The sequence below is a fragment of the Brienomyrus brachyistius genome, chromosome 5 (assembly GCF_023856365.1).
Source record: "Brienomyrus brachyistius isolate T26 chromosome 5, BBRACH_0.4, whole genome shotgun sequence".
Lineage (NCBI taxonomy): Eukaryota > Metazoa > Chordata > Actinopteri > Osteoglossiformes > Mormyridae > Brienomyrus > Brienomyrus brachyistius.
Genome location: NC_064537.1, coordinates 39,216,982 through 39,505,339, shown reverse-complemented (window position 1 = coordinate 39,505,339; position 288,358 = coordinate 39,216,982). Strand labels below are relative to the sequence as shown.

General features: G+C 43.0%; 6 protein-coding genes and 1 long non-coding RNA gene across 26 annotated transcripts in view; 2 read left to right on the top strand and 5 right to left on the bottom strand.

Annotated features, from left to right (window-relative positions):
• Positions 1–17,873, bottom strand: part of LOC125742077 (titin-like) — a 24,343-nt gene extending 6,470 nt beyond the window's left edge. Inside the window, exons 1-2 of one of the 2 annotated variants that reach the window (XM_049013730.1) lie at positions 17,730–17,873; positions 72–119 (exon numbers count right to left, since the gene is read on the bottom strand). In XM_049013730.1, the coding sequence (XP_048869687.1) occupies positions 72–119; positions 17,730–17,754 (73 nt within the window). In that variant the 5' untranslated portion in view covers positions 17,755–17,873. The remainder of the gene's footprint in view (positions 1–71; positions 120–17,729) is intronic. The other variant, XM_049013731.1, reaches the window with a different exon arrangement.
• Positions 17,874–23,320: 5,447 nt separating this feature from the next.
• Positions 23,321–119,078, bottom strand: LOC125742071 (uncharacterized). 11 transcript variants are annotated; one of them, XM_049013713.1, is made up of 8 exons: positions 118,930–119,078; positions 101,183–101,230; positions 99,896–100,114; positions 99,250–99,534; positions 98,343–98,621; positions 25,070–25,285; positions 24,481–24,612; positions 23,321–24,280 (listed from the first exon to the last, which is right to left on the bottom strand). In XM_049013713.1, the coding sequence occupies exons 1-8, from the start codon at positions 118,952–118,954 to the stop codon at positions 23,850–23,852; spliced, it is 1,635 nt and encodes a 544-aa protein (XP_048869670.1). In that variant the 5' UTR covers positions 118,955–119,078; the 3' UTR covers positions 23,321–23,849. The 11 variants fall into 11 exon arrangements, with proteins under 11 accessions (XP_048869670.1, XP_048869669.1, XP_048869668.1 ...); XM_049013712.1 differs by lacking the exon at positions 98,343–98,621 and adding an exon at positions 27,331–27,609; XM_049013711.1 differs by lacking the exons at positions 98,343–98,621; positions 99,250–99,534 and adding exons at positions 27,331–27,609; positions 27,859–28,143.
• Positions 40,399–45,279, top strand: LOC125742081 (uncharacterized). Its single transcript, XR_007398003.1, has 3 exons — positions 40,399–41,408; positions 42,321–43,177; positions 44,390–45,279. It is a non-coding gene; the product is annotated as an uncharacterized LOC125742081 (long non-coding RNA).
• Positions 41,420–47,652, bottom strand: LOC125742079 (ubiquitin carboxyl-terminal hydrolase 37-like). 2 transcript variants are annotated; one of them, XM_049013735.1, is made up of 3 exons: positions 47,515–47,652; positions 47,151–47,290; positions 41,420–41,723 (listed from the first exon to the last, which is right to left on the bottom strand). In XM_049013735.1, the coding sequence occupies exons 1-3, from the start codon at positions 47,630–47,632 to the stop codon at positions 41,541–41,543; spliced, it is 441 nt and encodes a 146-aa protein (XP_048869692.1). In that variant the 5' UTR covers positions 47,633–47,652; the 3' UTR covers positions 41,420–41,540. The 2 variants fall into 2 exon arrangements, with proteins under 2 accessions (XP_048869692.1, XP_048869693.1); XM_049013736.1 differs by lacking the exon at positions 41,420–41,723 and adding an exon at positions 46,793–46,921.
• A 5,434-nt stretch (positions 119,079–124,512) lies between the features above and the next one.
• LOC125742073 (uncharacterized) lies at positions 124,513–227,599 on the bottom strand. Of its 5 annotated transcripts, none has more exons than XM_049013726.1 (8): positions 227,451–227,599; positions 130,911–130,958; positions 129,659–129,877; positions 129,013–129,297; positions 128,485–128,763; positions 126,260–126,475; positions 125,673–125,804; positions 124,513–125,472 (listed from the first exon to the last, which is right to left on the bottom strand). In XM_049013726.1, exons 1-8 carry the CDS (start codon positions 227,473–227,475, stop codon positions 125,042–125,044), a joined length of 1,635 nt encoding a protein of 544 aa, XP_048869683.1. In that variant the 5' UTR covers positions 227,476–227,599; the 3' UTR covers positions 124,513–125,041. The 5 variants fall into 5 exon arrangements, with proteins under 5 accessions (XP_048869683.1, XP_048869684.1, XP_048869682.1 ...); XM_049013727.1 differs by lacking the exons at positions 129,013–129,297; positions 129,659–129,877; positions 130,911–130,958 and adding exons at positions 207,452–207,736; positions 208,098–208,316; positions 209,791–209,838 and having other exon boundaries at positions 227,451–227,598; XM_049013725.1 differs by lacking the exon at positions 130,911–130,958 and adding an exon at positions 209,791–209,838 and having other exon boundaries at positions 227,451–227,596.
• A 5,426-nt stretch (positions 227,600–233,025) lies between these two features.
• Positions 233,026–254,866, bottom strand: LOC125742070 (uncharacterized). The gene is made up of 8 exons (XM_049013710.1): positions 254,727–254,866; positions 240,441–240,488; positions 238,170–238,388; positions 237,524–237,808; positions 236,996–237,274; positions 234,773–234,988; positions 234,186–234,317; positions 233,026–233,985 (listed from the first exon to the last, which is right to left on the bottom strand). Exons 1-8 carry the CDS (start codon positions 254,749–254,751, stop codon positions 233,555–233,557), a joined length of 1,635 nt encoding a protein of 544 aa, XP_048869667.1. The 5' UTR covers positions 254,752–254,866; the 3' UTR covers positions 233,026–233,554.
• A 21,356-nt stretch (positions 254,867–276,222) lies between these two features.
• LOC125742068 (glycogen [starch] synthase, muscle-like) overlaps positions 276,223–288,358 on the top strand; it is a 12,570-nt gene continuing 434 nt past the window's right edge. The window contains exons 1-16 of one of the 4 annotated variants that reach the window (XM_049013707.1): positions 276,223–276,330; positions 279,679–279,797; positions 279,905–280,086; positions 281,471–281,662; positions 281,864–282,049; positions 282,685–282,829; positions 283,749–283,866; positions 284,169–284,289; positions 284,822–284,928; positions 285,239–285,298; positions 285,590–285,782; positions 285,986–286,112; positions 286,529–286,624; positions 286,741–286,904; positions 287,020–287,100; positions 287,877–288,358. The exon at positions 287,877–288,358 is cut by the window's right edge and continues 434 nt beyond it. In XM_049013707.1, the coding sequence (XP_048869664.1) occupies positions 279,680–279,797; positions 279,905–280,086; positions 281,471–281,662; positions 281,864–282,049; positions 282,685–282,829; positions 283,749–283,866; positions 284,169–284,289; positions 284,822–284,928; positions 285,239–285,298; positions 285,590–285,782; positions 285,986–286,112; positions 286,529–286,624; positions 286,741–286,904; positions 287,020–287,100; positions 287,877–288,167 (2,181 nt within the window). In that variant the 5' untranslated portion in view covers positions 276,223–276,330; position 279,679 and the 3' untranslated portion in view covers positions 288,168–288,358. Of the gene's footprint in view, positions 276,429–279,678; positions 279,798–279,904; positions 280,087–281,470; positions 281,663–281,863; positions 282,050–282,684; positions 282,830–283,748; positions 283,867–284,168; positions 284,290–284,821; positions 284,929–285,238; positions 285,299–285,589; positions 285,783–285,985; positions 286,113–286,528; positions 286,625–286,740; positions 286,905–287,019; positions 287,101–287,876 lie in introns of all 4 variants that reach the window. The other 3 variants (XM_049013704.1, XM_049013705.1, XR_007398000.1) reach the window with 3 other exon arrangements.

Here is a 288,358-nt window from a genome sequence, read left to right as displayed (position 1 = left end):
GATGTTAAGAAAGGCTAAAGGAACACTACTTTCTGGAATGGACACAAAACAAGTGTGTGTTTTTAAATTACCTTTTGGCCTAGATTGACCCAGTGAAAATGGCAAAATGGCACCAAACACTGCAAGAAAAAAAAACATATGTACAATTATCTTCACAACTTAAATAATCTAAAATCATGAAATTCCACCGTGAAGCGAAGCTCGCCTACTTTCTAAAAATTTGCATAGAATTTCCAATGACATCACTCTGAACCAATAGAACTCAATTTTATAAAGCCCTGTTGATGTAAATAACTTCTAACGGATGTAACTCGGTCATTTTTTGTCCAATTCCAACAAACCATAAATCATTTTGAAGGTTTTAAAAACGAGAATCTAAAAATAATAATAACTCCATTTTGAAATTTTCCTCATTCCGACTCATTTTGCCAGCACTGGTCACAAATATGAAGAAAATTCATGCGACAAAGGCTTGAAACTTAAGATAATTTCACTGCATTTTAAATAATATATAATAATAACAAATTCATAATATTCATAATATTCATAATATGTCCATCCCCTGGTATGACCAGCAGGGGTCCCTGCTGGTCCTCCAGAACCCCTCTATTTTTTTCTAGCTGTGTCGTGTCCCCAACCCTAGTGTAGTAAACATCAACATTTGAATTATATCAGTCCCTCATTAGTCCTGTATATATGTGCTTCCCAGTCCTGTGTTTCTCAGTCTGGTCATTAAGGTCAGTTCTCCTGTTACCCGTGGCCTTCCCAGTCCTAGCCTTCCTATTTTGACCCCTCGCAGTCCTGTTTGTTTCCCTGCTTCTGTTTTGTTTGATAAAGCCACTTTGGCTCTCCTGAAACCTGCCCTCAAATCCTCCATTTCTCATGACATGACCATTCTTATAAGAAAGACACAAAACTGTTATCATTGTGCATTATAAAAAGCGAATCACTTATGTTTAAGATTCATACATTAACATCAAAACATACAATCGTGCATGGTGTATTTCAAGCACTTTTGAAACATGTAGCTTTATTCACTTTGTAATATTGTGCAGTCCGTAGAGCTTATTTACTAGGCATAAATGGCTTTCATGAAAAATCATGTTAGAAACCCACAAAATCTTGCAAGAAGAAGGACTTAAATTCTGTATCCAGACTGTTACCACCGTTAATTGGCACTGTATGTTGTCTTGTCTTGTTTTGTCAATTTGTACTGTTATGCTGTCCTGTCTGCACTTATGATGTCGCTCTGTCTTTGTCCTGCTCTGTGTTGCACCACGGTCCTGGAGGAACCTTATCTCATTTCTCTATATACTGTGTGTATGGCTGAAATGACAATAAAACCTACTTGACTTGACTACTTGACTTGACTTCTGTAAAGTCAAGCATCTGTGTTTATCCTGTGGTTCATAAACTAAACATTGATTTTGTATTTCGACATCAGTTTCTTTCAGATGTTATACAGTGTTTATATATCTGAGTAGCTCAGAATGTCCTGAAAACAAAAACATGCAACATGTGGCTAACTCATGTACATGCAATGTAATGAGCCTAAAATCAAGGGGATAGAAAAACATTAAAAAATAGACAGGGTTCAAAGGGTTAGCACTTGTCTAGCCTGGGTCTGTTGTCCATTTGCTTGATGTGAAATTGATGGAGCTATGTTTCTCAGTGGATTGAAAAGTTCTTATAATGCATCTATCGTTTGTTATGAGGCTGCTTGTGCAACTGGCCTTGGTGAATGATGAACTGTTTTTTCTAAGGAAGACAATCTCTTCAGACAGGAGCTAAATTTTCTGGTCCCAGATACATTGTGCAACTTTTAGCCTAAGCAGAATCTTGAAGAAACACTTAAAGCCCTGAAATGTAAAAAAAGTCCTGTTGCATAACTTGTTTCTGTTTTTAGTTAAGAACTTGGAACAATGTTTCTAAACAGTACGCTTCAGATAACAAAGAATTTGAAACAATATTTTGAAATAGAGGGGTGGCATGGTGGTGCAGTGGTTAGCACTGTTGCCTCACACCTCTGGGACCCGGGTTCCCGTCTCCGCCTGGGTTACATGTGTGCGGAGTTTGCATGTTCTCCCCATGTCATCGTGGGGTTTCCTCCGGGTACTCCGGTTTCCCCCCACAGTCCAAAAACATGCTGAGGCTAATTGGACTTGCTAAATTGCCCATAGGTGTGCATGTGTGAGTGAATGGTGTGTGAGTGTGCCCTGCGATGGGCTGGCCCCCCATCCTGGGTTTTTCCCTGCCTCGTGCCCATTGCTTCCAGGATAGGCTCCGGACCCCCCGCGACCCAGCAGGATAAGCGGCTTGGAAAATGGATGGATGGATAGATTTTGAAATAGCACTGGCAGTTGGGCGGAGACGTTTGGATTGACTAGCAAACAAATGTAGCTGATTGGGATCAAAACTGAATAAATGTGGTAATAGATCACTGTGGTTTAGCCGCAAAAGCCTGTAATGTACCCGAAACAATTAACTCATGCCTTGCAGTTATTCTCAATTGCTTAGGAGCATTTTTCCAATGACAGTTAACATTTTCAAAACAACACGTGTAATCCCTCTGCCCCGTGCCCATTGGTCCGTTCCCCTGCCCCTAGGCTCCAGACCCCCTGCGACCCAGTAGGATTAGTGGTTTGGAAAATGGATGGATGGAAGTGTAATCCCCACACCGTAATGTCACTTCTGCACAGCTGAATATAATTTGTCATTGTTTCAATGTGAATTTAGTGCTCAGCATAAATGAGTTCTGACAAATTTGTCAGAAAACCTTTAGTTACCTTTCAAAATCAAAATTGTCTATGGGATACTATACTTCAAAATACTCCCACAAATGTGGGTCATTGATTGCAAACAAGATTTGTTAATTTGCTCACACAAAAAAGGAAATGTCCTAACAAATTCATTCAAGACCATGTGCAAAAATGAGTACACCCCACTAAAGGTCTTAGGCGCAAAGCTAAATTTTAAGCTACAAAATTCTAATTAACAAGAAATCAACCACAGGGGAGTCTAATTATTCATTAAACAGGCATTTTGACCATAAAAGGGCATTAATTAACAAAGAAACCCCTTCCCATTCCATGCTGTCAGCGATGACACCACATGGAAGAGAAAAGTCACAAGACCTGAGAAAGACAATGATTTCTTTACGCAAGAAAGCTGAAGGCTATAAGAAGCTCAGCAAAGCTGGTGAAGATCCTGTAGCAAAAGTGATACAAAAATTAAAGAAAGATGGAACTGCAACCATCTCACAGAGCCGTCCAGGTCGTCCATGGAAGTTAACAACTCGACAGGAGCATCTTCTTATGAGAAGGGTTGAAGAAAATCGGCATGCAAGTTCACTGCAGTTAGCTAAAGAAGTAGAAAGTCAAACTGGGGTGATTTTTCCCATGACACAATATGGCGTAGACTGCAGTGGAATGGCATGCTTGGGTGTCCACAAAGGAACCCTCTCTTAAAGTTCATGAACAAAAAAGCCCATCTAGAATTTGCCAGGGCCCATGCTGAAAAAGATGAAGACTACTGGCACTCTATACTCTGGAGTGATGAGACCAAGATAAATGTTTTTGGAACTGATGGCTTCAAAACTGTGTGACGTTGCAAAGGTGAGGAGTTCAAATAAAAATGCATGGTGCCTACAGTGAAACATGGTGGTGGCAGTGTCCTTATGCGGGGCTGCAGGAGTGCTGCTGGTGTCAGGGAGCTGCATTTCATTGGTGGTATCGTGAATTCACAGATTGAAAGACAAGATGCTACCATCACTCCGTGCCCTTGGTCGTCGTGCACTTTTCCAACTTGACAATGATCCAAAATACACATGTAAAGTCACTGGTGCATTTCTGAAAAACTGGGTGAAAGTGATTCAATGGCCAAGTATGTCTCCTGATCTGAACCCAATTGAACATCTATGGGGAATTCTGAAGAGACAGGTTGAGTGTCACTGTCCGTCCAGCATCCAGGCTCTAAAAGAGGCCATTCTTGAAGAATGGAAAAAGATAGATGCTGCAATATGTTGCCAACTTGTTCATTCTATGTGTGGCAAGGATGTGTTGAAGAAACTATGCCCAGCACTGGAGAGTTGAGACTGAGCTTTTTACATCCTCGTGGACCATCTCCATCCTATTCATTCCCATGCCATCCTGACAGACTTGTTATGGAGCATGTCAAAGACACCAGTTTCAATATTTCAAGGCTCTGCATTACAGTACATTGAACAAGCCCTTCTCTGACCGTTTTCTAATCACCTTTGTGATTCAGCCACCCTCTTTGAGTATGGCAAAGAAGATTATTACAATCACCTAAATGATAGACTTTGCCTCCAATTTATACTGTAAATGCAACACGTAAAACTAACTTCATGTCTAGTACAGATATCAATGAAGTCACCCATGACTTCAGTACAGTGGTTAGTAAAATTTTAGACGTAACAGCATCTTTGAAAAATAAAATAGTAAAATCCACCAGACTCTCCCCATGGTTTAATGATCGCAAAGGTACCTACAAACAGGAGTGCCTCAGATTGGAGCACAAATCGAAATCCACAGTCTCAGAAGTGTTCAAGTTGACATGGTATAACAGGCTGCAACAATACAAGCAAGCCCTTTCTAGGGCACGTTCTGCCTATTATTCTAACTTTTTTGATGGCAATAGAAATAACCCTCATTACCTTTTTAAAACAACAGCTCATCTAACAAAATAGGCTGAACCTCTGCTACCACTGCTGTTCAGTAGTGAACATTTTATGAACTTCTTTAATTATATAATTACAATAGGCTTCAAACATGTTCAAATGGCTCACAATTAACTCCAAGGCAAACGGAACGTGAACACACCCTTAATGTTTTTGAATTAATTAATGAACAAGAGCTAAAAACTATTATAACTAAGATCAAACCAACAACTTGTACACTGGACCCACTAAGCTTCTTAAAGAATCCCTGGAAGTTCTGCCAAGACCTATAACGAATAATGAATTTTACCCTATTACAAAGACTTAAATTTGAGGTTGGGTTGTGTGGAACAGTCTTGAAATGGTTTAAATCATGTTTGACTAATCTTTATGAATGTGTTGAAGTGTCAAATAATTTTTTATCACTAAACGCTCAGAAAACCGAGGTTCTGTTGTTTGCTGGTTCCAGTACACGGAAAGGAATGCTTTAATCTTCGCACTCAGCTCCAAAGGGCTGAACTTTTCACTCAGCAGGGGGTTGGGGAGCTGGTTGACCTTCTCCCTACTTGGGAGTTTTCGGTTCCTATCCTCCATTGTCATCTGGCTTTCATTATTTAATTTTTTATATTTTCCCTGTTTTAGATTACTCTCTCTTGATGATGTCACAACACACCCATGTAAAGTGCCTTGGAGCAAACTGGCAGCGCATGGGGGGGGGGGGGGAGAGGACCAGAGCCTATCACGGGAACAATGGTCGCAGACAGAAACCAACCCCGGGCAGTCGCCAACACACTGCAGGGCGCACACACTCACACAACTACAGGGCCAATTTAGACTCACCAATCAACCCATGCTGTACACTTTTGGACGGTGGGAGGAAACCGGAGCCCCCGGCGAAAACAGGGAGAGTGTTCGAACTCCACACAGAAAGGACCCGAGCCAAGCCCTTCTTGCTGTGATGCAGCAGCGCTAACCATTGCGCCACCGTGTCGCCCAGCAATGCATCCTCAATTTCAAATTCGCTCGCTATCTCGCGTTTGGTCAAAATCAAAAACTGACTTACGACGTCGATGTGAATACGCAGTGACATCAAATGTAATATTACACTGGTTTTTCTGTTAAGTAAAGTACTGTGAAGTACTCCTAAAGTAGCGATTGATTTTCCACATCAGCCGGTTTAAATCATCATACATTTACATCAATTTTTAACAGATTTGAGATTCATCATTACATGCCTATTGGACACACATAACCTCAGAAATCTGTAATTAACATCTACACTGTGCTCATGGATTTTGGATGTCCTCACAATACATGAGAATATTTACAAGAAGGAGGTTCAACATCTGGTCTGGTGTTGTTCGAACAGTGACTTGGTCCTGAACACTACTAAAACAAAGGAGAACATTGTGGACTTAAGGAGAGCCAGGAAAACAACACCTCCTCCTAGATGGAAAGGGTCAACAGCATCAAATTCCTGGAAGCCCAGCCCCTCTACCCCCTCATTCAACAACATGCCATGCACACATGTAGGACCTCGGGGTGGGCGTATGCCATGTATACTACGGTGGGGTGGGCCATTTACATGGCCTTATTCACTGTGCTGCGCGGCCTTCTGCCTTGGGTGGTTGCTCGGCTGGCGGCGCTCTGGGGTCCCAGCTGACGCCGGGAGTTGCATCCATTCTTCTGCATGTTGGAGGGCAGTCCGGAGTGGATGGGCTTATGTCTTTTTGTCTCTGTGTGTGGGTGTCTGTGTATGTTGTGGGGATGTGTGTATGGTCTATGTGCTTGGCTGAGAGGTGTGTCTGCAAGGCTCTCTGACAGGGGTTGGTCGGTCCCCAGCCACATGGGGCCCTGGCCTTGGCTCGTACAGAAGCGGCCGCCCCCGCTGCCTGTTGCCTCTGGTTCTCTGGGGCTCATGCCCTTTTAGCTGCGGGGGCTGCGTGTGGGAGCTCCCTCCTCCCCGAGCTGGAGAGGGGGCGCAGCTGTCATTTGGACATGGATCCCTGGCTCATCCGTGCTCTTCGGGGGCTGCGGACATCCTGCGCCTCCCGGTCCTGTCTCTGCCGACCTCTGGCTCTTGTGGGGTGTGGTTGCAGCCTCCCTCCCTTGCTATTTAGTACGTTTCATGTTGAAAATGCACACACACAACACACACACACAACGCATGCACACAACGCACGCACACAATACACGCACACAAGCCCACATCTCGCCTACACAATTGAGCACGAATGTACATACACTTGCACGCACCCCTCCAAGCACACACTAAGATTTTATATGCTTGTATAGCTGTGTTACTTTCTTCATTCTTCATTTTTGTTTGTTCCTGAATTTATCAATTTCTGAACTTCTTTCAGATGCTGTTGATCTTTTGCCTTTTTTTCCTTCCCTCTCTTTTACAGATTCAGCAATTGCAGATTGTGTTTTCTACTCTATTCATATCAATCATGACTTGTGTTTCTCGCTTACTTTTCCCCCCTCCTAATCTGTCCCTCCTCTCCGGCGAGCTCACCCACTGCAGTATTTTACATGTGTTAAAAATGAAATAAATAAAAAAAATAAAAAAGAAATCGATCAACATGAGGGGCCCATACAGAGTTTATAGAGCCCCTCATAGTAAAGCAAACATGTATGGTACAGCAGGGCATTCAGACCATGATTCTGCTTGCTAAAGCTGCCGGACAGGACAAAAAAAAAACACACACACACACACTATACATATATACACATAGCTGTTGAAGACTGAAGAGAGCAAACCAATCAACTGTCTTTCCCATCTCCCTCCCCTCCCTCAAACTGCTGCTACTGCACCGATCACTTTATACCTAGAAATATTTACACCACGCAAATGCAATTTACATTAAACAAATGCAATTCTTATAATGTATGTGTCATGCCCGGCTCGTACGATCCTCGTGTGTGCCACGCCCCCTGATTACCCACGTGTGCTTCCCTGATTGTACCCAGTTGTCTTGTCTATTTCAGTCCCCGTCTTGCCTTAGTTCATGGTCTGTTATTGATGTTAGTCGATGTTCGTGCTTCGTCCTGTATTGAGTCCTGAGAATAAACCCCGTTTCCCCGTACCTTGCCTGCTTCCTGCCCATCTACCTGCCCGCGCGCATTACCCACGCTCACGGTATGCAATACCTGTTTACAATGAACTGTTTTTCTGTTTTACTTTACCTTGAATTATACTTGTAATTTTATTTTGTATTTTATATTCTTTATTGCTGCTGTTTTCCCTGAGAGATACCAAACAAAGTCTCGTAGTGACTGGGGGCAGCGTGTTGCTCAGTGGGCTAAGCCTTTGTCCTTGTAATCATAAGGTCACAGGTTCAAACCCAGCCTCAGCACGTCTGTGGCTTCTTAAGCAAGACCCTTAACCCCCAGCTCCCTGGCAGCCCTTCGCGGTCAACTTACTCCACAAAGAGCAAGTTGAGGGAGGCGTAAAGATAATTTCCCTACAGGGGATCAATAAAGTATAATAAATAAAAAAATAAAACTACAATGATAATGTAGTCTCATTACCATCCATCCATCTTTTGTAACCACTTGTCCTGCTCAGTGCCGCAGGGGGTCCAGAGCCTATCCCAGATTACATGCGGCATGTAAAAAAATTCATTTTGTTAGGTGCTTGACTTTCTGAATATTGCAATATTGCCTTCCGCCAGGTATAGTCGTGGGACTTAATATTGTCTCCTAGAACATGCACTGAAAAATGCAATTAGTAATTAGTTACAGGTACCAGTTACTTAATTCAGAAGTAATTCAATTACTTTACTATTTAATGCATATAAAAGTAATCAGCACATATACGTTGGTTTAAGATTGGAATGTCTTTAAATGATCAGATTCCATTTGGTCCCAGTAACAATATTTAAATTGCTGTGTTTGGTGGGATGGGACATGGAAGCAGATGTAATCAGTGAACAAAAAGGACTTTACAATTTTTCTCAGTTGCTTTGCTACATTTCTCAGAATAGAAAGGAAATTCTCATAACTACTTGCACAACCTCCACATCACTGAGTCACTTGTGCACATCATAAATGCAGTTTCATTCGTTTGGTCAAATTGAAAAATGCCTTAGCACAGTCATGCAAATTATTATGTACAATCATCTGCTGATTCCTACATTATAGATTGTCATGTTGGTCAGAATGTATTATACTAGTTTTCTGTTGAATAATCTCCCCCCTCAAAACATTAAGACATTAGTTCATTGAATAAGTCTTCACATGCAAAATGGTTGAACCAGTAATCTGTTAAGCATATTCTCTATACATCTCTATTACAGTTATTTTTTTAATATAAACATGTCCTGAATTGATTAACTTCTCTCAGTTGAATCTTGACTTTCACCAAATAGAGGGGAATGCTTAAAGTATTACAGTAGCTCGACCAATGATCACTCAATTATCTAAAATAGCTCAGAGGTACATCTCATGAACCTTCAGTTGGCAAGCATGTAGTGACTGAGCACGACATGATGTTACAATTTGGCAATGGAAGAACAACGAGGAAATGAACAGGATCACCAGCTGGTATGGAGAAGAGGAGTGAGGGAAGCAAAACAAAGGAAGAAGTAGAAGAAGCCGAGAACAGAGGCACGTTCCTGATGAAATAAGGGTCACAATAGTGGATCATGTCCTCAATCATGGCCGTACAAAGGCTGAAGCAGGTCAAATGCTGCAGCGGAATGTTGGGAGAACAACTGTGTCCTCAATCGTTGAAACATTTTATAAAGACAATGGGTATGTTGTCCATCAATGTACTGTACTGTAATACTGTATACTTACTGTATATACTATTGCAGTATTCCACTTGCATTTTATAGTTATTCAGTAAATATACTTTATACAGTTACATACTGTACATAAACTGTAGCACACACACATTTATACATATTTACAGTGTGTATTTATATACAGACTGTAAAAATGCATATAGAGTATGCGTGTGTGTTGTCTGTTACAGTACATGAATGGCATACGTAACTTTATACTGTTGAAACTGATATATGTTATACAGAAAATGTACAGCCTTGTGTATTTTCAGTCTTGTCATCGAAACCTCAGGCATAGTTTACATCAGAAAACATGACAACATGGCTAAGAATTTTGACCATCTTGTTTGTGAACAAGGACGTCTGATGTCATTGACAAGTTCATTGACATATTTACGTCAGAGGGACAAACTAAGGATTTTGCTAAAGTTACAGGCTTTTGTACGTAATCCATTATGTGTTGCTATTTGTACGAATTGTTTCAAGAAATGCACTTACTGTTTTGCAAATGTTAAGGATGATTCGAGATATGTATCAAAGCAACTGAGAAAAACTGTAAACTAAATGGGTAAAACAGCAAATTAACAGAATCATAAGGGATCCACATGAGTAGAATAGAGAGGAGCTAAGTACAGGCAACAGGGGGGTATGACATTCATGAAGGATCTAGGGAACACAGGACTGGGGAGCACCAAATACAAGTCTAACAAGGGTGCAAAAAGGAGGCAGCTGGGAGTGACTGACATGAGAGCAGGAATGAGAGGCAAGACAAATGAGCCGCAGGTGTGGCTCATTAGGGGCACGCTAAGTAGGAAACAGGTGTGGCAGATCGGCAGGGTGTGGCAATACCTGCCCTGCTAAAGTATACTCTCCGGGCATAAAGGCCAGACAGCCGGGGGGGACCAAAGGGACAACCAAAGGGGTGGCAACCAGACTGTATACTGCACTTTACAAGAGGCGACAGGACACACAGAGGACTGAACTGGACCAGACATGAGAAGACAGAATGCTTAGAGAACACCACCGGACATGAGACCTGACATAGGATGCCAGTAGGGACACTGAACAGACCTGGGCATGACTAAGGACAACACAGAGGATGAGTAACACAATATACACCAGGACAGGGTGAAAAGGTGAAGAGATAACAAGGACAGGGACAGATACATAGGAAAGAGCCACAGGGGAAACAGGCCAGTGCCAAATAATTGTGAGTCAGAGCAAATGGACAAAGACTGAGGTGTGAAGAGGGACAATGAGAGGGGGGCATGCAGGGAGCCTTCTTGATCCCATGAAACTAGGCAAAGACCGTGGGAAGCTGGGTGGTAATCTTGGGCCATACAGTAGATTCTCCTAAGTCCCTTTCCCTGGGGGGTAGAGCCCCTCTAGGTGGCAGGTCCAGTGGGTCTTGGAGGGTCAGCAGAGCTTTTGGGGCTGGAGGGTGTCAAGGGGACTGCAGGACAACGAGGGTACTACAGGACAAGAGGATGAAGAGGGCACTGCAGGGCAGGAAGCGGAGGATGATGAGGGACCTGCAAGACTGGAACAAGGAGAGGTACAGGAATAGGAGCAGGACGGTGTCACAGTTGCCGTCCACTGGACCACAACAGAGGAGATGTCTGGGTGGACATCTCTGGGCAGACTGGGGTCTGGGAAGCAAACCTGAATAGTGTGCCCCCGTATCCCCCTCCAGGTCGGTATGTGCATGGGGAAACAGTAGAGGCCCATGGAACGGGACTTAGAATGGGACCCTCTGGACCTTGCCCTGGGTCCTCTCGTTGGGCCTTGTCCAGATCCATCCATTCTGGGTAGGCGGCGACAACAAGAGGTGAGACGACAGGCCGATGTCTGGGAGTCAATGGCAGGCAACTATGTGGCTGACAGCAAGGCTGATGCCAGGAAGCCAGCAGCAGGAGACGAGGAGGCGGGTGCCATAAGACCTCAAAGGACAGTGAAGCAGGTGCCAGCTGGACACCTGCAGATGGTCAGGACGAATCTGGGACACCAGATGAGCAGAACTAAGTCGCCCACTCTGACCTGGGCACAGTGGCCTCTCCTGGTCCAGAAGTCTAAATTGCAGCAATAATATGAATGGGTCTAGGAGACACAGCCAAGGCCAAGACAGACTCTACAGTTTTGGCGGGGATCTCACTGGGGTTGGACATGGGAGCTGCGATGGCTGGCTCTCCTGGATAGGATGCTACAGGTGTGGCAGCAGAGGCAGTCAGCTGTGGGAAGCCAGTGGACAGATTGGTTTCCGCTGTGCCAGGAGCCTGGACAGAGCGGCATTTTCTGGGTCAGGAGCTGGGGCTGTAGCTGCGGTGTGGAAGGACTCGGGGTTGGACTCGGGCATGGGCTCAGTCTACTTCCTAAGTCTCCACTTCCTGCAGCAGGAGCTGGCGGAAAGCTTCAAGGAGTCTGCAGTTGCTTCTGTTGGGAGCTGCAGGTCCTAGAGAAGTGGCATGCTGTCCTACTCCTCATGACAAAGAGGCAGGCTGCCCCGTGGCAAGTAGTGTGGAGTCAGTGGGTTCATTGTCTGCAGTGGGGATCAGCATACCCACTTTGTTCTAGAGTCCACTATCAGAGTCTAGGTAGATGGTGGCTATGGGCTCCTGTAACTCCCAGAGGTGAGCTATTCTCACTGGCAGAGATGCACCCCTGCCTGTGGAAGCAGCACTAGATATCTGAAATAACATGTGGCAATCAGCAGAAAGGATTTGAGTAATCAGCAGCTTGGGGAAATCTGTCATTCTATTGTGTACGGAAGGACAAAGGACCCAGGAGCGGATAAAATCAGCAAACAAAAGGGACTTTATTTGCAATTTAATCTTTTTAGTTTAATAAACAGAATCATAAGAGATCCAAACAGGTAATCCAGAGAGGGGCTAAGCACAGACAACATGGGGGTATGACGTTAATAATCTGAGGAGTACAGGACTGGGAAGCACTTAAATGCAAGGCTAAAGATGGAGCAAACAGGAGGCATCTGGGAGTGACTGACACGAAGGCAGGAACGAGAGGTAAGACAATCAAGCCCTAAGCATGGCTCATTAGGGCCACACTAGAGAGGAAACAGGAGGGGCCGATAGGCAGGGCATGACAGTTATCACATAGGCCTACGAATGTGTGTTTCTTTGAGTGTTTTTTTCCTTAATTTTGCTTTAATAAATTCAGCACAACAGTTAAGCCTATGCTTACTGGTTCTGTCATTATTTCAAATAATATTTTTGGAAAATCTATGCAAATACATGAGATGCGCCTTAACTTTCTATAACTGGTAAGGGTGCAGTTGTGGCAGATGGTTTAAAATCCTTTATTACTTGAATAGTTTAACAACTTTAATGCCTGTGCTGTGGCCTACGAATAATTTATTTTGCAACCAAAAATTTTGTGAAAAAAATGCATTGGTTGACATAAAAAAATTAAGTCAACGAACAGATTCCTCAACCAGATTCCTTTTCTTACACTAGTGTAGTATGGGCAGGGCACATATCCCAGCATGCCCCGTGCAATTGTAAATAGAAGGACCACAACAGGCACCCAACAAGCACCGAGCCCAAATACACAGACGGGAAACACAAGATTGTCAGATGCCGAACTGCAAGATGCGCACACAGTGGGATATTTATACACACTAAATACACACGAAGATCAGACCGGGTATATACAAGACACAGGCAAACACACGTGCGACAGTAGGGAAATGTGTGACCTTGGGGTGCTACGTCACTAAGTGTAGGTAGGAGACCAGCGTACGCCACCTAAGCCCTGCCCCTTAAGTTATATGATTACTGTTACCCTCAGGATTCCCTCAGACACAGCTACGTCGCATAAACGACAGAGACTCAGTAACTGGGCAATATTTATTAACCCAAATAAAGCCTTTAAAAACAATATCAAAACATGGCTAAAACCACAGATCGTAAGCCAGGAAGGGAAAGTTCACTTACGAAGCCACAGTACTGGCAGTTCAATTCTGCAAAGTTAAGCCATTATGCAAGCCAATGAGAGTGCTTGCCTAGAAGAAGTAGGGAAAGGACGTTCACAGCAAACACACCAAGAGCTCAAGTATTAAGGAGATATCACTAACATACACAGTCACACAACAAACCACAACATAGGGCGAGTGCTTATTGACTCACACCTTAATCACTCCATGCAGTGCAGGAAAGGCCCCACCAAACACCCCCAGAACACCAGCACCACATTCACTGGCTCTATAGATGGAAAGAGAATAAAGGATAAATACGCTCAAGACTAACACACAAATTAGACCAGCCAGTACTCCAAAGCTGAACTTAGTGAAAAAAAGACATATACTCCAGCAGTAGTCATTGCCAGCCACTCACTCAAAAAAGTCACAAATATACCAACAAAAAAAAGCCACATCACCTTATCGCAAAAAAAAATAAAAATAATAATTCAATTAAAGAAATGTACAGGCAAAACCGCAATGGCAACTCCTGCAAACATATGCACACAATTCGTACCATAGCCATGCAGGATCCACAAGAATTTAAAATAATTATATGCACAATCAGGGGCGCTGCTAAGGATTTTGGGCCCCATGAAAAGAATCTTGACAGGGCCCCCAACACAGCTGAGACTTTTTTCATATTAATTTACATAAAATCATGCGCTTTTATGGTATTTTGACTATCATTCTCATATATTTAAGTCAATCAGACAATTGAACTCCATCCCATGTCCACACCCGTAATTTGTCCTCTGTAATACTGCACTACTTCAGTACTGTATAATGTATATACTGTGCATAGCTGTACATGTGTCATATAGTGTATTCACATATATTTATATTTGTATGTATGCACTGTACATATTTGTACCAGTTGCTGCTGCTGGTTCATTTGACTCTGTTTGGAACGAGGCATGATTTTCACAAAGTGCGTTTGACTGCATTGAACGTTTAACTAAAACTGTGTATTGTTATTTTTTCCAGCGTCTTCTTGATCTAACATGGGGAGAAAATTCAGTTCCCTTATCATGCACTTTTAACACTAGAACGGCCACCAGCAGTCATTTCAACCACAACATTTAAACTTAGGGTATTTATCTTTAACACTAGAACGAACAAGGTGTCATTTTGACCGTTTTAAAATTTGCATATTCAATAACTTTGTCTAAATAAATCACAAAGCCTTGCTGCTCCCTGACTTTTCCTAAAACTACATGAATTTTCATTAAAACTAGTTTAAATATTTGTGTAAATAAATATTTAAACCGTAGGCTACGATCATTGTCACACGGGCGGTCCACTAACAATTTAGTCCTACTTACAAACCCACCTTTTCTTCTGAAATATTGGGTAACATACTGTCGACCCTTTGCCTATATCACTTGTCTTATTTTTTCTCTGTCCGTTTTTGGCTTCCAGATTTTTGAGGCATTTTCACTTCTGCCGACGCTATAAGTGAAGTCAAGCTGTTGCCTGGATACAATTTGGGCGGACTGAACCATTTTATGATAATCGAGAGGGGGAGAGGGGCTCACGGACGTTTGTGTTTCTTAAACAAACACATTTTTTGACACCAGGAAACAGCAAATAGAATAATTTTAAGTTAATAATTTTTACTATCAGCACCACAATTTTATTTGGGGCTTCTCTGGGCCCCCTCTCAGTCATGGGCCCCGAGAATCGTCATCGTTTACCCCCCCCCCTTTACAGCGTCCCTGTGCACAATGTATAGAAATTAGTAATAAATGCATCCTACATGGGTTTCATTATAAACCCAGACACCTAATGTCAAAGAGTATCTAGAACAGAACGCCTATATTTTTGTTGCGTGTGTGTTGTGCATGGTGTTAATCTAGTTATCAGTTTTAAACGCTTAACTTTAGTAGAAATTGCAATAAATGCTTAACATTAATTAATTATCCATCTTCTGTAACCGCTTATCCTATTCAGGGCAACTCACAGCAGGGCACATTCACATACCGTTCACATCTACAGGCAATTTGGCAACTCCAACTCACCTTAGCACATTTTTGGACAGTGGGAGGAAACCACAGAAAATGCAAACTGTGCTAACCACTGCCTAACCATGCCGAATGCAATTAAAATCTAGTTAATATGTAAGAAAATTTATTAACCTGATAGTATTTTAAGCAGTTACTGCATGATTAATTGTTGCGAATTCCTTTTTAACAAGAAATGCATAGTCACCCGATTTAATAGTCAGTACTGTTTCAAGGTCCATCGCGGAGTACATCTCGGAATGAAACACAAGTCCGATACGTGGCGTTAACACACGTTTATTTAGCCTACGTCACACGAAGCTTACAGTATATCACTTAACTTTCGGTTTTAAAATAAGGCATTAATGAAAGTTCTCTAGTAAATACATTCAGAGGAATTCTACACAGTGTACTTATTACTGAATACTAAAACGAAATTATTTAAATAGTAAAATAAAATTATTGTACATGTTGTAAAAACGTAAAAACTATTTTAAAGTTTATTATTTACGATACATTGTCGTTCTATTCCATTGTCTGTGGTTACAGTGAACTTTCATTAATGTCTTATTTTACAACCAAACGTGATTTTATCTGAAGCAAAAGGCATGGAAAATTTAACTGGTTTTAAGAATGAGGCTCAGAACCGATGTGAAGATTTAGTTTTCACCTTGTTTTTGAGCTTTAATGTCATTATTCAGTATTCAGGCCCCTTTTTGTATTTTTTGTAAATGTAATTTTAATAAAAACGTAAATTTAAATTGTAAATGTGTTAAATATTAAAGACTTAAATCTTTCCTTTATGTAAGTATTCAGACCAGCAATTCAGTTCTATATGAAAGCTCCATTATCAGCAGTTACAGCTAAGAGTTCTTGGAAGCATATTCACTAAGCTTCTCACCCCGTTTTATATTAAAAATTATATAAATTTGCTGAATACTATTTTATCTATTTAATCTACAATGTAGTAAAGTAGCCCTGCGATGGGCTGGCCCCCCATCCTGGGTTGTTCCCTGCCTCGTGCCCATTGCTTCCGGGATAGGCTCCGGACCCCCCGCGACCCAGTAGGATAAGCGGTTTGGAAAATGAATGGATGGATGGATGTAGTAAAGTATGGAGTACTTTTTAAGGGAACTGTCTTTTATCAAATTTTATATAACAACAATCGCATGTAATTTTACATTTCTTTTCTCTGTGTTACTTATGATGTTCTGTATTATAACGATTATGATCTTGTAGATGAAACAGTGAGCAGTTTTTTAAAGGCTTTAATAATATTTAACAGTAATTAGCTGTAATTATATAGGATACGCATGTAAAATGATAGGCAGTGTTTGTTTCCCCAGGATAATGTGATTTTAAAGAAACGGTAAAGTAAATGTGGCGGCATGGTGGTGCAGTGGTTAGCACGCCTCGGGGACCCGGATTCGAGTCTGCGCCTGAGTTACAAGTGCGTTGAGTTTGCATGTTCTCCCCATGTCCTCCAGGGGTTAATTGGAGATACAAAAAAAAATGCCCATAGGTGGGCTGCCTCGTGCCCGTAGCTTACCCCCGCGACCCCGAAGGATAAACGCGTTGGAAAATGGATGGATGGTAAAGTAAATTTATATTATTTGTTTTAAGTGTGTTTTGTTTTTAATCTGTAAAAGGTTTGGCTTAAGTTTGGGTGTAAAATTACAGCACACATACGGTAAAACCCTGTAATGTTTTACAGTCATGTACTGTAAAATAAATTACGGTTAAATACCAAATGTTAACATTAACCGTTTGGCAACTTTGCTGCCAGACTTTTTTTTTATCGTTTTTTTTTTCTTTTTTACACTGTAGGCTTTTGCCCTCCGGTGTGTTCATAGTTAATAATTATCAACAATGTGTTAGACAAATACAGCTGCTGAATCGATGTTACAAGAGTGAAGCGTTTAAAATGCCAAATATAACATATAAAATATAACATATAACATGATAAAATATTCAGGCTTAAGACTATCGAACCCACGTTCAGTTTTTCTCCGATCAGAATACTGGAGCATGAGGATCAGCAAACACAATTACTACCCAACGAAAGTCCGCACCGATTGGAAGAATGGGAAAAAGTATTTATGCTGTAAACTAATACATCTTTTCACATTCAGCCTCAGTATATACATGTAGCAAACAGCAACAAATGCAATGAAAAAATGACTAAAGATGAAAAACAAACAAAACTGGATAAGCTAATTAAAGAGAGAGAGAGAGAGGATGAGGTGGAAAATTGAGGGAAAAGGGAGAGTTTGAGTTGGTCTTACCAAAAAGAACCACCACGTTTTTCATGCTCGATTTTGATTGAACGGCACTTGCTGGCAACAACTAAACGGTAACTAAGAAGAGAAAATGATTTTACAAGGGACTAATACAGAGAGCAATGAAGGAGGGAGGGGAAGTGGTATATGAGCTGGAAAGCATAGAAAGTATTTTCATATTTTCATCATTTCTTGGTGCTACTTATTACTTCCAGATGATGCGTAAATTTAAGCGTCACTGAAACGCAGGCAATGTAACATTTTATTTACTACCATTATTCACTGTAGACATCAGCTTGTTGCGGGCAGCCTCATATCCCTTCTACATTTGGATTTCATTTAATAGTCCTAAGAAATTAGGTGGGTGAACTCTTCGCTTCTTCAATCTCAAATTCTCAGGCATCATATCCTGTCCCACCACACCCATAACAAGCTCATCTATAGGCTTTTCTCTATCTGTGTAAGAAACTCAGACAACTGCTCACCGCTGTCACCGCTGTCAACAGAGTTTGAACGAGAACTAAAGTTCCTCTCCAGTAACAAATGACCCAAAAGTATTCTCCGTGGCTTCAGTATATACTCTTTGGAGGATGCGTCTGGGTGTCTAAATGCCTGGGCTACCACAGCAGCTGGACCTTTTAAACTCTCTATAATCTTCAAATCTGTTCTCTTTATCTGATCATTCAGAGTTGTCTATCATGAGATGCGCTTGCTCTATCCAGTTGTCGAGCTGTTCCTCCCCTGGTAATGTTGGGAGAACTCATCAGAAGGTTTTGTAGTCCCCTGAGCATGCTACTATCTGCAGACAACCTGCCCTGCCTCTGCCTCAAATCCCCAACAGCGTGAATGATGGCTTCCGGTGAGTATGCCAGGGGTGAACCTGCTATACTCACATCACAATCTCCCTCCCGTCTGCTGAACCAGGAGGATGTTGACTTCCTATGGCTTCAACCCACTATCAGACACTCCCAAAATTCTCCATGGCTTGTCACCTCCCTCTGGCAACACATCCAGCAGGATGACTTTGACAATTACCCTTTTACGTCATTCACAAAAAACCATCAGACATCGTGTCTGGGGGGGTCATACATCCTACCTTGCACCCTAACTCCTCCCAGGGCCTCGAAGGACTGAAAAGTCTCTTCAACGAGAGATACGTCTGCCTCTTCAGGGACATCTTTCACCAGCAAAGCATAATCAGGATTGATGCCTCCTCCCTTCACCAATGTCTGAGCTGCACCATGCTCTCAGTTGCGGTTAATCATACCTCACTGACCCTTATTTCTGATCTACCAAACAAATTAACTACTAAAATTGTCACTTACACATTTCTCACCAACCTTACAATATCAATGCTAAGAATGATACTAGGCCTTAAAAATGCCACCTTAAAATCCTAGTCATCAAGCTATCTGAAATGTATTATTATTATGTATTACTATTATCGTGTATTAATAGTAATTATTATCCCAGTGGAGCCTCAAATTTATGTAGCACCCCCTCCTGAGGCCATGTAAGCATGAGGGAGGTGTCCTGGTTTCTGTCCTACGGACTACTTTGAATTACAGTAGTCTTAGAGTCATAAAGCAAACAATAATTTCTTAATTGAAAAAGTAAGGCCCTAAAGACCTTCACCCCCATCACATATCCCTGCAGCACTGATCAGCTAAGGTGTTCTACAAAGACTGTGTAGAGTAAAGACCTTCACCTTCATCACATATCCCCACTGTAATGACCTGCTAAGGTGTTCTACAAAGACTTTATAGAATAACGACCTCCACATACACCACATATCTCCAGCTAAGGCCTTCTACAAAGGCTGTATAAAGACCTTCTACTGGTCGATCGCGATCTACTGGTCGATCACAAAGGTAGTGTGGGTAGATCTCATAGCATAAATAAATAGAGGATAGCCTGTCATCCACCGGCACTATGACATTTGTCACTTGATTGACATACAGAGCAGCCAGTCTGACATCTGATCTTTTTTTGACACATAGGTCACCACACCACGCATGCATGTTCAACCCCCCCAGCTGCTGCCAAACTCTAGCAAGCTACCGAATCGCCTAGTTAGCCTCCAGTTTACTTCTACTAAACTTAAGAAAGGGTATAAAAATTATACCCTTGGAATGGGAGGAGGAGTTTTTTCACAATATCATATTCGAAGTGCGTTTGCCTCATCTGTCAGTCTACCATTGCTATTCCATCCATCCATCCATCCATCCATTTTCCAAACCGCTTATCCTACTGGGTCGCGGGGGGGTCTGGAGCCTATCCCGGAAGCAATGGGCATGAGGCAGGGAAAAACCGAGGACAGGGGGCCAGCCCATTGCAGGGCACACTCACACATGCACTCCTACGGGCAATTTAGCAAGTCCAATTAGCATGTTTTTTGGACTGTGGAGGGAAACCGGAGTACCTGGAGGAAACCCCACGACGACATGGGGAGAACATGCAAACTCCACACAGATGTGACCCAGGCAAAGACTCGAACCCGGGTCTCAGAAGTGTGAGGTAACAGTGCTAACCACTGCACCACCATGCCGCCCCTACCATTGCTATTCCGAAGAAAGGAAATGTGGAGCAGCATTTTCAGGCTTTCAGACTCTCTCAGCGAGCTGAGAGTGAAGGAAGAATCATTTTTCTCACAGCTGACCACAAAACCGAAGGCAGCCACCAACATATATTGTAGATTGAATTCAAATTCAATTAAAAAATACTTTATTCATCCTAAAGGGAAATTAATAATAATAATAATAATAATAATAATAATAACTACTAACTGTAAGCAGTGACAATCGGGTCCAAAGCTAATAGTAGTTAAGTATTGATGGGAAATGAAGTGCAGACTGTAACTGCTGGCCAATGCATTTAAATAGTCAGAAAGTAGGAAATACTACTATGTTAGGATGAGAGCTGACATTTCGACATTGCAGTAGAAATGTTCACCAAGTTAGGATAAAGGAAAAAAGATAGATAAGAAACAGAAGGAAAATGTTTAGGAGAAATTTCACCAATGTAGATCCATCTGGTGCAGTGCCTGAGCCTGACTGAATGTATGGTTTGGGTCTGATGGTCTCAGTAGCAGGTAGAAATCAGGATGGAGATTGTTGAGTCTCGGTCTAACAGGTCAGCAGATGTAGGACAGAATGTAGATCCATCTGGTGCAGTGTCTAAGCCTGACTGAATGTATGGTTTGGGTCTGATGGCCTCAGTAGTTGGTAGAAATAGGCACCTTCCTACCTGATGTGGTAAGTTTAGATCTTACAAGTTAAAGTTTGTTTGTACTGGCTGTGTAAACATAAGCTGTGTTGCATATTCTTAACAACAGTGCTGAGTTGGGGATCTGCTGCATGTAACAGTAGTAATATCATGCTTTATCCTTTTCTAGGTTGTTCCTTTAGACACAAGAAGGCGTGAAAGTATAGAATGGCCTTTATGATTGGAGCACTGACTCCACCTGCTGGCCAATTTATTGAAACATTAAAATTGTTCTTGTCCCTACAGGCTAAAGCATCATTGAAGTTTGATCATTTTCAGTCAAATGGTAGGGAAATGACATATATCTTGATTTGGTATCACTCACAGAACTTGCAGTACAAAAGATTTTGACTAGAAATATGTCACTGTTACAGAAATGAGAAAAATGTAAGTTTCACTGGTTTTGCAGGTTTAGACACATGTTACATTATTGTAGCGCCCCCTATTGACTGATCAGTGTCAAATTTGGATGGTCCCTCTCCAGTACCGTCCTACAGGATTTAAGTTGGTGATGACTGGCTGAGGCAGGCCTGAGATACAGCTGTCTGATTGAAATGGGTGTGGCACGCGTATGGTCTGGGTGTGGCTGGTGGCCGTACCTTACAGAAAGTTTAGTATTTTTGTAAATAATTATTTATAATGACCGTCTCCTGATTTAAATGATATCTGACTTACATAGCTTGGGCGAAAACCCTAGGACGAGTTGGAAAAGTCCTGTTATCAGACCTATATAAATTATGCAAAAACACAAAGATGGAGAACCAGTTTCTACATGTTGTTTGATTTGGCATGTCATACTGAATTAGGCTGGCAATAAATGTCAGCTGTAGGCTTGATAGTTCTGGAGAAGTGGGCAGAAATGCTAAAGCTGTCGCTGTACCGCCCCCATCAGGCAGACTGGGATGGCCTTACCTGGGTGAGGTCTGGGTCTGTAGAGCAGGGGTCTCCAACTCCGGTCTTGGAGGGCTACCGTCCAGTAGGTTTTCTATCCTACCAGTCTTCTGATGAGCCACACCTGTTCTCAGGTAAATATCAGGAACAGGAGTGGCTCATCAAAAGCCAGGTAGGATAGAAAACCTACTGGACGGTAGCCCTCCAGGACTGGAGGTGGAGAACTCTGCTGTAGAGAAATGTAGCATCCAGATTTAGTGCAGATTTATGATTGCTAAGCCTGTGAAATAGATGCTGCATTTTAATTGGCTGATTATGGCCACCATTTTATGACTGCTGTAGTAAAGGTATGACCTCAGGCTTGGCCATAGTAGACATGTGCCACTTGGATTGGCCAAGTAGTTCAGGAAATATTGGAAGTAGGCATTTTGTAGCACCCCCTATTGATGAAATGTGGCCCGTCTTGTACGGTGTCCCCAGAATGGTGCAGGGAGGTAGGATTTCCAATTTGGTTAAGGGAGGCCAAGGCATGGCCAAGTTATAGCAGTCAGACTAAAATGTGCGGAATTTAGGTGGAGTTTCGGCATGGCTAGTGGCCGTACAATAAAGAAATGTCAGACTTTTTTCAATAACGTTTGATCAGCTCAGAGGATTCATTGGTTTGACACCTCATTTGTCTGATTTGGTCGGACGGGGTAGGACTTTAAGGCAGAAGTAGGATTTGCAAATTATGCAAAATAGCAAAAACTCTAAGTAGGCAGAGCTTCCTAGTCCAAATGGCAAGCTGGTAAGGTACTGTATGGCTGGCTGTATCTGCAAAAAATAATTGCACTACTGCTTTGCATTACATGCTTTGGACCCTTAATAATTTCAGAAAATGGATGGATGGATGATAGATCATTTTGACTTGGTCATTTATAAGTCGCTCGCAAGCTGAAAAAGTGTGGGACCCCTGACTTAATTAATGACAGTCTGGAGTGAAATTTCTCTGTTCCTCTCAGGGTCCATATGTACATATAACATTTTACTCCTATTAGAATGAGCACTGCTTGTGTCTGTGTCTGAAATTGTTTCGCTATAATATGGTTAATGATTTCACTGATTATTCAGATACTAAATAATTAGTATTGATTATATTATATTAATTGCTTGATGTTTTACTTCTATTCCATCTAACCTGCCAGTCCAACAACTAAGACCTGAAAATACAAATAGCAGAGTTTCTTTTCAATCACTTACACTACCTTTGCTCTTTATGCAAAATAATATAATAATATTTAAGCAGAGACGACAGAGAACAACCACGTGAAAACATTGTTGACAGCCCCACCTTGTGGTGAAGTCTAGTCAATTCAAGTCGAACTGAATCCTATTACAAAATTGAAAACCAGCTGATTTTTAAAAATACTTTAGATAATCCTGGGAAAAAAAGGTGCACCAACTGAATTTTATATATTTTTTAATAAACAATTTCATTATATCCATAAAAAACGATTTTTATATATCATATTTTAATTCACAAACATACTCAATTAGCTGCTTAATGACAGGTAACAGAAAAAACAAAGTCTTCGTAATGTCTATAAACTGGTTAAATATGGCATCTTTTAGAAAGTTTATATGGTTCTGAACTCATCAAAATGTATTGAATTCCCCATTAAAATGGAGTTATGATTAAAATGCAATATCAAAGCAGAAATACACTTCATATGATGCTTGTAATTGTATAGTTAAATGTACATGTGGAAGTTTAATGAAAAAAAGAAAGAAACATATGATCACACGATTGGCTCCTTCCTCAATAGCGACATCTTTCCTTTAACACTTACACACTGTTATTCATGTGTTTGTGTCACACACACTGGATTCACGCACCGCAGACGTGCAAATGCAACTTTCCATGTAAACCACTGGTGACAGACCACCTGTTAGACAATGATTATTTTCACTCCATTGAGCGCAGGCCCCCATTTAATTTCCTCCTGGCTGAACAGTCTGATACTCCCCTTCCTTCCTCTCTGCCTTGGACAGCTTCAGTGCCTCATATCCTGCGCCTTGTTCTCCTGCTGGGCCCAGGGTGTGGTACACTCCTGCAGCTTCCTCTGCCTTAGATGTCTTCAGGGCCTCATATCCCCCTTCTGCCCCCTTGCCTTCTTTCCCTTTAAGAGTTTCATACTCATTTTTCTTCGAATCATCTTGCGAAACCTTCAGGGCCTCATAGCGACCCTGCTCTCCAGTGTCTGAGACGTCCGCTGTTGTGACTTTGTCTGCATCTGGCCCCTTCAGTGTGTCGTACTCTCCACTCCTCTCTCCTCTTTTTCCTCCCTTGAGCTCCTCATAACCTCCTTCCCCCTTGTCGGATTTCACAGCATCTAGTGCCACTTCCTGGTACAATGCCTCGGCTAAAATTGAGAGAGAATGGCAAAAAAACTGAATCAATTATGAAAAGCACGCTAAGCAGATAAACAACTGCAGATAATTATAAAGACACACCTGCACCCTATTTAAATAAGTCAGTTGAATTTGACTGCTGTTGGATAGACAAGCATAGAAAGGTGGTGATAGACCAAAGCTGTTACAGCGAAACATAATAAAGACTTACGCTTTTGCTTGTTTCTTCTGTTCCTGCAGAAATATCCCATGATCAAGATGAGCCCCATTACAATGAAGATGAACACCAAGACCCCCACGATTACACCTGTATTGGAAGGAACTTCATTTCCTGACACTGCAACTGAGAACGAGAGGGACAATAACAGTGAAGAGATTCTTCAGCTGAACACTTTGCCTGACTAACAAGACAGATTCTTGGTCTCCTGGACCAGAACACAAGCAACTCTGAAGCAAAGAAAAAAAATCTCATTCTGAAGACTTGAAGACTCTTTGCCAATATCTGAAGAATGTAGCATGTATGGAATCTGTTTTATCTGCCAAGATTCACACATAATGCTCTAACCCAACCCGGTCCTAAAACCTAAAATCTGCCTGTTCTGTGTGGTTTAATTTCACTGAGCCTCCACTAGACACCTGCCAGCGCCTGCAGGATCTCCAGGGGGCGCCATAACTTTAATAGACAAGCTCTCCCATATAGCACCATGTGACTTGTTGGAATGGAGTCCATTGGTAGATTAACTTGGCATGGATGCAGGATGTTAGTTTTGCACATTATAAAATCACCATCCAGGACTCACCAGACAATGGCAGACTGAATGAGGAGGCTCCGGTATCCCAGCGAACTCTACAGACGTACTTCCCCTGGGGTAGGTGGTATTGGTATCCGCTGTTAACTTTTTTATAGTGACCATTTACAATCTCATAGAATTCAGACTTGCCGCCAGATCTGCATTTGCTGCAAGTGCACACAGGATTCCCTGACGTATATGACATGGCTGCCTCTAGAGTTACTTCTGGAGGACACAGGAAAAGGGAGATAATCAGAACCAATCAGAAATAAGGAAAACCAATCAGAACCAATCAGAAATAATGAGAAATCATAACCATTCACAACCAATCAGATTCCTTTTATTTACCGTGTAAAAAAACTACCAGGAGTTTTTTTGGGGGGTAGCATGAGTATACAATTTAAACATCAAGTCAAGAATACACAAAAAAATACAGCCTAAAGATAAAGAGACAGAGAGAATATGAAAATATGGTATTAATGAATAAACAAATAAACATGTAGACATATACAGTACCTGACAAACGTTTGGACACACCTTCGCGTAGAAAGGTTTACTTGTAATATTCTCTACATTTTAGAATAATTGAAAACATATAAAACTATAAATAAAACATACATGGAATTATGTACTGACCAAAAAAGTATCAAAAAAATATTATTTGGGGGGCAGCTCTGTGGGTTGGAACTCATAAGGTTGCTGGTTCAAATCCCATGGTCGGCAAACTGTTCCCGCCATTGGGCCCTTGAGCAAGGCCCTTAACCCCAATCACTCCAGGGACTGGCTGACCCTACTGACTGCTCTACATCAGTTTCATGAGGTGGCCTCCTGGGATGCTTTTCCATCTGCCCTGAAGGAGGTCCCACTCTGGACACTCCATCTGGGACCATCCATGTGCAGTTGGATTCTCAACTTCCTCACAAACAGGCCCCAGGTGGTGAGAGTTGGTAAACACACTTCCTCATCACTCATCTTAAACAAAGGAACGCAGAAGGGATGTGTGCTTAGTCCCCTACTGTATTCCCTGTTCACACACGACTGTGTCGCTAAACACAGGTCCAATATCATCATCAAGTTTGCGGATGACACGACCACCATAGGCGTCTTTACGGACAACGATGAGACGGCCTATAGAGAGGAGGTGAGGGCACTGTATAACTGGAGTTTGGATAATAACCTGTCTCTCGATGTCAGCAAAACAAGAGAAATGATAGTGGACTATCGGAAACGACCAGTCGGGGGGCACCAGCCCATCTTCATCAACGGTGTCAAGGTTGATAGGGTTAGCAACTTCAGATTCCTTGTTAACATCACCGAGGATCTCTCCTGGACCCTTCACACAGACACTGTAATCAGGAAAGCTCTCCAGCGGCTCTACTTCCTGAGGAGGCTGAGGAAGTTTGGCACGAACGCCAACATCACCTCAAATTTCTACAGGAGTGCGATCGAGAGCTTGCTGTTGTCGGCTGTATTACAGTTTGGTACGGAAGTTGCTCTGCCAGCGGCCGGAAATCACTATAGAGAGTGGTGAAGGCAGCAGTGTGCATCACAGGCATGAGTCTTTCTGCTATTCAGGACATTTATCTCCAGCGGTGCCTCCGTAAAGCACACAGCATCATCAAGGACCACAGCCATCCAGCACAACAGCTGTTCTCCTTGTTACCGTCCGGTAGAATATACAGGAGTATCTGCTGGACTACAAGACTAAAAAATAGTTTTTATCATCAAGCCATTAGACACCTCAACTACAACACTTAAACACACACACCACACTTCACTGGATGCACATAAGAACTGTCCTATACAATACAGACTCAGGTATACTTTGCACTTTATTTTCATTTTTTTTTATTATTATAAAAAAATAAAAGTAAAAAACTCTTACTCTGTGCAGTACTGCCACCTTAAATCGTTGACAATTGTACTGCTGCTCACTCTTTCATGTGCAATAATGCTGTCCCCCCCACCCACTACTTCTTTATACTATATTGCTGAGAGACTTGTTGATTCTTGTCAATTATGTTTCACTGTAACGTTGACCCTGTGCTAACTTGCATACGGTAAATAAAACTAAGCTAATCTTTTCCTTCATTCTCTGGTCAATCTCCTCCAAACAATTTCTGCTGTGATTAGGTCAGGTGGCCAGGTTACTGTATGTGATGCGACACTCTTTCACTCTCCTTTCTAGGCAGTTTGCTCAAACGTTTGACTGGTACTGTAAATAAGACAGAATTTACACACATACACACACTTTCACACTCACTGTATACCTATGCCAACGACTTCCTGAGGCACAGATTTGACAGTGAACTTGTTATTGCTGGTACTCGCTTGGAACATGTAGGTAGCTTCACATTTGTAGTTTCCTTCGTCGGTCTTTGCCATATTTTTAATTGTATATTTCACTTCACTTTGAGTCAGTATTGTATCACTGCCTTTATAAAAAGTGACACTACTTATCTTTGGTGCACCATGTGTCACACATTCCAGTTCTAAATCTTTTCTCAGTTCTGGCAGATCAGGGTGAGGTACAAGTTTTACCATTAGATCTGAAGGGGTGAGAACAGCACAGTGAGAAACAAAGAGAGAGACTGACAATTCAAATAATTATGAAGAAAACTCTTAAAATTAGCACAAAAACGCAACACCTCATATGACTGAAATAATTCCCCATGTACATGTCAACTGTAAACTATGGTTGATTTTATTGATGGAATTCAGAAAAACTGTATCGTTTGTGTAAAAATAGATTAATAGGAAAGTATAGAAAGTGGCATTTTAATAAAAGCATTTTTTACCGGTTACTGAGAGTACAACAGTGCTGCTTCTCGTGTTTGTGATCTTATTTTTACACCAATAAATATATGGTTCTGAGGTCTTCTCCACAGAGGACGTCATGAACTCCAAAGGGCCAGTTTTTGGGTAATCTTTTATCATAACACGGTAAAGGCTCTGGTTTTTATACACATAACACATCCAATTCTGCCAGTCGTTGTCCACATAAAGGGCTAGATGAACAGAGTCATCTTTATAGACCACTGAATCTCCAGACTGAATGACTAGGATCTCTGGAGGAAAGGCATCTGGGATATGAAAGAAGCAAGGAAAGGAGGAGATTAGATATTGTCAGGCTCAGACCTGCCAATCAAGGCGAATTTGCCATTCTTATTTTCTCTTTAAACCTTAAGTAATGTAAATATTAACTGGGTAATCACATCACCATTCATTACAAAGATCTAAATGGACACTTTCACAAATTGAACAAGTTCATGTATTTCTTGATACATGATTGTTGCTAAGCAAACAAATAACACTGTACTAAATTCACAGAGATATTTCTATAGCAGCATATTTGTATATATTTGCATATAAACAGCTTGTGGCACATTTTACAGGGATCTAAATGTAACAATAGGTTATTTTCAAATGCAGATATTTACTTACCTTCAACTTTGAGCTGAAATGCTTCACTCTTCATTCCATTCCTCTCACACACATATCGGCCTTGTGCACTAATAGACTTTATGATGACGATATAGTTTTGTTGCATTTGATCTGGGATTACAGTACCATCGAAATACCATTTGACGCTGCCTCCTCCTGAGCAGGTGAGTACTATGGTGTCCCCCAAATATACAGGTAAAAATTGCTTCTTTATGCTCACTGTGGGAAAGGGAAGATGAAGACCCACAAATACATACCAGCTTCTCCGTATTGGACAAACATATTTAAACAGAAGAGAACTACACTTTTACATGCAGTATTTCAATAGGAATCATGTTAAATGTTTAATAACTCTCCAATATTGCAAATTTTAACAGCATTAATGTTAATGAAGATTTTTAAAGTTATTAGTTCAGACCAAGAATTAGCTAATACCAAATATTTCCATATCAAATTCTAAAATAGAAGTAAAACTTCAACTGATATTTCATTTCACTATGTATTCTAGCTATTATTAATTAACTAAGTGCCAATCAGAAGAGAGATGTCACCCCTTCTGCTAGTAGGAACTCAAGAGATGATTACAAAGCACATGAAATAATTCCTGGAAAACAGAGTAACACTTGAAATTCTCCAGGGGCCTGTATCACAAAGCTGGATTTTTGAGCAAGAAAGATAACATGTCAGATAACACAGTACAGCCTTCATGTACAATGCTTGGTTTAGCAAAGAAAGCCAACTGGAGGGTCAGGGAAGGCGAGCTAACATTGTCCAGAAGGTCAGTGTCATATAGGAGTTCACATGGCAACTATCTAAACGATAAATCATGGCATCTTACAAATGCAACATGCATATTACAAAAAGCTACAGACTGACACCATTGTTGTATATTCATATACAGCTCTGGGAATTAAGAGAACACAGCACATTTTTTTGTTTCACTCATTTCTCAATTTATGGGTGTGCATCTATGTAAAATACACATTTTTTTTTGCAAATTCCTGTCCAACTCTTCCCTGTTTCTCATTAATGAAGGGCTTCTTCCTTGCTTGATTTTTTCCAAAGCTGTACATATTATACAATCATTTTCATTGCTGTCTGCCTTAGTATACTTTAGTTTTCTAGGAGACTCTGTACCCTTATTGAATTGCATTTACTTGGTTTTAATATTTTTCTCGGATGTTTAGGAAGATTAAGGGAAGACTGCTGTCTGTTATGGACACAGAATAAGTTTGTATTTTTTTAATTACCTGTTGGCCTAGATTGACCCAGTGAAAATGGCAAAATGGCACCAAACACTGGAAGAAAAAAACATGTGCAATTAATCTCAGTTAACTCAAATCGTGTAATTCCAAAGATAAATTCGTTGCTGGTTTAATCATTTTATACAATTAAAAGTAATTAATTAAATATAAATGGATATTGACAGTTCAGCAGAGGTGGACATTTCAGGTCCAAAAAGTAAAATTCCAAACCAGGACTTTGTTTCAACCAACCACTTTAGCATAAAGAGTCACAGTCACAGAGTAATCAGCTGGTTGGTTGAAACAAATCTTGGTTTGGGTTTTTACTTTCTGGACCTGAAATGGCCACCTCTGCAGTTCAGTTAAGCATGCAAAGTTGCAAGGGCTTCTTTAGAAAATTGGATCAAATGTGAAAAAAATCACATTACAAAGGCTTAAGCTCATTTCCTCTGTTGCATTTTTGATCATATACATTCACAACATATTCATAATATTATTATAACAACAAGACAAAGCCATTGGCATTGTACATTAACATCAAAATATAAAATGGAACATGGTGAATCTCAAGCACGTTTGTAACATATAACTTTATTCACTTTACAATATTGTGCCCCAAGAAGGCTCTGTAGAGCTTATTTACTAAAGGCATGACTGCTGCAGAGTCAGTGGTTTTCATGAATAATTATGCAAGAAACCCACGAAATCCTGCAAGGAAAAGTACAAGGAGAAGTCATACAGCGATTAATACAGAGACCTGCAAACTCAACACCTGGGATTTGCACATTAAAAACTCAGCTAACCTTCCAGACAGAGGGCACCACTTTGCAATGACCCAGGGAGGTCCAACATCACCAACCCCAATAAAGCCAAAACAACCCCATTCTTCCTTCTGACATGACCTGAGACACATCCCCCTGAAACAGAATTTGACCCCTCAAATTCTGGGGTAACCCAAATTTACAAAAAACATAATTAAGCAATGAAACAGATACATAAAATTAATCTCAATGCCATTTCTCACAGGGTTACACTTGTAATTCAAGGTCAAGATTGCGTATAATGACTTTGACAATAGGGAAGAAATGCTTCAATTTAAATATACAATTTTTTTCTATCTCTACTAAAATGCTTCACCTTTACTTAAAGGGGTTCGATTCCCCCATCAGGTTCGTAAGTCACAGATGTGCTTTAAATGTTATGCACTTTTGATTTATGCCTGTTGTCCCCTCATCAGCGAGGACACGCCCACTGTGAAAAATAAGGCATAGGTGTGCAAGAAGTCATCTATAATTAATTCATCAAGCAAGAAAAGGGTTTACACCCTTGATGATTTTGGTAATAAACAAAACGTGGAACATGGTATCATGAAACTCTGGGCACGGACCAGGGAAACAGGAGCAGGAGTCAAGGAGTCGGGTGAACGTGGGATTTAATGAAGATGACACATTCAGGAACATGAACTAACGTCACAACATTAATGACTGGACTTCGGAAACATACTCTAACGCAGACTTAAATACGCAATAGCTATTAACAAGACTATAATCAGCTGAAGACCTCAAGATTCCACACGAGGTAGCTATGCATTTCCATGTAAATAGATCTGTATCACCTATTTGGTGTCCTGCAATTTCTGTATATGTGTGTTACCATAGGAAACCATGCATCCTGGGCTGTAGGAAGTCCAAACCTGAATAAATAAATTGGCTAATAAACTTTCACATAACTAATTACTTTTAAAAAACAACAGCTTGTGACGGGGATGGTACCAATAATGTGATTGACAAGACCCACGCCCAACCCCCGGGTCCTGGACCTCACTATTTTTCAAACGTGGGGTAAGGCCCTACATGCATCATGATGTTACAGTTAGTGTCCCGTAATTTCTGTAGGCCTGTGTATTAGCATAGGAAACTGTGCATTACGATCTTAGAACTGGATAATATCTCAATACTTACAAAGACATCATTGTCAGCATAAGTTGATAAATGTAAGGATTAAGTTGCTACAGTTAAGTTATTGTCATGATCAGCGCGTCCAGCCCTCGTGTGTGCCACGCCCGTCTCGTTACCCTTGCGGGAAGTCCCAGCGTACCAACTGTCTCGCATTTATTCTGATGTCAATGTCCTGTATTTCCACGTTCAAGTCTGTTTCCCCAGGTCGGTCATTGACGTTGTCGCCTGTGTGCTCCCTTGTCTGCCTGCTTGAGATAAACTCCTTTGTTTTGGATTGCGGTTTCCCATATCCTGCTTCCCTGACCGATCGTCACAGTTATAATTAGAAATTAACAATATCACATCAATTGTCATGCACAATATAGGTTAAATCCTATAAGCAATACATTCTATTTTTTCCCATCAAACATCTATTAGTGATTTAATTCATTTAAATTATTTTTTGAAACATCAAAAAGACATACAACGTTTGTACATGTATAACTTGTTTACCTCAACGCTTTCAGGGAAAGACATTAAAACTACATAGAACCCATCTAACTATAAAGTAGCAAATGACGTCATGATTTCAAATTAACGCGCAACAGGGAGAGCATGGGGGGACTCTATGGAAAGCGGTTTGAGCATATATTCAACATCCTTGTTATCAGACCTCAGTTTTCTCCACTAGTTCAGTGTTTGTCAGCACTAGTTGGACATTTCATCACACTAGACTGCTATTTTGTTGCACTAGCTCAGTGGTTCTCTAGGTCGGTCCTCGGGACCCACTGCCTTGCTTGTTTTCCAGCTATCCCTGCCCCACACACTGTTGATTACCTGGATCAGGTGTGTTCAGTCAATCAGAAGCTGAAAGACAGCTGGGACTTATGTGTGGGGTAGGGATAGCAGGAAAACAAGCAGGGCAGTGGGGCCTGAGGACCAAGTTTGAGAACCACTGCACTAGCTGAAGAAAAACTATTGCTAGTCACTCTTTTTCAGTTAGTTAACTAGGGACCGACAATTTTCTGCACTAGTCGACTAGTGAGGCTTAAAGTGTTTACTATAGGTGAACTAGTGAAAACCAAAATGCTCTCTGGTTAACTATATTTAAAGCCCCCTTGATCTTATATGTTAACTGATGAGGCTCAAAATGTTTACTAATTGAACTAGTGAAAGCCGGAATGTTCGTTATTTAAATCAAATGCTAATGAGGAGGCAGGAAAAGTGCGTAAATTGAACCTATTGGATCTCTAGCAAGAATTACACCCAGCGAAAATTGAACCCTATAAAGCCTGAAGTTTTAATGTTAACTGCCAGCTCCTTGCTTACTGTCCATGCGAAGTAAAGCATGAAAATGCATATACTGCATGAGAGAGACTGGATTCCACGCAAGAAAGAACAACTTATGTGAGACAGGTCGAACTTTAAGAAGGGCGAACACAATAAAAATATTGCAGATGATCTGATCTGCAAACTCAGTCCAAAAATCCTGGGACTGTAAATCAAGGTCAGACCTTCTTAGGGGGTGACAGTGTAGCTCTTTGGATGCTAATTATTTTTACTCTCATTGTAGTAGGCAGAGATTTTGGGCCTCATGAAGGTATATTTCTGCTTCATCAGAAATAAAGAGAACACAAGCCTACCACATTTCTGAAGAGATTTGTCCTTTCCATAATGTATGTGTATGAGATATAAATGATGACACCAGTAGCAAGAGTAATTATTGAAATCAAGATCAAAATGATGTAATTATGAGGTTAGTAGTGATGTTTAATTTTCTGAAGTCCCATTTTCTCCACTGAAAAAGAAGGCTATATGCTCTACATGTGTGTATATCAGTCAATAAGTAATAATATTCAGGTCGTCTTCAAAGAATTTTTTTGCAAGAACAACGAAATACCAACTGCCCCAGCAAAACTCTAGTGATAATTTAGGCTACTCTGTTTCAGGAAATGGTATTGTCCACCGTGGACCATCTTTCTGAAATATTTAAGTTGCGTTCATAATTTCAAATGATGTTTTATACAGAAAAAATAATCTGATAGGTTTGACTGTGAGACTAAATACAGGAAATAACCTAGTGGACTACATGCAATTGAAGTGGCCAGGACAAAGATATTGATTGGTCAGTGTTCAAACTATGCACTGGAAACCCGTAAAGTGCCCACTCTGTATTGTGATGAGCTAAACTAAACATCCTGTCCTGCCCCAATCGTCCAGCCCTCGTGTGTCACGCCCCACCAAAAATCAATGAAAATCAGTGAAAATAGGCTTAATATCTGATGTTGTGTCCTGGTAAAAAACGCAATGCTAAGCAAAAATAGGAAAAGAAAGTAACACTGTAGAATATTATATAGCACTGTATAATACGCAGGTAGAGAGTGTGACCTCTACAGAATGCAGTTTTGTATCTGTTAATTATCTTCTGTTAGCCATTGATGTATGAATATGTATTTTGATTAGCGCAGCTTATCACTGTTTCGAAGGTCCACAATATTCCTTTCTGTGGCTAAGCATCTTGGGACCAGCTGAAACCACCAAAAACTTGTTACTTTTTATCAGTGAAACTTGGAAAGTTTTGCTTTCCTACTGCATTAATGGGGTCTTTGCCAAAACTATACAAAGAAACAATATTGCCCGGTCATGTTTACCAAGGGAATAGATAATAAAATAAATGTCAGCCTTATCACACAGGTGCGAGGAATACCTGAGCAATGGAAAGGGAGGGACAATGATAGCAAATGGTCCAAAAATGATACCTGGAAAATCCCTGTGATGAATATCCTGATAAAATAAAAGTGTATAAAAATCAGTGTAATTCGCAATGGGACACACTACTGCGCGGTGTCAAGCCTTGGTTGTAACTGTTTCTGTGCTGACAGTAGTAAACTTTGTTTTAAAATTGTAATTTGGTTTAATTTGCTATTACCATTAGCTGGCATTACTATTTCATTTTCAATAGATTCATCTGCTTTTGATTAATTTCATATGTGTTATATTTATATTTAATATTATTTACATTGCAGAATGCAAGGGGATTTTATTTGATTAAGGGTTGTTTCCTTTAAATATTTTGCATATATTTTAACTGTTTCGGACGTATATGTTATACGTCATTTCCCATATGCTGGAGAGGAATAAGTTTTGCGAGCGGCGCTGGAGTTTTAGACTGCACAAGAAATTAAGAGAACGTCCTCTCCAGCTAGGATTTTCAAACATTCCCTCTTAGCTCACAAGCAGGCAAAAGTGGTATGTTGTACTTTGAGTTTATCGTTGTATGTATGTTATTGTTAGCGAATATGTAATATTTATTTTCTTTGTATTTGTCCTGTATCTTTAGTTCTACGGTGTTTACGTCAGTGCTAAGTGTGCTGTAAATAAACATCAGTGTGCAAGACACTTGGAACTTCGCATTGTGACTAAGAGCGGCATAGTTTCAGTTTACATCGCGGAATGAAACTGAGCCTGAGACGTGGCGTTAACACGCATCCCCCTGATACACATTTACGCCCTAGGATAAAAGTGTTTCATTCTTTCAGATAAAAGCTTATATCGTTTAATTTTTAGTTTTAGAATAAGGTATTAAAAAGTTATCTAGTACGTACAATCAGAGGAATATTACGCATCGTGCTTTGTGCTAAATACTAAAACGAAATAATTTAAACAGCAAAATAATTATTGTAAATGTTGGAAAAGCTTAAAAACTATTTTAAAGCTTGTTATTTACGATACATAGTCGGCCAATTCCTTTGTCTTTGGTAACAGAGAACTTTCATTACTGCCTTATTTTAAATCAAAAGTGAAATGATATGTTTTTATCGGAAGCAAAAAACATTTTCCTCGACAAATGACGCAGTTGGATGTCTTCTAACATCTTAATATTTTCAGTGAATAATTTATTATTTTGTTTTATTATTTGAGGAGCGCTATTTCAGCAGTCAATATATGCTTTCCTTTATGTTTTTTATAGTTCATACTTATCAATAATGAGTTAGACCAATAGAACTGCTGAATCAATGTTATATCAGTGAAGAGCTTAAAAACCCAAATATAACATATAAATGCTGATAAAATATTCAGGCTTAAGACTATCGAACCCACGTACAATTTTACTCAAATCAGAACAATAGGGTACGAGGATCTGCAAAAACAATTACTACCCATTAAAAGTCCGCACAGACTGGAATAAGGGGAAAAACTATTTATGGTATAAATGAACAGATTTTTCACATTCAGCCTAATAAATCGCAGACAGGAACAAATACAATGAAACAGTGACTAAAGATGAAAAACAAACAAAACTTGATAAGCACATTACAGAGAGAGGACGAGGTGTTTAATGTTGAAAAAATGAGTTTGAGTTGGTCTTACCAAAAAGAACCATCACCTTTTTCATATTCGCTTTTGACTGAACGGCACTTGCTGGCAACAACTAAACGGGAACTGAGAAGAGTGAATGCCTTTATAAGGGACCAATACAGAAAGCAATGAAGGAGGGAGGGGAAGTGGTATACGAGCTGGAAAGCACAGAAAGTATTTTCACATTTTCATCGTTTCTTAGTATTACTTAATACACCCAGATGATACGTGATTTTAAGAGTTACTATAACGCACGTAATGCAACGTTTTGTTTACTATTCAAAACAGCAAAATTTATGGTGTATGGTCATGAATTTATTTATCCAAAGCAACAATGATATTTCTCTGCACATATGTTATAATGCATGGCAATATGGGATATTATATAACATTGTATAACACGTAACTAATGTGATCATTAGGAAAATACAAGATAATGTAACAGTGTAACCTGTAGAGAATGCATGTCGATTGCTGTTGCATGTTGCGATCATGTACAGTAGGTGTGTGTTTGCACCCTAGCTGGCTCTGGGGCTTATCATGTCCCAATTAACTCTGTAGCTAATCACAAAAATGTAACTCTGTAAGAACACTGTAAAATAAGACAAATTTTTTCAGAATTTTAAAATGTTTTATATCAGTCAATTTGACTGTAATTCACGTTTTTTTCCTGTTATGTTAAATGACAGAAAAAAAATTATTAAAATGACATTGCATAAACGTATATTTACGCACAGTTTGTAAAATAACAGAGAAATCCCTTCAGTGAAACTGGACAATTTCTTTTCTGTATGTTTACAGAAATTAGACTTATGGTTACATGCTTTATCTGTAAAATTTAAATGTTTTTACTGTACCAACGTGTGCTGTTGTTTTATTAAAGCGCAACAGCACTTTTTTTGTGCATTTTCTTTCATTAACTTTAATTTTGCATTCAATGTATATAAAATCTACATTGGTTAACCGTTCTAAAACCTGTTGCACATTTCATTCTTAAACATATATCCACCACAATTGTACTGTGTTGTTGTATATATATTAAATTGTTTGTGTAGAGTTAAGGTTACAAACATTACAAAAAATAATTAAAAATTAGATAATATGAATTTATAACTTCTACATTCACAAAAGGTCTATACTGTGATGGACCGGACGCTTCCGGTCGCAACTAGTTTCAAACTTGTGCGCATACGCAGAGGTCAGTGGAAGGCTCTATTTATCTGTTTAAAGAAATAAAAGGTTTGCAGATCAGAACTGATGGGATCATCTGAGAATTGATACAAGAAAGCGCTACGAAGTCAGAGAAGGACTAAGACACATATTAAGGTATGTATATTTAGACTTTTTAAAATATATGCTTTGTTTAACAGTGTTGCCAACGGGCGCATTTCGCGTATGCAGCGATTGCAAACAAACAGACCGTTGGAAGTCAGAAGTTTTAGATTTGAATGGATTAGATAATTCGCCAAATAAAAGCACAGCTAAACTCACAGGTCAGATAAGGACCGGGGAAAATTGGTCAGTGTAAGATATAGTTTATTCCTTAGTATTAACGGTTGGTTGCGTTGTTTTATTTTGCAGATAGATGTTATATTAAGATTATACTACGGGACCGTTGAATGCTTGAATCTGATTGGCTGACGAACGTTCTGAGGTGTGCAATTATTTTCAGATAAACGCACGGCGAACGTAGTTCCAGGTAGCTCTCTTGACCGCATTACAGTTCCATATCACTTTGCATAGTTAACTGTAATAACGGAAATTAGCATACAGTACCTATACAGCACACAGGACTAACAAAAACAACAATATGACAGACGATTTTCCGAAAGTAAATTTTAATATTAGTAGTCACAGAGGTAGCCAGCGGACGGAGATGCGGGCGGAGGCAGAGGGGCCTCGGGCAGAGCAGCGGGCGGAGGCAGAGGGGCCTCGGGCAGAGCAGCGGGTGCAGGCAGAGGGGCCTCGGGTGGAGCAGCTAGTGGAGGCAGAGGGGCCTCAGGCGGAGGCGGAATCGTAGCAGGCATTGCAGGAGGCGGGGCCATAGCAAGGACCGCGGGCGTAGCCGGGATTTCCGGCGTAGGCGGCAGCGCCTCGGGCGGAGCTGCAGGCGGAGGCGTCAGTGCCTTGGGAGGTGCAGCAGGCGGTGCGGCAGCAGAAGCAGGGAGCGGAGCCCTAGCTGGAGGCGGGGAGGTGGCAGGCGCCTCGGGCAGTGCAGGCACTGCTGACTCTGGGCCAGCAGGGGTGCCGCAGTGGCTGGAGCCTTGCTGTGCGGCACGGCAGCCGCTGGGAGAGGCAAAACAGGTGCCGGCAGGACAGGCAGATCAGACGCCGGCAGGACAGGCAGATCAGATGCTGGCAGGACAGGCAGATCATGCACGGGCTCCAGTGTGGCTGCCTCACTAGTGGGCGTTGCCCTTTTCAGAGCCCGCGGGATCTGTGGGATAGTGTCCCAAACTGCCCTGGCCCCTTTTAAAGCCAGGCATGTGCCCTGGAAGGGGGAAGCTGCCCGGGGTGGCAACTTGGAGGCAGTGGGGATGTCTGGCATAATCGGGGAGTCCTCCCGATCACCGGCAGGGAGAGAAGCGGGGAAGAGAAGCGGAACCCAGGAAGACAGCCAGCTCCTCCAATGGTCTCTCCCCTCGCTTCTCTTTCTTTCTCCGTCTTTAGCTCGTCTGCTGAGGGGAGGTTGTGACAGAATGAGCTAGCGGCTGGAGCCGCCTCTCCGTTACCCTCGCTACCAACAGCCGGAAATTATCGCGCACCTCCGCTATTAGGTGTGCGTCTTCGGGTGAAGACATCCCCTGGAGAATGGTCCCGCTCCGGCTGGCCAACTCCCGAGCTATAGGGTCCTCCTGGACCTCGGGTAGATTGAGCCAGTATATCACCTCCTATAAGAGACCGAGGCGCTGATCCTTGGTTTGTGGAGGCGCATTAGGGAGATCCGTCATTCTGTGATGATCCGTGGGTTGGACGGGCAGACAGGCAGGCAGGAAGCAGGGAAGGATGAGGCAGGCAGGCAAAATACAGAGAAAGCTGGGGATTTATCCAAGGGGAGGCGCAGGGAGATGGCAACGAACATCAATGACGGATCTAACCCAGATGGATTTAGACGTGGACTAAATACAGAAAACAAGCCGAAATAACAAGAAACAGTTGGGCACAATCAGGGAAGTACACGTGGATGGTCAGGGGCGTGGCACACACAAGGACTGGACGCACAGGTCATGACAATGTATATATATATTACACACACACACTGTGTGTTTCCCCTAGGGGCAGATGGACACCGACAGAATTCATCGTGTTCATGTGTTTTTTTTAATGAGTTCAGTCAATATAACAATTGAACTAAACATAAGAATATTCCTTTTTATGACAATTATCCACAAAGTGTGGCTTGTGTCACTGTAGTGTATCGTTCTGGGCTCCTGGAAGAACATTTCTAGAGCCTATTGATATTGGAAGTCAGAAACGTCTGCCTGATTTATTGAGATTTGCATGCAGGCTGCAAGATGGTACATTAACTGTTAGGCTTTAAAAGTGATAGCTGATAGCTATCCTGGGGACCCAGTTGGAATAGTTTTATTAATATTTTTTATTATAATTTGCTAATATAATCTATGTCTTCTTTACTACAAAAAGTCATCCCTTATGTTTAATGTAATGCATTTTTTTGACCACTGGATGTCTACACAGACCGTGGAAAGCCGTTCAGAGTCAGCGCGACACCTAGCAGCAATTAAAATATTTAGTTTTAAGCCAATATAAAAATTTTTGAGATGTCTAAAATGTAATGACTTTTTTATAAATTTGGATCTCTTTAGGGGGTGGCATGGTGGTGCAGTGGTTAGCACTGTTGCCTCACACCTCTGGGACCCGGGTTTGAGTCTCCGCCTGGGTCACATGTGTGTGGAGTTTGCATGTTCTCCCCATGTCGTTGTGGGGTTTCCTCCGGGTACTCCGGTTTCCCCCCACAGTCCAGAAACATGCTGGGGCTAATTGGAGTTACTAAATTGCCCGTAGGTGTGCATGTGAGAGTGAATGGTGTTTGAGTGTGCCCTGCAATGGGCTGGCCCCCCATCCTGGGTTGTTCCCTGCCTTGTGCCCATTGCTTCCGGGATAGGCTCCGGACCCCCCGCAACCCAGTAGGATAAGCGGGTTGGAAAATGGATGGATGGATGGGATCTCTTTAGAGCAAACGTATTCAAAGGTATGCCTTTGTAACGCTCTAACTGTGCAAGCCCCTGAATGTTCCTATGCTTCCCACCTCCCATTCATTTGAATGTGCTCTCTTGGCATTTGGGGAATTGTTTGTTCAAAATTCACGAAAACACCCTGAATTGTAATTTTTCATGCAAAATGCGTAATTTGTAAGTTGTATAAAATGTGCTGACTTCTAAAAAGCAATTTATTAAAAGAAAATAAAAAGATCATGCTATTATATCTTTGTTTGCCTTTGGCCACGATTTCTCTACTCATTCACTGTGATTGGTCCTTCCCTGTTGCGAAGCTATTTGTAGTGTCTGCTGGGATCGTATCTCTTGGCAAATGGACGAACAAAACACTATTGCCACTTAGCAGGCATCCATTCAGATCAAAGGAAATTGTTTATAAAACAATGAGTGCTTACACTGGTGCCAAACCTGACCAGAGTGGTATTACTTGCGGTTACAATATGGAAAGTTACACTGCTGAACAAGTCGCTGATCACATTGTGGGTCTGGAAAGCAGTACCTCGGAGGAGGATAGCATAGAGCTTAGTAATACGACCCATGAAGTGTCTGAAGAGGTCTGCTTCCAAGAAGAGATGTTTGTGCCCTAAAACAGCAACATAACCTAGGCAAACAGAGCACCAGATGGAGGAGGAGGCAGACTGCTAGCACAGTACATCCTTAACACATCTCCAGGACCAACACGGCTGTATGTCTCACAGGCAAGTGACATTGTCTTTTCCTTCAAGGGATTTAGGACTGCTATTACGAGTGGAAAGGATTATTGTCACCATGACAACCTGGAGGGGAGAAATCAATTCTCCAACAGCTGGGTGGAACTAACATTTCAGAATTCAATGCCTTTCTCGGTGTCTGCATTCTGGCGGGGGTTGTCAAGTCAAGAGGAGTGTCGCAAGTCTGTGGGACCCAAAGACTGGGAGACCAATATTCCCAACGACAAAGAACAGAGTGCGGTTCGGGCAGCTGACATTGGCACTCCGATTTAATGATAAAAGATCATGACGAGCGAGAAGAACAACAGACAGGCTAGCACCCATTCGAGAAGTCTGGGACATGTGGTTGTCAAACCTGCCTTTCATGTATAATCTCGGCCATATGACCATAGACGAGTGACTGGTACCATTCAGAGGTAAGTAATAATAATAATAATAATAATACATTTTATTTATAATGCCCTTTACATCCCAGGATCTCAAAGGGCTACAAGTTAATATAAAGAGAGACAAAATAAATAGTTTAAAAGTAAACAAATTTAAAACTTCTAAGTGGAGGAACCAAAGGTTTTGTTAAAAAGAAAAGTCTTTAGATGCTTTTTAAAACAGTCAGTGGGTTGTGGTGCCCTCAGGAAGTCAGGGAGGGCATTCCATAGGCTTGGAGCAGCAGCACAGAAAGCCCTATCTCCCATAGTCTTCAGATTGGTTCTTGGTTTGTGGAGGAGGTTAGCCTGCGTAGAACGGAGAGAACGTGTTGCGCGTTGTGGGTTGATAAGTTCTTTGAGGTGGGGGGGGGAGGCATGTCCATGGACGCATTGGTGTGTAAGAAGCAAAACCTTATACTCAATCCTGGCGGAGACGGGAAGCCAATGAAGTGAGTGGAGAATGGGAGTGATGTGCTCATGTTTTCGCACTCTCATCAGGATCCTTGCTGCAGAGTTTTGAATGTATTGGAGCCTCTGAAGGCTCTTGCTAGGTATCCCAAAGAGAAGTGAATTGCAGTAGTCCAGTCTAGAGGAGATAAAGGCATGGACCAGCTTTTCGGCATCAGATAGGGAGAGAATGGGGCGGAGTTTGGAAATGTTCCGGAGATGGTAGAAGGAGGTCTTACAGAGATGGTTGATATGGGATTCAAAGGTGAGTTGGGGATCCATTTTTACGCCAAGATTTGTGACTGTTGATGAGAGAGAGATATTAGAGCCAGAGAAGATGATACTGGTTATGGGTGATGATTTTATCTGGTGAGGGGTGCCGACCAGAATGGCCTCGGTTTTGGAGCTGTTGAGTTGAAGGAAATTGTGATCCATCCAAACCTTTATCTCCTCCAGACAGACGGTGAGTTGAGATGGGGATGATGGGGATGATGAGAGTGGCGTTGCAGCTGTGGCATTTACATAAAGCTGTGTATCGTCGGCGTAGCAGTGAAAGGAAAATCCATGGCGGCTGATGACCTGACCGAGCGGGGAAAGGTAAAGAATGAAGAGCATGGGGCCAAGAACTGACCCCTGGGGAACGCCACAGGAGACTGTGTGAGGTGGAGTCACCCATAGCAAGGTACTCTATCCGGTTTGCGAGGTATGATTGAATCCAGCTGAGGGCAATGTCAGTGAGAGTAATATACGTTATTGCTGCACTACAGTTGTATACATTGTTACACGTTTATAGTTCAAATATAAATCTCATGTTCATTAGCAATGAATCATAATGGATCATTTATTTCAACCAGTTACCTTGTTCATCATTTGTACCCGAGTAGTTACTAAATTACTTAGGAATTACATTGTAACTTGTTACTAATAAAATGTATAATTTGTATCCTAGCACCAATCGAGAGATATATCTATTGAAACGCAGTAAGGTAGGACAAATAGACATTTTTTGTGAGCTATTTTGTGATGTATATGTACAGCTGTCTGTAAATAAAAGTGCCCGTGTGATATTGAGGACATTTGACTCTGACTTGGAACTGCCTGTTTGTTATTACTTTATGGGAAAACAATATTGAGATATATCGTATATTGCGGTTGAGTTAAAAATACTGAGATATGATTTTTCGGTCCATATCGCCCAGCCCTACATAATACCCAGGAGAACACAGAGCAAGTCATAGTTAGTGAGGACCCCACATTAAGACGGTCCCTCAGAACCCCAAAACCCCCAAAGAAATTCCACTATCTACAATAAGGTAACCCACTTATTGTACTTAACTCCTTGTTCCAATCTCTAAATGAGGCCATTGTTAGTTCTATGACTGTACCTGAAATACCATGCAGGAATCATAAGAAACATGTCCTTGCAAGATCTAGAAGTAGTTTAAGCATGTTCATAAAGTGAAGGGACTTGCTTATCTTCACAAGGGGAGGATGTAACCCAGTTAAAAATTGCAATTAGATTGTAAATTATAAAATACAAAACCAGATATTAAAATCCATCCATTTTCCAAGCCGCTTATCCTACTGGGTCACGGGGGGTCCGGAGCCTATCCCGGAAGCAATGGGCACGAGGCAGGGAACAACCCAGGACGGGGGGCCAGCCCATCGCAGGGCACACTCACACACCATTCACTCTCACACACACACACCTACGGGCAATTTAGCAACTCCAATTAGCTTCAGCATGTTTTTGGACTATGGGGGGAAACCGGAGTACCCGGAGGAAACCCCACGACGACATGGGGAGAACATGCAAACTCCACACACATGTGACCCAGGCAGAGACTTGAACCCGGGTCCCAGAGGTGTGAGGCAACAGTGCTAACCACTGCACTACCATGCCACCCCCCAGATATTAAAATGAAATATAATAATAATATTATTATTATTATTATTATTATTAATAATAATAATAATAATAATAATAAGTATGAATATAAATAGTAAAGGCTTATGTATGTATTTACAATGTAGACTTATTTAATTTATTTAATTATTTTCCCCAATAAGAGTTAATAAATCTAAGTAGGAACCTTTTAACATTTCCCCTCGTAGCTGGTGGGAACTTGGTAAAATCATCCTGTTTTAACGGTAGATCTTTAGATGGCAGATTAGGTGGCTTGAAGAAGGCAGTGGGCGTAAAGAACCAACATTGCGTAAAGGATATATCTATATAAATATCTTTGTAAAATGCATTGTTTGGTAAGTTAATTTTTTTCTTTTAATAAAAGTCCAATAAAGAAGTAGTTAGCAGTCGAGTATAACGAGAATGTTCTGCAAGTGAGTTAGCATGCTAGCAATTCTATGTTGCTAACTTAGCATACTGCTGTGTTCATTGTATACATGTATATAATCTACTTACCTATTCAATGTCTTTATTTTTATTTTGTTTTGCTTGCAATTATTTTTTAAGTTTATTGTGTAAAATATTTCATGTTTTTATGACTGCATATTTAAATGTGCAGGTCATTTTTTCGCGCCGTTTGATTAAAAAAAAGAAAGAAAGAAGAGATGGCGAGCCACCAGGAGACCCTTGCGCGAGCAGACGTGAGGGAGAGCAAGTAGTTACGGAGATTCTAACCTGTCGCTGCCAAAATCTGGTTGGGGTGTTAGCATCGTTTGCCATTTGCTTGGACCTTGAACTTGAACAATTGAACTTGGAATTCTCTTTCTATATATATACGGACTGGGCCTAGTTGTTCGTATGGACTAAGACTGAAAACAAAATTAGTTTTGCTTGCTGCTGTTTTACTTCACGGACGGTATATTTTTTGACAAAAATGATTTATATATGAATGTATTTTCTTTTATAATTAATCTGAATTGTTACCCAGGGTGCACCCAGATTGGCAACTTTCATATTTGCTTGTGAATTATTATTTTTTAATGGTGTATATTGTATAGTGACCTGGATCAGTTTCCTTTCATTTCATATTCATTCTGCTTGTTCTTTTGACAATCCACTAAACATCTGATATAAATAATATTGCAGTACATTTTGTTCTATAAATATAACCCAAATGCGTTGATATTGATTAAGCCGTTCATACCGCCCTATTGAACCTAGGTATAACCATTAGGGTAATTTATTGACAATCGGTACAGCTGTAGAGCGTCCTGTTGGAAAAAAAAAATGACAGAGATTGTAAAGAGCAATGGACTCAGATGCCCTGCTGGTATTCTCCTACTTTATATTTTATAGGAAAAGACTCAGTGTTCTTATACTAGCAAAGGGAGTTTGTACAAAGTATTAAGAGCAGGGGTGCCAATAATCGTGGCACATGTGTTTTTGTTGAAAATAATTATTTCTTGATGAAGGATTTGTTTTTCTTTCAATAAATTTATATTAAGGCAATGTTGGATTTTTCCTAATTTTTTTCAGTGTGATGTGAATTTTTACTAACCATTTTTACAAATCTTTCAAAGGGGTGCCAATAATTGTGGAGGGCGATGTATGTAAGTAGTCTGGCTTCTATGTCCTAAATACTCCTGTACAGGGCTTGGAACAGCACATTGGTGCTGCCCTGGCGATGTCCCCAGTCAGAGAAAAAGCATCTGTCCCTCTATTACGTGGCAACTGAGAGAGTTCATCCTGCAGTTTGGTTGGCACCATTAGGCATCTGTACCCCAAGGTGCTATGCATTATTCTCTGTAGCTGGAGAGAGGGGAGGCCCGACCCACAGCTTTGTTTGCATCATTAGGTATGTCACTGGCTCCCTCACAGTGCAACCAAGAAGGTGTACCTTCAGCGTGACTGTGTGCTTAATTATTCACCTGTTGCAGCAATGGGTATGACTTAATTACGTAATTACTGGGGGTGTCCACATATGTTCTCTTTCCCCATCTGTCTTGCATCATGCAGAGTTGTCATGTATGTCATGAATGTAGAACTGCATCACACATCATTTGTGAACAAACAAAATGATTGATATTTTAATACAACAAATGCTCACAAATTTTGCATTTCTTAACCAAGTAATATACTTGCCCCAAAAAAGGTCTACATTGCCAAAAGTTAGACACCCCTCCAAATCAGGTATTTCAATCACTTCAATAGCCACAGTTGTATAAAATCAAGCACCTATGCATGCAGACTGCTTTTACAAACATTTACGAGAGAATGGGTCACTCTCAGGAGCTCAGTGAGCTCAAGCGTGGTACCGTGATAGGATGCCACGTGTTCAATAAGTCCATTCGTGAAATTTCCTCACTACAAAATATTCCATGGATAACTGTTACTGTAGTGGTATTTTAACAAAGTGGAAGCAATTGGGCACAACAGCAACATAAAATTATAGAGCAGGGACAAGACAAGCTGAGGCACACAGTGTGCAGAAATCACCAACTGTCTGCAGAGTCAGTAGCTACAGACTAGATTAGCTAATGAACAGTGTGTAGAGAACTTCATGGAATGGCTTTCCATGGCTGAGCAGCTGTATCTAAGCCTTACATCACCCAAGTGCAATGCAGTGTTGGATGCAGTGGTGTAAAGTACGCCGCCACTGGACTCTAGAGCACTGGAGACGTGTTCTGTGGAGTGACGGATAATGCTTCTCTGTCTGGCAATCCAATGGATGAGTCTGGGTTTGTCGGTTACCAGGAGAATGGTACTTGCCTGATTGCATTGTGCCAAATATAAAGATTGGTGGGGTTGTTTTTCAGGGGTTGGGCTTGGCCCCTTAGTTCCAGTGAAAGGAGCTCTTAAACGGAAACAGACCTTGTCTTGGGGAAAATGCTTACAAGAAGAATATGTTTTCCCTTGTAAACTGTGGCAAGGGAGGCCATTTTAATATGAATAGAAAACAAGCAGGGGACTAAGCTACCCCAGAGCTGTCTTTTCCATACAATTTCCACATCTACTGAAGTGTCCTGTACTTCCGTACCTGTAATCAAACACTCATTGGTACCATTTCCTTCCTCTTTTGGCTCAACAAAACCAGAAACCACAGCATTAGTCCCCAATATGAAGGCATCAGTAGTCTTCAGTGTAAGGACTCCTACAAAAGAACACATTTCTGCACATTTCATATGCATCAAGTGGTACAAGTGGCAGGCTTTCATTAGTGTAGCATAAAACATAAAAGATTCAGTTTAATATTTCTGAAAGTTTGACATATTGCAGTAAGGTATGTAACTGCGTCTTCGGTGGGCAATATGTATCCACTGAGTCTGTATTTAGCTGCTGGATGTAGCATAACAGAGTGTATTCAGTGTTTCTCTGCTTACCTGCTGGGTGTAGAACAGCATGTACGCACTGCTCTTCCTCTTTCTCAGCACCTGTTCCTCGTCTGACCTGGTCACTATGTGGTCGCTGAAAGCCAGCCAGCCCTTCTCTTCCATGGTAAAGGTGTCGCTGATGTAGTGACCTACGAGAAAGACAGGTAGGCCGTCCTCTGATTATATGGTGTAAAATATGCCTTCTAGGTCACAGGACTATTTAGTATCTTTATAAAAATCACATTTGGGCAGCTACACAAATACGAGCATTTTCACTACGTGAGAATTTTGTTACACAAATGAATATAACAGTAAACTTCTTGTGTAAGAAGGTCTTGTTAAAAAAAGTCCTTTGTGTATTTATCTATCTTACCAGAGATGGTGCTGGAGCCAAGGTGGCTGAGAATACCGACAAGCTGATAGCGGTGTCTGGGTGGCTGCCCGTCCGACCATTGTTTCCGCCTGAAGGGAAAACTCACCATGAACTTCATCTACCTCTATGGCAGCTCCACCACTCTGCGTATCTCCAGTCTCTCTTACTCTGTTCTTATTAAACTTTACTAATGTCCTAAGCTCCCTCTCTTTCCCTCTCACTCACATGTCTTCCACCAACTCTCCCTACCCTCAACAGTGCAGGTGTTTGCTGCTCTGTCTCTGGTCCAGCTGCTTAAGAGAGACCGGAACCACAGGAGAAACCAAACACAATGAGATGAGAGGTGAAATGACATTTCTACTGGAGCCACAGAGAAAACAAGTGGTCTAACCAAAATAATGGCATGGTGGGTAACTTTCTTTTGCCCAGTGACAGGGGTCTGTCCTGGAACATCCTACTACCTTGGTACCAGGTTTTATGGGGAGATGATCTACTCTTACTGGTTCCACCACTGAAATCCATTGAACTGTACAATCCCTCCATATAGTTTGCTGAATAGTACAGTATATTATGATTATGTATATTGGAAGTGCACCCCAAGGTACTTATTTACCTTCTTGGAGCAGTGCTGCCTGAGGTGTCCCTGTCAGCTGGGAGATCTCCCTGAAGTGGCGGAGCAGGGAGGTCTCCCTGCGGAGGAGAACTGGGTCCTGCACTTTGACCAGTTCAAACTGAGATGAAGTTGAATCTCTTCATGTGCAGGACCAGGATACTGCAGATGCAGAAGGAGAGTCAATGAGAAAGGGGAGAGGGACAGCACAGAACACACACACCACATGTATGAGAAAATGAACAACATACCGCTCAACACAAAAACATCCATTTGTCACACTGTGCACATTACTGAGCACCATATATGCATACAACTGTTCCTCTTATTTGTTGGGAATGTAATGAACTCACCGAGGCAGTGTAATAAATGCCCATGAAAGGACAGCATGCCCCCCCTGCAGGTGGCACACCTGAACTCCACCTCTGTATTCTGTAATTAGCACACAGAGGTACTAAGTCATTAGTGCCTTTTACCAGCACCATTACAATGCAACACTTCTGTGTCAGAACCAGATAGTCAGGCGTAGGGTGAGTATGTGTTCTGGAAAACTGCTAGTTGTGAGTGATCTTGTGTGCAGAACTACAGACACCTCGAAGTAGTTCTTCAGCAGATCTTCCACTTGCAAATTTGGGAGGACATCCAGGTAGAGAAAGTGGAAAGCGATACTAATGCTTTGTGTCTTTATGGCAGCATTACGTAAGTCATTCAGACAGCCGTGCAAAACCAATAAAACCAGCAGGGTGTACATGGTACACGTCCTCTGGCACAGCATCTCGAATGACAGGTGTCCTTCCATAGGACTGGTGTACATCACTGTTCTCTCCCAGGCCAGAATTAACTTCCCCAGCTCATTTAGCTGGGATATCAGGCAGCTGAAGAACTCATGGGTGTCCTAGATGATTGGAGATAAACAGAAAATGCTTGCAGACTGAAAATGTATATATATGAGACTGATATTGCTTAACATTTTTCAGTATAAGGTGTGTTTTCATCATTGTATATTCCTTGTATATTCCTTAGTCAATATTATGCTTATCTCAGCAAACTGCTCAGAAACCGTATGAATTAGTTTTCTCAACAAAGTCTTCTTCTGCTTTGAGCTTGAACCACGTGTTGCAGATAGAAGATCAGCGAAATATCTGCAAGTCAAGAGAGGCAGAATTGGAGTTGGTATCTCCACTTTCAAGCAGATCAATTTGTGATTAGGGCAGTAACACATGTGGACATAACAATAGAAAATTCACATGTATGTAGTTGTGTGAGAGAGCTTGTATGATGCTGATATTTGTGTTGGGTACCTGATAAGGTCAGCATAGGGGACTGACACCCACTGTTCTTCCTGCCTACTGATGTCCTTGCAGAATCAGCTGGGGGGTAAGGGAAGCTATAGGGATCTGTGGTATCCTTGGTGAACTTCTCCAGGCTGCTGGTAATACTGACCTTGCAGGTAATCTTTGCTTCAATTTGGGAGACAGGTGTCATCCCAACTGACTGGAAAATGGGACTTGTAGTCCCTATCTAGAAAGGGAAGGGTCATCGTCTGGATTGCGGTAACTATAGGGGGATAACACTGTTTCTTAATGCCAGGTAAGGTTTTGGCTAGAGTCATCCTTAACAGAATCCATGATCACTTGCTCTCCTACCAATGACTGGAGTGGTCTGGTTTTGTGCCTAAGAAGTCTACCATCCACCATATTCTGGCACTGAGAGTTCTCCTCGAGCGCAAGCGCAAACATCGGCAGAGGTTTTTTGCAGCCTTGGTCGATTTACATAAAGCGTTTGATTTAGCTGCTATGTGGGACATCCTGAGACTTTATGGGATCCCACGGAAGTTGCTGGATGTCAATTCCGGCCTGTACACTGGTACTGTGAGTGCTAGGCAGAGTGGATGGAGAACCTCTGTGTGTCCCAGTTGATTCTGGGGTTTGCCAGGGGTGTATTCTTGCTCCTACTTGTGTGGACTGGGTGTTGGGCAGGGTCGTGGGGTCCAGCAGCTGTGGGGCTTCCGTTGGTAAAGAACGAGTTACTGATCTTGACTTTACTGACGATGCTGTGATCTTAGCAGAATCAATGGCAGCTCTGATTGGGGCTCTTGAGAGACTGAGCGAGGAGTATGAGTGTCTGAGATTGTGGGTGTCCCGGATAAAAACCTAGATCCAGGTGTTTAATGACTTCTCTGTGTCTCTTTAGAGAATCCTTGGGGCCCTTCCAGTGAGGGCGACTCTCCATGGGGTCATTTAACCAATCCATGGCACCAACACATTATCAGGGGTGCCTGAACTTTTGCATAACACTGTATAGCCCTGGAAAATGACCCAACAAGGAGAAGGGGCCAGTGGATTCTGGAGTTAGACCTTTTCAACTGGGTTATTGTCCACAAGGATGGTTTCCGCCATAGAAATGCGGATGCATTATCACGCTGGCCAGCGTTGGACAGCTACATTGAGTCAAGGAACTCTTACAGCTATGTGCAGGCTGTTGGTTCTCCAGGAGGGAATGACATTTTGCCTACTAAGACAGGAGAAGGCCCAATTGATGTATTCACTTGCCTCGGACAGGTCGAAGTTAATGTCATTGCAGAGAAAGGATTTGCATCCTGAGACTTTATGGGATCCCACGGAAGTTGCTGGATGTCGAGTCCGGCCTGTTCTCCAGGGGGGAATGACATTTTGCCTCCCGATAAAACCTGGTATCAAGGTAGTGGGATGTTCCTGGACAGACCCCTGTCACTGGGCATAAGAAAGTTACCCACCACACTGTTATTTTGGTTAGACCACTTATTTTCTCTGTGGCTCCAGCTTCCCACTCTGAGTCCACCACTTCCCCAATCTGGTAGGGGCCCTTCCAGTGAGGGCGAGTCTACATGGGGTCATTTAACCATTCCATGGCACCAACACCATAGCCCCCATGGTGAGCACCTTCATCATGGTACAATGTCTGTTTCTCATGTGCCTCAGCCAGGCACATTTTGCCTACAGAGCCAGGAGAAGTTGGTACCGCTCAGAATCCCCAGTTGATGTATTCACTTGCCTCGGACAGGTCGGAGTCAATGTCATTGCAGAGAAAGGATTTGGACATTAACAAGGTGTTAGTTTGGATTGGGCAAGGTAAACAGAGACCCCCCCGGAGAGGGTTCTTCTCTCCCTCTTCGTAAGTTGTGGACAGAATTCAGCCGCTTATCGATTATAGAGGGACTTTTGTGCCAGACTTTAACATCTCCATCAAGTGAGAAGCAGGTGCAGGTGATTATTCCCCCAACCTTAGTGCCTCAGCTCCTGAATCAGTTTCATGGAGGGCCAGCTGCTGCTTGTTTTTCAACTGAACAGGTCTGGGAAAAAGTTAGGCAAACATATTATTGGCCTTTCATGTTACGGGACATATATGTTGGTGTGAAAAATGTAGGGCATGTCAGACGCAACGCTTGTCATGTATCGCTGAGGTATGGCGGTGCAGGGTAATGGAGACAGATGCAAGAGTCCGGGAATAGAGGATAAAACTCAGGATTTATTAGAGGTAAACACGATCAGGAACACAGGAAACACTAGCGACATCAAGACGTTGATGACAAGACTGAGGAAACACAAACTGGGAAGCACTTAAATAAACAGACTCAATTAGACAAGACTAGATACAGCTGGTGATCAGGAGGATTCCATATGAGGTTAATGAGGGGGTGTGGCACACAGGAGGAGTGACATGATCGGGATGTGACAGCACTCCCCAGTTCCTCAACCAAAGGCTCCTATAGGTGGGTCTCCTGCTAACTGGCCTTTGCAGAGGATTGCAGCTGACATCTTAGAGTTGCCAGTGACCACAAGAGGTAACAAGTATGTGCTGGTAGTGGAAGTCTATATTATTAAATTTGTGAACCTCTATGCCCTGCCAAATCAGATCGCTAATACAGTGGCACACTGCTTGTTTGAGGATTTTGTCCTGGTGCACGGCATCCCGGAGACATTGCATATGGACCAGGGTCGGCAGTTTGAGGCTGAGGTGACTCAGTGCCTCTGCCGATTGTTAGGGATCAAGAAAACTCACACCACGGCCTACAATCCTAAATCGGATGGTATGGTAAAACGGCACAATAGAACTTTAATTGATCGGTTAGCTAAGAAACTGCTGTCACAAGGTGGGGAATGGGATAGTTATGTGAAGCAGGTGGCTTTTGCCTATAATACTCATAGTTCATTCCAGTACAAAATTTACCCCATTATACCTCATGCATGACTGTGGGAGATGAGTCCTAGCTGATGTGCTGGTACCTTGTGGGGTGTTAGACCAAAGGAATGAGGGGAAGTCATGCAGATTTTGTGTCAGCAAACTCAAGTTGGCTTTCAGTGTGGCTTTGGTTAATCTGGCTGAGGCACATGAGAAACAGAAATTGTACCATGATGAAGGTGCTCACCATGGGGGCTATGGTTTTGGTGCCATGGAATGGTTAAATGACCCCATGGAGAGTCGCCCTCACTAGAATGGCCCCTACTAGATTGTGGAAGTGATGGACTCAGAGAGGGAAGCTGGACTAACTAATTGGATTGTCAAGCCTTTGGACAGGCTTGGAAGGGCACAGGTGGTCCATCACAATAGACTAAAACCGTACACGTTACCAGTACCCCATCTTTCAGATCCCCCTGCCCATTTGTCCGGTTTGAGTTCATCCCCTGTGGCTGATGCCCCAGCCACCCCCCATCTCCTGGGTTGGATGGGGCAGGGCCTCATTTGAATACAGGGTTGTCAGAGATACTGAGGCTGGACTCCGGTATGGCACGGTCTAAGGCCGGAAGAGTTTTGTGGCATCCTGCATATCTCTCAGATTTTGTGGTTTACTGAATGTTCTGTTTGCTGTTGTTTTGCTTGTTTTGTTCTTTGTTTCTTGTAGACATATCCCTTTTTTGATAGCGCTCTGTGCTCTGGGATTGATTTGGTCCTATAATGGACACCCAGGGTTTGTCATTTGGGTTGTTGTGGGCTGTGGATTTGTGATTGTTCTTTTCTTTTGTTGAAACAGTGATGTTTTTTTGTGGGAGGGCATATGTAAGAAATTTACCAATTTTACCAACACCACCAATTGACAGACGGTACTTAAACCTTGAACTGGTAACAGCATAGTGCAAGGTATAGTTGCTATGCACGTGTTGAGTGGTTTAACTCTGTGTTTCTTCCCCAGTTACAGTCTGTCCTTCTTGCCCTTCCTGAGCCTCCCGCACCTCCTACCTGCCCTCCTGCCCCTCCGCCCTTCACGTGAAGCCCCTCGTGTATTCCCCCGTCATCTACATCCAAGGATTGATCTACTGGCTTCTCAACCCTCCGCTTCGCCTCTCTCGACCACGGCTTTGGGTTAAGTTTTGGCTTTTGGCGATACGATCGGACGGCTATTGACAACAACTTGGACCCGGCTCACAACTACGCTTTGTTTAATCCCTAATAAACTTGGTTGCCTGGATCCACTTGTGTTCGTCCTGTTTGGCAAGACACCCTTGGTTTTTTTTTAAAAAAGAAAGGCACGGGGTATTATAAATAAAAAGATGAGAAGTGTTCAGTGACTGAGATGGAGCTTGTGTTGTTTTTTTATTATTAAGTTAGGCGAACCCGGAGGCTCGGCCTCAATAATGTAGCACCGGCAGGGCGCATGTCCCAGCATGCCCCGTGTGCAATTGTAAATAGCCCTTGTTGTGTTGTTAAGGGTTGCATTTGCTTATTGTCGCATGTGTGTTTGCCTGTGTCTTATGAGTACCCTCTTCGTTCCTCACATGTATTTAGCTTGCGTAAATCTCCCACCATGTGTGAACCTTACAGTTCGGCGCCTAACAACCTTGTGTTCCCGCTCTGTGTAATTGGTTCAGTGCTCTTTGGATACCTGTTATAGTTTTGTTATGGACTGCTTTTAAAGAGCGCATTTTCCCTGGCAAGCAAGTCTCCTTGTTTTTTTCTGCTCCCACAATGCTTCGGTCCGCCCAGCGCCACAATATTGTAGGCCAAGATATAGAAAGAACAACGAATGACGAAAACACTAGTCCGCCGATTAAAATACTGTCTTTTGTAGTAGCTCTTAATAAGACTATCGGGCACACTTAACTGGAACAAAATATACTAGTGAAACGGATGGAGGTTAGATGCTGAACTGTGGGAGATTTATGCAAAGCTAAGGACACGTGAGGATCAGACTGGGTGCACATAAGACACGGGCAAACATACATGCCACAATTGGAAAATACAACTATTAACACAACAGTACAACAAGGGGCTATTTACAATCGCCCATGGGCATACCAGCATATGCTGATCCTCACCGTGGCAACAATATATTTATCAATATGTATCAATTATTGAAACATAAGCAGCAAAACTTTTAAATGTGAGAATAAGCCCAAGACCATCAAAGGGCGTCTCAAATTTTATCACAGTGGAGTGCGAGAAGGATGACTCCAGTGCAGGCTGGGTACAAATGAAACCTATCACAGGGGTGTTGACTTAGAAAGACAGGCAGGGAAGCTCATGCGGATCAATGACTGAACAAGGATCACAGGACTGAGAGCGCCTAATATACATGATTAACAGAGGAGTAAACATGAGGCAGTTGTGGCTGGTTAATAGGAGGTTAACAGGAGGGCAGGAACAAGAGGTAAGACTACGGAACTTCAGGCACAGCTGATTAACAACCACGCCAAAGGGAAATGCTGGGAGCAGACAGGCAGCACTGCTGGACGTGACAGCATTGCTTGTGCCTGTGTCTGAAATTATTTCCCTACAATATGGTCAACAATTTCATTAATTATTCAGTTGTTAAATAATTATAATTAGTATTTATTATACTGTATTAATTGCTTAATTTTTTACTTATATTCCCCCTAACTTGCCAGTCCAAAAACGCCTGAAAATACGAATAGCAAAGTACGAATGAATATCTTTTCAATCGCTAACATTGTCTTTGATCTTTATGCAAAATGATATTGTAATGTTTTCGGGAGAGACGACACAGAACCACCCCATGAAAACATTGTTGACAGCCGGCATATGCTGATCCATGTTACAAAATCAAAACCGTTTATTCTTTGATATATTGCCATCTGAAAATGGTCAGAGGTGAGAAATCCCCCACAGGACCCCCTACTTCGGGGGCGTGGTTGACTGTGTAGATAGTTAGTGATGGGCATGAAACTTATACACAGGGGCGCTGCTAAGGATTTTGGGCCCCATGAAAAGAATCTTGACAGGGCCCCCAACACAGTTTATTGGGGGCTTCTCTGGGCCCCCTCTCAGTCATGGGCCCTGAGAATCGTCATCGTTTACCCCCCCTTTAGAGCGCCCCTGCTTATACAGTTGAAAGAAGCATATCTGAACTATAAATTCTGAAAATATAACTATCTCAACTCAACTCCTTCAAAATAAACTCCCAGGGTCAAATATGACATTTTCAAGTCTTTCCGTTCAGCTGCCAAGAGGTCAATTTTGAGAATACCCCTCTTGAAATGTGAATCTAATGAGAAGGAGCACTTTCAGACAGAGAAAATTACATCAGATCTTAAATTTGAAAAACCTACTAGTAGCATCATTGAATTAATGAGAAGCCATGTTCACAGTTCTTAGATATTCTTTGGTCAATCCATCCGGACTAACACAGTTCCTGTGACAGGTCAGTGCTTCAGGAAGTTTCCAATGGAGCAGGTATCCAGGGAGGATTCACATTTCAAGACGGTGCTGTCATACATGTAGCAAACAGACACACATAGGTATACAGTGTTTAAGCATTCAGAAAAACTGTATAACTAGTGTACAAATGGATCAATAGGAAAGTATAGAAAGTGTTACCAGTTACTGAGAGTACAACAGTGCTGCTTCTCGTGTTTGTGATCTTATTTTTACACCAATAAATATATGGTTCTGAGGTCTTCTCCACAGAGGACGTCATGAACTCCAAAGGGCCCGTTTTTGGGTAATTTTTTATTATAACACGGTAAAGGTGCTGGTTCTGCCAGTCGTTGTCCACATAAAGGGCTAGAAGAACATAGTCATATATATAGACCACTGAATCTCCAAACTTTATGTCTAGAATCTCTGGAGGAAAGGCGTCTGGGATATGAAAGAAGCAAGGAAAGGAGGAGATTAGATATCGTCAGGCTCAGACCTGCCAATCAAGGCAAATTTGCCATTCTTCTTTTCTCAAAGATCTACACAGACACTTTCACAATCTGAACAAGTTCATGTATTTCTTGATACATGATTGTTGCTAAGCAAACAAATAACACTGTACTAAATTCACAGAAATATTCCTATAGCAGCATATTTGTATATATTTGCATATAAACAGCATGTGGCACATTTTACAGGAATCTAAATGTAACAATAGGTTATTGATAATTGTGGATATTTACTTACCTTCAATTTCGAGTTGAAATGCTTCACTCTTAATTCCATTCCTCTCGCACACATATCGGCCTTGTGCACTAATAGACTTTATGATGACGATATAGTTTTGTTGCGTTTGATCTGGGATTACAGTATCATTGAAATACCATTTGACGTCGCCTCCTTCTGAGCAGGTGAGTACTATGGTGTCCCCCAAGTATACAGGTAAAAATTGCTTCTTTATGCTCACTGTCGGAAAGAGAAGATGAAGACCCACAAATACATACCAGCTTCTCCGTATTGGACAAAAAAATTTAAACAGAAGAGAACTACACTAAGAAAATGCATGTAGTATTTCTTTAGGAATTATTATAAATGCTTAAAAATTCCCCAGTATCGCATATTTTAACAGCATTAATGTCATTATTGAAGATTTTTAAAGTTATTAGTTCAGACAAAGAATTAGCTTATACCAAATATTTCCATATTAAATTCTAAAATGCAAGTAAAATTTCAAATTGTCATGACCTGCTTGTCGGCTCCTCGTGTGTGCCACGCCCCCCTGATTACCCACGTGTTCTTCCCCGATTGTATCCAGCTGTGTCTAGTTACTTTGATCAGTCCTGTGTATTTCAGTCCGTGTCTTACCTGAGTCCGTGGTCTGTCATTGATGTCAATCAGCGTCTGATGTTCACTGCACCTCGTTTTCCCCAATTAAACCCTCGTTTTGTCCCGATCCTGACTGCCTGCTTGCCTTTCTGCCCGCCTTCTCGCCCGTGTGATCACCCGCTCTCCAGCGATCGTGACACAAATAATATTTACATGTTTTCTAGCTATTAGTTAACTAATAAGTGCCAATCAGAAGGCGAGCTAACATTGTCCAGAAGGTCAGTGTCATTTAGGAGTTCACAGGGCTGTGATGCCCGCCTCGTCCGCTCTTCGTGTGTGCCACGCCCTCCTGATTACCCACGTGTGCTTCCCTGATCGTCTCCTGCTGTGTCTGATTACTTTGATTAGTCTTGTCCTGTTTTAAGTCTTGGTCCTACCTGTTGTCCTCGTCCGTCATTGATGTTAGCTGTCGTCTGATGTTTCCGGTCCTTAGTCGCCTGAATAAACCCCTAGTTTCCCCGACTTTGGACTTCCTGCCTGATCCTTGCCTGCCTGCCTGTCTGTCCGTGCGCCTTACACGCGATCAGCGATCGTGACAAGGGCAACTAGCTAAACGATAAATCATGGCATCTTACAAATGCAACATGCATCTTACAAAAAACTACAGACTGACACCATCAATGTATATTCATATACAGCTCTGGGAATTAAAAGACCACAGCACATTTTTTTGTTTCACTCATTTCTCAATTTATGGGTGGGCATCTATGTAAAATATACATGTTTTTTGCAAACTCCTGTCCAACTCTTCCCTGTTTCTCATTAATAAAGGGCTTCTTCCTTGCTTGATTTTTTCCAAAGCTGTATATATTATACAATCATTTTCATTGCCTTATGCTTTAGTAAACTTTAGTTTTCTGGGAGACTCTGTACCCTTACTGGATTGCATTTACTTGGTTTTAATATTTTTCTTGGATGTGAAGGAAGATTAAGGGAAGACTGCTTTCTGTTGACACAGAATAAGAATGTATTTTTTTAATTACCTGTTGGCCTAGATTGACCCAGTGAAAATGGCAAAATAGCACCAAACACTGTAAGAAAAAAAAACAATCTCAATTAACTAATCTAAAAACATGTAATTCCCAAGATAAATTTGTTGATCATTTAATCATTAAAGCAATTAAAAGTAATTAATTAAATATAAATGGATATTGACAGTTCAGCAGAGGTGGACATTTCAGGTCCAAAAAGTAAAAATCCAAACCAGGATTTTGTTTCAACCAACCAATTGAGCATAAAGAGTCACAGTCACAGAGTAATCAACTGGCTGGTTGAAGCAAAATCCTGGTTTTGGTTTTTACTTTCTGTACCTGAAATGTCCACCTATGCAGTTCAGTTAAGCATGCAAAGTTGCAAGGGCTTCTTTATAAAATTGGATCAAATGTGAAAAAAATCACATTACAAGGGTTTAAGCTCATTTCCTCTGTTGCATTTTTGATCATATACATTCACAACATATTCATAATATTATTATAACATAACAACAAGACAAAGCCATTGGCATTGTACATTAACATCAAAATATAAAATGGAGTATGGTGAATCTCAAGCACTTTTGTAACATATAACTTTATTCACTTTACAATATTGTGCCCCAAGAAGGCTCTGTAGAGCTTATTTACTAAAGGCATGACTGCTGCAGAGTCAGTGGCTTTCATGAATAATTATGTAAGGAGAAGTCATACAGAGATTAATACAGAGAGACCTGCAAATTTAATCATGAAATGTATTTTGCGACATCATTCACTGCTCTCAAGCAGCTTTGCAGTTAAGATCCATTCAGCCAGCACCTTAATTCAGCCTTTACTAGATTCTTCCTCAGCCGAAGCTGGCGGGATAGGGAGTACAGTTTTATTCTCAGCTTGGATGCAGATGTTCTGCAAAGTCTTAGCCAACTGTATTTCTTATTTATGCAGTGATCAGATACCTCCTGAAGATTTTGTAACTGCCCTGAGAAATTGTTCATCTGTGCTCACTGTCTCCACACTTGATGTGCTTGTGCTCAAGCAGCAAAGGGGAGATTGCATGCAGAGTTGATTTTCTGTCTGAGTAGAAATAAATTATTCTCTTCATATTTGAAAAAGTCTCTGGCTGGACATTTCTACAAGTAAAGGCACTTACAGATTTTCTCCATTGCTTTGGAGCTTTTCTCAAATGATAATTAAAAGTTTAATCCCCACACCATAATGTCCCTTTTGTTCAACTATCATCATTTGGCACAATTTTCTGTTGTCTTTGACGTGAATTACTATCAATTTGTTAATGAAAAATGATGAGTCAGTGACAATGGGAAAGTTGGAACTGACGATCATTCAGAATTTTGGAGCTTATAAACATACTTGTACTGACATTTTGAAAATATATCAAAGCATTTTCATTTCTATGGTTTAAACCAGGGGTCACCAACCTTTTTGAAACTGAGAGCTACTTCACGGGTACTGAGCCATACGAAGGGCTACCAGTTTGATACTGTTAGGTTGAAGAAACTGTTATTAATCATTTTTGTTATCATTCCTGTATGATTAGCTATGAGTGTAAATATATATATACATTATTTTGTCTTCTTCTAACCTCATACTCTAGATTATATTAATAATAGTATTTAGCTGCACGTACCTGAGTATGTGCTCAACAGCTGTACACTTAAGTAAAAAACTGTTCTTGTTCTCACATCCCTATTCTGCATGACTCTTGCACCTCCCACTGACTATAAATAAAGGAGCCAAGGGGAACCACCCTTTGTAACACATTCTGCTGTAGTTTGCATTGCAGAGAGTGTGGGTACCCTTGCAAGTAAAACTATAAAGTGTGTTGTCTCAATAAAAGGTGGAGTTGGGGTGGAAACGCCGGGCGCTTTCCCCAACATATAATTTGGTCCTTTGAGCCGGACCCGAGGATCCCTGACGACATCGCCAGCGCGCCGAGAGGAGCAACACTGAAGCCTGCCGGCAGCCACTCGGAGACGGGTGCAAGAAAGACCTGTGACGTGAATTCGTCATCAGGCCGGTGGTTAGAACTGCACTCGACGTCTGGTGATGCCTGAAGGACCTCGGTGACGGAACAGAGAGCACACTACATAGGTGAGAAACATGGCACCTAAGTGAATAGGTGGCCAAGTGAGACATACGGCACCTAAGTGAGTAGGTGGCCAAGGCATGCATATGGTTAAGCTTAGCCGAAATTAAGCGGGAGCGAAAGTAGGCGTTGTGGGAGAGAGTGTACGGCGTTCTATGTGGATGTGTCCTTACAGGTTTTAGACTAACCTACACGATCCACCCTAAAAGCAACAACATACTGGTGACTGAAGGATAAAGGACGGGTTTCATCCCTGAAAACTAACACCGCTGCTCTAATAGGGAGCAGTAGAAGGCCGTGTTAGTGTCCTCCTGAAGTCTCATGCCAGGGACTTGCTTTTAGGATTTTTTTATGTTTTGTAATGTATTCAATAAAAGGTAATAATGGGGAAGAATCAGAGTAAACAAATCGAACTAGAGAGAGATGAAAAGTTCATGGAAGGATATAAACCAGGATCAGGACAAATAAGTAATTGGAGTTGGAGGAAAAAAACATGGATTTGAAGGGAAACTCCACACTCCAGATATTCTAAAATTACAAGAAAATTTAAAACTAGAAATGTTACGAACCTCAAAGAAAGGAAAGTTGGAGTAAAGGAAGAAGGAATATAAGTATTCAGATAATTGGTTGGAACAAAGTAAATTAAGAGATATACGTAGAAAGCAGAGTATGCAGCAATTGAAACGTGCGTTTATCGCAGGCCTAAAACCTAAATTGAGAAGATATATAGATAAACATTGGGTACATCAAAACACTGGCTTGCAATAGTACACCTCCGCCTCATACGTCCGCGCAGATACCTCTATGATCCTGGAAGCACAGCGGGTCATCGCCTCATCTGATGTAAGTATCTTTCAGATAACCATTGGTGGTGATTAAGCAATCCCCTTTTAAGGATGTTATGCCATTACTTATCATCTATAACGCCATCGAACACTGATGTCTCCTCGTCGATCGCCCTGGCATTAATATGGCGGTTCCATACCACTGCAAAGCGTTAAGCGTATCCATAAGGCTTCATCGTATCAACAACTACTTACCCCTATAGAAGCGCTCGGCGGTTCCATAATGTGACACTGCCCACAAAAAGGGGAAAGGAATCCAGAAATGCATTTCACAGCGCTCTTTAATAACAGCACTGGAGAAGGGTTAGAGGGAACAGGCTGAAAGAATAGTCGAGGTCCAAAGGCATGGGTCTGAAGCCGGGGAATCCTTCCTACACGGGGGCACAGGACTGGAACACACGGGGAAACGGGAACAGGACGTGCCGGGCTCAGCAGGAGAGAAGACGGGTCAGTTTCGGGAACGGGTCTGGGAAGAGGGCGAGGACAAGGTAAGGTAAGCACACAAGGCAGACGGAATAGGTACAGGGATTCAGGAAAACGAGAGACGAGAAAACGCTTAGTAAGGCACAAAGTCATTGGCTCAATACTTCGCGGCATCCTGGGGCTTGTCTGTGTCTTTTGACTGTTCGCTAATTAGGTACGCTGCGTCGTACCTTGTGGAGTCCGCCCCTGTGGGCGTGACATTACCCCCCCCCCCCGACGGCCTCCTCCCGGAGGCCGAGGACGTTTCCGGGGTCTACCCCGCGACCGGGGCGCCGGCTTGGCAGGATTCGCGGCGTGAAACGCCTGCGGGAGAGTAGGATCCGAGACAGAGGTGGCGGGCACCCAGCTGCGTTCGTCGGGTCCACTGCCCTCCCAGTCCACCAGATATTGGAGCTGTCCCCGGCGTCGGCGGGAATCCCGGACAGCACAAATCCTGTCTGCGGGAATCTCGTCCTGTACGTCTAGTGCCGGGTCCGGAAGGGGGGCGATCGCCGGACGGAATGGACTGAGCTTCACAGGTTTAAGCAGGGACACATGAAACGTGGGACAGATGCGATACAGCTTGGGCAATTGCAGTCGGACAGCCACAGGTCCCACCTGCCAAAGGACGCGAAAGGGACCAATATACCGAGCAGTGAGCTTACGACAGCCAGGGATACGAAGATTCTTCGTGGAAAGCCAAACCATCTGTCCCGCCCTGTAGGTGGGTCCTGCTCACCGTCGTTTATTGGTCGTGGTGCGTCTTTTCTCCGCCTGGGTATGCAGGGACCGTTGGACCAGCTGCCACGTCCCACGACTCTTGTCGTACCAGTCCTCTACGCTGGGTATCATTCCCTCCGGGGAGTCCCAGGGAAAGAGGGGTGGTTGGTAGCCGAGGACGCACTGAAAAGGGGATAAGTTGGTGACAGGACTCACCCGAGCGTTTAGGGCGTATTCCGCCCATACCAGTTGGGAGGCCCAGGTAGCGGGATCGTCCCGGCACATCATTCTTAGAGCCTTTGTGACTTCCTGGTTCGTTCTCTCCGTGAGGCCATTCGTTTGGGGGTGATAGGCCGAAGAGAGACTGAGATTAACACACAGTTTCTGGCAGATCTCCCTGAACACACGGGAGCTGAATTGGGGACCCCGGTCAGACACTATGTCCTCGGGGATACCGTAGTACTGGAATAGAGTGGAAATCAGAATGTCGGCAAGGTCCCCGGCGGAGGGGAGTTTGGGTAATGCTGTCAGGCGACACATCTTGGAAAAGCGATCAACAACCGTTAAGACAATGGTTTTACCTCGTGATCTGGGCAAATCAGTAATAAAATCCATGGCGATATGAGACCAGGGTCGGGACGGAACTAGCAAGGGTTGAAGGAGACCTGCGGGTGCTTGGTGGGACGCCTTTACTTGTGCACAGTCCGGGCAGGACTCGACGTAGGCTTGAGTCTCTCGCCTCCAGCCCGGCCACCAGTACCTGCGGGAGAGGAGGTGTTGGGTGGCGCTGACCCCCGGATGTCCGCTACTCCGTTGAGCGTGGACCCACTTCAGCAGGGCACCGCGATGCCTGCGGGGAACAAAGAGAAGACTGGGGAGACACTCGGGGGGAGGACACCTCCCCTCGTTCTCTTGCCTAATGGAGTCTTCCAAGGTCCAGGAGATGACAGACACAAAACAAGTGGGGTCGAGTATGGGGTGCGTGGTGTCGGTTTGTGTAGGAGGGTCAAATTGCCGGGACAGCGCGTCCGCCTTGACATTCTTGCTTCTGGGGAGGTATTGTACCTTGAACTCGAAGCGTGAAAACCACTCGGCCCACCGAGCCTGACGAGCTGATAGACGTTTAGCAGATTGTAGGTACTCTAAGTTCCGATGGTCGGTGAGGACCAGGAAGGGATGACGAGCCCCCTCTAACCAGTGTCTCCACTCTTCAAGGGCAAGGCGGATGGCCAGCAACTCACGATCTCCCACAGAATAGTTGCTTTCTGCCGCCGAAAGTTTGCGCGAGAAGTATGCGCAGGGATGTCTTTTGCCGGTCTGAGGATTGCGTTGGATGAGTACGGCTCCAACTCCCGCTTCAGAGGCGTCGACCTCCACCTGAAATGGAAGATCCGGACAGGGGTGAGTTAACACCGGAGCGGTGCAAAAGGATCGCTTCAGAGTTGCGAAGGCAGAAGCCGCCTCGGCCGTCCAGGAGAGGCGGGTTGGCGAACCTCGGGTTAAGGAGGTGAGTGGAGCCGCCACCTGGCTAAAATTCCGAATAAATCGGCGGTAAAAATTAGCAAACCCAAGGAATCGTTGTAATTCTTTCACATTGCGGGGTTTCGGCTAATCCCGAATGGCGGCTACTTTACCCTCCTCCATGGCGACCCGTCCTTGGTGGAGTACGTACCCAAGGAACCGTATCTGGGTTTGATGAAATTCACATTTCGCTGCCTTGGCATAGAGGTGATGATCACGCAGGCGCTGGAGTACTTGTCTCACCTGTTGGACATGGGTTCGAAGGTCGGGAGAGTAGATGAGGATGTCGTCAATATAAACGATAACACACCTGTGCAGAAAGTCCTGGAACACATAATTCATAAAGGCTTGAAATATGGACGGGCTATTAGCCAACCCGTATGGCATAAGGAGATACTCATATTGTCCCCTACTGGTTACAAAGGAGGTTTTCCACTCTTCTCCCTCTTTGATTCGGATCAGGTTATACACGCTCCGGAGATCTAACTTGGTAAAGAATCTCGCTTCTCGAAGCTGCTCCAGCGAAGAAAGTATCAGCGGTAAGGGTTCTCTTCTCTTTATCGTGATAGCGTTAAGGGCGCGGTAATCAACACACGGCCGCAACCCTCTGTCCTTCTTCTTAATGAAGAAGAACCCGGCGGTGACTGGAGAGGTAGATGGTCGGATTATACCTTGTTTTAGACTTTCCTGAATGTACTCTTTGAGGGACTTCTCCTCCTGGAGCGAAACGGGGTATAACCTCCCCTTGGGGAGGTTCGCTCCTTCCAGGAGGTTGATAGCGCAGTCACAGGTCCTGTGAGGCGGAAGAGTGAAGGCGCGTTCCTGACTGAATACGTCCCGATAGTCCAGATACTCCTCCGGGATCGACTCCATGTCTTCTGGCTCCGGGCTCTCCACCCTGGAAGCTCTACATGGTAAACTCATACAGGCGGTTAAGCACTCACGTGACCACTCTAGGAGCTCTCCGGTTCTCCAGTCCAGTTTCGGGTTGTGCAGCTGCAACCATGGCAAACCCAGAATAAGGGGATCCTTAGCGTGGGTTAGGACATACAGCTCCACCTTTTCCCGGTGGAGCACCCCGACTTGAAGAGTGACTGGGCGGGTACGGAACCGGATGGTACCGTCTCTGATCCTTCCTCCGGTCACTCCCAAGACCGAAATTGGGTGCGCGAGTCAGGGGAAGCCTTAAACGCTGCGCCAGGGTCTGATCAATAAAGGATCCTGCAGCCCCACTGTCAACCAGTGCCAGAACAGACTCGCCCCTCTCCTGATTACTCAATTGTACCGGAACTACTAATTGCGGTAGGGCTGACCCAGCCCCAACCACCACACCTACCGGAAGCGTGTCCTCCTCTCGGCGTGGGCGTCGGGGACAGCTATAGCGTAGATGACCTGTCTCCCCACAGTACAAACACAGGCCTCCCTGGGTTCGTCTCCGTCGTTCAGCCTCGGTGAGGGGTGATCTTCCCAATTGCATGGGCTTCGGAACGTCAGGTGGGGGGCTTGGTCGGACACTGCGTGCCTCAGCTTGGGTACGTCGGCGTCTCCGGTCCCGGACCGTGTTGTCGAGCCGAACCGCTAGTCTGACGAATCCCTCGAAAGTGAGAGCCTCTCCGCGCGAGGCGAGCTCGTCTTGCAGCTCTTGGTTCAGTCCTCTGCGGAAGATGGTCATCAGAGCGTCGTCCGGCCACTGGAGACCGGCGGCGATGGTACGAAACTCCAGGGAGCAGTCAGCCGCCGAGCGACTCCCCTGGCGACAGTCCAGGAGTCTATCACCTGGTCTGCGTCCCACCGCCGGGTGATCAAAAACCTCGAGCAGAGCTTGGCGGAAGTCCAAGGCGGAATCGACGAGTGGACTCTGGGACGTCCAGAGTGCTGTAGCCCAGTCTCGTGCTCGGTAAGGAGGGAGAGGACGAAACGGACCTCCGCGTCCTGAGTGCGGAACATCTCCGGGTGTTCCTCTACATAGAGGCCGCATTGCATGAGGAAACCCCGACAAGCGTCGGGGTCTCCGTCATAGCGCTCTGGAAGTGCTATTGGGACGGACGTGACAGGGCGGGGAGGTGAACCAGGCAGAGGTACTTGAGCCGCTTGCGCTGCGAGGAGTTGTTCCACTGCGGTCAGGCGCGTCTCTAGTGCTGCGCTGTGCGCTGGATCCATCACGTTTAGACAAAGTATTCTGTGACACTGCCCACAAAAAGGGGAAAGGAATCCAGAAATGCGTTTCACAGCGCTCTTTAATAACGGCACTGGAGAAGGGTTAGAGGGAACAGGCTGAAAGAATAGTCGAGGTCCAAAGGCGTGGGTCTGAAGCCGGGGAATCCTTCCTTACACGGGGGCACAGGACTGGAACACACGGGGAAACGAGAACAGGACGTGCCGGGCTCAGCAGGAGAGAAGACGGGTCAGGTTCAGGAACTATTTACCCCTATAGAGACGCTTGCCGTTTCCATAACGATCCTACATTAACATGGTAGTTCCATACGGCTGGCAAAGCACTAAGCATATCCATAACGCTTCATCGCATCAACAACTACTTACCCCTATAGACGATCTTGGCATTTCCATAATGCCCTCACATTAATATGGCGGTTCCATACCGCTGGCAAAGCACTAAACGTATCCTTAACGCTTCATTGTATCAACAACTACTTACCACTATAAAAGCATTTGCCGTTTCCATAACGCCCCTGCAGTAACATAGTGGCATTTGCATTATTGGGAAGCGGGGCACACGCTGTCACGCCCACAGGGGCGGAGCCCACCAGGTGCACCACAGGGATCCTCAGCTCCGAGCAGTCAAAAGGCACAGACAAGCTAGAATACGCTGCGAAGTATTGAGCCAATGTTATTGAGCCGTACCGAGCGTTTTCTTGTCTATCGTCTCCCTGATTTCCCATACCTGTTCCGTCTGCCTTGTGTATTAACCTTGCCTTCTCCTCGTCCTCTTCCCAGACCCGTTCCCGACCCTGACCTGTCTTCCCCGCTGAGTCCAGCACCTCCTGTTCCCACTTCCCCATGTGTGTTCCAGTCCCGTGTCGTGTAGGACAGATTCCCCGGCTACTGAACCCTGCTAACGGACCACGACCACTCTCTTTGCCCACTCCCTTTAAAGCCTGCGCTTCAGTGCTGTCATGCACATGCCGGTGTGACACACGCGGCATAGCATCTCTCACGGCTCTTGCTCCTCTCCAGTCATCCAGCCCCTTGGGCTGAATTGGGTACCGCTCGAGGGGCGGTCGTAGCTCTTTTAGGACCGGCTCCAGGTCCAGGAGGACGGGTTCCTCCTCTTCGTCCTCACCAGGGAGCCAAATCCTGGCGAGCGTACAGGCTCCAATCTGGATCGGCTCCTCTGGGATCCTCCTCCTCCTTTGCTTCCTCTTCTTCCAGGGGTCGGTTATTCTGTCACGATCAGGTTTGAGCAGACAGGCGATCGTGCGTGCAGACGGGCAAGTAGCAGGCAAGACAGGCGGAGATCGGGGTAAATAGCGGGTTTAATGGTGGAAACGGGACCGGGGAACATGCAACCAATGGGACTCTAACAACAGGCAACAGGGGAAGCCACAATGACCGACCAGGAATACAGGCAAGACTCGGACTTAAATGGATGGGACTGATCAAAGTAATGGGACACAGGTGGAGACAATCCGGGAAGCACACGTGGGAATTCAGGGGGCGTGGCACACATGAGGAGCCGACGAGCAGGGCATGACACTAACATCTTAATATTTTCAGTGAATAATTTATTTTGTTTTATTATTTGAGGAGCAATATTTCAACAGTCAATACAGGCTTTACTTAATATTTTTTATAGTTTAAGTATCAATAATGATTTACACAAATACAACTGCTGAATCAATGTTAAATCAGTGAAGAGTTTAAAAGCCCAAACATGTCGTCATATAAATGCTGATAAAATATTCATGCATAAGACCCACGTCCACTTTTACTCCAATCAGAACAAAAGAGTATGAGGATCAGAAAACACAATTACTACCCATTAAAAGTCCGCACCAGAAGGGGGAAAAAACTATTTATGGTTTAACACTAGAACTGCCAAATCTACGCAAATTTGCGTAAATTCCCTGGGCCTAACACCTACTAGCATCCCTGCTGAGAGTTTCTTGGGCCATTGTCCTCCTGCTTTTGTTGTGCAAACACACCCATTACCTGTGAGGCCTGGCACATTTGCATTTTTTTACTCAGAGCAGCTAAAATCCAAGGCAGGCTAAACCTCTGTGTGTGACATGGAAACCTTCACAAAAGTCTGCCATATCTATACCAAATATCCCACATGCTGACTGACCTGCAAATATGAAAGACACACATTCACAAAATATATGGAAGCACAAGTCTGTTTTATTTATAAAAAAAATTGAGTGTTTCAAACTTTGCAGTGTTTGCAGACCCAGTGACCATCATCCCTGCATTTGGCGCAAGTGAATTTGTAACACTTTGCACTGGTAAACCTGCTGCGGTTTCTGTTGCAGTTCTCCTGTACCTGACACTGAGTTGTCCATACAAGTCCTGGCACAGCAGCAGCCTTCCTCTGTCCCCATAGCCTTTTGTGGCATAAATTGGCAATGGAGTTCCTTGGCTAGATGACTCAAAAATAATCTTCTTTTGCCTTCCCACCCTGTACATGCCTTGTACAGAACGTAGGAATTTGCCACCACCAGGTCCAGCATGTTGTAAAATACAGCTACTGGCCACCTGCATGTTGCTGCTCTTACGGAATACATGCGCGCCATTTGGTCCAACACATTTACACCACACTATAACAGCAGAGAGAGAGAGAGTCATGAGTGTATTTGCTTTTTTTCTACCTTCTTTCTATATAGGCCTGTATAGTACATATCAGAAAACATTGTAGCACTGATGTAAAATTATACACACATTCACATACCTTCATGTGGTTATAGTCTGTTATCGTGTTGGGTTTCCTCTTTCTGCCTTCACAGATCGCCACATCTTGGTCCAAGGAACTCAGAACACACACAATCTTGTTTTTTTAGGTGCATAAATTGTCAAGGAGACACTGCCACTTCTAAGCACTGACGCGGAGAATTCCTCTTGCTGTGCAGTGTCCTTTGAAATTGGAGGAAGTTCATACCAAACTTTATTCCCTGTGCTCAGTAGTGTTGTTTTGCGCTGAAGCAGTCTGTGTGACAGTGCCAGTGAGGTGAAGAAATTGTCCGTTGTGACATTTCTCCCGTCATCCAGAAATGGCTCCATCAGACTCATGACCATGTTCTCTGCCAGCCTCTCCCTTTTCTGGTGACTGGGGTCCTTTCCCAAGTTAGGGGACACATTGCAGACGTATTTGGTCTCCAAATCCGTGGCCATCCAGAACTTGATCCCAAATTTGTCCGGCTTGAATGCGATATACCAAGTGACATGGAATGGATCCACATCTACTCCACGTTGTCTTTCCACCGGTGTCCCTCAGGGCTCGGTTCTTGGCCCTCTCCTATTCTCCCTCTACACTAAATCTCTTGGCGAAGTTATATCCTCACATGGCTTCTCCTACCACTGCTATGCCGATGACACTCAACTCATCCTCTCCTTCCCTCCCTCAGACACTCATGTCTCCACTAAGATCTCTACATGCTTGGCAGACATCTCATCTTGGATGACCACTCACCAGCTAAAACTCAACACTAGTAAAACTGAGCTGCTTTACATCCCGGCTGACTCATCCCCCCTCCAGGACCTTGCGATCTCTTTCGACAACTCCCTAATCCGTCCTTCGGTTTCTGCTAGAAACCTTGGAGTTACCATAGATGATCGGTTGTCATTTTCCTCACATATCGCCAGTCTTTCTCGCTCTTGTCGGTTTCTCCTCTTTAACATCAGGAGGATACGTCCATTTCTTTCCACCCAGGCTACCCAGATACTCGTCCAGTCCCTCGTCATCTCACGCCTTGACTACTGCAACTCGCTTCTAGCGGGTTTACCACTGAGCGCCATCCGTCCCCTCCAACTGATTCAGAATGCAGCTGCTCGTCTTGTTTTCATCCTTCCCAAGTTCTCCCACACCACTCCTTTGCTGCGCTCCCTCCACTGGCTTCCTGTAGCTGCACGCATCAGATTCAAAACACTGATGCTCGCATACAAAGCCAAAAATTCTCTGGCACCATCCTACCTAAAGGACCTCATCACACCCCACTCTGCACCACGATCTCTCCGATCCTCCAGCACTGCTCGACTGGTCCCACCTCCCCTCAAGGCACAAGGAAGACACGCATCTCGGCTCTTCTCTGTCCTGGCACCTAATTGATGGAATGAACTCCCCCTAGATGTCCGAACAGCTGAATCCTTGAATGTCTTCAAGCGACGACTCAAAACTTTTCTTTTTCAGAAATACCTGACGTAGAACTTCTATATTCTTACTCGACTCTTTTTCTGGTGTGTGTTTTAAAAAAATTTAATAAAATAAAAATTCTGCACTACTCAATGGCGTTCTCAGAGATAGTATTCGTAGCTGGGGTCCTTATTGAGCTAGCATCGGAAATTCATTGCAGAGTCTCAAAGCACTTATGTAAGTCGCTCTGGCTAAGGGCGTCTGCCAAATCCTGTAAATGTAAATGTAAATATACTGCATGGACAATGAACCTTGGTCGAGAACAGCTGTACATCTATGTTCATGTGTTCTCCTGGAGTGAAACTTTCAGCACAGTTCTTGGTGAAGGCTGGCAGAGAACGTGGTCATGAGTCTGATGGAGTCATTTCTGGATGACGGGAGAAATGTCACAATGGACAATTTCTTCACCTCACTGTCACTGTCACACAGACTGCTTCACTTTACTGGGCATGGTGAATAACGTTTGCCGTGAACTTCCTCCATTGGCAAAGGACACTGCACAGGGAGAGGAATTCTCCACGTCAGTGTTTAGAATGGCGCGCATGTATTCAGTACGAGCAGCAACAAGCAAGTGGCCAGTATCTGTGTTTTACAACATGCTGGACTTGGTGGCGGTGAATGCCTACGTTCTGTACAAAGCATCTACAGGGTGGAAAGGAAAAAGAAGATTGTTTCCGATTCTTCTAGCCAAGGAACTCCATTGCCAAATACAGGGATGATGGTCACTGGGTTTTCAAACGCTGCAAACACAGACTTTGAAAGATAGACAGACTGTGTGGGACAGTAACCACTGAGACAAAAGGCAGAAAGATGACGAAGAGATGAACCTGGAACTGAGGCACGGATACATCAATTTTTACATGAACAGCCAAACATGCAAAGCTGGAGAGATCACACAAAAACAAAATTCACTTTTGGTGTTATAATTCAGTGATGGCCAATGAAAATGAAATGACATTTTATTCTGTATGTGTATGAGCATGTCAAAAACCATGGACCATGACTTCACTCAGCTTATGACATTTATATACAAACATGCATTGGAGACTGAAGTGTTAGCATGTTTTCATTTTATTCATTTCATTCTATTAGCAACTTTTCATTCTATTTTCACTCAATTTGTTTTATAAATAACACAGACTTGTGTTTCCATATATTTTGTGAATGTGCGTCTTTCATATTTGCAGGTCAGTCAGCGTGTGGGATATTTGGTATAGATATGGCAGACTTTTGTGAAGGTTTCCATGTCACACACAGAGGTTTAGCCTGCCTTGGATTTGAGCTACTCTGAGTAAAAAATGCAAATGCGCCAGGCCTCACAGGTAATGGGTGTGTTTGCACAACAAAAGCAGGAGGAGGATGGGGCTGAAGACCTGCGAAAATCACAGCAGGGGTGACAAACACCTTGGGACTCTCAGCAGAGAATAAAAACTCGGTAAATCTAGTGATAAATGAACATATTTTTGCACATTGAGCCTAGTATATTATAAACAGGAACAAATACAATGAAACAATGACTAAAGATGAAAAACAAACAAAACTGGATAAGCTAATTAAAGAGAGAGAGAGGACGAGGTAGAAAATTGAGGGAAAAGGGAGAGTTTGAGTTGGTCTTACCAAAAAGAACCACCACGTTTTTCATATTCGCTTTTGATTGAACGGCACTTGCTGGCAACAACTAAACGGTAACTGAGAAGAGTGAATGACTTTATAAGGGACTAATACAGAGAGCAATGAAGGAGGGAGGGGAAGTGGTATACGAGCTGGAAAGCATAGAAAGTATTTTCACATTCTCATTGTTTCTTAGTATTACTTAATACTTCCACACTGTAAAAAAATGTTGAGAAAACTCAAATTATCTAGGGAACATGATGCAAGAGATTTTTGAAACTGATGTGTACCGTTGTTGACTTTACAAAGGCTTTCAAATTGACATATTTGAAAGTGAAGTTCAGCCAACTTGTAGCTTTTTGTTCAGCTTATGATGATGCTCTTAACACAATAACAAAGAAATGCTTGCTTTAATCTCATGTTGCTCTATGTCACGCCCGGGCAGACCAGACCTGCCGCAGACTCCACGGTAGCCCCGCCTACATAGGTGGAGCCCGGCGGGTGTTTCCGCATGCCGCTAATGACAGAACATTCTTAAACTGGAGACTCAAGCAGCTCAGTGCGTAGCTCAGAAGTATTGAGCCATGCAAATGTGCCTTACCGAGCAATCTCTTGTCTTGCGTTTACCCCTTGCTTCCTCCCTGCTCCGTCTGCCTCGTGTACTTACCTTGCCTTGTCCTCTTCCTCTCCCCAGACCCGCTCCCGAACCTGAACAACCTTCCCTGCTGAGACCGGCTACTCTTGTCCCCTTCTCCCTTTGTCTGCGTGTCCCGTGTTTCATCGTCGGACAGATCTTTTGGTATCGGACCCCAGCTAACGCTCTACGACTATTCTCTTTGTCTCGCCCTTCTATTACCTCCATCTCCGTATTGCAAATAAACCTTCGGGTTGTTCGCATTTCTGGATCCCTGCTTCCCTTATTGACCAGGCATCACAGAATACTTCGCCGGTTCGTAATGGATCCAGCGCACAACCCCTCGGTGGAGCATCGACTCGCAGCGATTGAGCAGCTCCTCGCCAATCAAGCTGCCCAGGTTCCCCTACCTGCCTCTCCACCTCGCCCTGCTGCCTCGGCTCCTATCGCTTTGCCCGAGCGATATGATGGTAATCCCGACACCTGCCGGGGCTTCTTAATGCAGTGTGGGATTTACGTGGAGGAACATCCTGCGATGTTCCGCTCCCAAGCGGCCGAGGTACGATTCGTTATCTCTCTCCTTACCGGTCGCGCTAGAGAGTGGGCAACGGCCTTGTGGGCAAATGAGAGTCCACTCATCACCTCTGCTAGAGATTTCCATCAGGCACTACTGGAGGTGTTTGACCATCCTACCGTAGGAAGGAGACCAGGCGATCGTCTCCTGGACTGTAAACAAGGAGGTCGTTCGGCTGCTGATTACTCGCTAGAGTTTCGTACGATCGCCGCCGGACTCCAATGGCCTGATAACGCACTCATGACCATCTTCCGCCGAGGTCTGAATCAAGACCTGCAGGACGAACTCGCCTCCCGAGGAGAGGCTCTTACGTTCGAGGAGTTCGTTAGACTCGCAGTAAGGCTGGACAACACTGTCCGTGACCGCAGAAGGCGACGGGTCTTGACAGAGGTGCGACGGGCCACTCCCGGACCGTCAGCAGAGGAGCCCGAGCCCATGCAGTTGGGGCGAGCTTCCATCTCGGCAGCGGAGCGTCGGAGGAGAACCCAAGGGGGACTTTGCCTCTATTGTGGAGAGGCTGGACACATGCGGCTGTCCTGTCCCGTCTGCCCAAGCAAGGAAGAGGACACGCCACCGGTGGGTGCTCCGCTTCAGATAATTCCAACCGGTAACCAACTAACCCTTCCAGTCGTCCTAGGTTTTCAGAATAGAGCGGAGAGGACCCTCGCCCTTGTGGACAGTGGGGCAGCCGGTAACTTTATTGACTAAGCGCTGGCTCGGCGTTTGGGCCTGCCTTGTGTTAAACTCGCATGTCCCCTCACGGTGTTAGGGGTAACTGGAGCGAGAATCCGTGAAGGCACAATACGATATCGTACGCAACCATTCAGCCTGCGAGTAGGAGTTCTTCACGAGGAGCGGATTGAGGTGTATCTCCTTCCTCATTCCAAGGATCCACTAATCTTGGGTCTACCTTGGTTACAACGGCACAACCCGCAGTTCAACTGGAGAACGGGTGAGCTTACCTCTTGGTCCCCGGAATGTCTCTCCGTCTGCATGTCTCTGCCCTGTCGTGCTTCCAGCATAGAGAGCCCGGAGTCCGAGGACTTGCACCTGCTTCCCAAAGAGTACCAGGATTACCAGGATGTGTTCAGCCGATCGCGAGCCTTCACTCTTCCCCCTCATCGGGAATGCGATTGCGCGATTAACCTCCTGGACGGAGCCATCCTGCCCAAGGGGAGATTATACCCCGTGTCGGTCCAAGAGGAGAGGTCGCTCAAGGACTACATTAGTGAGGGTCTTCTGCAGGGGATAATACGGCCTTCCACGTCACCCGTGACGGCAGGTTCCTTCTTCGTAAGGAAGAAAGACGGGGGATTGCGTCCGTGTATCGATTACGGAGCTCTCAATGCCATTTCGGTGAAGAGGAGGGAACCCCTCCCTCTGATTCCCTCGGCCCTAGAACAACTCAGGGAGGCGAGGATATTCACTAAATTGGATTTGAGAAGTGCGTATAATTTGATACGTATTAAGGAGGGGGACGAGTGGAAGACCTCTTATCACCAGTAGGGGGCAATACGAGTACCTTGTGATGCCTTATGGACTGGCTAATAGTCCCTCTATTTTCCAGTCTTTTATGAACCATGTTTTTCAGGATCTCCTACACAAGTGTGTGATCGTCTATATAGATGACATCCTCATCTACTCCCCAGACAAGCAGACCCACATCCAGCACGTAAGACAAGTACTTCAACGACTGTGGGAACATCACCTCTTTGCCAAGCAGACCAAGTGTGAATTTCACCGAACTCAGGTCCGGTTTCTAGGCTACGTGCTTCAACACGGGAAGGTAATGATGGAGGAGGGGAAGGTGAGAGCCATCCTAGACTGGCCCCAACCCCGAACACTAAAAGAGCTACAGAGGTTTCTGGGGTTTGCAAACTTTTACCGCCGCTTTATACGTAATTTCAGTCAGGTGGCGGCTCCTCTCACGTCACTAACTCGGGGAGCTCAGGTTCGCCTAACCTGGACCGAGGAGGCGACCAAAGCTTTTGACAGACTAAAACGAGCATTTTGTTCTGCCCCGGTGCTGGCTCAGCCAGATCCAGAAATCCCATTCGAAGTAGAGGTCGACGCCTCTGAGGCTGGGGTGGGAGCAGTCCTGATTCAGCGTGACACACTGACTAGACATAGACATCCGTGCGCCTATTTCTCACGCAAGTTATCCCCGTCTGAACATAACTACCCAGTGGGAGAGCGTGAGCTGTTGGCTATACGTCTTGCCCTAGAGGAATGGAGACACTGGCTGGAGGGAGCCCGACATCCCTTCCTGGTTCTGACCGATCACCGGAACCTAGAGTACCTCCAGTCAGCCAAGCGGCTTTCGGCCCGCCAGGTACGTTGGGCGCAATGGTTTGCACGTTTCGATTTCACCGTACAGTACCTTCCCGGAAACAAGAATGTTAAGGCTGATGCTCTCTCCCGGCAATACGATCCACCCACCAACTCCGAGGAAGCGGCGCCTATCCTTGATCCTAAGTGTTTCGTTTCGACCGTCACCTGGACCCTGGAAGAGACCATCAGGCGGGAGAACGAGAGAAGATCTCCACCCCCGGGTTGCCCTCCCGGGGCTCAATATGTTCCCCGAAGCCATCGAGAGGCGTTGTTAAGGTGGGTACACACCCACCTCGGCAGTGGACACCCCGGGGTGAACGCAACTCAAAGGTTGGTTTCCCGGCGGTACTGGTGGCCCAGCTGGAGGAGGGACACGCAGGATTACGTAGACTCCTGTCCCGAGTGTGCTCAGGTTAAGGCCTCTCACCAGGCTCCCGCTGGGCTTCTCCAACCACTTCCAGTCCCATCTCGACCCTGGTCCCATATCGCGATGGACTTCATCACTGACCTACCCAGGTCGAGAGGTAGAACAATTGTATTAACCATCGTAGACAGATTTTCTAAGATGTGTCGACTAGTATCGCTCTCCAAGCTCCCCACGGCGAGTGACTTGGCTGACTTGCTTATCTCCACTCTGTTTCGATATTACGGCTTACCGGAGGAGATCGTTTCAGACCGGGGTCCCCAGTTTAGCTCCCGGGTTTTTAGGGCGTTGTGTTCAAAACTCCGCATTTCATTGAACTTGTCATCTGCTTATCACCCCCAATCCAACGGGCTCGCCGAGAGAACCAATCAGGAGGTAGCCAAGGCCCTACGAACGCTCTGTCACAGAGAACCCGACAGCTGGGCAGCTCATTTAGTATGGGCCAAATATGCCATAAACGCACGGGTAAATGCCACTACTAACGTTTCACCTTTCCAGTGCGTCTTGGGGTACCAACCTCCCCTCTTTCCCTGGGACTCTCCGGAGGGATCCGTACCCCAGGTGGAGGAGTGGTACCAGAGAAGTCGAGGAGTCTGGCAGAGAATACAGCAGTCCCTAAAGGGACAGGCGGGGAGACAGAAGAGGCATGCGGATCGTCGGCGCCGTGCGGGACCCACTTACCGGGCGGGACAACTGGTCTGGTTGTCAATGAAAAATTTACGCCTCCCAGGGTGTAAAAAACTAACCGCCAGATACATCGGCCCTTTTCGCGTTCTGCGCCGAGTGGGTCCGGTTGCCGTGCGTCTCCAGCTGCCGCGGATTTACCGTATATGTCCTACCTTTCACGTCTCTCTCCTCAAACCAGCCAAGCGCAGTCCCCTGAGATCGGAGTCGGTCCTGCCCTTGGAAGCCCCTGGAGCGACGCCCGACGAAGAGCCCTCCGATGTGGTCCGGACCATCCTGGACTCCCGTCGTCGTCAGGGTGGGTTGCAGTACCTGGTGGAATGGGTGGGCTGTTCTCCGGAGGAGCGAAGCTGGATCCCGGCAACCTCACCGATCGATCCCTCAGTTAGTGCCTCCTTTCATGCGCTACACCCTACGAGGCCAGCTCCCCGGCCGCGTGGCAGACCTCGCAAGCGACATCGGCCTCCAGGAGGCGGCCGTCAAGGGGGGGGTGATGTCACGCCCGGGCAGACCAGACCTGCCGCAGACTCCACGGTAGCCCCGCCTACATAGGTGGAGCCCGGCGGGTGTTTCCACATGCCGCTAATGACAGAACATTCTTAAACTGGAGACTCAAGCAGCTCAGTGCGAAGTATTGAGCCATGCAAATGTGCCTTACTTCCCTTGCTTCCTCCCTGTTCCGTCTGCCTCATGTACTTACCTTGCCTTGTCCTCTTCCTCTCCCCAGACCTGCTCCCGAACCTGAACCTGAACAACCTTCCCTGCTGAGACCGGCTACTCTTGTCCCCTTCTCCCTTTGTCTGCGTGTCCCGTGTTTCATCGTCGGACAGATCTTTTGGTATTGGACCCCAGCTAACGCTCTACGACTATTCTCTTTGTCTCGCCCTTCTATTACCTCCATCTCCGTATTGCAAATAAACCTTCGGGTTGTTCGCATTTCTGGATCCCTGCTTCCCTTATTGACCAGGCATCACACTCTACCTTCAACAAATTATTTTTTTCCAGTTACCCATCCCCTAAATTATGCAAATTGTGTTACATATACAGTAATTGCATTTAACCCTCTGGGGTCTAGGGGTAGGAAACACACTGACTGGGGCATGGTCACACATTTCATTCAATATCATAAACTTAATTTATAGCAAATAAATTATTTCTTATATAAATGTTTTGGCATTAAACTCATCTTAATCTTAGTGTACTTTGTAAATATGTCAGATTTATGTGAAGTTTGTAATTTGACATCAAAGTATAGACATTGCTAAATGAAGTTTGGAACACTTGCAGAAACATTAGAAAGTACATAGTAAGCAATGGTGGCAGTTTGTTTTGATCCCAGATATCTGACCACCAAAGTATTGGCTACCTGAGGATGACTAAATGGTGTAGTTGCAACATTCAGTTTGATACATAAATAAGAAAAACCTAACTTATGTCACTATTTCTAGCCTCCTTTCATTAAATATGTAGCAACTTTCCTGTGCATGCATGAGCCATTCACACTTGGCCACACCCCCCCCCCCCTTTTTATGGTGCTGATGGGGATGTATCTGGATCACGTTTCACCATTGCGTTGTTCATCAAATTACCATGTGAATGTGATTTGAATATGTGGTAATGCGGCTATTTAGAACGTGAATAGTGATCTTCAGGTGAGGGCAGTGCTACACACCCCCGATCAGGGACGGATTATGGGTTGTGTGGACCCCTGGGCAAAACGTTCGCGAGGGCCCCCCCCACCACCACCAGCACCACAATTCAAGGGCCCTTGGCAGCCAAACGCCCTCCCTATAGGGTCAGGGGCCCTTGTAGGCAGAGGATCAAAGAATGTAGGCCCTCTAAAATAGACAAACGAAAATACATTGTTGATAAGCGTTGCAAATTGTTTTGGGCTAGGGGCCCCATGGGCCCTTTGCACCCCAAGGGCCCCTGGGCAACGGCCCCGCTGGCCCGGTCCGTAATCTGTCCCTGCCCCCAATGCAGGTAAAACAAAGTAAGGTGACATGGTTTAACTTTTTGCCAATTTAACCAAATTTTAAACACTTTAATACTTCAAACAATTGACGTTTTGAAAAGATGACAGATTACGGATTTAGTCAGTGTTTTTTTCACAATTCTACATGAAGATTTCAGCAAGATATAAACTGAAATAGATGCGAAAAGTATGCTGCGTCGCCGACAATGCACTTGACTCGAGGGTTAAATATAAATTTACAGATATACATTTCTCCTAAAGAATGACCACACAAATCAATGTCAGCTGAAACCCTATTTATTCCTCTTACAGAAACTGGTGTTTTGAAACATTTGGCGCTGAGCAGAAAGACGCACTCAAGCTGAATCAGCAACTTGCACAAAAAACCTTGCACTTCCACAAACACACTTCCCACAAACAGCCCATTGTCCCCTTCCAACACAACAGACATTTTGCACAGTTGGTGATGTGGTCAGCTTTGTATGATTATCAATTGTCAAACTGTGAGTTAATATTTGGATTATACAGATTTTTTTCTGTTATATTTTTCCAAGCCTTAACCACTTGCACAAGGGAGGGAAGTCAAATAAAGTGCTTTGCGTGGAATCTCAATCCCAGTTGATTGATTGATTGATGAAACCCTTTATTGCTGTTGCAATATACCATGTCACTAGTCACGAGTACCAGCGAAAAAACTGGCCATCAACCCGACCATGCATATACACAAACATCACAGTAGGGGGTAGACCGGTCGGGAGACAGGGGAAGAGAGAAGAAAAGAAACAGAGTAACATGAGGAGAGAGGAGGAGAATAAAAAAACAGCCCCCAGACTGTACTCCAGTGGGGAGGACATTGTGGGAACCGAAAAAAAACACCTCAGCAACATAAGCACATGGTCACTACGCCTTACAACATAAAAATGACACGACTTGCAACGGGTGAGGGAAAAGGGGTGGTGGAGGTAGTCCAGCAGAGACAAACAGCCATCCGGTCCTGCAGCCATGGAGGCGCTGGTCAACAGACCCGCCTGTTCACGCTGGGGGTATGAAGCGGCGAAGGCGTTGGATGGGGGGGAGGGAGCGGTAAGTCCTTGGGATCGGGGGAGAGGAATGCAAGAGAGTCTCACTGCCTTGTTCTTCAGGGGGAGTTGTTAGTTCAGCAGTGGCCTTGGCCGAGGCCAGTGCTGATTGGGGGGAGCCAAAACCTAATAGAATAGGGTTGTTTGGGTTTCCGTACGAGAAGCTGTAATTTCCAGCTCCACTAATGTCCACGCTAATGTCCACGCCGGTCTCTGCCATCCAATAAGTTTTGCAAAGCTGTGAGCTTCTCCATGATGTTATCCAGTTTGCGATCCATAGTCACAGTGATGTTATCCAGTTTCCGATCAATTGTCACAGTCTGAGTGCTGACAGCTCTGCCCACTCCATCAATCATTCCGGCCAGCCTAGTGGGGCTTTGAGCGGCTGTCACCGTTTTCTTCAATCTTCGATAAACCAGGGCAATGCCTAATCCAATCAGCATAATACCTGTAATCATGGTTCCGAATAGGTAGATGTCTTCAATGTCCTCCACGGAAAGAGCTGCCAGGCACACGACCCTCCACCGCTCCCATCCGTCCATCGTGTAGCCAGCAGCATACGTTCCCGCCGGACAGTTAGGTTCCGGTATAAGACAGTAGACTAGACGAGACGAGAGGAGCGAAGCAGGGAAGATAAGGGGACGGAGAGGGAGAGAAGTGCGACCGCCTCCGCTGAGAGCCAAACGAGATGAGCCAATCGAAAAACAGAGGAAACTTAAAACCACCATGTACAAGTGTACTTCATACAAATCTAACCTTTACCTTAGCATCAATGAACATAAAACTGCTCATATATATGCACCTGTCTTGAACTGGCAACTGAAAAGGCTGAGAAATGGGGCTTCACATGAGTTGACCTTTGTCAGGGTCAGACCTTTGTGCATTTTTCACATCTGTAAAACTGGGTATTATTAAACACACTTCGGACCTCCAATCTGAAATGAAATCATCAGGAATTGCCGTTTCATAAATGGACAGAGACTCCACTAGGGCAACAAGTGAGTGTTTTTCACATATGGCTTGGATGGCTGAATGGTCCTTAACCGGATGTTTATCCGTACCTAGGTGTTTAAATGTGAACTGCTCTATTCGTTCTTACTTTTTTGTGAAACAAAATCATCTACCAGATTGCCATGAGGATTCCTTGATAACCCATCAGCATCTTTGTTTTATTTACCAGCTCTGTATTTCAGGTCAAATGAGTATGCGGCTAAAGCTGACAGCCACCGATAGCTTGTGGCATCCAGTTTTGCAGATATTAAGATATTAGTGACGGGGTCACTGTCAGTTACTACAGTGAAGCTGTTACCATATAAATAATCTGAAATCATTTCAACCACTGCCCATTTGAGGGCATGCAATTCTAGTTTATGTGCTGGGTATTTAAGCTCTGTTTGTGGATTACTTCTCTGCTAGTAAGACATGTGCCTTAGACGTATACCAGTACACTTATCTTTGAGACCTAGAATATCTCATCCAACATCCAGGTGCCGCACTCTCAGTAATCTTGTCTACCCTCCCATAACACCCCAGTGCCAGCGAAGCGTGCTGGGTGGCCTCTGGAATTGCCAGTCTGCTGTAAAGAAGGCTGATTTCATTTCCGCCCTTGCTTCACACCACTCTCTTGACTTTCTGGCTCTGACGGAGACCTGGATATCGCCTGAGAACTCGGCTACCCCGGCAGCTCTCTCCTCTGCTTATGCTTTCTCTCACTCTCCTCGCCAGACTGGCAGGGGCGGTGGCACAGGTCTATTGGTAACTCGGAACTGGTGCTACACGCCCCTCTCTCTGCCCCATCTCAACATTTCATCCTTTGAATTCCATGGAATTGCTGTTACCTCTCCACTCGATATTCGGATCATTGTTGTCTACCGCCCTCCTGGCCCCCTAGGCTGCTTTCTAGAGGAGCTTGATACTCTCCTCAGTCTCTTCCCCACTGACAGCTCCTCTCTCATTCTCCTTGGTGACTTCAACCTCCCCCATGACAAGCTCCCTTCTTCTGGTCTCCTCCCTTTTCTCGATTCCTTCTCTCTAACATCCAACAGCTCCTCTCCGACACACAAAGGAGGTAACGTCCTCGACCTGGTTTTCAGCCGCCCCTCTCCGGCTACTGACATCTCTTCTACTCCTCTACACATTTCTGATCACCACTTTGTATCCTTTACCATTGCCCTACCCGTCTTGGCCAATCCCAGTTTTCAACGTTTCCTCCCCACTCGACCAAACCTCCACTCTGTCTCCGCTTCTTCTGTTGCTTCCTGCACCCTGTCTTACCTTCCTGACCCTGACTCCTTTTCCTCCTTGGCACTGGAGTCTGCAACTGATACTCTCATCTCCTCACTTCACACATCCTTGGACAACCTCTGCCCGCTGTCTTCCAAACCAAGGAAAACTCGGCCTACTCCTTGGCTTTCAGCTGCATTACGTACTAACCGAAGAGAATTGCGGGTAGCAGAGAGGACGTGGAAGAAATCTAAGCTTGATGCAGATCTGTCTTCCTACCGTACTCTGTTATCCAAATTCTCTATGGACGTGACTGCAGCTAAAACTGCCTTTTACAAAGACAAACTTGAATTATCCTCACGAGATCCTCGCAAACTCCATAACATCTTTTCATCTCTTCTCAACCCTCCCCCTCCTCCTGCTCCTTCCTTCCTGACTGCTGAAGATTTTGCCAACTTCTTTGCCGAGAAGATTGACAGAATCTGTCAGACATTCTCTCCCTCATCCACTACACTACACACTAAGGATTTCCCTCCCCCCTCACTGGCCCAGTTTTCCGGTCTTACGGCAGATGAGATCATGAAAGTCATCTCATCTTCCAACCCTACCACCTGCCCACTTGATCCAATCCCTTCTGCATTGTTTCAGACAATCGGTCTAGACCTTCTTCCCTTCATCACGACTATCATTAATGGCTCCATAACCTCCGGTCATGTACCAACAGCATTCAAAATAGCCAGGGTCATTCCCATCCTAAAAAAACCCACTCTAAATCCCTCAGACACTTGCAGCTACCGACCAGTATCGCTTCTTTCCTTCCTTTCAAAAATCCTCGAACGTACAGTCTACAACCAGCTTTCTCTCTATCTCTCTCAGAACAACCTCCAGGATCCTAATCAGTCTGGCTTTAAAGCAGCTCACTCTACAGAGACTGCCCTCTTAGCAGTCACTGAGAAGCTACATGCTGCCAGATCGGCCAAACTGTCATCTGTCCTCATCCTTCTTGACCTATCAGCAGCATTTGACACGGTCAACCACAAAACTCTCCTATCCATCCTTAGGAGTCTTGGCATTGGTGGCCTGGCCTGGCGCTGGCTGGCTTCCTACCTAGAAGGCCGAACATACCAAGTGACATGGAATGGATCCACATCTACTCCACGTTGTCTTTCCACCGGTGTCCCTCAGGGCTCGGTTCTTGGTCCTCTCCTATTCTCCCTCTACACTAAATCTCTTGGCGAAGTTATATCCTCACATGGCTTCTCCTACCACTGCTATGCCGATGACACTCAACTCATCCTCTCCTTCCCTCCCTCAGACACTCATGTCTCCACTAAGATCTCTACATGCTTGGCAGACATCTCATCTTGGATGACCACTCACCAGCTAAAACTCAACACTAGTAAAACTGAGCTGCTTTACATCCCGGCTGACTCATCCCCCCTCCAGGACCTTGCGATCTCTTTCGACAACTCCCTAATCCGTCCTTCGGTTTCTGCTAGAAACCTTGGAGTTACCATAGATGATCGGTTGTCATTTTCCTCACATATCGCCAGTCTTTCTCGCTCTTGTCGGTTTCTCCTCTTTAACATCAGGAGGATACGTCCATTTCTTTCCACTCAGGCTACCCAGATACTCGTCCAGTCCCTCGTCATCTCACGCCTTGACTACTGTAACTCGCTTCTAGCGGGTTTACCACTGAGCGCCATCCGTCCCCTCCAACTGATTCAGAATGCAGCTGCTCGTCTTGTTTTCAACCTTCCCAAGTTCTCCCACACCACTCCTTTGCTGCGCTCCCTCCACTGGCTTCCTGTAGCTGCACGCATCAGATTCAAAACACTGATGCTCGCATACAAAGCCAAAAATTCTCTGGCACCATCCTACCTAAAGGACCTCATCACACCCCGCTCTGCACCACGATCTCTCCGATCCTCCAGCACTGCTCGACTGGTCCCTCCTCCCCTCAAGGCACAAGGAAGACACGCATCTCGGCTCTTCTCTGTCCTGGCACCTAGTTGGTGGAATGAACTCCCCCTAGATGTCCGAACAGCAGAATCCTTGACTGTCTTCAAGCGACGACTCAAAACTTTTCTTTTTCAGAAATACCTGACGTAGAACTTCTATATTCTTTCTCGACTCTTATTCTGGTGTGTGTTTAAAAAAAAAAATAAATAAATAAAAAAATCTACACTACTCAATGGAGTTCTCAGAGATAGTATTCATAGCTTGGGTCCTTATTGAGCTAGCATTGGAAATTCATTGCAGAGTCTCAAAGCACTTATGTAAGTCGCTCTGGCTAAGGGCGTCTGCCAAATCCTGTAAATGTAAAATGTAAATGTATTTAGATTCACTGTGGGAAAGTCCTCTGCTTGCAAAAGCAATAACTCTTCTCTCTCCATTTTGTCTTACTCCCTTGCGAAGAGGGGGGTATCCAGCTATAAGTTCATTAGGAGGTTTGACAATCTTTGAATAATATTTACTGAATCATTGATAATAACCTGAGAATCCAAGAAATGAACTTAACTCTTTGAGGTTCTTAGGTTTTAGTCAGGTTTCAAGGGTTCTTATTTTTTCAGGGTCAGTCTGAACTCCATTTTCTGATATGATATGCCCCAAATAGCATACTGAAGTCAGGACACTTCTCAGGCGATAACTTTAAACCATATTCCCGGAGCCTACCTAGCACTCTCATGAGATGTTCCTCATGTTCCTCAAGGGTCTGAGAGAATATGATAAGATCAACATGGAACACCAAAACTTCTCTCAGATGTAGATCTCCCATGCACTTCTCCATTAGCCTTTGAAACGTACTTGGGGCATTAGTAATTCCCTGTGGCATTAGGATGAATTCCTAAAAACCTGGGCATATGAACGCAGTTTTATGTCTGTCAGATTCCTCCATTTCTATCTGATAATATCCAGATTTCAAGTCTACTACCGAGAACCGTTTCGAACCAGTTAAGGCTGAAAAGGGCTCTTCAAGATTGGGTAAAGCATAGGAATCTTTAATGGTTTGAGCGTTTAACTTCCTGTAGTCAATACACAATCTTACATCTCTGTTGTTCTTACAGACAACAACTGGAGGTGCAAAAGGAGACTGACTCCCTGATTATTCCAGAATCTTTTAACTCCTGCAGGTGGTGACGGACAGCAGCAATGTCTTGTGGGTAAATAGGCCGTGCCCTTTGTTTAAGGGGAATTTCATCAGAAAGTTTAATTTGATGCTTTACCTTTAACGTGCATCCAAAGTCAAGGTCATCATGTGCAAACACTTCTGGCATACTGTTCAGCATCTTTGTAATCCTATATTTCCATTCTTATGATAACAGCGATTCCCCAAAATCAAAGCTGAGGCTTGGTCTCTGAACTGGATCAGGCCTGTTAGGTGAAGTTATGGAATTTGCAGCACATTAATCAGGAATGATAGCCTTAACAGGAGACATTTCGGCAATAATGGAATGAGGGTGTAAAATAACATCCTGGTCAGTCTCATTATGCCCTTGAATTGATAGCTGATAAGAGTGTACAGATGGCAAATGAACTACAGCACTGCATAAAAATACACCTCCTGGAAGAGATAACAGATGGAGGCTCATGAAGGAACATTTTTTTCTACTCCACTAACAGTTTAGCTTTGCTACAAGTACAACTGGTTCTTTTGTGCACAGCCAGGAGGTATAAAATATGCACTTAGTTTTTGTTAAAATTTATTACGTTAAAGTTAAATTGGGGAATACTTTATATTTTGAATACATTAAATACATCTTGGTATTGAATTACAACTAGCTGCACAAAATGGAGGTAGCTAGGAAGGAAATGATTAAAGTACCTAATGCCCTCTTGGTAAATGGACGTATTAGTTTGTCAGCTGATGAAGACATTTCTGATGTATTGAAACACCATGGTTCTATATCTAGAATCAACAACAACAACAAATTTATTTTTGTATAGCGCATTATCAGAACATTACATTGTCTCAAAGTGCTTTACAGCATCCCCACCCAAAGCCCCCAGTGAGTAAGCCATAGGCAACAGTGGCAAGGAAAAACTCCCAAGAAGGAAGAAACCTTGGGAGGGACCAGACTCAAAGGGGGAGCCCAACCTCCAGGGGCCGGCAGAGAGTCAAATTGGAGAGATGGCTGAGTGCTGAGTCATACTCTCCAAATCATAAAATTTGAGACACAACCGGGGAGCAGGGAGGTGATGACAAGCTGGTGCCAACACTTCCTGTCGCCAGGCAACCAGAGGTAAGGCAAGCGGGTCATACATGGAAGATGACAGATGTCTTGATAGGCTGAGGTCTCCAGGCAGCACCCCCCCCCCCCAGGAGGAGTAGGGGAAATAAAATGTGCAATTATTCAAAGTAGGGAGATTATAGGCAGTGCTAATAGTTAGGTGAGTGCAATATGAAGTGCAATGTGCAAGCTCCGGCAGATATGGCTATGGCAGCATCAGTAGGAGGGAGAGGCAAGTGGGAACGCCGGCATGGAGAGTCCCTGAAATGGCAACACTCCAATTCCACAAGGGATTGTGAAGCTAGAGTGACAGCACTGACAGTTCAGTTTATCCAAAGCCAATGGCACCGATCCCCATCCAGCTCCACACCACACACTACAGGTCTAACTGGGGGTGAGCAGTTAGCTAGAGCTAGAACTAGAGTCTCTATAAGCTAAACTAAACAAGTGCGTTTTTAGTCTAGACTTGAATATTGAGAGTGAGCCTGAAGCCCGCACATGTGGTGGAAGACCATTCCACAGCTGAGGAGCTCTATAGGAGAAAGCTCTGCAGCCTGCTGTAGCTCTTTCTACCCCAGGTACTAACAGATATCCTGTGCCTTGAGAATGAAGCAAGCGTGGAGGGTTGTATGTGGTCAGCAGATCACTAAGGTATTCTGGTGCAAGGCCATTCAGTGCTTTATAGGTTAATAGCAGTATTTTATAGTCAATCCAAGACTTAAGTAGTAGCCAATGAAGGGGGGATAAGACCGGTGTAATCCGTGAGAACTCTGGCTGCTGCATTCTGTACCAGCTGAAGTTTATGTAAGGATCCAGATGGGGAATCATTCCCATTGACGATCTTCCATCCAAATTTCATAACCACACCATTGTAGGATACCAGTATGGGTCTGCAATGGAATCAATCAGGCCCTTACTGCCTCTTAACTATTCAGTTAAAACTGACCCACACCTTACTTACCTTGTACGGGCCCTGGACACTGTTTATTCTTCTGAGGAAAGTACTGATGCCACAAGTTCCTATCTTGACACACTGAAAAACATTGCTAAACAAAGTGGTATGTCTTTCGGTGACATACTACATGAGGAACACTAATATCACATTCGTTGGATCCTGTGGATAGAAGCATTATTGGCGATGCAGACGAAGAAAGTGATTGTGAGGAGGCTAACCCAGCCAAAGAACAGTGTGCTTTGATAGGAGCCCCTGCTTGTCCCACCCCTCAAGGTTCTTTCCAGGGTATTACTGAGAAAGTTAAAGCACCAGCTTCAACCAGCCCTGTGAATATCAACCCATTTGAGGTGCAGAATGTCATTGTTGAACACATGGTAAGGAGTCATGGAGCCGTTGCTCAGTCTCCTACATCTGTCAAGTTTCTGGGAGATGTCCTTGTCTTAGCAATGAAACTGATTACGATAACAGATGCACTAGTGTTGAGCTAATCCTTGAAGACCCCTCTATATCTGATCTTCATAGGATCAGGAAGAGTCTCTTGCCTCCAGCTGCAGACGTCATTAAGCCATTAGGTTGTCATGCTTCTCCACGAGCCTACCTTGAATTACTTGATTCAGCTTTTGGTACGATTCATGATAGGGATGAGCTGTTCGCGAAATTCATGAACGTTTTTCAGAATGCTGGTGAGAAACCTTCCCACTATCTTAAAATACTGCAAACCGCACTTAATAAAGCAGTTAAGAGAGGTAAGGCGCAGGCTGCAAGAAGGACTCTCGCAGAGCAAGTGTCGTTTTGGCATCACAATGGCAGAGGTAGTACTGTACGTGTTCTGTGAATTGTGCTTGGTTTTTATGGCCAAGAACTCAGGGCTGTGTTTCGAACAGAGTCATCTGTAGTACGAGGGCCCCGCAGGCAATGGTTCTGGCGCCATTTCTCTTCACCATCTACACTGCAGACTTCTCCTACGACTCCACCAACTATTTCTTGCAAAAGTTCTCTGATGACTCTGCAAAAGTCGGCCTAATCACTGATGGGGGCGACAAGGAGTATAGAGAACTGACCCAGGGCTTTGTGAACTGGTGCCAGCAGAACTACCTCCAGATCAACACTGGAAAAACCAAGAAGCTGGTGGTAGACTTCCACAGGCACAAACATCCTCCACTGCAACCACTGAACATCCAGGGTATGGACATTGAAGCTGTGGAGAGCTACAGGTACCTTGGTGTTCACCTAAACAATAAACTGGACTGGACTCATAACACAAATGCAATCTACAAAAAGATCAGAGCAGGCTATACCTGGCTATACAGTAGCGAGGCATCACCGAAGGGCACATCCTGGAGCTGCAGACCAGTGTCAGCAAACTGCAACCCCTGAATCTCACTGTCAGCTGCCTGGTCCGCTGCCATTAGTGCATAATCCACACTGAGGTGGATAAAACCAACCACTGAACATGAAAGGCAATCAGCCACCACATTGTGTTTGGCAGAAACATGATGGATGTCTGTGGTAAATTCGGAAATGAACGCCAGATGACGCTGTGATCCACAAAAGCAGTGAATAGGTGCTCTTCTAACAGGAAAATGGCTTTTGACCAAGGAGCTCACGGTCAAAAGTGCTGTACTTGCGCCCATTCGGGTGCAACTGGCGACTAAAAAAGGCCAGCGGCTGCCATTCCCCATTAACCAGTTGCTCATGTACTGCACCCACAGCAACACTGGAAGCATCTGTAGTGATGGCAATGGGAGCAACCGGCAAAGGGTGAGCTAGCAACGTGGCATCCACCAAGGCCTGTTTAGCATTATGGAACACTGCTCTGGAGTCTACTCGACAACCACCTTTAAGTGCAGATTATAGGGGACACATAATGTGGGCGGCCCCATGGATGAAACGATGGTAGAAGTTAACCATTCCCAGAAGCTCTTGGAAGGATTTGACCGTGACTGGCCGTGGGAAATCCTGAACAGCAGCAATTTTCTCCGGGAGAGGCACCGCCCCCTCCGAGGTAATGTGGAGGCCAAGAAAATCAATAGAACAGACACCAAACTGACACTTGGTAACATTCACAATTAACCCGTGAGTACTGAGACGTGAAAACAATGCCTGAACATGAGTCAAATGCTCATCCAAGTTGGTGCTGGCAACTAAAATGTCGTTTAAATAAACAAACAGAAAAAGGCACGTCCCGCACAGCACTGTCCATCAAACGCTGGAAGGTTTGAGCTGCGCCTCCTAAGATGAGGCATCCTAAGAAACTCAATCAGACCAAAAGGTGTACCAACAGCAGTCTTATGGGTGTCCTGGGGGTGTACCGGAACCTGATGGTAGCCCCTAACCAGGTCCACCTTGGAGAAAATGAGAGTGCTTGCCAAACGGGCAGAGAAATCTTGGATGTGTGGAACAGGTCAGGGGTAGTGGCATCATTAAGGTGTCTATAGTCCCCACAAGGGCGCCAGCCACCCCCAGGCTTGGGCACCATATGGAGAGAAGAAGATCAGGGGCTGTCAGAACGCTGAACAATCCCCAAATGCTCCAACGTGGCAAACTCCTCTTTGATGACAGCCAGCTTCTCAGGGTCTAGGCATCTAGCTTTGGCATGCAATGGTGGGCCTGCTGTGGTTATGTGGTGCTCCCCATCATGTTTTACCGAGGTTGTGGAAAAGGTGGGTGTGGTGAGGGTGGGAAATTGCCAGGAGGCAACATCAGCCAAAGCAGAAACACCAGATAGGTTGGAAGGGCCAGTCCCGCTGAGTGTACATGGAAAAGGGCAAAAATTTCCACGTTTATTAGGTGCTTATTTTAACATCCACTAGCAAATTGTTGACAGACAAAAAATCAGCTCCCAACAATGGAGTGGAAACTGACGCCAACACAAAAACCCATCGGAAATGCTGTCCATGAAAACAGAGGTCTACTGGCCAAAAGTTTCAATCGAAGTGCCGTTAGGGGAAAACCACGCACTCCGGATTGCTTGTCGAGTTATGAGTCGATGAGGACGCTCACCTAAGTGCCTGTGTCACACAGAAAATTCCGCCCAGAAACGGAGTCTTTGACAAACAGCAGACTGCTTTGCCGTCCGGCGCCCAGCACAGCTACAGGGCGCCGGTCCTGACATTTCCCGGTGGCTTGAAGGAGCAGGGCGGGATGCGTTTCTTAGCGCGCACACCAAAACGGGCATGATAAAAACAATGACCGGATTTAGAGTCACGCTGAGCTGTAACAACGACACCAGGGGCAGAAAAAGTGAAATCAGCACGGCGCAGAACTGCCGACTGGCAATGTAAACTGTCTGCTTATCTCGTCAACTCGCGGAAATCTGTAAGTGGGGAGCTTGCTAGGGCTGAGCGAATGGGAGCTGGCATCTGCTACATCAATAGCTCACGAAAAATAAAACAGGATTGATGTCTGCCCAGCAAAGACAGCATGTGGTCCATAAGCTCGGACGGTTTCTGATCTCCCAAGGAGGGCACGGCGAGAAGTCCGCTTCGGCTCCAACAACTCAAAAGTCGCTAGCAGCAGCGATTTAAAAGCCTCGTACTTGCCGTCCGCCGGGGGATCTTGTAGAAAGCTCACCACCTGCAATGCTGTGGCATTGTCCAGTGCAGCAACAACATAATAATATTTTGTGTTGTCCTTTGTGATGCCCTGGATGGCGAACTGGGCTTCAGCCTGTGTGAACCACAGCGGCATTGTCATGCCATAAGTCCGGCAGCTTTAAAGTCACAGCGTTAGCTGTAATGCTGAGGGAAATCTCAAACACTTACGAGGAGATGTTGGGGTCACCAGTGTAGCGAGAGGAAAAAGACAGGAGGCATTTGCTTAAGTCCATGTAAGGGATGAAGCACTTTTTTATTAGCAACAAGAAAAAGAAGCAGAGAGAGGAAGATCCGGTTGCTGCCGAGCAAGCAGCTTGATGAGAAAGTGACAACTGTTGGTGGAATTATTTGCAAATGGAATAAAGACAGAATAACTGTCAATTACACTAGATCTCGGGCCCCAAGGAAGATTTCGTCTTGTGCGGCATCAATGATCTTAAGAACAGTGAGGGCTAACCCCAGAACTACACGGGAGAAGCTCGTTAATGATCTCAAAGCAGCAGGGACCTCGGTTGCCAAGAAAACCATTGGTAACACAGTATATTTTGAAATCCTACAGTGCTGACAAAGTACCCCTGCTCATTAGGACCCATGTTCAGACCCATCTGAAGTATTCCAGTGAACACCGAAAAAATTCTATTGAGGCTTGGAAGAATGTGATGTGGTCAGATGAGACCAAAATCGAGCTGTTTGGCATCAAATCTACTCGTTGTGTTTGGAGGGAAAAGAATGCTGACTGTAACCCTAGGAAGACCATCCCTACTGTCAAACACAGAGATGGAAGCATTATGCTTTGGGGGTACAGGACGACTGCACTGCATCGAAGGAAAGATGGATGGGGCCATGTAGCATAAAATCTTAGAAGAGAACCTCCTTCCTTCAGCCAGGGAACTGAAAATGCATTGTGGGTGGGTCTTCCAGCAAGACAACAACCCTAAGCTGCTTCAAGAAGAAGCAGATTAAGGTCATGGAGTGCTCTAGCCAGTCTCCAGACCTTAATCCCACAGAAAACCTATGGAGGGAACTCAAACTTCGTGTATCCAAGTGACAGCCTGAAAACCGGCCTGCCCCCGTTCCTGTCGCCCTAGTCCCCAAGGTGGTCCCGGAGGACTCCATCGTGGCTCCTCCCTCTTCGGAGGTGGAGGAGCTGGAATGGGACCCCTCGGGGATCACACTTGTGACGTTTTCACCCTCGCCCCGGCGAACTCGACCCCGACCTGGGGTCGTCATGTCTGTGTCCCGTAAAGGGAGGGGACACAGACGAAGGACTGGGGTCCGTCATTGATGTTAGTTGGCGTCTTCTGTTCCCTGCCCCGTTATCCGTAATAAACCCCTTGTTTGCCCTGATTACGGCTTGTCTGCCCGTTTCTGCCTGCTCGCCCGCACGATCGCCGCTCTGCCCGTGATCGAGCGTGACAGTACCCAAATGCTAAAACAATATAAAAGAAAAAAAATTGGAGAGATCCTCCTTCCTGTCCCTTCCAAGGACGGAAAAAATGGAAGTTGGCGCGGGAAGGGAGAGGCGAAATGGTGGCGTGGTTGCTTTGTCGGCGACTCGTCCTGGCAAGGGAGGCAGATTTTGATAGCAAAAAAGAAGAAGTTTAGGCGCCACTAATGTCAGCATCAACGCTCAGCTTTTCACCCAGCTCATTCACAGCAAATTGTAAAACAGTTCCACAGTCTCCGCAGAGCATAATGACACTGTCCTGTTGTGATATTACCAAAATATACCTCACTCACTTAAAACATAGAACCAGGTAAGCTAAAGAAAAAAATGATATGACTAGACAAAAGGGCAAAAAATGCTTATATGTTCAACACTGGGTTCTGGGGATTAAAATATAGAGCATTAATTTTGCCAAAATCGAGTGATTCTGTAGTATGTTAAAATGCTGGAATATAAACTAACTGCGGGGCGGCATGGTGGTGCAGTGATTAGCACTGTTGCCTCACACCTCTGGGACCCGGGTTCGAGTCTCCACCAAGGTCACATGTGTGTGGAGTTTGCATGTTCTCCCCATGTCATCGTGGAGTTTCCTCCGGGTACTCCGGTTTCCCCTCACAGTCCAAAGACATGCTGAGGCTAATTGGAGTTGCTAAATTGCCCATAGGTGTGCATGTGTGAGTGAATGGTGTGTGAGTGTGCCCTGCGATGGGCTGGCCCCCCCATCCTGGGTTGTTCCCTGCCTCGTGCCCATTGCTTCCGGGATAGGCTCCGGACCCCCCGCGACCCAGTAGGATAAGCGGTTTGGAAAATGGATGGATGGATGCTGAAGACTTCTGTGTTGTATGCTTGAAAATGGAGAAACAAGCATGATCAAAATGGTAACACAAAATATTTATTAATATACTCACTCTCAAAACATGTGACCATTTAATTTGTATGTGTTTGTTTTTTTGTAGGTGCAGTGTGATTCATGCAGAAGATGGGAACATTTTCAAATAAAATTACGTGTTGGGTGGGATGTGTATTCTGTGTTACTAATCTTTTTTGTATATACTTGAAAATCATAATTTAACAAAAAAAATTTACTAAATAATTTACTTAAAACAATTTTTGATTCTCTTTGGAAGACATTCCATCAATCTAAATGTGCAAGAGAAATATTAAATGTGCGTTTGCACATTTATCACTGTTTCACGTCATGAAAGTCGCATTTAACCCTTTTAAAACTGAGAAACTGTGACATGTAGACGATGAGCCCTGAACGAGAATGTTGGTTATTTGTCGCATCCTTAGTTTAGTAGTTTGTGAACAAGGAAGTTCTTGGCTTTAATAACCAAAGAAAATTACACAATATCATTCCTTATACATATTTAATTTTTTTTTCTCCATAATGAAGAGACTGTTCTGGTACAGTGATCTGAAATATCTAAACAAAAAAGATGTCTGTCTTTATGACAGCTTACCTGGCTGGAAATCCATTTCCATTCTCTCCTTTGATTCTACCACGAAATGCTGTTAGCAACCAACAAATTTAACGAAATGCATTTTACGGCAGCTTACTTGTTTCATATTTAAGAAACTGGCTCAGTAGCTGTTGTTGTGTACCTGTCGTAAATTGCACCCCCTTTGAATTCTGGCTCTATATGTCCTACGCAAATGAAACTTACTCAGATAGTACACTTTACTAAACATAGTGTACTGTCTAAAGCATGTTGTGATATAATGACCAGAGACAAAGATGCAGGGGGGTGCCATTCACAGCAGGGTACCTGCCGGGAACTGCACCCCTTTTGAATTTTGCTGGAAAATGGACCCAATTTTAAATGATTTAGGTTCCCCTGAATCATGGTGTTTTATGGAGTGACCTACAGTTAGACAGATACAGAGGGCAGCTTTATGTCAGGATTCATTTAAACAAATTATCAGTACAGTCATGGCCAAATATATTGGCTCCCCAACATTTATGGCACCATTTCTCCCAGAAAATCGTTGCAATTACAAATGCTTTAGTATTGTCATGTGCGTGAATGGCAACCCCCCCCCCCCCCCCCTGCATCTTTGTCTCAGGTCATGTATCATAAAATGGAGAGCACACTCTGTGTAGCAAAGTGTACTATCTGAGCAAGTTTCATTTACGTAGCACCAACAGAGCCAGAGCCAAAATCTCTCAGATGACCATGTCCATGTCATCATGTTTTTGATAATACACACAGTGGACCTACAGTTATTTGAGCAAGCTTCACATATTCAGTGCAGCTAGGTTTGAAAAGGGTGCACACCTTTTGCATAAGGAGACACCCCCCTCCACCCCTGCATGTTCCTGTCAGTTGATCTCCTAAAATGCTTGTCATAAATCTACCCAATAGACTAACCTGAATAAACAGCACGAACTTTGTTCGAAGTTTCTTAAATACGAAACAAGTAAGCTGCTGTAAAATGCATCCCCCGCCCCCCACATAATGCACATGATATGTCATTTATGAAATTCAATAATTATGAATTTCATTAAATGTGTTAGTTGACCATATTGTAGGGAAATTATTTCAGACACAGGCACAAGCAATGCTGTTACGTCCAGCCCCATCCTGCCTGTCTGCTCCCACCATTTCCCTTGGGCGTGGCTGCTAATCAGTTGTCCCTGAAGTTCCTTAGTCTTACCTGTTGCCCCTGCCCTCCTGTTAACCTCCTGCTAATCAGCCACATCAGCCTCGTGTTTACTCCTCTGTTAATCATGTATATTAGGCTTGGGCTTATTCTCAGGATTCAAGTTTTTGCTAATTATGTTTCTATAATTGAAGCATCTTGATAAATATATTGCTGTGCCGGTGAGGCTAACTAATTATTCAGTTATTAAATAATTAGTATTGATTATATTCTATTAATTGCTTAATGTTTTACTTCTATTCCACCTATCTTGCCAGTCCAAAAATGAACACCTGTAAATACGAATAGCAGAGTACGAATGAATATCGTTTCAATCTCTAACATTGCGTTTGATCTTTATGGAAAAAGATATTGTGATGTTTAGGGAGAGATGACACAGAACCACCCCGTGAAAACATTGTTGACAGCCGGCATATGCTGATCCATATTACAAAATCAAAACCAGTTTTTTTTTATCAATAATTTTTATTAGTTCAGATAAATCTGGAGAAAAAAAGTTTTCACCAAACTAGAGAATTTTATATATTGTTTAATAAGGGATGGCATTTCATTAATAAAAAAATATATTTTTACATATCATATATCATTCAATTCGCACAAACATACTCAATTAGCTGCTTAATGCTAGGTAACAAAAAATTATATTTTTTATATTTGTCTATAAACTGATTAATTATGCGGGAGTGGCATGGTGGTGCAGTGGTTCGAGTCTCCGCCTGGGTCACATGTGTGTGGAGTTTGCATGTTCTCCCCAGGTCATCATGGGGTTTCCTCCGGGTACTCTGGTTTCCCCCCACAGTCCAAAAACATGCTGAGGCTAATTGGAGTTGCGAAATTGCCCATAGGTGTGCATGTGTGAGTGAATGGTGTGTGTGTGTGTGCCCTGCAATGGACTGGCCCCCCCATCATGGGTTATTCCCTGCCTTGTGCCCATTGATTCCAGGATAGGCTCCAGACCCCCCCAACCCTGTAGGATAAGCAGTTTGTAAAATGGATGGATTGAAGAATGAAGTTTTTTTATGGTCATTCAGCATAGATAAATTTTAAAATAGAAATATGGTATGTCTGATGAAGCTGGTATATATATCTACTGTAGCTATCTATACCAAAATATGCATTTAAAGTATAAACCCAATACTGAATAATAAACTGTTAAATTCATGTTTTCAGCATATAACTGAACTGATGAATGATTAAAATGCAATATCAAAGCAGAAATGCACTTTATGTGATTCTTGTAATTGTATACTTAAATGTACATGTGGAAGTTTAATGAAATAAAGAAAGAAACGTATGATCACACGATTGGCTCCTTACTCAATAGCCACATCTTTTCTTTAACACTTACACACTGTTATTCATGTGTTTGTGTCACACACACTGGATTCACGCACCGCAGACGTGCAAATGCCACTTCCCATGTAACCCACTGATGACAGACCACCTGTAAGACAATAATCATTTTCACTCCATTGATGATGCTGATGTCCTGATTGTAATGAAGAGTGGATGGTCTACAACCTGTAATAACTGTAGCATTTAGTTACCATTTCAGTGGGTAAATAAAGTACATTTAGGGCCAAACAGCATTTTTTTGCATTATAGCATAACCATAGAGTCTCAAAAAAATAGAGCAAACAATGTAAAAACAATCGTCACCCATGTACATGTATCAGAGACATTAGCTCCATTTCTCTCGAGCTGTTCACTTCTTCTCTCCCCCCCACCCCTTTGTTTCCCTGTTAGTTTGGCATTTCCCTTCCTGCAGGCCCCCATTTAATTTCCTCCTGGCTGAACAGTCTGATACTCCCCTTACTTCCCCTCTGCTTTGGACAGCTTCAGTGCCTCACATCCTACTCCATGTTCCCCTGCTTGTGTGTGGTACACTCCTGCACCTTCCTCTGCCTTAAATGTCTTCAGGGTCTCATATCCCCCTTCTACCCCCTTGCCTCCTTCCCCCTTAAGAGAAACCTTCAGGGCCTCATAGCGACCCTGCACTCTAGTGTCTGAGACTTCCGCTGTAGTTACTCTTTCTGTGTTTGGCCCCTTCAGTGTGTCGTACTCTCCACTCCTCTCTCCTCTTTTTCCTCCCTTGAGCTCCACATAACCTCCTTCCCCCTTGTCAGATCTCACAGTGCCTGGTGCCACCTGGCACACTGCTTTGGCTAACAATAAGGGAGAATGACTTAAGCTTGAATCAATGCTGAGAAGCACACTGAGCATATAAACAAATACAGATAAGTATAAAGAAGGGTATTTAATTAAATGACTGTAAGTTGAATTTCGGTAGACAAACATGGAAAGGTGGCGACAGACCTAAGCAGTTACAACAAACCAAAATCAAGACTTACACTTTTGCTTATGTCTTCTGTTCCAGCAGAACTATCCCACGGTGAAGATGAGCCCCATTACAATCAAAATGAGCACCATGACCCCCACGATTACACCTGTATTGGAACGAGCTTCATTTCCTGACACTGCAACTGAGAATGAGAGGGACAATAATAGTGAAGAGATTCTTCAGCTGAATACTTTGTCTGACCAACAAGGCAGCTTGCAACTCTGAAGCAAAGAAAAAGAATCTCATTCTGAAGACTCTTTGTCAATATCTGAAGAATGTAGCATGTATAGAATCTGTTTTATCTGATTCACGCATAATGCTCTAATCCAACCCAGTCCTAAAAGCAAATCTGCCTGTTCTGTGTGGTTTAATTTCACTGAGCCTCCACTAGACACCTGCCAGCGCCTGCAGGATCTCCAGGGGGCGCCATAACTTTAATAGACAAGCTCTCCCATATAGCACCATGTGACTGGTTGGAATGGAGTCCATCGGTAGATTGACTTGGCATGGATGCAGGCTGTTAGTTTTGCACATTATAAAATCACCATCCAGGACTCACCAGACAATGGCAGACTGAATGAGGAGGCTCCGGTATCCCAGCGAACTCTACAGGCGTACTTCCCCTGGGATAGGGTTGTATTTTTAACTTTTTTATAGCGACCATTTTCAGTCTGGTAGAATTCAGCCTTGCCCTCAGGCTTGCATTTGCTGCAAGTGCACACAGGATTCCCTGATGTGTATGACATGGCTGCCTCTAGAGTTATTTCTGGAGGGACAGGAAAAGGGAGATAATCAGAACCAATCAGAACCAATCTGAAACAATCAGAACCAATCAGATTCCTTTTATTTACCATGTAAAAAAACTACCAGGAGTTTTTTTGGGGGGTAGCATGAGTATACAATTTAAACATCAAGTCAAGAATACACAAAAAAATACAGCCTAAAGATAAAGAGACAGAGAGAATATGAAAATATGGTATTAATGAATAAACAAATAAACATGTAGATATATACAGTACCTGACAAACGTTTGGACACACCTTCCCGTAGAAAGGTTTACTTGTAATATTCACTACATTATAGAATAATTACAAGCACACTAAACTAATTAACTTGAGCATGGCCCTTAACCCCAATCACTCCAGGGACTGGATGACCCTACTGACTGCTCTACACCAGTTCCATGAGGTGGCCTCCTGGGATGCTTTTCCATCTGCCCTGAAGGAGGTCCCACTCTGGACTCTCACTGGCCACTTTTCCTTCACTCTCTGGTCAATCTCCTCCAAACAATTTCTGCTGTGATTAGGTCAGGTGGCCAGGTTACTGTATGTGATGCGACACTCTTTCACTCTCCTTTCTAGGCAGTTTGTTCAAACGTTTGACTGGTACTGTAAATAAGACAGAACTTACACACATACACACACTTTCACACTCACTGTATACCTATGCCAACGACTTCCTGAGGCACAGATTTGACAGTGAACTCGCTTTTGCTGGTACTCGCTTGGAACGTGTAGGTAGCTTCACATTCGTAGTTTCCTTCGTCGATCTTTGTCATATTCTCAATCAGATATTTCACATTGTTTTGGGGATGCATTGCTTTACCGTCTTTATAGAAAATAACATTTTTTGTCTTTGGTGCGCCATGTGTAACACATTCCAGTTCTAAATCTTTTCTCAGTTCTGCCAGATCAGGGTGAGGCACAAGTTTTACCATTAGATCTGAAGGGGCAAGAACAGCACAATGAGAAACAGAGAGAGACTGACAATTCAAATAATTATGAAGAAAACTCTCATATAAAATTAGCACAAAAACACAACACCTCATATGACTGAAATAATTCCCCATGTACATGTCAACTGTAAACTACAGTTGATTTGATTGATGGAAAATCCCTTGTTCAGATAAAGTTGCATTAATTGTGCAATCGTCCAATTATTTCTTATTGCTTAGGCACTACCTTTGAAACTATAGGCTAAATTCTAACCAGAAACCAGAAAACCTTACACCAAACCAGCAACACATTATATATGTCTTGAAAAAGCAAAACTCTTCAAACTCTATTTTAAAATTGTGTTATCGCATCAATACGGCACACACAAACCATCATTTGAATTTACACACCAAGCACCAGCTACGCACTGGCAGTGTAAATGAAAAGCACTTGTGGCTTTAGCTTTATCCCTGTGCAGGCACAGCAGTTTGCAAAAAAGGTGCTGTCATACATGTAGCAAACACAGACACATAGGTATACAGTGTTTAAGCATTCAGAAAAACTGTATAACTAGTGTACAAATGGATCAATAGGAAAGTATAGAAAGTGTCATTTTAATAAAAGCATTTTTTTACCGGTTACTGAGAGTACAACAGTGCTGCTTCTCGTGTTTGTGATCTTATTTTTACACCAATAAATATATGGTTCTGAGGTCTTCTCCACAGAGGACGTCATGAACTCCAAAGGGCCGGTTTTTGGGTAATCTTTTATTATAACATGGTAAAGACGCTGGTGTTTATACACATAACAGGTCCAATTCTGCCAGTCGTTGTCCACATAAAGGGCTAGATGAACAGAGTCATCTTTATAGACCACTGAATCTCCAGACTGAATGACTAGGATCTCTGGAGGAAAGGCGTCTGGGATATGAAAGAAGCAAGGAAAGGAGGAGATTAGATATCGTCAGGCTCAGACCTGCCAATCAAGGCGAATTTGCCATTCTTATTTTCTCTTTAAACCTTATGTAATGTAAATATTAACTGGGTAATCACATCACCATTCATTACAAAGATCTAAATGGACACTTTCCCAAATTGAACAAGTTCATGTATTTCTTGATACATGATTGTTGCTAAGCAAACAAATAACACTGTACTAAATTCACAGAGATATTTCTATAGCAGCATATTTGTATATATTTGCATATAAACAGCATGTGGCACATTTTACAGGGATCTAAATGTAACAATAGGTTATTTTCAAATGCAGATATTTAGTTACCTTCAACTTTGAGCTGAAGTTCTTTACTCCTAATTCCATTCCTCACACACACATATTGGCCTTGTTCACTAATAGACTTTATGGTGACGATATAGTTTTGTTGCGTTTGATCTGGGATTACAGTACCATCGAAATACCATTTGACGCTGCCTCCTCCTGAGCAGGTGAGTACTATGGTGTCCCCCAAGTATACAGGTAAAAATTGCTTCTTTATGCTCACTGTCGGAAAGGGAAGATGAAGACCCACACATACATACCAGCTTCTCCGTATCGGACAAACATATTTTCACAGAAGAGAACTACACTAAGAAAATACATGCAGTATTTCTTTTGGAATTATTTGAAATATTAAAAAATTCCCCAGTATTGCATATTGTTTTGTAGATTTGGGCAGTGTGTGGCACAGCAGGTTAAGCCTCTTTGCCATTGATCAGAAGGATGCTGGTTTGTGCCAGAATTCCCACATGTCTGTGGGCACTTAAGCAAGGGCCCTTAACCGCCAGATCCATGGGTGCTATACAGGTGATAGCCCTTCACTGGGTGCTATACAGGTGACAGCCCTTCACTGGGTGCTATACAGGTGACAGCCCTTCACTGGTTGTTATACAGGTGACAGCCCTTCACTGGGTGCTATACAGGTGACAGCCCTTCACTGGGTGCTACACAGGTGACAGCCCTTCACTGGGTGCTATACAGGTGACAGCCCTTCACTGGGTGCTATACAGGTGACAGCCCTTCACTGGGTGCTACACAGGTGACAGCCCTTCACTGCCAAGCTCACTCTCACCTACATAGCTTTTGTGTGTCATGGAGAGCATGATGACGTAGGTGAAGAGGGAGTTTCCCCATGGGGATCAATAAATGTCATTGTCATAATAATTATTATTATTTTTAAAGCATTAATGTCATTAATGAGGATTTTAAAAGTTATTATTTCATACCATGAATTAGCTAATACCAAATATTTTCATATGACATTTTAAAACAGAAGTAAAATTTCAACTGATACTTCATTACACTGTATTCTAGCTATTATTGGTTAATTAAGGTCTGATCAGGGGAGAGATGTCACCCCTTCTATTAGTAGGCACTCGAGACATGATTATAGAACACACTAAAAAATGCACATTTGTTTGCCTTAGTATGCTTTGATATTCTGCTCTAAAACACTATATCCTTACTGGATTGCATTTACTTGGTTTTAATATTTTTCTTGGATGTTAAGAAAGGCTAAAGGAACACTACTTTCTGGAATGGACACAAAACAAGTGTGTGTTTTTAAATTACCTTTTGGCCTAGATTGACCCAGTGAAAATGGCAAAATGGCACCAAACACTGCAAGAAAAAAAAACATATGTACAATTATCTTCACAACTTAAATAATCTAAAATCATGAAATTCCACCGTGAAGCGAAGCTCGCCTACTTTCTAAAAATTTGCATAGAATTTCCAATGACATCACTCTGAACCAATAGAACTCAATTTTATAAAGCCCTGTTGATGTAAATAACTTCTAACGGATGTAACTCGGTCATTTTTTGTCCAATTCCAACAAACCATAAATCATTTTGAAGGTTTTAAAAACGAGAATCTAAAAATAATAATAACTCCATTTTGAAATTTTCCTCATTCCGACTCATTTTGCCAGCACTGGTCACAAATATGAAGAAAATTCATGCGACAAAGGCTTGAAACTTAAGATAATTTCACTGCATTTTAAATAATATATAATAATAACAAATTCATAATATTCATAATATTCATAATATGTCCATCCCCTGGTATGACCAGCAGGGGTCCCTGCTGGTCCTCCAGAACCCCTCTATTTTTTTCTAGTTGTGTCGTGTCCCCAACCCTAGTGTAGTAAACATCAACATTTGAATTATATCAGTCCCTCATTAGTCCTGTATATATGTGCTTCCCAGTCCTGTGTTTCTCAGTCTGGTCATTAAGGTCAGTTCTCCTGTTACCCGTGGCCTTCTCAGTCCTAGCCTTCCTATTTTGACCCCTCGCAGTCCTGTTTGTTTCCCTGCTTCTGTTTTGTTTGATAAAGCCACTTTGGCTCTCCTGAAACCTGCCCTCAAATCCTCCATTTCTCATGACATGACCATTCTTATAAGAAAGACACAAAACTGTTATCATTGTGCATTATAAAAAGCGAATCACTTATGTTTAAGATTCATACATTAACATCAAAACATACAATCGTGCATGGTGTATTTCAAGCACTTTTGAAACATGTAGCTTTATTCACTTTGTAATATTGTGCAGTCCGTAGAGCTTATTTACTAGGCATAAATGGCTTTCATGAAAAATCATGTTAGAAACCCACAAAATCTTGCAAGAAGAAGGACTTAAATTCTGTATCCAGACTGTTACCACCGTTAATTGGCACTGTATGTTTTCTTGTCTTGTTTTGTCAATTTGTACTGTTATGCTGTCCTGTCTGCACTTATGATGTCGCTCTGTCTTTGTCCTGCTCTGTGTTGCACCACGGTCCTGGAGGAACCTTATCTCATTTCTCTATATACTGTGTGTATGGCTGAAATGACAATAAAACCTACTTGACTTGACTACTTGACTTGACTTCTGTAAAGTCAAGCATCTGTGTTTATCCTGTGGTTCATAAACTAAACATTGATTTTGTATTTCGACATCAGTTTCTTTCAGATGTTATACAGTGTTTATATATCTGAGTAGCTCAGAATGTCCTGAAAACAAAAACATGCAACATGTGGCTAACTCATGTACATGCAATGTAATGAGCCTAAAATCAAGGGGATAGAAAAACATTCAAAAATAGACAGGGTTCAAAGGGTTAGCACTTGTCTAGCCTGGGTCTGTTGTCCATTTGCTTGATGTGAAATTGATGGAGCTATGTTTCTCAGTGGATTGAAAAGTTCTTATAATGCATCTATCGTTTGTTATGAGGCTGCTTGTGCAACTGGCCTTGGTGAATGATGAACTGTTTTTTCTAAGGAAGACAATCTCTTCAGACAGGAGCTAAATTTTCTGGTCCCAGATACATTGTGCAACTTTTAGCCTACGCAGAATCTTGAAGAAACACTTAAAGCCCTGAAATGTAAAAAAAGTCCTGTTGCATAACTTGTTTCTGTTTTTAGTTAAGAACTTGGAACAATGTTTCGAAACAGTACGCTTCAGATAACAAAGAATTTGAAACAATATTTTGAAATAGAGGGGTGGCATGGTGGTGCAGTGGTTAGCACTGTTGCCTCACACCTCTGGGACCCGGGTTCCCGTCTCCGCCTGGGTTACATGTGTGCGGAGTTTGCATGTTCTCCCCATGTCATCGTGGGGTTTCCTCCGGGTACTCCGGTTTCCCCCCACAGTCCAAAAACATGCTGAGGCTAATTGGACTTGCTAAATTGCCCATAGGTGTGCATGTGTGAGTGAATGGTGTGTGAGTGTGCCCTGCGATGGGCTGGCCCCCCATCCTGGGTTTTTCCCTGCCTCGTGCCCATTGCTTCCAGGATAGGCTCCGGACCCCCCGCGACCCAGCAGGATAAGCGGCTTGGAAAATGGATGGATGGATAGATTTTGAAATAGCACTGGCAGTTGGGCGGAGACGTTTGGATTGACTAGCAAACAAATGTAGCTGATTGGGATCAAAACTGAATAAATGTGGTAATAGATCACTGTGGTTTAGCCGCAAAAGCCTGTAATGTACCCGAAACAATTAACTCATGCCTTGCAGTTATTCTCAATTGCTTAGGAGCATTTTTCCAATGACAGTTAACATTTTCAAAACAACACGTGTAATCCCTCTGCCCCGTGCCCATTGGTCCGTTCCCCTGCCCCTAGGCTCCAGACCCCCTGCGACCCAGTAGGATTAGTGGTTTGGAAAATGGATGGATGGAAGTGTAATCCCCACACCGTAATGTCACTTCTGCACAGCTGAATATAATTTGTCATTGTTTCAATGTGAATTTAGTGCTCAGCATAAATGAGTTCTGACAAATTTGTCAGAAAACCTTTAGTTACCTTTCAAAATCAAAATTGTCTATGGGATACTATACTTCAAAATACTCCCACAAATGTGGGTCATTGATTGCAAACAAGATTTGTTAATTTGCTCACACAAAAAAGGAAATGTCCTAACAAATTCATTCAAGACCATGTGCAAAAATGAGTACACCCCACTAAAGGTCTTAGGCGCAAAGCTAAATTTTAAGCTACAAAATTCTAATTAACAAGAAATCAACCACAGGGGAGTCTAATTATTCATTAAACAGGCATTTTGACCATAAAAGGGCATTAATTAACAAAGAAACCCCTTCCCATTCCATGCTGTCAGCGATGACACCACATGGAAGAGAAAAGTCACAAGACCTGAGAAAGACAATGATTTCTTTACGCAAGAAAGCTGAAGGCTATAAGAAGCTCAGCAAAGCTGGTGAAGATCCTGTAGCAAAAGTGATACAAAAATTAAAGAAAGATGGAACTGCAACCATCTCACAGAGCCGTCCAGGTCGTCCATGGAAGTTAACAACTCGACAGGAGCATCTTCTTATGAGAAGGGTTGAAGAAAATCGGCATGCAAGTTCACTGCAGTTAGCTAAAGAAGTAGAAAGTCAAACTGGGGTGATTTTTCCCATGACACAATATGGCGTAGACTGCAGTGGAATGGCATGCTTGGGTGTCCACAAAGGAACCCTCTCTTAAAGTTCATGAACAAAAAAGCCCATCTAGAATTTGCCAGGGCCCATGCTGAAAAAGATGAAGACTACTGGCACTCTATACTCTGGAGTGATGAGACCAAGATAAATGTTTTTGGAACTGATGGCTTCAAAACTGTGTGACGTTGTAAAGGTGAGGAGTTCAAATAAAAATGCATGGTGCCTACAGTGAAACATGGTGGTGGCAGTGTCCTTATGCGGGGCTGCAGGAGTGCTGCTGGTGTCAGGGAGCTGCATTTCATTGGTGGTATCGTGAATTCACAGATGTACTGCTTTGTATTGAAAGACAAGATGCTACCATCACTCCGTGCCCTTGGTCGTCGTGCACTTTTCCAACTTGACAATGATCCAAAATACACATGTAAAGTCACTGGTGCATTTCTGAAAAACTGGGTGAAAGTGATTCAATGGCCAAGTATGTCTCCTGATCTGAACCCAATTGAACATCTATGGGGAATTCTGAAGAGACAGGTTGAGTGTCACTGTCCGTCCAGCATCCAGGCTCTAAAAGAGGCCATTCTTGAAGAATGGAAAAAGATAGATGCTGCAATATGTTGCTAACTTGTTCATTCTATGTGTGGCAAGGATGTGTTGAAGAAACTATGCCCAGCACTGGAGAGTTGAGACTGAGCTTTTTACATCCTCGTGGACCATCTCCATCCTATTCATTCCCATGCCATCCTGACAGACTTGTTATGGAGCATGTCAAAGACACCAGTTTCAATATTTCAAGGCTCTGCATTACAGTACATTGAACAAGCCCTTCTCTGACCGTTTTCTAATCACCTTTGTGATTCAGCCACCCTCTTTGAGTATGGCAAAGAAGATTATTACAATCACCTAAATGATAGACTTTGCCTCCAATTTATACTGTAAATGCAACACGTAAAACTAACTTCATGTCTAGTACAGATATCAATGAAGTCACCCATGACTTCAGTACAGTGGTTAGTAAAATTTTAGACGTAACAGCATCTTTGAAAAATAAAATAGTAAAATCCACCAGACTCTCCCCATGGTTTAATGATCGCAAAGGTACCTACAAACAGGAGTGCCTCAGATTGGAGCACAAATCGAAATCCACAGTCTCAGAAGTGTTCAAGTTGACATGGTATAACAGGCTGCAACAATACAAGCAAGCCCTTTCTAGGGCACGTTCTGCCTATTATTCTAACTTTTTTGATGGCAATAGAAATAACCCTCATTACCTTTTTAAAACAACAGCTCATCTAACAAAATAGGCTGAACCTCTGCTACCACTGCTGTTCAGTAGTGAACATTTTATGAACTTCTTTAATTATATAATTACAATAGGCTTCAAACATGTTCAAATGGCTCACAATTAACTCCAAGGCAAACGGAACGTGAACACACCCTTAATGTTTTTGAATTAATTAATGAACAAGAGCTAAAAACTATTATAACTAAGATCAAACCAACAACTTGTACACTGGACCCACTAAGCTTCTTAAAGAATCCCTGGAAGTTCTGCCAAGACCTATAACGAATAATGAATTTTACCCTATTACAAAGACTTAAATTTGAGGTTGGGTTGTGTGGAACAGTCTTGAAATGGTTTAAATCATGTTTGACTAATCTTTATGAATGTGTTGAAGTGTCAAATAATTTTTTATCACTAAACGCTCAGAAAACCGAGGTTCTGTTGTTTGCTGGTTCCAGTACACGGAAAGGAATGCTTTAATCTTCGCACTCAGCTCCAAAGGGCTGAACTTTTCACTCAGCAGGGGGTTGGGGAGCTGGTTGACCTTCTCCCTACTTGGGAGTTTTCGGTTCCTATCCTCCATTGTCATCTGGCTTTCATTATTTAATTTTTTATATTTTCCCTGTTTTAGATTACTCTCTCTTGATGATGTCACAACACACCCATGTAAAGTGCCTTGGAGCAAACTGGCAGCGCATGGGGGGGGGGGGGGGGGGAGAGGACCAGAGCCTATCACGGGAACAATGATCGCAGACAGAAACCAACCCCGGGCAGTCGCCAACACACTGCAGGGCGCACACACTCACACAACTACAGGGCCAATTTAGACTCACCAATCAACCCATGCTGTACACTTTTGGACGGTGGGAGGAAACCGGAGCCCCCGGCGAAAACAGGGAGAGTGTTCGAACTCCACACAGAAAGGACCCGAGCCAAGCCCTTCTTGCTGTGATACAGCAGCGCTAACCATTGCGCCACCGTGTCGCCCAGCAATGCATCCTCAATTTCAAATTCGCTCGCTATCTCGCGTTTGGTCAAAATCAAAAACTGACTTACGACGTCGATGTGAATACGCAGTGACATCAAATGTAATATTACACTGGTTTTTCTGTTAAGTAAAGTACTGTGAAGTACTCCTAAAGTAGCGATTGATTTTCCACATCAGCCGGTTTAAATCATCATACATTTACATCAATTTTTAACAGATTTGAGATTCATCATTACATGCCTATTGGACACACATAACCTCAGAAATCTGTAATTAACATCTACACTGTGCTCATGGATTTTGGATGTCCTCACAATACATGAGAATATTTACAAGAAGGAGGTTCAACATCTGGTCTGGTGTTGTTCGAACAGTGACTTGGTCCTGAACACTACTAAAACAAAGGAGAACATTGTGGACTTAAGGAGAGCCAGGAAAACAACACCTCCTCCTAGATGGAAAGGGTCAACAGCATCAAATTCCTGGAAGCCCAGCCCCTCTACCCCCTCATTCAACAACATGCCATGCACACATGTAGGACCTCGGGGTGGGCGTATGCCATGTATACTACGGTGGGGTGGGCCATTTACATGGCCTTATTCACTGTGCTGCGCGGCCTTCTGCCTTGGGTGGTTGCTCGGCTGGCGGCGCTCTGGGGTCCCAGCTGACGCCGGGAGTTGCATCCATTCTCCTGCATGTTGGAGGGCAGTCCGGAGTGGATGGGCTTATGTCTTTTTGTCTCTGTGTGTGGGTGTCTGTGTATGTTGTGGGGATGTGTGTATGGTCTATGTGCTTGGCTGAGAGGTGTGTCTGCAAGGCTCTCTGACAGGGGTTGGTCGGTCCCCAGCCACATGGGGCCCTGGCCTTGGCTCGTACAGGAGCGGCCGCCCCCGCTGCCTGTTGCCTTTGGTTCTCTGGGGCTCATGCCCTTTTAGCTGCAGGGGCTGCGTGTGGGAGCTCCCTCCTCCCCGAGCTGGAGAGGGGGCGCAGCTGTCATTGCGACATGGATCCCTGGCTCATCCGTGCTCTTCGGGGGCTGCGGACATCCTGCGCCTCCCGGTCCTGTCTCTGCCGACCTCTGGCTCTTGTGGGGTGTGGTTGCAGCCTCCCTCCCTTGCTATTTAGTACGTTTCATGTTGAAAATGCACACACACAACACACACACACAACGCATGCACACAACGCACGCACACAATACACGCACACAACACACACACACAAAACACGCACACAACACACACACACAACGCACGCACACAATACACGCACACAAGCCCACATCTCGCCTACACAATTGAGCACGAATGTACATACACTTGCACGCACCCCTCCAAGCACACACTAAGATTTTATATGCTTGTATAGCTGTGTTACTTTCTTCATTCTTCATTTTTTTTTGTTCCTGAATTTATCAATTTCTGAACTTCTTTCAGATGCTGTTGATCTTTTGCCTTTTTTTCCTTCCCTCTCTTTTACAGATTCAGCAATTGCAGATTGTGTTTTCTACTCTACTCATATCACTCATGACTTGTGTTTCTCGCTTACTTTTCCCCCCTCCTAATCTGTCCCTCCTCTCCGGCGAGCTCACCCACTGCAGTATTTTACATGTGTTAAAAATGAAATAAATAAAAAAAATAAAAAAGAAATCGATCAACATGAGGGGCCCATACAGAGTTTATAGAGCCCCTCATAGTAAAGCAAACATGTATGGTACAGCAGGGCATTCAGACCATGATTCTGCTTGCTAAAGCTGCCGGACAGGACAAAAAAAAAACACACACACACACACACACTATACATATATACACATAGCTGTTGAAGACTGAAGAGAGCAAACCAATCAACTGTCTTTCCCATCTCCCTCCCCTCCCTCAAACTGCTGCTACTGCACCGATCACTTTATACCTAGAAATATTTACACCACACAAATGCAATTTACATTAAACAAATGCAATTCTTATAATGTATGTGTCATGCCCGGCTCGTACGATCCTCGTGTGTGCCACGCCCCCTGATTACCCACGTGTGCTTCCCTGATTGTACCCAGTTGTCTTGTCTATTTCAGTCCCCGTCTTGCCTTAGTTCATGGTCTGTTATTGATGTTAGTCGATGTTCGTGCTTCGTCCTGTATTGAGTCCTGAGAATAAACCCCGTTTCCCCGTACCTTGCCTGCTTCCTGCCCATCTACCTGCCCGCGCGCATTACCCACGCTCACGGTATGCAATACCTGTTTACAATGAACTGTTTTTCTGTTTTACTTTACCTTGAATTATACTTGTAATTTTATTTTGTATTTTATATTCTTTATTGCTGCTGTTTTCCCTGAGAGATACCAAACAAAGTCTCGTAGTGACTGGGGGCAGCGTGTTGCTCAGTGGGCTAAGCCTTTGTCCTTGTAATCATAAGGTCACAGGTTCAAACCCAGCCTCAGCACGTCTGTGGCTTCTTAAGCAAGACCCTTAACCCCCAGCTCCCTGGCAGCCCTTCGCGGTCAACTTACTCCACAAAGAGCAAGTTGAGGGAGGCGTAAAGATAATTTCCCTACAGGGGATCAATAAAGTATAATAAATAAAAAAATAAAACTACAATGATAATGTAGTCTCATTACCATCCATCCATCTTTTGTAACCACTTGTCCTGCTCAGTGCCGCAGGGGGTCCAGAGCCTATCCCAGATTACATGCGGCATGTAAAAAAATTCATTTTGTTAGGTGCTTGACTTTCTGAATATTGCAATATTGCCTTCCGCCAGGTATAGTCGTGGGACTTAATATTGTCTCCTAGAACATGCACTGAAAAATGCAATTAGTAATTAGTTACAGGTACCAGTTACTTAATTCAGAAGTAATTCAATTACTTTACTATTTAATGCATATAAAAGTAATCAGCACATATACGTTGGTTTAAGATTGGAATGTCTTTAAATGATCAGATTCCATTTGGTCCCAGTAACAATATTTAAATTGCTGTGTTTGGAGGGATGGGACATGGAAGCAGATGTAATCAGTGAACAAAAAGGACTTTACAATTTTTCTCAGTTGCTTTGCTACATTTCTCAGAATAGAAAGGAAATTCTCATAACTACTTGCACAACCTCCACATCACTGAGTCACTTGTGCACATCATAAATGCAGTTTCATTTGTTTGGTCAAATTGAAAAATGCCTTAGCACAGTCATGCAAATTATTATGTACAATCATCTGCTGATTCCTACATTATAGATTGTCATGTTGGTCAGAATGTATTATACTAGTTTTCTGTTGAATAATCTCCCCCCTCAAAACATTAAGACATTAGTTCATTGAATAAGTCTTCACATGCAAAATGGTTGAACCAGTAATCTGTTAAGCATATTCTCTATACATCTCTATTACAGTTATTTTTTTAATATAAACATGTCCTGAATTGATTAACTTCTCTCAGTTGAATCTTGACTTTCACCAAATAGAGGGGAATGCTTAAAGTATTACAGTAGCTCGACCAATGATCACTCAATTATCTAAAATAGCTCAGAGGTACATCTCATGAACCTTCAGTTGGCAAGCATGTAGTGACTGAGCACGACATGATGTTACAATTTGGCAATGGAAGAACAACGAGGAAATGAACAGGATCACCAGCTGGTATGGAGAAGAGGAGTGAGGGAAGCAAAACAAAGGAAGAAGTAGAAGAAGCCGAGAACAGAGGCACGTTCCTGATGAAATAAGGGTCACAATTGTGGATCATGTCCTCAATCATGGCCGTACAAAGGCTGAAGCAGGTCAAATGCTGCAGCGGAATGTTGGGAGAACAACTGTGTCCTCAATCGTTGAAACATTTTATAAAGACAATGGGTATGTTGTCCATCAATGTACTGTACTGTAATACTGTATACTTACTGTATATACTATTGCAGTATTCCACTTGCATTTTATAGTTATTCAGTAAATATACTTTATACAGTTACATACTGTACATAAACTGTAGCACACACACATTTATACATATTTACAGTGTGTATTTATATACAGACTGTAAAAATGCATATAGAGTATGCGTGTGTGTTGTCTGTTACAGTACATGAATGGCATACGTAACTTTATACTGTTGAAACTGATATATGTTATACAGAAAATGTACAGCCTTGTGTATTTTCAGTCTTGTCATCGAAACCTCAGGCATAGTTTACATCAGAAAACATGACAACATGGCTAAGAATTTTGACCATCTTGTTTGTGAACAAGGACGTCTGATGTCATTGACAAGTTCATTGACATATTTACGTCAGAGGGACAAACTAAGGATTTTGCTAAAGTTACAGGCTTTTGTACGTAATCCATTATGTGTTGCTATTTGTACGAATTGTTTCAAGAAATGCACTTACTGTTTTGCAAATGTTAAGGATGATTCGAGATATGTATCAAAGCAACTGAGAAAAACTGTAAACTAAATGGGTAAAACAGCAAATTAACAGAATCATAAGGGATCCACATGAGTAGAATAGAGAGGAGCTAAGTACAGGCAACAGGGGGGTATGACATTCATGAAGGATCTAGGGAACACAGGACTGGGGAGCACCAAATACAAGTCTAACAAGGGTGCAAAAAGGAGGCAGCTGGGAGTGACTGACATGAGAGCAGGAATGAGAGGCAAGACAAATGAGCCGCAGGTGTGGCTCATTAGGGGCACGCTAAGTAGGAAACAGGTGTGGCAGATCGGCAGGGTGTGGCAATACCTGCCCTGCTAAAGTATACTCTCCGGGCATAAAGGCCAGACAGCCGGGGGGGACCAAAGGGACAACCAAAGGGGTGGCAACCAGACTGTATACTGCACTTTACAAGAGGCGACAGGACACACAGAGGACTGAACTGGACCAGACATGAGAAGACAGAATGCTTAGAGAACACCACCGGACATGAGACCTGACATAGGATGCCAGTAGGGACACTGAACAGACCTGGGCATGACTAAGGACAACACAGAGGATGAGTAACACAATATACACCAGGACAGGGTGAAAAGGTGAAGAGATAACAAGGACAGGGACAGATACATAGGAAAGAGCCACAGGGGAAACAGGCCAGTGCCAAATAATTGTGAGTCAGAGCAAATGGACAAAGACTGAGGTGTGAAGAGGGACAATGAGAGGGGGGCATGCAGGGAGCCTTCTTGATCCCATGAAACTAGGCAAAGACCGTGGGAAGCTGGGTGGTAATCTTGGGCCATACAGTAGATTCTCCTAAGTCCCTTTCCCTGGGGGGTAGAGCCCCTCTAGGTGGCAGGTCCAGTGGGTCTTGGAGGGTCAGCAGAGCTTTTGGGGCTGGAGGGTGTCAAGGGGACTGCAGGACAACGAGGGTACTACAGGACAAGAGGATGAAGAGGGCACTGCAGGGCAGGAAGCGGAGGATGATGAGGGACCTGCAAGACTGGAACAAGGAGAGGTACAGGAATAGGAGCAGGACGGTGTCACAGTTGCCGTCCACTGGACCACAACAGAGGAGATGTCTGGGTGGACATCTCTGGGCAGACTGGGGTCTGGGAAGCAAACCTGAATAGTGTGCCCCCGTATCCCCCTCCAGGTCGGTATGTGCATGGGGAAACAGTAGAGGCCCATGGAACGGGACTTAGAATGGGACCCTCTGGACCTTGCCCTGGGTCCTCTCGTTGGGCCTTGTCCAGATCCATCCATTCTGGGTAGGCGGCGACAACAAGAGGTGAGACGACAGGCCGATGTCTGGGAGTCAATGGCAGGCAACTATGTGGCTGACAGCAAGGCTGATGCCAGGAAGCCAGCAGCAGGAGACGAGGAGGCGGGTGCCATAAGACCTCAAAGGACAGTGAAGCAGGTGCCAGCTGGACACCTGCAGATGGTCAGGACGAATCTGGGACACCAGATGAGCAGAACTAAGTCGCCCACTCTGACCTGGGCACAGTGGCCTCTCCTGGTCCAGAAGTCTAAATTGCAGCAATAATATGAATGGGTCTAGGAGACACAGCCAAGGCCAAGACAGACTCTACAGTTTTGGCGGGGATCTCACTGGGGTTGGACATGGGAGCTGCGATGGCTGGCTCTCCTGGATAGGATGCTACAGGTGTGGCAGCAGAGGCAGTCAGCTGTGGGAAGCCAGTGGACAGATTGGTTTCCGCTGTGCCAGGAGCCTGGACAGAGCGGCATTTTCTGGGTCAGGAGCTGGGGCTGTAGCTGCGGTGTGGAAGGACTCGGGGTTGGACTCGGGCATGGGCTCAGTCTACTTCCTAAGTCTCCACTTCCTGCAGCAGGAGCTGGCGGAAAGCTTCAAGGAGTCTGCAGTTGCTTCTGTTGGGAGCTGCAGGTCCTAGAGAAGTGGCATGCTGTCCTACTCCTCATGACAAAGAGGCAGGCTGCCCCGTGGCAAGTAGTGTGGAGTCAGTGGGTTCATTGTCTGCAGTGGGGATCAGCATACCCACTTTGTTCTAGAGTCCACTATCAGAGTCCAGGTAGATGGTGGCTATGGGCTCCTGTAACTCCCAGAGGTGAGCTATTCTCACTGGCAGAGATGCACCCCTGCCTGTGGAAGCAGCACTAGATATCTGAAATAACATGTGGCAATCAGCAGAAAGGATTTGAGTAATCAGCAGCTTGGGGAAATCTGTCATTCTATTGTGTACGGAAGGACAAAGGACCCAGGAGCGGATAAAATCAGCAAACAAAAGGGACTTTATTTGCAATTTAATCTTTTTAGTTTAATAAACAGAATCATAAGAGATCCAAACAGGTAATCCAGAGAGGGGCTAAGCACAGACAACATGGGGGTATGACGTTAATAATCTGAGGAGTACAGGACTGGGAAGCACTTAAATGCAAGGCTAAAGATGGAGCAAACAGGAGGCATCTGGGAGTGACTGACACGAAGGCAGGAACGAGAGGTAAGACAATCAAGCCCTAAGCATGGCTCATTAGGGCCACACTAGAGAGGAAACAGGAGGGGCCGATAGGCAGGGCATGACAGTTATCACATAGGCCTACGAATGTGTGTTTCTTTGAGTGTTTTTTTCCTTAATTTTGCTTTAATAAATTCAGCACAACAGTTAAGCCTATGCTTACTGGTTCTGTCATTATTTCAAATAATATTTTTGGAAAATCTATGCAAATACATGAGATGCGCCTTAACTTTCTATAACTGGTAAGGGTGCAGTTGTGGCAGATGGTTTAAAATCCTTTATTACTTGAATAGTTTAACAACTTTAATGCCTGTGCTGTGGCCTACGAATAATTTATTTTGCAACCAAAAATTTTGTGAAAAAAATGCATTGGTTGACATAAAAAAATTAAGTCAACGAACAGATTCCTCAACCAGATTCCTTTTCTTACACTAGTGTAGTATGGGCAGGGCACATATCCCAGCATGCCCCGTGCAATTGTAAATAGAAGGACCACAACAGGCACCCAACAAGCACCGAGCCCAAATACACAGACGGGAAACACAAGATTGTCAGATGCCGAACTGCAAGATGCGCACACAGTGGGATATTTATACACACTAAATACACACGAAGATCAGACCGGGTATATACAAGACACAGGCAAACACACGTGCGACAGTAGGGAAATGTGTGACCTTGGGGTGCTACGTCACTAAGTGTAGGTAGGAGACCAGCGTACGCCACCTAAGCCCTGCCCCTTAAGTTATATGATTACTGTTACCCTCAGGATTCCCTCAGACACAGCTACGTCGCATAAACGACAGAGACTCAGTAACTGGGCAATATTTATTAACCCAAATAAAGCCTTTAAAAACAATATCAAAACATGGCTAAAACCACAGATCGTAAGCCAGGAAGGGAAAGTTCACTTACGAAGCCACAGTACTGGCAGTTCAATTCTGCAAAGTTAAGCCATTATGCAAGCCAATGAGAGTGCTTGCCTAGAAGAAGTAGGGAAAGGAAGTTCACAGCAAACACACCAAGAGCTCAAGTATTAAGGAGATATCACTAACATACACAGTCACACAACAAACCACAACATAGGGCGAGTGCTTATTGACTCACACCTTAATCACTCCATGCAGTGCAGGAAAGGCCCCACCAAACACCCCCAGAACACCAGCACCACATTCACTGGCTCTATAGATGGAAAGAGAATAAAGGATAAATACGCTCAAGACTAACACACAAATTAGACCAGCCAGTACTCCAAAGCTGAACTTAGTGAAAAAAAGACATATACTCCAGCAGTAGTCATTGCCAGCCACTCACTCAAAAAAGTCACAAATATACCAACAAAAAAAAGCCACATCACCTTATCGCAAAAAAAAATAAAAATAATAATTCAATTAAAGAAATGTACAGGCAAAACCGCAATGGCAACTCCTGCAAACATATGCACACAATTCGTACCATAGCCATGCAGGATCCACAAGAATTTAGAATAATTATATGCACAATCAGGGGCGCTGCTAAGGATTTTGGGCCCCATGAAAAGAATCTTGACAGGGCCCCCAACACAGCTGAGACTTTTTTCATATTAATTTACATAAAATCATGCGCTTTTATGGTATTTTGACTATCATTCTCATATATTTAAGTCAATCAGACAATTGAACTCCATCCCATGTCCACACCCGTAATTTGTCCTCTGTAATACTGCACTACTTCAGTACTGTATAATGTATATACTGTGCATAGCTGTACATGTGTCATATAGTGTATTCACATATATTTATATTTGTATGTATGCACTGTACATATTTGTACCAGTTGCTGCTGCTGGTTCATTTGACTCTGTTTGGAACGAGGCATGATTTTCACAAAGTGCGTTTGACTGCATTGAACGTTTAACTAAAACTGTGTATTGTTATTTTTTCCAGCGTCTTCTTGATCTAACATGGGGAGAAAATTCAGTTCCCTTATCATGCACTTTTAACACTAGAACGGCCACCAGCAGTCATTTTAACCACAACATTTAAACTTAGGGTATTTATCTTTAACACTAGAACGAACAAGGTGTCATTTTGACCGTTTTAAAATTTGCATATTCAATAACTTTGTCTAAATAAATCACAAAGCCTTGCTGCTCCCTGACTTTTCCTAAAACTACATGAATTTTCATTAAAACTAGTTTAAATATTTGTGTAAATAAATATTTAAACCGTAGGCTACGATCATTGTCACACGGGCGGTCCACTAACAATTTAGTCCTACTTACAAACCCACCTTTTCTTCTGAAATATTGGGTAACATACTGTCGACCCTTTGCCTATATCACTTGTCTTATTTTTTCTCTGTCCGTTTTTGGCTTCCAGATTTTTGAGGCATTTTCACTTCTGCCGACGCTATAAGTGAAGTCAAGCTGTTGCCTGGATACAATTTGGGCGGACTGAACCATTTTATGATAATCGAGAGGGGGAGAGGGGCTCACGGACGTTTGTGTTTCTTAAACAAACACATTTTTTGACACCAGGAAACAGCAAATAGAATAATTTTAAGTTAATAATTTTTACTATCAGCACCACAATTTTATTTGGGGCTTCTCTGGGCCCCCTCTCAGTCATGGGCCCCGAGAATCGTCATCGTTTACCCCCCCCCCCTTTACAGCGTCCCTGTGCACAATGTATAGAAATTAGTAATAAATGCATCCTACATGGGTTTCATTATAAACCCAGACACCTAATGTCAAAGAGTATCTAGAACAGAACGCCTATATTTTTGTTGCGTGTGTGTTGTGCATGGTGTTAATCTAGTTATCAGTTTTAAACGCTTAACTTTAGTAGAAATTGCAATAAATGCTTAACATTAATTAATTATCCATCTTCTGTAACCGCTTATCCTATTCAGGGCAACTCACAGCAGGGCACATTCACATACCGTTCACATCTACAGGCAATTTGGCAACTCCAACTCACCTTAGCACATTTTTGGACAGTGGGAGGAAACCACAGAAAATGCAAACTGTGCTAACCACTGCCTAACCATGCCGAATGCAATTAAAATCTAGTTAATATGTAAGAAAATTTATTAACCTGATAGTATTTTAAGCAGTTACTGCATGATTAATTGTTGCGAATTCCTTTTTAACAAGAAATGCATAGTCACCCGATTTAATAGTCAGTACTGTTTCAAGGTCCATCGCGGAGTACATCTCGGAATGAAACACAAGTCCGATACGTGGCGTTAACACACGTTTATTTAGCCTACGTCACACGAAGCTTACAGTATATCACTTAACTTTCGGTTTTAAAATAAGGCATTAATGAAAGTTCTCTAGTAAATACATTCAGAGGAATTCTACACAGTGTACTTATTACTGAATACTAAAACGAAATTATTTAAATAGTAAAATAAAATTATTGTACATGTTGTAAAAACGTAAAAACTATTTTAAAGTTTATTATTTACGATACATTGTCGTTCTATTCCATTGTCTGTGGTTACAGTGAACTTTCATTAATGTCTTATTTTACAACCAAACGTGATTTTATCTGAAGCAAAAGGCATGGAAAATTTAACTGGTTTTAAGAATGAGGCTCAGAACCGATGTGAAGATTTAGTTTTCACCTTGTTTTTGAGCTTTAATGTCATTATTCAGTATTCAGGCCCCTTTTTGTATTTTTTGTAAATGTAATTTTAATAAAAACGTAAATTTAAATTGTAAATGTGTTAAATATTAAAGACTTAAATCTTTCCTTTATGTAAGTATTCAGACCAGCAATTCAGTTCTATATGAAAGCTCCATTATCAGCAGTTACAGCTAAGAGTTCTTGGAAGCATATTCACTAAGCTTCTCACCCCGTTTTATATTAAAAATTATATAAATTTGCTGAATACTATTTTATCTATTTAATCTACAATGTAGTAAAGTAGCCCTGCGATGGGCTGGCCCCCCATCCTGGGTTGTTCCCTGCCTCGTGCCCATTGCTTCCGGGATAGGCTCCGGACCCCCCGCGACCCAGTAGGATAAGCGGTTTGGAAAATGAATGGATGGATGGATGTAGTAAAGTATGGAGTACTTTTTAAGGGAACTGTCTTTTATCAAATTTTATATAACAACAATCGCATGTAATTTTACATTTCTTTTCTCTGTGTTACTTATGATGTTCTGTATTATAACGATTATGATCTTGTAGATGAAACAGTGAGCAGTTTTTTTAAAGGCTTTAATAATATTTAACAGTAATTAGCTGTAATTATATAGGATACGCATGTAAAATGATAGGCAGTGTTTGTTTCCCCAGGATAATGTGATTTTAAAGAAACGGTAAAGTAAATGTGGCGGCATGGTGGTGCAGTGGTTAGCACGCCTCGGGGACCCGGATTCGAGTCTGCGCCTGAGTTACAAGTGCGTTGAGTTTGCATGTTCTCCCCATGTCCTCCAGGGGTTAATTGGAGATACAAAAAAAAATGCCCATAGGTGGGCTGCCTCGTGCCCGTAGCTTACCCCCGCGACCCCGAAGGATAAACGCGTTGGAAAATGGATGGATGGTAAAGTAAATTTATATTATTTGTTTTAAGTGTGTTTTGTTTTTAATCTGTAAAAGGTTTGGCTTAAGTTTGGGTGTAAAATTACAGCACACACACGGTAAAACCCTGTAATGTTTTACAGTCATGTACTGTAAAATAAATTACGGTTAAATACCAAATGTTAACATTAACCGTTTGACAACTTTGCTGCCAGACTTTTTTTTTATCGTTTTTTTTTTCTTTTTTACACTGTAGGCTTTTGCCCTCCGGTGTGTTCATAGTTAATAATTATCAACAATGTGTTAGACAAATACAGCTGCTGAATCGATGTTACAAGAGTGAAGCGTTTAAAATGCCAAATATAACATATAAAATATAACATATAACATGATAAAATATTCAGGCTTAAGACTATCGAACCCACGTTCAGTTTTTCTCCGATCAGAATACTGGAGCATGAGGATCAGCAAACACAATTACTACCCAACGAAAGTCCGCACCGATTGGAAGAATGGGAAAAAGTATTTATGCTGTAAACTAATACATCTTTTCACATTCAGCCTCAGTATATACATGTAGCAAACAGCAACAAATGCAATGAAAAAATGACTAAAGATGAAAAACAAACAAAACTGGATAAGCTAATTAAAGAGAGAGAGAGAGAGGATGAGGTGGAAAATTGAGGGAAAAGGGAGAGTTTGAGTTGGTCTTACCAAAAAGAACCACCACGTTTTTCATGCTCGATTTTGATTGAACGGCACTTGCTGGCAACAACTAAACGGTAACTAAGAAGAGAAAATGATTTTACAAGGGACTAATACAGAGAGCAATGAAGGAGGGAGGGGAAGTGGTATATGAGCTGGAAAGCATAGAAAGTATTTTCATATTTTCATCATTTCTTGGTGCTACTTATTACTTCCAGATGATGCGTAAATTTAAGCGTCACTGAAACGCAGGCAATGTAACATTTTATTTACTACCATTATTCACTGTAGACATCAGCTTGTTGCGGGCAGCCTCATATCCCTTCTACATTTGGATTTCATTTAATAGTCCTAAGAAATTAGGTGGGTGAACTCTTCGCTTCTTCAATCTCAAATTCTCAGGCATCATATCCTGTCCCACCACACCCATAACAAGCTCATCTATAGGCTTTTCTCTATCTGTGTAAGAAACTCAGACAACTGCTCACCGCTGTCACCGCTGTCAACAGAGTTTGAACGAGAACTAAAGTTCCTCTCCAGTAACAAATGACCCAAAAGTATTCTCCGTGGCTTCAGTATATACTCTTTGGAGGATGCGTCTGGGTGTCTAAATGCCTGGGCTACCACAGCAGCTGGACCTTTTAAACTCTCTATAATCTTCAAATCTGTTCTCTTTATCTGATCATTCAGAGTTGTCTATCATGAGATGCGCTTGCTCTATCCAGTTGTCGAGCTGTTCCTCCCCTGGTAATGTTGGGAGAACTCATCAGAAGGTTTTGTAGTCCCCTGAGCATGCTACTATCTGCAGACAACCTGCCCTGCCTCTGCCTCAAATCCCCAACAGCGTGAATGATGGCTTCCGGTGAGTATGCCAGGGGTGAACCTGCTATACTCACATCACAATCTCCCTCCCGTCTGCTGAACCAGGAGGATGTTGACTTCCTATGGCTTCAACCCACTATCAGACACTCCCAAAATTCTCCATGGCTTGTCACCTCCCTCTGGCAACACATCCAGCAGGATGACTTTGACAATTACCCTTTTACGTCATTCACAAAAAACCATCAGACATCGTGTCTGGGGGGGTCATACATCCTACCTTGCACCCTAACTCCTCCCAGGGCCTCGAAGGACTGAAAAGTCTCTTCAACGAGAGATACGTCTGCCTCTTCAGGGACATCTTTCACCAGCAAAGCATAATCAGGATTGATGCCTCCTCCCTTCACCAATGTCTGAGCTGCACCATGCTCTCAGTTGCGGTTAATCATACCTCACTGATTTATCATACCCCATTTCTGATCTACCAAACAAATTAACTACTAAAATTGTCACTTACACATTTCTCACCAACCTTACAATATCAATGCTAAGAATGATACTAGGCCTTAAAAATGCCACCTTAAAATCCTAGTCATCAAGCTATCTGAAATGTATTATTATTATGTATTACTATTATCGTGTATTAATAGTAATTATTATCCCAGTGGAGCCTCAAATTTATGTAGCACCCCCTCCTGAGGCCATGTAAGCATGAGGGAGGTGTCCTGGTTTCTGTCCTACGGACTACTTTGAATTACAGTAGTCTTAGAGTCATAAAGCAAACAATAATTTCTTAATTGAAAAAGTAAGGCCCTAAAGACCTTCACCCCCATCACATATCCCTGCAGCACTGATCAGCTAAGGTGTTCTACAAAGACTGTGTAGAGTAAAGACCTTCACCTTCATCACATATCCCCACTGTAATGACCTGCTAAGGTGTTCTACAAAGACTTTATAGAATAACGACCTCCACATACACCACATATCTCCAGCTAAGGCCTTCTACAAAGGCTGTATAAAGACCTTCTACTGGTCGATCGCGATCTACTGGTCGATCACAAAGGTAGTGTGGGTAGATCTCATAGCATAAATAAATAGAGGATAGCCTGTCATCCACCGGCACTATGACATTTGTCACTTGATTGACATACAGAGCAGCCAGTCTGACATCTGATCTTTTTTTGACACATAGGTCACCACACCACGCATGCATGTTCAACCCCCCCAGCTGCTGCCAAACTCTAGCAAGCTACCGAATCGCCTAGTTAGCCTCCAGTTTACTTCTACTAAACTTAAGAAAGGGTATAAAAATTATACCCTTGGAATGGGAGGAGGAGTTTTTTCACAATATCATATTCGAAGTGCGTTTGCCTCATCTGTCAGTCTACCATTGCTATTCCATCCATCCATCCATCCATTTTCCAAACCGCTTATCCTACTGGGTCGCGGGGGGGTCTGGAGCCTATCCCGGAAGCAATGGGCATGAGGCAGGGAAAAACCGAGGACAGGGGGCCAGCCCATTGCAGGGCACACTCACACATGCACTCCTACGGGCAATTTAGCAAGTCCAATTAGCATGTTTTTTGGACTGTGGAGGGAAACCGGAGTACCTGGAGGAAACCCCACGACGACATGGGGAGAACATGCAAACTCCACACAGATGTGACCCAGGCAAAGACTCGAACCCGGGTCTCAGAAGTGTGAGGTAACAGTGCTAACCACTGCACCACCATGCCGCCCCTACCATTGCTATTCCGAAGAAAGGAAATGTGGAGCAGCATTTTCAGGCTTTCAGACTCTCTCAGCGAGCTGAGAGTGAAGGAAGAATCATTTTTCTCACAGCTGACCACAAAACCGAAGGCAGCCACCAACATATATTGTAGATTGAATTCAAATTCAATTAAAAAATACTTTATTCATCCTAAAGGGAAATTAATAATAATAATAATAATAACTACTAACTGTAAGCAGTGACAATCGGGTCCAAAGCTAATAGTAGTTAAGTATTGATGGGAAATGAAGTGCAGACTGTAACTGCTGGCCAATGCATTTAAATAGTCAGAAAGTAGGAAATACTACTATGTTAGGATGAGAGCTGACATTTCGACATTGCAGTAGAAATGTTCACCAAGTTAGGATAAAGGAAAAAAGATAGATAAGAAACAGAAGGAAAATGTTTAGGAGAAATTTCACCAATGTAGATCCATCTGGTGCAGTGCCTGAGCCTGACTGAATGTATGGTTTGGGTCTGATGGTCTCAGTAGCAGGTAGAAATCAGGATGGAGATTGTTGAGTCTCGGTCTAACAGGTCAGCAGATGTAGGACAGAATGTAGATCCATCTGGTGCAGTGTCTAAGCCTGACTGAATGTATGGTTTGGGTCTGATGGCCTCAGTAGTTGGTAGAAATAGGCACCTTCCTACCTGATGTGGTAAGTTTAGATCTTACAAGTTAAAGTTTGTTTGTACTGGCTGTGTAAACATAAGCTGTGTTGCATATTCTTAACAACAGTGCTGAGTTGGGGATCTGCTGCATGTAACAGTAGTAATATCATGCTTTATCCTTTTCTAGGTTGTTCCTTTAGACACAAGAAGGCGTGAAAGTATAGAATGGCCTTTATGATTGGAGCACTGACTCCACCTGCTGGCCAATTTATTGAAACATTAAAATTGTTCTTGTCCCTACAGGCTAAAGCATCATTGAAGTTTGATCATTTTCAGTCAAATGGTAGGGAAATGACATATATCTTGATTTGGTATCACTCACAGAACTTGCAGTACAAAAGATTTTGACTAGAAATATGTCACTGTTACAGAAATGAGAAAAATGTAAGTTTCACTGGTTTTGCAGGTTTAGACACATGTTACATTATTGTAGCGCCCCCTATTGACTGATCAGTGTCAAATTTGGATGGTCCCTCTCCAGTACCGTCCTACAGGATTTAAGTTGGTGATGACTGGCTGAGGCAGGCCTGAGATACAGCTGTCTGATTGAAATGGGTGTGGCACGCGTATGGTCTGGGTGTGGCTGGTGGCCGTACCTTACAGAAAGTTTAGTATTTTTGTAAATAATTATTTATAATGACCGTCTCCTGATTTAAATGATATCTGACTTACATAGCTTGGGCGAAAACCCTAGGACGAGTTGGAAAAGTCCTGTTATCAGACCTATATAAATTATGCAAAAACACAAAGATGGAGAACCAGTTTCTACATGTTGTTTGATTTGGCATGTCATACTGAATTAGGCTGGCAATAAATGTCAGCTGTAGGCTTGATAGTTCTGGAGAAGTGGGCAGAAATGCTAAAGCTGTCGCTGTACCGCCCCCATCAGGCAGACTGGGATGGCCTTACCTGGGTGAGGTCTGGGTCTGTAGAGCAGGGGTCTCCAACTCCGGTCTTGGAGGGCTACCGTCCAGTAGGTTTTCTATCCTACCAGTCTTCTGATGAGCCACACCTGTTCTCAGGTAAATATCAGGAACAGGAGTGGCTCATCAAAAGCCAGGTAGGATAGAAAACCTACTGGACGGTAGCCCTCCAGGACTGGAGGTGGAGAACTCTGCTGTAGAGAAATGTAGCATCCAGATTTAGTGCAGATTTATGATTGCTAAGCCTGTGAAATAGATGCTTCATTTTAATTGGCTGATTATGGCCACCATTTTATGACTGCTGTAGTAAAGGTATGACCTCAGGCTTGGCCATAGTAGACATGTGCCACTTGGATTGGCCAAGCAGTTCAGGAAATATTGGAAGTAGGCATTTTGTAGCACCCCCTATTGATGAAATGTGGCCCGTCTTGTACGGTGTCCCCAGAATGGTGCAGGGAGGTAGGATTTCCAATTTGGTTAAGGGAGGCCAAGGCATGGCCAAGTTATAGCAGTCAGACTAAAATGTGCGGAATTTAGGTGGAGTTTCGGCATGGCTAGTGGCCGTACAATAAAGAAATGTCAGACTTTTTTCAATAACGTTTGATCAGCTCAGAGGATTCATTGGTTTGACACCTCATTTGTCTGATTTGGTCGGACGGGGTAGGACTTTAAGGCAGAAGTAGGATTTGCAAATTATGCAAAATAGCAAAAACTCTAAGTAGGCAGAGCTTCCTAGTCCAAATGGCAAGCTGGTAAGGTACTGTATGGCTGGCTGTATCTGCAAAAAATAATTGCACTACTGCTTTGCATTACATGCTTTGGACCCTTAATAATTTCAGAAAATGGATGGATGGATGATAGATCATTTTGACTTGGTCATTTATAAGTCGCTCGCAAGCTGAAAAAGTGTGGGACCCCTGACTTAATTAATGACAGTCTGGAGTGAAATTTCTCTGTTCCTCTCAGGGTCCATATGTACATATAACATTTTACTCCTATTAGAATGAGCACTGCTTGTGTCTGTGTCTGAAATTGTTTCGCTATAATATGGTTAATGATTTCACTGATTATTCAGATACTAAATAATTAGTATTGATTATATTATATTAATTGCTTGATGTTTTACTTCTATTCCATCTAACCTGCCAGTCCAACAACTAAGACCTGAAAATACAAATAGCAGAGTTTCTTTTCAATCACTTACACTACCTTTGCTCTTTATGCAAAATAATATAATAATATTTAAGCAGAGACGACAGAGAACAACCACGTGAAAACATTGTTGACAGCCCCACCTTGTGGTGAAGTCTAGTCAATTCAAGTCGAACTGAATCCTATTACAAAATTGAAAACCAGCTGATTTTTAAAAATACTTTAGATAATCCTGGGAAAAAAAGGTGCACCAACTGAATTTTATATATTTTTTAATAAACAATTTCATTATATCCATAAAAAACGATTTTTATATATCATATTTTAATTCACAAACATACTCAATTAGCTGCTTAATGACAGGTAACAGAAAAAACAAAGTCTTCGTAATGTCTATAAACTGGTTAAATATGGCATCTTTTAGAAAGTTTATATGGTTCTGAACTCATCAAAATGTATTGAATTCCCCATTAAAATGGAGTTATGATTAAAATGCAATATCAAAGCAGAAATACACTTCATATGATGCTTGTAATTGTATAGTTAAATGTACATGTGGAAGTTTAATGAAAAAAAGAAAGAAACATATGATCACACGATTGGCTCCTTCCTCAATAGCGACATCTTTCCTTTAACACTTACACACTGTTATTCATGTGTTTGTGTCACACACACTGGATTCACGCACCGCAGACGTGCAAATGCAACTTTCCATGTAAACCACTGGTGACAGACCACCTGTTAGACAATGATTATTTTCACTCCATTGAGCGCAGGCCCCCATTTAATTTCCTCCTGGCTGAACAGTCTGATACTCCCCTTCCTTCCTCTCTGCCTTGGACAGCTTCAGTGCCTCATATCCTGCGCCTTGTTCTCCTGCTGGGCCCAGGGTGTGGTACACTCCTGCAGCTTCCTCTGCCTTAGATGTCTTCAGGGCCTCATATCCCCCTTCTGCCCCCTTGCCTTCTTTCCCTTTAAGAGTTTCATACTCATTTTTCTTCGAATCATCTTGCGAAACCTTCAGGGCCTCATAGCGACCCTGCTCTCCAGTGTCTGAGACGTCCGCTGTTGTGACTTTGTCTGCATCTGGCCCCTTCAGTGTGTCGTACTCTCCACTCCTCTCTCCTCTTTTTCCTCCCTTGAGCTCCTCATAACCTCCTTCCCCCTTGTCGGATTTCACAGCATCTAGTGCCACTTCCTGGTACAATGCCTCGGCTAAAATTGAGAGAGAATGGCAAAAAAACTGAATCAATTATGAAAAGCACGCTAAGCAGATAAACAACTGCAGATAATTATAAAGACACACCTGCACCCTATTTAAATAAGTCAGTTGAATTTGACTGCTGTTGGATAGACAAGCATAGAAAGGTGGTGATAGACCAAAGCTGTTACAGTGAAACATAATAAAGACTTACGCTTTTGCTTGTTTCTTCTGTTCCTGCAGAAATATCCCATGATCAAGATGAGCCCCATTACAATGAAGATGAACACCAAGACCCCCACGATTACACCTGTATTGGAAGGAACTTCATTTCCTGACACTGCAACTGAGAACGAGAGGGACAATAACAGTGAAGAGATTCTTCAGCTGAACACTTTGCCTGACTAACAAGACAGATTCTTGGTCTCCTGGACCAGAACACAAGCAACTCTGAAGCAAAGAAAAAAAATCTCATTCTGAAGACTTGAAGACTCTTTGCCAATATCTGAAGAATGTAGCATGTATGGAATCTGTTTTATCTGCCAAGATTCACACATAATGCTCTAACCCAACCCAGTCCTAAAAGCAAATCTGCCTGTTCTGTGTGGTTTAATTTCACTGAGCCTCCACTAGACACCTGCCAGCGCCTGCAGGATCTCCAGGGGGCGCCATAACTTTAATAGACAAGCTCTCCCATATAGCACCATGTGACTTGTTGGAATGGAGTCCATTGGTAGATTAACTTGGCATGGATGCAGGATGTTAGTTTTGCACATTATAAAATCACCATCCAGGACTCACCAGACAATGGCAGACTGAATGAGGAGGCTCCGGTATCCCAGCGAACTCTACAGGCGTACTTCCCCTGGGGTAGGTGGTATTGGTATCCGCTGTTAACTTTTTTATAGTGACCATTTACAATCTCATAGAATTCAGACTTGCCGCCAGATCTGCATTTGCTGCAAGTGCACACAGGATTCCCTGACGTATATGACATGGCTGCCTCTAGAGTTACTTCTGGAGGACACAGGAAAAGGGAGATAATCAGAACCAATCAGAACCAATCTGAAACAATCAGAACCAATCAGATTCCTTTTATTTACCGTGTAAAAAAAACTACCAGGAGTTTTTTTGGGGGGTAGCATGAGTATACAATTTAAACATCAAGTCAAGAATACACAAAAAAATACAGCCTAAAGATAAAGAGACAGAGAGAATATGAAAATATGGTATTAATGAATAAACAAATAAACATGTAGACATATACAGTACCTGACAAAAGTTTGGACACACCTTCGCGTAGAAAGGTTTACTTGTAATATTCTCTACATTTTAGAATAATTGAAAACATATAAAACTATAAATAAAACATACATGGAATTATGTACTGACCAAAAAAGTATCAAAAAAATATTATTTGGGGGGCAGCTCTGTGGGTTGGAACTCATAAGGTTGCTGGTTCAAATCCCATGGTCGGCAAACTGTTCCCGCCATTGGGCCCTTGAGCAAGGCCCTTAACCCCAATCACTCCAGGGACTGGCTGACCCTACTGACTGCTCTACATCAGTTTCATGAGGTGGCCTCCTGGGATGCTTTTCCATCTGCCCTGAAGGAGGTCCCACTCTGGACACTCCATCTGGGACCATCCATGTGCAGTTGGATTCTCAACTTCCTCACAAACAGGCCCCAGGTGGTGAGAGTTGGTAAACACACTTCCTCATCACTCATCTTAAACAAAGGAACGCAGAAGGGATGTGTGCTTAGTCCCCTACTGTATTCCCTGTTCACACACGACTGTGTCGCTAAACACAGGTCCAATATCATCATCAAGTTTGCGGATGACACGACCACCATAGGCGTCTTTACGGACAACGATGAGACGGCCTATAGAGAGGAGGTGAGGGCACTGTATAACTGGAGTTTGGATAATAACCTGTCTCTCGATGTCAGCAAAACAAGAGAAATGATAGTGGACTATCGGAAACGACCAGTCGGGGGGCACCAGCCCATCTTCATCAACGGTGTCAAGGTTGATAGGGTTAGCAACTTCAGATTCCTTGTTAACATCACCGAGGATCTCTCCTGGACCCTTCACACAGACACTGTAATCAGGAAAGCTCTCCAGCGGCTCTACTTCCTGAGGAGGCTGAGGAAGTTTGGCACGAACGCCAACATCACCTCAAATTTCTACAGGAGTGCGATCGAGAGCTTGCTGTTGTCGGCTGTATTACAGTTTGGTACGGAAGTTGCTCTGCCAGCGGCCGGAAATCACTATAGAGAGTGGTGAAGGCAGCAGTGTGCATCACAGGCATGAGTCTTTCTGCTATTCAGGACATTTATCTCCAGCGGTGCCTCCGTAAAGCACACAGCATCATCAAGGACCACAGCCATCCAGCACAACAGCTGTTCTCCTTGTTACCGTCCGGTAGAATATACAGGAGTATCTGCTGGACTACAAGACTAAAAAATAGTTTTTATCATCAAGCCATTAGACACCTCAACTACAACACTTAAACACACACACCACACTTCACTGGATGCACATAAGAACTGTCCTATACAATACAGACTCAGGTATACTTTGCACTTTATTTTCATTTTTTTTTATTATTATAAAAAAATAAAAGTAAAAAACTCTTACTCTGTGCAGTACTGCCACCTTAAATCGTTGACAATTGTACTGCTGCTCACTCTTTCATGTGCAATAATGCTGTCCCCCCCACCCACTACTTCTTTATACTATATTGCTGAGAGACTTGTTGATTCTTGTCAATTATGTTTCACTGTAACGTTGACCCTGTGCTAACTTGCATACGGTAAATAAAACTAAGCTAATCTTTTCCTTCATTCTCTGGTCAATCTCCTCCAAACAATTTCTGCTGTGATTAGGTCAGGTGGCCAGGTTACTGTATGTGATGCGACACTCTTTCACTCTCCTTTCTAGGCAGTTTGCTCAAACGTTTGACTGGTACTGTAAATAAGACAGAACTTACACACATACACACACTTTCACACTCACTGTATACCTATGCCAACGACTTCCTGAGGCACAGATTTGACAGTGAACTTGTTATTGCTGGTACTCGCTTGGAACATGTAGGTAGCTTCACATTTGTAGTTTCCTTCGTCGGTCTTTGCCATATTTTTAATTGTATATTTCACTTCACTTTGAGTCAGTATTGTATCACTGCCTTTATAAAAAGTGACACTACTTATCTTTGGTGCACCATGTGTCACACATTCCAGTTCTAAATCTTTTCTCAGTTCTGGCAGATCAGGGTGAGGTACAAGTTTTACCATTAGATCTGAAGGGGTGAGAACAGCACAGTGAGAAACAAAGAGAGAGACTGACAATTCAAATAATTATGAAGAAAACTCTTAAAATTAGCACAAAAACGCAACACCTCATATGACTGAAATAATTCCCCATGTACATGTCAACTGTAAACTATGGTTGATTTTATTGATGGAATTCAGAAAAACTGTATCGTTTGTGTAAAAATAGATTAATAGGAAAGTATAGAAAGTGGCATTTTAATAAAAGCATTTTTTACCGGTTACTGAGAGTACAACAGTGCTGCTTCTCGTGTTTGTGATCTTATTTTTACACCAATAAATATATGGTTCTGAGGTCTTCTCCACAGAGGACGTCATGAACTCCAAAGGGCCAGTTTTTGGGTAATCTTTTATCATAACACGGTAAAGGCTCTGGTTTTTATACACATAACACATCCAATTCTGCCAGTCGTTGTCCACATAAAGGGCTAGATGAACAGAGTCATCTTTATAGACCACTGAATCTCCAGACTGAATGACTAGGATCTCTGGAGGAAAGGCGTCTGGGATATGAAAGAAGCAAGGAAAGGAGGAGATTAGATATCGTCAGGCTCAGACCTGCCAATCAAGGGGAATTTGCCATTCTTATTTTCTCTTTAAACCTTATGTAATGTAAATATTAACTGGGTAATCACATCACCATTCATTACAAAGATCTAAATGGACACTTTCCCAAATTGAACAAGTTCATGTATTTCTTGATACATGATTGTTGCTAAGCAAACAAATAACACTGTACTAAATTCACAGAGATATTTCTATAGCAGCATATTTGTATATATTTGCATATAAACAGCATGTGGCACATTTTACAGGGATCTAAATGTAACAATAGGTTATTTTCAAATGCAGATATTTACTTACCTTCAACTTTGAGCTGAAATGCTTCACTCTTCATTCCATTCCTCTCACACACATATCGGCCTTGTGCACTAATAGAGTTTATGATGACGATATAGTTTTGTTGCATTTGATCTGGGATTACAGTACCATCGAAATACCATTTGACGCTGCCTCCTCCTGAGCAGGTGAGTACTATGGTGTCCCCCAAATATACAGGTAAAAATTGCTTCTTTATGCTCACTGTGGGAAAGGGAAGATGAAGACCCACAAATACATACCAGCTTCTCCGTATTGGACAAACATATTTAAACAGAAGAGAACTACACTTTTACATGCAGTATTTCAATAGGAATCATGTTAAATGTTTAATAACTCTCCAATATTGCAAATTTTAACAGCATTAATGTTAATGAAGATTTTTAAAGTTATTAGTTCAGACCAAGAATTAGCTAATACCAAATATTTCCATATCAAATTCTAAAATAGAAGTAAAACTTCAACTGATATTTCATTTCACTATGTATTCTAGTTATTATTAATTAACTAAGTGCCAATCAGAAGAGAGATGTCACCCCTTCTGCTAGTAGGAACTCAAGAGATGATTACAAAGCACATGAAATAATTCCTGGAAAACAGAGTAACACTTGAAATTCTCCAGGGGCCTGTATCACAAAGCTGGATTTTTGAGCAAGAAAGATAACATGTCAGATAACACAGTACAGCCTTCATGTACAATGCTTGGTTTAGCAAAGAAAGCCAACTGGAGGGTCAGGGAAGGCGAGCTAACATTGTCCAGAAGGTCAGTGTCATATAGGAGTTCACATGGCAACTATCTAAACGATAAATCATGGCATCTTACAAATGCAACATGCATATTACAAAAAGCTACAGACTGACACCATTGTTGTATATTCATATACAGCTCTGGGAATTAAGAGAACACAGCACATTTTTTTGTTTCACTCATTTCTCAATTTATGGGTGTGCATCTATGTAAAATACAAATTTTTTTTTGCAAATTCCTGTCCAACTCTTCCCTGTTTCTCATTAATGAAGGGCTTCTTCCTTGCTTGATTTTTTCCAAAGCTGTACATATTATACAATCATTTTCTCATTGCTGTCTGCCTTAGTATACTTTAGTTTTCTGGGAGACTCTGTACCCTTATTGAATTGCATTTACTTGGTTTTAATATTTTTCTCGGATGTTTAGGAAGATTAAGGGAAGACTGCTGTCTGTTATGGACACAGAATAAGTTTGTATTTTTTTAATTACCTGTTGGCCTAGATTGACCCAGTGAAAATGGCAAAATGGCACCAAACACTGGAAGAAAAAAACATGTGCAATTAATCTCAGTTAACTCAAATCGTGTAATTCCAAAGATAAATTCGTTGCTGGTTTAATCATTTTATACAATTAAAAGTAATTAATTAAATATAAATGGATATTGACAGTTCAGCAGAGGTGGACATTTCAGGTCCAAAAAGTAAAATTCCAAACCAGGACTTTGTTTCAACCAACCACTTCAGCATAAAGAGTTACAGTCACAGAGTAATCAGCTGGTTGGTTGAAACAAATCTTGGTTTGGGTTTTTACTTTCTGGACCTGAAATGTCCACCTCTGCAGTTCAGTTAAGCATGCAAAGTTGCAAGGGCTTCTTTAGAAAATTGGATCAAATGTGAAAAAAATCACATTACAAAGGCTTAAGCTCATTTCCTCTGTTGCATTTTTGATCATATACATTCACAACATATTCATAATATTATTATAACAACAAGACAAAGCCATTGGCATTGTACATTAACATCAAAATATAAAATGGAACATGGTGAATCTCAAGCACGTTTGTAACATATAACTTTATTCACTTTACAATATTGTGCCCCAAGAAGGCTCTGTAGAGCTTATTTACTAAAGGCATGACTGCTGCAGAGTCAGTGGTTTTCATGAATAATTATGCAAGAAACCCACGAAATCCTGCAAGGAAAAGTACAAGGAGAAGTCATACAGCGATTAATACAGAGACCTGCAAACTCAACACCTGGGATTTGCACATTAAAAACTCAGCTAACCTTCCAGACAGAGGGCACCACTTTGCAATGACCCAGGGAGGTCCAACATCACCAACCCCAATAAAGCCAAAACAACCCCATTCTTCCTTCTGACATGACCTGAGACACATCCCCCTGAAACAGAATTTGACCCCTCAAATTCTGGGGTAACCCAAATTTACAAAAAACATAATTAAGCAATGAAACAGATACATAAAATTAATCTCAATGCCATTTCTCACAGGGTTACACTTGTAATTCAAGGTCAAGATTGCGTATAATGACTTTGACAATAGGGAAGAAATGCTTCAATTTAAATATACAATTTTTTTCTATCTCTACTAAAATGCTTCACCTTTACTTAAAGGGGTTCGATTCCCCCATCAGGTTCGTAAGTCACAGATGTGCTTTAAATGTTATGCACTTTTGATTTATGCCTGTTGTCCCCTCATCAGCGAGGACACGCCCACTGTGAAAAATAAGGCATAGGTGTGCAAGAAGTCATCTATAATTAATTCATCAAGCAAGAAAAGGGTTTACACCCTTGATGATTTTGGTAATAAACAAAACGTGGAACATGGTATCATGAAACTCTGGGCACGGACCAGGGAAACAGGAGCAGGAGTCAAGGAGTCGGGTGAACGTGGGATTTAATGAAGATGACACATTCAGGAACATGAACTAACGTCACAACATTAATGACTGGACTTCGGAAACATACTCTAACGCAGACTTAAATACGCAATAGCTATTAACAAGACTATAATCAGCTGAAGACCTCAAGATTCCACACGAGGTAGCTATGCATTTCCATGTAAATAGATCTGTATCACCTATTTGGTGTCCTGCAATTTCTGTATATGTGTGTTACCATAGGAAACCATGCATCCTGGGCTGTAGGAAGTCCAAACCTGAATAAATAAATTGGCTAATAAACTTTCACATAACTAATTACTTTTAAAAAACAACAGCTTGTGACGGGGATGGTACCAATAATGTGATTGACAAGACCCACGCCCAACCCCCGGGTCCTGGACCTCACTATTTTTCAAACGTGGGGTAAGGCCCTACATGCATCATGATGTTACAGTTAGTGTCCCGTAATTTCTGTAGGCCTGTGTATTAGCATAGGAAACTGTGCATTACGATCTTAGAACTGGATAATATCTCAATACTTACAAAGACATCATTGTCAGCATAAGTTGATAAATGTAAGGATTAAGTTGCTACAGTTAAGTTATTGTCATGATCAGCGCGTCCAGCCCTCGTGTGTGCCACGCCCGTCTCGTTACCCTTGCGGGAAGTCCCAGCGTACCAACTGTCTCGCATTTATTCTGATGTCAATGTCCTGTATTTCCACGTTCAAGTCTGTTTCCCCAGGTCGGTCATTGACGTTGTCGCCTGTGTGCTCCCTTGTCTGCCTGCTTGAGATAAACTCCTTTGTTTTGGATTGCGGTTTCCCATATCCTGCTTCCCTGACCGATCGTCACAGTTATAATTAGAAATTAACAATATCACATCAATTGTCATGCACAATATAGGTTAAATCCTATAAGCAATACATTCTATTTTTTCCCATCAAACATCTATTAGTGATTTAATTCATTTAAATTATTTTTTGAAACATCAAAAAGACATACAACGTTTGTACATGTATAACTTGTTTACCTCAACGCTTTCAGGGAAAGACATTAAAACTACATAGAACCCATCTAACTATAAAGTAGCAAATGACGTCATGATTTCAAATTAACGCGCAACAGGGAGAGCATGGGGGGACTCTATGGAAAGCGGTCTGAGCATATATTCAACATCCTTGTTATCAGACCTCAGTTTTCTCCACTAGTTCAGTGTTTGTCAGCACTAGTTGGACATTTCATCACACTAGACTGCTATTTTGTTGCACTAGCTCAGTGGTTCTCTAGGTCGGTCCTCGGGACCCACTGCCTTGCTTGTTTTCCAGCTATCCCTGCCCCACACACTGTTGATTACCTGGATCAGGTGTGTTCAGTCAATCAGAAGCTGAAAGACAGCTGGGACTTATGTGTGGGGTAGGGATAGCAGGAAAACAAGCAGGGCAGTGGGGCCTGAGGACCAAGTTTGAGAACCACTGCACTAGCTGAAGAAAAACTATTGCTAGTCACTCTTTTTCAGTTAGTTAACTAGGGACCGACAATTTTCTGCACTAGTCGACTAGTGAGGCTTAAAGTGTTTACTATAGGTGAACTAGTGAAAACCAAAATGCTCTCTGGTTAACTATATTTAAAGCCCCCTTGATCTTATATGTTAACTGATGAGGCTCAAAATGTTTACTAATTGAACTAGTGAAAGCCGGAATGTTCGTTATTTAAATCAAATGCTAATGAGGAGGCAGGAAAAGTGCGTAAATTGAACCTATTGGATCTCTAGCAAGAATTACACCCAGCGAAAATTGAACCCTATAAAGCCTGAAGTTTTAATGTTAACTGCCAGCTCCTTGCTTACTGTCCATGCGAAGTAAAGCATGAAAATGCATATACTGCATGAGAGAGACTGGATTCCACGCAAGAAAGAACAACTTATGTGAGACAGGTCGAACTTTAAGAAGGGCGAACACAATAAAAATATTGCAGATGATCTGATCTGCAAACTCAGTCCAAAAATCCTGGGACTGTAAATCAAGGTCAGACCTTCTTAGGGGGTGACAGTGTAGCTCTTTGGATGCTAATTATTTTTACTCTCATTGTAGTAGGCAGAGATTTTGGGCCTCATGAAGGTATATTTCTGCTTCATCAGAAATAAAGAGAACACAAGCCTACCACATTTCTGAAGAGATTTGTCCTTTCCATAATGTATGTGTATGAGATATAAATGATGACACCAGTAGCAAGAGTAATTATTGAAATCAAGATCAAAATGATGTAATTATGAGGTTAGTAGTGATGTTTAATTTTCTGAAGTCCCATTTTCTCCACTGAAAAAGAAGGCTATATGCTCTACATGTGTGTATATCAGTCAATAAGTAATAATATTCAGGTCGTCTTCAAAGAATTTTTTTGCAAGAACAACGAAATACCAACTGCCCCAGCAAAACTCTAGTGATAATTTAGGCTACTCTGTTTCAGGAAATGGTATTGTCCACCATGGACCATCTTTCTGAAATATTTAAGTTGCGTTCATAATTTCAAATGATGTTTTATACAGAAAAAATAATCTGATAGGTTTGACTGTGAGACTAAATACAGGAAATAACCTAGTGGACTACATGCAATTGAAGTGGCCAGGACAAAGATATTGATTGGTCAGTGTTCAAACTATGCACTGGAAACCCGTAAAGTGCCCACTCTGTATTGTGATGAGCTAAACTAATCATCCTGTCCTGCCCCAATCGTCCAGCCCTCGTGTGTCACGCCCCACCAAAAATCAATGAAAATCAGTGAAAATAGGCTTAATATCTGATGTTGTGTCCTAGTGAAAAACGCAATGCTAAGCAAAAATAGGAAAAGAAAGTAACACTGTAGAATATTATATAGCACTGTATAATACGCAGGTAGAGAGTGTGACCTCTACAGAATGCAGTTTTGTATCTGTTAATTATCTTCTGTTAGCCATTGATGTATGAATATGTATTTTGATTAGCGCAGCTTATCACTGTTTCGAAGGTCCACAATATTCCTTTCTGTGGCTAAGCATCTTGGGACCAGCTGAAACCACCAAAAACTTGTTACTTTTTATCAGTGAAACTTGGAAAGTTTTGCTTTCCTACTGCATTAATGGGGTCTTTGCCAAAACTATACAAAGAAACAATATTGCCCGGTCATGTTTACCAAGGGAATAGATAATAAAATAAATGTCAGCCTTATCACACAGGTGCGAGGAATACCTGAGCAATGGAAAGGGAGGGACAATGATAGCAAATGGTCCAAAAATGATACCTGGAAAATCCCTGTGATGAATATCCTGATAAAATAAAAGTGTATAAAAATCAGTGTAATTCGCAATGGGACACACTACTGCGCGGTGTCAAGCCTTGGTTGTAACTGTTTCTGTGCTGACAGTAGTAAACTTTGTTTTAAAATTGTAATTTGGTTTAATTTGCTATTACCATTAGCTGGCATTACTATTTCATTTTCAATAGATTCATCTGCTTTTGATTAATTTCATATGTGTTATATTTATATTTAATATTATTTACATTGCAGAATGCAAGGGGATTTTATTTGATTAAGGGTTGTTTCCTTTAAATATTTTGCATATATTTTAACTGTTTCGGACGTATATGTTATACGTCATTTCCCATATGCTGGAGAGGAATAAGTTTTGCGAGCGGCGCTGGAGTTTTAGACTGCACAAGAAATTAAGAGAACATCCTCTCCAGCTAGGATTTTCAAACATTCCCTCTTAGCTCACAAGCAGGCAAAAGTGGTATGTTGTACTTTGAGTTTATCGTTGTATGTATGTTATTGTTAGCGAATATGTAATATGTATTTTCTTTGTATTTGTCCTGTATCTTTAGTTCTACGGTGTTTACGTCAGTGCTAAGTGTGCTGTAAATAAACATCAGTGTGCAAGACACTTGGAACTTCGCATTGTGACTAAGAGCGGCATAGTTTCAGTTTACATCGCGGAATGAAACTGAGCCTGAGACGTGGCGTAAACACGCATCCCCCTGATACACATTTACGCCCTAGGATAAAAGTGTTTCATTCTTTCAGATAAAAGCTTATATCGTTTAATTTTTAGTTTTAGAATAAGGTATTAAAAAGTTATCTAGTACGTACAATCAGAGGAATATTACGCATCGTGCTTTGTGCTAAATACTAAAACGAAATAATTTAAACAGCAAAATAATTATTGTAAATGTTGGAAAAGCTTAAAAACTATTTTAAAGCTTGTTATTTACGATACATAGTCGGCCAATTCCTTTGTTTTTGGTAACAGAGAACTTTCATTACTGCCTTATTTTAAATCAAAAGTGAAATGATATGTTTTTATCGGAAGCAAAAAACATTTTCATCGACAAATGACGCAGTTGGATGTCTTCTAACATCTTAATATTTTCAGTGAATAATTTATTATTTTGTTTTATTATTTGAGGAGCGCTATTTCAGCAGTCAATATATGCTTTCCTTTATGTTTTTTATAGTTCATACTTATCAATAATGAGTTAGACCAATAGAACTGCTGAATCAATGTTATATCAGTGAAGAGCTTAAAAACCCAAATATAACATATAAATGCTGATAAAATATTCAGGCTTAAGACTATCGAACCCACGTACAATTTTACTCAAATCAGAACAATAGGGTATGAGGATCTGCAAAAACAATTACTACCCATTAAAAGTCCGCACAGACTGGAATAAGGGGGAAAACTATTTATGGTATAAATGAACAGATTTTTCACATTCAGCCTAATAAATCGCAGACAGGAACAAATACAATGAAACAGTGACTAAAGATGAAAAACAAACAAAACTTGATAAGCACATTACAGAGAGAGGACGAGGTGTTTAATGTTGAAAAAATGAGTTTGAGTTGGTCTTACCAAAAAGAACCACCACCTTTTTCATATTCGCTTTTGACTGAACGGCACTTGCTGGCAACAACTAAACGGGAACTGAGAAGAGTGAATGCCTTTATAAGGGACCAATACAGAAAGCAATGAAGGAGGGAGGGGAAGTGGTATACGAGCTGGAAAGCACAGAAAGTATTTTCACATTTTCATCGTTTCTTAGTATTACTTAATACACCCAGATGATACGTGATTTTAAGAGTTACTATAACGCACGTAATGCAACGTTTTGTTTACTATTCAAAACAGCAAAATTTATGGTGTATGGTCATGAATTTATTTATCCAAAGCAACAATGATATTTTCTGCACATATGTTATAATGCATGGCAATATGGGATATTATATAACATTGTATAACACGTAACTAATGTGATCATTAGGAAAATACAAGATAATGTAACAGTGTAACCTGTAGAGAATGCATGTCGATTGCTGTTGCATGTTGCGATCATGTACAGTAGGTGTGTGTTTGCACCCTAGCTGGCTCTGGGGCTTATCATGTCCCAATTAACTCTGTAGCTAATCACAAAAATGTAACTCTGTAAGAACACTGTAAAATAAGACAAATTTTTTCAGAATTTTAAACTGTTTTATATCAGTCAATTTGACTGTAATTCACGTTTTTTTCCTGTTATGTTAAATGACAGAAAAAATTTTTTAAAATGACATTGCATAAACGTATATTTACGCACAGTTTGTAAAATAACAGAGAAATCCCTTCAGTGAAACTGGACAATTTCTTTTCTGTATGTTTACAGAAATTAGACTTATGGTTACATGCTTTATCTGTAAAATTTAAATGTTTTTACTGTACCAACGTGTGCTGTTGTTTTATTAAAGCGCAACAGCACTTTTTTTGTGAATTTTCTTTCATTAACTTTAATTTTGCATTCAATGTATATAAAATCTACATTGGTTAACCGTTCTAAAACCTGTTGCACATTTCATTCTTAAACATATATCCACCACAATTGTACTGTGTTGTTGTATATATATTAAATTGTTTGTGTAGAGTTAAGGTTACAAACATTACAAAAAATAATTAAAAATTAGATAATATGAATTTATAACTTCTACATTCACAAAAGGTCTATACTGTGATGGACCGGACGCTTCCGGTCGCAACTAGTTTCAAACTTGTGCGCATACGCAGAGGTCAGTGGAAGGCTCTATTTATCTGTTTAAAGAAATAAAAGGTTTGCAGATCAGAACTGATGGGATCATCTGAGAATTGATACAAGAAAGCGCTACGAAGTCAGAGAAGGACTAAGACACATATTAAGGTATGTATATTTAGACTTTTTAAAATATATGCTTTGTTTAACAGTGTTGCCACCAGGCGCATTTCGCGTATGCAGCGATTGCAAACAAACAGACCGTTGGAAGTCAGAAGTTTTAGATTTGAATGGATTAGATAATTCGCCAAATAAAAGCACAGCTAAACTCACAGGTCAGATAAGGACCGGGGAAAATTGGTCAGTGTAAGATATAGTTTATTCCTTATTATACTACGGGACCGTTGAATGCTTGAATCTGATTGGCTGACGAACGTTCTGAGGTGTGCAATTATTTTCAGATAACCGCACGGCGAACGTAGTTCCGGGCAGCTCTCTTGACCGCATTACAGTTCCATATCACTTCGCATAGTTAACTGTAATAACGGAAATTAGCATACAGTACCTATACAGCACACAGGACTAACAATAACAACAACATGACAGACGATTTTCCGAAAGTAAATTTTAATATTTACGGTGAATATGAAACTGGGCTGCAGCAGTATTAGTTAGCCTAGTGTACCAACTTAAAGGCTACACATGACATTTCTCACTAGCGAGGTAATAACAGCGCTGCATCTTAAAGCAGACTTACAGTCTAGAGACGGTGCTTCAGAACACTGTTGAGGGACACACAGAGGTAGCCTAATTCATAAAAGCTCTCTCTCCCTGTTTCTCTTTCCCTGTGTGTCTCTCTCGCTCTCTTTCTAATAACTTCATTATTAACTGCATTAGTCTGCTATCAACGGCTCAAGCCTCCATTGCCAGCTTTAAAATGACGTTTTGGAACTAGCAAAAGTGTCGTTGGATGAGATGCGGAAGAAATAATCCTACTCACAATAGCGATTTAAGTAGAAAAACCGGACGAATCCCTTGAAATATATAATCTGATCGATGTCTTGAGGTGTGGCAACCGTAGTATAAGCGGAATAATTGACTCCGGACCGTTGAATTATTAGAAAATAATGCACACCCGAGGTGTAACGGCCACTCCGCTTCGCGTCGTGGCCGCATTACCACCTCGGGTGTGCATTATTTTCTAATAATTCAACGGCCCGTCGTCAATTATTCCTTACTTATACTACGGGACCGTTGAATGCTTGAATCTGATTGGCTGACGAACGTTCTGAGGTGTGCAATTATTTTCAGATAAACGCACGGCGAACGTAGTTCCAGGTAGCTCTCTTGACCGCATTACAGTTCCATATCACTTCGCATAGTTAACTGTAATAACGGGAATTAGCATACAGTACCTATACAGCACACAGGACTAACAAAAACAACAATATGACAGACGATTTTCCGAAAGTAAATTTTAATATTTACGGTGAATATGAAACTTTCAACAACTGGGCTGCAGCAGTATTAGTTAGCCTAGTGTACCAACTTAAAGGCTACACATGACATTTCTCACTAGCGAGGTAATAACAGCGCTGCATCTTAAAGCAGACTTACAGTTTAGAGACGGTGCTTCAGAACACTTGAGGGACACACAGGGGTAGCCTAATTCATACAAGCTCTCTCTCTCTCTCTGTCTCTCTCGCTCTCTTTCTAATAACTTCATTATTAACTGTATTAGTCTGCTATCAACGGCTCAAGCCTCCATTGCCAGCTTTAAAATGACGTTTTGGAACTAGCAAAAGAGTCGTTGGATGAGATGCGGAAGAAATAATCCTACTCACAATAGCGATTTAAGTAGAAAAACCGGACGAATCCCTTGAAATATATCATTTGATCGATGTCTTGAGGTGTGGCAACCGTAGTATAAGCGGAATAATTGACTCCGGACCGTTGAATTATTAGAAAATAATGCACACCCGAGGTGTAACGGCCCGGCTTGTCCGATCCTCGTGTGTGCCACGCCCCCCTGATTATCCACGTGTGCTTCCCTGATCTTACCCAGCTGTGTCCGATTATTTTCAACCAGTCCTGTCTATTTGAGTCCATGTCTTACCAGAGTTATTGTCATTGTCATTGATGTTTGTGAGCGTCATTACTAGTGTTCTGTCTTGCCCGTCCCGTTCCAGAATAAATCCCAGTTTTTCCCCCGATTTTGCCTGCTTCCTGCTAACTCGCCTGCACGCTCGATCGCCCGCTTTTATCGGCGATCGTGACAGGGAGTAACATAAGTTGCTCTCACAATGCGACCCCTGAACGTTGTAAATAACAAAAGTGATTGTACTTTTGTTCTGCACAAGGCTTTTGCCAGTTTATGTAAGTGTGTTTCTGTGCTTGGTGTTTTTGAGCTTGCTTATGTGAGCATTTTTATGTGAGTACTTTTTATTTAAATGTGAAAATGTGACACATTTGAAGACCGTTAATGTCAGTTTTAATGTTTTTGAAAGTTAATACACCGGACGTAACTGAATATCTGTGTGCATGTGTGAGTGACTGGTATGCGAGTGTGCCCTGTGATGGGCTGTCCCCCCATCCTGGGTTGTTCCCTGCCTCGTGCCCATTGCTTCCGGGATAGGCTCCGGACCTCCCATGACCCAGTAGGATAAGCGGTTTGGAAAATGGATGGATGGATGGACTCAGACCAGCAAACCAAGTAACTGCAGCACTGAAGTCCGCGACAACTTTGTTGGAGGCCACGGTCACCCCAATGGAGGAATCAAGTAAGTTATTGTTGTGTTTTCTTGTAATGTCACTATGATCTTTAATTATGTTTGGTGTACGTCGGATGATTTCCAAGGATCCCTCAAACAAAATGGCGTATTGTTAAATGCTCGGTTGTGTTTTGTGTGCTTGTGTGTGTAACTCAGGCTGGGCGATTTTGTGTAATGACAACTCAGCTAAATAAATTGCCATCACAATTTGATTTTGTTGATCCGGACAGTGATACATAACATGTACCTACACATGCATGTTTATGCGTAACATTTGTGATCGCTTCAGATTTTGGGTTCTGAACTAACCTTTAAGCCCAGTGTGCTTTTTGCATGCTTACAAAACCTTACAGCTATATGCACAAGGTCTTAACAGTGCATTTAAAATGAAGTCCAAAGAATGTTCTGACTCACTTAAATTCCAACATTGCCTTCTTTGTTTCCGTCAGAGTTGGACACTGACCTGGACCTATCGACTAGCAGCAGTACAGAGATGTTGCCCTGTGGTCCTGCAGTGGGTTGCACCAGCTTAGCGTAAGTTCGATCGTAAAGTCGGGTGATGGCAGGGAAGTGTTGATGCTGCTTTTGATGGCAGGACGAACAGAGGGGCAGCAGCAGGGCTTGCAGGAGATATGTCACAGGCAGAAGGGCAAGCAGGCCGGAAAGATGTCACAAGTAATGGAGACGTTGCAGGCAGAAGGATAGGCAGAATATCTTGATAATTTGGGGTCTCTGGGCAGCACACCCCAGGAAGAGAAGGGGCACTATGGGCAATGCAAACAGTTAGGTGTGTGCTATATGTAAGCTCTGGCAGATATGGCTATGGCAGCATAAGTAGGAGGGAAGGGAAAGTGGGAACGCAGGCAGGTGGAGTCCCTGAACGTCAACAATCCAGTTCCACAAGGGAGTGTGAAGTTCACCCAAAGTTCAGTTCAGTTCATCCAAAGCTAATGGCACTGATCCCCACCTAGCTCTATACCTCACACTATAGGTCTAACCAGGAATGAGCAGTTATCTGGAGCTAAAACTAGAGTCCCTATAAGCTACACTAAACAAGTGTGTTTTTCATCTGGACTTCAATATTGAGAGTGAGCCTGAATCATGCATATCCGCTGGAAGACTATTCCACAGCTGTGGAGCTCTATAATACAATGCTCTGCAACCTGCTGTAGCTCATACTACTCGAGGGTCTAATAGATATCCTGCTTCTTGAGATCAAAGCAAGCGAGGAGGATTGTAAGAGACCAGTAGATCTCTAAGGTATTCTGGTGCAAGGTCTTTCAGTGCCGTATAAGTTGATAACAGTATTTTGTAGTCACTCCGACAGTTAACTGGAAGTCAGAGGAGGGTGCACATAACAGGGCTAATAAGATCAAATTTCTTTCTTTCTTTTTTCCCATATGTGTGTGTGTGTGTCTCTCTCTACATACATATACACTCACCGGCCACTTTATTAGGTACACCTGTCCAACTGCTCGGTGACGCAAATTACTGATCAGCCAATCACATGGTGGCAAATCAATGCAGTTAGGCATGTTGACATGGTCAAGACAAATTGCTGCAGTTCAAACCGAGCTTCAGAATGGGGAAGAAAGGTGATTTAAGTGACTTAAGGATTAAGGCAGTTCTGAAGGCAAAAGGGGGTCCAACCCGGTACTAGCAAGGTGTACCTAAAAAAGTGGCCAGTGAGTGTATATGTGTGCGTGTGTGTGTGTGTGTGTGTGAATATGTTTATATATGTATGTATATACACTCACCGGCGACTTTATTAGGTATCCCTTACTAGTACCAGGTTGGACCCCCTTACTGCCTTAAACCTTCGTGGCATAGATTCAACAAGGTACTGGAAATATTCCTCAGATATATTGCTGTATATTAACATGATAGCATCACACAGTTGCTGCAGATTTGTCGACTGCACGTCCATGATGCGAATCTCCCGTTCCACCACATCCCAAAGGTGCTCTATTGGATTGAGATCTGGTGACTGTGGAGGCCATTTGAGTACAGTGAACTCATTGTCATGTTCAAGAAACCAGTTTGAGATGATTCAAGCTTTATGACATAGTGCATTATCCTGCTGGAAGTAGCCATCAGGAGATTGGTACACTGTGGTCATGAAGGGATGTACATGGTCAGCAACAATACTCAGGTAGGCTGTGGCGTTGCAGCGATGATCAATTAGTACTAAGGGGCCCAAAGTGTGCCAAGAAAATGTCCCCCACACCATTACACCACCACCACTAGCAAAAAGGCTGTGCTTCCAACGCTGGCTTATTTGTTTGGAAAGTCACTACAATAATTAATGAACATGTCAGTCACTATACAATGTTGTTGTCAGGATCCGCGGGAGGACCGGCAGGTAGGAAGTGAGGAAGGAATAGGCAGGTAGGCAGGATAGTGGGATAACGGCATTTATGCGGGGAGACAAAGGAACAGCGACGCACATTACAACAATGACCGACATCAGACAGAGCAAGACGTGGACTGATATACAAGAGTCAAGTCGAAATAACAGGGAACAGCTGGGCACAATCGGGGAAGCACACGTGGATGATGAAGGGGTGTGGCGCACACGAGGATCAGACCCCCCCAAAGGCATGCACCCTGGGCGCCAGGGGAGGCGACGGACAAGACGAGACCGGGGGCACGGGACCTGGAAGGCAAGAACAAGACCATTAACGGGGAACCGGGAACAGAATAGACAGACAAAACAAGCACAATGGCAGAAGCCAGGACAGGACCTGACACAGAACAGGGAATGCAGACAGGCAGACCAGGAATGGAGACAAAGAGGGAACAGAGAATGGAGGGACAAAAGGGCCAGGAGTGAACAGAGGCACAGAGGGACAAGGAGCAGAGACAGGAGGAACAGAGGAATAAGGAGGAAACAGAGGAGGCCAGATGAGAAAGGCCGGGGGACAAAGGGGAGCCCGAGGGAGCCACAGCAGCTGGAGGGGCCGCAGGCGACCAGGAGGCCGGAGCAGGAGGGGACCACTGAGGGGCCGAGGAGACAGGACCTTGGACGTAGCAGCAGCCGGAAGCGGGACCTCGGACGTGGGTGGAGCTGCAAGCGGTACAGCAGGAGCCTGGGGTGAAGCAGGAGGTGGCACGTCGGGCGGTGCATAGCTATACATATCCAGGCGACGGCTTTTTGTTCCGCTGATACAATCATGTTACCTTGTTAGCTTTGACATGTGGTGATATTTCAGTGACATTGTTTTAACATGCGAACCAGAAAAATATGTACATGCTTCTGGTGGATTTCAATAGTTTTGTACGTTTATTTTTTATTTATTTAAATGTTGATTAGGTTTTCTTCTAAACCGTGTATGTACTGATTGAAAAATACAGCAAGCTTTAAGACCAGCTAAAAATGTTATTGGTAGCCAGCTCCCTCCTGGCGTTGACAGCAGCTTTAAGAGCAAATATACACGAACCTGGCTAAAGTGTCTCGGGGATAGTTAGCCGCATCTTAAAAACGTAAGAGCCCCACTGTTCGCAGCGTTACATCAGCTAGCAGCTCGCGCCACACCGCACACTCCCTCGCGCTCAGTGCCATTGACGTGTCCGACATATTACCGCCTCCATTTCCCTTACTAACCAATAAGTGGTAAAGTAAGAAAATGAAACTTCGCTCACTTTTCGCTCAGAAATCTTACTGCAAAGTGGATGACGACTGGTTCTGTTGAATTAGGACTAAGTTTCATTAAGTGTGACACATGGTGCAGCTCAGTTACCGGTGTTAACATGGCATCCTCAGTAAGCATCTCAAATCAGGCACCCGGATGCTATAAGCATAAGCCTCGGGGGTCACCTTGTAGGAAAGCCAACATTTACTGAAAAGCCATCTTTATTAAAAAATAACTAAGGCTTTATTCTTTAAAGTCTTTAACGTGTTTTAATGTGACTGCTAAATGCAGTTTACTAGCTCCTACTGTTATAAATTAAATGCTATTAATTAGCTGCACTCGTAGTTACAGCTTTCTCTGGAGCTGACCCTACACTGTGTACATGCATGGGGACCATTGCTGACATAAGGATTTAATGCCTAGGTGTTGAGTCTCACGGCTAAAACCCCCAGTCCCCATGTGGCTCAGGGTTCATCAGCTGGTAAAGATCGGTAGATTCCATGAGAGGGGTACCCCTTTAAATACGCTTTATTCCCACCACCCCACAAAATTAGCTCATTTTACAAACACAACCGTGCTGCATACATATAACAAAACATATGCACAACTTTTATTTTGAATAATAAAACACCCGGTCATGGTACATTTTAAAAACTCATTTGATAAATGTACACAAGCTTGAAAAATAAAACACACGTATACATGACACATTTTAAAACACTTGTGCAACTTTGAAAATAAAAAAACTTCATGTTACATTAACAAAATCTCCTTTGATAAAAACCCTACAAACTTTTTACAACTTTGCTTTTGTAAAATAAAAGCCATGTTCATATTAGATTTCAAAACTAATTCACAAAATGAATGCATAAAACTTTGTACATTTTAAAAATACGTTTGGGCTGCAAACACTTAACAAAATGTTTTTGTAAAACACCCAAACATCTGTACATCTTACTTTGAAAAACTTTTATGTTACGTCTTAAAACAGTTGTACATCTTACTTTGAAAAACTTTCATGTCACATTTTAAAACATTTGTACATATTACTTTGAAAAACTTTCATGTTATTTCTTAAAACATTTGTGCGACTAAAAAACTATGGTCAAGTTATATTACCAAAAAAAAAAAAAAAGCTCATCTGATAAATGTATACAATTTGTGTAACATGTTTGAAAAATAAACAATGTACAACTATGTTCAAGTTAAATTAACAACAACACATTTGATAAATGCATACATTTGGTGTAACATCTGTAAAATGTTACACTACTTGATAATGGTTGTCCGTTCTTCCCCATTGCTAGCATTCCGATCTTTTGCTCACCCCAGACATGGATATTACATTATAAGTTTTTTCAACTTTCAACATCTCCTTACGCCCCCGACTCTCCTTAAACAGCATGTGCATGTGACACACAGCATTGCTCTCTCCGAGTCCTTTGCTGATTCTCCAAAGCCCGGGACCTTACCACAGTACCGCAACACCAGACACAGCGTACGCTCATGCTCCATCAGGTAACCCACCCCGCTCAGTCCCGGCGGCGCCCGGCAAAATAATAACTTATTAAAATAACACACACTCCTAAGCACTCTCCTCAATATAATTTTTAACATAATAACTTAAAAATAACACACTCATAAGCACTCTCCTCAATATAATAAATAAATAAATAAATAAATAAACAAACAATAATTTAAAATAATAATAAATAATTTATAATAAAAAAATAAATAATGTATAATAATAATAAATAATTATTAAAAATAATAATGAATAATAATTTTAAATAATTAAATAAATAAATCCAACTCCCGTGACGTCACATCGTACCACAACCAAGCCCCGCCCCCAAGTGACCCGACCTGTCAATTTGATGGAAGCGGCATTCCTTCTCTCTCTTGAATCAATTGTAAAACCGATTCTATGATTCACTTTTTTTTTCGTCTTTTTTTGCGCCTGATCATATGACTCAACGAATCATGGGATCGGATAATAAATCTGTCTCAAGGTTACATTATTTGACTGAAAAATAACCCTGGTGTTCAACAAAAATGTTCAGCTTCACTATTCACAATAAAAAAAAAACAATATAAAAAAAAACAGAAAGGGTGTCGATGCTGAATAAACACGTGTGTATATATAGCTATTATTTTCTTTACTTAAGCCAAATTCACGTGCATGAGTATCAAGGACTACATCACAGTTAATAACAACTACAATATTACCAATACAATCACACATACACATACAATGAGCATGAGTAAACTTGCATGCGTTGTTGTGTAAACGTCAAAGTAATAAATATTCTAGTTTGTTCTTTGATGAAAGAAATATTGTTTTATTATACAGAAATGCAATAATTTACTGTTGTGATAAATGATGAAGAGCTGCGTTTATTTTATTCCTTTTAACAGCGTAACTGCATTTCTGCAGTAAACGCTGCAAGGGCTCTTGGGATCGGTTCGCGAATCGTTTGTTTGAGTCACTGACCTAGTGTCCGAAAACCCGTAAGTTCGATTTTTTTGGAGTCAGCCAGTTAGAGACCTGGGGCCTCATGTATAATGACGTGCGTAGAATTCACACTAAAATATGGCATACGGACAAAACTAGGAATGTGCATGAGCAAGAAAAAAATCCAGATGCATAAATCTGTGCGTAAGCACAGATCGACGCACATTCCCGTTATAAATCCCAATGAGCGTGAAATTTTACGTACGTGAACGAGCCCACAGCCACTCCCCTGACCTGCTCATAATTATGTATATTTGCATATGTAAATCTGTATAAATACTGGTTTTGTTCTGTTTTTCTTAAACAACAATGGATCAACCACGTGGGAAAAATAAGTATTTCAGCGAGTGCGAAGTGGAGGTCATGTTAACAGAAATCCAGAAAAGAAAAGTGATATTATTTGGTGGTTTAAGTAGTGGCATCAGCACTAAAGTTGACGGAGCGGCAGAACATGGCGGAGTCAGTTAAAAGTGTTTTTATGTATTTGCATGGTGGCCGAAATGAAAAAGAAGTGGTCGGACATTAAAGTCGACGTGAAAAAACAAGTGGCCGCTCATCGTAAGAGTCTTAACAGCACAGGCGGAGGGAGTGAAATCCCCAGTCTCACACTTTGTCGGGTGAGGGGGACGCCGATGTCAGCGCGGGTGAGTTTTTCTCGTAGCATACTTGTTTGAATTACTTGCATGTTTATGAATAACAAGTAGGGCGCAGATGCGGTATTACTTTTATTTATTCCGTTTGTTTATTCTTACATACAATAGTGCAAGAGGTGTCCCCAGTGCCGAGGACGACACAGGCGGTGATGGTGCTGCTGTGCCGAGCACATCTTTGGGCGCTGGCTGCACACATTCCCGTGCCTCAGAAACCGGGGGGGCGACCATCCAGCCGTGTGCTGACGGAAGCTATGCTGCAGGCACAAAATACAATAGTGAATGCTGTAAGAGATATTGCCAATGAATTAAAACATCTAAATGATACGCTGTGTGATATTAACACATTTAAAAAATAGTTAAAAAATAAATGCGGTGTTTACCTGTTTTACATTCTTGCCATTACATTAATGAGATGCATGTTCCAATCGCACATAATTTGTACATTAATAGAGTGAAAGTGCTTTCCATTTACATAAGCAAATTCGTTCTCTGAAGGTGCCTTTATAGCAATGTGAGTGCAGTCGATGGCTCCGATTACATTGGGAAAACCGGACATCACGGCAAATTGCGCTTTAATGTTTGCCTGTTCAACCACAGTGTAATTTTATATATCTGGGTGACAAGCGGATTATGCCGTCCCATACAGCTGGCATGGCGCGACTTGGTGTTGAATAAATCGCTATGATCCCTGAATACACGCTCTCCTCCAATTCTTCCATAAGCTACGTCTTCCAACAACGCAAGAGCTGCCATGCGGTTGTAATAGTTTGGTCATTTTCTGCACTATTTTATTATTACAAACTGAATAAAAATCAGGTGCCGTACATTTGTAAACAACATACAATTAATGTCAGTGTATTGGTTAAAGTCAGCATCATGATTGTGAGTTTAAAAAGAGTAACAACAGTAGCGATGACTGGGAGCCGTCCGTTTACAAAACCGTGCAGAAACGTGCGTACGCTGTGTGTGGAGCTGCCGTGAGAATGTGCGTAGCGGTATGCCAAGTTTCGTTTTTATACATCTCGACGTGAGCGTGGAAACGGACGTACGCAACATTTTCGTGCGTATGCACCGTTTATACATGAGGCCCTAGGTACCTGGCTGTGCAGGTGTTCTCGGCACCAGACAGAAGTCTACGAACACAAAAATGATGACCATAATGATGACAAAAAAGTGACGACCATAAGAATAAACCTAAAATTGATGACAAGTGCAGACAGAATATGAAAAATAAATCCGATATCGCGGGGGATGCTTTTGGATGTTGAATAGCCAAAGATCAGTTTTAAAAACGTTTTAAAATAATTAAAAAATTTGATTCGTTCTGAGCTTATGAATCGGTTCAACCCGCTCACTTAAAAAGAACGATTCATTTGCGAATCGGCCATCACTACTCTATAACTGACATAGTTTTAATGGTGCCAGCAGTGAAACAACTCGCCAGTTTATTAGCGGAATAACTTTGTATTGTAAATGAAAACCATGCCGCAGGTCCAGTAAATAAAATATTGTAACTCTCAAGTGGTGAAGAGATCATCAAGTGGATAGTAAAGTTCAGTTATTAGCAGACTGTTTTATTGCATGATTCTTAAAAGGACAATGTTTACATGCTCCCGGGGGGATAAAGTACTTTCCCTTACAATACTGTAATAAGTGTAGCGAACTAAAACTCCTATGTCCGCTACAACTTAAACGGGTTCACTGGTAACCACTGCCACCACCTTTCTTTATAAATTATCTGGGGCGGTCCAGACACCGAAGCCAAGGGTATAAATAGAATTACTTTATTTAATGTAATAGCCGGGGATCACAATCCTTCCCAGAGGGCAACACCAGACAATAGGGGGGCAATACATCACACGTGTTGACTCCACAACATCAGATCACACCACAAAATCCATAATTATAAATACACAAATCTAGTGAGGGAAAAAGCACTGCACTCCGTATATCACCCAAATCACCCCCATCAGTCTCCTTCCCCACCCTCAACAACTGTACTACCAACCCCGGCTAAAATCGACACACAACCACACACATTCATACGAAAAGACAGAAACCTTTAAAAGGACGGTTACTTCTCAGGGGAGAGGCAACACAGCCCCCCATCCTTCCCCCGAAGAAGGAAGAGGCTCTACTCCCAAAGCGCACTTCGCTCCACGGCTCCTTATCGCCCACACATCGCTAACTTCCCTACACATTCATCCCCCCACCTCACTCTTACCTACTTATCTTCGCCCACGGCCGATCTAATATCATCGACGGTCACACCACATTTCCCCCAACATTAACCGCGGACAGCCAAGGGATTCCCCTCCCTCCCGAACCACCTCGGTCCTTTCTCCACCAAACCAACCCAAGAATAGAACAAAACCCCTCAATCTATTCCACCCCTCTTTAAAAAGACATTCCTCCCCCCCCCCAGCTGCAACCCATTAACAATCACAACAGATACTCTCCACAACACTCACCACACTATCCCCCCCCCTGCTACAAAAGACTCGTCCCCGAGTCAATCCATCTTAAAATCTCTTGTCCAAGCCGGAAGTCTTCTATCCCTTCTTGGCCTTTGTTGCTGTGGTTGTGGACTCTCTACCACTCCAGCCTGGGTTTCCTGCAATGCCACCCTCTGTGGAACCGCTCCTAATTGTTGTGGGGTTATCCTCTCCATCCCCCCTGCTGTAGTCTCCGGCCCCCTTGGCATCTCCTGCAGCCTTATCCCAGGCATTGTCCCTGTACTCTCCAGCTCCGCTCCACCACCATTATCTGGACCAGCCCTTGGCTGCAGGAACCACCAGCTAGCAGGGGAGTAGACCTCTCGAGGCTGTTTCGTACCCCCTACTTGCCTCCTCCACTCCTTCTGCCATACTCCCACTCCCTGGGACCTAGGGATTTCCTCAGAAGGAGACACACAAGGTTTTAAGCGATTAACATGAATAAGAGTTTCCCCTCCCCCATGTACTGGACGTATCCTATACAGTACTTCTGAGATCCGCTCAATTACTCTGAAAGGGCCCTTAAACCTCCTTTGCAACTTAGGGCACAGACCCCTCCTCCTACCCTTATCTCGCACCCATACCAATTCGTTCTCTGTATACCACTGAGGCTGTGCTCTGAAATCATAACCCTTTTTCTGTTGCGCTGACGCCTTATTCTGATGCCTCCTCACTGCCTCTACTACAGTCTCTAAAGTTTGGGACACACCTGCCACATATTCTGACACAGGTCTAAACTTCTCCCCGTGATCAAGATTTAACATTATGTCAATAGGGAGCACCATTTCACGTGCAAACAACACCTTGTTACGGGGTATACCCTGTACTGGCATGCACACTACTCCGGTATGCCATCATCACATACGGCAACAACGTATCCCAATTTGACTGGTTCTGATTCACAAATAACGAAAGCATTGCCAGCAAGGTCCGATTGAACCTTTCTACCAATCCGTCGGACTGGGGTGAGTAAGGGGATGTCCGTGTTTTATGAATATCCAACAGCCGGCATACCTCCTGAAAAACCCGAGACTCAAAGTTCCTCCCTTGGTCAGAATGCAGAGTGCGAGGTGTACCATACCTACATACCCACTCCTCTACCAACACTCTTGCCACTGTAATTGCCTCCTGATTTGGCAGGGAAAAAGCCTCTGTCCACTTCGAAAAATAATCTGCAACCACCATTTATTCCCCTTCCCCGTCTCCGTGAGGGGTCCCAAAACATCTAGGGCTACCCTCTCATATGGCCTTGCTGACACTGTAGAGACCATTGGTGCCCGGGGGGCCGCCCCTACCTCCTTCCGCGATGCACACTCCATGCATTCCCGACACCAACGCCGCACATCCCCCTGCCACCCTGGCCAAAAAAACCGGTCCCAAACTTTAGCATGAATTTTCTGAACCCCCAAATGGCTGCCAGTCTTGGTATTATGCAACCAATACAATACACAAGGTACCACACCTGCAGGCACTACCAACTGTGTTGGCTGACACCCCTCAGCCCCATGTTGCCTCACTACATTCCGCACCAATATCCCTTCCCGCACTTCCAACTCATCCCACACTGGCAGGTAACGCCGCACACCCTCATGCTCTGTTGCTGCCACACGACCGTCTAACCCCCTCTGCTTCAAACTTATTACGAGTTTAATGACCTCATCCTCCTGCTGCGCCTCCCCCAACTCAAATGAATCCCCCCACACATTCACCACCCCTGGGGTTATGGTCTGGAGGGCACAAACCCGGGGCTCCACCTCACACCCCCCAAACGCCGGCACCCGCGACATTGCATCTGCATTAGCATGCAGCTTACCTGCTCTATGTACAATTATGTATTGGAAATTGGCCAACTGCTCCATCCACTGGGCCAACTGGCCCTCCACCCCCTGAAAGTTGTGTAGCCACCGCAGCGAGTGTGAATTCACGGCCCAGTAGATAGTGTCTAAAATACCTCATAAATGTAACCATGCTCAACAATTCCTTTCTCGTAGTGGCATATTTTCGCTCTGCCTTAGTCAAAGCACGACTGGCATATGCCACCACTCGCTCACCCCCCTCTATCTCTTGTGATAAGACCGCCCCTATACCCAGATCACTAGCATCGGTGTCCAACACAAACCTCTTCTCAGGGTCGGGGTACACCAACACTGGAGCGCTTACTAAACATTCCTTCAGCTTCAAAAAAGCTTGATCACACTCAGCATTCCAACTAAACTTCCGGCCCTTCTCAGTTAGCTGGTGGAGAGGGTGTGCCATCTCAGCAAACCCCTGGATAAACCTCCGATAGTATGAGGCTAAACCGACAAAACTACGCACTTCTGTCTGGTTCTTTGGTACTGGCCACTCCCTTACAATCTTAACCTTTGCAGGATCCACCCTAACCCCTTCAGCAGAAATGACATGCCCCAAATACTGTACCCGTTTAGCAAACAGGTTGCATTTAGTGGGCTTCACCTTCAAATTTGCCCCCTCCAATTTACCCAATACCTCATCCAGCCGCTGAAGATGTTCCTCAAAAGACCGGCCAAACACAATAATGTCGTCCAAATAGACCAAACATGTTGACCACTGTAAATCAGCCAGCACGAGATCCATGAGGCGTTGGAAAGTTGACGGTGCATTACACAATCCAAATCTCAAGACGTTAAATTCATATAACCCTTGTCGGGTAATAAAAACAGTTTTGGGCTTATCCTTTGGATCAATCTCCACCTGCCAATACCCACTAACCAGATCAAGAGTTGAAAACCAATATGCATTAGCCAGACTATCCAATGCATCATCAATGCGTGGCAACGGGTACGCATCCTTGCGAGTAACCTCATTTAATTTACGATAATCCACGCAAAAGCGCAACCCCCCATCCTTCTTCCGAACAGGCACAATAGGTGCTGCCCATGGGCTGCATGAAGGCTGAATAACTTCAGCCTCCAGCATCTGTTTCAAACACCTATCTATCTCCCCCTGTAACTGCAGAGGAACCCGCCGAGATGACACTTTTAAGGGCCGAGCATCACCAGTATCAATTACATGGATTGCCAGCTGGGTCCTACCCAAATCGTCCTCACCAGTACTAAACACCGCGGCATGTTGATACAACATTTCCTGAGCCGCCTCTGCCTCACCAGCACTAAGACCCTTTCTATCAAGGCCAAGCTAACAAAAGAGCTCAGCCCCAGTCCACTGCTGCCCAGGCCCGTTTTCCTGACCATGAATCGCTGCCCTGCCCACCTCGATATCAGTCACCAGCGAACCCACTTTCATCCCCCTATAAAGTTTACGCTCCTCTCCAGTCACATTAATCACCCTAATTGGAACAACACCTCTATCTGCACGACACACCACCCGCGCCACCAAAACATCACACTGGCCCACTAATGATGCTGCCGGCTCTACCATACCCACTACAGGGCTGTCAGTGATCATTTTAACAGTCCCAGGGATTATAATCTCACTGTGTGGGGGGACCATCACATCGGCACTCAACATAACCACCTGGGGCCGGTCACTAATGCCTTGAGTCACCAAGGGTACCTTCTTGCCCATCACTTGGCAACACTGTCCCTTCAAATCTATTATGGCTCCATACTTCAGAAGGAAGTCATTACCCAACAATGACTCACGCATATCCGTGTCCACCACTAAAAACTCAACCCCCAAAGCCAACGCTTCAAACTGACACACAGTGTGCCACTTACCCAGAATTTTCAATTCCTCACCATTAGCTACAACCACCCTGCCTATATATGGATCCAACTGTCCTACACCACGAGTAACAGACTCGGCACTACAGAGACCTGTGCCCCAGTATCCACCAACAGGGTAGCATCTGCCCCTCCCACAATAGCACTCACATACAACCCTTTTCCACACAAACTAACCACAAAAGGTCCTCCAGACACCAGGCCTTCCTCCATCTGAACGGGCACACGGCCTACCGTGCCCGCCCTCTGGAGTTTCCCATCACATACGGGCAGTCTTTTCGCAAGTGTCTATCACACCCACACTCCCAACACACCATACGCTCCCCTCGGGCTGACGCCTGGGGTCCAGATGAAACCACCGGCGGTGATATAGATACACTACCACCAGACTGGACCAAAGACCCACTAACTTTCAATGCCCTAACCTCAGCACGCAATGCCTGCACTTCCTGCCGTAAGCCTTCTACCACCCCCAACAGCGTCTCAGCCTGATCTTTATCCCACCCAGACCCACTCACACCACAAACCTGGGCCACCGGGGGACCTGAATAGCCTTCCAAACGCCTTATAGACTCCATCTCTGAGGCCAGATTGATGGCATCTTCTAGAGTGGAGGGCTTAGCACTGCGCAACTGGATACGCAACTCACCAGACCCCACATGTACAACAAAATAATCACGAGCTAACATATCCTGTGTGGCATAATCGACTAAAGGGTAAGCACGCACAACCAAACGCCTAAGGGCAGTACCAAACTCCCGAGCCGACTCATTTGGCAGCCGGATACGAGAGGCAAACTCTGCCCGATGCCAGTCAGCACTCCCACTAGGCTCTAACCACGCCTGCAGGGCTTGTTTCAATGCCGCATAACTTGCACGAGCCTGTGGAGGTAACCCCCCATAAATTTCTCTCGCTTTACCAGACAACAATAAAGACAGGAACTTTAACTTAATCCCGTCATCCCACATATTTACTACAGCAGCCATCTCAAATTGTTCAAGCCAGTCTGACCACTCTCTATTTACGCCCGTAAACGTATCGGGCATAAAAATCGGACGACTTACAACACGCGCTGCCGCACCAGGAATCTCTTGCTGATCATCTTGCGAAGACGCCAGTGATGAGGTGGCTTGCCCCCGCACACTCTCCCGCTACGACATCATTACCGGTCAATTACCAAAACTGCAACAATCAAACCTAGCAGCGATCCCACCGCTGCCACCAGTGTAATAAGTGTAGCGAACTAAAACTCCTATGTCCGCTACAACTTAAACGGGTTCACTGGTAACCACTGCCACCACCTTTCTTTATAAATTATCTGGGGAGGTCCAGACACCGAAGCCAAGGGTATAAATAGAATTACTTTATTTAATGTAATAGCCGGGGATCACAATCCTTCCCAGAGGGCAACACCAGACAATAGGGGGGCAATACATCACACGTGTTGACTCCACAACATCAGATCACACCACAAAATCCATAATTATAAATACACAAATCTAGTGAGGGAAAAAGCACTGCACTCCGTATATCACCCAAATCACCCCCATCAGTCTCCTTCCCCACCCTCAACAACTGTACTACCAACCCCGGCTAAAATCGACACACAACCACACACATTCATACGAAAAGACAGAAACCTTTAAAAGGACGGTTACTTCTCAGGGGAGAGGCAACACAGCCCCCCATCCTTCCCCCGAAGAAGGAAGAGGCTCTACTCCCAAAGCGCACTTCGCTCCACGGCTCCTTATCGCCCACACATCGCTAACTTCCCTACACATTCATCCCCCCACCTCACTCTTACCTACTTATCTTCGCCCACGGCCGATCTAATATCAGCGACGGTCACACCACATTTCCCCCAACATTAACCGCGGACAGCCAAGGGATTCCCCTCCCTCCCGAACCACCTCGGTCCTTTCTCCACCAAACCAACCCAAGAATAGAACAAAACCCCTCAATCTATTCCACCCCCCTTTAAAAAGACATTCCTCCCCCCCCCAGCTGCAACCCATTAACAATCACAACAGATACTCTCCACAACACTCACCACAATACGTTTAGCTTATCACTAGCTTATCTGTGCATTGGAGTTACAAAACATTACAACAAGACATATGACAGGTTCCGCTTAGTCAGATTTCCGCAAGATGCAATGATGAGTCTGTGATGCAGGACGAGTCAGGATTACTGGGAGAGAATGAGCCATTTATGGAAACTTCCTTAAATCCAGAAGCTCTTGAATTCTAACCTAGTTGTGAGTTAGATGGAGAAACTAATGGGAGTTCTACCCCAGCACAAGATAGGCCTCAAAGAAGACGGATCCCCCCGGCTTACCTAAGTGACTCCCAAGTGGGCTCCCTCATAGGTTGTAGACCTCAGATTGTTAACTTGGCAGTTAATAGCATGGAAGCGAATTTTGGAATTTTTGTAGTTCTGGACAGGATAATATGACGGTGACGTCATATTTTGAGTGGGGGGAGGATACCTACATGATATTTGGTAATTGATTTTTTTTTAGAAGTTATTGTCTTTAGTGGGACATGTGTGAATGTATATATATTAGGGTTGGGAATTTAACGCGTTAATTAGATTAATTAATCACAGAAAAAAATAACGCATTAATATTTTTGACGCAATTAACGCGCCCCGCCCCCTATAGACATGTGACGTTACACTTTGTAGAACTGCAGCAAGCTAGTAACAAAACTAACAAGATGCAAAACGAAAAGGACGAAGAACTGCATGGCTGGCTAAAGGGCAATTTTAAGTACGAAAGAGATGCTAGTGGAGCCATTGATAAAACCAAAGTCATTTGCGTTGTTTGTTACAAGGAATTTGCCTATCATCGAAGCAGTTCTAGTTTGAAATACCACCTTAACTCAAAGCATGTTTTAGCGAGCTCGGTAGTCACCTCACCTCCGGCTGCGACAGTCAGCAAGCTCCGCCAAACCACGCTGACTGAGACGAGTCACTGCAAATTAAGTAAGTCTACATCGCAATCATTAACAAATGCGATATCTAAATGGATTGCAATGGACTGTAGGCCTGTTAATGTTGTGGAAGACAAGGGGTTTATGGATGCATTTCGAATCGCTTCCTGCGACACAACCTACACACTACCGTCAAGAGGTACAGTACTTTCGAGAATAAATCAACTGTATGACACAGAAAAAATATCAAAACGGGACAACTTAGCTCATGCTAACCACGTGGCCCTAACCAGAGATCACTGGACGACTATCTAGGTGTTACTGCGCACATCATCGATTGTGACTGGAAACTTACGTCCTTCGTGTTAACTGTGCTGAATTCAGTCACACGGCACTATTCTGATGCATGTGGTGAACAGTTTCTAACAGTGGCTGACGACTGGGGAATCAGGGGGCGTGGGAAAAACCTCCCCAATTTGCCAGTCGTTCGGGCCGGTAGCCATACCAGTCCAGGGGCGGTAGCTGCTCCGGGGGGATAGGCTCCAGCTCGGGGAACGAGAAGGGCTCATCCTCCTCGTCGTCGCTGGGAGCCCAGAGCCTTGCTAGGGAGCAGGCTCCCATATGGAGCGGTTCTGGGTCGAAGCCCGGGACGAGCTCCTCTCTTTCGCCCTCCGCAAGAGGCCAGGGGTTGGCGAGGGAGCAGGCGCCCAGACTGATCGGCGCTTCCGGGAGCTTCTTTCCCCTCTGCCTCCTCTTTTTCTTTGTTGGGTCTGTCATTCTGTCACGGGACGCGCTGAACGGGGAATCGCTCAAGCAGCGCAGGCGACCAAGAACAGGCAGGCAGACGGAAAACGGGGCAAAACGAGGGTTTAATCGGGGACGTAGAACGAATTTCCACGAACAACATCAATGACAAACATGGAAACAGGGGAGACCAGGACTTAAATACAATAAAGCAGGGCAACATAACCGGACAGGGCTGGAAACAATCGGGGAAGCACACGTGGGTAATCAGGGGGCGTGGTACACATGAGGAGCGGACGGGTCAGGCGTCACAGGGATATTAATATACACATGGACAATAATAATAACCCTTTTACAAGAGACTTTACATCTTGTCTCGAGAGTTTTGGACTTCAGCAGTACACTGATGATCCGACTCTAAAGGGCATATTTTGGATTTAATTTGCTGCTCTGGTGTTATCCCCTCTGATTGTGCAGCAGTTGAACTCCCTATAACTGATCATTTCCTGCTGTCATTTAAAGTTGAACTCACATTTTCTGTTCATAAACTCCTCGTTTCATTCTCTTTCGCAATATTAAGAATATCAATTTAGATTTACTTTTTTCTAACATTAACTCCCTTATGGACATTCCCAATATATCCACCCAAGAAGAGTTAATTTCCTATTATAACTCTGGCCTTTTGTATTCTTAACTTTGTTGCCCCATTAAAAACCAGATCTGTCTCTTTTTGTATTTCTGCTTCCTGGTTTACATCTGAACTTTGGCTTTTGAAAGCCAAAGATCGCGAACTAGAGAGACTTTACATAAAATCTGGACTCACTGTTCACAAAGAGACGTTCAAAGACCGTATATCATACTATAGGGATTCTATAGCGCAAACCAAATACAACTGTTATTCCCATATAATTTCATCCAATAAGGGTAATACTAAGGCATCGTTTTCGATACTCAACAATATTACCCAACCCCCAGATTTTCTACCATCCCATCTTTATTCAACTGATCTCTGTAATTCCCTTATGTCCTTCTTTAATGAAAAAATACAGAGGATTCATTGGGACCTTGGATAAACTTCCACTAGTAGGTCATTTGAACTCCACTCCCCTACTCTGATATTTTCATCCTTTCAGCTTCCCACCCTTTCGGAAATTTCAGATATTATCTGTAAGTCCAAGTCATCCACCTGTCAGTTAGACCATCTACCCACAAATTTGGTTAAAGCGTCTCCCTTCTCTGATTCCCCTCATTTCTTCTATCATTTACTCATCTCTCACTACTGGAACAGTTCCTCCATCATTCAAAACTGCTGTCGTAACTCCAATACTGAAACGACCTGGTGCTGATCCTACTGACTTCAATAACTTCTTCAATAAATTCTACCTTACCTTTTATCTTTAAAATTCTTGAAAAAACAGTAGCTGTTCAACTTCATGCCCACTTATCTCACAATAATTTATATGAACAGTTCCAGTCTGGTTTTCGCCCTCTTCATAGCACAGAAACTGCACTTGTAAAAATCACTAACGACCTACTAATGGCTGCTGACTCTGGTTTACTAACTATTCTCATTCTTCTTGACCTGAGTGCGGCCTTTGTCACAACACCCTCGTAAATCAATTATCTTCCATTGGTATCAGGAACACTCCATTACACTGGATCAAATCTTATCTCTCTGGCCGCACTCAGTTTATTCAGCTCAAATCTTTCATATCTCAGCCTTCCACTGTCACTTCAGGTGTGCCCCAGGGTTCTGTCCTGGGGCCCCTCCTCTTTATTATCTACCTCCTTCCCCATGGCAATATCTTTCACAAGTACAATATCAATTTCCATTGTTATGTAGATGACACCCAGCACTACTTCAGTAGCAAACCCAACTCTTCCATTTTATCTTCTTTCCTCACTGATAGTTTTGCAGAAATTAAATCCTGGTTCTCTTTAAACTTTCTCAAATTAAATAAAGACAAAACTGAGGTTCTTCTAGTTGGAACTAAATCAGCACTATCCAATACTGACAGTTTTTCTCTAGTTATTGATAACTTGTCTGTTTTCCCCTCACTGCAGGCTGAGTCTGGGTGTCATCCTCGACAGTACCTTATCCTTCCAGTCTCAAATCAATAACATCACCCGGTCTTCATATTTCCACCTATGTAATATTAATTGCCTACGTCCCTCCCTTATCCACTGATATTCTTGTTAACAGTCTTGCTACCATTCGCTTGGATTAAGGCAATTATCTCCTGTTTTATCTCCTTCATAAGCTTCAGTTGGTTTAAAATTCAGCTTCCCGTATTATCACCCGAACCCCCCCATCCACCACATCACTCCCGTTCTGCAGCAGCTTCACTGGCTGCCAGTTCAGTTCCGTATTGACTTTAAGATCTTTATGTTAACATTTATGGCCATCCACAACCTTGCTCCTCCATATCTGTCCGACCTCCTACAAATTGCCACTCCCTCGCACCCTCTGATCCTCATCCTCCATCCATCACACTGTTCCCTTCGCTAGTCTTGCCACCATGGGGGGCAGAGCTTTCAGTCACTAAGTTCTTTGGCTCTGGAACTAATTACCATCTGAGCTCAGAAAAACTGATTCACTTCCACTCTTCAAATCGAAACTTAAAACCAATCTGTTCAAGCTGGCTTTTTCTCTGTGAATTGAGTTACTTTGTCTAATTTAACCTATGTTTTATATTCCTGTATCTTTTGTATTATTATGGTTTTATGATTTATATTTTATTTATATTGTTCTTTTGCATTACGGAATACAGGGGGACGAGGAGCAGAGACAAGAGGAACACCGGGACGAGGAGCAGAGACAGAAGACCAAAGTGGAAAGGACGGGGGACAAAGCGGAGCCCGAGGAAGGCACAGCGGACGATGGGTGGCAGCCGGAGGGGCCACAGGCGACCGGAGCAGGACCCCGGAGGAGCCAAGGAGGCAGGGTGAGGGACGGGCAAAGGGGACAAGGAGGGAGTCGGAGGGGGCACCAGGGAAGGCGAGGAAGGAGCCAGAGGGGACACCAGCAAAGGCAAGGACGGAGGGGGAGCCGCAGCAGGTGACGGCGTAGCCACAGCCGGCCTCCGGCGACCTGCAGGTGATGGAGGAGCCGCAGCGGGGGAACCCGTAGGCGACCGACGAGGCGTCGGAGGCGGGACCGAGGCAGGGCAACGAGGCAGCGGAGGGGGACCTTCAGGCGACCGCCGACCCGGAGCCCCAGGACCCGTAGGCGCCTCAGCTAAGGTAAGCGAGGGCGAGTCAGGGGGCAGGGCGGGTAGGACCCGTGTCTTGCGCCTGTGTCCTCTCCCCTTCTGGGACACAGACATGCGGGGTCCCAGCCGGGGTTGACCTCGCCGGGGGAAGGTAGAAGAGTCGGTCAGTTTCAATCCGGCTTCCGTCCCCTCCACAGCACAGAAACAGCACTTATAAAAATCACTAATGACATGATACCGGTTTGCTTTCCATTCTCATCTTTCTCGATCTAACCGCTGCCTTTGACACTATTTCCCACAGCCTTCTCCTCCATAGACTATCTTCTATCGGTGTCACTGATATTCCACTTACTTGGTTCACCTCATACCTCACCAACCGTACACAGTACATTCACTTAAAATCACATACATCCAACACCTTCCCTCTGTCCTCTGGGGTTCCCCAGGGCTCTGTCCTGGGGCCCCTCCTTTTCATTATCTACATCCTCCCTCTTGGTTGTATTTTCCGTAAGCACAATATTCATTTTCACTGTTACGCGGATGACACTCAGCTCTACCTTTCCTCTAGCCCCTCATCATCACTTCCTCCATCTTCACTTACTCTCTGTCTACAGGAACTCAATGTATGGTTCTCCACTAACTTTCTCATGCTTAACAGTTCCAAAACAGAAGTCCTCTTAGTAGGCACCCCATCCGCTATCTCCAAATCTAGTAGCTTTTCAATTAATATCAACAATTCAATTGTCCATCCTTCTCCTCAGGTTAAGAGTTTGGGTGTTGTCCTCGACAGTACACTTTCCTTTCACTCACACAACAATAATGTTACTCGGTCTGCATACTTCCACTTACGTAATATTTCTCGTCTTCGCTCCTCTCTCACTCCCCACACCACGGCTATCTTAGTTCACAGCCTTGTAACCTCCCGTATTGATTATTGTAATTCTCTTCTCTTTGGTCTTCCTAATAAATCCCTCCAGAAACTGCAGCTCCTTCAGAACTTTGCAGCTCGGGTCATAACACGGACTCCAATTTTTCACCATATCACTCCTGTCTTACAACAACTCCACTGGCTTCCCATAAAACATAGAATTAATTTCAAAATATTGATTACCACTTTTAAAGCACTACATAACCTCGCTCCTCCATACATATCTGACCTCATCCACTTTGCTGCTCCTGCCCGCACTCTCCGCTCCTCTTCCTCTCGTTCTTACTGTACCCTCTGTTCGTTTAATGACAATGGGGAACAGGGCATTCAGTTACTCTGCCCCCCAGCTTTGGAATTCTCTCCCCCCTGATCTCCGTAATTTAGATTCTCTTCCGCTTTTCAAATCCAGACTCAAAACCTACCTGTTTAGATTGTCTTATCTTTCATAATCACACATGTTCTTTTAATCATTAGGTTTTTTATTGTTTTATTGTAACTATGTATTTTTTATCTATTTTGTTGTACAGTGTTAGGTTGAAGAAACTGTTATTAATCATTTGTTGTCATTTCTGTATAATCAGCAATGAGTGTAAATATGTATATACATTATTTTGTTTTTCTTTACCTTCATAATTTAGATTATATTAGTTTACACGTATCCTGAGCACGTGTTTAAATAGTTGTCCACCTGAGGAAAACCAGAACTTCTTCTTACTCTCACAGTCCTTTCTTTGTTCTCACTCCAAGACCCCTGCCCCCCATTGACTATAAATAAAGGTGCCAAGGGGAACCACCCTTTGTAACACATTCCTTTGTAGCCTAGCATGCAGAGAGTGTGGTTACCCTTGTGCAAGTAAAACTCTAAGTGTGTTGTCTCGTAATTAATGGTGTGTACAGAGTTGGAGTGGAAAGCCTGTCGCTTTCTCCAACATATACTGTATTGTAGTTTGGTCCTGTGTGCAGAGTTGGAGTGGAAAGCCTGACGCTTTCTCCAACAGAGGCCATTGTTAGTTCTATGACTGTACCTGAAATACCATGCAGGAATCATAAGAAACATGTCCTTGCAAGATCTAGAAGTAGTTTAAGCATGTTCATAAAGTGAAGGGACTTGCTTATCTTCACAAGGGGAGGATGTAACCCAGTTAAAAATTGCAATTAGATTGTAAATTATAAAATACAAAACCAGATATTAAAATTCATCCATTTTCCAAGCCGCTTATCCTACTGGGTCACGGGGGGTCCGGAGCCTATCCCGGAAGCAATGGGCACGAGGCAGGGAACAACCCAGGACGGGGGGCCAGCCCATTGCAGGGCACACTCACACACCATTCACTCTCACACACACACACCTACGGGCAATTTAGCAACTCCAATTAGCTTCAGCATGTTTTTGGACTGTGGGGGGAAACCGGAGTACCCGGAGGAAACCCCACGACGACATGGGGAGAACATGCAAACTCCACACACATGTGACCCAGGCAGAGACTTGAACCCGGGTCCCAGAGGTGTGAGGCAACAGTGCTAACCACTGCACTACCATGCCACCCCCCAGATATTAAAATGAAATATAATAATAATAATAACAATAATAATAATAATAATAAGTATGAATATAAATAGTAAAGGCTTATGTATGTATTTACAATGTAGACTTATTTAATTTATTTAATTATTTTCCCCAATAAGAGTTAATAAATCTAAGTAGGAACCTTTTAACATTTCCCCTCGTAGCTGGTGGGAACTTGGTAAAATCATTCTCTTTTAACGGTAGATCTTTAGATGGCAGATTAGGTGGCTTGATGAAGGCAGTGGGCGTAAAGAACCAACATTGCGTAAAGGATATATCTATATAAATATCTTTGTAAAATGCATTGTTTGGTAAGTTAATTTTTTTCTTTTAATAAAAGTCCAATAAAGAAGTAGTTAGCAGTCGAGTATAACGAGAATGTTCTGCAAGTGAGTTAGCATGCTAGCAATTCTATGTTGCTAACTTAGCATACTGCTGTGTTCATTGTATACATGTATATAATCTACTTACCTATTCAATGTCTTTATTTTTATTTTGTTTTGCTTGCAATTATTTTTTAAGTTTATTGTGTAAAATATTTCACGTTTTTATGACTGCATATTTAAATGTGCAGGTCATTTTTTCGCGCCGTTTGATAAAAAAAAGAAAGAAAGAAGAGATGGCGAGCCACCAGGAGACCCTTGCGCGAGCAGACGTGAGGGAGAGCAAGTAGTTACGGAGATTCTAACCTGTCGCTGCCAAAATCTGGTTGGGGTGTTAGCATCGTTTGCCATTTGCTTGGACCTTGAACTTGAACAATTGAACTTGGAATTCTCTTTCTATATATATACGGACTGGGCCTAGTTGTTCGTATGGACTAAGACTGAAAACAAAATTAGTTTTGCTTGCTGCTGTTTTACTTCACGGACGGTATATTTTTTGACAAAAAATGATTTATATATGAATGTATTTTCTTTTATAATTAATCTGAATTGTTACCCAGGGTGCACCCAGATTGGCAACTTTCATATTTGCTTGTGAATTATTATTTTTTAATGGTGTATATTGTATAGTGACCTGGATCAGTTTCCTTTCATTTCATATTCATTCTGCTTGTTCTTTTGACAATCCACTAAACATCTGATATAAATAATATTGCAGTACATTTTGTTCTATAAATATAACCCAAATGCGTTGATATTGATTAAGCCGTTCATACCGCCCTATTGAACCTAGGTATAACCATTAGGGTAATTTATTGACAATCGGTACAGCTGTAGAGCGTCCTGTTGGAAAAGAAAAATGACAGAGATTGTAAAGAGCAATGGACTCAGATGCCCTGCTGGTATTCTCCAACTTTATATTTTATAGGAAAAGACTCAGTGTTCTTATACTGGCAAAGGGAGTTTGTACAAAGTATTAAGAGCAGGGGTGCCAATAATCGTGGCACATGTGTTTTTGTTGAAAATAATTATTTCTTGATGAAGGATTTGTTTTTCTTTCAATAAATTTATATTAAGGCAATGTTGGATTTTTCCTCATTTTTTTCAGTGTGATGTGAATTTTTACTAACCACTTTTACAAATCTTTCAAAGGGGTGCCAATAATTGTGGAGGGCGATGTATATAAGTAGTCTGGCTTCTGTGTCCTAAATTCTCCTGTACAGGGCTTGGAACAGCACATTGGTGCTGCCCTGGCGATGTCCCCAGTCAGAGAAAAAGCATCTGTCCCTCTATTACGTGGCAACTGAGAGAGTTCATCCTGCAGTTTGGTTGGCACCATTAGGCATCTGTACCCCAAGGTGCTATGCATTATTCTCTGTAGCTGGAGAGAGGGGAGGCCCGACCCACAGCTTTGTTTGCATCATTAGGTATGTCACTGGCTCCCTCACAGTGCAACCAAGAAGGTGTACCTTCAGCGTGACTGTGTGCTTAATTATTCACCTGTCGCAGCAATGGGTATGACTTAATTACGTAATTACTGGGGGTGTCCACATATGTTCTCTTTCCCCATCTGTCTTGCATCATGCAGAGTTGTCATGTATGTCATGAATGTAGAACTGCATCACACATCATTTGTGAACAAACAAAATGATTGATATTTTAATACAACAAATGCTCACAAATTTTGCATTTCTTAACCAAGTAATATACTTGCCCCAAAAAAGGTCTACGTTGCCAAAAGTTAGACACCCCTCCAAATCAGGTATTTCAATCACTTCAATAGCCACAGTTGTATAAAATCAAGCACCTATGCATGCAGACTGCTTTTACAAACATTTACGAGAGAATGGGTCACTCTCAGGAGCTCAGTGAACTCAAGCGTGGTACCGTGATAGGATGCCACGTGTTCAATAAGTCCATTCGTGAAATTTCCTCACTACAAAATATTCCATGGATAACTGTTACTGTAGTGGTATTTTAACAAAGTGGAAGCAATTGGGCACAACAGCAACATAAAATTATAGAGCAGGGACAAGACAAGCTGAGGCACACAGTGTGCAGAAATCACCAACTGTCTGCAGAGTCAGTAGCTACAGACTAGATTAGCTAATGAACAGTGTGTAGAGAACTTCATGGAATGGCTTTCCATGGCTGAGCAGCTGTATCTAAGCCTTACATCACCCAAGTGCAATGCAGTGTTGGATGCAGTGGTGTAAAGTACGCCGCCACTGGACTCTAGAGCACTGGAGACGTGTTCTGTGGAGTGACGGATAATGCTTCTCTGTCTGGCAATCCAATGGATGAGTCTGGGTTTGTCGGTTACCAGGAGAATGGTACTTGCCTGATTGCATTGTGCCAAATGTAAAGATTGGTGGGGTTGTTTTTCAGGGGTTGGGCTTGGCCCCTTAGTTCCAGTGAAAGGAACTCTTAAACGGAAACAGACCTTGTCTTGGGGAAAATGCTTACAAGAAGAACATGTTTTCCCTTGTAAACTGTGGCAGGGGAGGCCATTTTAATATGAATAGAAAACAAGCAGGGGACTAAGCTACCCCAGAGCTGTCTTTTCCATACAATTTCCACATCTACTGAAGTGTCCTGTACTTCTGTACCTGTAATCAGACACTCATTGGTACCATTTCCTTCCTCTTTTGGCTCAACAAAACCAGAAACCACAGCATTAGTCCCCAATATGAAGGCATCAGCAGTCTTCAGTGTAAGGACTCCTACAAAAGAACACATTTCTGCACATTTCATATGCATCAAGTGGTACAAGCGGCAGGCTTTCATTAGTGTAGCATAAAACATAAAAGATTCAGTTTTATATTTCTGAAAGTTTGACATATTGCAGTAAGGTGTGTAACTGTGTCTTCGGTGGGCAATATGTATCCACTGAGTCTGTATTTAGCTGCTGGATGTAGCATAACAGAGTATTCGGTGTTTCTCTGCTTACCTGCTGGGTGTAGAACAGCATGTACGCACTGCTCTTCCTCTTTCTCAGCACCTGTTCCTCGTCTGACCTGGTCACTATGTGGTCGCTGAAAGCCAGCCAGCCCTTCTCTTCTATGGTAAATGTGTTGTAGAGGTTGATAAAGGTTGATGTAGTGACCTACGAGAAAGACAGGTAGGCCGTCCTCTGATTATATGGTGTAAAATATGCCTTCTAGGTCACAGGACTATTTAGTATCTTTATAAAAATCACATTTGGGCAGCTACACAAATACGAGCATTTTCACTACGTGAGAATTTTGTTACACAAATGAATATAACAGTAAACTTCTTGTGTAAGAAGGTCTTGTTAAAAAAAAGTCCTTGTGTGTATTTATATATCTTACCAGAGATGGCGCTGGAGCCAAGGTGGCTGAGAATACCGACAAGCTGATAGCGGTGTCTGGGTGGCTGCCCGTCCGACCATTGTTTCCGCCTGAAGGGAAAACTCACCATGAACTTCATCTACCTCTATGGCAGCTCCACCACTCTGCGTATCTCCAGTCTCTCTTACTCTGTTCTTATTAAACTTTACTAATGTCCTAAGCTCCCTCTCTTTCCCTCTTACTCACATGTCTTCCACCAACTCTCCCTGGCCTCAACAGTGCAGGTGTTTGCTGCTCTGTCTCTGGTCCAGCTGCTTAAGAGAGACCGGAATCACAGGAGAAACCAAACACAATGAGATGAGAGGTGAAATGACATTTCTACTGGAGCCACAGAGAAAACAAGTGGTCTAACCAAAATAATGGCATGGTGGGTAACTTTCTTTTGCCCAGTGACAGGGGTCTGTCCTGGAACATCCTACTACCTTGGTACCAGGGTTTATGGGGAGATGATCTACTCTTACTGGTTCCACCACTGAAATCCATTGAACTGTAGAATCCCTCCATATAGTTTGCTGAATAGTACAGTATATTATGATTACGTATATTGGAAGTGCACCCCAAGGTACTTATTTACCTTCTTGGAGCTGTGCTGCCTGAGGTGTCCCTGTCAGCTGGGAGATCTCCCTGAAGTGGCGGAGCAGGGAGGTCTCCCTGCGGAGGAGAACTGGGTCCTGCACTTTGACCAGTTCAAACTGAGATGAAGTTGAATCTCTTCATGTGCAGGACCAGGATACTGCAGATGCAGAAGGAGAGTCAATGAGAAAGGGGAGAGGGACAGCACAGAACACACACACCACATGTATGAGAAAATGAACAACATACCGCTCAACACAAAAACATCCATTTGTCACACTGTGCACATTACTGAGTACCATATATGCATACAACTGTTCCTCTTATTTGTTGGGAATGTAATGAACTCACCGAGGCAGTGTAATAAATGCCCATGAAAGGACAGCATGCCCCCCCTGCAGGTGGCACACCTGAACTCCACCTCTGTATTCTGTAATTAGCACACAGAGGAACTAAGTCATTAGTGCCTTTTACCAGCACCATTACAATGCAACACTTCTGTGTCAGAACCAGATAGTCAGGCGTAGGGTGAGTATGTGTTCTGGAAAACTGCTAGTTGTGAGTGATCTTGTGTGCAGAACTACAGACACCTCGAAGTAGTTCTTCAGCAGATCTTCCACTTGCAAATTTGGGAGGACATCCAGGTAGAGAAAGTGGAAAGCGATACTAATGCTTTGTGTCTTTATGGCAGCATTACGTAAGTCATTCAGACAGCCGTGCAAAACCAATAAAACCAGCAGGGTGTACATGGTACACGTCCTCTGGCACAGCATCTCGAATGACAGGTGTCCTTCCATAGGACTGGTGTACATCACTGTTCTCTCCCAGGCCAGAATTAACTTCCCCAGCTCATTTAGCTGGGATATCAGGCAGCTGAAGAACTCATGGGTGTCCTAGATGATTGGAGATAAACAGAAAATGCTTGCAGACTGAAAATGTATATATATGAGACTGATATTGCTTAACATTTTTCAGTATAAGGTGTGTTTTCATCATTGTATATTCCTTGTATATTCCTTAGTCAATATTATGCTTATCTCAGCAAACTGCTCAGAAACCGTATGAATTAGTTTTCTCAACAAAGTCTTCTTCTGCTTTGAGCTTGAACCACGTGTTGCAGATAGAAGATCAGCGAAATATCTGCAAGTCAAGAGAGGCAGAATTGGAGTTGGTATCTCCACTTTCAAGCAGATCAATTTGTGATTAGGGCAGTAACACATGTGGACATAACAATAGAAAATTCACATGTATGTAGTTGTGTGAGAGAGCTTGTATGATGCTGATATTTGTGTTGGGTACCTGATAAGGTCAGCATAGGGGACTGACACCCACTGTTCTTCCTGCCTACTGATGTCCTTGCAGAATCAGCTGGGGGGTAAGGGAAGCTATAGGGATCTGTGGTATCCTTGGTGAACTTCTCCAGGCTGCTGGTAATACTGACCTTGCAGGTAATCTTTGCTTCAATTTGGGAGACAGGTGTCATCCCAACTGACTGGAAAATGGGACTTGTAGTCCCTATCTAGAAAGGGAAGGGTCATCGTCTGGATTGCGGTAACTATAGGGGGATAACACTGTTCTTAATGCCAGGTAAGGTTTTGGCTAGAGTCATCCTTAACAGAATCCATGATCACTTGCTCTCCTACCAATGACTGGAGTGGTCTGGTTTTGTGCCTAAGAAGTCTACCATCCACCATATTCTGGCACTGAGAGTTCTCCTCGAGCGCAAGCGCAAACATCGGCAGAGGTTTTTTGCAGCCTTGGTCGATTTACATAAAGCGTTTGATTTAGCTGCTATGTGGGACATCCTGAGACTTTATGGGATCCCACGGAAGTTGCTGGATGTCAATTCCGGCCTGTACACTGGTACTGTGAGTGCTAGGCAGAGTGGATGGAGAACCTCTGTGTGTCCCAGTTGATTCTGGGGTTTGCCAGGGGTGTATTCTTGCTCCTACTTGTGTGGACTGGGTGTTGGGCAGGGTCGTGGGGTCCAGCAGCTGTGGGGCTTCCGTTGGTAAAGAACGAGTTACTGATCTTGACTTTACTGACGATGCTGTGATCTTAGCAGAATCAATGGCAGCTCTGATTGGGGCTCTCCAGAGACTGAGCGAGGAGTATGAGTGTCTGAGGTTGTGGGTGTCCCGGATAAAAACCTAGATCCAGGTGTTTAATGACTTCTCGGTGTCTCTTTAGAGAATCCTTGGGGCCCTTCCAGTGAGGGCGACTCTCCATGGGGTCATTTAACCAATCCATGGCACCAACACATTATCAGGGGTGCCTGAACTTTTGCATAACACTGTATAGCCCTGGAAAATGACCCAACAAGGAGAAGGGGCCAGTGGATTCTGGAGTTAGACCTTTTCAACTGGGTTATTGTCCACAAGGATGGTTTCCGCCATAGAAATGCGGATGCATTATCACGCTGGCCAGTGTTGGACAGCTACATTGAGTCAAGGAACTCTTACAGCTATGTGCAGGCTGTTGGTTCTCCAGGAGGGAATGACATTTTGCCTACTAAGACAGGAGAAGGCCCAATTGATGTATTCACTTGCCTCGGACAGGTCGAAGTTAATGTCATTGCAGAGAAAGGATTTGCATCCTGAGACTTTATGGGATCCCACGGAAGTTGCTGGATGTCGAGTCCGGCCTGTTCTCCAGGGGGGAATGACATTTTGCCTCCCGATAAAACCTGGTATCAAGGTAGTGGGATGTTCCTGGACAGACCCCTGTCACTGGGCATAAGAAAGTTACCCACCACACTGTTATTTTGGTTAGACCACTTATTTTCTCTGTGGCTCCAGCTTCCCACTCTGAGTCCACCACTTCCCCAATCTGGTAGGGGCCCTTCCAGTGAGGGCGAGTCTACATGGGGTCATTTAACCATTCCATGGCACCAACACCATAGCCCCCATGGTGAGCACCTTCATCATGGTACAATGTCTGTTTCTCATGTGCCTCGGCCAGGCACATTTTGCCTACAGAGCCAGGAGAAGTTGGTACCGCTCAGAATCCCCAGTTGATGTATTCACTTGCCTCGGACAGGTCGGAGTCAATGTCATTGCAGAGAAAGGATTTGGACATTAACAAGGTGTTAGTTTGGATTGGGCAAGGTAAACAGAGACCCCCCCGGAGAGGGTTCTTCTCTCCCTCTTCGTAAGTTGTGGACAGAATTCAGCCGCTTATCGATTATAGAGGGACTTTTGTGCCAGACTTTAACATCTCCATCAAGTGAGAAGCAGGTGCAGGTGATTATTCCCCCAACCTTAGTGCCTCAGCTCCTGAATCAGTTTCATGGAGGGCCAGCTGCTGCTTGTTTTTCAACCGAACAGGTCTGGGAAAAAGTTAGGCAAACATATTATTGGCCTTTCATGTTACGGGACATATATGTTGGTGTGAAAAATGTAGGGCATGTCAGACGCAACGCTTGTCATGTATCGCTGAGGTATGGCGGTGCAGGGTAATGGAGACAGATGCAAGAGTCCGGGAATAGAGGATAAAACTCAGGATTTATTAGAGGTAAACACGATCAGGAACACAGGAAACACTAGCGACATCAAGACGTTGATGACAAGACTGAGGAAACACAAACTGGGAAGCACTTAAATAAACAGACTCAATTAGACAAGACTAGATACAGCTGGTGATCAGGAGGATTCCATATGAGGTTAATGAGGGGGTGTGGCACACAGGAGGAGTGACATGATCGGGATGTGACAGCACTCCCCAGTTCCTCAACCAAAGGCTCCTATAGGTGGGTCTCCTGCTAACTGCCCTTTGCAGAGGATTGCAGCTGACAACTTAGAGTTGCCAGTGACCACAAGAGGTAACAAGTATGTGCTGGTAGTGGAAGTCTATATTATTAAATTTGTGAACCTCTATGCCCTGCCAAATCAGATCGCTAATACAGTGGCACACTGCTTGTTTGAGGATTTTGTCCTGGTGCACGGCATCCCGGAGACGTTGCATATGGACCAGGGTCGGCAGTTTGAGGCTGAGGTGACTCAGTGCCTCTGCCGATTGTTAGGGATCAAGAAAACTCACACCACGGCCTACAATCCTAAATCGGATGGTATGGTAGAACGGCACAATAGAACTTTAATTGATCGGTTAGCTAAGAAATTGCTGTCACAAGGTGGGGAATGGGATAGTTATGTGAAGCAGGTGGCTTTTGCCTATAATACTCATAGTTCATTCCAGTACAAAATTTACCCCATTATACCTCATGCATGACTGTGGGAGATGAGTCCTAGCTGATGTGCTGGTACCTTGTGGGATGTTAGACCAAAGGAATGAGGGGAAGTCATGCAGATTTTGTGTCAGCAAACTCAAGTTGGCTTTCAGTGTGGCTTTGGTTAATCTGGCTGAGGCACATGAGAAACAGAAATTGTACCATGATGAAGGTGCTCACCATGGGGGCTATGGTTTTGGTGCCATGGAATGGTTAAATGACCCCATGGAGAGTCGCCCTCACTAGAATGGCCCCTACTAGATTGTGGAAGTGATGGACTCAGAGAGGGAAGCTGGACTAACTAATTGGATTGTCAAGCCTTTGGACAGGCTTGGAAGGGCACAGGTGGTCCATCACAATAGACTAAAACCGTACACGTTACCAGTACCCCATCTTTCAGATCCCCCTGCCCATTTGTCCGGTTTGAGTTCATCCCCTGTGGCTGATGCCCCAGCCACCCCCCATCTCCTGGGTTGGATGGGGCAGGGCCTCATTTGAATACAGGGTTGTCAGAGAAACTGAGGCTGGACTCCGGTATGGCACGGTCTAAGGCCGGAAGAGTTTTGTGGCATCCTGCATATCTCTCAGATTTTGTGGTTTACTGAATGTTCTGTTTGCTGTTGTTTTGCTTGTTTTGTTCTTTGTTTCTTGTAGACATATCCCTTTTTTGATAGCGCTCTGTGCTCTGGGATTGATTTGGTCCTATAATGGACACCCAGGGTTTGTCATTTGGGTTGTTGTGGGCTGTGGATTTGTGATTGTTCTTTTCTTTTGTTGAAACAGGGATATTTTTTTGTGGGAGGGCATATGTAAGAAATTTACCAATTTTACTAACACCACCAATTGACAGACGGTACTTAAACCTTGAACTGGTAACAGCATAGTGCAAGGTATAGTTGCTATGCACATGTTGAGTGGTTTAACTCTGTGTTTCTTCCCCAGTTACAGTCTGTCCTTCTTGCCCTTCCTGAGCCTCCCGCACCTCCTACCTGCCCTCCTGCCCCTCCGCCCTTCACGTGAAGCCCCTCGTGTATTCCCCCGTCATCTACATCCAAGGATTGATCTACTGGCTTCTCGACCCTCCGCTTCGCCTCTCTCGACCACGGCTTTGGGTTAAGTTTTGGCTTTTGGCGATACGATCGGACGGCTATTGACAACAACTTGGACCCGGCTCACAACTACGCTTTGTTTAATCCCTAATAAACTTGGTTGCCTGGATCCACTTGTGTTCGTCCTGTTTGGCAAGACACCCTTGGTTTTTTTTTAAAAAAGACAGGCACGGGGTATTATAAATAAAAAGGTGAGAAGTGTTCAGTGACTGAGATGGAGCTTGTGTTGTTTTTTTATTATTAAGTTAGGCGAACCCGGAGGCTCGGCCTCAATAGTGTAGCACCGGCAGGGCGCATGTCCCAGCATGCCCCGTGTGCAATTGTAAATAGCCCTTGTTGTGTTGTTAAGGGTTGCATTTGCTTATTGTCGCATGTGTGTTTGCCTGTGTCTTATGACTACCCTCTTCGATCCTCACATGTATTTAGCTTGCGTAAATCTCCCACCATGTGTGAACCTTACAGTTCGGCGCCTAACAACCTTGTGTTCCCGCTCTGTGTAATTGGTTCGGTGCTCTTTGGATACCTGTTATAGTTTTGCTATGGACTGCTTTTAAAGAGCGCATTTTCCCTGGCAAGCAAGTCTCCTTGTTTTTTTCTGCTCCCACAATGCTTCGGTCCGCCCAGCGCCACAATATTGTAGGCCAAGATATAGAAAGAACAACGAATGACGAAAACACTAGCCCGCCGATTAAAATACTGTCTTTTGTAGTAGCTCTTAATAAGACTATCGGGCACACTTAACTGGAACAAAATATACTAGTGAAACGGATGGAGGTTAGATTCCGAACTGTGGGAGATTTATGCAAAGCTAAGGACACGTGAGGATCAGACTGGGTGCACATAAGACACGGGCAAACATACATGCCACAATTGGAAAATACAACCATTAACACAACAGTACAACAAGGGGCTATTTACAATCGCCCATGGGCATACCAGCATATGCTGATCCTCACCGCGGCAACAATATATTTATCAATATGTATCAATTATTGAAACATAAGCAGCAAAACTTTTAAATGTGAGAATAAGCCCAAGACCATATACATAGACATATACACCTAATATACATGATTAACAGAGGAGTAAACATGAGGCAGTTGTGGCTGGTTAATAGGAGGTTAACAGGAGGGCAGGAACAAGAGGTAAGACTAAGGAACTTCAGGCACAGCTGATTAACAGCCACGCCAAAGGGAAATGCTGGGAGCAGACAGGCAGCACTGCTGGACGTGACAGCATTGCTTGTGCCTGTGTCTGAAATTATTTCCCTACAATATGGTCAACAATTTCATTAATTATTCAGTAGTTAAATAATTATAATTAGTATTGATTATACTGTATTAATTGCTTAATTTTTTACTTATATTCCCCCTAACTTGCCAGTCGAAAAACGCCTGAAAATACGAATAGCAAAGTACGAATGAATATCTTTTCAATCGCTAACATTGTCTTTGATCTTTATGCAAAATGATATTGTAATGTTTTCGGGAGAGACGACACAGAACCACCCCGTGAAAACATTGTTGACAGCCGGCATATGCTGATCCATATTACAAAATCAAAACCATTTATTCTTTGATATATTGCCATCTGAAAATGGTCAGAGGTGAGAAATCCCCCACAGGACCCCCTACTTCGGGGGCGTGGTTGACTGTGTAGATAGTTAGTGATGGGCATGAAACTTATACACAGGGGCGCTGCTAAGGATTTTGGGCCCCATGAAAAGAATCTTGACAGGGCCCCCAACACAGTTTATTGGGGGCTTCTCTGGGCCCCCTCTCAGTCATGGGCCCCGAGAATCGTCATCGTTTACCCCCCCTTTAGAGCGCCCCTGCTTATACAGTTGAAAGAAGCATATCTGAACTATAAATTCTGAAAATATAGCTATCTCAACTCAACTCCTTCAATATAAACTCCCAGGGTCAAATATGACATTTTCAAGTCTTTCCGTTCAGCTGCCAAGAGGTCAATTTTGAGAATACCCCTCTTGAAATGTGAATCTAATGAGAAGGAGCACTGTCAGACAGAGATACTTAAATCAGATCTTAAATTTGAAAAACCTACTAGTAGCATCATTGAATTAATGAGAAGCCATGTTCACAGTTCTTAGATATTCTTTGGTCAATCCATCCGGACTAACACAGTTCCTGTGACAGGTCAGTGCTTCAGGAAGTTTCCAATGGAGCAGGTATCCAGGGAGGATTTACATTTCAAGACGGTGCTGTCATACATGTAGCAAACAGACACACATAGGTATACAGTGTTTAAGCATTCAGAAAAACTGTATAACTAGTGTACAAATGGATCAATAGGAAAGTATAGAAAGTGTTACCAGTGTTACCAGTTACTGAGAGTACAACAGTGCTGCTTCTCGTGTTTGTGATCTTATTTTTACACCAATAAATATATGGTTCTGAGGTCTTCTCCACAGAGGATGTCATGAACTCCAAAGGGCCCGTTTTTGGGTAATTTTTTATTATAACACGGTAAAGGCGCTGGTTCTGCCAGTCATTGTCCACATAAAGGGCTAGAAGAACATAGTCATATATATAGACCACTGAATCTCCAAACTTTATGTCTAGAATCTCTGGAGGAAAGGCGTCTGGGATATGAAAGAAGCAAGGAAAGGAGGAGATTAGATATCGTCAGGCTCAGACCTGCCAATCAAGGCAAATTTGCCATTCTTATTTTCTCAAAGATCTACACAGGCACTTTCACAATCTGAACAAGTTCATGTATTGCTTGATTGATGATTGTTGCTAAGCAAACAAATAACATTGTACTAAATTCACAGAAATATTCCTATAGCAGCATATTTGTATATATTTGCATATAAACAGCATGTGGCACATTTTACAGGAATCTAAATGTAACAATAGGTTATTGATAACTGCGGATATTTACTTACCTTCAATTTCGAGTTGAAATGCTTCACTCTTAATTCCATTCCTCTCACACACATATCGGCCTTGTGCACTAATAGACTTTATGATGACGATATAGTTTTGTTGCGTTTGATCTGGGATTACAGTATCATTGAAATACCATTTGACGTCGCCTCCTTCTGAGCAGGTGAGTACTATGGTGTCCCCCAAGTATACAGGTAAAAATTGCTTCTTTATGCTCACTGTCGGAAAGAGAAGATGAAGACCCACAAATACATACCAGCTTCTCCGTATTGGACAAAAAAATTTAAACAGAAGAGAACTACACTAAGAAAATGCATGTAGTATTTCTTTAGGAATTATTATAAATGCTTAAAAATTCCCCAGTATCGCATATTTTAACAGCATCAATGTCATTATTGAAGATTTTTAAAGTTATTAGTTCAGACAAAGAATTAGCTTATACCAAATATTTTCATATTAAATTCTAAAATGCAAGTAAAATTTCAAATTGTCATGACCTGCTCGTCGGCTCCTCGTGTGTGCCACGCCCCCCTGATTACCCACGTGTTCTTCCCCGATTGTATCCAGCTGTGTCTAGTTACTTTGATCAGTCCTGTGTATTTCAGTCCGTGTCTTACCTGAGTCCGTGGTCTGTCATTGATGTCAATCAGCGTCTGATGTTCACTGCACCTCGTTTTCCCCAATTAAACCCTCGTTTTGTCCCGATCCTGACTGCCTGCTTGCCTTTCTGCCCGCCTTCTCGCCCGTGTGATCACCCGCTCTCCAGCGATCGTGACACAAATAATATTTACATGTTTTCTAGCTATTAGTTAACTAAGTGCCAATCAGAAGGCGAGCTAACATTGTCCAGAAGGTCAGTGTCATTTAGGAGTTCACAGGGCTGTGATGCCCGCCTCGTCCGCTCTTCGTGTGTGCCACGCCCCCCTGATTACCCACGTGTGCTTACCTGATCGTCTCCTGCTGTGTCTGATTACTTTGATTAGTCTTGTCCTGTTTTAAGTCTTGGTCCTACCTGTTGTCCTCGTCCGTCATTGATGTTAGTTGTCGTCTGATGTTTCCGGTCCTTAGTCGCCTGAATAAAACCCTAGTTTCCCCGACTTTGGACTTCCTGCCTGATCCTTGCCTGCCTGTCTGTCCGTGCGCCTTACACGCGATCAGCGATCGTGACAAGGGCAACTAGCTAAACGATAAATCATGGCATCTTACAAAAAACTACAGACTGACACCATCAATGTATATTCATATACAGCTCTGGGAATTAAAAGACCACAGCACATTTTTTTGTTTCACTCATTTCTCAATTTATGGGTGGGCATCTATGTAAAATATACATGTTTTTTGCAAACTCCTGTCCAACTCTTCCCTGTTTCGCATTAATGAAGGGCTTCTTCCTTGCTTGATTTTTTCCAAAGCTGTATATATTATACAATCATTTTCATTGCCTTATGCTTTAGTAAACTTTAGTTTTCTGGGAGACTCTGTACCCTTACTGGATTGCATTTACTTGGTTTTAATATTTTTCTTGGATGTGAAGGAAGATTAAGGGAAGACTGCTTTCTGTTGACACAGAATAAGAATGTATTTTTTTAATTACCTGTTGGCCTAGATTGACCCAGTGAAAATGGCAAAATAGCACCAAACACTGTAAGAAAAAAAAACAATCTCAGTTAACTAATCTAAAAACATGTAATTCCCAAGATAAATTTGTTGATCATTTAATCATTCAAGCAATTAAAAGTAATTAATTAAATATAAATGGATATTGACAGTTCAGCAGAGGTGGACATTTCAGGTCCAAAAAGTAAAAATCCAAACCAGGATTTTGTTTCAACCAACCAATTGAGCATAAAGAGTCACAGTCACAGAGTAATCAACTGGCTGGTTGAAGCAAAATCCTGGTTTTGGTTTTTACTTTCTGTACCTGAAATGTCCACCTATGCAGTTCAGTTAAGCATGCAAAGTTGCAAGGGCTTCTTTATAAAATTGGATCAAATGTGAAAAAAATCACATTACAAGGGTTTAAGCTCATTTCCTCTGTTGCATTTTTGATCATATACATTCACAACATATTCATAATATTATTATAACATAACAACAAGACAAAGCCATTGGCATTGTACATTAACATCAAAATATAAAATGGAGTATGGTGAATCTCAAGCACTTTTGTAACATATAACTTTATTCACTTTACAATATTGTGCCCCAAGAAGGCTCTGTAGAGCTTATTTACTAAAGGCATGACTGCTGCAGAGTCAGTGGCTTTCATGAATAATTATGTAAGGAGAAGTCATACAGAGATTAATACAGAGAGACCTGCAAATTTAATCATGAAATGTATTTTGCGACATCATTCACTGCTCTCAAGCAGCTTTGCAGTTAAGATCCATTCAGCCAGCACCTTAATTCAGCCTTTACTAGATTCTTCCTCAGCCGAAGCTGGCGGGATAGGGAGTACAGTTTTATTCTCAGCTTGGATGCAGATATTCTGCAAAGTCTTAGCCAACTGTATTTCTTATTTATGCAGTGATCAGATACCTCCTGAAGATTTTGTAACTGCCCTGAGAAATTGTTCATCTGTGCTCACTGTCTCCACACTTGATGTGCTTGTGCTCAAGCAGCAAAGGGGAGATTGCATGCAGAGTTGATTTTCTGTCTGAGTAGAAATAAATTATTCTCTTCATATTTGAAAAAGTCTCTGGCTGGACATTTCTACAAGTAAAGGCACTTACAGATTTTCTCCATTGCTTTGGAGCTTTTCTCAAATGATAATTAAAAGTTTAATCCCCACACCATAATGTCCCTTTTGTTCAACTATCATCATTTGGCACAATTTTCTGTTGTCTTTGACGTGAATTAGTATCAATTTGTTAATGAAAAATGATGAGTCAGTGACAATGGGAAAGTTGGAACTGACGATCATTCAGAATTTTGGAGCTTATAAACATACTTGTACTGACATTTTGAAAATATATCAAAGCATTTTCATTTCTATGGTTTAAATCAGGGGTCACCAACCTTTTTGAAACTGAGAGCTACTTCACGAGTACTGAGCCATACGAAGGGCTACCAGTTTGATACTGTTAGGTTGAAGAAACTGTTATTAATCATTTTTGTTATCATTCCTGTATGATTAGCTATGAGTGTAAATATGTATATACATTATTTTGTCTTCTTCTAACCTCATACTCTAGATTATATTAATAATAGTATTTAGCTGCACGTACCCTGAGTATGTGCTCAACAGCTGTACACTTAAGTGAAAAACTGTTCTTGTTCTCACCTCCCTATTCTGCATGACTCTTGCACCTCCCATTGACTATAAATAAAGGAGCCAAGGGGAACCACCCTTTGTAACACATTCCGCTGTAGTTTGCATTGCAGAGAGTGTGGGTACCCTTGCAAGTAAAACTATAAAGTGTGTTGTCTCAATAAAAGGTGGAGTTGGGGTGGAAACGCCGGGCGCTTTCCCCAACATATAATTTGGTCCTTCGAGCCGGATCCGAGGATCCCTGACGACATCGCCAGCGCGCCGAGAGGAGCGACACTGAAGCCTGCCGGCAGCCACTCGGAGACGGGTGCAAGAAAGACCTGTGAAGTGAATTCGTCATCAGGCCGGTGGTTAGAACTGCGCTCGACGTCTGGTGATGCCTCAAGGACCTCGGTGACGGAACAGAGAGCACACTACATAGGTGAGAAACACGGCACCTAAGTGAATAGGTGGCCAAGTGAGACATACGGCACCTAAGTGAGTAGGTGGCCAAGGCATGCATAAGGTTAAGCTTAGCCGAAATTAAGCGGGAGTGAAAGTAGGCGTTGTGGGAGAGAGTGTACGGCGTTCTATGTGGATGTGTCCTTACAGGTTTTAGACTAACCTACACGATCCACCCTAAAAGCAACAACATACTGGTGACTGAAGGATAAAGGACGGGTTTCATCCCTGAAAACTAACACCGCTGATCTAATAGGGAGCAGTAGAAGGCCATGTTAGTGTCCTCCTGAAGTCTCATGCCAGGGACTTGCTTTTAGGATTTTTTTATGTTTTGTAGTGTATTCAATAAAAGGTAATAATGGGGAAGAATCAGAGTAAACAAATCGAACTAGAGGGAGATGAAAAGTTCATGGAAGGATATAAACCAGGATCAGGACAAATAAGTAATTGGAGGTGGAGGAAAAAAACATGGATTTGAAGGGAAACTCCACACTCCAGATATTCTAAAATTACAAGAAAATTTAAAACTAGAAATGTTACGAACCTCAAAGAAAGGAAAGTTGGAGTAAAGGAAGAAGGAATGTAAGTATTCAGATAATTGGTTGGAACAAAGTAAATTAAGAGATATACGTAGAAAGCAGAGTATGCAGCAATTGAAACGTGCGTTTATCGCAGGCCTAAAACCTAAATTGAGAAGATATATAGATAAACATTAGGTACATCAAAACACTGGCTTGCAATAGTACACCTCCGCCTCATACGTCCGCGCAGATACCTCTATGATCCTGGAAGCACAGCGGGTCATCGCCTCATCTGATGTAAGTATCTTTCAGATAACCATTGGTGGTGATTAAGCAATCCCCTTTTAAGGATGTTATGCCATTACCTATCATCTATAATGCCATCGAACACTGATGTCTCCTCGTCGATCGCCCTGGCATTAATATGGCGGTTCCATACCACTGCAAAGCGTTAAGCGTATCCATAAGGCTTCATCGTATCAACAACTACTTACCCCTATAGAAGCGCTCGGTGGTTCCATAATGTGACACTGCCCACAAAAAGGGGAAAGGAATCCAGAAATGCATTTCACAGCGCTCTTTAATAACGGCACTGGAGAAGGATTAGAGGGAACAGGCTGAAAGAATAGTCGAGGTACAAAGGCGTGGGTCTGAAGCCGGGGAATCCTTCCTACACGGGGGCATAGGACTGGAACACACGGGGAAACGGGAACAGGACGTGCCGGGCTCAGCAGGAGAGAAGACGGGTCAGGTTCGGGAACGGGTCTGGGAAGAGGGCGAGGACAAGGTAAGGTAAGCACACAAGGCAGACGGAATAGGTACAGGGATTCAGGAAAACGAGAGACGAGAAAACGCTTAGTAAGGCACAAAGTCATTGGCTCAATACTTCGCGGCATCCTGGGGCTTGTCTGTGTCTTTTGACTGTTCGCAAATTAGGTATGCTGCGTCGTACCTTGTGGGGTTCGCCCCTGTGGGCGTGACATTACCCCCCCCCTGACGGCCGCCTCCCGGAGGCCGAGGACGTTTCCGGGGTCTACCCCGCGACCGGGGCGCCGGCTTGGCAGGATTCGTGGCGTGAAACGCCTGCGGGAGGGTAGGATCCGAGACGGAGGTGGCGGGCACCCAGCTGCGTTCGTCAGGTCCACTGCCCTCCCAATCCACCAGATATTGGAGCTGTCCCCGGCGTCGGCGGGAATCCCGGACGGCACGAATCCTGGTTTAAGCTGGTTTAAGCAGGGACACATGAAATGTGGGACAGATGCGATACAGCTTGGGCAATTGCAGTCGGACAGCCACAGGTCCCACCTGCCGAAGGACGCGAAAGGGACCAATATACCGAGCGGTGAGCTTACGACAGCCAGGGATACGAAGATTCTTCGTGGAAAGCCAAACCATCTGTCCCGCCCTGTAGGTGGGTCCTGCTCGCCGTCGTTTATCGGTCGTGGTGCGTCTTTTCTCCGCCTGGGTATGCAGGGACCGTTGGACCAGCTGCCACGTCCCACGACTCTTGTGGTACCAGTCCTCTACGCTGGGTATCATTCCCTCCGGGGAGTCCCAGGGAAAGAGGGGTGGTTGGTAGCCGAGGACGCACTGAAAAGGGGATAAATTGGTGACAGGACTCACCCGAGCGTTTAGGGCGTATTCCGCCCATACCAGTTGGGAGGCCCAGGTAGCGGGATCGTCCTGGCACATCATTCTTAGAGCCTTCATGACTTCCTGGTTCGTTCTCTCCGCGAGGCCATTCGTTTGGGGGTGATAGGCCGAAGAGAGACTGAGATTAACACACAGTTTCTGGCAGATCTCCCTGAACACACGGGAGCTGAATTGGGGACCCCGGTCAGACACTATGTCCTCGGGGATACCGTAGTACCAGAATAGAGTGGAAATCAGAATGTCGGCAAGGTCCCCGGCGGAGGGGAGTTTGGGTAATGCTGTCAGGCGACACATCTTGGAAAAGCGATCAACAACCGTTAAGACAATGGTTTTACCTCGTGATCTGGGCAAATCAGTAATAAAATCCATGGCGATATGAGACCAGGGTCGGGACGGAACTGGCAAGGGTTGAAGGAGACCTGCGGGTGCTTGGTGGGACGCCTTGTGCACAGTCCGGGCAGGACTCGACGTAGGCTTGAGTCTCTCGCCTCCAGCCCGGCCACCAGTACCTGCGGGAGAGGAGGTGTTGGGTGGCGCTGACCCCCGGATGTCCGCTACTCCGTTGAGCGTGGACCCACTTCAGCAGGGCACCGCGATGCCTGCGGGGAACAAAGAGAAGACTGGGGGGACACTCGGGGGGAGGACACCTCCCCTCGTTCTCTTGCCTAATGGAGTCTTCCAATGAGATGACAGACACAAAACAAGTGGGGTCGAGTATGGGGTGCGTGGTGTTGGTTTGTGTAGGAGGGTCGAATTGCCGGGACAGCGCGTCCGCCTTGACATTCTTGCTTCCGGGGAGGTATTGTACCTTGAACTCGAAGCGTGAAAACCACTCGGCCCACCGAGCCTGACGAGCCGATAGACGTTTAGCAGATTGTAGGTACTCTAAGTTCCGATGGTCGGTGAGGACCAGGAAGGGATGACGAGCCCCCTCTAACCAGTGTCTCCACTCTTCAAGGTCAAGGCGGATGGCCAGCAACTCACGATCTCCCACAGAATAGTTGCTTTCTGCCGCCGAAAGTTTGCGCGAGAAGTATGCGCAGGGATGTCTTTTGCCGGTCTGAGGATTGCGTTGGATGAGTACGGCTCCAACTCCCGCTTCAGAGGCGTCGACCTCCACCTCAAATGGAAGATCCGGACAGGGGTGAGTTAACACCGGAGCGGTGCAAAAGGATCGCTTCAGAGTTGCGAAGGCAGAAGCCGCCTCGGCCGTCCAGGAGAGGCGGGTTGGCGAACCTCGGGTTAAGGAGGTGAGGGGAGCCGCCACCTGGCTAAAATTCCGAATAAATCGGCGGTAAAAATTAGCAAACCCAAGGAATCGTTGTAATTCTTTCACATTGCGGGGTTTCGGCCAATCCCGAATGGCGGCTACTTTACCCTCCTCCATGGCGACCCGTCCTTGGTGGAGTACGTACCCGAGGAACCGTATCTGGGTTCGATGAAATTCACATTTCGCCGCCTTGGCATAGAGGTGATGATCACGCAGGCGCTGGAGTACTTGTCTCACCTGTTGGACATGGGTTCGAAGGTCGGGAGAGTAGATGAGGATGTCGTCAATATAAACGATAACACACCTGTGCAGAAAGTCCTGGAACACATAATTCATAAAGGCTTGAAATATGGACGGGCTATTAGCCAACCCGTATGGCATAACGAGATACTCATATTGTCCCCTACTGGTTACAAAGGAGGTTTTCCACTCATCTCCCTCTTTGATTCGGATCAGGTTATACGCGCTCCGGAGATCTAACTTGGTAAAGAATCTCGCTTCTCGAAGCTGCTCCAGCGAAGAAGGTATCAGCGGTAAGGGTTCTCTTCTCTTTATCGTGATAGCGTTAAGGGCGCGGTAATCAACACACGGCCGCAACCCTCCGTCCTTCTTCTTAATGAAGAAGAACCCGGCGGTGACTGGAGAGGTAGATGGTCGGATTATACCTTGTTTTAGACTTTCCTGAATGTACTCCTTGAGGGACTTCTCCTCCTGGAGCGAAACGGGGTATAACCTCCCCTTGGGGAGGTTCGCTCCCTCCAGGAGGTTGATAGCGCAGTCACAGGTCCTGTGAGGCGGAAGAGCGAAGGTGCGTTCCTTACTGAATACATCCAGATACTCCTCCGGGATCGACTCCATGTCTTCTGGCTCCGGGCTCTCCACCCTGGAAGCTCTACATGGTAAACTCATACAGGCGGTTAAGCACTCACGTGACCACTCTAGGAGCTCTCCGGTTCTCCAGTCCAGTTTTGGGTTGTGCAGCTGCAACCATGGCAAACCCAGAATAAGAGGATCCTTAGCGTGGGTTAGGACATACAGCTCCACCTTTTCCCGGTGGAGCACCCCGACTTGAAGAGTGACTGGGCGGGTACGGAACCGGATGGTACCGTCTCTGATCCTTCCTCCGGTCACTCCCAAGACCGAAATCGGGTGCGCGAGTCTCTGCAGGGGAAGCCTTAAACGCTGCGCCAGGGTCTGATCAATAAAGGATCCTGCAGCCCCACTGTCAACCAGTGCCAGAACAGACTCGCCCCTCTCCTGATTACTCAATTGTACCGGAACTACTAATTGCGGTAGGGCTGACCCAGCCCCAACCACCACACCTACCGGAAGCGTGTCCTCCTCTCGGCGTGGGCGTCGGGGACAGCTGTAGCGTAGATGACCTGTCTCCCCACAGTACAAACACAGGCCTCCTTGGGTTCGTCTCCGTCGTTCAGCCTCGGTGAGGGGTGATCTTCCCAATTGCATGGGCTCCGGAACGTCAGGTGGGGGGCTTGGTCGGACGCTGTGTGCCTCGGCTTGGGTACGTCGGCGTCTCCGGTCCCGGACCGTGTTGTCGAGCCGAACCGCTAGTCTGACGAATCCCTCGAAAGTGAGAGCCTCTCCGCGCGAGGCGAGCTCGTCTTGCAGCTCTTGGTTCAGTCCTCTGCGGAAGATGGTCATCAGAGCGTCGTCCGGCCACTGGAGACCGGCGGCGATGGTACGAAACTCCAGGGAGAAGTCAGCCGCCGAGCGACTCCCCTGGCGACAGTCCAGGAGTCTATCACCTGGTCTGCGTCCCACCGCCGGGTGATCAAAAACCTGAAAAACTGAAAATTATCTAGGGAACATGATGCAAGAGATTTTTGAGTTTTGTAAACTGATGTGTACCGTTGTTGACTTTACAAAGGCTTTCAAATTGACATATTTGAAAGTGAAGTTCAGCCAACTTGTAGCTTTTTGTTCAGCTTATGATGATGCTCTTAACACAATAACAAAGAAATGCTTGCTTTAATCTCATGTTGCTCTACCTTCAACAAATTATTTTTCTCCAGTTACCCATCCCCTAAATTATGCAAATTGTGTTACATATACAGTAATTGCATTTAACCCTCTGGGGTCTAGGGGTAGGAAACACACTGACTGGGGCATGGTCACACATTTCATTCAATATCATAAACTTAATTTATAGCAAATAAATTATTTCTTATATAAATGTTTTGGCATTAAACTCATCTTAATCTTAGTGTACTTTGTAAGTATGTCAGATTTATGTGAAGTTTGTAATTTGACATCAAAGTATAGACATTGCTAAATGAAGTTTGGAACACTTGCAGAAACATTAGAAAGTACATAGTAAGCAATGGTGGCAGTTTGTTTTGATCCCAGATATCTGATCACCAAAGTATTGGCTACCTGAGGATGACTAAATGGTGTAGTTGCAACATTCAGTTTGATAAATAAATAAGAAAAACCTAACTTATGTCACTATTTCTAGCCTCCTTTCATTAAATATGTAGCAACTTTCCTGTGCATGCATGAGCCATTCACACTTGGCCACACCCCCCCCCCCCTTTTTATGGTGCTGATGGGGATGTATCTGGATCGCGTTTCACCGTTGCGTTGTTCATCAAATTACCATGTGAATGTGATTTGAATATGTGGTAATGCGGCTATTTAGAACGTGAATAGTGATCTTCAGGTGAGGGCAGTGCTACACACCCCCAATCAGGGACGGATTATGGGTTGTGTGGACCCCTGGGCAAAACGTTCGCGAGGGCCCCCCCCCACCACCACCAGCACCACAATTCAAGGACCCTTGGCAGCCAAACGCCCTCCCTATAGGGTCAGGGGCCCTTGTAGGCAGAGGATCAAAGAATGTAGGCCCTCTAAAATAGACAAACGAAAATACATTGTTGATAAGCGTTGCAAATTGTTTTGGGCTAGGGGCCCCATGGGCCCCTTGCACCCCAAGGGCCCCTGGGCAGCGGCCCCGCTGGCCCGGTCCGTAATCTGTCCCTGCCCCCAGTGCAGGTAAAACAAAGTAAGGTGATATGGTTTAACTTTTTGCCAATTTAACCAAATTTTAAACACTTTAATACTTCAAACAATTGACGTTTTGAAAAGATGACAGATTACGGATTTAGTCAGTGTTTTTTTCACAATTCTACATGAAGATTTCAGCAAGATATAAACTGAAATAGATGCGAAAAGTATGCTGCCGACAATGCACTTGACTCGAGGGTTAAATATAAATTTTTTTTCTCCTAAAGAATGACCACACAAATCAATGTCAGCTGAAACCCTATTTATTCCTCTTACAGAAACTGGTGTTTTGAAACATTTGGCGCTGAGCAGAAAGACGCACTCAAGCTGAATCAGCAACTTGCACAAAAAACCTTGCACTTCCATAAACACACTTCCCACAAACAGCCCATTGTCCCCTTCCAACACAACAGACATTTTGCACAGTTGGTGATGTGGTCAGCTTTGTATGATTATCAATTGTCAAACTGTGTGTTAATATTTGGATTATACAGATTTTTTTCTGTTATATTTTTCCAAGCCTTAACCACTTGCACAAGGGAGGGAAGTCAAATAAAGTGCTTTGCGTGGAATCTCAATCCCAGTTGATTGATTGATTGATGAAACCCTTTATTGCTGTTGCAATATACCATGTCACTAGTCACGAGTACCAGCGAAAAAACTGGCCATCAACCCGACCATACATATACACAAACATAACAGTAGGGGGTAGACCGGTCGGGAGACAGGGGAAGAGAGAAGAAAAGAAACAGAGTAACATGAGGAGAGAGGAGGAGAATAAAAAAACAGCCCCCAGACTGTACTCCAGTGGGGAGGACATTGTGGGAACCGAAAAAAAACACCTCAGCAACATAAGCACATGGTCACTACGCCTTACAACATAAAAATGACACGACTTGCAACGGGTGAGGGAAAAGGGGTGGTGGAGGTAGTCCAGCAGAGACAGACAGCCATCCGGTCCTGCAGCCACGCTGGGGGTATGAAGCGGCGAAGGCGTTGGATGGGGGGGAGGGAGCGGTAAGTCCTTGGGATCGGGGGAGAGGAATGCAAGAGAGTCTCACTGCCTTGTTCTTCAGGGGGAGTTGTTAGTTCAGCAGCGGCCTTGGCCGAGGCCAGTGCTGATTGGGGGGAGCCAAAACCTAATAGAATAGGGTTGTTTGGGTTTCCGTACGAGAAGCTGTAATTTCCAGCTCCACTAATGTCCACGCTAATGTCCACGCCGGTCTCTGCCATCCAATAAGTTTTGCAAAGCTGTGAGCTTCTCCATGATGTTATCCAGTTTGCGATCCATAGTCACAGTGATGTTATCCAGTTTCCGATCAATTGTCACAGTCTGAGTGCTAACAGCTCTGCCCACTCCATCAATCATTCCAGCCAGCCTAGTGGGGCTTTGAGCGGCTGTCACCGTCTTCTTCAATCTTTGATAAACCAGGGCAATGCCTAATCCAATCAGCATAATACCTGTAATCATGGTTCCGAATAGGTAGATGTCTTCAATGTCCTCCACGGAAAGAGCTGCCAGGCACACGACCCTCCACCGCTCCCATCCGTCCATCGTGTAGCCAGCAGCATACGTTCCCGCCGGACAGTTAGGTTCCGGTATAAGACAGTAGACTAGACGAGACGAGAGGAGCGAAGCAGGGAAGATAAGGGGACGGAGAGGGAGAGAAGTACGACCGCCTCCGCTGAGAGCCAAACGAGATGAGCCAATCGAAAAACAGAGGAAACTTAAAACCACCATGTACAAGTGTACTTCATACAAATCTAACCTTTACCTTAGCATCAATGAACATAAAACTGCTCATATATATGCACCTGTCTTGAACTGGCAACTGAAAAGGCTGAGAAATGGGGCTTCACATGAGTTGACCTTTGTCAGGGTCAGACCTTTGTGCATTTTTCACATCTGTAAAACTGGGTATTATTAAACACACTTCGGACCTCCAATCTGAAATGAAATCATCAGGAATTGCCGTTTCATAAATGGACAGAGACTCCACTAGGGCAACAAGTGAGTGTTTTTCACATATGGCTTGGATGGCTGAATGGTCCTTAACCGGATGTTTATCCGTACCTAGGTGTTTAAATGTGAACTGCTCTATTCGTTCTTACTTTTTTGTGAAACAAAATCATCTACCAGATTGCCATGAGGATTCCTTGATAACCCATCAGCATATTTGTTTTATTTACCAGCTCTGTATTTCAGGTCAAATGAGTATGCGGCTAAAGCTGACAGCCACCGATAGCTTGTGGCATCCAGTTTTGCAGATATTAAGATATTAGTGACGGGGTCACTGTCAGTTACTATAGTGAAGCTGTTACCATATAAATAATCTGAAATCATTTCAACCACTGCCCATTTGAGGGCATGCAATTCTAGTTTATGTGCTGGGTATTTAGATTCACTGTGGGAAAGTCCTCTGCTTGCAAAAGCAATAACTCTTCTCTCTCCATTTTGTGTTACTCCCTTGTGAAGAGGGGGGTATCCAGCTATAAGTTCATTAGGAGGTTTGACAATCTTTGAATAATATTTACTGGATCATTGATAATAACCTGAGAATCCAGGAAATGAACTTAACTCTTTGAGGTTCTTAGGTTTTAGTCAGGTTTCAAGGGTTCTTATTTTTTCAGGGTCAGTCTGAACTCCATTTTCTGATATGATATGCCCCAAATAGCATACTGAAGTCAGGACACTTCTCAGGCGATAACTTTAAACCATATTCCCGGAGCCTACCTAGCACTCTCATGAGATGTTCCTCATGTTCCTCAAGGGTCTGAGAGAATATGATAAGATCAACATGGAACACCAAAACTTCTCTCAGATGTAGATCTCCCATGCACTTCTCCATTAGCCTTTGAAACGTACTTGGGGCATTAGTAATTCCCTGTGGCATTAGGATGAATTCCTAAAAACCTGGGCATATGAACGCAGTTTTATGTCTGTCAGATTCCTCCATTTCTATCTGATAATATCCAGATTTCAAGTCTACTACCGAGAACCATTTCGAACCAGTTAAGGCTGAAAAGGGTTCTTCAAGATTGGGTAAAGCATAGGAATCTTTAATGGTTTGAGCGTTTAACTTCCTGTAGTCAATACACAATCTTACATCTCTGTTGTTCTTACAGACAACAACTGGAGGTGCAAAAGGAGACTGACTCCCTGATTATTCCAGAATCTTTTAACTCCTGCAGGTGGTGACGGACAGCAGCAATGTCTTGTGGGTAAATAGGCCGTGCCCTTTGTTTAAGGGGAATTTCATGAGAAAGTTTAATTTGATGCTTTACCTTTAACGTGCATCCAAAGTCAAGGTCATCATGTGCAAACACTTCTGGCATACTGTTCAGCATCTTTGTAATCCTATATTTCCATTCTTATGATAACAGCGATTCCCCAAAATCAAAGCTGAGGCTTGGTCTCTGAACTGGATCAGGCCTGCTAGGTGAAGTTATGGAATTTGCAGCACATTAATCAGGAATGATAGCCTTAACAGGAGACATTTCGGCAATAATGGAATGAGGGTGTAAAATAACATCCTGGTCAGTCTCATTATGCCCTTGAATTGATAGCTGATAAGAGTGTACAGATGGCAAATGAACTACAGCACTGCATAAAAATACACCTCCTGGAAGAGATAACAGATGGAGGCTCATGAAGGATCATTTTTTTCTGAGCTGATGCAATTTATCTTTGCTACTCCACTAACAGTTTAGCTTTGCTACAAGTACAACTGGTTCTTTTGTGCACAGCCAGGAGGTATAAAATATGCACTTAGTTTTTGTTAAAATTTATTACGTTAAAGTTAAATTGGGGAATACTTTATATTTTGAATACATTAAATACATCTTGGTATTGAATTACAACTAGCTGCACAAAATGGAGGTAGCTAGGAAGGAAATGATTAAAGTACCTAATGCCCTCTTGGTAAATGGACGTATTAGTTTGTCAGCTGATGAAGACATTTCTGATGTATTGAAACAGCATGGTTCTATATCTAGAATCAACAACAACAACAAATTTATTTTTGTATAGCGCATTATCAGAACATTACATTGTCTCAAAGTGCTTTACAGCATCCCCACCCAAAGCCCCCAGTGAGTAAGCCATAGGCAACAGTGGCAAGGAAAAACTCCCAAGAAGGAAGAAACCTTGGGAGGGACCAGACTCAAAGGGGGAGCCCAACCTCCAGGGGCCGGCAGAGAGTCAAATTGGAGAGATGGCTGAGTGCTGAGTCATACTCTCCAAATCATAAAATTTGAGACACAACCGGGGAGCAGGGAGGTGATGACAAGCTGGTGCCAACACTTCCTGTTGCCAGGCAACCAGAGGTAAGGCAAGCGGGTAATACATGGAAGATGACAGATGTCTTGATAGGCTGAGGTCTCCAGGCAGCACCCCCCCCAGGAGGAGTAGGGGAAATAAAATGTGCAATTATTCAAAGTAGGGAGATTATAGGCAGTGCTAATAGTTAGGTGAGTGCAATATGAAGTGCAATGTGCAAGCTCCGGCAGATATGGCTATGGCAGCATCAGTAGGAGGGAGAGGCAAGTGGGAACGCAGGCATGGGGAGTCCCTGAAATGGCAACACTCCAATTCCACAAGGGATTGTGAAGCTAGAGTGACAGCACTGACAGTTCAGTTTATCCAAAGCCAATGGCACCGATCCCCATGCAGCTCCACACCACACACTACAGGTCTAACTGGGGGTGAGCAGTTAGCTAGAGCTAGAACTAGAGTCTCTATAAGCTAAACTAAACAAGTGCGTTTTTAGTCTAGACTTGAATATTGAGAGTGAGCCTGAAACCCGCACATGTGGTGGAAGACCATTCCACAGCTGAGGAGCTCTATAGGAGAAAGCTCTGCAGCCTGCTGTAGCTCTTTCTACCCCAGGTACTAACAGATATCCTGTGCCTTGAGAATGAAGCAAGCGTGGAGGGTTGTATGTGGTCAGCAGATCACTAAGGTATTCTGGTGCAAGGCCGTTCAGTGCTTTATAGGTTAATAGCAGTATTTTATAGTCAATCCAAGACTTAAGTAGTAGCCAATGAAGGGGGGATAAGACCGGTGTAATCCGTGAGAACTCTGGCTGCTGCATTCTGTACCAGCTGAAGTTTATGTAAGGATCCAGATGGGGAATCATTCCCATTGATGATCTTCCATCCAAATTTCATAACCACACCATTGTAGGATACCAATATGGGTCTGCAATGGAATCAATCAGGCCCTTACTGCCTCTTAACTATTCAGTTAAAACTGACCCACACCTTACTTACCTTGTACGGGCCCTGGACACTGTTTATTCTTCTGAGGAAAGTACTGATGCCACAAGTTCCTATCTTGACACACTGAAAAACATTGCTAAACAAAGTGGTGTGTCTTTCGGTGACATACTACATGAGGAACACTAATCTCACATTCGTTGGATCCCGTGGATAGAAGCATTATTGGCGATGCAGACGAAGAAAGTGATTGTGAGGAGGCCAACCCAGCCAAAGAACAGTGTGCTTTGATAGGAGCCCCTGCTTGTCCCACCCCTCAAGGTTCTTTCCAGGGTATTACTGAGAAAGTTAAAGCACCAGCTTCAACCAGCCCTGTGAATATCAACCCATTTGAGGTGCAGAGGGTCATTGTTGAACACATAGTAAGGAGTCATGGAGCCGTTGCTCAGTCTCCTACATCTGTCAAGTTTCTGGGAGATGTCCTTGTCTTAGCAATGAAACTGATTACGATAACAGGTGCGCTAGTGTTGAGCTAATCCTTGAAGACCCCTCTATATCTGATCTTCATAGGATAACAAAGAGTCTCTTGCCTCCAGCTGCAGACATCATTAAGCCATTAGGTTGTCATGCTTCTCCACGAGCCTACCTTGAATTACTTGATTCAGCTTTTGGTACGATTCATGATAGGGATGAGCTGTTCGCGAAATTCATGAACATTTTTCAGAATGCTGGTGAGAAACCTTCCCACTATCTTAAAATACTGCAAACCGCACTTAATAAAGTAGTTAAGAGAGGTAAGGCGCAGGCTGCAAGAAGGACTCTCGCAGAGCAAGTGTCGTTTTGGCATCACAATGGCAGAGGTAGTACTGTACGTGTTCTGTGAATTGTGCTTGGTTTTTATGGCCAAGAACTCAGGGCTGTGTGTCGAACAGAGTCATCTGTAGTACAAGGGGCCCGCAGGCAATGGTTCTGGCACCATTTCTCTTCACCATCTACACTGCAGACTTCTCCTACGACTCCACCAACTATTTCTTGCAAAAGTTATCTGATGACTCTGCAAAAGTCGGCCTAATCACTGATGGGGGCGACAAGGAGTATAGAGAACTGACCCAGGGCTTTGTGAACTGGTGCCAGCAGAACTACCTCCAGATCAACACTGGAAAAACCAAGAAGCTGGTGGTAGACTTCCACAGGCACAAACATCCTCCACTGCAACCACTGAACATCCAGGGTATGGACATTGAAGCTGTGGAGAGCTACAGGTACCTTGGTGTTCACCTAAACAATAAACTGGACTGGACTCATAACACAAATGCAATCTACAAAAAGATCAGAGCAGGCTATACCTGGCTATACAGTAGCGAGGCATCACCGAAGGGCACATCCTGGAGCTGCAGACCAGTGTCAGCAAACTGCAACCCCTGAATCTCACTGTCAGGTGCCTGGTCCGCTGCCATTAGTGCATAATCCACACTGAGGTGGATAAAACCAACCACTGAACATGAAAGGCAATCAGCCACCACATTGTGTTTGGCAGAAACATGATGGATGTCTGTGGTAAATTCGGAAATGAACGCCAGATGACGCTGTGATCCACAAAAGCAGTGAATAGGTGCTCTTCTAACAGGAAAATGGCTTTTGACCAAGGAGCTCACGGTCAAAAGTGCTGTACTTGCGCCCATTCGGGTGCAACTGGCGACTAAAAAAGGCCAGCGGCTGCCATTCCCCATTAACCAGTTGCTCATGTACTGCACCCACAGCAACACTGGAAGCATCTGTAGTGATGGCAATGGGAGCAACCGGCAAAGGGTGAGCTAGCAACGTGGCATCCACCAAGGCCTGTTTAGCATTATGGAACACTGCTCTGGAGTCTACTCGACAACCACCTTTAAGTGCAGATTATAGGGGACACATAATGTGGGCGGCCCCATGGATAAAACGATGGTAGAAGTTAACCATTCCCAGAAGCTCTTGGAAGGATTTGACCGTGACTGGCCGTGGGAAATCCTGAACAGCAGCAATTTTCTCCGGGAGAGGCACCGCCCCCTCCGAGGTAATGTGGAGGCCAAGAAAATCAATAGAACAGACACCAAACTGACACTTGGTAACATTCACAATTAACCCGTGAGTACTGAGACGTGAAAACAATGCCTGAAGATGAGTCAAATGCTCATCCAAGTTGGTGCTGGCAACTAAAATGTCGTCTAAATAAACAAACAGAAAAAGGCACGTCCCGCACAGCACTGTCCATCAAACGCTGGAAGGTTTGAGCTGCGCCTCCTAAGATGAGGCATCCTAAGAAACTCAAACAGACCAAAAGGTGTACCAACAGCAGTCTTATGGATGTCCTGGGGGTGTACCGGAACCTGATGGTAGCCACTAACCAGGTCCACCTTGGAGAAAATGAGAGTGCTTGCCAAACGGGCAGAGAAATCTTGGATGTGTGGAACAGGTCAGGGGTAGTGGCATCATTAAGGTGTCTATAGTCCCCACAGGGGCGCCAGCCACCCCCAGGCTTGGGCACCATATGGAGAGAAGAAGATCAGGGGCTGTCAGAACGCTGAACAATCCCCAAATGCTCCAACGTGGCAAACTCCTCTTTGATGACAGCCAGCTTCTCAGGGTCTAGGCATCTAGCTTTGGCATGCAATGGTGGGCCTGCTGTGGTTATGTGGTGCTCCCCATCTTGTTTTACCGAGGTTGTGGAAAAGGTGGGTGTGGTGAGGGTGGGAAATTGCCAGGAGGCAACATCAGTCAAAGCAGAAACACCAGATAGGTTGGAAGGGCCAGTCCCGCTGAGTGTACATGGAAAAGGGCAAAAATTTCCACGTTTATTAGGTGCTTATTTTAACATCCACTAGCAAGTTGTTGACAGACAAAAAATCAGCCCCCAACAATGGAGTGGAAACTGACGCCAACACAAAAACCCATCGGAAATGCTGTCCATGAAAACAGAGGTCTACTGGCCAAAAGTTTCAATCGAAGTGCAGTTAGCAGGGGAAAACCACGCACTCCGGATTGCTTGTCGAGTTATGAGTCGAGGAGGACGCTCACCTAAGCGTCTGTGTCACACAGAAAACGCCGCCCAGAAATGGAGTCTTTGACAAACAGCAGACTGCTTTGCCGTCCGGCGCCCAGCACAGCTACAGGGCGCCGGTCCTGACATTTCCCGGTGGCTTGAAGGAGCAGGGCGGGATGCGTTTCTTAGCGCGCACACCAAAACGGGCATGATAAAAACAATGACCGGATTTAGAGTCACGCTGAGCTGTAACAACGACACCAGGGGCAGAAAAAGTGAAATCAGCACGGCGCAGAACTGCCGACTGGCAATGTAAACTGTCTGCTTATCTCGTCAACTCGCGGAAATCTGTAAGTGGGGAGCTTGCTAGGGCTGAGCGAATGGGAGCTGGCATCTGCTACATCAATAGCTCACGAAAAATAAAACAGGATTGATGTCTGCCCAGCAAAGACAGCATGTGGTCCATAAGCTCGGACGGTTTCTGATCTCCCAAGGAGGGCACGGCGAGAAGTCCGCTTCGGCTCCAACAACTCAAAAGTCGCTAGCAGCAGCGATTTAAAAGCCTCGTACTTGCCGTCCGCCGGGGGATCTTGTAGAAAGCTCACCACCTGCAATGCTGTGGCATTGTCCAGTGCAGCAACAACATAATAATATTTTGTGTCGTCCTGCGTGATGCCCTGGATGGCGAACTGGGCTTCAGCCTGTGTGAACCACAGCGGCATTGTCATGCCATTAGCAACAAGAAAAAGAAGCAGAGAGAGGAAGATCCGGTTGCTGCCGAGCAAGCAGCTTGATGAGAAAGTGACAACTGTTGGTGGAATTATTTGCAAATGGAATAAAGACAGAATAACTGTCAATTACACTAGATCTCGGGCCCCAAGGAAGATTTCGTCTTGTGCGGCATCAATGACCTTAAGAACAGTGAGGGCTAACCCCAGAACTACACGGGAGAAGCTCGTTAATGATCTCAAAGCAGCAGGGACCTCGGTTGCCAAGAAAACCATTGGTAACACAGTATATTTTGAAATCCTACAGTGCTGACAAAGTACCCCTGCTCATTAGGACCCATGTTCAGACCCATCTGAAGTATGCCAGTGAACACCGAAAAAATTCTATTGAGGCTTGGAAGAATGTGATGTGGTCAGATGAGACCAAAATCGAGCTGTTTGGCATCAAATCTACTCGTTGTGTTTGGAGGGAAAAGAATGCTGACTGTAACCCTAGGAAGACCATCCCTACTGTCAAACACAGAGATGGAAGCATTGTGCTTTGGGGGTACAGGACGACTGCACTGCATCGAAGGAAAGATGGATGGGGCCATGTAGCATAAAATCTTAGAAGAGAACCTCCTTCCTTCAGCCAGGGAACTGAAAATGCATTGTGGGTGGGTCTTCCAGCAAGACAACAACCCTAAGTTGCTTCAAGAAGAAGCAGATTAAGGTCATGGAGTGCTCTAGCCAGTCTCCAGACCTTAATCCCACAGAAAACCTATGGAGGGAACTCAAACTTCGTGTATCCAAGTGACAGCCTGAAAACCTTACAGATTTGGAGGAGATCTGCAAAGAGGAGTGGATGAAAATTCCTACTGAGCTGTGTGCAAACCTGGTGACCAACTACAAGAAACATCTGACAGTTGTGCTTGCCAATAATGGTTACTCCACCAAGTACTAAAGCATGTGTTTCAATGGATCAAATACTTATTTCCCTAGATAAATGACAAATTGGTTTGTAACTTTTACATAATTTTTTCTGGCTTGTTTTGTTGATCTATCTATCGTTTTCTGTTAAAATAAACCTACCAATGAAGTTAAATGTGCACAAACATTCATGGTGTGAGCAAGGAAACAGCACAGTTCTACAGCAGCTCCCATGTTTTAACCTGTAATGTTGTCACAGGTAACCCCTTTTCTCACATAAAAACTCACAATACTTAAACCTCCACTGCCTCCCAAGAACAACCTGCACAAACAGAACATAAAATTTTCATTTCAACAAGTTGCAGATTTCTGCAAAATGTTATCAATCTCTATTGATAAATGGCCTGTTTGAAAAAGTTTGCTAAGTTACTGCTATAGATGCAACAAATCACTCATGTGAAACCTAAAACAGACCTAACATAGCTTTAGAAGGAACTACATCCAAACACTCATGCGAATGTTATAAGGTGTATAAATTGTGAACCGACAGAAACATCAGCTTGAGTGGTACAGTTATAGTAATAAAAACTGTACGGATCCCCTGAAGGGACCTGTGAAAAAAATTAAAATGCTGATACTTTTGGACTTGCACCTGATAATTTTCATGGCCAGTATGCTTTAGTAATCATTTCCGGTACCCAGTGGAACTAAACCAGATCCATTATGTCACTGAGTCAAATCCATCCTCACACATTATCCTGAATAACCTCATACATATAGGTTACTCATCCATTTCAGTATTCACTGTATACATTCATTTATGCTAATGCAACTGAAACATTTTTTATGTAATAGTTTAATCGCCAAGTCAGTTTAATATTAAATCCCAGCACATAAACGAAGAACATAATCATATGTTTGAATAATTAAGTCCGTACAAAAAAATGCGTTCATTCGATAAAATATATTCATCACTGGGTACCCAAATGCTAAAACAATATAAAAGAAAAAAAATTGGAGAGATCCTCCTTCCTGTCCCTTCCAAGGACGGAAAAAATGGCGCGGGAAGGGAGAGGCGAAATGGTGGTGTGGTTGCTTTGTCGGCGACTTGTCCTGGCAAGGGAGGCAGATTTTGATAGCAAAAAAGAAGTAGTTTAGGCGCCACTAATGTCAGCATCAAAGCTCAGCTTTTCACCCAGCTCACTCACAGCGACTTGTAAAACAGTTCCACAGTCTCCGCAGAGCATAATGACACAGAGCATACGTTGCTCTGAGCTGTTGTGATATTACCAAAATATACCTCACTCACTTAAAACATAGAACCAGGTAAGCTAAAGAAAAAAAATAATATGACTAGACAAAAGGGCAAAAATTGCTTATACAGTGGGGCAAAAAAGTATTTGGTCAGCCACCGATTGTGCAAGTTCTCCCACTGAAAATGATGGCAGAGGTCAGTAATTTTCATCATAGGTACACTTCAACTGTGAGAGACAGAATGTGAAAAAAAAATCCATGAATTCACATGGTAGGATTTTTAAAGAATTTATTTGTAAATTAGGGTGGAAAATAAGTATTTGGTCAATAACAAAAATTCAACTCAATACTTTGTAACATAACCTTTGTTGGCAATAACAGAGGTCAAACGATTACTATAGGTCTTTACCAGGTTTGCACACACAGTAGCTGGTATTTTGGCCCATTCCTCCATGCAGATCTTCTCGAGAGCAGTGATGTTTTGGGGCTGTCGCCGAGCAACACGGACTTTCAACTCCCTCCACAGATTTTCTATGGGGTTGAGGTCTGGAGACTGGCTAGGCCACTCCAGGACTTTCAAATGCTTCTTACGGAGCCACTCCTTTGTTGCCCGGGCAGTGTGTTTGGGATCATTGTCATGTTGGAAGACCCAGCCACGTTTCATCTTCAAAGCTCTCACTGATGGAAGGAGGTTTTGGCTCAAGATCTCACGATACATGGCCCCATTCATTCTTTCCTTAACACGGATCAGTCGTCCTGTCCCCTTAGCAGAAAAACAGCCCCAAAGCATGATGTTTCCCCCCCCATGCTTCACAGTAGGTATGGTGTTCTTGGGATGCAACTCAGTATTCTTCTTCCTCCAAACACGACGAGTTGAGTTTAGACCAAAAAGTTCTACTTTGGTTTCATCTGACCACATGACATTCTCCCAATCCTCTGCTGTATCATCCATGTGCTCTCTGGCAAACTTCAGACGGGCCTGGACATGCACTGGCTTCAGCAGCGGAACACGTCTGGCACTGCAGGATTTGATTCCCTGCCGTTGTAGTGTGTTACTGATGGTGACCTTTGTTACTTTGGTCCCAGCTCTCTGCAGGTCATTCACCAGGTCCCCCCGTGTGATTCTGGGATTTTTGCTCACCGTTCTCATGATCATTTTGACCCCACGGGATGAGATCTTGCGTGGAGCCCCAGATCGAGGGAGATTATCAGTGGTCTTGTATGTCTTCCATTTTCTGATAATTGCTCCCACAGTTGATTTTTTCACACCAAGCTGCTTGCCTATTGTAGATTCACTCTTCCCAGTCTGGTGCAGGTCTACAATTCTTTTCCTGGTGTCCTTCGAAAGCTCTTTGGTCTTGGCCATAGTGGAGTTTGGAGTCTGACTGTTTGAGGCTGTGGACAGGTGTCTTTTATACAGATAATGAGTTCGAACAGGTGCCATTAAGACAGGTAACGAGTGGAGGACAGAAAAGCTTCTTAAAGAAGACGTTACAGGTCTGTGAGAGCCAGAGATTTGCCTTGTTTGAATTGACCAAATACTTATTTTCCACCCTAATTTACAAATAAATTCTTTAAAAATCCTACCATGTGAATTCATGGATTTTTTTTTCACATTCTGTCTCTCACAGTTGAAGTGTACCTATGATGAAAATTACTGACCTCTGCCATCATTTTCAGTGGGAGAACTTGCACAATCGGTGGCTGACCAAATACTTTTTTGCCCCACTGTATGTTCAACACTGGGTTCTGGGGATTAAAATATAGAGCATTAATTTTTGCCAAAATCGAGTGATTCTGTAGTATGTTAAAATGCTGGAATATAAACTAACTGCGGGGCGGCATGGTGGTGCAGTGATTAGCACTGTTGCCTCACACCTCTGGGACCCGGGTTTGAGTCTCTACCAAGGTCACATGTGTGCGGAGTTTGCATGTTCTCCCCATGTCGTCGTGGGGTTTCCTCCGGGTACTCCGGTTTCCCCCCACAGTCCAAAGACATGCTGAGGCTAATTGGAGTTGCTAAATTGCCCATAGGTGTGCATGTGTGAGTGAATGGTGTGTGAGTGTGCCCTGCGATGGGCTGGCCCCCCATCCTGGTGTAGCCAAGTGGGGAATATTGATCCCTTTGCCCTATTGGTTCCCCTGTGTTTTGGGTGGGGCTTAGCGCTATATAGAGGGTGGATTCGGGTAGGTATGGTGCTGACGCAGTTCCTGTTGCTGGCGGTGGAAGTAGCAGCTGTGCTGTGAGTGGGCAGGGGGTTAATTGGTTTCCGTAACCATCCCTTAGCCATTGGTTGCGGTATATTGATCGCATGGTTGGTGAAATGCATGCCGCTGGGGAGTTGCGTCCTGTTGCTGTTGGGGAGGTGGTGAAGGCAGCCCCAGCAGTGGTATAAGTCTTCCGGTTGGTGGTTTACTGGGGAACGTGGACCTCGCCGCTGTTTTGTCTGTCCGGTTACCAGTGATCGACATCTGTGCATCCTGTGGAGAACGTGGATTCGTGGGGTGGCCAGAGCGGGACTTTGGTGCCAGGAGTTGCTCGGAGTGCTGCTATTCCGCTGCCGATTGCGGCATCTAGTCTATGCATATACTGCCTCAAGATTTTGTATTTTGGTTGTTTTGGTATGCTTTATTTTATTGCATGTATTAATTATTTGTGTTTGCCTTGGTTTGTTAATTTATTTTGATTGTGATTTTGTATTTATCTTGGGGGCGGTTAAGCAGGCCTAGCGGGGTAATGGAAAGTGGCGGTACCCTACTAACCTGGTGTCTTGTTCCCTCATCTGTGTTTCAGGGCTAGTAGCCTTGCGCAGCACCCGCCTGGTGTATGGTGGACGTCACCCGTGTACGTGTGCTGTAAAGTCACCGGTGTTGGTGTATTACGCCGTGTGCGGGGTTGATGGCAGGGATTGGGCGCCTACGGGGTTTTAGATTTATGGTGTGGACTACTGAACCTTTTCATTGAATGTAATAAAACAAATAACTTTTACTGGCCCGCGTCTCTGGCCCTTTCCGGTGATTCGAACCTGTGTGCTGTTTTGAGGGTTGGGGTGTTAGGGTCCCCAGGGCAGTGTCCCTGGGGTGGCGTAGTCGGCTACTCATAGGAAAAAAAGGGGTATTGTAGATCGCTAGGCCACACTGGGTTGTCCCCTGCCTCGTGCCTATTGCTTCCGGGATAGGCTCCGGACCCCCCGCGACCCAGTAGGATAAGCGGTTTGGAAAATAGATGGATGGATGGATGGATATATATATATATATATTTCCCCCCACAGTCCAAAAACATGCTGAGGCTAATTGGAGTTGCTAAATTGCCCATAGGTGTGCATGTGTGAGTGACTGGTATGCGAGTGTGCCCTGCGATGGGCTGGCCCCCCATCCTGGGTTGTTCCCTGCCTCGTGCCCATTGCTTCCGGGATAGGCTCCGGACCCCCCGCGACCCAGTAGGATAAGCGGTTTGGAAAATGGATGGATGGATGCTGAAGACTTCTGTGTTGTATGCTTGAAAATGGAGAAACAAGCATGATCAAAATGGTAACATAAAATATTTATTAATATACTCACTCTCAAAACATGTGACCATTTAATTTGAATGTGTTTGTTTTTTTGTAGGTGCAGTGTGATTCATGCAGAAGATGGGAACATTTTCAAATAAAATTACGTGTTGGGTGGGATGTGTATTCTGTGTTACTAATCTTTTTCGTATATACTTGAAAATCATAATTTAACAAAAAAAATTAACTAAATAATTTACTTAAAACAATTTTTGATTCTCTTTGGAAGACATTCCATCAATCTAAATGTGCAAGAGAAATATTAAATGTGCGTTTGCACATTTATCACTGTTTCACGTCATGAAAGTCGCATTTAACCCATTTAAAACTGAGAAACTGTGACATGTAGACGATGAGCCCTGAACGAGAATGTTGGTTATTTGTCGCATCCTTAGTTTAGTAGTTTGTGAACAAGGAAGTTCTTGGCTTTAATAACCAAAGAAAATTACACAATATCATTCCTTATACATATTAAATTTTTTTTTCTCCATAATGAAGAGACTGTTCTGGTACAGTGATCTGAAATATCTAAACAAAAAAGATGTCTGTCTTTATGACAGCTTACCTGGCTGGAAATCCATTTCCATTCTCTCCTTTGATTCTACCACGAAATGCTGTTAGCAACCAACAAATTTAACGAAATGCATTTTACGGCAGCTTACTTGTTTCATATTTAAGAAACTGGCTCAGTAGCTGTTGTTGTGTACCTGTCGTAAATTGCACCCCCTTTGAATTCTGGCTCTATATGTCCTACGCAAATGAAACTTACTCAGATAGTACACTTTACTAAACATAGTGTACTGTCTAAAGCATGTTGTGATATAATGACCAGAGACAAAGATGCAGGGGGGTGCCATTCACAGCAGGGTACCTGCCGGGAACTGCACCCCTTTTGAATTTTGCTGGAAAATGGACCCAATTTTAAATGATTTAGGTTCCCCTGAATCATGGTGTTTTATGGAGTGACCTACAGTTAGACAGATACAGAGGGCAGCTTTATGTCAGGATTCATTTAAACAAATTATCAATACAGTCATGGCCAAATATATTGGCTCCCCAACATTTATGGCACCATTTCTCCCAGAAAATCGTTGCAATTACAAATGCTTTAGTATTGTCATGTGCGTGAATGGCAACCCCCCCCCCTGCATCTTTGTCTCAGGTCATGTATCATAAAATGGAGAGCACACTCTGTGTAGCAAAGTGTACTATCTGAGCAAGTTTCATTTACGTAGCACCAACAGAGCCAGAATTCAAAAGGGGTGCATTTCCCGACAGGTACCCTGCTGTAAATGGCACCCCGGCTGCATCTTTCTCTCAGATGACCATGTCCATGTCATCATGTTTTTGATAACTGTAGGTCCACTGTGTGTATTATTTGAGCAAGCTTCACATATTCAGTGCAGCTAGGTTTGAAAAGGGTGCACACCTTTTGCATAAGGAGACACCCCCCTCCACCCCTGCATGTTCCTGTCAGTTGATCTCCTAAAATGCTTGTCATAAATCTACCCAATAGACTAACCTGAATAAACAGCACGAACTTTGTTCGAAGTTTCTTAAATACGAAACAAGTAAGCTGCTGTAAAATGCATCCCCCGCCCCCCACATAATGCACATGATATGTCATTTATGAAATTCAATAATTATGAATTTCATTAAATGTGTTAGTTGACCATATTGTAGGGAAATTATTTCAGACACAGGCACAAGCAATGCTGTTACGTCCAGCCCCATCCTGCCTGTCTGCTCCCACCATTTCCCTTGGGCGTGGCTGCTAATCAGTTGTCCCTGAAGTTCCTTAGTCTTACCTGTTGCCCCTGCCCTCCTGTTAACCTCCTGCTAATCAGCCACATCAGCCTCGTGTTTACTCCTCTGTTAATCATGGATATTAGGCTTGGGCTTATTCTCAGGATTCAAGTTTTTGCTAATTATGTTTCTATAATTGAAGCTTCTTGATAAATATATTGCTGTGCCGGTGAGGCTAACTAATTATTCAGTTATTAAATAATTAGTATTGATTATATTCTATTAATTGCTTAATGTTTTACTTCTATTCCACCTATCTTGCCAGTCCAAAAATGAACACCTGAAAATACGAATAGCAGAGTACGAATGAATATCGTTTCAATCTCTAACATTGCGTTTGATCTTTATGGAAAAAGATATTGTGATGTTTAGGGAGAGACGACACAGAACCACCCCGTGAAAACATTGTTGACAGCCGGCATATGCTGATCCATATTACAAAATCAAAACCAGTTTTTTTTTTATCAATAATTTTTATTAGTTCAGATAAATCTGGAGAAAAAAAGTTTTCACCAAACTAGAGAATTTTATATATTGTTTAATAAGGGATGGCATTTCATTAATAAAAAAATATATTTTTACATATCATATATCATTCAATTCGCACAAACATACTCAATTAGCTGCTTAATGCTAGGTAGCAAAAAATTATATTTTTTATATTTGTCTATAAACTGATTAATTATGCGGGAGTGGCATGGTGGTGCAGTGGTTCGAGTCTCCGCCTGGGTCACATGTGTGCGGTGTTTGCATGTTCTCCCCAGGTCATCATGGGGTTTCCTCCGGGTACTCTGGTTTCCCCCCACAGTCCAAAAACATGCTGAGGCTAATTGGAGTTGCGAAATTGCCCATAGGTGTGCATGTGTGAGTGAATGGTGTGTGTGTGTGTGCCCTGCAATGGACTGGCCCCCCCATCATGGGTTATTCCCTGCCTTGTGCCCATTGATTCCAGGATAGGCTCCAGACCCCCCCAACCCTGTAGGATAAGCAGTTTGTAAAATGGATGGATTGAAGAATGAAGTTTTTTTATGGTCATTCAGCATAGATAAATTTTAAAATAGAAATATGGTATGTCTGATGAAGCTGGTATATATATCTACTGTAGCCATCTATACCAAAATATGCATTTAAAGTATAAACCCAATACTGAATAATAAACTGTTAAATTTATGTTTTCAGCATATAACTGAACTGATGAATGATTAAAATGCAATATCAAAGCAGAAATGCACTTTATGTGATTCTTGTAATTGTATAGTTAAATGTACATGTGGAAGTTTAATGAAATAAAGAAAGAAACGTATGATCACACGATTGGCTCCTTACTCAATAGCCACATCTTTTCTTTAACACTTACACACTGTTATTCATGTGTTTGTGTCACACACACTGGATTCACGCACCGCAGACGTGCAAATGCCACTTCCCATGTAACCCACTGATGACAGACCACCTGTAAGACAATAATCATTTTCACTCCATTGATGATGCTGATGTCCTGATTGTAATGAAGAGTGGATGGTCTACAACCTGTAATAACTGTAGCATTTAGTTACCATTTCAGTGGGTAAATAAAGTACATTTAGGGCCAAACAGCATTTTTTTGCATTATAGCCATATAACCATAGAGTCTCAAAAAAATAGAGCAAACAATGTAAAAACAATCGTCACCCATGTACATGTATCAGAGACATTAGCTCCATTTCTCTTGAGCTGTTTACTTCCTCTCTCTCTCCCCCCCACCCCTTTGTTTCCCTGTTAGTTTGGCATTTCCCTTCCTGCAGGCCCCCATTTAATTTCCTCCTGGCTGAACAGTCTGATACTCCCCTTACTTCCCCTCTGCTTTGGACAGCTTCAGTGCCTCATATCCTACTCCATGTTCCCCTGCTTGTGTGTGGTACACTCCTGCACCTTCCTCTGCCTTAAATGTCTTCAGGGTCTCATATCTCCCTTCTACCCCCTTGCCTCCTTCCCCCTTAAGAGAAACCTTCAGGGCCTCATAGCGACCCTGCGCTCTAGTGTCTGAGACTTCCGCTGTAGTTACTCTTTCTGTGTTTGGCCCCTTCAGTGTGTCGTCCTCTCCACTCCTCTCTCCTCTTTTTCCTCCCTTGAGCTCCACATAACCTCCTTCCCCCTTGTCAGATCTCACAGTGCCTGGTGCCATCTGGCACACTGCTTTGGCTAACATTAAGGGAGAATGACTTAAGCTTGAATCAATGCTAAGAAGCACACTGAGCAGATAAACAAATACAGATAAGTATAAAGAAGGGTATTTAATTAAATGACTGTAAGTTGAATTTCGGTAGACAAACATGGAAAGGTGGCGACAGACCTAAGCAGTTACAACAAACCAAAATCAAGACTTACACTTTTGCTTATGTCTTCTGTTCCAGCAGAACTATCCCACGGTGAAGATGAGCCCCATTACAATCAAAATGAGCACCATGACCCCCACGATTACACCTGTATTGGAACGAGCTTCATTTCCTGACACTGCAACTGAGAATGAGAGGGACAATAATAGTGAAGAGATTCTTCAGCTGAATACTTTGTCTGACCAACAAGGCAGCTTGCAACTCTGAAGCAAAGAAAAAGAATCTCATTCTGAAGACTCTTTGTCAATATCTGAAGAATGTAGCATGTATAGAATCTGTTTTATCTGATTCACGCATAATGCTCTAATCCAACCCAGTCCTAAAAGCAGATCTGCCTGTTCTGTGTGGTTTAATTTCATTGAGCCTCCACTAGACACCTGCCAGCACCTGCAGGATCTCCAGGGGACGCCATAACTTTAATAGACAAGCTCTCCCATATAGCACCATGTGACTTGTTGGAATGGAGTCCATTGGTAGATTCACTTGGCATGGATGCAGGCTGTTAGTTTTGCACATTATAAAATCACCATCCAGGACTCACCAGACAATGGCAGACTGAATGAGGAGGCTCCGGTATCCCAGCGAACTCTACAGGCGTACTTCCCCTGGGATAGGGTTGTATTTTTAACTTTTTTATAGCGACCATTTTCAGTCTGGTAGAATTCAGCCTTGCCCTCAGGCTTGCATTTGCTGCAAGTGCACACAGGATTCCCTGATGTGTATGACATGGCTGCCTCTAGAGTTATTTCTGGAGGGACAGGAAAAGGGAGATAATCAGAACCAATCAGAACCAATCTGAAACAATCAGAACCAATCAGATTCCTTTTATTTACCATGTAAAAAAACTACCAGGAGTTTTTTTGGGGGGTAGCATGAGTATACAATTTAAACATCAAGTCAAGAATACACAAAAAAATACAGCCTAAAGATAAAGAGACAGAGAGAATATGAAAATATGGTATTAATGAATAAACAAATAAACATGTAGACATATACAGTACCTGACAAACGTTTGGACACACCTTCCCGTAGAAAGGTTTACTTGTAATATTCACTACATTATAGAATAATTACAAGCACACTAAACTAATTAACTTGAGCATGGCCCTTAACCCCAATCACTCCAGGGACTGGATGACCCTACTGACTGCTCTACACCAGTTCCATGAGGTGGCCTCCTGGGATGCTTTTCCATCTGCCCTGAAGGAGGTCCCACTCTGGACTCTCACTGGCCACTTTTCCTTCACTCTCTGGTCAATCTCCTCCAAACAATTTCTGCTGTGATTAGGTCAGGTGGCCAGGTTACTGTATGTGATGCGACACTCTTTCACTCTCCTTTCTAGGCAGTTTGTTCAAACGTTTGACTGGTACTGTAAATAAGACAGAACTTACACACATACACACACTTTCACACTCACTGTATACCTATGCCAACGACTTCCTGAGGCACAGATTTGACAGTGAACTCGCTTTTGCTGGTACTCGCTTGGAACGTGTAGGTAGCTTCACATTCGTAGTTTCCTTCGTCGATCTTTGTCATATTCTCAATCAGATATTTCACATTGTTTTGGGGATGCATTGCTTTACCGTCTTTATAGAAAATAACATTTTTTGTCTTTGGTGCGCCATGTGTAACACATTCCAGTTCTAAATCTTTTCTCAGTTCTGCCAGATCAGGGTGAGGCACAAGTTTTACCATTAGATCTGAAGGGGCAAGAACAGCACAATGAGAAACAGAGAGAGACTGACAATTCAAATAATTATGAAGAAAACTCTCATATAAAATTAGCACAAAAACGCAACACCTCATATGACTGAAATAATTCCCCATGTACATGTCAACTGTAAACTACAGTTGATTTGATTGATGGAAAATCCCTTGTTCAGATAAAGTTGCATTAATTGTGCAATCGTCCAATTATTTCTTATTGCTTAGGCACTACCTTTGAAACTATAGGCTAAATTCTAACCAGAAACCAGAAAACCTTACACCAAACCAGCAACACATTATATATGTCTTGAAAAAGCAAAACTCTTCAAACTCTATTTTAAAATTGTGTTATCGCATCAATACGGCACACACAAACCATCATTTGAATTTACACACCAAGCACCAGCTACGCACTGGCAGTGTAAATGAAAAGCACTTGTGGCTTTAGCTTTATCCCTGTGCAGGCACAGCAGTTTGCAAAAAAGGTGCACTCATACATGTAGCAAACACAGACACATAGGTATACAGTGTTTAAGCATTCAGAAAAACTGTATAACTAGTGTACAAATGGATCAATAGGAAAGTATAGAAAGTGTCATTTTAATAAAAGCATTTTTTTACCGGTTACTGAGAGTACAACAGTGCTGCTTCTCGTGTTTGTGATCTTATTTTTACACCAATAAATATATGGTTCTGAGGTCTTCTCCACAGAGGACGTCATGAACTCCAAAGGGCCAGTTTCTGGGTAATCTTTTATTATAACATGGTAAAGACGCTGGTGTTTATACACATAACAGGTCCAATTCTGCCAGTCGTTGTCCACATAAAGGGCTAGATGAACAGAGTCATCTTTATAGACCACTGAATCTCCAGACTGAATGACTAGAATCTCTGGAGGAAAGGCGTCTGGGATATGAAAGAAGCAAGGAAAGGAGGAGATTAGATATCGTCAGGCTCAGACCTGCCAATCAAGGCGAATTTGCCATTCTTATTTTCTCTTTAAACCTTATGTAATGTAAATATTAACTGGGTAATCACATCACCATTCATTACAAAGATCTAAATAGACACTTTCCCAAATTGAACAAGTTCATGTATTTCTTGATACATGATTGTTGCTAAGCAAACAAATAACACTGTACTAAATTCACAGAGATATTTCTATAGCAGCATATTTGTATATATTTGCATATAAACAGCATGTGGCACATTTTACAGGGATCTAAATGTAACAATAGGTTATTTTCAAATGCAGATATTTAGTTACCTTCAACTTTGAGCTGAAGTTCTTTACTCCTAATTCCATTCCTCACACACACATATTGGCCTTGTTCACTAATAGACTTTATGGTGACGATATAGTTTTGTTGCGTTTGATCTGGGATTACAGTACCATCGAAATACCATTTGACGCTGCCTCCTCCTGAGCAGGTGAGTACTATGGTGTCCCCCAAGTATACAGGTAAAAATTGCTTCTTTATGCTCACTGTCGGAAAGGGAAGATGAAGACCCACACATACATACCAGCTTCTCGGTATCGGACAAACATATTTTCACAGAAGAGAACTACACTAAGAAAATACATGCAGTATTTCTTTTGGAATTATTTGAAATATTAAAAAATTCCCCAGTATTGCATATTGTTTTGTAGATTTGGGCAGTGTGTGGCACAGCAGGTTAAGCCTCTTTGCCATTGATCAGAAGGATGCTGGTTTGTGCCAGAATTCCCACATGTCTGTGGGCCCTTAAGCAAGGGCCCTTAACCGCCAGATCCATGGGTGCTATACAGGTGATAGCCCTTCACTGGGTGCTATACAGGTGACAGCCCTTCACTGGGTGCTATACAGGTGACAGCCCTTCACTGGTTGTTATACAGGTGACAGCCCTTCACTGGGTGCTACACATGTGACAGCCCTTCACTGGGTGCTATACAGGTGACAGCCCTTCACTGGGTGCTACACAGGTGACAGCCCTTCACTGGGTGCTATACAGGTGACAGCCCTTCACTGGGTGCTATACAGGTGACAGCCCTTCACTGGGTGCTACACAGGTGACAGCCCTTCACTGGGTGCTATACAGGTGACAGCCCTTCACTGGGTGCTACACAGGTGACAGCCCTTCACTGGGTGCTATACAGGTGACAGCCCTTCACTGGGTGCTACACAGGTGATAGCCTTTCACTGGGTGCTACACAGGTAACAGCCCTTCACTGGGTGCTATACAGGTGACAGCCCTTCACTGGGTGCTACACAGGTGATAGCCTTTCACTGGGTGCTACACAGGTGACAGCCTTTCACTGGGTGCTATACAGGTGACAGCCCTTCACTGGGTGCTATACAGGTGACAGCCCTTCACTGGGTGCTACACAGGTGACAGCCCTTCACTGGGTGCTATACAGGTGACAGCCTTTCACTGGGTGCTATACAGGTGACAGCCCTTCACTGCCAAGCTCACTCTCACCTACATAGGTTTTGTGTGTCATGGAGAGCATGATGACGTAGGTGAAGAGGGAGTTTCCCCATGGGGATCAATAAATGTCATAGTCATAATAATTATTATTATTTTTAAAGCATTAATGTCATTAATGAGGATTTTAAAAGTTATTATTTCATACCATGAATTAGCTAATACCAAATATTTTCATATGACATTTTAAAACAGAAGTAAAATTTCAACTGATACTTCATTACACTGTATTCTAGCTATTATTGGTTAATTAAGGTCTGATCAGGGGAGAGATGTCACCCCTTCTATTAGTAGGCACTCGAGACATGATTATAGAACACACTAAAAAATGCACATTTGTTTGCCTTAGTATGCTTTGATATTCTGCTCTAAAACACTATATCCTTACTGGATTGCATTTACTTGGTTTTAATATTTTTCTTGGATGTTAAGAAAGGCTAAAGGAACACTACTTTCTGGAATGGACACAAAACAAGTGTGTGTTTTTAAATTACCTTTTGGCCTAGATTGACCCAGTGAAAATGGAAAAATGGCACCAAACACTGCAAGAAAAAAAAACATATGTACAATTATCTTCACAACTTAAATAATCTAAAATCATGAAATTCCACCGTGAAGCGAAGCTCGCCTACTTTCTAAAAATTTGCATAGAATTTCCAATGACATCACTCTGAACCAATAGAACTCAATTTTATAAAGCCCTGTTGATGTAAATAACTTCTAACGGATGTAACTCGGTCATTTTTTGTCCAATTCCAACAAACCATAAATCATTTTGAAGGTTTTAAAAACGAGAATCTAAAAATAATAATAACTCCATTTTGAAATTTTCCTCATTCCGACTCATTTTGCCAGCACTGGTCACAAATATGAAGAAAATTCATGCGACAAAGGCTTGAAACTTAAGATAATTTCACTGCATTTTAAATAATATATAATAATAACAAATTCATAATATTCATAATATTCATAATATGTCCATCCCCTGGTATGACCAGCAGGGGTCCCTGCTGGTCCTCCAGAACCCCTCTATTTTTTTCTAGCTGTGTCGTGTCCCCAACCCTAGTGTAGTAAACATCAACATTTGAATTATATCAGTCCCTCATTAGTCCTGTATATATGTGCTTCCCAGTCCTGTGTTTCTCAGTCTGGTCATTAAGGTCAGTTCTCCTGTTACCCGTGGCCTTCCCAGTCCTAGCCTTCCTATTTTGACCCCTCGCAGTCCTGTTTGTTTCCCTGCTTCTGTTTTGTTTGATAAAGCCACTTTGGCTCTCCTGAAACCTGCCCTCAAATCCTCCATTTCTCATGACATGACCATTCTTATAAGAAAGACACAAAACTGTTATCATTGTGCATTATAAAAAGCGAATCACTTATGTTTAAGATTCATACATTAACATCAAAACATACAATCGTGCATGGTGTATTTCAAGCACTTTTGAAACATGTAGCTTTATTCACTTTGTAATATTGTGCAGTCCGTAGAGCTTATTTACTAGGCATAAATGGCTTTCATGAAAAATCATGTTAGAAACCCACAAAATCTTGCAAGAAGAAGGACTTAAATTCTGTATCCAGACTGTTACCACCGTTAATTGGCACTGTATGTTGTCTTGTCTTGTTTTGTCAATTTGTACTGTTATGCTGTCCTGTCTGCACTTATGATGTCGCTCTGTCTTTGTCCTGCTCTGTGTTGCACCACGGTCCTGGAGGAACCTTATCTCATTTCTCTATATACTGTGTGTATGGCTGAAATGACAATAAAACCTACTTGACTTGACTACTTGACTTGACTTCTGTAAAGTCAAGCATCTGTGTTTATCCTGTGGTTCATAAACTAAACATTGATTTTGTATTTCGACATCAGTTTCTTTCAGATGTTATACAGTGTTTATATATCTGAGTAGCTCAGAATGTCCTGAAAACAAAAACATGCAACATGTGGCTAACTCATGTACATGCAATGTAATGAGCCTAAAATCAAGGGGATAGAAAAACATTAAAAAATAGACAGGGTTCAAAGGGTTAGCACTTGTCTAGCCTGGGTCTGTTGTCCATTTGCTTGATGTGAAATTGATGGAGCTATGTTTCTCAGTGGATTGAAAAGTTCTTATAATGCATCTATCGTTTGTTATGAGGCTGCTTGTGCAACTGGCCTTGGTGAATGATGAACTGTTTTTTCTAAGGAAGACAATCTCTTCAGACAGGAGCTAAATTTTCTGGTCCCAGATACATTGTGCAACTTTTAGCCTACGCAGAATCTTGAAGAAACACTTAAAGCCCTGAAATGTAAAAAAAGTCCTGTTGCATAACTTGTTTCTGTTTTTAGTTAAGAACTTGGAACAATGTTTCTAAACAGTCCGCTTCAGATAACAAAGAATTTGAAACAATATTTTGAAATAGAGGGGTGGCATGGTGGTGCAGTGGTTAGCACTGTTGCCTCACACCTCTGGGACCCGGGTTCCCGTCTCCGCCTGGGTTACATGTGTGCGGAGTTTGCATGTTCTCCCCATGTCATCGTGGGGTTTCCTCCGGGTACTCCGGTTTCCCCCCACAGTCCAAAAACATGCTGAGGCTAATTGGACTTGCTAAATTGCCCATAGGTGTGCATGTGTGAGTGAATGGTGTGTGAGTGTGCCCTGCGATGGGCTGGCCCCCCATCCTGGGTTTTTCCCTGCCTCGTGCCCATTGCTTCCAGGATAGGCTCCGGACCCCCCGCGACCCAGCAGGATAAGCGGCTTGGAAAATGGATGGATGGATAGATTTTGAAATAGCACTGGCAGTTGGGCGGAGACGTTTGGATTGACTAGCAAACAAATGTAGCTGATTGGGATCAAAACTGAATAAATGTGGTAATAGATCACTGTGGTTTAGCCGCAAAAGCCTGTAATGTACCCGAAACAATTAACTCATGCCTTGCAGTTATTCTCAATTGCTTAGGAGCATTTTTCCAATGACAGTTAACATTTTCAAAACAACACGTGTAATCCCTCTGCCCCGTGCCCATTGGTCCGTTCCCCTGCCCCTAGGCTCCAGACCCCCTGCGACCCAGTAGGATTAGTGGTTTGGAAAATGGATGGATGGAAGTGTAATCCCCACACCGTAATGTCACTTCTGCACAGCTGAATATAATTTGTCATTGTTTCAATGTGAATTTAGTGCTCAGCATAAATGAGTTCTGACAAATTTGTCAGAAAACCTTTAGTTACCTTTCAAAATCAAAATTGTCTATGGGATACTATACTTCAAAATACTCCCACAAATGTGGGTCATTGATTGCAAACAAGATTTGTTAATTTGCTCACACAAAAAAGGAAATGTCCTAACAAATTCATTCAAGACCATGTGCAAAAATGAGTACACCCCACTAAAGGTCTTAGGCGCAAAGCTAAATTTTAAGCTACAAAATTCTAATTAACAAGAAATCAACCACAGGGGAGTCTAATTATTCATTAAACAGGCATTTTGACCATAAAAGGGCATTAATTAACAAAGAAACCCCTTCCCATTCCATGCTGTCAGCGATGACACCACATGGAAGAGAAAAGTCACAAGACCTGAGAAAGACAATGATTTCTTTACGCAAGAAAGCTGAAGGCTATAAGAAGCTCAGCAAAGCTGGTGAAGATCCTGTAGCAAAAGTGATACAAAAATTAAAGAAAGATGGAACTGCAACCATCTCACAGAGCCGTCCAGGTCGTCCATGGAAGTTAACAACTCGACAGGAGCATCTTCTTATGAGAAGGGTTGAAGAAAATCGGCATGCAAGTTCACTGCAGTTAGCTAAAGAAGTAGAAAGTCAAACTGGGGTGATTTTTCCCATGACACAATATGGCGTAGACTGCAGTGGAATGGCATGCTTGGGTGTCCACAAAGGAACCCTCTCTTAAAGTTCATGAACAAAAAAGCCCATCTAGAATTTGCCAGGGCCCATGCTGAAAAAGATGAAGACTACTGGCACTCTATACTCTGGAGTGATGAGACCAAGATAAATGTTTTTGGAACTGATGGCTTCAAAACTGTGTGACGTTGCAAAGGTGAGGAGTTCAAATAAAAATGCATGGTGCCTACAGTGAAACATGGTGGTGGCAGTGTCCTTATGCGGGGCTGCAGGAGTGCTGCTGGTGTCAGGGAGCTGCATTTCATTGGTGGTATCGTGAATTCACAGATTGAAAGACAAGATGCTACCATCACTCCGTGCCCTTGGTCGTCGTGCACTTTTCCAACTTGACAATGATCCAAAATACACATGTAAAGTCACTGGTGCATTTCTGAAAAACTGGGTGAAAGTGATTCAATGGCCAAGTATGTCTCCTGATCTGAACCCAATTGAACATCTATGGGGAATTCTGAAGAGACAGGTTGAGTGTCACTGTCCGTCCAGCATCCAGGCTCTAAAAGAGGCCATTCTTGAAGAATGGAAAAAGATAGATGCTGCAATATGTTGCCAACTTGTTCATTCTATGTGTGGCAAGGATGTGTTGAAGAAACTATGCCCAGCACTGGAGAGTTGAGACTGAGCTTTTTACATCCTCGTGGACCATCTCCATCCTATTCATTCCCATGCCATCCTGACAGACTTGTTATGGAGCATGTCAAAGACACCAGTTTCAATATTTCAAGGCTCTGCATTACAGTACATTGAACAAGCCCTTCTCTGACCGTTTTCTAATCACCTTTGTGATTCAGCCACCCTCTTTGAGTATGGCAAAGAAGATTATTACAATCACCTAAATGATAGACTTTGCCTCCAATTTATACTGTAAATGCAACACGTAAAACTAACTTCATGTCTAGTACAGATATCAATGAAGTCACCCATGACTTCAGTACAGTGGTTAGTAAAATTTTAGACGTAACAGCATCTTTGAAAAATAAAATAGTAAAATCCACCAGACTCTCCCCATGGTTTAATGATCGCAAAGGTACCTACAAACAGGAGTGCCTCAGATTGGAGCACAAATCGAAATCCACAGTCTCAGAAGTGTTCAAGTTGACATGGTATAACAGGCTGCAACAATACAAGCAAGCCCTTTCTAGGGCACGTTCTGCCTATTATTCTAACTTTTTTGATGGCAATAGAAATAACCCTCATTACCTTTTTAAAACAACAGCTCATCTAACAAAATAGGCTGAACCTCTGCTACCACTGCTGTTCAGTAGTGAACATTTTATGAACTTCTTTAATTATATAATTACAATAGGCTTCAAACATGTTCAAATGGCTCACAATTAACTCCAAGGCAAACGGAACGTGAACACACCCTTAATGTTTTTGAATTAATTAATGAACAAGAGCTAAAAACTATTATAACTAAGATCAAACCAACAACTTGTACACTGGACCCACTAAGCTTCTTAAAGAATCCCTGGAAGTTCTGCCAAGACCTATAACGAATAATGAATTTTACCCTATTACAAAGACTTAAATTTGAGGTTGGGTTGTGTGGAACAGTCTTGAAATGGTTTAAATCATGTTTGACTAATCTTTATGAATGTGTTGAAGTGTCAAATAATTTTTTATCACTAAACGCTCAGAAAACCGAGGTTCTGTTGTTTGCTGGTTCCAGTACACGGAAAGGAATGCTTTAATCTTCGCACTCAGCTCCAAAGGGCTGAACTTTTCACTCAGCAGGGGGTTGGGGAGCTGGTTGACCTTCTCCCTACTTGGGAGTTTTCGGTTCCTATCCTCCATTGTCATCTGGCTTTCATTATTTAATTTTTTATATTTTCCCTGTTTTAGATTACTCTCTCTTGATGATGTCACAACACACCCATGTAAAGTGCCTTGGAGCAAACTGGCAGCGCATGGGGGGGGGGGGGGGAGAGGACCAGAGCCTATCACGGGAACAATGGTCGCAGACAGAAACCAACCCCGGGCAGTCGCCAACACACTGCAGGGCGCACACACTCACACAACTACAGGGCCAATTTAGACTCACCAATCAACCCATGCTGTACACTTTTGGACGGTGGGAGGAAACCGGAGCCCCCGGCGAAAACAGGGAGAGTGTTCGAACTCCACACAGAAAGGACCCGAGCCAAGCCCTTCTTGCTGTGATGCAGCAGCGCTAACCATTGCGCCACCGTGTCGCCCAGCAATGCATCCTCAATTTCAAATTCGCTCGCTATCTCGCGTTTGGTCAAAATCAAAAACTGACTTACGACGTCGATGTGAATACGCAGTGACATCAAATGTAATATTACACTGGTTTTTCTGTTAAGTAAAGTACTGTGAAGTACTCCTAAAGTAGCGATTGATTTTCCACATCAGCCGGTTTAAATCATCATACATTTACATCAATTTTTAACAGATTTGAGATTCATCATTACATGCCTATTGGACACACATAACCTCAGAAATCTGTAATTAACATCTACACTGTGCTCATGGATTTTGGATGTCCTCACAATACATGAGAATATTTACAAGAAGGAGGTTCAACATCTGGTCTGGTGTTGTTCGAACAGTGACTTGGTCCTGAACACTACTAAAACAAAGGAGAACATTGTGGACTTAAGGAGAGCCAGGAAAACAACACCTCCTCCTAGATGGAAAGGGTCAACAGCATCAAATTCCTGGAAGCCCAGCCCCTCTACCCCCTCATTCAACAACATGCCATGCACACATGTAGGACCTCGGGGTGGGCGTATGCCATGTATACTACGGTGGGGTGGGCCATTTACATGGCCTTATTCACTGTGCTGCGCGGCCTTCTGCCTTGGGTGGTTGCTCGGCTGGCGGCGCTCTGGGGTCCCAGCTGACGCCGGGAGTTGCATCCATTCTTCTGCATGTTGGAGGGCAGTCCGGAGTGGATGGGCTTATGTCTTTTTGTCTCTGTGTGTGGGTGTCTGTGTATGTTGTGGGGATGTGTGTATGGTCTATGTGCTTGGCTGAGAGGTGTGTCTGCAAGGCTCTCTGACAGGGGTTGGTCGGTCCCCAGCCACATGGGGCCCTGGCCTTGGCTCGTACAGAAGCGGCCGCCCCCGCTGCCTGTTGCCTCTGGTTCTCTGGGGCTCATGCCCTTTTAGCTGCGGGGGCTGCGTGTGGGAGCTCCCTCCTCCCCGAGCTGGAGAGGGGGCGCAGCTGTCATTTGGACATGGATCCCTGGCTCATCCGTGCTCTTCGGGGGCTGCGGACATCCTGCGCCTCCCGGTCCTGTCTCTGCCGACCTCTGGCTCTTGTGGGGTGTGGTTGCAGCCTCCCTCCCTTGCTATTTAGTACGTTTCATGTTGAAAATGCACACACACAACACACACACACAACGCATGCACACAACGCACGCACACAATACACGCACACAAGCCCACATCTCGCCTACACAATTGAGCACGAATGTACATACACTTGCACGCACCCCTCCAAGCACACACTAAGATTTTATATGCTTGTATAGCTGTGTTACTTTCTTCATTCTTCATTTTTGTTTGTTCCTGAATTTATCAATTTCTGAACTTCTTTCAGATGCTGTTGATCTTTTGCCTTTTTTTCCTTCCCTCTCTTTTACAGATTCAGCAATTGCAGATTGTGTTTTCTACTCTATTCATATCAATCATGACTTGTGTTTCTCGCTTACTTTTCCCCCCTCCTAATCTGTCCCTCCTCTCCGGCGAGCTCACCCACTGCAGTATTTTACATGTGTTAAAAATGAAATAAATAAAAAAAATAAAAAAGAAATCGATCAACATGAGGGGCCCATACAGAGTTTATAGAGCCCCTCATAGTAAAGCAAACATGTATGGTACAGCAGGGCATTCAGACCATGATTCTGCTTGCTAAAGCTGCCGGACAGGACAAAAAAAAAACACACACACACACACTATACATATATACACATAGCTGTTGAAGACTGAAGAGAGCAAACCAATCAACTGTCTTTCCCATCTCCCTCCCCTCCCTCAAACTGCTGCTACTGCACCGATCACTTTATACCTAGAAATATTTACACCACGCAAATGCAATTTACATTAAACAAATGCAATTCTTATAATGTATGTGTCATGCCCGGCTCGTACGATCCTCGTGTGTGCCACGCCCCCTGATTACCCACGTGTGCTTCCCTGATTGTACCCAGTTGTCTTGTCTATTTCAGTCCCCGTCTTGCCTTAGTTCATGGTCTGTTATTGATGTTAGTCGATGTTCGTGCTTCGTCCTGTATTGAGTCCTGAGAATAAACCCCGTTTCCCCGTACCTTGCCTGCTTCCTGCCCATCTACCTGCCCGCGCGCATTACCCACGCTCACGGTATGCAATACCTGTTTACAATGAACTGTTTTTCTGTTTTACTTTACCTTGAATTATACTTGTAATTTTATTTTGTATTTTATATTCTTTATTGCTGCTGTTTTCCCTGAGAGATACCAAACAAAGTCTCGTAGTGACTGGGGGCAGCGTGTTGCTCAGTGGGCTAAGCCTTTGTCCTTGTAATCATAAGGTCACAGGTTCAAACCCAGCCTCAGCACGTCTGTGGCTTCTTAAGCAAGACCCTTAACCCCCAGCTCCCTGGCAGCCCTTCGCGGTCAACTTACTCCACAAAGAGCAAGTTGAGGGAGGCGTAAAGATAATTTCCCTACAGGGGATCAATAAAGTATAATAAATAAAAAAATAAAACTACAATGATAATGTAGTCTCATTACCATCCATCCATCTTTTGTAACCACTTGTCCTGCTCAGTGCCGCAGGGGGTCCAGAGCCTATCCCAGATTACATGCGGCATGTAAAAAAATTCATTTTGTTAGGTGCTTGACTTTCTGAATATTGCAATATTGCCTTCCGCCAGGTATAGTCGTGGGACTTAATATTGTCTCCTAGAACATGCACTGAAAAATGCAATTAGTAATTAGTTACAGGTACCAGTTACTTAATTCAGAAGTAATTCAATTACTTTACTATTTAATGCATATAAAAGTAATCAGCACATATACGTTGGTTTAAGATTGGAATGTCTTTAAATGATCAGATTCCATTTGGTCCCAGTAACAATATTTAAATTGCTGTGTTTGGTGGGATGGGACATGGAAGCAGATGTAATCAGTGAACAAAAAGGACTTTACAATTTTTCTCAGTTGCTTTGCTACATTTCTCAGAATAGAAAGGAAATTCTCATAACTACTTGCACAACCTCCACATCACTGAGTCACTTGTGCACATCATAAATGCAGTTTCATTCGTTTGGTCAAATTGAAAAATGCCTTAGCACAGTCATGCAAATTATTATGTACAATCATCTGCTGATTCCTACATTATAGATTGTCATGTTGGTCAGAATGTATTATACTAGTTTTCTGTTGAATAATCTCCCCCCTCAAAACATTAAGACATTAGTTCATTGAATAAGTCTTCACATGCAAAATGGTTGAACCAGTAATCTGTTAAGCATATTCTCTATACATCTCTATTACAGTTATTTTTTTAATATAAACATGTCCTGAATTGATTAACTTCTCTCAGTTGAATCTTGACTTTCACCAAATAGAGGGGAATGCTTAAAGTATTACAGTAGCTCGACCAATGATCACTCAATTATCTAAAATAGCTCAGAGGTACATCTCATGAACCTTCAGTTGGCAAGCATGTAGTGACTGAGCACGACATGATGTTACAATTTGGCAATGGAAGAACAACGAGGAAATGAACAGGATCACCAGCTGGTATGGAGAAGAGGAGTGAGGGAAGCAAAACAAAGGAAGAAGTAGAAGAAGCCGAGAACAGAGGCACGTTCCTGATGAAATAAGGGTCACAATTGTGGATCATGTCCTCAATCATGGCCGTACAAAGGCTGAAGCAGGTCAAATGCTGCAGCGGAATGTTGGGAGAACAACTGTGTCCTCAATCGTTGAAACATTTTATAAAGACAATGGGTATGTTGTCCATCAATGTACTGTACTGTAATACTGTATACTTACTGTATATACTATTGCAGTATTCCACTTGCATTTTATAGTTATTCAGTAAATATACTTTATACAGTTACATACTGTACATAAACTGTAGCACACACACATTTATACATATTTACAGTGTGTATTTATATACAGACTGTAAAAATGCATATAGAGTATGCGTGTGTGTTGTCTGTTACAGTACATGAATGGCATACGTAACTTTATACTGTTGAAACTGATATATGTTATACAGAAAATGTACAGCCTTGTGTATTTTCAGTCTTGTCATCGAAACCTCAGGCATAGTTTACATCAGAAAACATGACAACATGGCTAAGAATTTTGACCATCTTGTTTGTGAACAAGGACGTCTGATGTCATTGACAAGTTCATTGACATATTTACGTCAGAGGGACAAACTAAGGATTTTGCTAAAGTTACAGGCTTTTGTACGTAATCCATTATGTGTTGCTATTTGTACGAATTGTTTCAAGAAATGCACTTACTGTTTTGCAAATGTTAAGGATGATTCGAGATATGTATCAAAGCAACTGAGAAAAACTGTAAACTAAATGGGTAAAACAGCAAATTAACAGAATCATAAGGGATCCACATGAGTAGAATAGAGAGGAGCTAAGTACAGGCAACAGGGGGGTATGACATTCATGAAGGATCTAGGGAACACAGGACTGGGGAGCACCAAATACAAGTCTAACAAGGGTGCAAAAAGGAGGCAGCTGGGAGTGACTGACATGAGAGCAGGAATGAGAGGCAAGACAAATGAGCCGCAGGTGTGGCTCATTAGGGGCACGCTAAGTAGGAAACAGGTGTGGCAGATCGGCAGGGTGTGGCAATACCTGCCCTGCTAAAGTATACTCTCCGGGCATAAAGGCCAGACAGCCGGGGGGGACCAAAGGGACAACCAAAGGGGTGGCAACCAGACTGTATACTGCACTTTACAAGAGGCGACAGGACACACAGAGGACTGAACTGGACCAGACATGAGAAGACAGAATGCTTAGAGAACACCACCGGACATGAGACCTGACATAGGATGCCAGTAGGGACACTGAACAGACCTGGGCATGACTAAGGACAACACAGAGGATGAGTAACACAATATACACCAGGACAGGGTGAAAAGGTGAAGAGATAACAAGGACAGGGACAGATACATAGGAAAGAGCCACAGGGGAAACAGGCCAGTGCCAAATAATTGTGAGTCAGAGCAAATGGACAAAGACTGAGGTGTGAAGAGGGACAATGAGAGGGGGGCATGCAGGGAGCCTTCTTGATCCCATGAAACTAGGCAAAGACCGTGGGAAGCTGGGTGGTAATCTTGGGCCATACAGTAGATTCTCCTAAGTCCCTTTCCCTGGGGGGTAGAGCCCCTCTAGGTGGCAGGTCCAGTGGGTCTTGGAGGGTCAGCAGAGCTTTTGGGGCTGGAGGGTGTCAAGGGGACTGCAGGACAACGAGGGTACTACAGGACAAGAGGATGAAGAGGGCACTGCAGGACAGGAAGCGGAGGATGATGAGGGACCTGCAAGACTGGAACAAGGAGAGGTACAGGAATAGGAGCAGGACGGTGTCACAGTTGCCGTCCACTGGACCACAACAGAGGAGATGTCTGGGTGGACATCTCTGGGCAGACTGGGGTCTGGGAAGCAAACCTGAATAGTGTGCCCCCGTATCCCCCTCCAGGTCGGTATGTGCATGGGGAAACAGTAGAGGCCCATGGAACGGGACTTAGAATGGGACCCTCTGGACCTTGCCCTGGGTCCTCTCGTTGGGCCTTGTCCAGATCCATCCATTCTGGGTAGGCGGCGACAACAAGAGGTGAGACGACAGGCCGATGTCTGGGAGTCAATGGCAGGCAACTATGTGGCTGACAGCAAGGCTGATGCCAGGAAGCCAGCAGCAGGAGACGAGGAGGCGGGTGCCATAAGACCTCAAAGGACAGTGAAGCAGGTGCCAGCTGGACACCTGCAGATGGTCAGGACGAATCTGGGACACCAGATGAGCAGAACTAAGTCGCCCACTCTGACCTGGGCACAGTGGCCTCTCCTGGTCCAGAAGTCTAAATTGCAGCAATAATATGAATGGGTCTAGGAGACACAGCCAAGGCCAAGACAGACTCTACAGTTTTGGCGGGGATCTCACTGGGGTTGGACATGGGAGCTGCGATGGCTGGCTCTCCTGGATAGGATGCTACAGGTGTGGCAGCAGAGGCAGTCAGCTGTGGGAAGCCAGTGGACAGATTGGTTTCCGCTGTGCCAGGAGCCTGGACAGAGCGGCATTTTCTGGGTCAGGAGCTGGGGCTGTAGCTGCGGTGTGGAAGGACTTGGGGTTGGACTCGGGCATGGGCTCAGTCTACTTCCTAAGTCTCCACTTCCTGCAGCAGGAGCTGGCGGAAAGCTTCAAGGAGTCTGCAGTTGCTTCTGTTGGGAGCTGCAGGTCCTAGAGAAGTGGCATGCTGTCCTACTCCTCATGACAAAGAGGCAGGCTGCCCCGTGGCAAGTAGTGTGGAGTCAGTGGGTTCATTGTCTGCAGTGGGGATCAGCATACCCACTTTGTTCTAGAGTCCACTATCAGAGTCCAGGTAGATGGTGGCTATGGGCTCCTGTAACTCCCAGAGGTGAGCTATTCTCACTGGCAGAGATGCACCCCTGCCTGTGGAAGCAGCACTAGATATCTGAAATAACATGTGGCAATCAGCAGAAAGGATTTGAGTAATCAGCAGCTTGGGGAAATCTGTCATTCTATTGTGTACGGAAGGACAAAGGACCCAGGAGCGGATAAAATCAGCAAACAAAAGGGACTTTATTTGCAATTTAATCTTTTTAGTTTAATAAACAGAATCATAAGAGATCCAAACAGGTAATCCAGAGAGGGGCTAAGCACAGACAACATGGGGGTATGACGTTAATAATCTGAGGAGTACAGGACTGGGAAGCACTTAAATGCAAGGCTAAAGATGGAGCAAACAGGAGGCATCTGGGAGTGACTGACACGAAGGCAGGAACGAGAGGTAAGACAATCAAGCCCTAAGCATGGCTCATTAGGGCCACACTAGAGAGGAAACAGGAGGGGCCGATAGGCAGGGCATGACAGTTATCACATAGGCCTACGAATGTGTGTTTCTTTGAGTGTTTTTTTCCTTAATTTTGCTTTAATAAATTCAGCACAACAGTTAAGCCTATGCTTACTGGTTCTGTCATTATTTCAAATAATATTTTTGGAAAATCTATGCAAATACATGAGATGCGCCTTAACTTTCTATAACTGGTAAGGGTGCAGTTGTGGCAGATGGTTTAAAATCCTTTATTACTTGAATAGTTTAACAACTTTAATGCCTGTGCTGTGGCCTACGAATAATTTATTTTGCAACCAAAAATTTTGTGAAAAAAATGCATTGGTTGACATAAAAAAATTAAGTCAACGAACAGATTCCTCAACCAGATTCCTTTTCTTACACTAGTGTAGTATGGGCAGGGCACATATCCCAGCATGCCCCGTGCAATTGTAAATAGAAGGACCACAACAGGCACCCAACAAGCACCGAGCCCAAATACACAGACGGGAAACACAAGATTGTCAGATGCCGAACTGCAAGATGCGCACACAGTGGGATATTTATACACACTAAATACACACGAAGATCAGACCGGGTATATACAAGACACAGGCAAACACACGTGCGACAGTAGGGAAATGTGTGACCTTGGGGTGCTACGTCACTAAGTGTAGGTAGGAGACCAGCGTACGCCACCTAAGCCCTGCCCCTTAAGTTATATGATTACTGTTACCCTCAGGATTCCCTCAGACACAGCTACGTCGCATAAACGACAGAGACTCAGTAACTGGGCAATATTTATTAACCCAAATAAAGCCTTTAAAAACAATATCAAAACATGGCTAAAACCACAGATCGTAAGCCAGGAAGGGAAAGTTCACTTACGAAGCCACAGTACTGGCAGTTCAATTCTGCAAAGTTAAGCCATTATGCAAGCCAATGAGAGTGCTTGCCTAGAAGAAGTAGGGAAAGGAAGTTCACAGCAAACACACCAAGAGCTCAAGTATTAAGGAGATATCACTAACATACACAGTCACACAACAAACCACAACATAGGGCGAGTGCTTATTGACTCACACCTTAATCACTCCATGCAGTGCAGGAAAGGCCCCACCAAACACCCCCAGAACACCAGCACCACATTCACTGGCTCTATAGATGGAAAGAGAATAAAGGATAAATACGCTCAAGACTAACACACAAATTAGACCAGCCAGTACTCCAAAGCTGAACTTAGTGAAAAAAAGACATATACTCCAGCAGTAGTCATTGCCAGCCACTCACTCAAAAAAGTCACAAATATACCAACAAAAAAAAGCCACATCACCTTATCGCAAAAAAAAATAAAAATAATAATTCAATTAAAGAAATGTACAGGCAAAACCGCAATGGCAACTCCTGCAAACATATGCACACAATTCGTACCATAGCCATGCAGGATCCACAAGAATTTAGAATAATTATATGCACAATCAGGGGCGCTGCTAAGGATTTTGGGCCCCATGAAAAGAATCTTGACAGGGCCCCCAACACAGCTGAGACTTTTTTCATATTAATTTACATAAAATCATGCGCTTTTATGGTATTTTGACTATCATTCTCATATATTTAAGTCAATCAGACAATTGAACTCCATCCCATGTCCACACCCGTAATTTGTCCTCTGTAATACTGCACTACTTCAGTACTGTATAATGTATATACTGTGCATAGCTGTACATGTGTCATATAGTGTATTCACATATATTTATATTTGTATGTATGCACTGTACATATTTGTACCAGTTGCTGCTGCTGGTTCATTTGACTCTGTTTGGAACGAGGCATGATTTTCACAAAGTGCGTTTGACTGCATTGAACGTTTAACTAAAACTGTGTATTGTTATTTTTTCCAGCGTCTTCTTGATCTAACATGGGGAGAAAATTCAGTTCCCTTATCATGCACTTTTAACACTAGAACGGCCACCAGCAGTCATTTTAACCACAACATTTAAACTTAGGGTATTTATCTTTAACACTAGAACGAACAAGGTGTCATTTTGACCGTTTTAAAATTTGCATATTCAATAACTTTGTCTAAATAAATCACAAAGCCTTGCTGCTCCCTGACTTTTCCTAAAACTACATGAATTTTCATTAAAACTAGTTTAAATATTTGTGTAAATAAATATTTAAACCGTAGGCTACGATCATTGTCACACGGGCGGTCCACTAACAATTTAGTCCTACTTACAAACCCACCTTTTCTTCTGAAATATTGGGTAACATACTGTCGACCCTTTGCCTATATCACTTGTCTTATTTTTTCTCTGTCCGTTTTTGGCTTCCAGATTTTTGAGGCATTTTCACTTCTGCCGACGCTATAAGTGAAGTCAAGCTGTTGCCTGGATACAATTTGGGCGGACTGAACCATTTTATGATAATCGAGAGGGGGAGAGGGGCTCACGGACGTTTGTGTTTCTTAAACAAACACATTTTTTGACACCAGGAAACAGCAAATAGAATAATTTTAAGTTAATAATTTTTACTATCAGCACCACAATTTTATTTGGGGCTTCTCTGGGCCCCCTCTCAGTCATGGGCCCCGAGAATCGTCATCGTTTACCCCCCCCCCTTTACAGCGTCCCTGTGCACAATGTATAGAAATTAGTAATAAATGCATCCTACATGGGTTTCATTATAAACCCAGACACCTAATGTCAAAGAGTATCTAGAACAGAACGCCTATATTTTTGTTGCGTGTGTGTTGTGCATGGTGTTAATCTAGTTATCAGTTTTAAACGCTTAACTTTAGTAGAAATTGCAATAAATGCTTAACATTAATTAATTATCCATCTTCTGTAACCGCTTATCCTATTCAGGGCAACTCACAGCAGGGCACATTCACATACCGTTCACATCTACAGGCAATTTGGCAACTCCAACTCACCTTAGCACATTTTTGGACAGTGGGAGGAAACCACAGAAAATGCAAACTGTGCTAACCACTGCCTAACCATGCCGAATGCAATTAAAATCTAGTTAATATGTAAGAAAATTTATTAACCTGATAGTATTTTAAGCAGTTACTGCATGATTAATTGTTGCGAATTCCTTTTTAACAAGAAATGCATAGTCACCCGATTTAATAGTCAGTACTGTTTCAAGGTCCATCGCGGAGTACATCTCGGAATGAAACACAAGTCCGATACGTGGCGTTAACACACGTTTATTTAGCCTACGTCACACGAAGCTTACAGTATATCACTTAACTTTCGGTTTTAAAATAAGGCATTAATGAAAGTTCTCTAGTAAATACATTCAGAGGAATTCTACACAGTGTACTTATTACTGAATACTAAAACGAAATTATTTAAATAGTAAAATTAAATTATTGTACATGTTGTAAAAACGTAAAAACTATTTTAAAGTTTATTATTTACGATACATTGTCGTTCTATTCCATTGTCTGTGGTTACAGTGAACTTTCATTAATGTCTTATTTTACAACCAAACGTGATTTTATCTGAAGCAAAAGGCATGGAAAATTTAACTGGTTTTAAGAATGAGGCTCAGAACCGATGTGAAGATTTAGTTTTCACCTTGTTTTTGAGCTTTAATGTCATTATTCAGTATTCAGGCCCCTTTTTGTATTTTTTGTAAATGTAATTTTAATAAAAACGTAAATTTAAATTGTAAATGTGTTAAATATTAAAGACTTAAATCTTTCCTTTATGTAAGTATTCAGACCAGCAATTCAGTTCTATATGAAAGCTCCATTATCAGCAGTTACAGCTAAGAGTTCTTGGAAGCATATTCACTAAGCTTCTCACCCCGTTTTATATTAAAAATTATATAAATTTGCTGAATACTATTTTATCTATTTAATCTACAATGTAGTAAAGTAGCCCTGCGATGGGCTGGCCCCCCATCCTGGGTTGTTCCCTGCCTCGTGCCCATTGCTTCCGGGATAGGCTCCGGACCCCCCGCGACCCAGTAGGATAAGCGGTTTGGAAAATGAATGGATGGATGGATGTAGTAAAGTATGGAGTACTTTTTAAGGGAACTGTCTTTTATCAAATTTTATATAACAACAATCGCATGTAATTTTACATTTCTTTTCTCTGTGTTACTTATGATGTTCTGTATTATAACGATTATGATCTTGTAGATGAAACAGTGAGCAGTTTTTTTAAAGGCTTTAATAATATTTAACAGTAATTAGCTGTAATTATATAGGATACGCATGTAAAATGATAGGCAGTGTTTGTTTCCCCAGGATAATGTGATTTTAAAGAAACGGTAAAGTAAATGTGGCGGCATGGTGGTGCAGTGGTTAGCACGCCTCGGGGACCCGGATTCGAGTCTGCGCCTGAGTTACAAGTGCGTTGAGTTTGCATGTTCTCCCCATGTCCTCCAGGGGTTAATTGGAGATACAAAAAAAAATGCCCATAGGTGGGCTGCCTCGTGCCCGTAGCTTACCCCCGCGACCCCGAAGGATAAACGCGTTGGAAAATGGATGGATGGTAAAGTAAATTTATATTATTTGTTTTAAGTGTGTTTTGTTTTTAATCTGTAAAAGGTTTGGCTTAAGTTTGGGTGTAAAATTACAGCACACACACGGTAAAACCCTGTAATGTTTTACAGTCATGTACTGTAAAATAAATTACGGTTAAATACCAAATGTTAACATTAACCGTTTGACAACTTTGCTGCCAGACTTTTTTTTTATCGTTTTTTTTTTCTTTTTTACACTGTAGGCTTTTGCCCTCCGGTGTGTTCATAGTTAATAATTATCAACAATGTGTTAGACAAATACAGCTGCTGAATCGATGTTACAAGAGTGAAGCGTTTAAAATGCCAAATATAACATATAAAATATAACATATAACATGATAAAATATTCAGGCTTAAGACTATCGAACCCACGTTCAGTTTTTCTCCGATCAGAATACTGGAGCATGAGGATCAGCAAACACAATTACTACCCAACGAAAGTCCGCACCGATTGGAAGAATGGGAAAAAGTATTTATGCTGTAAACTAATACATCTTTTCACATTCAGCCTCAGTATATACATGTAGCAAACAGCAACAAATGCAATGAAAAAATGACTAAAGATGAAAAACAAACAAAACTGGATAAGCTAATTAAAGAGAGAGAGAGAGAGGATGAGGTGGAAAATTGAGGGAAAAGGGAGAGTTTGAGTTGGTCTTACCAAAAAGAACCACCACGTTTTTCATGCTCGATTTTGATTGAACGGCACTTGCTGGCAACAACTAAACGGTAACTAAGAAGAGAAAATGATTTTACAAGGGACTAATACAGAGAGCAATGAAGGAGGGAGGGGAAGTGGTATATGAGCTGGAAAGCATAGAAAGTATTTTCATATTTTCATCATTTCTTGGTGCTACTTATTACTTCCAGATGATGCGTAAATTTAAGCGTCACTGAAACGCAGGCAATGTAACATTTTATTTACTACCATTATTCACTGTAGACATCAGCTTGTTGCGGGCAGCCTCATATCCCTTCTACATTTGGATTTCATTTAATAGTCCTAAGAAATTAGGTGGGTGAACTCTTCGCTTCTTCAATCTCAAATTCTCAGGCATCATATCCTGTCCCACCACACCCATAACAAGCTCATCTATAGGCTTTTCTCTATCTGTGTAAGAAACTCAGACAACTGCTCACCGCTGTCACCGCTGTCAACAGAGTTTGAACGAGAACTAAAGTTCCTCTCCAGTAACAAATGACCCAAAAGTATTCTCCGTGGCTTCAGTATATACTCTTTGGAGGATGCGTCTGGGTGTCTAAATGCCTGGGCTACCACAGCAGCTGGACCTTTTAAACTCTCTATAATCTTCAAATCTGTTCTCTTTATCTGATCATTCAGAGTTGTCTATCATGAGATGCGCTTGCTCTATCCAGTTGTCGAGCTGTTCCTCCCCTGGTAATGTTGGGAGAACTCATCAGAAGGTTTTGTAGTCCCCTGAGCATGCTACTATCTGCAGACAACCTGCCCTGCCTCTGCCTCAAATCCCCAACAGCGTGAATGATGGCTTCCGGTGAGTATGCCAGGGGTGAACCTGCTATACTCACATCACAATCTCCCTCCCGTCTGCTGAACCAGGAGGATGTTGACTTCCTATGGCTTCAACCCACTATCAGACACTCCCAAAATTCTCCATGGCTTGTCACCTCCCTCTGGCAACACATCCAGCAGGATGACTTTGACAATTACCCTTTTACGTCATTCACAAAAAACCATCAGACATCGTGTCTGGGGGGGTCATACATCCTACCTTGCACCCTAACTCCTCCCAGGGCCTCGAAGGACTGAAAAGTCTCTTCAACGAGAGATACGTCTGCCTCTTCAGGGACATCTTTCACCAGCAAAGCATAATCAGGATTGATGCCTCCTCCCTTCACCAATGTCTGAGCTGCACCATGCTCTCAGTTGCGGTTAATCATACCTCACTGACCCTTATTTCTGATCTACCAAACAAATTAACTACTAAAATTGTCACTTACACATTTCTCACCAACCTTACAATATCAATGCTAAGAATGATACTAGGCCTTAAAAATGCCACCTTAAAATCCTAGTCATCAAGCTATCTGAAATGTATTATTATTATGTATTACTATTATCGTGTATTAATAGTAATTATTATCCCAGTGGAGCCTCAAATTTATGTAGCACCCCCTCCTGAGGCCATGTAAGCATGAGGGAGGTGTCCTGGTTTCTGTCCTACGGACTACTTTGAATTACAGTAGTCTTAGAGTCATAAAGCAAACAATAATTTCTTAATTGAAAAAGTAAGGCCCTAAAGACCTTCACCCCCATCACATATCCCTGCAGCACTGATCAGCTAAGGTGTTCTACAAAGACTGTGTAGAGTAAAGACCTTCACCTTCATCACATATCCCCACTGTAATGACCTGCTAAGGTGTTCTACAAAGACTTTATAGAATAACGACCTCCACATACACCACATATCTCCAGCTAAGGCCTTCTACAAAGGCTGTATAAAGACCTTCTACTGGTCGATCGCGATCTACTGGTCGATCACAAAGGTAGTGTGGGTAGATCTCATAGCATAAATAAATAGAGGATAGCCTGTCATCCACCGGCACTATGACATTTGTCACTTGATTGACATACAGAGCAGCCAGTCTGACATCTGATCTTTTTTTGACACATAGGTCACCACACCACGCATGCATGTTCAACCCCCCCAGCTGCTGCCAAACTCTAGCAAGCTACCGAATCGCCTAGTTAGCCTCCAGTTTACTTCTACTAAACTTAAGAAAGGGTATAAAAATTATACCCTTGGAATGGGAGGAGGAGTTTTTTCACAATATCATATTCGAAGTGCGTTTGCCTCATCTGTCAGTCTACCATTGCTATTCCATCCATCCATCCATCCATTTTCCAAACCGCTTATCCTACTGGGTCGCGGGGGGGTCTGGAGCCTATCCCGGAAGCAATGGGCATGAGGCAGGGAAAAACCGAGGACAGGGGGCCAGCCCATTGCAGGGCACACTCACACATGCACTCCTACGGGCAATTTAGCAAGTCCAATTAGCATGTTTTTTGGACTGTGGAGGGAAACCGGAGTACCTGGAGGAAACCCCACGACGACATGGGGAGAACATGCAAACTCCACACAGATGTGACCCAGGCAAAGACTCGAACCCGGGTCTCAGAAGTGTGAGGTAACAGTGCTAACCACTGCACCACCATGCCGCCCCTACCATTGCTATTCCGAAGAAAGGAAATGTGGAGCAGCATTTTCAGGCTTTCAGACTCTCTCAGCGAGCTGAGAGTGAAGGAAGAATCATTTTTCTCACAGCTGACCACAAAACCGAAGGCAGCCACCAACATATATTGTAGATTGAATTCAAATTCAATTAAAAAATACTTTATTCATCCTAAAGGGAAATTAATAATAATAATAATAATAACTACTAACTGTAAGCAGTGACAATCGGGTCCAAAGCTAATAGTAGTTAAGTATTGATGGGAAATGAAGTGCAGACTGTAACTGCTGGCCAATGCATTTAAATAGTCAGAAAGTAGGAAATACTACTATGTTAGGATGAGAGCTGACATTTCGACATTGCAGTAGAAATGTTCACCAAGTTAGGATAAAGGAAAAAAGATAGATAAGAAACAGAAGGAAAATGTTTAGGAGAAATTTCACCAATGTAGATCCATCTGGTGCAGTGCCTGAGCCTGACTGAATGTATGGTTTGGGTCTGATGGTCTCAGTAGCAGGTAGAAATCAGGATGGAGATTGTTGAGTCTCGGTCTAACAGGTCAGCAGATGTAGGACAGAATGTAGATCCATCTGGTGCAGTGTCTAAGCCTGACTGAATGTATGGTTTGGGTCTGATGGCCTCAGTAGTTGGTAGAAATAGGCACCTTCCTACCTGATGTGGTAAGTTTAGATCTTACAAGTTAAAGTTTGTTTGTACTGGCTGTGTAAACATAAGCTGTGTTGCATATTCTTAACAACAGTGCTGAGTTGGGGATCTGCTGCATGTAACAGTAGTAATATCATGCTTTATCCTTTTCTAGGTTGTTCCTTTAGACACAAGAAGGCGTGAAAGTATAGAATGGCCTTTATGATTGGAGCACTGACTCCACCTGCTGGCCAATTTATTGAAACATTAAAATTGTTCTTGTCCCTACAGGCTAAAGCATCATTGAAGTTTGATCATTTTCAGTCAAATGGTAGGGAAATGACATATATCTTGATTTGGTATCACTCACAGAACTTGCAGTACAAAAGATTTTGACTAGAAATATGTCACTGTTACAGAAATGAGAAAAATGTAAGTTTCACTGGTTTTGCAGGTTTAGACACATGTTACATTATTGTAGCGCCCCCTATTGACTGATCAGTGTCAAATTTGGATGGTCCCTCTCCAGTACCGTCCTACAGGATTTAAGTTGGTGATGACTGGCTGAGGCAGGCCTGAGATACAGCTGTCTGATTGAAATGGGTGTGGCACGCGTATGGTCTGGGTGTGGCTGGTGGCCGTACCTTACAGAAAGTTTAGTATTTTTGTAAATAATTATTTATAATGACCGTCTCCTGATTTAAATGATATCTGACTTACATAGCTTGGGCGAAAACCCTAGGACGAGTTGGAAAAGTCCTGTTATCAGACCTATATAAATTATGCAAAAACACAAAGATGGAGAACCAGTTTCTACATGTTGTTTGATTTGGCATGTCATACTGAATTAGGCTGGCAATAAATGTCAGCTGTAGGCTTGATAGTTCTGGAGAAGTGGGCAGAAATGCTAAAGCTGTCGCTGTACCGCCCCCATCAGGCAGACTGGGATGGCCTTACCTGGGTGAGGTCTGGGTCTGTAGAGCAGGGGTCTCCAACTCCGGTCTTGGAGGGCTACCGTCCAGTAGGTTTTCTATCCTACCAGTCTTCTGATGAGCCACACCTGTTCTCAGGTAAATATCAGGAACAGGAGTGGCTCATCAAAAGCCAGGTAGGATAGAAAACCTACTGGACGGTAGCCCTCCAGGACTGGAGGTGGAGAACTCTGCTGTAGAGAAATGTAGCATCCAGATTTAGTGCAGATTTATGATTGCTAAGCCTGTGAAATAGATGCTTCATTTTAATTGGCTGATTATGGCCACCATTTTATGACTGCTGTAGTAAAGGTATGACCTCAGGCTTGGCCATAGTAGACATGTGCCACTTGGATTGGCCAAGCAGTTCAGGAAATATTGGAAGTAGGCATTTTGTAGCACCCCCTATTGATGAAATGTGGCCCGTCTTGTACGGTGTCCCCAGAATGGTGCAGGGAGGTAGGATTTCCAATTTGGTTAAGGGAGGCCAAGGCATGGCCAAGTTATAGCAGTCAGACTAAAATGTGCGGAATTTAGGTGGAGTTTCGGCATGGCTAGTGGCCGTACAATAAAGAAATGTCAGACTTTTTTCAATAACGTTTGATCAGCTCAGAGGATTCATTGGTTTGACACCTCATTTGTCTGATTTGGTCGGACGGGGTAGGACTTTAAGGCAGAAGTAGGATTTGCAAATTATGCAAAATAGCAAAAACTCTAAGTAGGCAGAGCTTCCTAGTCCAAATGGCAAGCTGGTAAGGTACTGTATGGCTGGCTGTATCTGCAAAAAATAATTGCACTACTGCTTTGCATTACATGCTTTGGACCCTTAATAATTTCAGAAAATGGATGGATGGATGATAGATCATTTTGACTTGGTCATTTATAAGTCGCTCGCAAGCTGAAAAAGTGTGGGACCCCTGACTTAATTAATGACAGTCTGGAGTGAAATTTCTCTGTTCCTCTCAGGGTCCATATGTACATATAACATTTTACTCCTATTAGAATGAGCACTGCTTGTGTCTGTGTCTGAAATTGTTTCGCTATAATATGGTTAATGATTTCACTGATTATTCAGATACTAAATAATTAGTATTGATTATATTATATTAATTGCTTGATGTTTTACTTCTATTCCATCTAACCTGCCAGTCCAACAACTAAGACCTGAAAATACAAATAGCAGAGTTTCTTTTCAATCACTTACACTACCTTTGCTCTTTATGCAAAATAATATAATAATATTTAAGCAGAGACGACAGAGAACAACCACGTGAAAACATTGTTGACAGCCCCACCTTGTGGTGAAGTCTAGTCAATTCAAGTCGAACTGAATCCTATTACAAAATTGAAAACCAGCTGATTTTTAAAAATACTTTAGATAATCCTGGGAAAAAAAGGTGCACCAACTGAATTTTATATATTTTTTAATAAACAATTTCATTATATCCATAAAAAACGATTTTTATATATCATATTTTAATTCACAAACATACTCAATTAGCTGCTTAATGACAGGTAACAGAAAAAACAAAGTCTTCGTAATGTCTATAAACTGGTTAAATATGGCATCTTTTAGAAAGTTTATATGGTTCTGAACTCATCAAAATGTATTGAATTCCCCATTAAAATGGAGTTATGATTAAAATGCAATATCAAAGCAGAAATACACTTCATATGATGCTTGTAATTGTATAGTTAAATGTACATGTGGAAGTTTAATGAAAAAAAGAAAGAAACATATGATCACACGATTGGCTCCTTCCTCAATAGCGACATCTTTCCTTTAACACTTACACACTGTTATTCATGTGTTTGTGTCACACACACTGGATTCACGCACCGCAGACGTGCAAATGCAACTTTCCATGTAAACCACTGGTGACAGACCACCTGTTAGACAATGATTATTTTCACTCCATTGAGCGCAGGCCCCCATTTAATTTCCTCCTGGCTGAACAGTCTGATACTCCCCTTCCTTCCTCTCTGCCTTGGACAGCTTCAGTGCCTCATATCCTGCGCCTTGTTCTCCTGCTGGGCCCAGGGTGTGGTACACTCCTGCAGCTTCCTCTGCCTTAGATGTCTTCAGGGCCTCATATCCCCCTTCTGCCCCCTTGCCTTCTTTCCCTTTAAGAGTTTCATACTCATTTTTCTTCGAATCATCTTGCGAAACCTTCAGGGCCTCATAGCGACCCTGCTCTCCAGTGTCTGAGACGTCCGCTGTTGTGACTTTGTCTGCATCTGGCCCCTTCAGTGTGTCGTACTCTCCACTCCTCTCTCCTCTTTTTCCTCCCTTGAGCTCCTCATAACCTCCTTCCCCCTTGTCGGATTTCACAGCATCTAGTGCCACTTCCTGGTACAATGCCTCGGCTAAAATTGAGAGAGAATGGCAAAAAAACTGAATCAATTATGAAAAGCACGCTAAGCAGATAAACAACTGCAGATAATTATAAAGACACACCTGCACCCTATTTAAATAAGTCAGTTGAATTTGACTGCTGTTGGATAGACAAGCATAGAAAGGTGGTGATAGACCAAAGCTGTTACAGTGAAACATAATAAAGACTTACGCTTTTGCTTGTTTCTTCTGTTCCTGCAGAAATATCCCATGATCAAGATGAGCCCCATTACAATGAAGATGAACACCAAGACCCCCACGATTACACCTGTATTGGAAGGAACTTCATTTCCTGACACTGCAACTGAGAACGAGAGGGACAATAACAGTGAAGAGATTCTTCAGCTGAACACTTTGCCTGACTAACAAGACAGATTCTTGGTCTCCTGGACCAGAACACAAGCAACTCTGAAGCAAAGAAAAAAAATCTCATTCTGAAGACTTGAAGACTCTTTGCCAATATCTGAAGAATGTAGCATGTATGGAATCTGTTTTATCTGCCAAGATTCACACATAATGCTCTAACCCAACCCAGTCCTAAAAGCAAATCTGCCTGTTCTGTGTGGTTTAATTTCACTGAGCCTCCACTAGACACCTGCCAGCGCCTGCAGGATCTCCAGGGGGCGCCATAACTTTAATAGACAAGCTCTCCCATATAGCACCATGTGACTTGTTGGAATGGAGTCCATTGGTAGATTAACTTGGCATGGATGCAGGATGTTAGTTTTGCACATTATAAAATCACCATCCAGGACTCACCAGACAATGGCAGACTGAATGAGGAGGCTCCGGTATCCCAGCGAACTCTACAGGCGTACTTCCCCTGGGGTAGGTGGTATTGGTATCCGCTGTTAACTTTTTTATAGTGACCATTTACAATCTCATAGAATTCAGACTTGCCGCCAGATCTGCATTTGCTGCAAGTGCACACAGGATTCCCTGACGTATATGACATGGCTGCCTCTAGAGTTACTTCTGGAGGACACAGGAAAAGGGAGATAATCAGAACCAATCAGAACCAATCTGAAACAATCAGAACCAATCAGATTCCTTTTATTTACCGTGTAAAAAAAACTACCAGGAGTTTTTTTGGGGGGTAGCATGAGTATACAATTTAAACATCAAGTCAAGAATACACAAAAAAATACAGCCTAAAGATAAAGAGACAGAGAGAATATGAAAATATGGTATTAATGAATAAACAAATAAACATGTAGACATATACAGTACCTGACAAAAGTTTGGACACACCTTCGCGTAGAAAGGTTTACTTGTAATATTCTCTACATTTTAGAATAATTGAAAACATATAAAACTATAAATAAAACATACATGGAATTATGTACTGACCAAAAAAGTATCAAAAAAATATTATTTGGGGGGCAGCTCTGTGGGTTGGAACTCATAAGGTTGCTGGTTCAAATCCCATGGTCGGCAAACTGTTCCCGCCATTGGGCCCTTGAGCAAGGCCCTTAACCCCAATCACTCCAGGGACTGGCTGACCCTACTGACTGCTCTACATCAGTTTCATGAGGTGGCCTCCTGGGATGCTTTTCCATCTGCCCTGAAGGAGGTCCCACTCTGGACACTCCATCTGGGACCATCCATGTGCAGTTGGATTCTCAACTTCCTCACAAACAGGCCCCAGGTGGTGAGAGTTGGTAAACACACTTCCTCATCACTCATCTTAAACAAAGGAACGCAGAAGGGATGTGTGCTTAGTCCCCTACTGTATTCCCTGTTCACACACGACTGTGTCGCTAAACACAGGTCCAATATCATCATCAAGTTTGCGGATGACACGACCACCATAGGCGTCTTTACGGACAACGATGAGACGGCCTATAGAGAGGAGGTGAGGGCACTGTATAACTGGAGTTTGGATAATAACCTGTCTCTCGATGTCAGCAAAACAAGAGAAATGATAGTGGACTATCGGAAACGACCAGTCGGGGGGCACCAGCCCATCTTCATCAACGGTGTCAAGGTTGATAGGGTTAGCAACTTCAGATTCCTTGTTAACATCACCGAGGATCTCTCCTGGACCCTTCACACAGACACTGTAATCAGGAAAGCTCTCCAGCGGCTCTACTTCCTGAGGAGGCTGAGGAAGTTTGGCACGAACGCCAACATCACCTCAAATTTCTACAGGAGTGCGATCGAGAGCTTGCTGTTGTCGGCTGTATTACAGTTTGGTACGGAAGTTGCTCTGCCAGCGGCCGGAAATCACTATAGAGAGTGGTGAAGGCAGCAGTGTGCATCACAGGCATGAGTCTTTCTGCTATTCAGGACATTTATCTCCAGCGGTGCCTCCGTAAAGCACACAGCATCATCAAGGACCACAGCCATCCAGCACAACAGCTGTTCTCCTTGTTACCGTCCGGTAGAATATACAGGAGTATCTGCTGGACTACAAGACTAAAAAATAGTTTTTATCATCAAGCCATTAGACACCTCAACTACAACACTTAAACACACACACCACACTTCACTGGATGCACATAAGAACTGTCCTATACAATACAGACTCAGGTATACTTTGCACTTTATTTTCATTTTTTTTTATTATTATAAAAAAATAAAAGTAAAAAACTCTTACTCTGTGCAGTACTGCCACCTTAAATCGTTGACAATTGTACTGCTGCTCACTCTTTCATGTGCAATAATGCTGTCCCCCCCACCCACTACTTCTTTATACTATATTGCTGAGAGACTTGTTGATTCTTGTCAATTATGTTTCACTGTAACGTTGACCCTGTGCTAACTTGCATACGGTAAATAAAACTAAGCTAATCTTTTCCTTCATTCTCTGGTCAATCTCCTCCAAACTATTTCTGCTGTGATTAGGTCAGGTGGCCAGGTTACTGTATGTGATGCGACACTCTTTCACTCTCCTTTCTAGGCAGTTTGCTCAAACGTTTGACTGGTACTGTAAATAAGACAGAATTTACACACATACACACTTTCACACTCACTGTATACCTATGCCAACGACTTCCTGAGGCACAGATTTGACAGTGAACTTGTTATTGCTGGTACTCGCTTGGAACATGTAGGTAGCTTCACATTTGTAGTTTCCTTCGTCGGTCTTTGCCATATTTTTAATTGTATATTTCACTTCACTTTGAGTCAGTATTGTATCACTGCCTTTATAAAAAGTGACACTACTTATCTTTGGTGCACCATGTGTCACACATTCCAGTTCTAAATCTTTTCTCAGTTCTGGCAGATCAGGGTGAGGTACAAGTTTTACCATTAGATCTGAAGGGGTGAGAACAGCACAGTGAGAAACAAAGAGAGAGACTGACAATTCAAATAATTATGAAGAAAACTCTTAAAATTAGCACAAAAACGCAACACCTCATATGACTGAAATAATTCCCCATGTACATGTCAACTGTAAACTATGGTTGATTTTATTGATGGAATTCAGAAAAACTGTATCGTTTGTGTAAAAATAGATTAATAGGAAAGTATAGAAAGTGGCATTTTAATAAAAGCATTTTTTACCGGTTACTGAGAGTACAACATTGCTGCTTCTCGTGTTTGTGATCTTATTTTTACACCAATAAATATATGGTTCTGAGGTCTTCTCCACAGAGGACGTCATGAACTCCAAAGGGCCAGTTTTTGGGTAATCTTTTATCATAACACGGTAAAGGCTCTGGTTTTTATACACATAACACATCCAATTCTGCCAGTCGTTGTCCACATAAAGGGCTAGATGAACAGAGTCATCTTTATAGACCACTGAATCTCCAGACTGAATGACTAGGATCTCTGGAGGAAAGGCATCTGGGATATGAAAGAAGCAAGGAAAGGAGGAGATTAGATATCGTCAGGCTCAGACCTGCCAATCAAGGGGAATTTGCCATTCTTATTTTCTCTTTAAACCTTATGTAATGTAAATATCAACTGGGTAATCACATCACCATTCATTACAAAGATCTAAATGGACACTTTCCCAAATTGAACAAGTTCATGTATTTCTTGATACATGATTGTTGCTAAGCAAACAAATAACACTGTACTAAATTCACAGAGATATTTCTATAGCAGCATCTTTGTATATATTTGCATATAAACAGCATGTGGCACATTTTACAGGGATCTAAATGTAACAATAGGTTATTGTTAATTGCGGATATTTACTTACCTTCAACTTTGAGCTGAAATGCTTCACTCTTCATTTCATTCCTCTCACACACATATCGGCCTTGTTTACTAATAGACTTTATGATGACGATATAGTTTTGTTGCGTTTGATCTGGGATTACAGTATCATTGAAATACCATTTGACGCTACCTCCTCCTGAGCAGGTGAGTACTATGGTGTCCCCCAAGTATACAGGTAAAAATTGCTTCTTTATGCTCACTGTGGGAAAGGGAAGATGAAGACCCACAAATACATACCAGCTTCTCCGTATTGGACAAACATATTTAAACAGAAGAGAACTACACTTTTACATGCAGTATTTCAATAGGAATCATGGTAAATGTTTAATAACTCTCCAATATTGCACATTTTAACAGCATTAATGTTAATGAAGATTTTTAAAGTTATTAGTTCAGACCAAGAATTAGCTAATACCAAATATTTCCATATCAAATTCTAAAATAGAAGTAAAACTTCAACTGATATTTCATTTCACTATGTATTCTAGCTATTATTAATTAACTAAGTGCCAATCAGAAGAGAGATGTCACCCCTTCTGCTAGTAGGAACTCAAGAGATGATTACAAAGCACATGAAATAATTCCCGGAAAACAGAGTAACACTTGAAATTCTCCAGGGGCCTGTATCACAAAGCTGGATTTTTGAGCAAGAAAGATAACATGTCAGATAACACAGTACAGCCTTCATGTACAATGCTTGGTTTAGCAAAGAAAGCCAACTGGAGGGTCAGGGAAGGCGAGCTAACATTGTCCAGAAGGTCAGTGTCATTTAGGAGTTCACATGGCAACTATCTAAACGATAAATCATGGCATCTTACAAATGCAACATGCATATTACAAAAAGCTACAGACTGACACCATTGTTGTATATTCATATACAGCTCTGGGAATTAAGAGAACACAGCACAATTTTTTGTTTCACTCATTTCTCAATTTATGGGTGTGCAGCTATATGAAATACACATTTTTTGCAAACTTCAGCTCAATTCTTCCCTGCTTGTCACTGATGAAGGGCATCTTCCTTGCTTTATGGGTCTTCAGCATAGCTGTCAATTCTCCCATTTTGTCTGGGAAACTACCGTATTTTACCCCTCTTTCCCGCCGCCCTCCCTTATTAGTATTTTCCCGTAAATCTCCCGTATAATATTGTCACGCCCAGCTCGTACGATCCTCGTGTGTCCCACGCCCCCCTGATGATCCACGTGTGCTTCCCTGATCGTACCCAGCTGTCTAGTTATTTTGATCTGTCCTGTCTTTGAGTCCAAGTCTTGCCTGTGTCCCTTGTCCGTCATTGATGTTGTCGATGTCAGTACCTGCCAGTTGCTCCCGTTTGTTCTGCCCCGAGAATAAATCCCTGTTTTCCCTGATTTTCGCCTGCTGTTTGCCTGCCTGTTCGCCTTACACGAGCTTACCGATCGTGACAAATATCATTAAAAAAAAAAAAATTCTTCTGCCTCTCCAAGCTGAACACTGTCAGTGGACTCGCGAGAACTGCCAACTGCAGTAACCTGGGTGGCAGTTATCGCGAGGTTAGTGCCGACAGCGGGAACAAATCCACACAACAAAGGAGAGAGATGGATATGAAGAAGGAGAAGGCATTCCTGCAAAAAAAAAACTAAGGAGTTGTGTAAATATCTCAAAAAATGGGACAGCGGATTTACTTTCGTAAAGAGGTGCAGGATGGGGCACAGTCACGTGTTCTGTAAGATTTGTAATTGCGATTTTAGTGTCTCCCACGGGGGAAGGAACGACGTCAGTCAGCATGAAAAATCCACCAAGTAATTAGTGAAGACCAGAGAGCCACATGAGTGAACATGAGAAATTAAAAGAAAATGTGTAATGAAAATAGTGGTTATTTTAGATTTCTTGTACACCTGTCTTAAAATGTAAGGGATACTGGAGTTTGGTTGGCGTGGTGGAATGGCTCGTTGCGGGTGCTGGAAAATTTCCCTTATTTTCAAATCCAAAACTTGACAGGTATGGTCTTCAGTCCTGCTTCTAGGAGCCTGATATGAACCATCGTAGCAGTGCGCGTCAAAATGAAGTGGTCTCTTGATTTTTTCCAAAGCTGTATATATTCTATAATCATTTTCATTGCTGTCTGCCTTAGTATACTTTAGTTTTCTGGGAGACTCTGTACCCTTACTGGATTGCATTTACTTGGTTTTAATATTTTTCTCGGATGTTTAGGAAGATTAAGGGAAGACTGCTGTCTTATGGACACAGAATAAGTGTGTATTTTGTTAATTACCTGTTGGCTTTGATTGACCCAGTGAAAATGGCAAAATGGCACCAAACACTGTAAGAAAAAAAACACACATTACATTACAATTAACCTCACAAACTGAGTTCACTCATCTGAAATCATCTAATTCCCAAGATGATAAAATCATTGTTGGCTTAATCGTTTTATACAATTAAAAATAATAAGTTAAATCAAACACCATGGATACTGACAGTTCAGTTTACCCTTTGAACCCTGTCCAGTTTTGAGCGTTCTTCTATCCCCTTGATTTTAGGCTTATTACATTCAATGTACATGAGTTAACCACATGTGTTCTCACCTAATATAAACATTTGAAGACACTACAAATATAATCTTATAAATGTTGAGATTAGACTCTATATGATGTGAGAATGCAGGGGTTTCACTGGGAGCATTTATGGCTAGTTCCAGGTGAAAATGAATATCTTCGAGTTTGCAGGCATTTGGTAACTTGTTGAAGTTATCTGATATGCAATGCATGATATATGATATATATATATATCTGTGTATATACAGTACACAGGGCCATCCTCCTCCAGGAGGATAATGTTGGCCTTGATCCCCCCATCTTTTATAAGATGTTTGCACCAGCACCAGCTAGCCTACATCAATATTGAAAAGGAAGCACTCACCCTATTTCTTGCCTTACAACACTAAGAGGTTTACACTGGAGATAGTACCACCCCTGTGGTCATGCATACGGATCACAACTTGCTTGTGTTTCTCACCTGAATGTGAAATACTAACTGTCACTATAGTCAGAACAGAGAGACCGGGATCCAGGTATGCAAGCCGTCAAGCGCTTTATTTGGATAAACCAAACAGAGGCACTGAAAGGGACGGGCAAGAGGTAAGGTCGAAAGACAAGCAAGGAGGTCGTAAGCCGGGGGGTCAGTCCTACAGGGAAACACGAGACAAGATCACACAGGGGTACAGGAACGAGACGAGCCGGAGCAGGCAGGGTTGAAGGGTCAGGTGTGGGGACGGGTCTGGAACGGGAGAGAGAGAGAGGTAAGGAGAGGACACGAGGCAAACAGGCAGGGTTAGGTTTCAGGGAGAGACGATCGACAAGAAAGTGCTCGGTATGGCTTCTAAACATCAGCGCAATACTTTGCGATGGGCAAGTGACTTCTGGCTGGTTTTATCCCTAGACTCATTACGCGTAATGAGCCACAGCCGGTGGTATCCGCCTGTGTGGGTGTGACACTAACCATGTGCTGGTCTTTTATTATTCAAGTGCTTAACCTCCATTTTCTGCATAATAATGGAACAAATAACCTCATGGAAGATGTCTTCTCTCTGACTTGATGTGTGTTACCCTTTTGCCATTCTTTCTGTGCCGGAAATGGTTGTGATTATGAACTTCTGTGTGTGTGTGTGTGTGTGTGTGTGTATGGAGGGGGGTGTTACGACCCGTGTATTTGTGTGTGATAGTTTTATTCTAGGTCCGCCTGCAGTTCCCTCATTCGCCCACTTGTCTCCCTCCTCTGCCCTCCAATCCTTCATCACGTTTCCATGTGTCCCGCCCACATCTGTCTCCAACTCATCATCCAGTTTGTCACTTCTGGATCCACGACAGAAAAACACCACTGTTAATCCAATCCAAGCTTCAGCTCTCACTCGTAGCTCTTTGACTTTTTTTTTCTTTTTTCCCTTTTTTCCTTCCTTTCTTTCTCTTTTTTCTTTTGCTTTTGATCTTTCCGCTCGGTTCTGGTTTACATCTTTGCTGCCCCCTTTGGATACTGTCGCTTTGGCTAGTGTGCATGTGTGTCAAGATGTGTGCTTGTACCAGTGCCTAGAGAGTGAATCCCAGTTTTATTTTGTGAGCGCGTCTTGATTCTGTTTATTTGGTTAGTGAGTTAGAAACAGTGATTGTCTTTTTTTCTTTCTTTTGTGTGTATGTAAGGTTAGTTGTGCATCACACTCAATAGCCGGGGTTTTTTTTTGTCATTTTGATTGTGGTCACTCCTGAAGTTATTATCATTCGGTGTACTATTTGTTGTATGTGTTTTGATATAAAATTATACAACAATACAAAAAAGAACCCTTTAAGTCCAATGGCGTTCCCTTATTCCCTTCCCCTGTTCGTTCCCTTATCCCATTCCCTGTATCCTTCCATTCTGTTACGCCACAACCCTAGACTAAGGATTGTAATGCATTTCGTCCACAAAATTACTGTCTTTAATTCACGAAATGCATTTTGTTCAAGAAACGATTGGGCATCATTCAAAAAAATAATTAATAAATAAAAATAAATAATGCTTTTTGTGGCACAGAATGTATTTTGTACACAAAAATGAGTGCTTAACACATGGCGCCCCACACGGGAGTTTCTAGTCATTGAAAATATTAGGGGCAGAGTCAAGTTTACCTGGGGCTTTACTTTTTTTTTTGAAGGAGAATAATTTGCATTGGGGCTAAAATACTCAGGGCTAGGCTTAAAATACTCAGAGCCATAGCCCCGAGTGATCGGACCTAACAATGCCCATGGTGCCCCATACGCATGGGACTGTGTTAGCCACCCCATGCAAAATGGTTAACCAAGCTGTTAAAATGTTGTATTCCATAAATTGAAGTGATACAGCATTGTTGTGTTTTTGGATCCCATCGTACATTTTGATGTCGTTTTGTTCTTGTATTGTCTTTTTGCAGTTTTTGTGTTATACAGTGCTGTGTGACTTTTTTGTTTGCTATTGTACTGTGCCTTAAGAACTGAAGTTTTCCAGTGAACTTTACATACTGTAATGTTGAAACTGTTGCCTTTGACATGAAAAGTATCATTTTGCTAGAGAACAATGAGGTATTTCAGTCCAGAAGGACATCTATTTCTCCAGTCACTTAGATTCTGCATGTCTTGTTTATAGTTGGTGTATTTGACATGGATACGCAACAGTGTAACTCTGGAGCTCAGGAGCATCCTTACACCGACATTTTGACAATATATCTAAGCATTTTGACTCTCATAGTTAAAACGATACTGATTATAGTTTTCATTTTGGTGGCGCTGACTAATTCACTGGTAGAATCATTTGATTTTGAGACATGGGTAAATTTATTTGGGTAAGTTACAGGCTTTTGCAGGTAAACCATAGTGCTATATGCATGAATTGTTTTGAGAAATGCTCTTATAGTCCTGAGAATGTGAAGCAGGCTTCATGAAATGTACGAAACTGAATGAGGAAAACTGTAATCAAGCTTTTAACTTTAACTTTAATTTTATTCACGAAAATATTCCTGTTAGGGTTGGTGCCCATGTGGACCTGCCCCATTTGGCCAGCAGGTGTCGCGGGCCATCCTGTTCCTCCTCTAGCTTGTAGTCCTGTTCCTTATTTGTCTGCTTGCTCCCTGGACTGCAGGGTAGCTCATATAGATACAGCAAGTTGCTCAGTAGCTAACACCCCTCCTACTGTGGTTTCAAGGCTGGCCTGGACAGAACTCGGTCCGATTGCAGTCCCTCAGAGGCACTGCTGAAGAGGTGGTTACAGTGATAAACTTGCTGATTGCTTGACCACAAGCACCAGTGCTAACATTACTAAGTTACGTGGAAATGCAGAAAAGGAGACAGCAAATGGAATTATTTTTGTACCTCAGTAAGACTGAATACCTTTTTGCTTGTGTCTCTGTATATTGCCAGTGTTGACGATGAAATATGCCAATGCTTATGAGCAGGATAACATTACATCCTATTTTATTCTGTGGAAAATGAAAGATCGATCTGCTGGCCAGATTTATTTATGAATTATAAACACTAAGTAAATAAAGGTCTGAGTCCTGTTATGATTGTGATCAATCCCCTCAGTAACTAACCAGTAACTAACCAAACGACTTGGTCAAATAAAAGAAGTGCTGCAATGTTTAATCTCGCCAGCATTAATCAGACAGCCAGAACTCGCAATACCTTGTCCTACCAAATTTGAAATCCTACCTCCCAGCATCATTCTGGGGACACAGTAAAAGACTACCTGCATTTCATCAATAGGGGGCGCTACAGCTAAAACTGCCAAAATCTCTTGACACCCTTGGCCAGTCCAAGTGAAATGTGGCATATTTGTACTATAACCAAGCCTGGAGGTCATCCATGTACTAGTGCAGTCATATCTCTTAAAATCCTGGCATGCTGTTTATCTAGCTTTCCGTTCTAAATGCTTGACTTTAGTAGAAATTCCAATCAATAGCTAATATTAATTAATCATCGATCTTCTGTAACCGTACGTTCACACCACGGGTGGAGAGACGCTCCTGGTCACGATGCAGATGGAGTAGGTGGGACAAAGTTCTTCACAATGTTAGGTCTTGCAAACTTATTAAAGCGACCCGCAAACCAAACAAATTTGCAGCTTATCTTTGTACTTCACTTCCCGTCACTTCACTTGCTCTAAGTCAGACATAATTAGTTCAGCGTATTAGATAAAACAATTAACCTCTTTGTTGAAATTTTCACAAAATTTTTTATTCCAGTTTTATTCTAACATAATGCACTACAGACTGAAACCTTTGCCCTTGAATAGAAAGTATTAGCCAGGGTATATCTCAGTACTGAAAGACCTTATTAACATGTACATTTATATTGTGTTGACGCAGTATATAAATGCATGTCTGAGTTTTTAAACGTGCAGTTTTATGTCGCCTAAACACTGGGATTTTTTTTACCGTGTCTAGAGGGTAAAATGCTGTGTGGAGACGTATTCTGTGTCACGGTATATACCCCGATGGTGCTTGGCAACTGTTTAGTCGGAGCAAAAGTTTACACGTTTATGTTTTATGGAATTCTCTTTAGCAAAGTATCTCTAGATTCCGATTGGTTGCCGCCGAACCACATCATAGCTCATTACCATAAAACTGACCAGACTAATTTTCATGCTCTTGCAGCCCAAAAATGGAAGGCCATTAGCGCCAAAATGTCTTTAACTTTTAAAGACAGGCGGCATTATTTCACATCTATAGAAAAAAAAATTCAAAATATTCAAAAAATGCACACCTAAAGACAGCAATAATTCACACGTTAATATTTCATGCCTAGAAAAATGGCAATAATTAACACTTTAATATGTCACACCTTCAGACATTACATTTTTACCTCTACAGACAGCCATATAACTCCTCATACAGGCGGTATTTTGCAACATGTCCTGATGTCAAAGTGATCCTGCAAAATAAAAGGACAATCTTCCATGGTAGTTTAATTCTTTCATACCTTCCCACAATGAAGATAATTGACTGAGAACTATGTGTTTGCCTGGTCAGACTGCACTGTGATGTGCTTAGTGAATCTGCAATTGTATCTTATATAACATATGGGAATTTATTTTTGTCACTCTGATGATATTTAAATCACTACCTGTTGTGTTTGATTTAATCATGACTATTCCCCAATTTCTCTAAAGTGACTGACATCCACCAATACATTGTACAGTGCATACACCCTTGATTTTGTTATATTGCTTATCAGTGTTTAAGAATTCAGTGCACAATACTCAGTGTAACTGGTTCTTTAGCGTCTTAGCATTTAACATTTTCTGTGAGATCATAAAGTTAACAAACCAACTTTGTTGGTTACAAACAAAATAGAATACTCATCTATAGAAGATTTTTTATCAATGTACACATCAAAATTCCCATTATGGAATTTGAACGATTGTTAAAGTACTGTACTATTGTATAAACGTGTGAAATTATAAAAATTCCCAGGTTTATGTCGTAACACTTAAACAGAGGTCGCACAGACCAATCAGAGTACTATGTGACTGTGAGCGTTTAATAAAAGTTGCTTCGTGTAAAGCCCATTTGGAGTCGGCCTGAGTAAATTACATGATGTCAGAAGTTTTCCGTACCCACTAAACCATTGTAGTTGAACCATGTCAAAATGTAATCAACTGGAACAGTTGAACTTTACAATACCGTCCAGTTGGTCTTTGTGGATTCAGCGGTTCTTCTGCTTTCGGCTTGCGACCAAGCTCGACAAAGAAAGAGGCGTAGTGCAAGTGAATTCCCTACTATAAGTCATGGGGAAAGCTCTTTCAAGTTTGAGGAGGAGGCAGACGCTCTTGACTATGATGAGGTAGTGCTTAAATTTAATGAACATTTCGGGCTGCGACGTAATGTAATACATGAGCGGGCGCAGTTTCACCAATGTTCTTAAGAGATGGGAGAGACTGTCGAGGAATTTGTACGTAGCTTGTATGAGTTGGCTGAATTTTGTGAGTTTGGGGCAAACAAAGATGAACAGATCCGCGAATGAGTGGTCCGAGGGATAGCGGACCAGGATGTTTCACAGACATTACAAATGGAACCCCAGTTTATCACGATTGCGGATAAAGCGGGCGATCGAGCGTGCAGGTGGGCTTGTAGGAAGCAGGCAGGCAGAATCAGGGATTTATTCTGTAACAGGACGGGTATGACAGAGTTAACTCTCGAGAAAGCTGTGCAGATTCCTCGTCAGTCAGAGCAAATAAAGCTGCAAGATCAAACCATGAGATCGGTTGTGGTCAATGAGCTTTCACACGCAAAGCAAAAACGGCTTGTAAAACACACTGGCAAAGGATCATACAAATAAGAAAACTACCTCCATAAGCAAGAACCTAGGGATAATCGTTCGACCGGTGGGGTATGCACTTGTTGCAGTCAGCCTCACAGTCAAGAGTAGGAGTGTTCTGCTCATGGGAAGCGCTGCAGTAAATACGATGTTAGGTCACTTTGTAGTCATTTGCTGAACTAAGAACGTGAAGGAGGTCGTGGTGTGCACGGATTCAGATCTTTCTAATGAACATCTTTTTCTGGGATGCATAGAGGGGCAGGAATTGGAGCATAAGTGGCACATAACCTTGACTGTGTGCAGGAAGGACGTGTAATTTAAAATAGGCACAGGAGCCGATATGTGACCCATCACCACGAAATGAGTCTTAAGGGTGAAATTTACAAATTTTGTAAATTTCACCCATAAGACTCATTTCTTAATGATGGGACGCATTTTGTAACACTGAAATTTTGTAAATTTCACCCATAAGACTCATTTTGTGGTGATGGGTCACATATAACCATTATATCGAGGTATACTTATCAGGTGCTTCCACAGCGCCCTCTGTTGGTCAAGGTTGGAATTGACCTCAAGAGTTCTGCAGGAGCAGTAAATTGTGCTGAAAAATTCGCAGCGTCAGTTGACAGAAAAGGGACAACGTACAAACTCTGGATATACATAGTTGAGGGACAATGCAACTTACTCAACCGCAGCATAGCATGCCAGATGGGTCTAGTTGTTAGAACCGATGAAATCACAGACAGTGTTTTTGGAAACATTGGTCTTTGCAATTGTGAGCCAGTGAAAATTGAGCTGCAGCCAAAAGCTAAACCTTATAGCCTGTCTACGCTACGCAGAGTATCATTTCCTCTTCTGCCCAAAGTTGAAGCTGAGCTTAAAGAGGATGCAGTCACTGGGGATCATCAATGAGGAGACAGAGGCCACTGAGTGGTGCGCCCCTATGGTGCCAATTGTCAAGAAGAATGGCAAGCTAAGGATATGTGTGGATTTAAAGCATCTCAATCAGGAGGCGTAGCGGGAAAGGTTTATTCTCCCCACATTTGACGACATTGCACCTACTGTACACTGGCTGACGCAACAGTGTTCTCTACTCTCGGCGCATCGTTGGGGTTTTGGCAAATACCGCTGGACCCCAGCACCACGAAACTCATAACTTTTATCACTCCAATGGGCATGTTCGTCTTTCTGAGGCTTCCTTTCGGCATCACTTCCACTCCAGAAATTTTTCAGAGGGAGATGAGCCGTCTGCTAGGAGCTCTCAGGGGTACTGCTGTGGCCATGGATGATATCCTGGTCCTTGGAAAGGACCAGGCCGAACATGATCAGAATCTGGAGATTGTTTTGCAGGTTATCAAGCAGTCGGGGCTCAAACTAAATAAAGACAAATGTCACTTTAGCAAGACAGAGCTACTGTACTTCGGCCACGTCATCAGTCACGCCGGCATAAAACTGGACTCAAGTAAAGTGAGAGCAATCAGGGACATGCTAAGCCCTTCAAATGTCACGTAATTTCGACAGGTATTGGGGATGGTTAATTAATTATTTGGGTAGATTCTTACCGGCCTTGTCCTCAGAGCTCCGCCCACTAACAGAACTGCTGGGACACAACAGTTTGGCAATGGGGTGAGCTTCAGCAGAAAGCCTTTAGCGAGGAAAAGCGGATGGTGTCTGACACACCAGTTCTGACCTTCTATGACATTCATAAACCAACCATAGTGACGGCTGATGCTAGTAGTTTCAGTCTGGGAGCAACTCTCTTCCAGAGACACGAGGACAAAGTCCGTCCAGTAGCCTTCTGTTCCAGGATGCTCTTCGACACGGAACAGAGGTATTCACAAATTGAAAAATAATCCCTTGCAGCAGTATAGGCATGTGAGCGATTTTCCCACTAAAGGCCTGAGTGAGTTTAGCTTCCAAACCGACCATAAACCTTTCGTCCCTCTTATAAATTCATACGACTTAGACAAGGCGTCACTGTGGTGCCAGAGGCTTTTGATGCGCTTGATGAGGTTTAACCCCAAAGCTGTTCACGTCCTTGGCAAGCAACTCATAGTAGCTGACATGTTGTCTCGGAACCCACTACGTGACGATAGTACCTATACCAAGGAAGAGGTGCAGGCTTTCATTGATGCTGTAATCTCGACTGACACAGACGAAAAAGGATCTCAAAGAATCCACGAGCAAGGACAGGGTGCTGCAGAGGGTGTTGCAAAGCATCAGAGAAGGGTGGTGGAAACACATCCCTTCAGACCTTCAGGCCTACTATGCTGCAAGGGCATCACTGTCAGAGGCCAAGGGTTTGCTTCTCTTTGTAGACAGGATAGTCATTCCACCTGAGCACAGACAGGATATCCTCAGCCGCATTGGTCACCAGGGGTTGACTAGGTGTCGCGAAACAGTGAGGGGTTCTGTCTGGTGGCTCGGCATTGGAGACGACATCGTGAGGACAGTCTCCCAGTGCATGTTCTGCCTGGTGCACAAGCCTACTTAGAGAAGGGAACCACTCATCCCTACCTCACTGCCACCAGGCCCGTGGCACACGATTGGAGCCGACCTCAGTGACCATCGAGCTAAAACCTACTTAGTGGCCTACTACTATTAGTAGTAGTACTACTACTACTAGTAGTCGTCGACTACTATTTTAGAAATGTGGAGATAGCCCCGGTGTTGCTGCCTACTAGCCAGCAGGTCATACTTCAGATGAAGAAAATGTTTGCAAGGTGGGGGCCTTCTGTAGAATTGTTTATTGATAACGGGAGACAGTTTAGCTCAACGGAGTTCAAGTCCTTTTGGCGACGGTATGATATCTGCCACATTACCAGCAGCCCGTATTTCCCTCAATGTAATGGGACTGTTGAGAGGGCTGTCGGCATGGCTAAGAAGATTCTGTGCCAACCAGACCCATATCTAGCCCTCATGAGTTATACTGTAGGGCCTCTCCAAGTGCTGCCACAAACTTCAGTTCGGCCCAGCTCATGTTAGATCGCCAGATCCGGACCACACTGCCAGTCCTGGACTGTAAGCTTAAGCCCAGGTTCATTGATCCAAGGGAGGTGGTCCGTAATGACAGGATAGCCAAGGCTTCTTACAAATACTTCTTTGACAGAAGAAATTCACAGTGCAACCTGCCTCCCTTGCATTCGGGTGGTAGGGTGCTTACCAAGCTCGATGAGGAGAAGACATGGGCTACACCAGGCACAGCTGTAGGTCCTTCAGGGAGCCTCATTCCTACATTGTACAGACTGACGATAGCACCTTGTTACGGCGAAACCGCCGGCACCTACAGCCTGTCCCTGTTTCAGTTCCGGAAGCATTGAACAGCATGGGACTTGAGTGAGTGGAGTCCAGTGTGGAAGTCGACACCCATCCGGACCTGGTGCCACCACAAGGCCCATACACTACCACCTCATAGGCACAACCAAGTCTTCCCTCACCATACAGAACTATGACCAGTGGGAGAGTGGTGAAGCCCCCACGACGCTTTGCTGAAGAGTTTTGATTCAATATTGTTTAGCTTAGAGCAGTGGCTTCAAGAAAGGCACAATAATCCATTGCCACTGCAGGACTGGTGACAGTCCCTAGTTAGTGTTTATCTTTACCATTTTGGTTGTTTACAATAATAGGGTATAGGACATGTCGTAGGAATGCGTAATGCCAATTATACCTCATATATATATTGTTTCTTACATTGATTTTCTTTTGGGGGGGATGTGATGATATTACGTTGGTGGACTACAATTACCATACATGGACTGTTGTCTGTGTGTATTGTGGGTAAGGCAGGGTGATTGCGCAGTTGGTGACAGGAGCGTTGAATAAAAGTTGCTTTTCGAGTTTCGAGTTTCAACTTATATCATAATTGTAATGTAGCCTAATCTGCAGTCATACTGCGTCGTTTCATGTTTGTGTATGTGTCCTACACTGTAAAAAAAGAAATTTTTTTTAGAATTTTAAACTGTTTTATATCAATCAATTTGACTGTAATTCACGTTTTTTTCCTGTTACGTTAAATGACAGAAAAATGTTATTAAAACTACATTGCATAAACGTATATTTACACACAGTTTGTAAAATAACAGAGAAATCCCTTCAGTGAAACTGGACAATTTCTTTTCTGTATTTTTACAGAAATTAGACTTATGGTTACATGCTTTATCTGTAAAATTTAAATGTTTTTACTGTACCAACATGTGCTGTTGTTTTATGCACATTCCACACACACATTCCTATGGGCAATTTAGCAAGTCCAATTAGCCTCAGCATGTTTTTGGAGTGTGGGGGGAAACTGGAGTACCCGGAGGAAACCCCACGATGACATAGGGAGAACATGCAAACTCCACACACGTGTGACCCAGGCGGAGACTCGAACCCGGGTCCCAGAGGTGTGAGGCAACAGTGCTAACCACTGCACCACCATGCCGCCCCCTATATAACCTAGCAAACCTTGTAATTTCCATAATACCAGAATTTGGTGTTAAAACATTAATGTAAAACATTAAACACAGTCTCAGCTGGCTGGTATGAAAATTTCAATTCGAGACAAGTCTGCACACACAGGCACATGCATTTACAGGTATATAACAGTTTTATTACCTTGTAAATGGCTTGGTATGGTTTGAAAACTACCCCCAACGCTTTTCATGTAGATAAATTTAGGCTTGCAATTGGATAATATAGATTTTCCATAAGGTTTCCTGTCTGAGCGTGAGAGTCTGAAAGTCTGAGTGTCACGCCAGATCCGTGAGAGTTCGTAACCCTGCAAATACACTTGTGTATTGAACACTGTAAATCCGCAGTGCATCTATAGTCATTGTGATGTCAATATCAAATAAAATAATAAATATACTATCCAAAAACACAAACCATTGCAAAGATATCACACTCAAAATGGGTGTGCCACTTAACAAATATAAAAACATTACAATGCACTAAAGAGCAGCGTCAGTCAGTGCATGGAGTGCCTGTGATTAAGCAGTGTGGTGAAAAAACATCCTATCATTCCACCTTGTATTAATTAATATAAAGAAAAAAGGAAAGAGATTGGTTCTTAGATTGAACCCGGCTTCCATCTATCCATCCATCCATTTTCCAAACCGCTTATCCTACTGGGTCGTGGGGGGTCCGGAGCCTATCCTGGAAGCAATGGGCACGAGGCAGGGAACAACCCAGGATGGGGGGCCAGCCCATCGCAGGGCACACTCATACATCATTCACTCACACATGCACACCTATGGGCAATTTAGCAACTCCAATTAGCCTCAGCATGTTTTTGGACTGTGGGGGGAAACCGGAGTAACTCGGAGGAAACGACATGGGGAGAACATGCAAACTCCACACACATGTGACCCAGGCGGAGACTCGAACGCAGGTCCCAGAGGTGTGAGGCAACAGTGATAACCACTGCACCACCATGCCGCCCCCCACCCGGCTTCCATTATTTACAAAAAAGGAGCTGGCTCATACAGAAGTGACACCATGGTTCATGGTGACATTGTACCGGATAGAAAACTATGCTGCTGGATTTTAGACACAAAGGAAATTGCTCTTGGCAGTTTTCTTTTAAACTGTAATCATAGGCTAGTAGATTATACATAAGTATTGATTTATTTTCACGACAATATTGAAGTGTGGATGCTTTGTATCAATGATCATATAATAGGCCTACCTATTTTGTCACCCTGATCTATTTTATTGCATAAAAGAAATACCACACAGAACAACAAAGTAGAGTGGATAATTTGATTTTGTTGTGGTGTTTGTGCTTAGAAGTTACTGTAATGGTGCTTTTATTTTGAAAGTCTGTAGAGGTAAAAATGTAACGTCTGTAGGCATGAAATATTAACGTATGAATTATTGCAGTCTTTAGGCATGAAATAATGCTGCCTCTATGCAAAAAGTCTGAGACGTTTTGGACCTGATAGCCTTCCATAACCAAAAGGCGCTGCGCCGCTCCGAGCCGCCTAGCGACGTGCCCTCCCATGGAGAATCAATGGCTTCTATGTTGCAATCTTAGCTCTGTTTTCCAAATTAAGGAAATATCACACAGAGGACTTCTGATTTCTTCATAAAAGATGGTTTTATTGTCTGTTTCCTCATTTTGCTGTGACTTGCAGCAAAATGCATATAAAATATATCTATATACTGTATATATATATATATATATATATATAAACATTACAATGCACAAAATATATATATAATATTGCGGCATGCCAGTTTTGGTACATTATACCTTACAGGTTAACAAAGTAATACAGACAAATGCAAAAATGTAAAACATTATGCCAAATGAGGACACATAATTCAACTTTGCCAACTAATCACCTTAGCATGTTTTTTGACTTTCGGGGGAAACCCCACGATGACATGCAATGAGTGCTAACTGAAATGCCACCCTGCCTCCCCATCAATAACGGGAGAACCCCCTGCCCCCCACCGCATTCCCAATCCATAAATGAATATATAGTAATTAACACCGTTTTCCTTTCGGTATGAATCTGCGCATTAATGAGGCCAATTCAGTGCTCATAGAGAGTGCAAAGACGAAACCTAACAAAAATTGCAGATAAAAAATCATTTTATCATATGCATTAGTTATTTTTTAATTAAGTGACGTTTGGTTATGAAACTTGTAGCCTTAACGATGTTAGTGTTATTTTACATGAGCAACAACAGCCATAGGAGACAGCTACTGTAAGCGAGGCTCAGACCAACCTTATGAAAGAATATCTCACAGAAGACATACTTGACTAAGAATGTTTCGGGAAACACGTTGGAACGTTAAGAGACAACTAAAGGTAGAACGTATGAACTACGTAGTGTTAAGAAGGTTTCGAGAAACTGGGGCCATTCTTGTTTCAGGGTCCAGCGCTGTTGCGGAGCACATAATTGAATGAAACAGGAATCTGATATGTGGCGTTAATATACATCCCCCTGACACACATTTAAAAGATAAAAGTGTTTCTTTGCTTCAGATAAAAACTTATCTGAACTTTTGGTTTTAAAATAAGGCATTAATGGAAGTTCTCTTGTAAACAGACAGAGGAATACAACACACTGGACTAAAACGTAATTATTTAGACAGCAAAATAAAATCATAGTAAATGTAAAAATATTAAAAACTATTTTAAAATTTGCTCTATGTGATGCATAGTTCTATTACTTTGTGGTTACAGAGAACTTTCATTAATGGCTTATTTAAAAACCAAAAGTGAAATGATATGTTTATATCTGAAGCAAATCTTTATTGAAATATGGGGAATTTGGTCTTCTAAGATTTTCAATTATTTGCAGTGTATTATTTATCATTTTGCTTTGTTATTTGAGGAGTGCTATTTCAGCATGCAATAGATAGAAATAGATTTACTTTATATTTTTAGTAGTTCATAATTATTAATAATGAGTTAAAGAAACAAATGCTGAATCAATGTTATATAAGTGAAGTTTAAACGGTCAAACATAACATATAAATACTGATAAAATATACAGGCTTAAGATTATCAAACTCACTTCCACTTTTACTCAGATCAGAACATTGGAGTATATGGATCAGCAAACACAATTACTGTCTATCGAAAGTCTGCACATTTGGCTGTACTATATCGCAAACAGGAAAAAATACAATGAAACAATGACTAAAGATGAAAAATAATCAGAATTAGATAAGCAAATTAAAGAGAGAGAGAGGATAAGGTAGAAGACTGAGAAGGAAAAAAGAGAGTTTCAGTTGGTCTTACCAAAAAGAACCACCACGTTTTTCATCTTCGCTTTTTATTGAACGGCACTTGCTGGCAACAACTAAACGGTAACTGAGAAGAGTGAATGACTTTATAAGGGACTAATACAGAGAGCAATGAAGGAGGGAGGGGAAGTGGTATACGAGCTGGAAAGCATCCAAAGTATTTTCACATTTTCGTCATTTCTTGGTATTACTTCTTACTTCCAGATGATGCATGAATTTATGTGTTACTGTAATGCATGCAATGCAACGTTTTATTCTGCACCCAAAACAATGTTTGTAGTGTTTCACCATGAATAAATCACATTTCATATGGCTGTCATTGTATTTTTTTTAACATTATTTTGAACCTTACTTTACTCATTTGCTTTTTCCAGTTAATTCTGTCTATTAATAATCATGATATTAATATGCATAACTGGTATTGGTACCTCACATGTGTGTGGAGTTTGCATGTTCTCCCCATGTCGTCGTGGGGTTTCCTCCGGGTACTCCGGTTTCCCCCCACAGTCCAAAAACATGCTGAGGCTAATTGCAGTTGCTAAATTGCCCATAGGTGTGCATGTGTGAGTGACTGGTGTGTGAGTGTGCCCTGCGATGGGCTGGCCCCCCATCCTGGGTTGTTCCCTGCCTCGTGCCCATTGCTTCCAGGATAGGCTCCGGACCCCCCGCGACCCAGTAGGAAAAGTGGTTTGGAAAATGGATGGATGGATGGATGGATGGATTGTATTGGTACCTCTAAATTGGAGACAGCAACACAATGGGACTGTTGCTAATTTTTTTTCTAGAGAACTTTGCCCAGTCTCCCTCAAACAATTGATAACTTTGACTCAACATAGCATAATAGTCATACTGCTAACAGCTTTTTTATAGGTTGTACAACCCTCAGTGTACTGCCAGTCATATCTTTAATTGTGGTTTGAATGCATGTATTTAGTATGTTAGAGAGAGAATTTCTCTTTATGGTTCGTCCCTGTGTTTCTCTACTGTTTCCCAGTCATGTTTTGTAGTTACTTCCCTGTAGTATTGTAGTGTTCCTGGTGTTGCTCCCTGCCTCAATTTCAGTTGTATTGGTTTTTGTTTTGACCCCATGCGATTCCCATATTTTTCTGTTTTGTCTTTTTTTTTGTTAATAAACTCTGCTTATTTTTGAGCTGCTATGTGGACCATCTCTCCTTCCATCATGCCACGCCATAACAACTCCAAAAATTGCAGTGATACGACATTGTTGTGTTTTTGGTTTCCCCAGGACGTGATTTTATTGCTGATTTGTTTGTTCTTGTACTACCATTTTGCCATTTTTTTCTGTTATACAGTGCTGTGTGACTTTTTTTGTTTGCTATTTCACTGTGTCTTAAGAACTGAAAAATACATGTGAATATCTTCCAATGAACTTCACATAATGTAATGTTGAAACTGTTGTCTTTGAATAACTGTTGAATAAGTACCAGTTTGCTAAAGAACAATGATATATTTCAATCCAATAGTTCATCCAGCAGGTTTCTCCGGGTACTAAGGTTCTACATATTCTTGTTTATCCAAAACAACAACAATATTTCTGTGCACATATGTTATAATGCATGATAACTGTAGAACAACAAGTTTTGTTTCTGGATTTCTGTGTTTGTTGCAAGCAGTGCCTGTGCATACTGTACTAAAATAATGTGACCAGTGCACCATCCTATCACTTATGCATGTGCACACCGTTTTGTAAAATAAAGCTGCAGCCAGAACTTAAAAAAACCAGCTTGCAGCGCTAGGGTGTGGCAGGGTAGTGCATCTACCCAAACTTGTTTTCACTCAAATGACTGTTCCACTGACAAGTTACACTTTTAGGGTGCTGAATTGCACATTAATTCACACATGCCTAGCATATTTCTCACTTTAAAAATGTTTTCACTCCTTCATGCTGTCAGAACAACATACATGTTTGAATCAGCAAATCTTAAAATGATCTTGACAATGAATCCTCTTGGTCATGCCATGTAATCATCAGTATATTGCAAATGCTCTCAGCTAGCTAGTGATTTGTGCTTTTTATGTGTTTGGATGCAAGTGCCTCTGCATCTCATTGATAGCTTTTGGTGGCATGAAGACAGATTCAGGGCACAGACATCTGAGACATTGTGGTTGCTGCTTTGCTTCTGCATATTGGTCAAATTAACCATATTTCAAAATATGCTGCTCTTAAACCGAAAGAAGAAAAACAATTTTCTGGCAGACTTTACTTAACACCTGACATTTATGCCTTTAGAAAAGTTGCAGACCTTGAAGGATTTCAAGTTAAATTATTACAATAATACACTTGCTCCACAAATAAATAAATAAATAAATTCACCCATCCATCCATCCATCCATTTTCTGAAACCACTTGCCCTATTCAGGGTCCTGGAAGCTATGGGCGGAAGGCAGGGAAAAACCCAGGATGGGGCACCAACCCATTGCAGGCTTCTTGTTCCACAAATATCAGTTCAATTTTTATATATTTTATACAGATCAATATGTTTTAAAGCTGAGGCAGCAAAAGACTAAGGTCAACAAATAAAGAAAAACGAAAACACCACTACAGTGCTGAGTGAATTCTGCTAATCAAAGTTATAAGCAGTCACTCTCCATATCCAAAAAATCACAATAGACTGCTCTAGTCAAATACTGTAGTTTTGCTTGTCGTACAACCAAAAAAAAAAGAAATGCAGAAAAACCATACTGAGCAAGTAGTGTTTGTAAATGTAACGTCCCGTTATTCATCCCTCCATAAAGGATGCCAGTGCATTATAAGGTATCCACACATAATATACATGATCCTTATAGGCAACAGTTCACCTGAACAGCATCCCTCTGGACTATACAATGAAAGTACATCACCAGAGGAAACCTGAGAATGCAGGGAGAGCAAACAAGCAGAACGCGGTGCTGATTGAGTTTCTTAATATGTCCCCCCCCCCCCCCCCACCCTGATCCACAGTTACACCACTAAACAGAATGGGAGGGGAGACTCTGATGAGGGATCTCCATCTGTATTTACAGTGAAAACAATTTTTACAAAAGAAATTATCTGGGGAGGTATGTGCTTGATACAGCAATAGCAGTGAGGAGGTTAACTGTACAGTGCACTGTGACAGTGCTGTGCTTATCATCAGAGACAAAGTGAAATTCACGATTACATGCAAAATGCAAAATAATTAATTAATGAATGAATCAATTGATCCAATTTCTAATAAGTGTTATGTGGCCTACTCATTGGCTTCTAGTGAGCTACCAGTAGCTCAGGGTCAGCATGTTGTGAGATAAAGATGTGGTTTAGAGTTTTCAGCTCTTTTCATAGCTTCATGCTGCCCTCCTGCAAAAAGCCATTATGCCCAGCAGTGCTGACATCACTTTTGACTTTCTTCAGCTGAGGTTTAGTTTGACAAATAGAGCAAAAGTTTTTAGCTTAAGAATGCTGTCATTAGATGCAGGCCTCTCCCTTATAAACATGCCACGTTTCTCAGAATTGTAGACGCCAACCTTACAGTACACTCACATGACTCAGTAACTATTATTAGTTTGTTTTTTTTGTAGTGGTGCAAACAGAAAAAAGTACACAGTACACAAATAGAAAATCCTGGAAAACAGAATATTGGAATATCAGGGAAATAAATGCATGTCTATAGTAATAACAACAGCAACAACAGCAATAATAAATAATAATAATAAATAATAATAATTGCATATGGTATATGCAATTAAAAAATCTGATTCACCAGAAGATGCATTTGTAAATGTTTCCCTGACAGAGGATTGCAGACAGGTAGCTACTGGGGCATTCTGCTGAGGAGCATGGTGAGGACCAGGGGGACGGAAAACCACAGAATGAAAATAGCTCCACTGGTTGTGCTTTCAACTGCATTCGAAAACCATTTTTGTGTGTGAGTTAAATTAAAACAGCATAACCGGATTCTCAAGTTCTTGCACAGGATACATACAAATTTTTATGGTATCTACAATATTGTGCAAAATTCCTAGGAGCCAAAGAAAATGATGTTTAAATGATCTTTATGTTGGTGTAATGATCTCTATGTTGCTATTATGCCTGTCAAAGTGTGTTAGCTTAGCCATTTCAAAACTAACTAGCTAAAATCACCCCATGACTTACAGCAACCATACAATACTCATGTATTTTTTTACTCAACCACTAGCACATCTAATGTAGCTAATGAATATCCCATTGACTGTTTTAACGAATTAAGTTAATTATTTATGTGAGCTGCATGCATGGAATGGCTGAGGTGCCCCTGAGGAGAAGTATGAGAACTGAAGTGGTGTTCATCTAGCCATCCAACTAGATATCAATAACTTTTTGGGGAACAGAAGAAGTTTTTACTAGTTTTTATTGTTATTCTTAATTTTCATATGTTCTAGTGTTAAATTGTATTTTTGTTCTGAGGAAATGTGCACTTACTACCCAAATAATCAGCTTTAAACATTTCTTTTGACTGCCTAAGACTTTTGCACAGTAATGTATGTCAGACCCATGCCTTTATCTCATACTTGTGATTCTCAACAATAATGGCAGGTCCTGGTCATGCACGGGTCAAAGGAACAGGTTTGAAATCTTCCATTCAAATGTGCATCTTCCACCGAAAAACTGTGCTACAATGCATAGTGCTTGCACTCGATCTGTGGCATGCAAGCGGCAGCCAAGGAGGCAAATGGAGCAATCGCAGCTTGCCCGAACAAAGCTGAGAACATCCCCCACAGTCAAGTGGTCAGCCTGTAAGAAGAGATTTAGAGAGATGCAGAGATGCGCATCCTTCAGAACTGTTCCTGCGCTGAGGAGTTACATTGTATAATACATAACTTAGACCTGGAACATCTACACAGTGACTTTTGTAGTGACACAGAACAATTTTTTTCAAAGAAGAAGATTAAGAAAGAAAGCAGGAACTAGGCTTAAGATTGTGGCTTTGTGTCTGTTTCTCACATATTATGCACAAACGATATATACAATAATACAATAAATGGAAGCTTATCAGAGATTGAAATAATCAAAATATTTTCATATGTGCAATACACACGTACAAAAGTTCTTTTGGTGGGAAGCCTTGGGTTTTGTTTGAGCATTTCCAATGTGAATTAGGATTAATAACCTGGCGTTTATTATATTTTTCTTCTCTCACTCTTTTTTTTGCAGAATCTGGCCTAAGAGGGACAGCAGACTCCACTTATTCACCTCACATTTGCGGTGCCCTATGGTGTCTGTCAAGTACGGTCAAGTAGAGGAGAAAACCCTCAAAGGTTCCAAAATCAACTGATAGCCCACTCCTCCTGGACATTTTATCTATTTGGCTTCAACATGAGCCCCAAACATTAGACAATACGTAGGTGATGTGCAGTTGATGGTGACTTTCTACGAATGCCATGTCTATAAGAATTATTTACCACATCCATAACACATTATAATTCCTTTATATAGCATTATAAATATGGCTATAAATATTTATAAAAAGGCACAACAATTATAGCCATGATCATTATGCATTATGACTGCCTTATGAAGTGCTCATCTATAATCTACTATAGATACCTTTGTAATGCAGTACAAAGCATCTTTAATTCTTATACCAACTATTATAATGCATTATATGCATTATATATGTCATCGATAGTGCATTATAGGTGACTGCTTCATTTGAGCTTATGATATATTACAACCAACACTATAATGTATGACTATTGAAGATGTTATAATGCTTTATTATAGTGCATCATGAAGGTATATGTAGTGTATTATAGATGACAACTTTAAGTAAAATGTCACCAAGTTCCATTCTGTAAGGTTTCTACCATATACAGTAGTTTGTGTCCACATTCCACTATAAGTGAATACTAACACTGCAATTCTTGAACTAATTCAGCATAAACATTTTGCCAGGCTTCCGCCATCATGATCATGGTCTGATCTGATGATCATATCTGTATGCATTAATGATTTTTCATATTGTAATCTTTTTATTATTAATCTTTTGTTTGTTGTGTGCTGGTATGTGCCCCTCTTTGTGTGAGAAGTAGTGCATGCATGCTGTGCATGTGCCTATATGGGCACATGTCACTATCTTGACGAGCACCTTAAATGACAGTGAAATAGTGCTCCGTTGACTTTAGACCAGATTTTTGTTGTTCAAAACTGCTGTCATTTTCTGCTGCCTCAAAATAGCAATGTGCCAACAATGTACCTGACTCAGCCTCATTGTAAGACTAAAACACCCACTGGAGCTTAGATAGGCGCAAGCACTTAAATGACCAGGCGGCTGGAAATAACAACTATGTCAATCTCTAGCTAGCAAAGACTGTTGCATCACGCCTGGTGCCACTTTGCGTCAGATGCTAAACAGGGCCCTACGTGTCATACAGAGTAGTATTAGGCTGGTATAAGCATTCCAGGAACAGATGGATCTCAAGGCAAATTGTGACGGTAGAGATGGAATCTAATCATGCTTGAGACATGTCTGGAGTGAGACTTCGCCCCTTTTGTGGGATCTCCGAGCGATGTTGGTTGGCTGACCAAAGAAGGCCAGATGGGATGCAGGTCTTAAGGAACCTCTTGATGGAAATTGATGCTTATTCATTAATGGCTCTGAAATCCAGCATCAAGGTCTTGGCCTTGATGCAAGCGCCTATAGAGAGGCAATGAAGAGAGACAAGACGGGTGTGACATTTAGGCTGATTGAATATAAGATGTGCTGCTGTATTGTGAATTATTTGTGGTGGTTTCAACAGCACAAGCTGGCAAACCTGATAGTAGAGTGTTTCAATAGTATATTTGCATGTGCCTGAGCTTCATATTCAGTTAAATAAAGCCTGATCTTCCTAATGTTATATAGGGTGAATCTGCAAGACTGGGAGGGCACTGCTGTGTGCTCAACAAAGCATAGCTGGTCATCTATTATTACCTATAGGTTCCTAGTGGATGTTGATGGAGACAGCGTTAATGATCCGAGCTGAACAGTGATATAATAGTAGATGAATGGCTGGTAAGGAATGCAAGAAGCTAGACTTTCGACAGATTTAACTGAAGGTAATGATCCTTCATCCAGGCTGTTATATCAGAAAGGCATGCGGAGATCTAAGCTTAACCAGTGGTGTCATCAGGGGAGAAATTCAGGTATAGCAGGATGTCATTGGTATAGCAGTGGTAGGACAAGCCACGAGTGCATGATTGGATCTAGAGAGGTAATGCAAAGAGTGAAGAGGATGGCATTAAGGACAGATCCTTGGGGGACACCGTAGTTGCCTAATGTGACTTGCATACCTCTGCACCTCAAGACACTTTCTATGGAGAATATATGATCGGCCTGATAGGTACAAGTCATAGGTACAAGTGAAACCAGCTCAGTACAGTCCCTGTATGAAAGGATTTGGTGATTTGCTGTACCTTAGGTTGCAGAGCGGTTTAGCAGGATCAGGGCAGATAGCTGGGATGCAGCTCTTGCAGCTCACAGAGCATGAACAACACCCAGGAGGGCAGCCTCTGTCAAGTGTCCAGGTTTGAAGCCAGACTGGATAGGATCCAGGGGATTGTGCTGTTTCAGGAATTGAGAGACTTCACTGATGACAACATGTTCAAAAGTTTTAGACATGAATGAGAAGATGGAGACTGGTCAGTTATTCTCAATCTATGATGAGTTAAGAATAGGATTTTTAAGCAGCGTGGTTACACAAGCCTGCTTAAATGTGGTCAGAAAGGTGCTGGTTGTGAATTTTGTGTTGATGAAGTGAATGAGTGCAGGGCTGAGTATAGGAGATGGCTTAGAAGAGATGGGAGAGGGGGGATAAGGTCCAGGGCACTGGTCTTGGGTCCGTGGGCCAAAAGCTTAGATACATCCAAGCTGGTGAGGGGAGTGAATGAGGGGAAAGATGAACTGGTTGCCCACGGCTACTAAATTCTCATGGAAGAAAGAAGCAAAGTCAGTAGCAGCCAGGATGGTGGGTGGAGGGGGAGAAGGAGGGTAGGCAGTGTGTTGAAAATGGAGAACAGTTTGCACATGTTTAAGTTGACGGTGATCTTATCCTGGTAGTATGTGGTTTTAGCAGAGAGTTGAAAATAGCAATGCTTCACTAACCAATTATCTCCATGAAGCAAGTACGACCATTGACATAGGAGGTCCTCCAACTATGCAAATTCTCCTTACATGGATCCTGGACATGCAGTTTTCTATATTTGGGAGAGGCCCTCACTGAGGCCTTCGTATTAACTCATCACATCATGTACCAGCATATGTGACAGAGCCTCAAGGTGCCACCGAGTGCCCTAAATGGGATCATGTCATTTCATGCTACATCCAATGCTTCCGCTTACCTAAGGGGAAGTACTGTGTTGTGCAACAAGAGTTGTTAGCTGTGGTAAAGGCTATGAAGCACTTCCGCTATACTTATATAGGGGAAGGTTCCATTTGAGAACTGATCTTACATCACTTGTTTAATTCTTTAACTGAGAGGACCCAAAAGGGCAGGTGGCAACATGAATGGAAGTGCTGCAGAGTTTTGACTTTGCACATTCTCCTTGAGAACAGAGTACAGAGTTTAGACAGGACCTGTCATTAGAAGGACCTTCTGCATATTATTGTTGGGAAGACTTGTACTCTCAACCCTGTAGTTCCAGTGATTCCCAAAACTGCACCCAGCTGTGACTGCTAAGCTACAGTTCTTATTGAGGCTGAGGGGTTCAATTTCACTACCAGAGCTAGTGCTGGTCTGTTTCCAAAGGGAGGGGTACAAGAGGAATATGTTGTGTTGCTATGTTGTGGCACCTGCTTCTGGCCAATTAACTCTGCCTGTACTCCATTCAAGTAGCAAGGGATTACCCTTGGAAAGAGTGGGGACTGATGCTCTAGGCTGCTTGTCTATTATACAGAAACCACTACCTTCTAGTGGCCATGGACTTCTTCAGTAAGTGGCCAAGGGACAACTCTGTGCTGAAATGGATGTCTGCACCATGTTTAACAAAACCTGGGAGGAGATATTCAGCTGCTTTTGGGTACCTGAGGAACTCCATAGCCGCAAAGATTGGAACTTTGAGGTTCATCAAAGCATGTCCTCATTCTCACCTCCAAGAAGACGTTTTATAATCAGAAGTAGATAGCTCAGGTGCAGAAAGTAAAAAAATCCAGACTAAGATTTTATTTTAATCAAACAGTTGAGTACTCTTTTTTGACTGTGACTCTTTATACTCCTATGGCTGGTTGAAACTAAATCTTGATCTCAGCTATCCACCTCTGATTATAATACTATTACTATAAAATACAGTCAATATAAGGTCCTGCAAGTATAAATACCTTTAGCCGTGGATAGTCTCACTGATATAACAATATTCAAATATACCTCGATTAGACAAATTTGGCAGCTCAGGGCAAAAGGCAAGTTTCACTTCAGTCTGAAAGCAAACTGAACAGATCGCTCAACAACAATTCTAAATAAACCAGGGTGCAGACATTTTGGTACAGCACATGCACTGGACCCTTAGCAAGATACGTTGTAAAAAAAAAGTCTAAAAAAGTCCACTTATGCATTCATTTATCCAGCTTCCAATTGCTTCTCCGTATCGGGGCTGTGGTGAAGCCCAGTAACATCTCAGAACAGCTCTGCTTACTCTTCACGCAATCCAAACAGGAAATTCCATCAGTGTATGTCATGTGACTTACAGGAAAACTGCACACCAAAATACTTACAGGAAAGAGATGGTTGGTGAGAAAGAATATTGTTCAAAAAAGTTTTTTCGGTATTAGAAATTTAAAATTGCTTTTTCCAGGTGGTCTTTCTATTGATTGGTTACACCATTACCAGCATCGAATATGAAAAGCACAGACACAAAGCCATCATCTTGAGGAAATGGTCGAAGGTGCTACATCACATAAACTACTAGCATTTTTTCCTCTAGAAGGAGTTGAAATTCCTGAGATAAGTCTATGAAAGAGGCCGTCAGATCACTGCAGTTCACATGCATAAATATTTGTGCACATCAGTGTGATCAATACATCTCTGTGATCCTATACTAAATAAGATTAGAAAAAGATTTCTGTTCCATTTTACTTTATCGTCTTTAATTTTCATAGGATCGATTCTACCAAACTGACTAGTGTTGGGAGTAAAAGAACATCCATCTGTCAGGATCGCGGGTAAGCGGACTTGCAGGCGGACAGGAAGGATCAGGCAGTCAGGCGAAAGTCGGGAAAAATGGGGATTTATTGCGGGGAAGACCAGGGAAACAGCGAGGAAACATCGGACATCAACTAACATCACCTAACATCAATGACGGACAACAAGGCAGGGCAAGACGTGGACTCAAATAGACAAGACTGGGCGAAAATAATTGGACACAGCTGGGCAAGATCGGGGAAGCACACGTGGATAATCAGGGGGCGTGGCACACACGAGGATCGTACGAGCCGGGCATGACAGAACCCCCCCCAAAGGCGCCCACTACGGGCTTGCCTCAGGGGAGGCGACAGATGAGACGAGACTGGGGAACCAGGACCTGGAAGACACGAACCAGACCATTACCGGGGCACAGGGAACAGAACAGATAGACAAAATAGGCACATGGGCAAAAGCCAAGACAGGACCTGACACAGGACAGAAAATGCAGACAGACAGATCAGGAAGGGAGACACTGAGGGAACAGGTGGAACAAAAGGGCCGGGAGTGAACATCGGAGGAACAAAGGGACGAGGAGCAGAGACAAGAGGAATTGAGGGACGAGGAGGAAACAAAGGAGGGACAGAGACAGGAGACCAAGGAGAGAAGGATGGGGGACAAAGGGGAGCCCGAGGGAGCCCCAGCGGGAGACGGGCAGCAGCCGGAGGGGCTCCCTCGTTATTACCCAAAGCTCATGGCCACAGATGGTAGAAATGTACAGTATTATGCAAAAGTCAAAGAAAATTATGTTTAATAACCTGTATGTTGGTATAAAACTATGTTATTACAGGGCTCTTAAGTTTCATCAAAAAGTTGGAGAGAGATCTGTTAAGGGCAAAGTGTGTGTCTCACGTTCAGTGTGTGAGACTTGAGTGCCCTGCCTACCACATTCATCGGATCTTGCTCTCCCTCTTTCAGCTTGTCTGCACTCCATGTGTCTATGTAATAATGTGCTTGCAGTAGGATCACATGCAACTTCCATTAAAATTTACCCAGAAACAACAGATGCTACTTTCTGATTGGCTGGTAGGTGGCTATTAACTCTGTATAACTTGGGACAGTTATGAACTCGGCAGAATACTCCACTCTGTATGCCTGCGCATAATCCATTAATTTTATATAACGGGACACCTTGGTGGGCATCATCCTTTGGTGGCATGTGAACTGGTTGAAATGTGTGTCTCACGGTCAGTGTCTGAGACTTGAGAGCCCTGCTATTTTGCCTGTCAAAGTGTGTTAGCTTAGCTATTTCAAAACCTCTGCTAAAATCATCCCATTACTTCCAGCAACCATAAAATACACCAATGTATTTTTTTATTTGACAACTAGAATACCTCATATAGGTAATCAATAGTTCATTGACTTTTTTAACTAATTAAATAATTAAGTGAGCAGGTGGTGAAATATTATAAATACATAGAATGGCTGGGGTGCCCCTGAGGAGAGGTCTGGGAACTGAGGCATCTAGCCAACTAGCCATCCAACTTAATATCAGTAAGTTTTAGGAGAAAAAAAATCATTTTTACTAGTTTTTATTGCCTTATTCTTAATTTGCCTATGTTCTAATGTTGAATTGTGTTTTTGTTCTGGACAAGTGTACACTTAATACCCAGATAAACAGCTTTAAACATTTCTTTTGAGACTTTGCACGACCGGTAATTCAAAAGCTTTGCCTTCTAGCTCAACGCCCTCATTACCACAACAGAATGGTACAGTATCCACAATACTGCCAACACTGCACCGATCTGTGTCGATTTCCTGCTCCCTTCTTCCCCCACTCATGAACAAGACCCCAAGATACTCCTCCACTTGAGGCAGCAACTCATCCCCCACTACGAGTCCAACACCCACTGGGAAAAAGTTTGACTTCCTGCTGGCAATATAACCAGTCTCTTGCTCCGTTTGTACAGGGACCTAATTGCCCATAACACCGGACCCCGTACCCCATAATCCTGAAGAATCCCCTACAGGACCCCGCAAAGGAAGATTGTATACCTTTTCCAAATCCACAAAACCCATGTAGACTGGTTGGACAAACTCCCATGAACCCTCCAGTGTCTTTATGAGGGTGAAGAGCTGGTCCAGTATTCCGCAACTAGGACAGAATCCGCATTGTTCCTCCTGGATCTGAGGTTCGACGGACAGGCAGACCCTCCTCTCCAGTACCCTGGCATAGACCTTCCCAGGAAGACTGAGGAGTGTGATCCCCCTGAAATTGGAACACATCTTCCGGTCCCCTTTCTTAAAGATTGGGACCACCACCCCAGTCTGCCAATCTATAGGCATTGTCCCCAGTGTCCAAGCAATGTTTAAGAGACATGTTAGCCAAAACAGCCTAAAAACTTCAAGAGCTTTCAAGAATTCTCTTCCACCACAGAGACTTACCACCGAAGAGTTTTTTGACTATATCAGTGACCTCAGCCCCAGAGACAGGTAAGTCCCCCTCTGAGTCTTCCAACTGTACTTTCTCCAAGGATGGCATGTCAGTGGGATTCAGGAGATCCTCTAAATATTCCACCGCCTGACTATATCCCCATTTGAGATCAACAATTCTCTGTCTCTGCTGTGAAAAGCAAGCGTAAAGCCCTGCTTCATCCTCATGAGTTGCCTAATGGTTTTTGAGAATCCTTTCATGGTCGACAAGAAGTCCTTCTCCATAGCCTCACCAAATTCCGCCCATACCAGAGTTTTTGTTTCAGAAACTGCCAAAGCTTCTTTCCGATTGGCCTTCCAGTACTTGTCAGCTTCCTCAGGAGACCCACAAGCTAACCAAGCTTGGAAGAACTCCTTCTTCAACCTGACAGCTCCATTTACCGCTGGTGTCCACCATTGGGTTCGGGTATTGCCACCAAAACAGGCACCAATAACCTTATGGCCACAGCGCTGCCTCTCCTCAATGATGGTATCCTGGAACATGGTCCATTCAAGTTCAGTGTTCCCGTCTCTCTTTGGATGCAAGAGAAATTCTGCCCGAGGTTTGAGTTAAAGATCTCCTGGACAGGGGCCTCCACCAGATGCTCCCAATATATAGGTTTCAGTCTACCAGGTCTATCTGGCATCTTCCTTCACCTTCGGAACCAACTCAGCATCAGGTGGTGATCAGTTGACAGCTCAACTCCTCTCTTCATCAGAGTGTCCAAAACATGAGGATGCAGATCTGATGATATGACTACAAAATCAATGCAACTGCAGGCTATGGTGCTCTGGTGCCAGGTGCACTTATGAACACCCTTATGTTCAAACATGGTGTCATAATGGACAAACTGTGACTAGCTCAGAAGTCCAATAACTGATCACCACTCGGATTCTGATTGGGCAGGCCGTTCCTCCCAATCAACCCTTCCAGGCTTCAGAGTCATTACCCACGTGAAAGTCCCCCAGCAGAACAATGAAATCCCCAGAAGAGACATCTTCCAACACCCTCTCCAAAGTCTCCAAGAAGGCAGAATACTCTGAACTGGTGTTTGGTGCGTATGCAGAGACAATAGTCAGAGCCTGACTCTGGCTGGGCCCCATGGTTGAAGGCCTGGCCACCAGGTGCTCACCTTCGAGCTCCTGCCACAAGCCTGGCTCTAGAGCAGAGGTCACTAACAGGTGGACTGCAGTCTGGGTCCAGACCCAGAAGCTGTCCCATACGGACCCGGACTGATAGCCAAAACAGAAAGTTAGTATTTAAAAGCTGACGGGGTGCTTTTAACCGGAGTAGCGTTTGTAGTCTTTTCGTTAGTGGTTTAGTAGTAGAACCACTGTTTCTCACATCAATGAAAGTCAAAGGCCTTTAACCGTGAAGCAAGATGTAGTTTGGTGTATACAGCCGTTTGTTTGCTCTAATGTGCCATTAGTGTTAATAGCAGCAGTGAAGCTAACACCCGCAACCAAAACTGTCCTGAAATCATACAGCAGAAAAGCTTTCAAACACAGTATGTATTATATAACATGTTGGATACATAGATGTAATTTATTGGTGATTTTATGTTCGTTGAAGTTTCCGCTTCTTAATAACTGTATAAAGTAATGTTTTTGTTATATACATCAACTCAGATTACAAAAAATGTACGTTTTCAGGGGTGTCAAATCTCAAGCATCTGGCATGACACTCACGCTTTCAGACTCACGCAGGAAATCCTACTGTAAATCTATATTATTCCATAATAAACCTAAAATTAGCTACGTCAAAAGTGTATTTACACGGTTAAATACAACAGCAGACTATTTACAAGGTAAGAACTGTTACATATGTGTGCAGATATCTCAAACTGAAAATCTCACTTCAGCCAGCTGACCGATGTTCTAAGTCACGTGACAATAAATATTGTCAAAACATTTTTGAATTGTACTGAATTAATTTGATTTGACAGTCAGGTATTGATTACATGCAATATTGATACAACTTACAGGCTACTTAAATATATATCACACTAAATAGTTTAACATTATGATTTTCCGGACATTTTCTCTAACTGGACCTCTTTAAATTTTAGTTGAATACCCCTTCTCTAGAGCAAGGCCCCGGCATCCCCAGTCCAAGTGGCGTCACATGGTCCATTATATTGTTCATTAAGGTTTTCTGAAACATACTAAGTCTGGCCACTCACCTACGACCAATTTGCCTTGGGAGACTGAAGAAGGGGCAACTGCCTCTGACAACATTACTCCTAGAATGATAGAGGTGCACAAAAACCCCTCCACCAAAGAACATTAGAAGATAAATTGAGAAATTCTTATAAATGTGGAATAATTTAGAACTTGTTTTTTTTTACATACATGTATTTTAACAAGCTTATCTCAGAACCTCTGTGTTTGAGTTTGTGATGTAGCCTTGTGTATGAAGCAGTTTGAATTAGGACACTTAATACATGAGCCTTAACAGGACAAACACCTTTATATAAATGCAAATGATCATTAAACAGTAGAATTGGTTACATAACCCCCCCCCCCCACCCATATATCCCCCGTATTTTGAAAAGTCCTCATATCAACATTGGCCTAAACATCCAAAAGAACAAAAACAAACAGTGACCCCGCCCCCCTCTAAAGCCTCCCATGAACAAGGCCCACTGACACTCTTTAGTTTGTGGTCTACTCTTTAACCATTAATAAACTTTAACAATTAATAACCATTAATAAACTGATAATATATTAAAAGCTTAATTCATTAACAAATTAGAAATATATTATCATCATATCTTGCTCCTGGTATTTGCAAAATCTTGTACACAACTTATAGTTAAAACATCTGGCTAGAAAGCATAAGCAGAAAAGAGTTATAATTCAGCAGTTACAAGCTGTTTATGGAGACAGGAGTGAAATAACTTTGCAATACACTTCTAAATTTCATTGTAAGTGAATATTTTTATTTACTAAAATATCATCAAAATGATTAATAACAGGTTAGTTAAGGAGCAGACCTTAAACTGAAGTCCTAACATGGCGAAATTGAAGTCTTCAGTTTAAAAAAAAGACACAATTTTATTTATTCACCTTTATTTAACCAGGCAAGACAGATTAAGAACATGTTTCTTATTTACAACTGTGGCCTGGAATGCGTATAACAAACGCTGACAGATCTGCTGAACAAACCTCCACAGTAATGTTAGCCTACAATCCCACCCAGGTAAGGCACGGGCATTCAGTAACGATGCAAAAGGTGCAGGTGCACCAGAAATAGGGGGGCCCCCTCCCCCTCCAATGCTTGTCAGTCTTCTCCTCAAATAAAATCACACTTCGCTCTCCATTATGTTTTAGTCTGACCTACAGTACTGTGCAAAAGTCTTAGGCAGTTCAAAGAAATGTTTAAAGCTTTTTATCTGGGTAGCAAGTGTACTTTGTCTTAGAACAAAAAACACAATTTAACATTAGAACTGTCATGCCCACAGGGGTGGAGCCTACCGGGTGCGCCGTAGCGAGCCTCGTTTCCGAGCAGTCAAAAGGCGCAGACAAGTTAGAGGACGCTGCGAAGTATTGTGCCAATGTTCTTGTGCCATACCAAGCGTTTTCTTGTCTCTTGTCTCCCTGATTCCCCGTACCTATTCCGTCTACCTTGTGTATTAACCTTGCCTTCTCCTCGTCCTCTTCCCAGACCCGTTCCCGACCCTGATCTGTCTACCTCGCTGAGTCCGGCGTCTCCTGATCCCACTTCCCCGTGTGTTCCAGTCCCGTGTCTTGTAGGACAGACCTCCCGGCTACTGACCCTCGCTATCGGACCAAGACCACTCTCTCTGCCTGCTCCCTTTCTGACTAGCGCTCCAGTGCTGTTATTAAATCTTGCTGTAGCTCGCACTCCTGGATCCTTGTCCTTTCTCCTCGACCGGTGTTACAAGAACATGTGCAAATTAAGAGTAACTCAATAAAAACTAGTAATAATTTCTTCTGTTTTCTAAAAAGTTACTGATATCTAGTTGGGTGGCTGGATGAACACCGCTTCAGTTCCCAAACTTCTCCTCAGGGGCACCTCAGCCGTTCCACGATTTTGCTAAATTTCACCAACAGCTTAATTAAATAATTAAATATATTGGTTTGAAAAGTCAGTGACAGATTGACCAGCTGTATGAGGTGTGTTAGTGGCCAAGTCAAAAAATACATGGCTGCACTGGACGGTCGCTGCAAATACTAGGATGATTTTAGCAGAGGTTCTGAAATGGCTAAGCTGACACACTCTGACAGGCATAATATCATAGTTTTACACCAACACGAGGATAATCTAAACATCATTTTCTTTGCCTGCCTAAGACTTTTGCACAGTACTGTATGCCCTCTACAGATATCATCAGTAATGTCACGCAAATAGATATCTATTTAGGGCTGAACAATACTGGGAAAGAAAATCACACTGCAATATTTTTGGATCGGCAATCATAATGGTGCCATAATGGTGCATTTCTGTCATGATACAGATGAAACTGATAAGACAAATTAAGAGTTACTGAGGCCACTTTGCTGAGCATGCAGAGTGTAAGGACAAAACACACCCCTAACGAAGATTGTAGTTCTGTATCAGACAAAATTATAATATCATATGGATCAGTTATGTTTAGTTGAGAAACTGCACCCTAAACAGTGTTAGTCTTATTTTAAATGATAGGGATGTAACGTACACTCAACTCACGATTCGATACGATTAACGATTAACGAGTTTACGATACGATTTTCTCACAATTTTTTTTAGCAGAATGAGCTGCAGACAAATTTATTCAAAAATATTCCTTTATCGTTCTAAACTGTGCAAAACATGCCCTCTTCTTAACTGAAATTGAATAAAATACCGTTAAAAAAAATCGAAATAAGTAAATAAAAAAAATCTTCAAATAAATAAACTAAGGCTTGCATGTGCAGCTTTATAGCATGGTTTGCCCTTTTAATAATCTTTGCTCAGCTCATTGTGGTGCTGGTGGACATGCTGAAGCATGTTCATTGTGCTATTTGTGCATGTTATCAGTGTTTTACAATGTTTGCAAGTAGTTTTTGTCTTGACTTTTCTCACCGTTTTCGTTTGTGAATACCAGAAAGCTAAAATGCTGCCATACTGCTGATTTAAGATCGGGCATCCATCCATCCATTTTCTGAAACCGCTTAATCCCAACTGAGGTCGCAGGACGAGAGCGGTGCCTATCACCGCAACAATGGGCGCAGACGGCAACCAACCCCGGGCAGTTGCCTACACACCGCAGGGCGCACACACTCACACAACTACAGGGCCAATTTAGACTCACCAATCAAGCTATCCTGTATGCTTTTGGACCTTGGAAGGAAACCGGAGCCCCCGGCGAAAACAGGGAGAGTTTGCGAACTCCACACAGAAACGACCTGGTACCAAATCCAGGTCTTTCTTGCTGTGAGGCAGCAACGGTAACCAATGCGCCACCACGCCGGCTGGCAGTGTCCTCAAATTTGCTCGCCATCTTACGTTTGGTCAAAACCAAAAACTGACTTACAACGTGAATATGCAGTGACACTGGATGTCAATCGAATTGACGTTATGAGATCAAATGTAGTATTGCACTAGTTTTTCTGTTAAAGTACTGTGAAATACTCGTAAAGTAGCGATTCATTTTCCACATCAGCTGGTTTAAATTGTCATACATTTACATTGATTTTTAACCGATTCGCAATTCATCATTACATGCCTATTAAATGATGAAAGCTATATCATTTAAAAGTTCTTCCAACTTTCTCAGTGCCATCTCACAAATATTCAAGTCCCCCATATGTCCAGGACGTGAAACCACTGGTTTCGATTTTAATCTGTACAGCCACCACAGCAGTCTCATCCGGATCTGACGGGGAACCCTTAATGTCAGCACCAGTCTCCTTTATGTAAAGGGATGGGCAATGTGTAGGGTCTCTATAAAAATGGACAATTTACTGTCATCTAACGCCTTCTTTGGTGGAGGGGTTTGTGCACCTCTATCATTCTAGGAGCTATGTTGTCAAAGGCATCTATTGTCGATACAACAGGTCCGTCTGGATTGACCACAGGAGTCCATAAATTGCACAATTTTGTAAGGACCTTTCCAGTGCATTGCCAACTTCATGTGACTCTTCACAAGGTCACTGAACCACATCATATCATCTGAATCATAAGGCCCAACATCTACCACATTGTGATAAAGTTTCTATCTATCATGGGCATCAACACCCCACACTCAGGTCCCATCCAAAACAGTCTTCAGTTTCTTCATGAAGGAGGATAGTGTTTCCCCACATTTTTGCTCAGTCCCAGCTCCCTGTCAGACAGTCCACAAACAAAGCCCACTACCATGCAGTCTATTCACTTACGACTGTGTAGCAAAGCATGAGGGAAATACCATTGTTCACTTCAGAAAGACCAAAGGCCTCTGTTCCCCAACATTCTATTAGTCTCTGGTCGAAACAGTTAGCAGCTTCAGGTCCCGGGGCATCCAGATCTCATGATCTCTAAAAACCAGCTGCATCATCCAGAAGGCTTAACAGAAGAGGAGGAGGCTAAAGAGCTTTGGGTTGAGAACCAAAACCCTGGTAAACTCCTACTGCTGCACCACTGCGAGCATCCTGACTGGATGCATCATAGTGTGGATGGGTAACTGAACAGATTAGAACTCAAACTGCTAGACAGGACTGTCAAGACAGCCTTGAAGATCTCTAGCACAGACCTCCTCACCTGCTAGCCATCCACCTCTCCCAGAAGAGGGCAGAGTGCATCATAATGGATGCCACCCCCTCAGCTCATGCCCTCCTCACACTCGCGCCCCCTGGTAAGCACTTCCACTATCACTACCTGCACCCCCTGCTTAATGGACAGTTTCTTACCCCAAGCCATCAGGTTGTTAAATAACCAGTGACGTGCATCTGTCCCCCTATTGCATTGAATTGCACAATGGTAAAATTCCACTAGTATACTTTATCACTACAGTACTACCCCTATAGCTACTTGCACATACTTCCCGGATGCATATTATATATTCATTGCTAGTCAAGCCTCGGTTTGTGGCTCATTTTTCACTTTCTATATTGTCTTTTGTCTTGCACTGTTCCGTCTCATTGCACTGCTGTTTGTGCCACTGTCAATTACCCTGTAACTGAGGCATAAAGCTTTCATTGTGTTCCTGGAATGCCTGACAATAAAACGTGAAACTTTAAGTACTGAAATAAAGCCTCAGTTTTCATTTGCTTAAATGTGTCCCCTCTTTGGAAAAGAATGTTGTATTGCGGGGTTAGTATTGGCTGCATACTTACTTGCAGTCATTTGCAGATAAGCTAATCTTGAAGTTAATAGACTTTGTGCAAGTAGTGTCTGCTATGTAACGTGAAATGTCAGAAATACTAATCAATCTAGCTAGTATTCCTTGGGAAAAAAACAGTAGTTTAGGCAATGTTTGTTGTTCAGGGGTTGGGTTAGGCGCCTTATTCGCAGGGAAAGGGACATCTTAATGCTTCAGCATACTAAGATATTTTAGACAATTCTATGTTTCTAACTTTGGAAACAGTTTGGGGAAGCCTCCTTTGTGTTCCAGTATGACTGTGCCCCAGTGCACAAAGCAAGGTCCATAAAGGCATCGTTTCGTGAGTTTGGTGTGGAAGAACTTGACTGGTCCACACAAAGCTCTGACCCCAACCTCAATTAGAATGGAGATTGTAAGCCAGGCATTCATGTGCAACACTGTCAGAGCTCACAAATACTCTTCTGGATCAATGGGCAAAAATTCTCACAGACACTCTAAAATCCAAAACCTTCTCAGAAGAGTGGGAGCTGTTATAGCTGCAAAGGGGGAACCAAAACCATATTGAATTTATATCAAGTGACTAGAATTAAGCCACCAAAAGAAAAAAGTTGTATAATATACTGGTATCATTATCGTATAGCAATACCAAAAATTTAAAACACTATGATTCTATAATTTTTCAAATATTGATATTCAACATCAAAAACTAGGGTAAGGGAAATGATGAACCAACACAAACAGTTGAGGCCAAACCCACTTGCCCTATTCAGATTCTGGACCCTATTCCAGAAGCTATGGGCACAAGGATGAGGCACCAACTCACAGCAGGGCACACATACACATCATTCATACTTACATGCTATTTGGCAACTTGGCAATTAACCTTAGCATGTTTTTTTTTCACTGGGGGGAGGATGGGATGAGGAGAGACCACAGGAAATCCCATGATGACATGGGGAGAACAAAACTCCATACCATACACAAGGAGCCAGGGCGGAGACCCCAGTCCCAAATGTGTGAGGCAACAGGGCTAACTACTGCAGCACCATGCTGCCCTGTAGCTAAATTAATATAAGAACTATTGAATGGAGCTTCCGTATGCATAAATGCATGTTTCACTGATAATGTTAAAACTGCATTATCAGCTATTGCTGTTGACTGAATTGATAAATAGGCCTGTTTATTTCAAAGCAATATAATATTTAATGGAAATGTTTAACAGTACCAATTTAATATCTATTTGGTTTCTTATACTAAGGTACCGAAACTGAAATTTTAGTCAAAATTTCGGTATCGATCCAATTCTACATCAAACACAGTTTGTAGTCTCAGTTTCACTTTCTCCAGTTCAACTGAAGCGCACGCATTCCCTTCTTGATACGGCAAGTCCCGAGGGGACAAATACCTTCATACAAATGCAAATGCTAAGTAAACACAGTGGAATTACTTCATGAGCGCAAAAATAAAAATAATAATTACATTTTATATGTTTTGAACGCTTTGCTTCTCTTATTTCTGACCTGAGTCTTATTGCTCTTAATATTCTCAAATTAATTCATATGTTAATTGCAGACGAAAAACAGATGAAAGCAGCTTTCAGTCCCCGCTGACGAAACATACGCACACGGCGACATCATATCCCACCCTCTTCCATGCAGCAACTGGCCTGAAATCACGTTTGCGAAATTGACTGAGCTTTCAATAGGCCAATACAAGAACAGTAACTGCAAGGTACGTGCCTTTCAAACCCTCCCTTCCCCTTGCCTTCAATGTTACCTTTACGGTGATGTCAAGCCGCATCTCAAGTTCACCAGCTAAGTGACTGTAAGGTAAATTTAAAGAAATAGAGTTTACCGCATATAAGCAATATATTTGACCCTAGTGAAGGTTAATTTGGTGCGGGTTGTATGTGCTGCATGAGAGCGTTCGTCTGTGCAGAAAGTTGGATTTGCATGCAGCTAAGCTAACTTGCCTTGTGTCTAGATGAGATGTTCTTTTCATGCTAATTGCAAAAACAGAGGCCCTTCTCAAGACACCTGCTACCCGTTTCAACCCTTTTGCATCGGTATAATCTCATGCGCATTGTAATGTTTCACGTAAAATTCGGCGGCGTTTCCAAATAGGACAATCGTTCTGAATGCGGATGAAGGGCTGAGCATGCGCAGGTGTCAGCTTTTTTTTCTTTCTTTCTTAAAGCTCCCCCCCCATTCTCTTATTTATTTGGAAAGACATTATTGCTTTCCAATTCGTTTACGTAAATGAATGACAGTAATATGAACTACCATTTCGGCGCACATTAATGAGCTGCTATAATAATTCTATTATATATTCCATTATTATTATTATTTTTATTATTATTATTATTATTATTAATAATTCTAATTCGTATTTTTGTGTACTGTTTTTTGCATGGCTTTTATCTATTCAGTGACAGGGTTGAAATCGATGCACATTTATTTACTCGTTAAAACATTCATACCTGGTGCTATATGGTACGATGTAAATTTTGTACACGGCATGTGTTGTGCCGGCTGAACTTAAGAATCATTCAAAATTCTGAATTTGTCGCCTTCACTCATTCACTGCATTTACTTTAAAGGAAATATGTTTGCAGAGTCTACTGTTTGTGAATGAAGATGCAACAACAGTGCTTAAGATCATCGAGTAAGATTACTAAAATACTGACATACTTGTTCCTTGGTCTGCAGCTTAGCTGTTTAAGTTTCCATGAACTGCATTGAAGAGATTGATTACCTCATATTACGGAGAAAGGAAGATTGCTTTTCTTGTTCCTTGTTCCTGCCGCATCATTGTGATGTTCTGCTTTTTATGGTCTTTTGCACAAGCCATTTTAAAATTATTTTGCAAAGATTTTTTTTGCTATTTATAAAAAAGCCCAAGCAATATGAAATCTAAAAAAAAAATCTGTTTTGTTGATGTGATAATTTCAGTCTATAATTTTATGAGATGTTCATATTTTCCCGAGCGATTCTACCGTGCCCGGGTACACAGGATTACATTGAATAGCTATCGAAAGAAATATAATTACGTTCGTTATATGGAGAATGACAGAACACGGCGGAAAAGAGCATCTGCATTAGTTTAGAGTTCCTCTGGCAGTCGATCGGTGGCGACTTCCGTACGGTTTTGTGCTGGAGGGTCACAAGATTAATGCCTAGATTCTGAGCAGAATAAATAAGCAGAAGTAAAACACTTCTAAAGACTTCTATGGGTTTGTCAGTTTAAAGTTACTTTTAAAAACAGACATGAATTATGCACCATGCAGTACTGGGTTGCATTGTGATTATTATTATTTTTTTTTGCTTTGATCCCATGCACGTGTAGAGGTATTTAGGGAATGATATAAACAGTTAGAGACGCTTAAGTACTGCAAGGATAAATTATCTGTCAGGATTGCACACGAACCATTATACTCATCAGAGTTGTTTGTGTAAAATGATGTACAAGTGATGAGACCTTGGGGTCAGTGAGCATCTGGAGCAGTTCAGGTTTAGGACCTTGCTCAAAGGATACAGGATTTGAACCCACAACCATCTGGACATGGCCACAGATCCCTGACCCAACGAATGACACCAGTCAAATATACAGCAGCTAGGCTGTACAGTGCCTTGTAAAACATCAGCTTGTATGTAGCATTAACTTATACAGACTGGAGAGTGTATATAGGCCTTTCTGACCATCTTTGTCTGTTTCCTGCTGTCTGTAATTTGCATTGGTGCGTGGTCACCATCCTGTTTGTTGCACAATTCTTCAAAGAATTTTAATATCATTTTACACTTAAAAACCCCATGTGGGTGAAAAAGCAATTTTCCCGATGCATCCAGTAACACTTTAATTTACAAAGTGGCAGTACGTTGGCAGTTTAATCATTGCAGTTCTCATAATAATAATAAAAATAATTATCATAATAATAATAAATTCACATTGTACATGGCTGGCAATGAACTGGAATGTCATCCTTGCTATACTCCTGTCTTGTGCCCTTCACTGTTTGGGACTGACACCAGGCCCAGCACAGCCCTGCTCTAAGTATTTGTAAGATTTTTGGATGGATGATAATCGGTGAAAATCGTGTGCTTTGCTATGGTCAAAGCTTAGCGTATGTGTGTGTGTCTGTGTGTGTGTGTCTGTATGTGTGTATGTGTGTGTGTGTGCGCACAACTGTGCATGTGTGATGGACAAGATGGCGGGTTCCTCATAACCGGCCATCTTGTAGTCACACCATACCCCAACGGGTCAAAATGCTGACCATGTGCCAGTGAAATGTGACTCAAGAAAGCAAGAAACACACAAATAAATATACAAAAAAAAGAAAAGAAAGAGGAACAGAAACTGAGCTCAGAGGGAAGTTGTCCTGTATGAATTTGTATAACCTAAAATAGTGTTTCTCGGCCTGGTCCTTGGGCTACCCCCAGACAATCCAAGTTTTTGCTCCCTCTCAGCTTGTGTCTCGCAGGCAACTGTGAGGGAGCAAAACTGATGACCATTTGGGTGTCCCTGAGGACCGGGTTGAGAAACACTGTTTTAGGTTATATAAATGGATACAGGCACTACTGGGCCACTTGTTTGTGTGTGAATATGTCAAGGGACAGCTTCATTTCTTCTTCATAAACAAAGCAAATTTGTAAATGCATATGAGAGATTATTGTTAGTGTCTAGTTAAACATTTACATTACAATTTACAATACAGTATTTATAACTTTTAAAGGACAGGAGCTCTTGGAAATCTTAAGATGAATTTCTTTGTCTTTATATGTCGTCATTTTAGTCTAATGTTCGGTTGTATTTATCCTGTTGATGTGGTTTGATAAGCATCTTTATTCCCATGACTGTCATTCCACACAATGATGAAACGCTTTTGCTTATACTCCAGACAGACCTTTTTTGTCTCTATTAAACTTCCTTGCAATTGTGGCAGGTAGGAAGCATGTGTGACATCAGCGGTGCCGTGTTCTGGTTATTCTGGCATGTTTTCAGTGGTGAGCAGAGCTACGCCGCTGCTTCCTTGTGTGTGGATTCGCCCTGGACCGTGCTGATGTCGTTTTCCCTCTCTGGCAGGATGCCTTTATCTCGCAGCATCTCTGTCACGTCCCTCTCTGGCCTGGATGACTGGACTGAGGAGCTTGACCTGGAGGATGCCGTCCTGTTTGAAATTGCTTGGGAGGTGGCAAATAAAGGTCCCTTTGTTTTTTTCCCCCCATGAAGCATTTATGTATTTATTTTAAGGCCTTCATACTTGTGTTTCTCTCTCTCAACTGTTTCTGCTTCCTTTGTCGCCTCAAAGTTGGGGGAATTTATACTGTGATCCAGACCAAGGCCCGCCTTACCGCAGAGGAGTGGGGTGAGAATTACTTCCTTGTTGGGCCCTACATGGAGAGCAATGTCCGAACTCAGGTGGAGCTCATTGAACCTCCCAGCCATGTCGTGAAGAGGACTATAGACAATATGAACTCTGCTGGGTGTAAGGTACACGCAGCAGTCTGGATTTGGTCTATGACGTCTGTCTTACTGAGCTAATATGGCTTTGAGTTACGCCGAATGGTTACATTTTGGCTTTGAGTTACGCCGAATGGTTCGTCTTTATATTTATGCTTTATTCTCTCCTTCTGTACATCACTATTAGAATGTTTCACAATCTTCTGGACTTTTTATTTTCTCTTTTATCTACATTACATCTTATCAACACTTTACATCTTCCCTGGTGCCATGCAGGCTGACGAAACAACCTGACCATGCTACCAAAGACTCTTTGCCTTAATAGTTCAAATATACATTTTAATGTTTTATTTTAGCATGCATTCGTGAATATAACATGTGTTCGTTATCACAGCAGTGTGGATACCAGATTAAGTTGTTGAAAAATGAGTTGGCCAGTTTTTTTTTTGCTCTTCTGAGATCTTCATGTTTGAGGTGTAGCTGAAGGATCGTTCCAACACAAATGCTCCTGCGGCCATAAAACCACAGTGCAGTCACCACACGCCTGTGCATGAGTATGACTCTGAATTGCAGAGACTAGTGCATTATTTTTTTGTCCCTCCCCAGTCATTGTGGTGCATTTGTCAAACTAGTAATTGCATTTGATGGTCAGTGGTGGAAAGTTTTCTACCGCTTTCTCATGCTTACAAGCACAGAAGTAAGACACACACCATTATTTGCTACATCAGTGCTTCCAATGAGCTGCATTTTTTCAGAGAACATGAAACCTTGGCACGTTCTTGGATAGTACGTGCCAAAATACCACTGGATTCAAAAGAAACCTACATCTTCCTTAAAACTTAATTTTTGAGAAACGGTCCCGACTTTTTTGATTGACCAACAGCAAAATAATGATGATACTGACTGGAATGGTTGGTCTCACGTAGTGAGTATGGGCCACCTTGACCTTATGTAGTCAGAGCAAAGATTGCGCCAAATCGTGCTGGGTTCTCCGAATGGAGACTCATTTGCAGAAGTCTTGCTTTCATCTAATAACTCAGACTTCCGTAAACTTACTACAGTAGAAAAATGCTGAGATGAAACCCATGTTTTTATATTTTGCCTTCCTTTCTGTCAGTTCTCTCGCCCATCTCAGCTCTTGCTCATAGTTCCAATTCTTGCACTGCATTTTCTGTTCCTCATCTGTGAGGTTTTTTTTTTCCTTACCACACTATTTACAGGCAGAATTTTTTTTATTATAAGCTGCTCTCAGGGTGTGGCCTACAGTTGTGCAGCGAACATTGATTCCATACATACAGTACATCAGTAATAATAATAATAATAATAAAAAAGATCCTTTGGGGACCTTTGGTGTAAGTTGCATGCCCTGACGTGTGCCGTCTGCACGCCCCCTGTGCCCATTTGTCCCTTGCAGGTGCACTTTGGCCGCTGGCTAATTGAAGGGAGCCCCTACGTTGTGCTCATTGATGTGGGCTTCACGGCCTGGTCCTTGGACCGCTGGAAGAGCGAGCTGTGGGACAGCTGTGGAATCGGCATGCCCTGGTTTGACCGCGAGGCCAATGACGCAGTACTCTTCGGCTTCCTGACCGCGTGGTTCCTTGGGGAGGTCAGTCACCTTCACCCAGAGGTTCATTTTAGGCCTTCTCATGTGCTGTTCTCGGACTTATTGCATTAAAAAAATTAGCAGCAATATCTGTAGATGTTTCTTCATTTTAACGTGCTGTGAGCTTGTTGCAGATGACCTCACCTACTCTGGCAAAGGCTTTAGTTTTGTTTCTCCAAAGCTCCGTCTCTTGCTCTGCACCAGTTTGCAGCCCAGTGCGACAAACCCCCCCACATCCTGGCTCACTTCCATGAGTGGCTAGCGGGCCTCGGCCTGGTCTTATGTCGACAAAGGCAGCTGCCGGTGGCCACCATCTTCACCACCCATGCCACTCTGCTTGGCCGCTACCTGTGTGCAGCCAATGTAGATTTCTACAACAACCTCAGTAACGTGAGTGCCCATGTCTGTCGTACATGTACAATGTATGCAGTTCTATGCAAAAGTTCACCAAAGGCTAGCCAAGATTTTTTTAAAGCTATTTATATAGGCAGTAAGTGCATATTTGGTCAGGGGAAAAAAAACACTGTTTAACAGTACAAATAAACAGTAATAAAAATAGTTACACAGCTCTGGTTCCCTAACCTCTCCTCAGAGACACTCCAGCCATTCCACGCATTTGTTACATTTCATCACCAGCTCACTTAATTAACTGAATTATACTTCATCAGGTTGTGATGAGGCAAACAGGAGTTTGTAAGACAGACAATTTCACGGTAACATCAAGTATTGGGGTGATTTTAGGAGTGGGTTTTGTAATGGCTAAGCTAACATGCTTATATAGACAGAGAATCATAGTTTTACACCAACCTAAATTCTGTCGAAACATAATTTCCTTTGGCTGCCGAAAACATTTGCACAGTATTACAGCTCTGTTATATTATTATTTGTGGAATTAATCGGAAGTAGCGGATCGATGAGGGGTGAGACGGTAAAGGGTCTGATTTATATCTGGCCGCTTCTGTGAGCACTGTTATGCATTACCCACATGGTTACTGGTGTAAGGCATCATTCCCCGTTTGTTTCAGTTCAATGTGGATAAGGAGGCAGGCGATAGGCAGATATATCACAGGTACTGCCTGGAGAGGGCAGCGGCGCACTGCGCTCACATCTTCACCACGGTGTCTCAGATCACTGCCATCGAGGCGGAGCACCTGCTCAAACGGAAGCCAGGTAATAAGTCATAATAGAAATAAACAAATGCTTAACATAATGCTTGCATTAATCAATACAGCTATTACATAAGTTGTATAATAATAGTAAACATTAGAAATGGTCCGTTATATTACACCAGCTTATCTTAATATTAGCACTGAATTAATGTGAAAAAATAAAATGCTCAGAGGGGGATTAAAAAGGTTTATTTTTTTAACACTAAGTCATAATTTTAAATGTAATAAATTGTGAATGTTCAAACCAGACAAGGAAAAATTATAATGCAGAAGGATCCGCTTAATGGAATGAAAGCGTTGTATAAAGGCTTTGCAGAAAGTAATTGATGGTTTTTGCCAGATGGATAATTCTTGAAAAGCTGGAATTTTGCTCTTATAAGACAGAGTCCAGTGCAGTTAAAGGAAACTCTCAGTATCAGGGTCAGTGGTGTAAATGTAGGTGTACATATAGGTAACAATGCACTGACACACAAAATCATTTATTAATGTTAATGCAAGAGGGTGCAATAGGTGTAATCTTAACTTTGCTTTGAGATATTTTTATTTGCTATGAGTCTTTGCTTTTTGCTTCAAGAAGGTAGGGATCTTAAAAAAAAAACATTTTTACGAGATTTTCATATTTTATTTTTGCATTTTGCACTACAGTCTGCAGAATAAGGAAAACACTGCAAGAAAAAAAGAAATGGTTTGAAAACATTTTGTAAATATACATGGCTAAGAAGGAATAAAGAACGATGAGATCTTAGTATGTTTTCATATTTATTCTGTTGAATATATTGTGAGTGAACCGTGAGCCCTAAATCGTCTGTCGGACCACATTGTGAGTAGACTGTCTCGTTAAACCCCTAGTGCGTGTGTGGTTTTTGCGTGCAGGTGCATGCCGCTTATGCGCCCATTCACCCTCTTCTTGTTCCTCTCAGATGTTGTTACCCCCAATGGGCTGAACGTGAAGAAGTTCTCCGCCACACATGAGTTTCAGAATCTGCACGCCCACAGCAAGGCCCGCATTCAGGAGTTCGTCCGCGGGCACTTCTATGGGTCAGCTGCTATTAGCATCAGATGCGTACATGGCTGCGCGTGACACCCTCACATGCGCTGCTAATAAGCACCCTGTCAATGAACAGTACCTTCTTTTTTTCATGTATTTCTGATTTGCTTCTATTACTCTGTATAGAAAGAACCCTGAAATGTATGTATAAGGCATCTGGCTTGCCGGAAGAAAACCCTGTTGTGTGATTCAACATCACCTTTCATCACATAACCAACAAAAAGATATGAATGCATGTTTGCGTGTTTTGTGACGCTGTAATTGTAATTGCGTTGCGTGTGTCCATTCACAGGCAGCTGGATTTTAACCTTGACAAGTCTGTGTTCCTCTTCATCGCTGGGAGGTATGAGTTCTGTAATAAAGGAGCCGATATCTTCCTGGAGGCACTTGCTCGGCTGAACTATCTCCTTCGGGTGCGTATGCCGTCGATACGTACGTGTGTCATTTCACGCATGTTATCCCGTTTCCTCATTGACGGCGTCTGTGCATGTCATGGGTCTTACTGCAAGATACAGCACCTACAAATGTACATAACATATATGACATAATACTGTATAATTGTGTTCAATACAGCAGCCTGGCAATAACACATTGCCATGTTATGCTAAGCGTTTCTGCCATCCTGTTACAAGTGGGCGTAATTAATATACTGAACATCAGGCTAGGCAGAGTAGCTACCTGTCCCGTATTTTTTTACAAGATCGTTCGGTATGGAAAGTTTCTTGTGAAGGACACCCTGTCTCTGGGCCAAGCCACGGATGTCGTAAGGTGGTCAGATCCTAGTGCTGCCTCTACTGAACATGTTGCCATTTTAATTGGCATGCACAGTGTCGCACCCTGTGAAATGAACATGTGATTTTGCTGCCTGCTGCTTTAATGCTGATATCCCTGCAGAGCTCAGCGATCTTGATACTTTTTTTTTTTTTTTAACTGTCGCTGCCTCAGGTGAAAAACAGTGACGTGACAGTGATCGCCTTCTTCATCATGCCCGCCAGGACCAACAATTTCAACGTGGAGTCTCTGAAGGGGCAGGCTGTCCGGAAACAGCTGTGGTAAAGCTGCCGTCGGCACTCTCTGGTGTCAGTCTCTGACGTCATTTGTGCGTTTTCATTTATCATTGTAGCAAATGCATGCTGTCGCATACTCCTTACAGCAGATGAATATCCTGGGTGTGAAGGGTTAATGTCATCCCGCATGTTAACGTGTCTCATAATTGGGTCGGGTTTGTCTTTTCGTTTATGGTTTTTTTTTTTTTTTTTAACACTGCATACTCACCAGTAGAGGGCAGCATAGCTAGTTTGTGATCAGTCATTTTTGACATATTGCAGGTTACGTTTTGTGCTTTTACGAAACTGTTTACAGGGATACTGCTCAAACCGTGAAAGAGAAGTTTGGAAAGAAGTTGTATGAATCACTCCTAGTGTGAGTACTAACCTTGCTAATTGTTTTTTGGCTTTATTATTATTTCCGCCTCCATTGCGTCGTGAGTAAGACCTGAATGATTGGTGCAGGCTGTCCTTCACATTGACTGGGCTGCAGTAGGTAGTAGCACTTCTTTCAGTAATATTCATTTGGTCTCAATGTTACTTAGAGGTTATTTTTTTAATTTATTGTGGTAAATGTCTCCCCCTATGGGAATCTGAAAATCATTGAATTATTCAAGAAAAGAGCACATTAAAAATTTGACAGACCTCTCCCCCCACCCCCAATCAGAGGTCAGTTACCGGATGTGTCGAAGATGTTGGACAAGGAGGATTTCACGATGATGAAGAGGGCCATCTTCAGCACCCAGAGGCAATGCCAGCCACCCATCTGCACCCACAACATGCTGGACGATGGCAGCGATCCCATCCTCAACTCCCTTCGCAGGATCGGCCTTTTCAACAGCTCTGCGGACAGAGTGAAGGTACAAGGCATGGGGCTCATCTACACGCCTTCGCAGTGGCTTCTCTGTGGGGACTCCTGTGTCTTTGGCTGCGGGAACCAGGAGGAATATTATCACTCAAAAAAACATGCGATTCTGGCTAACAAACAATACCAGCATCTTTATTAAATTAATCCACAGGGGGGAAAAATCCTGCTTTATCACTGACCCTGCTTCGCTTTTAGGTAATTTTCCATCCAGAGTTCCTGTCTTCCACTTCCCCTCTCCTGCCCATGGATTATGAGGAGTTTGTACGAGGCTGCCATCTTGGAGTCTTCCCTTCTTACTATGAACCCTGGGGATACACCCCTGGTATGTGTTACCCTCCCGTGAGTGCCATCCCCTGGTGTTTCTTGGTTTGCCTGTGTGCCCACGTCTCTACACTCCCTCCAGGACCACAGTGTTGCTGGTTTCCAAGTGAACTTTTAGTTAGTAGCTGGTTTAGCCTTTGATATGCTAGGTGACTGCCTAATCACCATTTTAAGCAGCTGAAAGCAGAGAAATGATCGCAGCCTGTTTGGGCCACACCTTTCTATGATGGCATGATTCTCCCACTTCCATGTTCCCTTTTCTCTTGGGTTAGTTTCATTTCACATATGCTTTCTGATGCCGCAAGTGTTGCTATTTCCTGTGCTGAAGCCAAGACGATAAAGCAATGCTAAACTGCATAATGCAAATGGAATAAGAGCTGGTTCCAGCTCAGGGTGCCTGCCATTTCTTGTCCTCAGCGGAGTGCACTGTAATGGGGATTCCCTCCATCTCCACCAATCTCTCCGGCTTCGGCTGTTTCATGGAGGAGCACATTGCCGACCCCTCTGCCTATGGTTAGTCTCTCTTCGCTTTTGCCCCGCCGTATAAATGCATGCATTTGTCGAGCTTCTGCTTGGATTTTTAAATTTCTTCTCCATGCCGTCTCTGGTTCTCCTTCTCTGGTCCTCAGGTGTTTACATCCTCGACCGGCGGTACCGCAGCGTGGATGAGTCCTGTAATCAGCTGACCTCCTTCCTGTTGCAGTTCTGTCAGCAGAGCCGTCGCCAGCGGATCATCCAGAGAAACCGCACCGAGAGGCTCAGTGACCTTCTGGACTGGCGCTATCTTGGTCGGGTGAGAGAGGGCAGGATGGACAGGGTGGAAACGATGGAAAGGCTGGGAGATTGAAGGAATGTGCAGTGATTCTATATTTTAATCCTGTACTTTAACAGCACTGTTTCTTTCTCAGTACTACATCTCGGCTCGTTATACGGCCCTAACAAAGGCTTTCCCGGACACTTACTGCTATGAGCCTCAGGACCCCGGTTCTGTAAGTGCCCCTGTGCCTCTGACCTCTAAGTTCAGAATTCAAGGTCTTTATTGGCCATATTCAGCCAGTGCTTTGGAATGCTTGCTCATTCAGCCACACACAGTTACAAAGAGACTAAAGACAATGTGAAGCGATAAGAGCAGTGCAAAGCAATAAGGACATTGCAAAACTATACAAAAAATGGTCAGGTTGTGGGGGTAGTACTCTAAGTGGGGATGCCCAAACTTCACTCTCACCAGCCACCTCCTCTATCTCCACCGGCGGAATACCGAGGTGTTCTCAGGCTAGCCGAGAAATATAATCTCTCGGCATGACCTGCGTCTGCCCCGGGGCCTCCTCTCAGTTGGACATGCCTGAAACACCTCCCCAGGGAGGTGTACAGGAGGTGCAAAACAATAAACAACACAATACAATGTAAAATGGAGGGTGCAAAACAATACAGACAGGACAAAACAATATGGACAGTGCAAAACGATACACAACAATATGGATAGTCCAAAACAATACAGACAGGACAAAACAATATGGACAGTGCAAAACGATACACAACAATATGGATAGTCCAAAACAATACAAAACAATACAGACAGGACAAAACAACATGGATAGCGCAAAACAAGATACAAAACAATGCAAAACAATATGAACAGTGCAAAACAACACAAAATGACACAGGATGATGTATAGTGCAGAATAGTATGGTGTGTTTTATGTATGTCCTATGAACACCACTCCTCGTTTAAGCCTGCATCTGGCCTGCTCTGCCTCTCCCACAGAAAAAGGGCTTCAGCTACCCTCGACCAGCCTCAATACCCCCCTCTCCAGCCCTGTCTCGGCACTCCTCGCCGCACCACAGCGACGACGACGATCGTGAGCGATACGATGAAGATCTGGAGGCCGAGAAGGACCGGCTCAACTTTCGCCAGCCCTCTTCACTCCACCCCTGCAACAAGAATGCGTCAGAAAGCATCCCCACCTCTGACGGCAGCAGTGGTGCTAGCTCCATCACGTCTACGCCCAGCACTATCACCTCTCCCCCTAGCTCTCTTTCAAGTGAGACAAACTGATCTGAGACACAAATGTCACTGAGGTTAGGAGAACGCAGAAAGTGTCATGATGTACCATCACACCCGGGGCCTAAACTATACAGGGAAGAAAACAACGCTGCACACACTTTATGGTTCATAGCAGAACATCATCTTTCTACATTGTGTAGTACAAAATTGAATACCATGTAGACCAAGATCATTTTTCACCA

Coding starts and splice junctions, on each gene's coding strand:
- LOC125742071 (XM_049013713.1), bottom strand. CDS start 118,954: ATGAAAAACGTGGTGGTTCTTTTTG. Junction 98,622..99,249: donor TGTTGTACTCTCAGTAACCG/GTAAAAAAATGC, acceptor TTGCCCCTTCAG/ATCTAATGGTAAAACTTGTG. Junction 25,286..98,342: donor TCAGGAAGTCGTTGGCATAG/GTATACAGTGAG, acceptor TGTGTCCTCCAG/AAGTAACTCTAGAGGCAGCC.
- LOC125742073 (XM_049013726.1), bottom strand. CDS start 227,475: ATGAAAAACGTGGTGGTTCTTTTTG. Junction 129,298..129,658: donor ATTTCAGCTCAAAGTTGAAG/GTAAGTAAATAT, acceptor TTCATATCCCAG/ACGCCTTTCCTCCAGAGATC. Junction 126,476..128,484: donor TCAGGAAGTCGTTGGCATAG/GTATACAGTGAG, acceptor TGTGTCCTCCAG/AAGTAACTCTAGAGGCAGCC.
- LOC125742070 (XM_049013710.1), bottom strand. CDS start 254,751: ATGAAAAACGTGGTGGTTCTTTTTG. Junction 237,275..237,523: donor TGTTGTACTCTCAGTAACCG/GTAAAAAATGCT, acceptor TCACCCCTTCAG/ATCTAATGGTAAAACTTGTA. Junction 233,986..234,185: donor CAGAAGAAACAAGCAAAAGC/GTAAGTCTTTAT, acceptor TCTCAATTTTAG/CCGAGGCATTGTACCAGGAA.
- LOC125742079 (XM_049013735.1), bottom strand. CDS start 47,632: ATGAAGTTCATGGTGAGTTTTCCCTTCAGGCGGAAACAATGGTCGGAC. Junction 47,291..47,514: donor TGGCTCCAGCACCATCTCTG/GTAAGATAGATA, acceptor TCTTTCTCGTAG/GTCACTACATCAGCGACACC. Junction 41,724..47,150: donor TGCTGTTCTACACCCAGCAG/GTAAGCAGAGAA, acceptor CGTTCTACGCAG/GCTAACCTCCTCCACAAACC.